We start from the raw sequence: 287708 nt of genomic DNA on the forward strand, positions 1-287708 counted from the left end.
TCTCCCTGCACTTGGGTTGACCAACGAAATCACTTCGAGGAGTTGACCTGGAAACAGGCCATGTTGTGGACTCAGCCGCATGTGAGACTTGCTCCCTGAGGCCTTAAATCCGGGCAGGGACTCCCATCATCTGAGCTGACTCACAGCGAGCACTGCAGACCCGCCATGCCAAACCCTGGGTCTGCCACAGCTGTCAGCATCACACTGGTCCTTTGGGTCCCAGAGGCTGATTCTGTAGCAGCTTCCTAAACTCTCGGAGGCCCACATGCATTGACCCTGGGCCTGATCCCCCTCACTTGTTCTTCCATAGGCCTGTCCTTGGGGGTCAGGGGCAGCGCTCCCAGCCCCTGCCCTCCCACAGGGAACCTTCTCTTTCTGCCTTCCAGGTGCTTGGGTGAGGTGGCCCATCTGACTGACAGGCACCTGTACTGAAGGCTGGTTCTTTGAAGCCTCAGTGCATGAAGTGCAGGAGGGGAGAGGGGGAGAGGAGGGTTCATGGTCTGAACAAATGGATGAGTGTCTGTATCTTATCTTTCCATAGAAATATCGAGAGTCCATGGTAAATATATACAATAATTACTTGCATCTCAAGTCAGAAGCAGGCTGTGCAAATGGAGAAGTGCTGGAAGGGCTGAGTCAAGAGCAGGCAGGGACCTTCAGCCCCCGTCTGTGCGAGGCACGACCCTGGCAGGTGGAGGGGGCAGAGTTGAGACAGGACAGTGATGTCGTCCACCTCGGGTTCCAAGAGAGTTTCCTTTAAAAATCATAAAGCGAATTTGGTAATGTAACTGGATACACAACTGATACACAAAATCAGTAGTCTTTCTATATAAGAAAATAGTAATGGAAGAAAAGATCCATGAGGAATCGCCCAGGAATAAACATATGAAGAAATGTGTGTAATATTTACATGTAGCCTGCTAGGCTCCTCTGTCCATGGGATTTCCTAGGCAAGAATACTGGAGTGGGTTGCCATTCCAGGGGATCTTCCTGACCCAGGGATCAAACCTACATCTCCCACATTGGAGAAAGCATAACCAAAGTCCAAAGACAAAGGACAAACTGGAAGTTTCTTGTTGACGGACATGTTAGCCATTGCGGTCTTTTCCTACTACACCTGTGTAGCTGTTATGTTGGGTGGAGTGTGGCAGCGCGGTCAATGGGACAGCAGGGCAGTCAGTGTGACCTGGTGGACGTTCCCAACTGCTGTCCTGCCAGACTTCTGTGAACAGTGCCTGTTTCTTTACATTTTTGCCAAAACAATATCTGCACACACTTTTCCCACTGCACTAGGTGGGTCTGACAGGTACACTGGCTCTGACTCAGGGAGCAGAGCACACCCAGGCAAGCACATCCTGGAGACACTCCTTCCCCTCCCTGCTTCCTCCAGGTGCCTCCAGTGAGGAGGATGGACCTGCCTCAGGCGCTTTCTACCTGGGCCACCTGTGAGGCCCCTTCTCTCCTTACGACCCTGTCCTGATGTGCGGAGGGGGAGCTGCCTTTCATGGGACTGTCTGAACTTTCTACCATGTTCAACTATTAAGTATTTTTGTAATAAAAAAATGTTTTGAAGAGGTTAACATAACTCCCCTGGTAGTCTAGGGGTTGAGAATCTGCCTGCTAGTGCAGGTGACATGGGATCGATCCTTGGTCAGGGAGGATCCCACATGCTGTGGGAGCAATTAAGCCCGTGTGCCACATCCACTGAGCCCCCTCATCTAGAGCCTGTGCTCTGCAACAGAAGTCACCACAAAGAGAGGTCCATGCCTACTGCAACTGGAGAAAGCCCACTCGAGTGCAGCAACAAAGACCCAGCACAGCCAAAGATAAGTAAATAAAATTTAAAAAACAAGAAATTGTTTTAATAAGATATTTAGATTAGAGATCTAAACATCACTTTTTCTGCCAATGCTAGTTAACCTAAGGGAATGTATCACGTATTAATGTAGGTATTTGGTAGCCAAATGCTGCCTGTTGACCGTCTTTCTCAGAAGGTTCTGAAATATCTCAGTAAAGTTCTAGATGGACTTCCCTTCTGGAGGAGCTCGTGGGTGGGAGTGCTTGAGGTCCTCCCAGCAGATGCTCCTCGACTTTGCTGTGAGGTGTGTTATAGTCTGGTGTCAGGAGAAGAAAGCAGGGCAGCCCCTGGAGAGTCTTTTTGGGGAGGATTCCTTGTGGGTGGGATCCCAGAGGGGCTAAGGTTAGAAGGTTTCCTGTCAGCCTTGCCTGTAGGGCTCTGTCACACCTGCCTGCCTTGCAGAAGGGTCAGTGAGCCCACTGCCTTCTGGGCAGTCGGTCACTTGTTTCCACTATGAGTTTGCTTTCCCCTTTGTTATTTAATGTTGATGTTAAAGCCACTAAAAAGATTGCCTGTTTCTACACTGAAGTCTGTGGACATGAAGACAGCCTATGTTTATATTTTACACAAAATATAGAACAAATGTATGTTTCTATATTGCATAGGTTTATTAAATATAATTTGAAATTTTTATATATACACATAGGTATCAGAATAAAGCAAATAGATTGAGGCTGTTAGCAACCAAGGGTTTTAGTAGAAAACAGAAGTGATGGTATCATTCAAAGATAAGATATTAACATCTACAGCAGTTGATATTTCTAGCAGCCAAAATGCTGAAAATCCTACAAATTGGAAGGGAAAGATAATCCAATAGGAATGTGGATAAGAGAACATAAACTTCAACATTTCGCAGAATGATAATTTTAGATGGCTACTAGACAAGCAAAACGGCTGTTTGAGGGGGCTGTAAAATAGCAGAGAAAAGAGATGCAAAAGGTGAAGGAGGAAAGGAAAGATACCTGTTGAATGCAGAGTTCCAAAAAATAGCAAGGAGAAATAAGAAACCTTCCTAAGTGAACAATGCAAAGAAATAGAGGAAAACAATAAAATGGGAAAGACTAGAGATTTCTTAAAGAAAATTAGAGATACGAAGGGATTATTTCATGCAAAGATGGGCACAATAAAGGACAGAAACAGTATGGACTTAACAGAAGCAGAAGATATTAAAAAAAGGTGGCAAGAATACAAAGAAGAAATATACAAAAAAGATCTTCATGACCCAGATAACCACAATGATGTGATCACTCACCTAGAGCCAGACATCCTGGAGTCCAAGTCAAGTGGGCCTTAGGAAGCATCACTACGAACAAAGTTAGTGGAGGTGATGGAATTCCAGGTGAGCTATTTCATATCCTAAAAGATACTGTGAAAGTGTTGCACTCAATATGCCAGCAAATATGGGAAACTCAGCAGTGGCCACAGGACAGGAAAAGGTCAGTTTTCATTCCAATCCCAAAGATGGGCAATGCCAAAGAGTGTTCAAACTACCGCACAATTGCATTCATTTCACACGCTAGCAAAGTAATGCTCAAAATTCTCCAAGCTAGTCTTCAATAGTACATGAACTGAGAACTTCCAGATGTTCAAGCTGGATTTAGAAAAGGTAGAGGAACCAGAGATCAAATTCCTAACATCTGTTGGATCATAGAAAAGGCAAGAGAATTCCAGAAAGACATCTACTTCTGTTTCATTGACTATGCTAAAGCCTTTGACTGTGTGGATCATGACAAACTGTGGAAAATTCTTAAAGAGACAAAAATACCCTACCACCTTACCTGCCTCCTCAGAAACCTGTGCGCAGGCCAAGAAGCAACAGTTGGAACTAGACATGGAACAATGGACTGGTTCTAAATTGGGAAAGGAGTACATTGCCACTCTGCTTATTTAACTTATTTGCAGTGCATCATGTAAAATGCTGGGCTGGATGACTCACAAACGAATTAAGGTTGCTAGGAGAATTATCAATAACCTCAGATACGGAGATAATACCAACTTTATCGCAGAAAGCGAAGAGGAACTAAAGAGCCTCTTGATGAAGGTTAAAGAGGAGAGTGAAAAAGCTGGCTTAAAACTCAACATTCAAAAAACAGAGATCATAGCATCTGGTCCCATCACTTCATGGCAATTAAGTGAGGAAACAATGGAAACAGTGACAGACTTTATTTTCTTAGGCTCCAGAATCACTGCAGATGATGACTGCAGCCATGAAATTAAAAGACACTTGCTCCTTGGAAGAAAAGCTATGACAAACTTAGCATATTAAAAGAAAGAGACATTACTTTGCTGACAAAGGTCTGTCTAGTCAAAGCTATGGTTTTTCCAGTAGTCATGTACAGATGTGAGAGTTGGACCATAAAGATGGCTGAATGCTGAAGAATTCATGCTTTTGACCTGTGGTGTTGGAGAAGACTTTTGAGAGTCACTGGGGCTGCAAGATCAAGGCAGTCAATCCTAAACGAAATCAATCCTGAATATTCATTGGAAGGACTGATGCTGAAGCTGAAGCTCCAATATTATGGCCACCTGATGAGAAGAGCCGACTCATTGGAAAAGATTCTGGAAAAGATTGAAGGCAGGAAGAGAAGGCGATGACAGAACTAGATGGTTGGATCCCATCACTGACTCAATGGACATGAGTTTGAGCAAGCTCCTGGAGATGGTGAAGGACAGGGAAGCTTGATGTGCTGTAGTCCATGGGGTTGCAAAGAGCTGGACACAACTGAGTGACTGAACAACAACAAAGTAGACATCTGAAAATTGGTTGAGAAAATGCAAATGAAAGCAAAAATGAAATTCTGTTTTTTTAACCCATGAGATTGAAAATTAAAATGCATCCCTACATCACTGGTGAGTGTGAATTGCTGGAAATTGGTGTGAGAAATGCAAAGTGTAGCAATAGAAAGACACTTTTTTAAAATTAAAAGTCCTCGAATTGACAAAAAGGAAATGAGGAACGTCCTTACTTTGCTGGTAGGAGTGCAACTGCTTAAATGTTGTGGGGATGTAAAATAATGGCTAAAAATTAAAGTCCTTTAACCCAGAAATCAACCTTTTAGTCTTATTTGGGAGTCTAAAAAAGAAAACACCATTTTGTATAGCTATATGTATGTATACATATACATGTATGTATGTATGTTAATACCATGTAAGAGATGTAAATACAGTATCCTGAAAACATCATACTGTGAGATGCTCTGGAGGTTAAGAGCTGTGTTAGAGAGGCTTCTCATGTATGGATGTGAGAGTTGTACTGTGAAGAAAGCTGAGCACCGAAGAATTGATGCTTTTGAACTGTGGTGTTGAAGAAGACTCTTGAGAGTCCCTTGGACTGCAAGGAGATCCAACCAGTCCATTCTGAAGGAGATCAGCCCTGGGATTTCTTTGGAAGGAATGATGCTAAAGCTGAAACTCCAGTACTTTGGCCACCTCATGCGAAGAGTTGACTCATTGGAAAAGACTCTGATGCTGGGAGGGATTGGGGGCAGGAGGAGAAGGGGATGACAGAGGATGAGATGGCTGGATGGCATCACTGACTCGATGGACGTGAGTCTGAGTGAACTCTGGGGGTTGGTGATGGACAGGGAGGCCTGGCAGGCTGCAATTCATGGGGTTGCAAAGAGTCGGACACCGCTGAGTGACTGAACTGAACTGAACTGGGAGAGGCTGCAGAGCGTGTGGTGCCAGCCGGCTAGCAGGAAACCTCCATACAACTGTGTCATCCTGGCTGAGCGCTCCCTAGAGTCCTGGCCCATGCTAATGCACACAAAACAGTGTTTTAGGTCCTTTGTTATATAATAATGTTGGTTTCTATAGGGAAAAAAGCTTCATTCCACTATTCCATCACATCATTGAGTTCCTTTTTATAGAACACATTAAGGTACTTTTAGGGTGTTTTTAACCAAAAGTCTATCTACTAATGGAGTCAAAGAAACAATTTATATTTGGATACAAAGGGAAAAGTTATTACTTTTTATGTAAAAAGTATTATAGTATTGATATTTGTTTGGGGGAAAAACTCATAACCAGAAGCAACAATCTTCTTTTTACAAAATAAGCTACATTGTGTAGAATTTGGTAGGCAGTGCATTGTAATTGCTTGGTTTTTATTATCCTTTTACATGTTTTAAAACTTTGACAGCAAAGCTTTACTAATAATGCTGAAGGGACATTTTTCCTGCTTACCTGGGAACGTTTGTCTCTGAATAAAAAAAATGGCAAAAGTTGCAGTTGCATTTGTTCTCCTCTCTCCTCTGATCCTTACTCTGTTTCCTATTTCTTCCTTCCCTCTCTTCATGCCCAAGAACGAGGGTGTCTCGGGCGCCCTTGTCACCCTGCGGGTGTTCGAGTATTGCGCATCTTCAAGTTCTCCAGGCACTCACAAGGCTTGTGGATTCTGGACTACACACTCAAGAACTGTGCCTCTGAGTTGGGCTTTCTCCTCTGTTCCCTTACCATGGCCATCATCATCTTTGCCACTGTTAGGTTTTATGCCAAGAAGGGCACAAACAAGACCAACTTTACTAGCGTCCCTGCAGCCTTCTGGTATACCATTGTCACCATGACCACACTTGAGTGAGTGCAGACCCTGTGTGGGGAGCTGCCCAGTCAGTCAGTTACACTCATCTTTTCTATAAAATTTAAAAACGTTAGATCAATGATCTTTCTCTGTTTGAGCTCCAGTCTGTCATCTGTGGGCTTCTCTGGTGGCTCAGATGGTAAAGAATTTGCCTGCAATGCAGCAGACCTGGGTTTAATCCCTGGGTCAGGAAGATTCCCTCAAGAAGGGAATGGCAACCCACTTCAGTATTCTTGCCTAGAGAATCCCATGAACAGAGGAGCCTGGTGGACTACAGTCTATGGGGTCGCAAAGAGTTGTACACAGCTGATTAACAGTTTCACACTTTCTCTGTCATCTGTAAAAAGTGAGGGAGGTGGATTAATCTCCAAGTCCCTTCCACCTCTGACAATGCCTTGATTTTCCCTGTCAGGATACTTGGGTTCCAGGACAGTCTTAGCTGCACTGTTTCTGTTGAAATTTTTTCCTTCTGGGCCAGCTTTTCCCTTCGCAAAATGAGAAATGATGACCCCTTCAGCATGCAGATGGGATTCCATGGTGGCTCAGTTGGTAAAGCATCTGCCTGCAACACGGGAGACCTGGGTTCAATCCCTGGGTCAGGAAGATCCCCTGGAGAAGGGAATGGAAACCCATTCCAGTATTCTTGCCTGGAAAATCCCATGGACAGAGAGGAGCTTAGTGGGCTACAGCCCATGGGGTCGCAAAGAGTAAGACATGACTGAGTGACTTCACTTACTTTCTTTCTTTTCTTCGCTTCCCTACAATCCATCAACCAGCATTCTCATCTGCCAGCAGCAGGACTTGAAGCCCCATGCTCAGCATGAGGGGATTTTGCCACATGTTCTCAGTGGCAGAGAAAGAAATAGGCTTGGACACAGATCGGGGGCCTGGGCACAGGAACACAGTTGGGGCCCAGCACACATGCCCCTTCTGTGCACTGGACGTCCAGTTGTGTCCACATCCTTCAACTCACACGTAAGCCCTGTGGGAGTGTCACCCCTTTGGTGAATGGGGTGGGAGGGGAAGGTCTCCAGCAAGTAGGCATGATGAAAGATTGTCTAAAGAGCAGGTGAGGTTGCCAGTAGCAGGGCACACAGCCAGCCAATAAAAATCCAATTCCATCAAGTTTCTGCTTAGAAAAGAAGCAACCCAAAATTGAAGATGAACAAACCTTAAGATCCAGCAGTCCAATTCTAAGTGTGTGTACTGAGCATCTAAACACTGAGAAAAAGTCTTACACCTCTGTACAGAGACGTAACAAGGATGGTCATGTTGCGATGGAGTAAGAGTGGGGAAGATGGGAACTCGAAATGTCCTCAAGAAGAGAAGGAGATCTAGTCACATAGTGCAACACTATTACCAGTTACATGAACTAAAACTACGTGTCAACTTGAATAAATTTTGCCTGTGTAATGAGTGAAAAGGTCAAATGTACCATATAATAGCATTTATATAAATTTTAGAAGCACAAAGTGATATAAGTATGCATACGGTCTCAGAATATGTTTATATGCAGCATAGATATAAAAACCTGGATGGAGAGGAATGTTCTCATGTGCGGAGACAATTCTCTGTTTACACATCAGTCGTCTTGCAGGAGAGGCCCTGCCTGCCTTATGCTCTGCTCTGTCTTTAGAAGAATGCTCCTGCGGGCCAGGCTTGGGAGATGACCAAGACTAAAGTGTACATAGGTGGTTTCAGCAGCAATTCAGTTATTTTATTGGTTTTAACTGCTTTTTCATCTAGTAACACGATGCTACGTGTGTGTGTGAGGAGAAAGTGATGCCCCTGCGTTAGAGAAGCCAGCATGGGCGGCCACCGTGAGCAGCTGACTTTTAGCCATGGCATGGCAGGAGGACCTGCTTTGGGCCCCCAAACATGGTGGTTGTGTGGTTTGACACACTACATATATGTGAGACCGAGGTTTGCTTTTAAGGATGAAATTAGTATTACCATGTAACTTCTGGTAGGGTTGTCTCTGTGCTCAGTAGCTGGCAGCCCACACAGAATTATTTTAACATAATTGACCTATTCCTCTTGTACATCAGAGACTTTCACCAGAATTCCCAACTTCTACTTTGGTTTCCCACTGATAACTTGGATATCCTATAAATAATATGCCATCAGCCACTGAAATGTCAGCCTCAGCCTACCAGTTACTCTGTCCTGGGTGCTCATAGGACTGAGGCCTCATAAGGACAGCTGCTCAGTGATGACCAGAACATGGGGAAGTTAGCTCAAGAATCTTTCCAAGCAGTTTACTGATGCCTGAGAGGTCAGAACGAGGGTTTAGCTTAGTTAACCTTGTTTCCCATTAATTTCTCTCCTTGGATTAAACTTTGCAGTCATTTAAAACCTTTCATTATGGCTTTAATATACATTTCCCTAAGGAGCAGAGACATCACTTTGCCACCAAAGTTCTGTATGGTCAAAGCTATGGTTTTTCCAGTAGTCATGTACAGATGTGAGAGTTGGACCATAAAGTAGGCTGAGCACCAAATAATTGATGCTTTTGATTTGTGGTGCTGGAGAAGATGCTTGAGAGTCCCTTGGACAGCAAGGAGATCAAACCAGTCAAACCTAAAGGAAATCAATCGTGAATATTCATTGGAAGGACTGATGCTAAAGCTGAAGCTCCAATACTTTGGCCACCTGATAAGGAAGAGCTGACTCATTAGAAAAGACCCTGATACTGGGAAAGATTGAAGGCAGGAGAAGGTGGTGACAGAGGATGAGATGGTTGGATGGCATCACTGACTCAATGGACATGAATCTGAGCAAACTCTGGAAGATAGTGAAGAACGGGGAATCCTGGTGTGCTATAGTCCATGGAGTCACAGAGTCGACACTACTGAGCAACTGAACAACAATAAGGAGTGAGTACCTTTTCATGCGTTTGCTGGCTATTTCGTATCTTCTTTTGTAACGGACTTTTCAAGCAGTTTGATTGTTTTGGGGGAACACCTTTTCTAAAGAAGCTAGATTGGGAGGGTATTATTCTCCACAAACAGTTGATCTCTGGCTGGGGGGGCAGAGATACCTGGCCCATGGTTCTGCATCATCAGGGTTGGATCACAAAAGCAGAACCTTAGAAAGGGATATGGAGTTGAGATTTACTACAGGCAGTAGTGAGCAGCGTACTGAATGGCATTGATTTGGGTCCAGGCAATATGACTGGATGTGAAGGGGTGGGTGGGAGGCAGACTGGTACTCACAGGCCCCCTGGGCCCACAGAGCAAACAAACCCTGTCTATCTTTTGTCCCTTCAACCTAAACGACCCAGGTGACTGGCAGAAGATGCTGGCATCCTTCTCCATGGGGCTGTGCATGCACCCCCGACCCAAGACAAGGGGACAGGATGAGGGGAGAGCAGGTCAGGGGTATGAAGCTGCTCTGTACCTGGACCCCACATCCTCGGGAGGTCCCGCCACTTAAGCAGAGGCGTTAAGCACGCCTCCTTCCACGTCACCCACAACTCTCTCTGGCATTTCTAACATGCGTCTGAGAAAGACTAAAGAAAACAACTCAAGTGATAAATATGTAACGTCTCATGAAGCGGACCTTTCAAACTGCAAAGTGGGGTAGAAGGCAAGAAGCTTTCTCGGGATAAAGAGTAGAGAACGAAGATGAGACAGAGATGAAAATGAGACAGAGAGGAAGCATATGAGGGCCTGGGCCCATGCAGCCTGCTTGTAGGGTGAGAAGGCCCAGAGCTGGATGTGGTCTGAAGACTGCTGGCTGGATGCCCTGCTGCTCCTGCTGCTGCTAAGTCACTTCAGTTGTGTCCGACTCTGTGCAACCCCATAGACAGCAGCCCACCAGGCTCCCCCGTCCCTGGGATTCTCCAGGCAAGAACACTGGAATGGGTTGCCATTTCCTCCTCCAATGCATGAAAGTGAAAAGTGAAAGTGAAGTTGCTCAGTCATGTCTGACTCTTAGTGACCCCATGGACTGCAGCCTACCAGGCTCCTCCGTCCATGGGATTTCCCAGGCAAGAGTACTGGAGTGGGGTGCCATTGCATTTCTGGTCAAACGAGCGCTGACAGGACATGAAAGTCAGTGTGCTTTCATAGACTGAAAGTCTATGTTTCAGTGTGCTGATGGGAACCCCACGAGCAGCTCTATCTTGGGGTCAGAAAGTTATTTCAACACCTGGAACCCGAGGAAGGGAATTCTAGGGAGCACAGACCCCACCCCCTCTGGCTAAGCTGACCCAGTACAAAGTCACCAGAGAGCCTGTCCCTCCTGGCAAGGATGAGAAAGGGTGAAGGAAGTTGATATTTACTGAGGATATTTTGGGCCAGGTTCTGTTTTGAACGCAACTTACTAACCATTTGTACACAGCTGATTGACCATGTGTTGGAAAGCAGTGGGCGAGGGTGGGGCTGCAGTGGCCACTTTTAACCCAGCTGCTGGTCACTGCAGCAGAGAGCAGGCCCCAAACCAGGGGGAGTCAGCCTGTCCTGAGCGGCTCTGCAGGGTGTGGGGAAGTGGGTGGGGGCCACTTGGGTACCAAAGGAGGCAGAGATGTGAAGAGCTGTGGTCTCAACAGACAGATGAGACTGAACTTTACCACTGGCAGAAGTTGCGTCCTTTTAATAACTGATGTACAGAAACCATACACCCAAGTGTGTCTGGATGGACAGTCTTTGAGGTGACCATTTACATCTTTTTCTTGCCATATTTTCCCTTTTCTTCTCCCCGCTTCCCTTCAAGGAGAGAGAGCAGATGTTTTTCATTTGGCCCAAGGAAAGTATTGCACAAGGCTAGAAGCAGAGGTTGCCTGCAGAATATTTTCCTTCCTGTCTTTGGTGATTTTGAATCTGTACCCCTAGAGCAAGGAGTGAAGTTTGCAGGTCCTGGAACAGTGAGGGGCAGCCAGATCCCAGAGGAGGTGTTTGTGTGGAGGTGGTGTGTGGCCAACCCACCACAAATCACATGAGGTGGGAATTGTCTCCATTTTACAGACCAGACACTTGAGATGGTTTGATGGTGCAGATGGCATGATGAAGCGTGCCTATGACACTGCCAAGACACATGGGGCAGAGGCCTCCCTCCTGGCACTGAGTTCATCCTTGTCCTGTCCCTGTAACCTGTCCGAATGGGGGTGCTTACTTCCCAGCAGAGCTGCCCTCCAGCACGCTTCTCTTGCTCCTTTTCCATTTGAGGTAAATCTTTTTGGATGGCTTAAGTTTCATTCAAATGTTATACAAGACAGCTAAATAACTGAATTGTTTCACATTCATCTTGTGGTTGGTTAGGGCCCTCAGAATCTTTTTTTTTTTTTTAAATCATTTGTTCATGTTTACGCTTCTGTCTTTGTCTTCTCAGATGACTGACCTTCTGTGGACTAAGTATGGTTGAGATTTAATGGACACCAGGTAAACTGCAGTGGATTTATACTGAGAAAGATTGTTTCCTACATCCAATTCCTCGAAATCATTTTCAGTTGATTTCCACCCAGTTTAGTGATGTTTTACCTCTGTATTATTTACTCGTCCATCATAATATGAGACTTCATTCTTTCTTCGATCTCTCCAGAGCCCTTTGTGAGTGTCAGGTAGACTTACATGCTCTGCTGTTTGGAACAGAATGAAGTCCTCTCTTGGCCTCTGCCTGGGCCCTCAAAGTGAAGGTGAGAGGTCACTGACCACCAGGTGAGCTGATGGATGGTCCGGTCATGCTAGATTTACAGAAAACAAACATATGTCTAATGCCTCTGGTTCTGCCCTTGCTGTGATGAGTGTGTGTGTACAGGGCTGTGGGAGGAAGCAACTAAAATGCAGAACAGGTACAAAGACAGAACTCCTCCCCTAGCTACTCTTTAGAAATAGAAATAGAGATCTGCAGTTTCTAGTGATAACTGAGGGAAGACAGCAAGAAAAGGGAAAGCAAGATGAACTAAGAGTCTCATAAAAGGTAAAGCTGAGGGTGAGATTTAAAATTCAGGTCTCAAGAGGGTGAAATCATATACATGGAAATGATCCACAAGTGAAATATTGCACAATAGGAGAACAAACTGTTTCCTGTTCTTGGAAAAAACATTTTCCTCACTGCCCATGGGCTGTGTCAGGTTTAGAAGGAAGATGCCATTCCTCTGTTGACCTCAGAAGGGCAAGACCAGTTTCTCCAACCCCACAGCTGTTGTTAACATGGAACATTAAATAACAAGCTAGCAAGTAGATGCTTGTCAGATTCAGATTACCTCTATTAAGCACTTCGCAGCTCAATGGCATTTAAAGAGGTTTCCCCTGGCAACCAGAGTCTAAACTGTCCCACAGGTGTAGAGGTCCTCCATCCGGACTCGCTGGGAGCTGGGCTGAGCTGAGCCGAGGGATGTCAGCCCGCCAGCAGGTGGCAGTGTGGTTCAGCTCCTGAACTGTGCCTACCAGGATTTTCACTCACCTTTTTGCAGTCTCATCCTCTGCTGGCAGAGGATGTAATGGTTGGATGGCATCACTGATTCAATGGACATGAACCTGGGCGAACTCCACAGGATGGTGAGGGACAGGGAGGCTGGTATGCTGCAGTCCATGGGGTCGCAAAGTGTTGGACACGACTTAGTAACAACTTTGAACAACAACTTTGTGGTCTGGAGACAAGTTAATCATTTATAGCCTCAACTTTCTTATCTGTAAAATGGGGATGTTCTAGCTGCCACAGTTACCCTGAAGATTAAATTAGATAATCTATGTGAAGTTCCTAGTACAGGGCTTGGCACATGGCTTCCAATAACTGACAGTTAATATTAAATGGTATCACCTATGAGCACTGATCAGCTTCTACCCGGAAGTTACCATCTTGGTTGAGGACAACTGAGGACTTTTTAAAGCAAGTTGAATTAAGCTAACATTTCACTAACTATAAAGTTACTGATCAATTATTGTAGATTTCAAGATTCCTTTCTCTGATATTATGGAAGTATGAGCTGGTCAACTTTTGGCAAGGGGTGGAGACATTGAAAATAAGCTGTTCTAATTAGCTACTCCTCTGTTAGACCCTGCCTGAAATACCAGGTTGGTATATTTTGATATGTCCACAGGGGGTTAACTTTGGCAGTTGTTGTTCAGTCACTAAGTCATGTCTAACTCTGTGTGACACCATGGACTGCACCATGCCAGGATTCTTTATCCTTCACTGTCTTCACTTCACGGAGTTTGCTCAGACTCACGTCCCTTGAGTCAGTGATGCCATCCAACCATCTCATCCTCTGTTGGTCCCCTTCTCCTTCTTTCCTCAGTCTTTCCCAGCATCAGGTCTTTTCCAGTGAGTCAGTTCTTTGTATCAGGTGGCCAAAGGACTGGAGCTTCAGCTTCAGCATCAGTCCTTCCAATGAATATTCAGGGTTGATTTCTTTAAGGAACGACTAGTTTGATCTCCTTGCTGTCCAAGGGATTCTCAAGCGTTTTCTGTAGCACTACAGTTCGAAAGCCTCAGTTCTTCAGGGCTCAGCCTTCTTTATAGTCCAACGCTCACATCTGTACATAACTACCAGAAAAACCATAGCTTTGACTACATGGACCTTTGTTGGTAAAGTGATGTCTCTGCTTTTTAATATGCTGTCTAGGTTTGTCATAGCTTTTCTTCCAAGGAGCAAGCATCTTTAAATTTTATGGTTGCAGTCACCATACACAGTGATTTTGGAACCCAAGAAAATAAATTCTGCCATAGTTTCCATTGTTTTCCCATCTATTTGCCATAAAGTGATGGAACCAGATGCCATGATCTTAGTTTTCTGAATGTTGAGTTTTAAGCCAGCTTTTTCACTCTCCTCTTTAACCTTCATCAAGAGGCTCTTTAGTTCCTCTTCGCTTTCTGCCATAAGGGTGATATCATCTGCACATCTGAGGCTTTTGGTAATTCTCTTGGCAATCTTGATTCCAGCTTGGGCTTCATCTAGCCCGGCATTTCACATGATGTACTCTGCATAGAAGCTAAATAAGTAGAGTGACAATCTACAGCCTTGACGTACTCCTTTCCCAATTTGGAACCAGTCTGTTGTTCCATGTCCAGTTCTAACTGTTGCTTCTTGACCTGCACACAGGTTTCTGAGGAGGCAGGTAAGGTGGTCTGGTATTCCTATCTCTTTAAGAATTCTCCAGTTTGTTGTGATCCACACAGTCAAAGGCTTTTGTGTAGGTCAATGAAGCAGAAGTAGATGTTTTTCTGGAATTCCCTTGCTTTTTCTATGATCCAGTGGATGCTGGCAATTTGATCTCTGGTTCCTCTGCCTTTTCTAAATCCAGCCTGAACATCTGGAAGTTCTCAGTTCATGTACTGTTGAAGCCTAGCTTGGAGAATTTTGAGCATTACTTTGCTAGCGTGTGAAATGGATGCAATTGTGCAGTAGTTTGTACATTCTTTGGCATTACCCATCTTTGGGACTGGAATGAAAACTGACCTTTTCCAGTCCTGTGGCCACTTCTAAGTTTTCTAAATTTGCCAGCATATTGATTGCAGCTCTTTCACAGCATCATCTTCTAGGATCTGAAACAGCTCAGCTGGAATTCCATCACCTCCACTAGCTTAGTTCCTAATAATGTTTCCTAAGGTCCACTTGACTTTGCAGTCCAGAATGTCTGACTCTAGGTGAGTGGCTCATTTTCGTGGCTGTAATAAAGCTGGGTTAAAATGCCCGGGTGCTGTGGCAATAACCAAATCTCGATCAAACACGGGTCAGGTTAGTGGGTGTGAAAGCTCGTACTTCTGAAAGACAACTGTGCTGTCCACACTCAGGTGGAGTTCAAGTCCCAAAGGCCTTCAGAGGAGGAGAAATGTAGGCCCTCCAAGGAGAAAGGGATGCCGTGGGAAGACCTTCATGTCTGCGAAGCGGTTGAACGGGCGAACAGGAGGATTTATCAGCCCTACTAAGGGTCCTGCAGCCCTACTGTGCGTCTGGGCCTGTGTGGGAAGACAGGTTACCAGGGGCGTGCGCGGCTCCCGCTGCGGTCTCCGGCTCCGGGATGGAGTTCCCCGTCCGGCCGGCGGTGGGCGCGCGCCCCGCCAGGCCGAGCCGAGCCTCGTGCGCAGCCGGGGGTCCCGCGGCCTGGCCGCCCGCTCTCCCTGCTCTGTGGCCGCAGTCCGCGGAGGTCGGCGCTGCCCGCTCGGGGTCCGGACGGCCCACCCCGCCCCCGCCCCGCCCGGCCGCCGCCGGTCCCGCTAGGAGGGGGATGGGGAGGGTGGAGAGGTCGGCGGACCGCGAGGCAGACGCGGCCGCGGCGAGCGGGCCGGCAGGAGACAGACGGCGCGGAGGCGGAGACGGTACTGTCTCCCGCTTCCCCGCCCGGCGCTGCGGACCCGCCAGCGAGGCCGGGGATCCCCTGCGGGCTGGGGAGGAGCCGCCGCCGCCAGGCCGACTGCGCGTCCCGGGAGCGTGGAAGGGGGCGGGGAGCGCGGGGAGTCCGGGCCGATCCGGGCCCTTAAAGCATCTCGCCCTCCCCCGCCGACCCCGGGCGCCTGCCGCCTCACTCCAGAGCCGCGGCCGCAGGTAAAGGCTGACCCGGTGCTGCGGCGTCCGGCGAAGTTCGGGGCGGAGGCGCGGGCGGGAGGACGGGACGCTGGAACGGCATGTCCTCGATCCCCGCCGTCGGCGCCCTCTCCAGGGTCGCGCTGGGCACGGCGGCGTCCGGCGCTGCCGGGGGCGGGCGCGGGACGGCGGCCCCCGCCGAGCCGTCGGCTTCCTGGTGCCCCGCGCGGTTGTGCGCCGCTGCGGCGGGGTTGGGGAGGCGGGGTCCGCGGGCAGGTTGTCTGGGACCTGCCCGAGTTTGCGGGGCGGGAGGACCCTGGACCCCGCGCTTCCGGGTGTTGAGCGCGCTGTGCCGGGCGCCGGCTGCAGGGGCTCCCGCTGGTCCGGGCGCCACTGGCCCCTAGGCTGCGCCCGGAGCCCGCAAGAAGCGGGCGTGGGCAGGATTTCTGTGACCCTCGCGGCGGAATAAACAGGAAGCGACGAGCACCCAGCCCGGCCGCCCCGCTTTGTCGTGCGGTCTGCGGGGCGCCGCGCGCGGGACGCCTCCCGGGACCTCGCCCGCTGCCCGGGGGCTGGGCGCGCCGGGTAAGCTGGGTGCTGGGCCGCTCGCCGTGCTGGCCCCCAGAGCATCAGCTTGGTTTTAAACTTTTTTCCTAATTGGAAAAGGAAGAGGCTTCCGATGAGGCGGGGGGCAAGGGGGTTTAGGAAGACAACGAGGACCGCGACAGGTGGGGGGCACCTGGAGAAGGTAGGGGTTCGGCCGCTTGCCGAGTGAACCCGGGAGGGTTTTTGCACAGCCGGAAACTCACCAGGCGCAGGAGTGTCCGTGAATGCGGTGGATTCAGTAGCTTAAGTTTTGTTTTCCCCGTAGACTCTTTTAATTAGCTGAAATTGGATATTTTTGATTTGCTTATTTCTCTTCCTCTGTGTCGCATCTATTTTCTTCTCTTTCTCTTATTACTTTGGTAGCTTCACATCTCTGGACCCCTGGCTTGTAGTTCGGTGCTGCGTTCTAAATGTGGGTTATGACTGTGATGAGTATTTTTGGGTGCCCTACTGTGTGTGGGCATTGTGGGATGAGGGAAGTGAGCGGCACAGAGTTGGTCCTGGAGCTGGTGTTAGTAGGCTTCTTGCAGTGGAGGTGGCTGGCTTGAAGACTGGTGCATCTCTTCCTTTAAAAGGAAGATTCCTTTGAAAATGGCCCTTCTGCCTGTTGGGCTGACCCTAAGGGTGATCTCCAGTGCGGGTCCCCTGGAGTGGCACAATGGTCCTGGTGACCCTGCACGGAGAAACTGCCAGGGTGTCCAGTCAGGTCTGCGTTTTCATAGGAGGGTTTAGTCTTTCCAGGGCTTATGCTGTGTGTGCTGTCTCCTCTGCACAGCTGCCCCTGGACTCTGCACAGTAATCTTGGAACATGTTCTTTATGTTCAGTGAAGGGTCGTAATGTCAAATTTGAGTCATTCCATGGACTAAGGAGTGGATCTTATCCATGTACATGTATTGAATTATAATATTTGGTTTCCTGTCAACCCTTGGATGGGTGCCCTTTAATGGTCCTTGCAAAGAAGTGCTTTTTGAAACACAGGGTATATTCCTCATGATCTCTTAGAGCTTAATTCTTTTAAGAGCTTCCCTTTGCTATTGACACTGAACACATTGTTAGGAAATAGGCCTGAGATTGTAAATGCCAGTGAGGGATTTGCTGCTGCAGACTTAGTGCTGCCTTCTTATCTTGTTTTAAAAGCTGCCCCCGCCCCCCGCCCCCAATTTCTTCATATTTTGCTGTTACCCTGGAAGTCTTGGCTGTTGGTGGAGTCTTCTAGTTGGTGAAGGCTTGTATTTACGATGGAGAAACCTGTCCCTAGCAGGCTTTTAGGGCTGTCTCTCGAATCCTCTCTGGGGCTGTTTGCATGACCACAGTCTTGCAGAGGAACCTGGCCTGTGGCACCTGCTTACTAAAGGATTTTGTGCCAATTTGGTGGCCTATTGTTTGAAAGTCAGAGTCTCCCACCCCCACTTGCCAGAGTATATACATATACAGACAAATTTCAATCCCCCCCCCTCCCCCCAGACTGCTGACAGTGCTCTAAGAATAGTTTTCTTGCCTGGCACTGAGAGCAGTATCCACCCGCCTGCAGAGGTGTTTACAGTCCTGGGCTGCAGTCCTGGTTGACTTAGTGGCCTAGCAGAGCAACCGGTGGCTCGTGGGATGCGATGGGCTGTTCCTTGGGGCTGCTGGAAGGGCACCTCCCAACTGGACAGGGGAGCCTAGGGAAGTGACAGTGAGTTAGCATCTTGGGCGCTGTGGTTCCCGGCCTGTGGCCCAGCAGAGACCCCTGAGCTTGTCTGGATCCCTGTGCAGTCACCCTCATGGTCTGGGCAGGAGGTACTCAGGGTGTGGGGCATGGTCAGTGGCACCCATGACTGGTTGGGTCTTCCTGGTGGCCCTTGCAAGTTTTTTTTCCATCTTTCTTCTGCGTCTGGGCTTATGATGTTTCTGTGAGGTGTCTGTTCTTTGAGGTGAGAGTTAGTACAGAAAAAAGAAATGAAATGATCTTTCCATGTTAACCTGCAAAATTTTTAGAAACATTTAATTAATGTACTTCATATGGATTATGGTGAGCAGTACAGAATGGTGTGAAGTGCCCCCCAGTGGCCCTCTCTCCCTGCTTCCACCCCCTACTTTCAGGGGTCTCAGGACATTCTCCGGAAAGCCAGTCTTCTGATGTCAGAGTGACTTTCTGCCTTCGTGGTATGTGGTAGTCTGGAATTATACCGTGACCTTGTACCCTGGATGTGAAGGAAGGTGAAGCTTCAGTTTTTAATAGCAATGTATAGCTTCTGCCTCCGTCTGAAACTTTAGGCCACAAGACTTGCCACATCTTAGGGAAATTTTGGTGACATTATTAGTTTTTAGGCAAGTAGGGGACACAAGTGAGCACCTGTATTAAATGCTGTAGAAATAATTGGGTTTGTAATTCAAAGTGATAGTGTTTTTCTCGCTACCATAGGAGGATGTGAAAATAATGCTTGTGTTGTGTCCTATCTGTGTGATTTGAGTATGGATTGCTTTTCTTTGAATTTCCACTAAAAATGGTACTTTGGCCTTTTAAGCTGTTTTTGTAAGGACTTTTCTTTCCCTCAAGCTTGTTTTCCAGATAAGTCTTGGAAATTACGAAGAACATAGCTATAATTTCTCCCTTGATTGGCAGCAGAGAGCTTTCCCGGACAAAAATAAGGCTGTTCTGTGCCAAATGGTTGACTTTTCTAGAATAAAAACTCTAAAGGGTTTGCAAAGAGTCCTCTGGTTAATATATTGGCATTCCCAGAACCCACTAAAACCCGGCAGCCTGCCAGACACCACTTAATGAGGACGCGGAGTGTCTGGCTCAAATCCCCAAGAGCAGAAGCGGGTGGGGGCTGCTGTCCACACCCTTTATTCATTTTTAATGACCGTACTTTTGTTTTGCAGATTTTGTTCTGCACCCCTCAAGACCCACAGCCGGGGTGCCCCTCCCCTATTCATTTATCTGCTCATTCACTTGGCACTGGAGAAGTGTGGAGACTTTCAAGGTTAAGGATCCTGGTGAGGGATCCTTTCTGTTTGCGGGAGTTCTTTTGTGGTTGGCTTTCTGTTTTCTTATTCTTCCTCCCACCCTCAAAACCCGGCCTTTATTTTGGAAGAGGAAGAGAGAAAAGGAACAGAAAAGGAAATGACAACTTTTTTTTAAATGATGCTTTATTGTCTCCTGGAAAAGCGAAGCATTTATGAAACTTTAAGTTTGTCAGACAGTTTATATGACAGTGCAAGTTGGTGCTTGCCAAGCTCCAGACAGATTGCTAACGTTACATGACAGGGAAAAAGAAATTACCGCTGTCTGCGAGCGGTGGGCGGGGCCGGGCACCCGGCAGCCTGCAGGCTGTGCAGTGCGTGGGGTGCGTGGGGGTGCGTGAACAGCCTCCGCCCGCTGCCTGGAATTCTTCAACTAGCTTTGGAAGCAAGAAGGGTGTGTCTCTTGCTTTTATTTTCGGCAGGGCTGCAGGGTGACAGGATCCAGGGAGCAGCTCTGTATTTTTTCTGACCCGGTGACGCTTTGCCTCGCGGGCGCCTCTGGCCCGCACGACTCTCCTCCAGCCCGCACGACTCTCCTTCGCATCAGGGGGCATGGTTCCTCATCTTCCTCCCGGGGTCCAGCTTCCCATGACACTGAACTGCGTTCTTAGCCGCTCGGGTCCTCAGGTGTCTCGAAGCCAAGTTTGCGGCTGCGTTGTTTCTGCAGCTGCAGACGTTAAGAATCGGTTGCCTGAGATAAGGGTGCCATCTGCCCCGGGGAGGGGGCTGGTGGCACTCCTTGGGCACAGTGTACTTTCATCCCTGGCATGTGGAGAGTCAGCTGGCAGCGTGACAGGTGTAATGAACTTAATGGACTTGCTCTAGTTGTTGGTGGGGACACTGCTCGTATTACAAAGCTAGCTCCTAAGTGGGGGCTCTGCCAAAGGACTTGCAGGACCTTCTCTGTGCAGACAGGATCCAAGGCCTGGTCTGGCTGAGAACTAGGTGCGTGTAAGCCACATGATCCCTAAGTGGACCCAGACTTTCTCTTCAAAGGAAGGCTGCTCTGTCTAATCTCCCCACCTTATCCTTCCATCCATATGGTGGGGTGCGGCCCTGCCCCTGGGATTGCAGAGTGCAGGTTCCCAGTGCTGCCTCCTTGGTTCCCTAGGAGTGGCTGGACCCCTGGTGGCCAGTCAGTGGCCCTGGGGCCAGCAGCCTCTGCACAGAGTTGAGAGGGAATTTTTCCAGAGTGAAATCCCCTGTTCTGAAGGTGGGAGACCAGGCTGTGCTTGGAAGGGCTCCCGTGGCCAGGGGTCAAAGTTGTGGGGGAGGTAGCAGCGCCTCGGTGCCAGGCCGTCCTTAGTGTCCTGAGAGCTCCTGTTAGCTGATTTCATCCCCTATCAGCCCTAGGATGTGGGCACTGCCACCCCTCAACCCCCGCACAAGCACACAGGCAGTAAGAAGCCTGAGATGCTGGCGTGAAGAAACGCTGTGCCTTCTTTGGGGACCACTCTCGGCAGTCAGAGTGGAGCAGGACCAAGTCTCTCTGTGACCTGAGCAGGGCCCAGCGCTCCTCCTTCCTGCCTGCCTTCCTCCATGGATCTGACTCACGCCTCTCCTCCCGGCCTCATTCTTCTTTTTTTTCTTCTTCTTTCTTTTTTTTTTTTTTTTCAATATTTCTTATTTATTTATTTGGCTGCACCAGGTCTTAGTTGCGGCAGGTGGGATCTGGTTCCCTGATCAATTGCATTGGAGTGTGGAGTCCTAGCTACTGGACCAACAAGGAAGTCCCTCCCCACCCCTCATTTGTAACCCCAGCTCCTGAGCCTGTCCTGCCTGTGGTTACAGCCTCAGCTTTGAGAGTTGGGGTTGGGCGGGGCTCCACGGGACTGCCTCGCTGATGTTCTCTGGCTGGGTTTGTTGGGGGCCAGTCCTATTTTCCTGGCCCCCAAAGCCTTTGGGGTGGGCTGAGGTGGTCGAGGCCCTCCCTGTGCAGCAGAACTCAGCTAGTCCCCAAATGTGGGGTGAAGCGAAAAGATAACCACAGCTCTCAAATTCTCTGTCGTGCCTTGTGCGGGGTTGAGTTAATCAACCACACGTGTCTGCATGCAGTTCTTGTGTGCATCCTGGATAGACCCAAGTGTTTGAGCTTATGGGGCCTGAAGTGAGGCCCCTGGAGGTGCAGGTGTCTGAAGCCTGCAGGATGGCCCCCAGCCCTTGGTAGACTTTTCCAAGGCTGCAGGCGGGACTAGACATTTCTAGACCTTTCATACCCTCTAGTGGCTGGGTGGTACTGTTCCCCACGAAGGTACTGTGGTGCCCACAAGATGTGGGCACTGTTGGGCCTCAGTCTAGTAAGGTCCCTGGGATGGGGGTGGATGGGCATCCATTTGTGGTGGAGGCCACACCTATCTGGAGGAGTTCCTGTCTGTTCCTCCTGTCAGGTGGTGGGGGCCCAAGGGCCCTAGACCAGACTCCACACTCTGTTTGAACCTGACTTTTTATTCCAGAGATTCAGGCCTGACTGAAATCAGCGTCACAGACCTAGTCTCTGAAATCCTTTTTCTTCCTGATTAAAAAAAACAAGAAGAAAATAAAAATGACTAAAATTACCTATAATTCCACTACCTTTAGATATGACCTCTATTAACAGTTTGGTAGATTCTTTCCAGGCTTATTTATTGATTATAAAATCATGCTTCGAACTTACATACTTTTTATAAACTTTAACATTCATCTTGAATAAATTTTCATGTAATTTAAATATTCTCCAAAAATACCACTGCTGATGAGTATTAAATTCCACCCTGTGGTTATATTATTATTTTCTTAAGCCTGTTTTGGGACACTGAGTCTGCTGGCAGTTTTCCCTATTATAAATAATTCTGCAGCAGACATTCCGGTTACATTCCAGTTACATCCTCTGGACAGATTCCTCAAGGAGGAGCCGGTGGGTGTGAGAACTTTCAGAGGGGCCCCCAGAAAGGATGGGGCACTGCACACGGACATGGGGGTGACTGCAGCCTTGCCAGTGCTGAATATTGTTATAAAAAAATAATCTTTGCAAGTTTGGCAATGAAATGGTATGCTTAAATTCTCTATCCCATCCCTCTGTTGTGAAAATCAGTGTAGCATCCGGTGACCCACAGGTGAAGAGAGTTTGCTGTGGGCAGATGCAGTGATGTTAGTGGATGCTCCCCACGGGGGGTATAAGACCTTTGTACTATTTTAAATTTGAATTAAACTTAGGCAGACAGGTTAAGGGTAGTAAACAGTCTAATAATACATTTTAAAGAGAAAATTAGGGATTTTATGGCTAAAGACTGTGTCTGATCTTTCCCTGCCCCCCTCACCCTAACCGGGGACGGGGGTGGGGGGCAGTGTGGACTCAGCGGTGGAGCAAGGAGGCCAGGGTGGCTCCGTTAGCAGGTCCCTGAGGACCTGAGTGACGTCCTCCTCAGTCATCCTATTCGCTTTTAGCCCTCGCTTTCTGAGATCAGACTCTTCCTTGGCCTTTCCCCCAAGGATGCCAACATGAAACTCATCTTCTTACTGTTTCACTTGATGGCTGATGCTAGATCTCTGGCCTGGGTGTCCTCTGTGGGGTTGGGGGCCTTGCTATGGCCCCTTTCGCTACACTTCTGCAGATTTCTGCTTCCAGCCAAGGCTGGAGCCCGTCCTGAGTGCAGACTCCAGAGGGTGTCAGTGCCGACTGCTCTGGAAACCCCAGACAAGGGAAACTATCTCAGTACATCGCAGTTAACTGAAGTCTGTTTTGTTTTCCTCAAAAGGCAGCCTGATTGGTTGAAAGGTAGGGACCAGCTGGAGGGAACAAGACATGACACCTGTGTCTTGGGGTAATTGGGCCCCAATGAGCTTGTTTTGGTCACAGGCACCTTCGTGCAGTGGTGTGGGGCAGGTGTGGGTGCTTGGGAGCTCTGGCACGTGAGCCCAGTGAGCAGAGAGCAAAGGCCACGGGCCCACTGGGCGCTGATGCTTGAGTGGATGACCGCGGCACTCTGGGCGCAGCCTGTGGGAGCCCCCTTGGCTGCTGTCTTGCCTGCTTGGCACCCCCCACCCCACCCTGCTGGCCACGCAGGCAGCCACACTCCACTTTCCAGGTGCAAACACACCCTGGACAAGGCCTGGGGAGGGGGGCAGACAAGGCCTTGGAGATGTAGCGAGCCAGAGGACCCCAGGAAGTGAGAGGGCTAGCTGGTGGCCACCCAGCTCTCTGACCGTGGGGGGCGGGGTGGCTGGGGAAGCAGCTGTGTGGGGTGTTGAGGAGCTAGTATCAGTGGTTCGTGGACCAGGCTGCTGGTCCCTGTGTGCGGGGCTGGCTGCTCCTCAGTTGGAAAGGAGGGCCTTCTGGATAGAATTCAGCGTGAATTTCAAGGGTGGCTAAGGTTACAGTTGGGTGGCTTGGCTGGACGATTGTATTTCTGTGACTTGGGCTCTTAAGATATAACACTGAAGCCTTTGGAACTTAGCTTCCATCCTACCGGTATTTATTTATTTATTTATTTATTATTTTTTATTTTTTTAATTTTAAAATCTTTAATTCTTACATGTGTTCCCAAACATGAACCCCCCTCCCACCTCCCTCCCCATAACATCTCTGTGGGTCATCCCCATGCACCAGCCCCAAGCATGCTGTATCCTGCATCAGACATAGACTAGCGATTCAATTCTTACATGATAGTATACATGATAGAATGCCATTCTCCCATATCATCCCACCCTCTCCCTCTCCCTCTGAGTCCAAAAGTCCGTTATACACAGCTGCATCTTTTTTCCTGTCTTGCATACAGGGTCGTCATTGCCATCTTTCTAAATTCCATATATATGTGTTAGTATACTGTATTGGTGTTTTTCTTTCTGGCTTACTTCACTCTGTATAATCGGCTCCAGTTTCATCCATCTCATCAGAACTGATTCAAATGAATTCTTTTTAACGGCTGAGTAATACTCCATTGTGTATATGTACCACACCTTTCTTATCCATTCATCTGCTGATGGACATCTAGGTTGTTTCCATGTCCTGGCTATTATAAACAGTGCTGCGATGAACATTGGGGTACATGTGTCTCTTTCAATTCTGGTTTCCTCGGTGTGTATGCCCAGCAGTGGGATTGCTGGGTCATAAGGGAGTTCTATTTGCAATTTTTTAAGGAATCTCCACACTGTTCTCCATAGTGGCTGTACTAGTTTGCATTCCCACCAACAGTGTAGGAGGGTTCCCTTTTCTCCACACCCTCTCCAGCATTTATTGCTTGCAGATTTTTGGATCGCAGCCATTCTGACTGGTGTGAAGTGGTACCTCATTGTGGTTTTGATTTGCATTTCTCTGATAATGAGTGATGTTGAGCATCTTTTCATGTGTTTGTTAGCCATCCGTATGTCTTCTTTGGAGAAATGTCTATTTAGTTCTTTGGCCCATTTTTTGATTGGGTCATTTATTTTTCTGGAATTGAGCTCGTACTGGTATTTAAATGAGCGCCAGTCTTTTACTTCCAAACCAGAGGTCCTGGAATTTATTTATTTTCATCTGAAGAGTAATGTAAAAATAGTATATACACACAGTCTTCACTGTGTAAGTTAGGTAGTAAATTTAGTCCAGAGAAATGATAGCCTTTGTTTCCGATAAGTGAAGCTGGCCCCTCTGTGGCTTGGAGCATTTATTTGATGGACTCCCTTGTGCTGAGCGCGGAGCGTGAACTTTCACCGTTTTCCTGTTCTGACGTGGCTCACTTTCTGGAGTTTAGGAATCGGGACTCACTTATGTGCCTGAGGAAGTGGCTTCCGCGGAGGCCCCAGGGCTCCAGTGTGGGCCGGAGCCGCTTGGGTGGATGCATCCCCGCATAGTATGGAGGGAAGTTTTGCGGGGAGGAGGTTGCTTTTCTTTGCTGCCGGCCGCGCCCTTCCCTAAAACAGCTTCTGTCTGCTTCTTAGGTTCGGAGGGGATCAGACGAGGTATAAAGCTCACGCAGACCAGCTGGGAGAGTCCAGCCTCGGTAAGCCTCGATGAAGCGCGGCTGCTTCCAGTGAACCGAATATTTTGGGCGCGCGCGCAGCCTGTGCGGTGGGGACACCGCTCCTGCCCCAGGACTGGAGACCCTGGAGTCTGAGTCTGGGCACCGGAAGTGGCCGCTGTGACCACGCTCCAGGTCTGAGCCGTTAGTCTGGGAGGAGCGTGTACCGGGGGTGGAGGCGAGGCTGCTGGCTTGCAGCTCTGACCGCTGGCCACCGCACGCGCCCTCCCTCTCCTCCTCTTCTCAGTGGGGCCCCGCGACGTCCGAGCACTTGGTCTGCTCCGGACAACCGGGGGGAGACTTCAGGGAGAGGCTGGCTTTGGGCTGAGACGTGGCCGTACAGTGGTTTGCAGGGCGAATGGCGGGGAGAGGGGTCTCTGTCCCGGGCCCCTGGAACCCTGGGCGCTGAGTCTGGATGGCGCAGACCTGAGCGTGACCTTCGTGCACTGTGAGCACGGGCTCCGCTCTCACGGTCATGTGTGTGGGTTATAGGTCAGTTCGCTTGTGCAGTGTGTGTGCTGCCCACTCTTGATCACAGCGGGATGTGTGTGAACAGTCGTTGGCCCTGGGACCACGTGTCCAGGCATCTGTGGCAGGAGGGCGGGTCCACAGTGACTGTGTGGCTCCTGCGTTTCCGGCTCTACCGTGCCTGGGGGGGGAAGGGCACAGGGAAACACTAGCAGAGCAAGCCTGGGTTGGGTCCTGCCAGCGCAGAATGTGCCTGGTGGTTGAGTTTCAAGGGTCAGATCCCATCAGTGCCCATGGCTGGTGGTGGACAGCGTTGCTGGGGAGGGGACACAGGTGCTGGGAGGAAGTGGCAGTTGATCCGTGACCGTGACCTGCATGGTAGAGGGAGGAGGGGGGCTCAGGGGATGAATGTGAGTGGAGGTGGGACTCGGAGGTGGGAGGCACGGTCCTTGTTGGAGGTGGAGAGTTCAGTGGTTCTAACTTCCTGGCTCTGGGTGGAGGTCTGCAGACTGAGCCTCTTGCGGAGCTCTGCCCATCTTTGCTGAAAACCGAATCAGCCAGCAGGTAAAATGGGGCTGTGGGGACACCTGCCTTCCACCTGTTTTCACACCTGGTTGTTTGCCCTGGAGGCTCTGTCCCCAGCTCAGAGCTGTAAGACTTGGAACTTGTTCACATTTCACAAAATGCTTAAACGTTCGTACTCCAAACAGCTCATACCAGGGAGTTAGGCTTGTCACTTTCACATGGTGACAATAGTGGCTTCTGTTTGCAAAACACTTGAACTTTTTCAAGCTCTTCAAAGACAGTGTTTAATCTCATGATCCTTGGCTTTAAGAAACAAATAATGAGATGTACATGGAAATGTAATTAATTTCTAATGCGGCTGTTAGCTGAATATGGGATTCAGATCACAGTTTATTTTAATGTACAAAACCTGATGGGAAGAGGTGCCCTGCAGTCAGTCATCCAGGCCTCACGGTGGGTGGTTTTCTGAAGGAACCCAGGGTTTGCAGCTTGCTGGCTGGACAGGCATAATTTTGGGAGGTTAGGGCAAATGCTAGTCAAATTCAGACGTACAAGGCTACTTTAGGGCTGATCTGAACAGTCATTTCCCTGTGGTTGTCAGAAAGAGACATGGGGTGCAGCAGGGTATGTGGGACAGTGCCCTCACCTCCCTTGTTAGAGGACGCTGTGCCGGTGGCCCTTTGTGGCACTTAAATCACAGCAGGTCCTGGCACACCTGGAGTGTCACCTGGTGGTCACGATGGAGCCAACGTCCCCCCGTTTGTCCTGTGTCCTTCAGACCAGCTGGTTTTCCCCTTGTGGCTTAGATGCTGTCTTGGTGTCTGTCTGTTCAGCTGTGGGTGAGGGTTACTGCCAGTCTGCCTCCCCTTTTAACAGAGGAGTGTTTGAGCCGTGACATCAGGCTGCTCCAGCCCTTGCGGTGCCTGGCCACCCCTGCGCCTCAACCTTGGCAACTCCTCCTCGGGTTCTTCTCTTCTGTGGCCACCATGTGTCCCTTCGCCTTCTTGGACCGCAAGCAGAGTCAGGCTTGCTCTGTAGCTTCCTGCTCTCTCCTTTGCAGGCCCCAGAGGTGCTGTTTCTCCCCAAGTCCAGGTGCATCCTGAGCTGGTGATGGAGGCAAAGGCCAAAGGGTCCCCTGCGTTCCCTGCTTGGACATCCACTAAACTGCCAGTGTGGGCCAGGTGTCCCTTGGAGGTTTTGGTGCAAAGGAAGTGCTTTTTGCCCTGTTGGCCTATGGATCAGTGCCTATCTTGGAGGGTCAGTGGCATTTGGGGGTGGCCTGACCCTGAAGGACAGTGTGTGGAAATGGCCCCTCCTTGCTGAGCAGAGTGCTTGTCTTCTGTGTTGCTGGGATGTTCTCTGCTGTTGGTGGAGTGGGGACTGTGGTGAGGAGGGGCAGGTGGTCAGTGAGCAGAGCCTGGCGAGCTGGTGGGGGGACTGAGCGCCCCTTATCTGAGCTTCCTTCCTGTGGTTCTTTGTCACTGATTCTGGTGAGGTTTTATTGACAGCCTCCTTATGATGAGACGTGGTTGGGTGCTTGGTGACATGGCCTGGGGGTCTGGCCACGTCTGAGGGGTCTGACCTTCAGTCAGTGGGGAGGGTTTCTGACTACTGAACCACCCACCCATGCCTGGAAAGCATAGAATTCCGTCACGTGGATTGAAATGGGCTCTGTATTTACGTGGAGACCTTTGCCCCTGATTCCACACTCAGGCCTGACTGGCCAGTGGTCCTCGCCAAGCCTGTGACTAGGGCCGTGTCCTGATCCCCTCTCTCCACCCAGTGATTCAGACACACAACCAGGAGCCCTCCTGGACTCCCCCGGCCCACTCAGGGGCTTGTTCTGCCTTCAGAATCTGCCCTAAATCTGGTCACTTGTCTCCGTCACCAGTAGCTCAGTGTATGTCCCTCCCCTGGGCTCATGCAGGGGTCTCTGACCAGCCACTCACCTCCCTTCCCCATAGTCTGGTTTCAGCCCAGTGGCTGAGTGAACCGGGCCTGGTGATTGGGCTGCTGTGCCCAGCCTGGGGGCATGACTGCTGTCTCCTGGGGCTCCCCACTGTCCAGCTCCACCCCCAGGGCTTTGTGGTTGCTACCGAGACCCGTCTCCCCAGGGCTGTGTGTCCATCACTCACTTCACTCAGGCCTCGGTTGGGTGTCCTGCCCAGACTCTGTCCAGATTTCCTTTGCTGCCCAGGACAGGAAGCATAGGACCCAGGGAACACAGGCTGGAGCCAGGACACGGCAGGACAGTCACTCCTGGGGTGGGGGAGGGGTGGGGCACTGGGGGTCCACCACAGTCACCAGGGGTCAGGCCAGGCCTCTACTACCTATCAGAAAGGCTTAAGCACAGCCCAGGCTGGGGGCCGAGGGGGCGCTGGCACAGCTCAACTCTACACCACCCTCCCCTCACCCCCAGGTGTTTTCTCATCTACATTAACTTTCATTTGACTGTTTTCCCCAAAATGACCTGCTCTTGCCCTCCCTCCTCCTCTCCCAGTTTAATCCACTTGCCAAATAAACCGCTTGTGAATGAAAAATTACCTGTTTCAAGCAAATGAATGAAACTGTGGAAGATCATCAGATTTGTTAGTGTTCTTGAAATCATCATAGGCAGAGATTTCTCCCTTTAGACCCAGTGTCTGTTATAACCTCGGTTCTCCTCAGCTGCTTTCTTCTGTTCTTGGGATCAGGAAGAGTTCAAAGTAGACAAAGTTACAATCTGTGAGTCATTTTCCCATCTTGTCAAAGAAGGCTAAGCCCTGAACAGGTCCCTGGGAGCTTGACTCATCTCCAGACACCTGACTCTGCTTTTATTCTGGTGTTAGATTCATCTTCTTGGGTTGTGTGGCCTCCCAGGTTGGCACTAGCAGTAAAGAACCCACCTGTCAATGCAGACACGAGAGACCCCGGTTTGATCCCTGAGTTGGGACGATCCCCTGGAGGAGGGCGTGGCAACCCACTCCAGTATACTTGCCTGGAGAATCCCATGGACAGAGGAGTGTGGTGGGTTATAGTCCATGGGGTCACAAAGAGACACAGCTGAAGTGACTTAGCACACACAGCACACCTTAGATTTCATATTCACGAGGATATGAAAATTATTTAGGTGGAACAAGGAAAAAACCTGAATAAGACAAATTTCAGTTAGTGGCAAGTAACACAGCGACTCATTTCCAGTGATGGATTTCAGCCCATGTGATGTGTCACAGACACTAGGGATGCTTGCAGGTGAGGTGGGAGTCACCCCACATCTGTGGTCCTGCCCCCTCCAGCGGTGGCGGGCTGTCTCAGGGCCAAGTTCCACTCTGCCTCCATCAGGAGTCTGTTGGAACGAGGCAGGCACTGTGCTTCCCTGGAGAACACCTTCAGGGGATGGGCCAGGACCTTAAGAATGGATGTATCCAGCGTTGCCCAAGGATGATTTTGAAATCCTGTCTTTTTACCCTTTCCTTGTGTGCTACAGTGATCACTTTTATAACAAGGAAACCACCAGTGAACTTGATTTCTTCAGACCATGGAACAAAAAGTCAGTTTCTGAAAAACTGTGGAAAACAATGTGATGTGTGTCTTTTTTAAGCATCGTGGAAGCAGGAACGAGTTGCTATGGTGAGGTTCACTCTGCATGGAGAGCGGTGCCCCGAGCGTCCATGTACACAGACTTTCTCCTCAGATGTGAAAACAGTCACACGCAGGATCACGGTTCCGTCTTCTCCCCTCAAATCGCCATTTGGCTTTGATCTAAAAGCATGAACAATCCTGCATTCTCTCTGCAGCCTCTCAGCCTGAGGTCACCTGAGGTCATCTGGGGTTGCCTGTCAGTCCACCTTGCATGTCATCTGAGGCTCCATCCTTGCCCACTGAGAGCAGACTGTTCAGAAAGCTGGCCCAGGGACCTTCAATTTCCACATCCATTTGTTTCTGCAGCCTTGTGTTGGAACGCATGTGGGTTCTCCGACGCCCTCCTCTGAACCACTTGCAGAAATCCACGGTCACATGTCTGTAAGGTTTTCCCTTCAGTCTGTCCATGGTGCAGAACACATTTGCTGCAGCCCCTCTGTGTGACTGGCTGCTGTTGACCCGCTGGCGTAGATACAGGAGTGAGCGCGGTTCTGTGAAGAAATGTGGCCCATGGAGATGGAATCCCCATTTCTGTTGGCGTCTCTGGAGCTGGGCTGGAGGGCCACTGTGCTGGGGGCCGTCCTCTCCCAGTGTGGCGTTAGGCCAGCTTGTTCGCAGGCGCTGGTACTCTGCACCTCTGACATCCTGTTAGTCACACTTGGAAATGAGAACATTTCCACTTAACCTTGGGGCTTCCCAGGTGGCGCTAGTAGTAAAGAACCTGCCTGCCGATGCAGGAGATATGAGAGATGTGGATTCAGTCCCTGGGTCGGGAAGATCCCCTGGAGGAGAAAGTGGCAACCCACTCCCATATTCTTGCCTGGAGAATCCTATGGACAGAGGAACCTGGCGGGCTACCATCCATGGGGTTGAAAAGAGTCGGATGTAACTGAAGCGACTTAGAACACACACACTTAGCCTTAGGGTTGAACATTCCTGCAGGTAGGTCACAAATGATGTCAAGATTTTAAAAGTTAGGTTGCCTTTGTTCCTGAAAGTCTATAATGTCTTTTTATCTACAGGCTGTTAATGATTTTTCCTAACAGCAACTGCTTATTCATTGACGGTAAACCAAGGAGGAGGCAGACCCAGGCAAACCTCAGGTCTCCAAACATCATAACTAGGAACACATCCATTCTCACCACACAGACTTTCAGGTTCCAATCTGGGCAGCTTTTTAGTAGCCAGGAGGTAGTGAGAATTATGGGTTGTGTTATCAGGGTGTCTGCAGGGTTTTAAAATCCACATCCCCGCTCCTTTCTACCATTACGCCTCGGCCTTTTTAAACAAACTTTCTATTAGTGACATTGCAGTGAGTGTGTTTACACAGAGTCCTCCTGCCCTTCACCCAGCTTCCCTGACTTTGGTGCCTGACGCCGCATCAGCTCACGGTGACTTGCATCACAGGCGCAATGCACACAGACTTGCTGGGTCTCATCATTGCTCCTACTAAACCCTCTGTGTTACCAGTGCTTAGTCATTCAGTCGTGTCCCACTCTTTGTGACGCCATGGACTGTAGCCCACCAGGGTCCTCTGTCCATGGGATTTCTCTAGGCAAGAATACTGGAGTGGGTTGCGATTTCCTCCTCCAGAGGATCTTCCCAACCCAGGGGTCTAACCACGGTCTCCTGCATTGCAGGCAGATTCTTTACCATCTGAGTCACCAGGGAAGCCTAGACTGAATCCCATATTTGTGTTGTGTTCAGCCACTGCTATGTTTATTCCTCCAGCTTATCTTCGTCCTCTTATTACGGTAAAATTTCAAATGATGAATGTAGAGAAGAGCAGAGCATCTGAACTGGTTCCCCCTCTCGACTGTGACCAGCCTGTGGCTCGTTCACTTTTGTCCCCTGCAGAACTCACGTCCTGCTCGATGAACTGACCTTGAGCAGTGCCTGCAGCCTCAGCAGTGCCCTTCCCACATGTGCCTGGGGGCCCTGTGAGGTCGCTAAAGACCTGATGCTCTGCAGTCGCTCCTGTAACACCCTGAAGTGAGAACCGGGTTGGGTCCTTTCCTGCCTTCTTCCAGTTTCCAGGAAAAGTGCCCCGAGTGGGAAGTCAAGCAGAAGGGTTTACAGGCAGGTGCCCCACTCCAGAGCCCTTGCCACACTCGGCGAAATGCCAGTTCATGTTTCTTATTCAGCCTGAGCCCCTCTAGCTCCATCTGACCTTTGCACAGAGCCTGACTTCTGTGCCCGCCTTCTCCAGGTGCTCAGATGCCCCTGATATGACCTGCTCCTCTCCCCGCAAGAGCTGTCTGTGGGTGCTTTTCCCCGGTTATGTCTGATACCTAATACAGACATCCTCCCAGGGCGTTATCTGGTACTTGTTAGTTGAGTGAATGAATGAACCACCAGCCTGTGCTAGTAAGCTGCTTCACCCCAAGGTGGGGATAGCTAGAGAGGTCTCAGTGTTGGTCCCTTGGGGTTATTACATTTTAAGATGTTACAATTGCTTCACTGAGTTGTGGCGTTTCAGGCTGTGGAGGAGGTGGGGTGCTTTTCTTACTGGTCTTCAAGTTAAGTTAGTGTTTGTATGAAAACTTAACCTTGGTGACCAAAGAAGGGAAATCGAAAAGAATGGTTCCTTTGGGCTTCCCTGGAAGTGGGACCATCTGAGGGGACATGGGTCTTCCAGCGGGAACCATGCGTGTGGATGGAGTAAGTCTGCTCCCCGTGAATAAAGCTTGACGAAGCCTGATGGGATTGCTGAAGCTCAGCTGCAGATGTGCGTTCGTCCCCCTGTGGATGTTTACTGTGCTGGGGACCCCGGCAGCACCCCAGCCCTGTCCCGGCCGGAGGACTGGCCTCAGGAGGCCTTTGGCCCCCACCTTGCACTTATGCAGACCCTGGCGGTGTTGCAGCCGTGGGTGGAAACCCGGCCTGGTGGGTCCCAGTGACGAGGCCTGGCCTTTTCCCTCAGTCATCTGAAGCATCAGGAGTTCCTCATGGTGGATGCAGACACGTGTGTGCGCTTCTGTCACACTGTCCTCAGGGCACTCAGTCCACACCCCACAGGGCAGAGCCTGGGGTGATGGTGAGGCGTGTGGCAACCACTGAGTCATATGGAAACAGAAGCTGCGATGTGGGGGCTGGTGTGTGAGTCAGCCTGGGGGCGCTCTGGAGGGAAGGGTCTGCGGGGGGCCGTCCTTGCTCCTGGCACCCTCTCCGTGTGGTTGCATCAGGCTCTTCTGTTGATTTTGTGTCTTGGCATTTTGCTCACTTTCTAAACTGCTGCCTGGGCTGTCAGAACTTGCCTATTAATGGGGTCCTGGGGATGGAGGGACCAGCCAGCATCTCCTCGGCAGCCCTGAGCTTGAACCCTTGGACAGCAAGTCTGTGGGGCTGCTGTGAGCAAGGTCCCACCTGCCTCAAGCACCTCTGGTGGCTTGGCACCTGCAGGTACTTCTCTAGGGAGCTGGGTGAGCTGGGGTGTGCCCTGGCACACAGCAGGGAGCCTCTCTTCTCTATGGAAAGGGTCAAGAGAGGGGCTGCCTGGTTAGGGAGCCCGGGTGTCACGCCTGTGCCGCAGTGCGCCTCCCAGGGTGAGGAAGTCGCTGAGACACACAGCTGTTTGCCATGTGCACTTACTTGGAAACATCGCCCATAGATCTCAGAGCTGTTTGTTGTGTTTTCCTTAAACATTTCTCTTGTCAGAATGATGAGAAAATTGCCTGTGTGGGAACTCAGAAGTGCAAGTTTGTTAATACCTCCTTTGACAACGGAGGTCAAACTGCTGCTTTGTGTTCAGAGCAGTTTATGAGCTGTCACAAGTCACTTCCCGTTAAAAGTGCTGCCGCCAAGTGGAGTGGGTGGGGGTGGTGGGGGGACCTGAGCAGGCCCGGAGGCCCAGTGGGCACACGCCGCTAAGGGTCTTCAGCCGGTGAATTAAATGGTAAAGGGTGAGGTGGCCGGGTTCCTGTGGAAAAGCTGTTTCGAAAGTCTTTTCCCTTTTAGCAATCCCCAGAGGCCTGGTGTGAAGGTGCTAGCTGACGTAGCCCTTCTTTTGATGGCCACAGAGGGTCCCTCGCCGGCCTTTGCTCCTTTATGGCCCTCTTCGTCAGCCTGGCCTCCTGGTGGTGGACTTGCCCTGACCCACCCACCCAGCTGTTCATGGCAGGCAACTGCAGGATGGTGTTCTAGGGTCCAGAGTGTAGCCTGGGCCCTCGATCTGAGAAACCAGCCACTGCGTGGGGTGTTTTCCAGCACGGGTTCTCCATGGAGGCACTCTTCCCCGCAGGGCACACCTGACGGTGTGGGGAAGACATCTTTGGTTGTCATAACTGGGAGGCAGGGGTGGGGCTGGCGTTGGGTAGGTAGAGACCAGGGAGCCTGCAGCTGTCCTCCTGGGCAGGGATGGTCACCTAGCCCCAGGTGTCAGCACTGCTGAGGCCAGGAGCCCTGCCGCAGATGACAGGTGACAACAGTGGGTCACGGTTAGCGCACACGTGCTGGCCGGGCAGCAGCTGGCAAGACTGAAAGCTTGCTGGCAAGAGGGAAAGCTCCGGTGTCTGCCGTTACTCCTTGTTGTTCACTTAATATCCAGAAAAGAAACTCCATCATCCCAAACCATCTTTTGTTTTTATTTTAAAATTTCTTATGTAATTTTTAAAGGGTACGCTCCATTTTTAGTTATTATAAAATACTGGCTATGCTCCTTGTGCTATAAATACATCCTTGTAGCCAGTAGTTTTTACGTCCCCCTCACCCCCACCCCTATGTTGCCCCAGATAACAAACCACTAGTTTGTTTTCTGTATTGGTGATCCTGCTTTTTTTTCTGTTATATTCACTCATTTGTTGTATTTTTTAGATTTCACATGTAAGTGAGGTCATACAGTGTTTGTCTTCCTCTGTCTGACTTCAAACGGATGTTTAAACATGAAGAGGGACGTTCAGGATATGGACTGGACCGTTTTGCCCTGAAGGTTAAATACTTTCTCACAGTTGCCTTTGCTTTCTTTTACTAGGTCTCTAAAAGCATTTGTGATCTAATTACACCTTGTGGAACCCTGAAGTTGATACATTTGTTTTTCATTAATTCAGTGTTTAGGCCAATCATCTTTCCTTCTGGACTTTTTCTGAGGCCCAGGTTTGGTCTCTCAAGAGAAGTATTCCTCTTTCCTTAGCTGGCTGGGCGCAATGGTGTTCCAAGGCAGGCAGAGAAAGGATTGGGCCAGAACAGTGGCCTTTTGACCTCTGTAACACAAGGTCCCAGAAAATGCCCTCTGAAGGAGACTCATAATTTGTGCAGAAAGGGCAGGTCTGTGGTGTTCACCCCCAGACAGACCCACGACCCCAAAGGGGTAGCAGTTCCTCATTTTATCCTCAGATCAGGATGACCGCGTGTTCCTGAAACTCACTGTTGTTTTCCTGGAGCGCTTGTGTTACACAATCCCATAACATCTTCTTCAACAAAAGAGTATGCATAGTCTATGGCAACTTCCTAATTTCTGACTGTTGGGTAAAATGAAGTTTAGTTGTGAATGTCCCATGGATGTAGCTCTGAGTAAGGGCCTTGGTAAAAGGAGCTGCAAGCCTTAGTATGTTCTGTGTGTCCTACGTTGTTACATGCTTTTCATTCATTTTTTTCCCAGTGTTTCTTTATTGTTTTCTGACTTTATATCCACATCATCATTATTATCTATTTATATCAACCTTCTGTCTATCTATCAATCATCTCTGTCATCTTTACCTGTCATTTATTTCTGTCCACGTATCCTGTCTGTGTGCCGCTCACACAACTCAAGGGGTATTCATTCTGTCCTCCCCTCTAGGAGAAAAGGCTATATTTTATCTTCAGATACCTTCCAAGAGCGCATGCTGATTTTGATCAAAGGTCACTGGTTGGCTGTTGAGTGGCCCCTGTGCCACAGCTAGTAAATGTGCCCTCTGCTGCCTCAGCTTCTTTCAAGCCCAACAGCAGATAGGTCCTCCTAGCTGGCAGCCCTTGACACCTGTGGACAGGCATGTTCTCAGCTCTTCTTTGCCCAGGACTCTGGCTGGGTCATAAAGTTTTACAGCAATTTGACCACATTTGTTCACAGCTGGGGTGTAGGGGTGCATGACAGTAGTGGCAGATGCGAGGTTCTCCGTGTAGCATCTTGGACTCAGCTGAGTATTTGCTGCTGCTGTTCTTTCTCCCACGATTTCCTTCCCTCTGCAAAGATATCTTTCTCTCCAGGACTTGCTCTGTTTTTTTTGACCTTCTTTCTCAGTGGACAGGAGTGGTTACCTGCCCATTGGCGTGAAGTCCCTCTGTCTTGACACTTGACTGAGGAGAGCCCTTCATCCATGGATGGAATCTCCCTGGGGACCAGGAGCTCATCACCTTGATAGCAGCCCCTTCGAGGCCCATGCAGATGGGGTGAAACATGCCTGTGATTCCGAGCAGGCTGGCCTTCCTTCCACGTGGGCCATTTGCAGGCACCACTGAGGCCACAATGGGCCTCCTCTTCCAGGCCAGACAGCTGGTCCTCCCCTGAGCTGTGAGGAAAGGACCCAAGCTGAAGACTGGACAGTTTCCTTACTCCGTGGAGCCACATCCTCAGAGTGGGCCTTGCTGCTCTTTAAAGAGAGAATATTCAGAACATGAGACACACCTGAATTTAATGATGAGGATAAAAACATTCTGTAAAGACAGAAATGAATATATATTTGTCATTGTTCAATTATACAGTGTCCTTCATGAGCGTAGCTAATTAAGAATGGACCTTTCCATACATATCCTGAGTTCAATAACTTGGGAAAATGACATTCTTAGGCAGAGAAGCATTTAACATGTATTAGACCCTGTGCTGTTTCCTTTCTGTTCAAAATTGGGGTGAGCATTAAGCATTGTTTCATACTTTTTTCTGCAGATGGCTACATTTGGATTGTGTCAAGTAAATTTCTTTCTAGCCTTTCTCTTCTTCCAAGACTGAATCTGGATTGATTCCTGTTTATAAAGCTTCCCAAGATCCTTGCTGGAGACGGTAGCTGGAGAAGGCACCGGAGCACCTTTCACACCTGTGCTGTTGTAGAAAAGCATTTAAAGTAAAATCTTTCCGAATCAGGAGCATCTCAAGGTAGCTTGTAACAGAATTTGAGGCAGACGTTGGCAGAATTGTCTGTACAGTGACGTAGAAGCTCTCTTTTCCTGACCTAAAGCTGGGTCCCGAAGCCAGAAATCCAGACTTCTTCTGGCTCTGCCTTTTCCTCCCTGCTCATCTGATCCATCTTGGAGCCATTGAGTCCTGTGGTCGTAGTTCAGAGTATTCTCTCACTGGCCATTTCCATTCTTACTTGTAGGTAATACTTTGGCCACCTAATGTGAAGAGCTGACTCATTTGAAAAGACCCCAATGCTGGGAAAGATTGAGGGCAGGAGGAGAAGGCGACGACAGAGGATGAGATGGTTGGATGGCATCACCAACTCAATGGACATGGGTTTGGGTTGACTGCAGCAGTTGGTGGTGGACAGGGAGGCCTGGCATGCTGCGGTTCATGGGGTCACAAAGAGTCTAACATGACTGAGCGACTGAACTGAACTGCGTTTGATTCCCAGTGTTTCTTGCTTGGATTCTGCAGTGATATGGGGACAGACTGCTGTGCCTTTGACCTTTGGTTTTTCCTCCCCTCCCCGTGTGTCTTTTATGTACTTTAGAGAGAGGATCTCAGACTTCAGTGTGTGTAAGAGTCACTGGGAGGGCTCCTTAAAATGCAGTTTATGAACTGTTGGGTGTTCTCATATGTTCCCTGGTCTGGGATCCCAGAACAACTCGCAGCTGGCCATGCGGCCGCAGTGACCTGGCCTGAGACTCTGTCTCCTGGCCCCCTCCCACTGCTCCCCGTGGTACCCTGTTTCTCTGGCACCATCCAACAGACCTCGCTCTTCCTGGCCCCTCTGCCTGGAGGCTGCCCTCATCGTCTGCTACACGGCTGGGTATCTCCTGGAGAGGAGAGTGCTCCTCTGGGCACATCTTCAGCTGCTGGAAGGTGTAGCAGGAATGAGCTTCCTGGGAAATGACACACTTGGGGCAGGGCAGGCCTCTGCTCTGCTACTCCAGAGCAGTTGCATCATTGGGAAAGGTAAGAGGGCAACTGTCAGTCTTTTGGGGGACGGCGTGTGTCCCTGCTCAGTTGTGGGTTCTGTGGCAGCCCCCTGGGAAGGGTGGCCTGGTGTCAGCCTCGCTCAGCTGCCCCAGGGCCCCCATCTCCTCCAGCTTCTGACCTCCAAGCTGCCTGCCTCCCTCCCTCACATAGGTCAGTTTCATTTGGGTTTAAATTTTGGTTTCCAAATGTCGGTAATGTTTAAGAATTACTTAGGGGGCTTGTTGAAATGCAGATTTCTAGATCCCACCCCCAGATGGTCTGACCTGGGGAGCTGAGACCTGACCAGTGCCGAGGAGGCCAGATCTAGGCCCCAGCGAGTGGCCCTTGCACAGACCTGCTGCTTTCTCCCTTAGGATCCAGAAGCACAAAAGGCTGCTTTACTACAGAGAGACTGGAGAGGCTCTCTGAGGGCAGGACGTTTGTTCCATTCTTCTGCTCAGATAGTCTTGGGGACAAGTGCTTGCCGCAAACTGAGAAGGGAATCTGGTTTTCGCCTTTGTTGTGTCCAGAGGCCGAGAGAGGTGAGGTGGAGTCACCTCATCTTCCATGTCCCTGCCAAGGTCTTGGTGAGAATCTGCATGGTGTCCATGGCAGTTCAGTTCAGTTCAGTCAGTCGTGTCACACTCTTTACAACCCCATGAATCGCAGCACGCCAGGCCTCCCTGTCCATCACCAACTCCCGGAGTTCACTCAGACTCACTTCCATCGAGTCCGTGATGCCATCCAGCCATCTCATCCTCTGTCGTCCCCTTCTCCTCCTGCCCCCAATCCCTCCCGGCATCAGAGTCTTTTCCAGTGCGTCAACTCTTCGCATGAGGTGGCCAAATTACTGGAGTTTCAGCTTTAGCATCATTCCTTCCAAAGAAATCCCAGGGCTGATCTCCTTCAGAATGGACTGGTTGGATCTCCTTGCAGTCCAAGGGACTCTCAAGAGTCTTCTCCAACACTACAGTTCAAAAGCATCAATTCTTCGGCGCTCAGCCTTCTTCACAGTCCAACTCTCACATCCATACATGACCACAGGAAAAACCATTGCCTTGACTAGATGGATCTTAGTCGGCAAAGTAATGTCTCTGTTTTTCAATATGCTAACTAGGTTGGTCATAACTTTTCTTCCAAGGAGTAAGCGTCTTAATTTCATGGCTGCAGTAACCATCAGCAGTGATTTTGGAGCCCTCCAAAATAAAGTCTGACACTGTTTCCACTGTTTCCCCATCTATTTCCCATGAAGTGATGGGACCTAATGCCATGATCCTCGTTTTCTGAATGTAAGGGGGAGGCAAATAGCAGCTCCTCAGGCTGCAGTTCTCAGTCATGGAAGTGGCTTCTGGAGTAGCAGTCTTCAGTTATACCTGTACTTGCAGAAAGCGCCAACAATTAAATGTATTTGAAACATTTTCTGCATGTGATTATGTAGAGTCATACACTTTCATTTATTTGAATTAAAAAAAATTTTTTTTTGCTGTGGTGTGTCTTTGTTGCTGCTCATTGGCTTTTTCTAGCGAGTGGAGGCTACTCTCTAGTTGCTGTGGGTGGGCTTCTCATCCCAGTGCTTCTCTTGTTGCAGAGCACAAGCTCTAGGTACATGAGCTTCAGTAGTTGTAGTACACGGGCTTAGTTGTCCCATGGCATGTGGGATCTTCCCAAACCAAGGATCAAACCTGTGTCCCCTGTATTGCCAGGTGGATTCTTATACAATCAGCTACCAGGGAAGTCCATGCACTTTTAAATTATCAAGGAATGCGTGTTACTTTTGAAAACTGTACTTGCAGCCCCTGGAAGCATATATGTGTGTGTGTGTGCGCGTGCACATGTGGCCTTGTTGCATGGCTATCACCAAAAGGTGCTCTGTCTCGTTTGCAGGCAGCAGCACTGGGTCTCCCCCATCACACAGGATGGGATTTGAGAGGAACAAGGACAGTTTTCTCAGCATCGTAAGAGTTTCCAAGGGCGGCCTACGCATGATAATTCACTTTCTAAAAACAACCTGTGCAGCTCGCGTGCCTCTGACGCTGCCTCTGTGCTCAGACCTGGCTCCTGCTGTCTGCAGCTCGAGAAGAGCACCCTCCCTTCATACTCGGTGTCCCTCAGCCTCAGCCCCTTCTTCCTTGGGGTCGGCTCTGGGGAGGTTGGGGTCAGGTCCCCCCAGCCCCTTGCGAGAGGCAGTGTCCTGCAGCTGTGCTGGGGCCCTGGGAACGGCTTGCCTTGGACTGTGAGTCACTCTCCCTTTTTAAGTGTTAAAGTATAGTCGATTTACAATATTGTGTTAGTTTCAGATGTACAGCATAGTCTTTTGGGTTTTTTTTTGTTTGTTTGTTTTTGCAGATTATATTCCATTATAGGTTCTTACAAGACTGTGGATTTAATTCCCCTTGCTATACAGTGAATCCTTGTTGCCTACCTATTTTTTGTATAGTATGTAACAAATTTACGGTTATCAAAGGGAAAGGGGAAGTGCGGAAGGAACAGATTAGGAGTATGGGATACAAACTAACTGTCCTTTCTGAGCTTGGGTTTAGGTCACAGGCAGATCAGGGCATTCTTTCCTCAGGCTTTGTATTCTTGTACTTTTCAAGCTGAGCCCACTGCCACAGTGATCTCTGTCATTTTCTTTGTCAGTGGCAGGGTGTTCTGTGGCTCTGTAAATGGACTGCAGACCAGGATGACTCCTCACCCTTCCGCTCAGTCTGTTCCTCTCCCTGGGCCCCAATCTCCTCCAGGTGGGGGCATCTGGTCCCTTCCTCTGGCTTTCAGCTCTTGGGTCGACTCTTTTCCCTTCCTCTCCCCTCTCCCTTCTGGTCCTGGCAGCCACTGGAACCGGGAAGGTGGCTGATTGTTTTTTGTATTATGTCTTTTGGTTGTAATAATTTACCTTCTCACAAAAATTCCAGTTATTTGAATTTCCCAACTGTTCGGGCTCTGGCTAAGTGGGACTTAATTTCACCTGACGATCTGAAAACTTGGTGCTTATTGACTATACTGTTGAAGATGCTGAGGAAGAGGTTGAGGAAGGGAGATATTTTGATAAGTCAGTAGATACAAAATGTTATGCTTTCAAAACAACTCTTCCTTCTGGTCCTTCGGGGCTGAAGCATCCCGCCCACATTGCATTCTGCCCTGTGCTTCATTGTCTGTGACTAGCCTTGTGGGTTGAAGTCACTTCCTGATCTGTCTCCCCTCCCCTTATCTGTATCATTCATCTTAGCTTTTACTGGTTTGTTAGAGGCAAAAGTAATGCACAGAGTGTAACTCTAAAATGTTTAGGAGCTATGCAGTATTATATTGTAAACCTGTATAAATTCTTAACAAAGTTAGTGGTTTGGAAGGATTTTCAGGAGAACTCTGTCTAAAAGGTAGTAAATTCCTTAAAATAACTGAACTTTGGCTTATAACAAGGTCATTGTTTGGCAGCATTCATGTTTTTAAAGCTTTCCAGAACTCAGAGAAGGAAATGATTCTGAGACAATGTAGTGATTAAAAAATAAAACTAATAAATTAACATTTTCATTGTTTGCCAATGATCGATTTTCTTTCTTCCAAAGTTTTACCCCACATTCTGAATAAATTAAACCATGTGAAGAACTAGAAGATTAGCTTTACTTTTTTTTCTGGTTGAAATTGGTTTTGCAGAAGTGGAAATTTGGCAGCAAGTATGGAAACTAGCAAATCAGTTTACAGTGTTCTTTGCTTTCTTTAATGAAACCTGAAAGAATGAGGAAAGACTCCATGGCATCAAACAAGAGAAGACTAAATTGTGTATGTTTCCTGAAATTTTATTTTTACCCTTAATTATTCAGTAGCATGTAGAACAATATGTCCAGACTCTAGTTGGCTAGTAGTTGCCTCCAAGTGGGTAGAATTTCAACTTCAGTAGTTATTTTTTGCTGATTTCATGGAGATGTTGGGAAATATTTTCTAAGAATAGTCTAAAATGAAGAGGAATGTGGTAATTTAAGAAAAAACTGTAACCAAATGGAATATAAGCAGTTGGCTGATGACCAACCAGACATTGACCTCTAATGAACTTGACCTCTAATGAGGTGGTGAAACCATGGATGTATTTTCAGTTAAAATGATTAATTAACATGGGATTGTTGAGAGCATCTGTATTTCTTTCACATGAAATGGGGTAGATGGATGTTTCTTTGAACACTGGTTGCCTCATCAATATACGTTTTCCAGCCTGCTGCAGCTCTCGTAAGCGCGTCTGATGGAACGTGGCTTGCGTATAGTGTATCTGAGTTGCAGTGTCAGATAAACATGTTTTATTGACTTCTAAATAAAATGTCTCTCTTCATCCTTGGGCAGTTTATAGGTTTCTACACTGGGCCTGGCCCTGCCTTCGAGTTGAGCTCCTGTGTTCTTTCACTCTCTCGCTTGGGTGCTGACCTTCACTTTGCCCAGGTGGCCCTTCCCTTACCCCAATGGTGGCTCCTGTCAGCTGAAGCCAGCGTGAACATGCTGCAGTGTCACCTGAATACCTGCTGTCAAGCAGGTGCTCTCTGCTGAGGAGTCTGCTGATAGACTTAAATGTTGAGAATTACATGAGGCACTGTCACGACTAAAATGATCTTGAATTTAATTTGCTTCTTCATGCTGGTTTGGACACCGTTAGGACTTCCTGTTGGAGAAGGAAATGGCAACCAACTCCAGTATTCTTGCCTGGAGAATCCCATGGATGGAGGAGCCTGGTGGGCTACAGTCCATGGGGTCACAAAGAGTTGGACACAACTGAGCGACTTCACTTTTCAGGACTTCTGTATCTCTGGTTGCTATGGCAGAGGCTAAGCATCTGTATGAATAAAGGTGGAGAGAAGCCCACAAGATGATGGCTCCCAGGCCCCCACTACTTAGTCTATTGATGGAGACTGTGGCCACCACTGAGGGTGGAAGAGTCTGGTTTTGCCTCTTCCCATGGCTTCAGCATCTGGCACAGGGCCTGGGTGTTGGAGTCTGGAAGCCCATGTGGAATGAAGGCTCCTCCTTCCGCTTGAGTCAAAGCCAGTCGCTACAAATGTGCAGGAGCCCTGGGCCCACCACCCCTCTGACCTTGTCTCTGGGACCCTTGTCCATGTTCACTGTCCAGCACCTGTCCTTGTTCTGGAACCTACCCCCAAGAAACTCCTGTCAAATCCTGGCCTCCTTCCAGCCTCAGGGGGATGCGCTGGCTCTCCCTGTCTGCTGGCACACGTGCCTCCATGGCACCTGCAGGCTGGATGCTGGTCCAAGGGTTAGGGGTTTGGGTGGGTTTGGCTGCTCTTGGGTTGCTGCCTCCTGCCTCCAGTCTCTTCCCAGTGTTGAGTGTTCACTTCCTCCCAGGACCAGGCACTTGGCTAGTAGGAACAGCTCTCTACCAAGAACTGGGTCTCTATTGGATGTTAACTATTAATATAGGTTGTTAAAAACTGAGGACAATTTTCATCTTTGGCTTCTGAAAACTGGTCTTGACATTGATGGGGCTTGCTCGTGTCTGTCCTGTTTCCCCTGTCATATTTTGGGTTTTCAAGGAACTAACAATCTAGGTCCTCCTTATTTTCTGAGAGTACATGGCAGGAAGTTTGGGATGTTATAACGGGTCTTCTAAATGCCACTGCTTCTCCAGCCTGCGTTGAACTTGCTGTGCGCTTGCCCACCCTCCCCCAGCCTTTGAGGGTCCGGACTTTGGCGCCTACACAGTCCATAGCATCTGCATTTGGATGTGAGTGAGGCTGCTGTACGGAGGACACTGGATGAGAGGCCCTTCCAGGAGGCGCCGCAGGCCTACAGGGAGGCTCCCAAGGCAGAGAAGGGCCTTGATGTCCTGCAGTCCTCATTAGGCTTGGTGAGCTTTGCTGTAGGCATTGGGCTTTGCCTTTTTTTCTTCCCTTGAGTTTGGAAATCAAGCTGCTGGGGCTGGGATGCCAACTGCCCCCAGAACAAGGGGACTGATGGATCAAGGGCCAAAGGCAGGAAGATGAACAGTTTGGGTGGAAACAGGACTCAGACCCATCTCTTTTCAATTTCTTATGCTGTGACCTCTACTCCAGCACACTTTGTGATCTTAAAGATATGTAAAGTGAAAGTTGGAAAAAGTGCATTTTGAGGGGGTCTGCTGCTCAAAGTCATGTTCAAGGGTCAGGTCAGTTGTAGCAGTAAACGCACCATCTTGGACCAGAACATCACTTAAAGGAAGCCAGTGTCTTTTCTGACATTTCCTTAAGGTGCTTTTACTAGGTTTGCCGAAAACTCGTGTTCTCCTCAGTTCAGTCGCTCAGTTGTGTCCGACTCTATGTGACCCAATGAACTTTAGTGTGCCAGGCTTCCCTGTCCATCACCAATTCCTGGAGCTTGCTCAAACTCAAGTCCATTGAGTCGGTGATGCAATCCAACTATCTCATCCTCTGTCCCCCTCTCCTCCTGCCTTCAATTTTTCCCAGCATCAGGGTCTTTTCTAATGAGTCGGCTCTTTGCATCAGGAGGCCAAGTATTGGAGTTTCAGCTTCAGCATTAGTCCTTCCAATGAATATTCGGGACTGATTTCCTTTAGAATTGACTGGTTTGATCTTGCAGTCCAAGGGACTCTAAGAGTCTTCTCCAGCACTATGGTTCAAAAGTATCCATTTTTCTGCGCTTAGCTTTCTTTATAGTCCAACTCTCACATCCATACGTGGCTACTGGAAAAACCATAGCTTTCACTATACGGACCTTGTTGGTAATGTCTCTGTATTTTAATAGACTGTCTAGGTTTCTGTTCTCCTACTGCCAAAGGCTTTGACTGTGTGGATCACAATAAACTGTGGAAAATTCTGAAAGAGATGGGAACACCAGACCACCTGACCTGCCTCTTGAGAAATCTGTATGCAGGTCAGCAAGCAGCAGTTAGAACTGGCCATGGAACAACAGACTGGTTCCAAATAGGAAAAGGAGTACATCAAGGCTGTATATTGTCACCCTGCTTATTTAACTTCTATGCAGAGTACATCATGAAAAATGCTGGGCTGGAAGAAGCACAAGCTGGAATCAAGATTGCCGGGAGAAATATCAATCACCTCAGATATGCAGATGACACCACCCTTATGGCAGAAAGTGAAGAGGAGCTAAAAAGCCTCTTGATGAAAGTGAAAGAGGAGAGTGAAAAAGTTGGCTTAAAGCTCAACATTCAGAAAACGAAGATCATGGCATCTGGTCCCATCACTTTATGGGAAATAGATGGGGAAACAGTGTCAGACTTTATTTTGGGGGGCTCCAAAATCACTGCAGATGGTGATTGCAGCCATGAAATTAAAAGATGCTTACTCCTTGGAAGAAAAGTTATGACCAACCTAGATAGTATATTCAAAAGCACAGACATTACTTTGCCGACTAAGGTCCGTCTAGTCAAGGCTATGGTTTTTTCCTGTGGTCATGTATGGATGTGAGAGTTGGACTATGAAGAAGGCTGAGCGCCCAAGAATTGATGCTTTTGAACTGTAGTGTTGGAGAAGACTCTTGAGAGTCCCTTGGACTGCAAGGAGATCCAACCAGTCCATTCTGAAGGAGATCAACCCTGGGATTTCTTTGGAAGGAATGAGGCTAAAGCTGAAGCTCCAGTACTTAGGCCACCTCATGAGAAGAGTTGACTCATTGGAAAAGACTCTGATGCTGGGAGGGATTGTGGGCAGGAGGGGAAGGGGACGACAGAGGATGAGATGGCTGGATGGCATCATGGACTCGATGGACGTGAGTCTGAGTGAACTCCGGGAGTTGGTGATGGACAGGGAGGCCTGGCGTGCTGCGATTCATGGGGTCGCAAAGAGTCAGACACGACTGAGCGACTGAACTGAACTGGCTTTGAAACATTACATCTCTGTCTAGGCCCCGCAAGCTTCCATCTTAATGGCCTTTAAGCCTTGGCTGCACGTAAGCAAATAAGTGCGCACCTACGTGTGCGTCATATGCGTGTGTGCGCCCTTGTGTGCGTGCGTGCTTCCCTGAGTCCCTGCGTACTGTGTGCATGCTTGTGTGCGCATCTCAGAAGCTCAGCCCGGCCGCCACGTGGGCTGTTGCGTGACTTTGCCGTACAGCATTGCCCTGGCGGCTCTTTGGCCTGGTTCCCTCAGAGGTGGTTCTGGCCTGTGTAAAGTTGAACGATGGAGCTTCTGAATGTTTCGGCCCGAGGCAGTCGGGCCAGAGCGAGAGCGGAAAACCGTCTGGTTTCCTGTCAGGCCGTAGGCCGTTCACTCGGAGAGGCCCGACCTTCCTCAGGAGTTGGCGTTGGCCGAGAGCCCGGCCTGTGCAAGGGCCACCTTGGCTGGACTTGTAGGTGGTGGCGGTGGGCAGTGAGTGGCACCACCCCGGGCCCGTTTGCACTGGAACAGCTCAGCCCCGGGGAGAAGGCGACCATCGCGGGGTCCGGGGACCAGAAACCTGGTCCTGCGTCCGTTAGTCCAGCTGCCCATGGGGGTCCTCCAGGGCCCGAGCAGTTGGGAAAGGAGTGGTCTTCTGCTTCCCTAGTCCCTCAGTAACTGGAGCCTGCAGCTACTGCTGATGGCTGAGACCCTGCCCCCGCACGGGGGTCTTCCTGTTCTCAGGGGCCCCTATTCCAGAGGAGCCACTGCCAGGCCTCATACCAGCCTCAGCCTTCCATTACGTTAAAGAGAATTCACCGAGGTTGTGCAAGTTAAGAATGGCTGTGGCTCTGCATTCGCCGGTGGCCCAGTGGTTAAACATCCACCTTCAACGCAGAGAATGCCTGTTCAATCCCTGATGGGGGGTTGGTGCGAAGATCCCATATGCGGGAGAGCAGCTAATTCCGTGTGCCGCAATGAATGGTAGCCGCCACACAGCAGTGAAGATCCCACGTGCTGCAACTAATGCCTGACCCAGCCAAACAGATGTTAAAAAGGACATGGCCCGTTCCTCGGTTTCTCCCATGACTTGAACCTTGTGCCCTTCTGTGCCCCCTTCATGTACGAGGGGCCATGGCGGCCTGCTCCTCTGCAAGGGTACCTAAGCCCTGCTTTGCACCGGCTCCTCGGCAGCCCCCAGCCGCAGCCTCTGCTTGCTAGAAATCAGAGGTCAGGAGGTGGATCCATCCTCAGGTGCTCAGCATCGGGGGTGGTTCAGGAGGACCGCTGCCAGACTTTGTGTGAGCACATGTGCTTATTAATTCTCTTAAGTGAACCGCCCCTCGCGAGGCTTAGTTTCCTGGGTGGGGGCATGTTATTCATGTTCAGCCTTCTTTCTCCGAAGCATTGAGCTTTGTGTGGAGCTGTGCTTTGTGGGAAGAAGGAAAAGACCTGCACTTACTAGAGTTCAGGGTGCAGGGAGCTGGGTGTGTTCTGTCCTCTGGGCCTGGTACTTACTCTGCCTGAGGTGGGAGGATGGCTCGGTAACCAGGGGTTCCCTGCTGTGGGTCACTGGCTATTTTTACATGTAGAGATAGGCCCAAGAGAGTTAGTTTTGCTGAGATGTAATGAGTTTATTGAAATTCTCTGCCTTGTTTGTCATGGAATTGGTGTTTTGAGTTTTTCTTGGCTTTAGTGTGCACATTCTGCTGCCTAAGAGGTTGAGCACCAGGGATAAATCTTGGAAATAATGTTCAGATTTATTGAGTAGTTTATGAGGGAGTAAGAATATATAATAAGATCCTGAATATAGATTTCGAAAGAGTATGGTGTGTTTCGGTGATGAAAGAAGTTTTAATTTTGTACTTTATTTAGTAATTTAACTGACTTGAATGTTTTAAAATCTCCCGTTTTTATACTAGTTCTTTCGAAATTTAAAATAGATTCAACTTGAGTAACAATATTCTTTGTAATAAAAAACTAATTTTAATCTCAAGGATAGCAGAAACTGGATGATTTATGCATTCAACTTTTAAACAGTCTTGCTTTAAAAAATTACAGATTATCAGTTAAAAAACGATCTTAAAGAACCTTTGAAATAGGTTGCCATGAAGTTGACAGTAGTGTTTTGTTTCAGATTTAGAGTCATGGCATTGAAGCTACTCAGGTTTTTCCATTTTGGTTGGGGATGAATATGTATACAAATGGAAAATTAAGAATGATTCTGACTTTGGAAATTTTCTTAGCGATTTTTTTTGTTTGTTTGTTTAACGTTCAGCTAATAGCTACATGCCCAAGAACTGGCAAGGATATTTGGCAAAAGTGGTAACTATGGAGCAGAACTACTAAGTAGTGAGTCAGGTTCACAGGTAGAATGACATAACCAGTCCCAAAGAAATTGTCCATTCATCGTTTGGAGATAAGACATTATGCTCAGTGTCTTCCACCTATTTTGAAGTTAATTTTGAGGCTCTGAGTTCTGCTCTGAAGGATTGCACAAATTCTATTGCTTTGGCCTTATTGTAGTAACAGGAGATTGACAAATCATAATCCTTTTAATTTGGCTTTCAGTTCAGTTCAGTCGCTCAGTTGTGTCCGACTCTTTGCGACCCCATGAATTGCAGCACCCCAGGCCTCCCTGTCCATCACCAACTCCCGGAGTTCACTCAGACTCACATGCATCGAGTCTGTGATGCCATCCAGCCATCTCATCCTGTCGTCCCCTTCTCCTCCTGCCTCCAATCCCTCCCAGCATCAGAGTCTTTTCCAATGAGTCAACTCCTCGCATGAGGTGTCCAAAATATTGGACTTTCAGCTTTAGCATCATTCCTTCCAAAGAACACCCAGGACTGATCTCCTTTAGAATGGACTGGTTGGATCTCCTTGCAGTCCAAGGGACTCTCAAGAGTCTTCTCCAACACTACAGTTCAAAAGCATCAATTCTTCGGCGCTCGGCTTTCTTCACAGTCCAACTCTCACATCCGTACATGACCACTGGAAAAGCCATTGCCTTGACTAGATGGACCTTTGTTGGCAAAGTAATGTCTCTGCTTTTCAGTATGCTATCTAGGTTGGTCATAACTTTTCTTCCAAGGAGTAAGCGTCTTTTAATTTCATGGCTGCAGTCACCATCTGCAGTGATTTTGTAGCCCCCAAAATAAAGTCTGACATTGTTTCCACTGTTTCCGCATCTATTTCCCATGAAGTGATGGGACCAGATGCCATGATCTTTGTTTTCTGAACGTTGAGCTTTAAGCCAACCTTTTCACTCTCCTCTCTCACTTTCATCAAGAGGCTTCTTAGTTCCTCTTCACTTTCTGCCATAAGGGTGGTGTCATCTGCATATCTGAGGTGATCGATATTTCTCCCGGCAATCTTGATTCCAGCTTGTGCTTCTTCCAGCCCAGCATTTCTCATAATGTACTCTGCATAGAAGTTAAATAAGCAGGGTGACAATATACAGCCTTGACGTACTCCTTTTCCTATTTGGAACCAGTCTGTTGTTCCATGTCCAGTTCTAACTGTTGCTTCCTGACCTGCATATAGGTTTCTCAAGAGGCAGGTCAGGTGGTCTGGTATTCCCATCTCTTTCAGAACTTTTCACAGTTTATTGTGATCCACACAGTCAAAGGCTTTGGCATAGTCAATAAAGCAGAAATACATGTTTTTCTGAAACTCTCTTGCTTTTTCGATGATCCAGAGGATGTTGGCAATTTGATCTCTGGTTCCTCTGCCTTTTCTAAAACCAACTTGAACATCTGGAAGTTCACGGTTCATGTATTGCTGAAGCCTGGCTTGGAGAATTTTGAGCATTCCTTTACTAGCGTGTGAGATGAGTGCAATTGTGCAGTAGTTTGAGCATTCTTTGGCATTGCCTTTCTTTGGGATTGGAATGAAAACTGACCTTTTCCAGTCTTGTGGCCACTGCTGAGTTTTCCAAATTTTCCGGCATATTGAGTGCAGCACTTTCACAGCATCATCTTCCCTTATATAAAAATGAGTTTCATTCTGAGAACATACTTGTAAGTCCTATTTGTTTGTAAGTCCAATGAAGTTAGCTTAGGTACCCACCAATTAGCTATATAGAACTGTACTGTAATAGGTTTACAATACTTTTCACACAAGTAATATACAAAAAACATACAAAAAACAAGCACAAAAAAGTAAAACATTTTAAATCTTACAGTACAATACCTTGAGTACAGTAGTACAATACAACAGCTAGCACACAGAGGCTGGTGTCAAGTGAAAGGGCAACAGGAGGTACTGGTTGGAGGAGGGGTAGGAGGTGGGAGATGGTACAGCTGAAGGATCATTGGCAATGGGAGATGGAGGGCAACCTGCAGTTTCACACCTGATGTTGCTGGAACGCGTGTTTGTGTCTTTGAAAGTTCACAACTTGAAGGTTTTTATGTAGGAGACTTAACTGTATTTTTAAAAAATGTTAAAGGCCTCCCATGTGCCATATATTCTTCACAAGCATGATGATACCAGGGTGGTTGTGATTTGCATTCTTGCCTGCAAAAAGCTCATACTCAAATAGGAGAAATGAGTTTTTGCTTATGGATGGATGAGGCAGGTATGGAGAGCTGTTTTGATTTGGTAGTTGTATATGCGTTTAACATATGCATATATTATAGACTCCTATGTTTAATTAGTAAGTTAAATATATTTACTGTTGCTACAAAGCAAATGACTGTAAACTTAATAACTTAAAGTGACACCCACATGTTATTTCATGATTTCCATGGGTTGGGAGTCTGGGAATGGCTTAGCTGGTTTTCTACTCAGGATCTCAGAGATTGCCAACAAGCTTCAGCCTAGCTGTGTTCTCTTCTGGAGACGTGAGTGGGGCAAGAATCCACTTCTAAGCTCATTTAAGTGAACAGGTTAAATTGTAGCTGTGGATCCTTGTAGCTGTAGGTCTGATGTTCCTGTTTCTTTGCTGGTTGTCAGCTGGTGACCGTCCTTAGTGCCTAGAGGCCCCTGTGGTTCCTTGCTGTGTGGCCCCTCAGAGGCCCTTCAGAGATGATCGCGCATTTCTTGAGAGCTGCAAAGGGAGTCCCTCAGTTTCTATTAATAGTAGGCTGACATGGAGTCTTAAGTGAAACCAGATCAAGGGAATGACATCTGTTTGCTTTTGTCATGTTCTGTTGGTTAGAAGCAAGTCACGGATTCTGCCAACATTTATGAGGAGGGAGTTATACAAAGGTGTGACCCCACTGCAGTCACCTTAGAATTCTATCCACCACATGCATTTCTGGTTATTCCACTGACTTGTGTTCCCAGGAAATCAGCATTTGAATCCCAGGAAGACTGACAGGAGCAGTCTCAGTTGAGGAACAAAACCATCATCAGAAAAGTCAGAAGTGGGTTGTTTTCTTCTCTCAGTGAGTAGAAGGAAGGAGAGAGTGTTTGTAGGTTCACAGTATTGGTAGGAAGGAGTTACATAAAAATAAAGGGGTGTTTGGCTTGTGTGTTCAGGGTGAATGTCCACAGGAATCTCACAGGGTCCTTTGGCTGGATACAGTCATTTTTTATTTGAATGTCTTAGTCTTGACTGATCACTCAGGAGTGACATATGGCAGGAACATGCTTTAGGGGGCAGGTCTCCTGCTGTGGCACACAAGCTAGACAGATGGTGGCTTATTCACCCTTGGATAAGGAATGTAATCCCACACGTTGGCAGGCTGGGTGCTGAGAGGTGCCTGTGCCCTTTGAGACAGAGCTGACTGAGTTGACCTGGAACTACTTTGTCAGGCATTAGGTGGTCACCTGATGTGACCTGGAGTGATGTGAAGGACAGTGTGCTCATCAAACTGGGAGGAGGATGCTGGTGACAGATTGTGTGAACTGGAACTAGACAGTCGGGAGTCTGTCGTGCCAGCAGGGTGGAGGGCAGAGGTGAAGACAGCCTTGAAGACGCGAATTTTGGAAGTTAGCACATTAGCGAGGTCTCTGATGCTGGGAGGGATTGGGGGTAGGAGGAGAAGGGGACGACCGAGGATGAGATGGCTGGATGGCATCACTGACTCGATGGACGTGAGTCTGAGTGAACTCCGGGAGTTGGTGATGGACAGGGAGGCCTGGTGTGCTGCAATTCATGGGGTCGCAAAGAGTCGGACACGACTGAGCGACTGAACTGAACTGAACTGAAGCATGGGTCATTGTTGCTTCCACAAAATTAGACCTGTTTCAGTGGAGGAAAAAGGTGCAGTCTGTTTCCTTTACAATTAAGGATCATTGATCCATGTAGTTGACAGATACTTTGGGTTCATAAGCTACAGCCATATTTAGGATCTCTGTAGTTAAAACCTAGTCCAATAAAGACATTGTCCATTATATATGTTTGCGACCTGTCATTGAAGAAAAGGCCTGTGACTTTGAAGAAACAAGTCTGTGTCCTTTGATTGGAGGCTGAGAACTTGATGGCCCTGTGGCTGCTGAAGAGCTGTTTGGGGGAGTTTATCCCCAGTTCATGCCATGTATCCCAGATTGTGTGCTGGGGGGGTTCTCTCTTCCTTCTCTATTATTTGATGCTTGTTTTATTCATTTTGGTGTTTGTGCCTTTTGTTGTGACAGTCCTCTAGTATTTTGTTAAATTATTATTATTTTTTAAATTTTATTTACTTCTGGCTGTGCTGGGTCTTTGTTGCTATGCAGGCTTTTCTCTAGTTTCAGTGAGCAGGGGCTGTTCTCTAGTTGCATTGCGTGGGTTTCTCATTGAGGGGGGTTTCTCTTGTTGTGGGGTGCACAGGCTTCAGTAGTTGTGGCATTGGGCCAGTAGTTGTGGCTCCCGGGCTTTAGAGCACAGGCTCAATAGTTGTGGCGGGTGCATGGCCTTAGTTGGTCTGTGGTATGTGGGATCTTCCTGGGTCAGGGATTGAACCCATGTCTCCTGCATTGGCAGGTGGTCTCTTTACCAGTTAGTCACCAGGGAAGCCCCTAAATGGGCATCTTTTAAAAAAAATTTATTTGACTGCCTTGAGTCTCAGTTGTGGCACGTGAGATCTTGGTTGCAGTGCATAGACTCTAGTTGTGGCAGGCAGGCTCCAGAGTATGGGAGCTCAGTAGTTGCATTGTGCAGGCTTAGTTGCTCTGCAGCATATGGGATCTTAGTTCCCTGACCAGAGATTGAGCCCACTTCCTCTGCATTGAACGGTGGCTTCTTAACCACTGGACCATCAGGGAAGTCCTCTCTAGTATTTTTTGGAATTTGGGGAAGGGGATGGTTCACTAAGGGAAGCCAAGAAATGATTCACTGAAATTCTTTATTTTTCCTTTCAGCAGTTCATGCTCCACGTTGGTTACATCAAAGTGCTCTCTCCTCTTTGGACCGTTTTCAGGAACTGACATCAGTTTTCATATAGCTTAAGCTTAAAAAGGTGAGTAAAGCTTGAGACTCTTCTCTTTGATAATGTTTGTGAGGCAGAGCTTGTCACACCACTGACTGTTATGAGATGGTGTCCCTCTTAACAATGTGGTCCCAACTCTGAGGTGCAAAAACTATTAATATCTTCCCAGTGTAACTGGGATTAAAGGAAAGTTGCATGGTATCAGAGTAAATGGGACTTTTTCTTTTTTGTTTAATACCCAAGTATTACCAAGTATTATTCACAGTGGGCTGTGAATGTATATAAAATATTTCTAGATTTACTAGAATATCTGAAGAAAAATAATAATCTTGCTATTCAATTTGTCTTTATTGCTCCACCTGAGCATTTAATACTGAGATGTTTAAACACATTTAAGATTGATGAGAAGTGGGATTCTTTCTTTCTCATTCTAAATTCTTTGTTTTGCTTGGTTTCCAACTTTGTTAAATGGAAATAATACTGAGATTGCCGTGGGATGTGAGGAGCCACCGTGCTTCCTATGGCACCTGGCGGGTGGTATACTCAAAATGGCTACTGTAGCAGCCATTGGGCAGGTTTTCCTTTCTCTGTGTTGGCGTGATCTGTACCGTAAGGGGATGTTGACCCCCTAATCTGCTGTGTTTGTTCCTGTGTTACTTCTTAAAGGTGGGGTATGAGTGGCCTGACCTTGGTGTATCTGGAAGTAGGAGCTTAGATGACACATGTGTTTTAATCACCTCTGGACCTCCTCAGACCCAAAGCTCAATTCAGAGCCAAGCCCCGTGGGGGACAGTCAGTGAAAGTGCCCGGGAGAGGGGACTGTGGTGCCAGGAGCAGCCTACCTGCCTCAGTCTGCCTCTTCACCTTTGTGTGCTTCTGTTTCATCAGCTCCTAAGTATTTTAATGATTCATCTTCTCCCTAGTTCCCAAGCTGTGGAGAACTTCAAATGAAGATATGAGACTCTTTAGGAAAATAAAAAAATTCTATAAAACATAAGATTCTTTTCCCCCTGAATTTTTATGTGCTTGGCATGACTCATTGTTTATGCCATATTCCTTACTAGAATGTAAGTTTTATAAGGGCAAGAATCTCCCTCCCTTCCACTTGTTTTTTTCCTCTAGGACTGGAAGTGGTGCCTGCTAGCTCGGAGTAGTTCAGTGAGCCTTTTGTTAAGTGGAATGACTGATGGAGAGTCTCTCAGAGCTTATGCAAGCCTTCTTATTCATGGTGGTTGTTGGAAATAGATGAGGCAGTTGGAGAATCAGGAAGGATTTAATGTGCTTCCTTACTGAGGCACACAGACCCTTGGATTTACATGGACTTTTCACAAGTTGGAAGCCTCCTGAAATCGAAGGTGCCCAGAAGCATGCTGTACTTAACAGACACTCTGAGTCAGTGTGGCTTGCAGTTCCGATGTAGTTCTTTGCTGAGTGGATTTCACCATCAGGGATCTGCAAACATGGAGCCCATTTGGTAGTCTCCCAGGGCGGGCTACGCTTCCATAGGGGCACTCAGGCCGAGGGCCTTGTGGATGGTCAGTGACTGATGGAGTACTTCTTGTTCTTGAAGTTCTCATTACCTGCCAGGCAGTGTGATGTTGGCAAATCCCTTACCTTCCCTGACATGGGGAGTGTTGCGGAGGTGTGCTGTTTTTCTTCTACAATTTGACACACTGACCACCGGCTTGAGGTGGAATGTCGTAGCTCATTTCCAGCAGAGCCGTAGAGAGTGTGGGCACAGTGTGGTTTCTCATTGTCATCTCAGATGTAGACCTCTTTGACTTCACCCACCAAAACCTGGAACAGTTTTTAAGTAGAATTTTGCTGGGTAACTGAACACACCACTGGACTAATTCCCTATGGAGTGTGATTCTGTGATTGATTTACAGAATTTTGACAGAAGTAGAAATACTTCTTGCAAACTACAGAAGTACCCAGTTCTCTCCCATATATGGAGTTACCTCATTCTGTCAGCTATTTTAAGCAACTTTCAGAATTGGTAATGGAAAACTTTTTCTTGACTACATTACTGTATATGGATTTTAATTAAAAGTAAAGCTGTATTGCTCCTTCTGACTACGACAGGAGTTAAGAGCAAATTCCCATCTGCAGAACTGCATGTTGCCTGGTGCAGTGTGGCAGCAGGTTGGTGCAGTGCAGGTCATTTCTAGGCACATACTTGGATTCTGAGGTGTTGTAAGAACTTTTATCCCTAAGATAGGTTCTCACAGCTGACTGTCCTGGAGTTTATTCTTGCTCTGTCACTTGTAAAATTCTGTCCCTTGAAGCTCACAGCTGGACTGGGACACATTCCTGCATGCTGATGGAATGGACTGGTGGCATTCCCACAGTGCTCTATCTGCTGGACTGGGACAGCCCAGGGAGGTCTGGGCTTTTCATTAACTACAAAATGTGCTTGTTTTACTGTACAGAGCAATTTTTTAGACTTGGTTTTAAAATCAGGTCGCTTCCCCATGTCTGGGTTATTATTAAACATGTTTTAAAATTTAGACCTCCTTGATAAATCTGAACACAGGTGCCTCTTTGCCATATCACGTCTATAAGGTATAGTTGGAAACACTACCTTTGGCCCAAATTCTGTGGCTTGCTGCTTTCACTCACTTTGTTACTCTGGGAAACCCTAACCTCCTCTGGGTCTAAGGTCTTCTCATCTTTATGTAGGATAATAATTGTTTTGTGGAATTACTGTGAAGATTCTTAATTCAGCATTCAGTGCATAGTCAGAGCTCGGTGAAATGTCAGCTATTGTTTTTCATCCAAATGCTGGCTTTTACCCAAGGACCGTGGCTGTCTGGGTCAGAGAAAGAGAACGGAGGTGGATCTTCTCATCTGATTTCAGGAGTAAGAGGTGTGCTGAAGAGTTCCATGAGGTGTCTTTCTGGAGCCAGGAGGGTGAAGTGCTGGAGCCCTGGCTGAGCACAGAGCCACTGGGATGGGGGTGAAGAGGTCATGAATTACAGTTTCTTGTACCTTCTCCTGTCCTCTTCATGAGACATAGACATGGTCAGCTTTCAGCACTGAGAAGAAAGATTCAGACGGGGACATCCCACTTCTTTTTTGGTTTCTTTCAAGGTCCCTAAGGAATGTGAAGTGGATGATGAGGACCAGGGAGCCAAGTGGAAGTTCCAGTGTGAGACGTGTGGTCCCAGTGCGGAACTGCTCTAGCAGTCAGAACATGACTGTAGGTACAGGTGATGAAGCCTGACCTGAGCTTCTGTCTTTGTGTTACATTTAAACTTTCAGGCTACATCAGAGAAGATGAGTAGTGTTGGGAGAATCATCACTTCTGAGTACAGGTCTCTGCTCTTCATACTGTCTGAAGGAATGCTTACTTTCTCCAGGTGTGTTTTTGCCAGTGTCCAGTAAAACACATTAAACTGTGGAAGGTTTATGCTGGGAGTTCCGTAACTTGAAGAAGGATTTAAACTCTGCCTCACAGTTAGGTTGGGGTCATTCAGAAACTACACCAAGACATCCTGGCTCTATGAGAAGCCAGGCAGTGTTGGCCGTTAGGTTGGGGTCATTTGGTGCCTCTCTGGCCTTCAAGGCTGTCATCAGGGGAGGTGACACCAAGATTCCCTGTCGGGGGCTGGTGTCCTAGGACAGATCCTAGGTAGACTAGGTCTAGGGTCCCTCTTGGCTTGTGAGAGCTTCTGGGTTCTCCAGGTCTCATTCAGGCTCTCCCACCTTCCATGTTATTCCTTCCTCCCTCCCTGCCTTCCCCCTGCCGAGCCATGTGTGCAGCATCAGGGGACTCAGATTTGAGTCCCATCTCACTGCTTTCCCCTCATTCTTCCACTTTAAGGTGAAGAGTGGCATGGAGAAAAACTACTAGAGTTCAGCAAGGGCATCAGGGATGCTTTATGGTAAAGAGGAAGACCCAGCAAGGCAAAGGGGAAGGCCAGCAGGCAGATACCATTTCTAGAAACTGGGAGGAGAATCCTGTTGCCTTGGCCATCTCTGCCTGTGGCCTGGGAAATTGAGCATTTGCTCTGCCTGGGCATTGGGTGCTGTCCTTGTGTTGTTAGACTAGACTATTTTCTCATCAAGTAGACATTCAGAAAAACACCTTTATGTTTCGTGTTAAACCAAAACACACAACAACTTTGTCAGTTGATGCCTAGCACAGTGTCAAACTGCTAAAAAGCTAGCAAATGTTACACCTAAAATTTTTCTGGGGGAGGTAAAGGTGGGGGGTGTGGAGGAGAGTATAAAAATAAATCTTTTAGAGAATCTGGGTTGCTTGGTGGCGTGTGTATTTTTCCATGGGTGGAGGAGGTTAGAAATAGCATTACTTTTTATGGGTTTCTCAGCAGCAGCTCAGAGATTTGGCTTTGTGGGCTTGGTCTGTGTGTGTGGGTGAGGCGGCTCCGGCAGCCTGCGGGGTAGAGGCAGTGCCAGTCTGTCTGCACCCCTCTGCCTGCCTGCCCGCCCCCCACCCCCACCCCCGCAGCTATCACCCGGATGAACAGTGCTCATATGCGAATGTGATCTCCAAGGTTAGGCTATTGTGGGGACCTGCCTGTGGCAGCAGATGCCTCTGGAGCAGATGGAGCCTCAGCGGTCCCACAGAGTCACATGGATGTGTGTGCGAGGGCAGGTGCCAGGCGTGGGTGCTGTGATCTGGGAGACATCCTCTGGGGGTGCTACGTGTCTGCTGGCTGGACCTCCTAGTCCCTGTGAGCTGGCCTCTCCTTTGAGCCTTAATCTCAGCATGGTGGGCAGGCCACTCCTTTAGAAGGGGCCCTCAGGGGCCCCTTGAAATTTGTTAGAGTTACGTAATTCTTACAGATGGAGAAGATTCCAGTGTTTCTCAGATTCAACGCAGGAAGGAAATGGAAGGAGGTAGCCACTGGGACCGAGATTTTTAACCCCCAGGGGACCCAGAAATATGTGAATTCTTTGAAATTGTGCCTGTTATTGTAGAGAAGGCCAGGGCTTTGATGGGATTCTCAGTAAGATTTTGATCTCTGTAAAGGTGAGGTAAAGTTCGTTAACTTGGAGAAGTCATTTTGGAAACGTAGTGAGTGTGGGGAGAGGAGGTGTTGGCAGGATGTCCGCTTATAAGCTATGTGGCAACACAAGAGGGGACCCCCATCTGCTGGGGTTTTTCTTTGTGGGCTTTTTCTCTTGAATTTCCCATAACATTGTACTGGGAGTGGTTCCTGCCAGAGTCCAGTTGCCAGTGCTTGGTTACCTTTGCAAGCTTGGCGCTTGGGAGGGGGCCTGGGTACTTGCTCATCATTTGGGCTCTCTGTGGATTCATCCTGACATTTAAAAAAAAGCAAAAAACGTACTGATATATATATATTTTTTCCTTTCTTGGCTGTGCTGGGTCTTTGTTGCTTCACGTGGGCTTTCTCTAGTTGCAGTGAGCAGGGACTATTCTCTAGTTGCAGTGTGTGGGCTTTTCATTGTGCTGGCTTCTCTTGTTGTGGAGCACATGCAGGCTTCATTGTGCACTGCTAGTGGGTGTGCCTCCCTGGCTCTGGAGCATGGGCTCAGTAGTTGTGGCACACAGGCTTAGTTGCCCCTTGGTATCTGGGAATCTTCCCAGACCAGGGATCGAACCTGTGTTCCCTGCATTGTAAGGTGGATTCTTAAGCACCGGACCACCAGGGAAGCCCCTCAGTCCGATGTTTAATCAGCAGTTTTCCCCTCTTTTGCTGGGTCTGTTGTTCCACGTTCTCTACTGTTTTTCTGGAGGCTCTCGGGGGTGATTATGATAGGCCAGCAGCTGTCAGCGGACATGGAGGAAACCTTAGGTGACAAGTACTTCACCTGCACTTCCATAGGTCGCCGTGGCTTTGACACTGCTCAGTGGTGCCCGCTTCTGCACGTTCTGTCTGAGTGGCCAGTCACCTTGAGGGGACAGGATCAGTGGGGAAGCATGCTGATGACTTGCAAACACTAAGTGTTATAGCTGCCCCAGGACTATGTGGGCAGGAGAGCCTCAGCCAGGATGGGAGTGGTACCCATGCTGACTGGGCCGCACGGTCCACTGGGAGCAGAAGTGTTTGTGTGGAGTCTGTGAGTGGAGCTGGAGGAGCCAGGAACATTACTCGGGCACCTCTCTTCCGGAGCAGAATGTCGGGGTGCCCTGGAGCCAGGGCAAATTAGAGCAGGCAGGACTTGTCCCAGACATGACCTGGGTCTGTGTTCGCTTTTTAAAAGTTCCACAGCTGCTACCTGAGATGGAAGTTCTGTTCTGTTGTAATATTTCACCTGAGCGGTTACATTCTGAGAATAATAATGCTGTGGGCTCTCTTGAGTTCTCTGCTTGAGTCGATTCCCGATTGCCCAGGGCAGTGACTGGGCGAGCAGTTCTGCTTCCCGGGTGCCAGTCGGGCAGCTGCCATGTCCTGTCACCTCATTCTTCATCTCTGTGTACCCCTGTGGACTTTGTAAAGATAAGAGAATCTGCTCAGCTTCTTAAGTCATTTGAGAAAAGTTTTATGGGTCCAGGTGGGTCTGGGAAGTATTTTTTAGTGCTTTGCAAGATATGAGCGTGCTTTCCAGTTGTCATTAAGAACTTGTTGCCATTTAGTATTGTGGTATTTAAGTCAGTTACCTAATTTTTAATCTTTAACTGGTGCTCAAACATCTGCTGTTCCCTTTTTTCAAAAAATGTGGTAGAAAATATGTAACAATTTGAAACACTGTGCACTGCTAGTGGTAATAAAAAATGGTCATGCTGCTGGGAAAACGGTAGGTTTTAACCATTTTAAACTGTACTGTTGAGTGGTATTAACATATTCACATTGTTGTGCAGTTCCATCCCCAGAATTGGCTTCGTCTTGAAGGCCTCGAGCTCTGTTTCCATCAACCACTGACTGGGATCCCCACGCCAGCCCCTAGCATCCAGTGTTCTGCCCTTTGGCTCTCGGAACTTGACTGCTGTAGACCTGGCACTGGTGGGATCGTGGAATATTTGTCATTTTGTGACTGGCTCACTTCACTTAGCATAGTGTTCTCAAGGCTCATGTTCCTGCAAGTGTCAGAATTTCATTCCTTTTTAAGACTGAATAATATTCCATGGTCTGTATAGAGCACATTTTATTTATCTATTTGTTAGTCGATGGACCCTTGGGTAGCTTCCATCTTTTGGCTGTTGGAAATAGTGCTTCTGTGAATATAAACACCTCTTCAAGTCCTTGCTTTCAGTTCTTTGGATATCCTCATTTAAAAATTAAGTCCCAAAATTTATTTATTTATTTTTTCCAAAATTTGGTTTTAAAAGCACACTCTCAATTAGACGCTATTGTTATGGAGTTGCTAAGTTGTGTCCAACTTTGCGATCCCATGGACTGCAGCACTCCAGGGTTCCCTGTCCTTCACTGTCTCCTGGAGTTTGCTCAAACTCATGTCCTTTGAGTCAGTGAATCCATCCAGCCATCTCATCCTCTGTCACCTCCTTCTCTTCCTGCCCTGAATCTTTCCCAGCATCAGGGTCTTTTCCGAAGAATCAGCTCTTTGCATCACGTGGCCAAAGTATTAGAGCTTTGGCTTCAGCATCAGTCCTTCCATTGAATATTCGGGGTTGATTTCCTTTAGGATTGACTGGTTTGATCTCCTTGCAGTCCAAGGGTCTCTCAGGTGTCTTCTCCAGCACATAGTTTGAAGGGAATGGCAAACCACTCCAGTATTCTTGCCTCAAGAACTCCATGAACAGTATGAAAAGGCAAAAAAGACACCATTTGGAATCCGAAAGAAAGATATACTTAAGTGTGGAGGTGATCTGCTTACAATCAGCTTCCCAGGTGGCACTAGTGGTAAAGAACTCATCTGCTGGTGCAGGAGACATAATAGACTCAGGTTTGACCCCTGGGTTGGAAAGATCCCTTAGAGGAGGGCACAGCAACCCACTCCAGTATTCTTGCCTGGAGAATCCCATGGCTAGAGAAGCCTGGCACGCTGCAGTCCATAGGTTGCACAGAGTTGGACGTGACTGAAGTGACTTAACACCCACAAACAAACAGAGCTGGGAGCTGTCCTTTATTATCTTATAATATTTTAGAGGTAATATCATTTAATAATGATAATAATACCAACAGGTCTCTCGTACATGTTCTGAGTGAAGCATTATTCTTTAGACAAAACTCCAGGTAGAGCCATCTTCCAGGAAAAACCCACCTGGCCTACAAGTTGTTCTTGTGTTGTCAGGGCTGCTGCAAAGGGAGACTGACAAAAAATGTGAAAAAAAAAAAAAAAAAAAGGAAAAATTGCAGAATTTCTGGTCCGACTCTTTGTTTTTCCTGAAGATTGGAAACGTAAAATTGTGACCTTTTATAATAGTGTATTAAGAATTCCATGAGCTCTTCACCATAATGGTTTTCAGCAATCTTGTGCAGTAGGAAGGCTTTCATGTGGCATTAGCAGCACCCGCCCTCAGGAGCCTGTCTTCAGGGCAGGGGACACCCGGGCAGATTAAGAGTGATGCTCATGGTGAAGTACAGGAAGTTGTCTCAGTCTCAGCAGACCTGGGCTTCACAAGGGTGTGAAGATGCTCTGTCACCAAGACGGAAAGCTGCTGTTGGAAGAGGAGCAGGGGGACGTGAGCAGGGTCATGACCAGCTGTTGGTGATAAAGTTCATCTTGAGCCCACCTCAGAGCTCCAGCTGTGTGTTGGGCCCTCCAGGAGGCTTGGGCTCAGAGATGGCTGGGAAACAGGCCCTGCAGCACAGGGGGTCTGATGGAAGAGACCTGCAGTCGTGTCCCTGGTTGCAGTCCACGTTGCTGTGTGCTCAGCACGTGCTGCCGAGGGGGCCCAGACACAGAAGCCTGTGCACACCCCTCACGGAGATGGTGACACGTAAAGTGGGGCCTACAGCACGCTGTGTGTCTGCAGGTGGACACATGCAAGGAGAAAGCGTTCTGGGCAATGGCGGAGGCTCAGCGAGAGGCACAGCCATGAGAAGGTGAATATGGCTGGGGCTGAGGTGGCTTGGGAAGGAAGGTGAGAATCAGAAGGCTGGACAAGGAAGTGGGGGCCAGACCCCAAGTATCTAAATATTGTGTGTAGGTTGTTATGTGGTAGGGCAGACCTTTTGTGGAAGAAGGTGTCATTAGTTAAGAAAGTTGGGTCTGGGAGCCGTGGGAGGGGGTGAGTGGAGGGAGAGGCAGAGGCTGAGAAGAGCAGCCTGGAGGAGAGCGAGGAGGCTTCTCAAGGCAGAGGTGAGACAGCCTGAGCAGGCTTTGGTGACAGGAGAGGGCCTTGTGGCAAGAGGCCATGAGTGTCCACTGAGAGACACAGAATGACTTCGAGGCTTGGGTCAGTGGGAGACAAGTGAGCAGAGACAGGTGGGCTAGGAGGTGGGGATGGCTCAGCATGAGACTCCTCACTGACAGGCCTGGAGGGCCTGGTGCGAGAGGCTGGAGGTCAGTCAGGCCACAGGCTGAGGCTGGGTTGGAAGAGGGATTTGGGGTTGTCAGCATGAGGCACAGTCACCCCAGAGACACCGGACAAATCCAAGGATAGGCCTCCTGGAACGGGTGTAAAGACAACAGATATGTAACTTGCTTTGTATTGTTACAGTGATGAAGGTCGATTCTGTTGTCAGGTTTTTGTCTGTTTCTCATGAACTGTCAGAGAACAGACGTCAAGCTTTAACAGTGCTGTGTATCATTTTAACTAGTCATAGTCAGCACAGCCTTAGAGACTGTCCCCTTGGCATTCCCATTATTCCTAGTATTTCCTGTCTATACCTGGATGCCTTAGGCCTGTTCCAACTCACAGTTACTCTTGTATAGATCATCTCAGAAATCACCCGAGACGGTGCACAGTATCATCAGCCTTCGATTTGGATGATTTTGGCCAGTGAACTCCTAGTTTCAGAATCCCCTTAGTATCTTGCTTTCTCTCTAAAACTACTCAGAAGTACTTTTAAGAATTTTACCCCATTTGTCAATGAGAGCTCAGTAAAGCTGGAAGAAAAAGAAACTCACCTCATCTCTAAATGTAATTGGAAAGACTTCACTGTTGATGTTCTAACATTAGAAATTGAGAATACTCAGAAGCTTTGCAGTAACTCTTCTTTCACAAATGCGTTTTAATGAACATGCTTTATTAACGTGCTACCAAAGGTAAGGATAAAATGGGGCTTGTGTTTTGTATCTCCTGGGTTGGGTCTGATAAACAAAGATGTGAGAAAGGAGCCCTTGCTTATCTTTGGAAGGTGGGTGAGGGAGTGGGGACATCTTTTGGATAAAGAAGCATGCCTGTTACTTTCTTGTCTCATGTCCTGGCTATGAAGACTTGACTTTATTGAGTGAGCTCTTACATTTTCTGCACCATCTGCCCTCACACTGTGGAATGGGCACCCAAATTCTTATTACTGTTTTCATTTTGATCTCATATGAAACTGAGAAATGTGTATTATGAGGAGTAGACTTAACTCCAGGTTAAAATCAGATGATTGAATATTTATTTCAGAGAAAATGCTAGTAATTAATATAAACCTCTTGCAAATAAGAAAAATTCAAAGAAGATCAATTAAGTAATACTGATGTCATTGATTCAATGCAGAGAAAATGGTAAAAACCTCTATCAAAGGAGGCAGAGAGATTAAGAAAAAATGTACCTGTATAGCTAATATCAGTTTAATCAGTTGAGTTTTTAGAAAATCTAATACAGACAAGAAACCATCAGATAAATGACTAGTTACTATCACTGTGATCTCCAAAATGTTTACTCTGTTCCATGAAGGGAGTGGAAAGGGAATAATAATCAGTTTATATTTCTTTCACATTTTGAAGTGAAGATTTACTTTTGTAGCAATTCGAATTTTTTATAGATGAAACATACTGAGTTTTACAATTCCTCAATTGTATGTAAGTAGAATATAGCACAGAATAAAATGGGCAAGTGCCCTGACCTCAATTTCTGATGACTAAAAAGATTTTTTTAAACCATCTTCTGTCATTAGCCGAAATCACGTCAATAAAGGTCTACTTCATATCTGTTTAAAGGACAAGGGTTTGTTGAAATGGAAAGATTTATGTGGCCATCCATATTAGTGTTGTTTACACTAAAACTGTCTTGAGTTTATAGCAGAGGAAAGTTTAATTGATTGTAGTAGGATCAGTTATACAACTCTGTCTATTTCACACTAAAATATTGCAGAAATAGTTTTAATAATCTGAAAAAAGGAACCATAAAGGAATCAGTCAGTACTGTAACTGCACATGAAAAATGCTTTAGAAACCACTGCTACAAGGTGAATTGAAGGTCATAGTAACACTTCTGCAACCATGGTGACAGTAACAAAGCACTAAGACTCACTGACATAACTGTCCTGCTTAGAAGCAGTTGAGATGCCAGCTAGGAAAAAGTGAACAAGCACGCAGCTTTGGCAGAAGAACTGAAACGCTGGAAAACAGCAGCCACCACTTTGGCATTTGGCAGGTGGGGGCTTCTAGAAACACAATCAGCCCTCATGAGGAACTTAGGCTCTGTTCTTCTTTGCGACACCTCAGCATGCTGTGCTGCCTGGTGTTTTCCACATTATGGTGAGGGCCCCATCACCTGAACTGTTTAGTGGTTGCTTTAAATATACTCTGAGCTTGCACTATAATATATATTGTGTATATAAAGGAAGTCCATTCCAGAGTGCATATTGATAACTTCTCACAGGGACTTAAATTATATCCTGTTGGGACTTCCCTGGTGGTCCAGTGGTTGAGAATCCACCTTCCAAAGCAGGGGATACAGTTGGATCCCTGGTTGGGGAACTAAGATCCCCATACTGAGAGGCAATTGGAGAGCCCACTCACCACAATGAAGACACAGCACAGCCACAAAAATCACATTCTGTTCACTTTCTCCTTTGTCCCTGTCATATGATGGGTAAACTGAGGATGGAAGAAGACATGAGGCGTGCTCTGGGGTCTGTGAGGACTCTTACAGTGTTAGAGGGATCATAGGTTGTAGCACGTCAGACTGTTCAAGGATTCATAAATATATGTAAATATATTAGTAAGACTTAGTTCTGTTATTTGTCTAGTTCTCTAATCACTTACTTCAGACCCTCTTCAAGAATGTTATCTTTGATTTACAGTTGAATGAGAAACATTGACTCCATCTTTTTGGAACTTGAGTTGTCAGTGGAGAAAGCATAAATAAGACCAGGATTGAGAGTTCTTAGTCGGCCACTGTAACACTTTGCAAAGGGAAAGACAGATGAGGTGAAACCATCTGGGCTTCATCTGTCTCTGTCCCGGAGAGTGCTGCTCACCTGCAGACCTACCCAGTCCTGAGCCGTAGGAATAGCTGCAGAGATAGTTACAGAAAGAACGGATGGCTTTCAACCACAAGATGAAAACTCTTCCTTACGAAGTTGGATGCTTGAGCTTCTCAGGGTGAAGAATCGTGCTCAAAAACAGGCTTCCTGTCACCTCAGGAAGAAACACGCTCTGTCTAACCTTTTATGAGAGTGTTGGGGTCATGGTGGAGGTGCAGCCTCCTCTGGGGAACCACTGCGACATTCTGTGTGTTCAGTTTAGGACCACAAGATTGGCTCTTGGCCATGTGTGTGTCCAGTCGTATGGTTCTTATGCACTGGTGGATGTGATGGGCTCATGAACTGGGTGGGACCATGCCCCAGGGGAGTCCTCGTCACTGTGTGTGGCTGTAGGAGTGAGTGAGGTCCTGACAGTTATGATGGAGGCGTCCATTTCTTCCACCGATCATCAAACTGCATGAGTTTGTTTTCCTCATGATTCTCAGCAGACTTAGTCCCATGATCCTCACAGAGTTAGAGGAGCTGGGGTTCCTTCCTGTCCATGGTTCTCCATAGAAAGTGTTAATACTTGAAGTGCTTAACGTGTTTAGCTTGTAGTCAGTGTGACTGGGCCAAGGGGTGCCCACATTAAATATTTCTGGATGTGTCTGCGAGAGTGTTTCCAGATGAGTCAGACTCAGTAGATGGCCTCCCTGCTGTGGGTGGACGTCATCCAGTCCATTGAAGGCCTGCAGAGAGCAGAAGGGAGAGGAAGGGGGAATCTCACTCCTCTGCTTCCTGCCTGCCTGCTTCAGGTGTGATATCCTGCTCTGGGCTGGCGTTGACATTAATGGTTCTCAGGTCTTCGACTCTGCCTCTTCTCAAGCCTTTGACAATCCTAGCTTCCCTGGGTCTGCTGCTTGCAGACGGCAAATCGAGGGACTTCTTCATAATTGTGGAACCAGTTCCTCATAATAAATCTTTCTCCTTTCTCTGTGTGTGTCCTATTGGTCCCATTTCCCTGGAGAGTTTATAGCAGCAACCTCTTCATTAACCTGACTGTTTATAGTCTGTGTTCTCCTATCTCAGCATCTGCTTATTCGTGGGCAGCAGCAAAACTCTTAGTGAGATAGAAAACTAAGTTGAAGTCAAATGCTGTATATATTTTAAGAAGTTACAGTAGACCACAAAAATGAAACGGCCTCCGTAAGGACTGTCACTGCCAGCACCAGTGGGCATGTCAGAGGCCTTGCTCTGCACCTCAGCCCCTGAGAGTCCACCCACACAGGGATTTTAGCTTCCTGAGGCTGACTAAACTCTGAGGTATTTTCTCAGTTTCTAGGCAGTGGACTGCGTATCAAGCCTGGATGGACTTCGGATCCCTCCAGAGAGTGCGTGTGAGCAGTGGCGTGAACACTGATGCTCCTCCACCTCCCCCGGCCAGTTTGTATTCACAGGTGTCCTCACACCTCTCGACTTAGGCTCAGTCTCATATGCTCCAGGAAACAGAACGATGAACAGTACTGTCAGCAGCAACGCACCTCTGCTACCAGGAGGGGCCTTCAAAAGCAAAATTAGTTGTTGGTTTTTTCATTTTTTTAATTTGTTCACTCATTCATTCACTCAACAAATATTCCTGAGAACTTGATTAGTCATGGCAAAGGCCTTCACAGATGGAGCAAAGTGGTTGGATAGGCTGTGACTTGGGCAGGTGCAGGCTTGCTTGGGCACGCGAGTGGAGGGAGCTGTAGGGACCCGGCTCATATCTGTGGGGCCTCGGCACCTGTCGCCTCACCGTAGGTCCAGCCCTACTTTCTCCCAGGGCAGACCCGGCAGACTGGCCTAGTCTCAGTCACAGCTGCTCTGTTCCAGACCTCGGTACCTCATATCTCAGGATTCCTGGGAGCAGTGAGCATCACGTTCAGTGTAAATGTGGTTGAAGAATCCTGAATTTTAACAAAGCAGTGTTTCTGAGGAATAAAAATGTGTCATCTCATGACCAATGTAATTTTCTCTTCCATTCTTTTAAAAAAATGTTTATTTTGATTATTTATCTGGCCATGCCAGGTTTTAATGGTGGCATGTGGGATCTTTGATCTTCACGACAGTACACAGTATCTTCAGTTGTGGCGTGTGGGATCTAGTTCTCTGGCCCAGTGCATTGGGAGGACAGACTCTTAGCCCTTGTACCACCAGGGAAGTCCCTCTCTTGCATCCTTAAGCTTACAGTTTTATTTTTGAACACTGTGTTTGTTAGGCTTGAGGTGGATGCAGTGTCCCAAGGAGAGGCTACATCATAGGGTGTTTCCTGTTTACTAGGGAAATATTGCCCCGAAGTCTGTTGGCCTAACTGATTAGGGTACTTTTTAGCCAGTGAGATAAAATTTTGGAAAATGTTCAGTAAAACAAAATTTTCCCTGCTATGCTACCAAAAAAGAAGTGCTTGACGTTGGGTATTTTAGTTCCGACAGTCCTCATGTATTTGTTGTGTGCTGTTACGGGCTCAACTAGAGACACGGATGTGCGGTGAAGTTCAGAAGTTTCCTGGCCTCAGGGTGCTGGATGGTGGAGTGGATGGAGAGAATAATAAGGCATTTCTGAAGCCTGATGTTTTGCTTGGCTTGTGTCTTAGGAGTTCACAAGATATGGCAAACGGTAACAGCAATGTTGTGTGTGAATAAAGTGACCTGGGGGTTGACTGCTGACATTATCCCTGGATGTGTTCTCTGTGTGTTTGAGTTTCTGTGACCCATACTCTTTTCCTGTTGCTTTTGCCAACCCCCTCGGGGGATCATATGGCTTGAGATGACTATAGATGATGGAAACTTGACTTATAAAACATTTTTAGCATCTAGAAATGTCTAGGTTGCTGCTGGGAGGCTCTTGCATGTGGACAAACTGTAGCTGATCCTGTGTGTTGGTGTGTGTGGGTATTGCGTCTCAGTCAGCAGTAGTTTGAACGTGGTGTTCTATGGCTTGCGTTTCCTCTCTTCTATCTCCAAAGATATATAGAAATTAAATACATTTAGATGTGAGAAGAGAACTACTCATGTAGAAGTTGTGCAAATGCTCAGCATGATTGGAATACTGTTTCACACCAGACCTCATTGTGTTACAGGAGAAGAAATAGTACGATTATCTTACGGTTCACTTTCAGATTAAATCATAACTTTAGGATATTTTTTTCTTTTAAAAAGTGACTGCTTCACTATGAAGTTTTAGATGAATGTCACCTTCCTTCTTCATTCTTTTCACATTGCAAGTGAATCTTCAGGTGTCAGTATTACCTCATTCAGTTCAGTTCAGTCGCTCAGTTGTGTCCGACTTTTTTCGACCCCATGAACTGCAGCACACCAGGCCTCCCTGTCCATCATTGGGGTTTACTCAAACTCATGTCCATTGAGTCAGTGATGCCATCCAACCATCTCATCCTCTGTTGTCCCCTTCTCCTTCTGCCTTCATTCTTTCCCAGCATCAGGGTCTTTTCAAATGAGTCAGCACTTCGCATCAGGTGGCCAAAGAATTGGAGTTTCAGCTTCAACATCAGTCCTTCCAGTGAATATTCAGGACTGATTTCCTTTAGGATGGATTGGTTGGATCTCCTTGCAGTCCAAGGGACTCTCAAGAGTCTTCTCCAACACCACAGTTCAAAAACATCGATTCTTCGGCACTCAGCTTTCTTTATGGTCCAACTCGCACATCCATATATGACCACTGGAAAAACCATAGTCTTGACTAGCAGACCTTTATTTTGTCAGCAAAGTAATGTCTTTGCTTTTTAATATGCTGTCTAGATTGGTCATAGCTTTTCTTCCAAGGAGCAAGTGTCTTTTAATTTCATGGCTGCAGTCACCATTTGCAGAGATTTTGGAGCCCAAGAAAATCAAGTCTGTCACCGTTTCCATTGTTTCCCCATCTGTTTGCCATGAAGTAATGGGATTGAATGCCATGATCTCAGTTTTTTGAATGTTGAGTTTTAAGCCAGCTTTTTCACTCTCCTCTTTTACCTTCATCAAGAGGCTCTTTAGTTCTTCTTCACTTTCTTCCATAAGGGTGGTGTCATCTGCTTATCTGAGGTTATTGATATTTCTCTCGGCAATCGATTCCAGCTTGTGCTTAATCCCCCCCCCCCCCCCCCCCGGCCTCAGTGTTTCTCATGATGTACTCTGCATATAAGTAATACTCTGCATAATAAGCAAGATGACAATGTACAGCCTTGACGTACTCCTTTTCCTATTTGGAACCAGTCTGTTGTTCCATGTCCAGTTCTAACTGTTGCTTCCTGACCTGCATACAGATTTCTCAAGAGGCAGGTCAGGTGGTCTGGCATTCCATCTCTTTCAGAATTTTCCACAGTTTATTGTGATCCACACAGTCAAAGGCTTTGGCATAGTCAATAAAGCAGAAGTAGATATTTTATTAGTCATTGTCATTTATCCTGATCACCCTTTGAAGCCATTTTTAAAATTTACTCTTAAACTTTTTTAAAGTACTGCATTTTACCTTGCTTTCAGTCCTGGAAAATCATATGTAAATGGCACTGTTTGAAGCTTGTCCCATCCTTCTTAGTGATCTTGGAGGAGTCAGGCCCACAGGCTGGGGGCTGGCAGAGTCCTTTAGTACAAGTTCAGTGCTAGCTCTTTCTCAGTTCATGCTGAATTATTTCTGAGGTTTCAATGACAGATTTGTCCTAGTGGCTCTTCTTTTAACGAACTCTGGCTATTTCATTCTGTATAGTAAGCTGAGGAATATACATGTTAAATGTATAGGGCTAGTTTTGGCTCATCCTGAAAGGGTGAAATGTTGGTCAAGGTGGCTGTCAATTTGAGGCTGTCAGCTGGGAGCACATCAGGACTGGACCAGAAATGGCTTAAATAGGAAATAATTGTGACAAATGGTCTCCTCTTAAAAAAATAATCACTCAATCTGAATACTTAGCAAGAGATTTTTGTCATCAGAAGGATATCTGTGGTAGTGTTATTAACTCGAGAGGAAGTTAAGTCTTTTTCGTTAGAACTGAGCAACCACAGCAATTGGATATATTCAAAAACTTCCATTACAAGTAAGGAAATGGAAGTCAGAGACCTTAGTGACTTGCTAAGGTCAGAACCTTATGAATCAGTGGAGTGAACCTGGAAGCGAGAGCCTTCACTGTGGCCTGTGCCCTTGCAGACCTTGTCCTGGAAGATGTGGATGAAGGGTGTTACCGGGCCAGGTGAAAATGATATTTTTAATGATTGCTAGGAAAATTCTGGTTGCACACTTTTTATACCATAATTGATGTAAGAAAAGCCTGCTTTCTTATTTGCCTGCCAGCCCGTTGTTCAGTTAAAAAAGAGTGTATCTTTTTAGTTTGGTCTTATGGAATAGCCGTGAGATTGTCAGTACTCTCAGTAGGGTATAGAAGTGAATTCTGGGCCTTTCCTGGTGACTCAGTGGTAAAGAATCTGCCTTCCAATGCAGGAGACATGGGTTTGATCCCTGATCTGGGTAGATCCTACATGCCTCGGAGCAGCTAAGCTTGTGTGCCACAACTGTTGAGCCTGCTCTAGAGCCTGGGAGCTGCAACTACTGTAGCCCGGGCACCCTAGAGCCCACGCTCAGAAACAGGAGAAGCCACCACGGTGAGAAGCCCATGTAGCACAACTGGAGAGTAGCCCCCACTCACCACAACTAGAGGAAAGCCTATGGAGCAATGAAGACCCAGCACAGCCAAATAAATTAATTTTTTTAAAAAAGTGAATTCTGTCAGATTTGTTGATTAGTTAGTAGAAAATGCTTAAGAACAAAGAGCATTTTGGTAACTAGAGGGTCAGATTTTAGGGACATGCATAAAAACACTATGTATTATAGTAATCAAGCACAGTAAAAATCAAGCATTTGACTTGTAGGTGAACCCTTCTTCCCTTAAATGAGCTGTGCCATCTTGGTCTGCAGCTGAGGAGTCCAACACCAGCACTTTCTAAGGGAAGTGGCTCCAGTAGACACATCAGGAGTAGTGAAGCCCCCTGGCATCTGGACTCTGTAGAAGCTCAACATGTTTACTCTCCTGCCCTCAGCACACATGACCATGCGTGGTATGCCCAACATCCTGGAAAGCTGTGGTGGACCTGGTGGCTGGGAAAACCTGGAGTTTGACCCTTCTGTAGACTCATCCCCACCAAAGTGCCCAAGCCCGACCGAGGAAAAACCAGCCCCTCCTGTGAATCCCGAGTGTGGGTATGGGGCCGCCTGTAACTGGATTTTACTCAACCTGAAGCACAGCTTCCCCTGTTCAGATGGCCTGTGTGTGAGCTTATACCGGTAGATGTAGAATGAATTTAAAGGATCAGCTGGCACCTGGAGGGGGTTGGCCCTGTCTGCTTAGTGCGTTGGGAGCAGGGTGTGCTGACTTCCAGGCGTGTTAATACAATCTTTGTATTGTGTTTCAGGTGATACCTCTTCTTGAATATCTGAAACAAAGGGTATAGCCACTGTTGTTTTTTGTTTTTGTTTTCTACTATGTGATTTCTATGAGGCTGAAAGACTTCCCCAGTAGGAGTGAAGTCTAATATATACTTTGGTATGTGTGCTTCTCATGTCTGTACAGAAAGAGTTCAATTTATGTTTGTGTGAAAGACTGAGCACTACCCACGCTGACAAAGGCAGAAATAATAAAGTCAGTTTTAGAACTTCAAGTAACTGTGAAGGCCACTGATTTTACTTTTTACATGGTATAAAGAAGAAAACCTGAAGCCTAGAGAGGCTGAGTGGCTGCAGGGTCTTGTAGCTGCCAGTCTTGAGGGAGGAGCAGACGCAGCTCTCCTCCCAGTCCAGGGCTGCTGGTGTCTCTGAGAGGCTGTCCCCTGCCACCGGCACCTTGCCATCCCTGCGATTCAGCTCATAGTGGGAAGAGCGGGAGGAGGGGCGTTGTGCTGTGGTGAAGGTGGCCTGCTCCAGTTCATTATGGCAGGAATAGGGCGCAGTCAGTTACTTTCACTTAGCAGGGTGGTCTCAAAATGAAACTTTGGAATTCTTAAAGATCAGTTTGCATGAAACAGGGAGCGGGAGCTTTGGAAAGTCTTGTCCCAGCAAGTCCAGGCTCTGGTCCAGAAGTGACCTGTAAGCATAGAAGCTAGAGTTTTTGCTTCCATGTGCCTGTCTGGGAGTGGCGCTGACTAGTGACAGGTCCTGCTTTGTTTTCTTAGGAAATCATAATATAACTAATGGAAAATACCCTTTCACTCGTAAACACATAGTTTTTATTTGTAAACAGTATTTTATCTTTGTAACATTTGAAATAATAAAAGCAAAAAAATTTAGATACAAAGGAAAGGGCAGATTTCATTATGGGGCCATTATTCATATAAGGGCCGTTATTTCATTATTGTAGCATAACCACTATTTTCATTTTGGTGCATTTCAGTTTTTTAATATTTCAGAGTCTATAATACATGCTTTCTACAAGGTCATAATCATGGCCTTGAGAAGAGTTCATGGTCTTTGGAGGCAGAAATGCCTGGGTTGGATTATGTGGCCTGTCAGTTCCTAGTTCTGCATTGTTGGGCGGGTCCCTTCATTTTGCATTTCAGTTTCTCCATCTGCAGAGTGAGGCAAACCTTGAACTCACAGACGATTCTTGTAAAGTGGAAAAGGGTTGTACAGGAAGTGCCTGGCCTTTGTGGCCTGTCAGGACGTGCCTTTCCCTGCTTTATGTCCTCCCTTTGCATGTGTTTTTTGCTGCCTGGTCTGAAAGGAAATGACCACCTTCTTTATAAGATGAGTCCCTACTTCCTATGGCTGGCCATAGAGAATGTTCACACAGGGAGTTGAGACTGAGTGACTTGGGGCCCTGAGGGTCTCTGCATTTTGGAGGGGCCTTTGCTTTGCTGACCTGTATTGAGGTCAGAGGAGCAGAGGGTGCTATGTCCTTTGGTGTTTTCTAGCCTGTGGAAGTCATCCAGCCTCTTCTCTAGCATCCTGTGGAGGACTGAGATGAGTCAGCCCCGGTAAACACAGGGGCCAGATTGAAAGGAAGTACGTGTTCTAGTTACTGATACGTAGTTTCCTGAGCTGCCAAGCCACATGTTGGTGCCTGAACTTCAAGTCTGGTGTCAGGTGTTTACCAGGCCTGTCTGATGTGTCCAAAGTGATGGACAAGCCTTTCCTTGATTGCTCAGATAAGAAGATGTATGGTATGGGGTCAGGATTTGGAACCTGGAGGTATAGTGGGACCTATCCTATTTATAGGTGCTGACCAGGAGGGCTCCCTGGAGCAGGCATGCAATGGGCTGCACAGGGCACTGTGGTGCCAGAGACCTGGCATAGACATGGGGAGCCTGGTCACTGTGGAGGGGCACCTCCTGCTCCTGTTTGGGCGGGGGGCTCTGGTCCCTGGGTGAGGTAGTGCAGGAGTGGCTTAGCTTTTACAGACAAGACTTGCAGTATTTGTTAACAGGAAGCTGGCATCATGTAAACTCTGGGAGAAGTTCTGGGGAGCTTAGACAAAACCGTGCTATGTTCAGAGCAGTGCCAGTCCCCTTCCGGGGACTCGCTGCTGAGCGGTGGGTCCCTCTTGCTGTTGCCAAACACTGTGTTGAGGCCTGGCTGGGCACAGCTGGGGCACACGCTGGCCAGTCACATGTGATGTGAACATGTGTTGTCCCAAATTACACTGTTCTTGAAATTCTGGGGGGGATTTCCTTCTCAAATTCTAGGATGGAATGCTTAGAGTGATGATTTTATATAGCATGTTGGCATTTTAAGTGGTTTGTAGCTTAAAAAAAGGTGGAGCTTGATTTCCTTAGAAAAGTGAAATTAGTTTTCCAAACCCACTCCAGTGAGTGTGAGAACATCCGAGTCACCCTCATCACCCACTGTACTCCTGCCATGGGTGTGGAAGGGTGTGTGTGTGGCTGTGGGAGAGGAATGTTGGGCCAGATTCTCTTGCTGGAAGTTAAACACATTTCACTAGAAGTTGTGGAGCTTTCGTGTTTAGGGTGTGCCTGTTTGATATCTTAAGGCAAAAACATTAAAATTTTTTTCTTCAGAATTTTGGTTTTAGAACACCTGTTTCTTTCATCATCAAGTTAAGTGGCAGCTGCCCCTGAAAACCTCCATGCTTCAGAGGAAGAGAAAGGCCCCGTAACTGACTTCATGGGCTGAGGTGTGTAAGACAGGGACTGGAGCAGTCTTGTATCAGACCTGGATTTGAGACTAAAGTCCTCTGTGGTACCACTTTCAGTTTTTACTTGGGAGGCCAGGCTGATGTGATCATTACAAGTGAATTCCAATGAGACATAACAACTTACGGATTCCAGTGGATGCTGTCGGTGATGTCTGTATGTTTTAGGGTCCCAGTGAATGGTGTAGAAACAAAGGAAAGTCCAGTGCCTCTGGGTCCTAGGGGGTGGTGTTCCCCTGGGAGGGGTGGGTTGAAAGACTGCCTGCCTGTGTTCACCTGGTGCCTCCATGCTCAAGTAGCTGGCTATGACTGGAGAGAGGCGCCTGCCTTGCCGGAGTGCATGGAAACAGGAACAGCTGGTGGCAGCCTGTCTGGCTGCTCTGGAGGAATTCTGCCCTCCCAAGGCCTGGCTTCAGGCCCTGGCTTGTCTCAGGAGAGCCAGCAGGTGCCTTCTTCCGGGTGAGGCTTTTTGGGGTCTAGAAGGTGAACTGGTGCTTCTCTTGCCATGCTGGCACCCTTTCTTGCCTGCCCGGCTTCTCGAGGTGGGGCTTGTGGTTTTGGTGGGGACCTGGGAGCCAGAGGGGCAGCTCTGCTCCAGTGGCTTTTTGTCCTGAGGACGTGTCTCTGGAGTCAGCCACTAGCACCATCTAGAGATAGAGCCGTGATGCGGGGCCAGGCCCTGTCCTGGGTGGCTGTTGCCTGCTGTGGTCAGCTCCCTCCAGATCTGCCCCAGTGAAGGTGCCTACGACCATCTCTGCTTATTTTTGGTGCACGTATTTGAGAACTGGCCATGAGGTGAAAGCTCAAGCGATAGCAGGTTTGAATTTGGTATTATGATTTAATCTTTATGTTATCGACCACTGTACCCTAGGATTCTCTTGTTGTGGTAACGCTAAGCAGGATTGTTCAAATAAGTGAAGCAGATGCCATGTGTCCTGTTTTAACGGGGGATCTTGGCTGCTGCTGAGTCTCTCTGGAGAGCTCCATCTGATCACACCATAGCTGAACACCTCTTCCAGTCAGAGCTGGGTGTGCACGGGTGTGGTGAACTGGGAGCTGGCCGCTAGTTGGAGCTCAGAGACCATCCAGTAATTAGCTGCATGGCTTTGAGCAGCTCACTCCCCAGAGCCACGCAGCGAGCACCTGGAGGCCTCTGTATCTTCTCCATTTTTGCGTCCTCAGCAGCCAGTGTGTGCCTGACTGGAGTAGGTACTCAGCCAGACAGTAGAGAAGGTGGCAGAGCCTAGAGTGTGGTGCTTAGAGGAGTCTGGTCTCAGGAGGGGGCAGGAGAAAAGATTTCTCGTCCATCAGATTTTTAAGTGTTGCCTGTCAAACCCCCTTCTTGGAGATTCTTAATGTACCTTTAGCATACTAGAGGCTCTGAGAAGTTTGGCAGCAGAGAAAACAGTAGTGCTGTTTAACCCAGAATCTCCTTAAACGTGTTTGACCCAAGAACCGTCTCCATTTGACTCCGCTAAGCCTGGGGGAGCTTTTGCTAGACCAGGTGATCTTGAAGGAGACTTCCTTCTGGAACATTCTGGAATTTGAGAGCAGGGGTGGGAGGATGGGACGTATTTAGAGGGGTAATGAGGTGGCAGAAGGTTTGGGGCATGGGTAGGGGTTGGTGGGTTAATCTCTACACAGGGCTCAGACCCCAAATTCCGCAGTTAAACCTGGTAGGCTCTGCATCCACAGCACAAACGGGGGTCTGGGGTGAGGTGTGTATCCCTGGAGCTGAACTCGTGTTGAGGAGGTGTGTGTTTTGTCCTTAGTGAACCAAAGGGTGGTGGATAGAATGACCACGTTTCTGTTGTACTCGTGCTCTTTCTCCTGTTTTCAACAGATTGTAAGTTTCTTGAAGGGAAGAGTCGAAACTCTAAAACTTGCCAGGCACAGTTGCTGCTTATCCACCTGCCGTGGAGTAAATGGTGAAGGTGCTGAGATGCTGTGTGGAGACTTGGCCTCCCTGGCCCCTCCTTTATCCACTAGAGGGCAAGTGGGAGGGTCCTCCTCCGACAGCCACACTGGCAGTGGGCTTGGTGATCCCTCACCGCTGTCTCTGGGGATCCATGCCCCCAGATCCCAAGGTTTGTCTCCACCCCTTTCAGATAAGAACATATAAATGTGATTATGTTGAGAAGCTGAAGCATTTGAATAAATCAGATGCTTTTGCCCAGCCCTAGAATAAAGGCTGTAGTTATTTTAACAACAACAGCAAAAATCCTGCAGTCTTCAGCTATTTCTGGAAGTAACTGGTAATTAGCATGCCATTTGTAATTCATTGCCGTCTCCGGCTGTTTGTTTCCTTGTTCCAAAGCAGCCCAGTTTGGGAGACTGGGTTTATTTTGTTTGGAAATATGATTTTGTGGCGATCTCCAGAATGGCATCGCGAGATTAATGGTTTTCTGGAGCTGTAGTTTGCCAAACCTGGGGACTCATTTCCAGCAGCCCTGTGGAGGGAAGTGACGGCTTGCTGGGGTGGTGTTGACTTTCCAAGAAAAGCGCTAGAAGCAACTGCTTCAGGATGGTTTGATGCTACCTGATTTTCCAGGAGGAGAACAGGTAATTGGGGGCAGATTTAAGAGGCTTCATCATTGAACTTGTTGTAGATTATTCTCTGCATATACAATGCACATGTATTGTTCTGTGCATCTCTTGATAAAAGGGTTTAGTTATATGGGCTCTAGACTCTAATAGTAAAAGAATTAAAATGGTCCTAGTTCTGTAAGATACGGTGGTAAGAAGAGCTAACTTAGATTGTACAGAGGCCAGAAACTATGGCCTGGACATGTTGTCAGCAGTGAGAGTTGTTTCTGGGTTTTTAGGTGAAGGTGAACACTTGAAAGGGTTTGGGTGCAGTTCTGTACTATGGGAGTGGAAATGTAGGCACCTGTATCAAGATGGTCATTGTGGATCCCAATGCAGAGGTTCTCCCACCAGGGCTGTGGGCAGCTTCCAGGTTTCCGTGCACAGCCCCAGTCTTGGTTATTGGTTATTGGTCTGAGATGTTCCAGAAGTCTGGCACAGTGCAGGCTGTGGGCTGGAGCGCTGGAGAGAGTGATGGGGAGGGGTTGGGAAGTGGGTGTCTCCCAGAGTCCCTTGGTATAAGGAGGTCAGCCAGCTTCTCTGTTAACCCAAGAGGGTTCAGCCCTTTCAGGTTTGCCTGGTGCACACTTAGGAAAAAGTATTCCTTCTTAGTTTCAAAGTATGATATTCAAGAATAATTTATGTTTTCTGAAACTACTTGTCATGGAAACAGACTTGAGGGTCGAGGACTGGCAAACCAAGTAAGGGTCCCCTGAAGATGAGGGGTGTATACGATGTGGGAGACAGGGTCGTCTAAGCTGCAGCTGATACAGAGTTTAAAAACAATTATTAAGACAGTATCATCACATGGTTCAAAAATAAAATGAGGTGTCAAAAAGTATTGACTCAGAAGCCTACCCTATCCACTCTGTGCCTGTCCTGTCTTAAAATCACGGTCATTAGTTTCTTATGTGTCTTTCTAGAATCATTTCATTCACTCATGAAGGACTTGAAAATGTGTTAACCACCACCACCTCTGTGTATCTAGAAGGCGTCAACCCCATTTTCCTGAACCGCTTTTTATATTTGACGTGGTTTGGAGATCCTTCACACGAGCACACAAAAAACTTCCTTCTCTCCTCTCCTTTCCTCTTTACAGCTGTCTCATGTCCCATTTAATAGATGCTCTGTCATTTATTGAATCATTTCTCTATTGATGAACATGTGTCTTAATTTCATTGTATTGAATTGCGTGCAAAGTGTGCCTTCAGGATAAGTTCCCAGAACTGGAGTTGTCAAGTCAAAGAGCACGTGCATTTGTGGTTTTGGCTGACACTGCCTATCGCCCTCCGTGGGGGTGGCACCAGCCATAGGTGAGGGGCCCTGTTTGCCACATCTTCAGGAATAGACTGTGTCACCACGCGGTTTCGGAGCTTACCAACCTGGTAGGTGGAAAATGGTATCTAAATGTAGTTTTAATTTATATTTCTATTGTTATGATATTGTGTATCTTTCATATGAGTTTTAGTGCCCTCTGTGTATGTAGACTGTTGCACTTTTTTTTCCTCTCTTGAATTTCTAGGAGCATTTTATATGTTTGAGAAGTAGATTTTGTGATAAAGCTTACACCTATTGTTTCCAAATTTTTGTCATTTGTCTTTAAACTTTGATTTTTACCAGGCTGAAGTTTTTGATGTCTATATGGTTATATTATCAGTCTTTTCTTTTGTGGCTTCTGGATTTTGTGTTCTTGTTTGGAAGGAATTGACACCACGGCTGTAGAACCACTCTGTTGTTTAGAATTAACTGGTTTTAGAGATTCTATTAGTTTCCCCCAAATAACACAGGTTATTCGAGTTGTATTTGCCTTTTGTTTCCTGTATACTTTGCTTTTGTCCTCTCTGCTTCACTTTATTTAATGTAATAAAGAGATCCTTACTGCATTTTTCCAGCTCCCATAATTGGAAAGATACTATAGTTGCCACCTAGAGCAGATATGCTCTCAGTCTGGTGGGTTAAGCTTGTTGGTGTACTGACCTGGAGGCCTCCAAGCGACTGGCCTTGCTCTGCCATGCGCCCTGGTGTGCATGGGCCGTATCAATGGGCAGACACTGAGCTCTGCTGGGAAGCGGGCTCTGAATGTGGCTCCAGGGCCTCAGAATGCTGGGAGAGGCTGCCTTGTCCATGATAATCCAATTCCTAGTAGATTATCATCTGTGCATTCTGGTTTCAATTTTCTTGCCCTTTTTAGATGTGCCAAGTCTTTTGTATTTATTACTTATGTTATTTTTCTCTATGTGAGTTTACTGAGGACTTGGAAGCTGGTTTGTGGGGATGAGGCCCATAGGACATAGCACCCCATCTCCAGCAGGCTCTCAGCGCTCTTACTTTGATGATGATGTTGTTATTGTTCAGTTGCTAAGTTGTGTCTGACTCTTTGTGACCCCATGGACTGTAGCATGCCAGGCTCCTATGTCCTCCACTATCTCTTGGAGTTTGCTCAAACTCATGTCCATTGAGTGGGTGATGCTGTCTAACCATCTCATCCTCTGTCATCCCCTTCTCCTTTTGCCGTCAGTCTTTCCTAGCATCAGGGTCTTTTCCAGTGAGTCAGCTCTTCTCATCAGGTGGCCAAAGTATTGCAGCTTCAGCTTTAGCAACAGTCCTTCCAATGAATATTCAGGACTGATTTCCTTTAGGATTGACTGGTTGGATCTCTTTGTAGTCCAAGGGACTCTCAAGAGTCTTCTTTAGCAGCACAATTCAAAAGCATCAGTTCTTCCACACTCAGACTTATTTATGGTCCAACTCTCACATCCATACATGAGTGCTGCAAAAACTATGACTTTGACTATATGGACCTTTGTTGGCAAAGTGATGTCTCTGCTTTTTAATACATTGTCTAGGTTTGTCACAGCTTTTCTTTCGAGGAGCAAGCGTCTTTTAATTTCCTGTCTGCCATCATCGTTCTCAGTGATTTTGGAGCCCGAGGAAATAAAGTCTGTCTCTGTTTCCATTTTTTCCCCATCTGTTTGCCCTGAAGTGGTGGGACCGGATGCTTAGTTTTTGAATGTTGAATTTTAAGGGAGCTTTTTCACTCTGCTGTTTCACCTTCATCAAGAGGCTCTTTAGTTCCTCTTTACTTTCTGTCATTAGTGGTCTCATCTGCATATTTGAGGTATTTGGTGTTTCTCCCTGCAATCTTGATTCCAGCCTGTGAGTAATTCAGCCTGGCATTTCACATGATGTACTCTGCATAGAAGTTAAACAAGCAGGGTGAGAGTATATAGCCTTGACATACTCCTTTCCTAATTTTGAACCAGTCCGTTGTTTAGGGTCCAATTCTAACTGTTGCTTCTGCACCCATGTACAGGTTTCTCAGAAGACAAGTAAGCTGGTCTGGTACTCCCATCTCTTTAAGAATTTCCCACAATTTGTTGTGATCCAAGGGCTTCCTTGGTGGCTCAGATGGTAAAGAATCTGCCTGCAGTGCATGATACTGGGTTTGATCCCTGGGTTGGGAAGATCACCTGGAGAAGGAAATGGCAACCCACTCCAGTATTCTTGCCTGAAGAATCCTTGGCGGGATACAGTCCATGGGATTGCGAAGAGTCGGACATGACTGAGTGACCAACACACAGTTGAAAGCTTTAGCTTAGGCAATGAATCAGAAGTAGATATTTTTCTGGAATTCCCTTGCTTTCTCCATGATTCAACAAATATTGGCAGTTTTGATCTCTAGTTCCTCTGCCTTTTCTAAACCCAACTTGTACATCTAGAAGTTCTCAGTTGACATACTACTGAAGCCTAGCTTAAAGGATTTTGAGCATAACCTTGCAAGCATGTGAAATGAGGCCAATTGTACTGTAGTCTGAACATTTTTTGACACTGCTCTTCTTGGGGATTGGAATGAAAACTGACCTTTTCCAGTCCTGTGGCCACTGCTGAGTTTTCCAAATTTGCTGACATATTGAGTGCAGCACTTTAACAGCATCATCTTTTAGGATTTGAAATAGCTCAGCTGGAATTCTGTCACCTCTGCTAACTTTGTTTGTAGTAATGCCTCACAAGGCCCACTTGACTTCATACTCTGGGATGTCTGGCTCTCGTTGAGTGACTACACTATGGTTGTTATCTGGGTCATTAAGACCTTTTTTTATTTAGTTGTGTGTATTCTTGACATGTTTTCTTAATCTCTTCTGCTTCTGTTAGGTCCTTACCACTTCTGTTCTTTATTGTGGCCATCCTTGCATGAAATGTTCCCTCTATATCTTCAATTTTCTTGAAGAGATCTCTAGTCTTTCCCACTCTATTGTTTTTCTCTGTTTCTTTGCACTGTTCTTTTTGGGAAGGCCTTCTTATCTCTCCTTGCGATTCCCTGGAACCCTGCATTCATTTGGGTATATCTTTTCCTATCTTCCTCGTCTTTCGCTTCTCTTCTTTCCTTAGCTATAGGGTCAGTCAGAAAACTGTTCAGACCTTGACCAGTTATACGGTCTTATGTGGGATCCGTCTTTGTGGAGTAAGGATTTTCTGGGACTTGGAAGATGGGATGAGAGTAGGTCTGAGGGACTCAGGGAGTCATGTAGGAGAGGTGGACTTTGAGATGATTATATTTTAAGACTGATAAACACTGGTTGGTCTGGTGCCTGCCTTTCTGAAGAATGATCTGTTGAGGACTCAGCCTATTCTCCTGGCTTCCTGCCGACCTGTCCTGGGTGCTGTCGCGTCAGTTGTAGTGAGGCTCTTGTAGTTGTCTGTTAGCCTGCGGCTGTTTTAACCGGGTATCATTTAAGCGGATACAGTGATAAAGCAACTGAAGGTTGTTTCTCAGTGTTGGGCCCTGAATTCTACCATAGGACAGTCAGAAGGAAATCTGTACATGGTGGAATGTGTGGTGCAGTTATCGGGGTGTAGCGAGAGAACCCACGGTCTGTCTTCTCCTGCTTCCTCCTCCTCACACTCCCTTCTTCCCGCTCTCCAGGTAGCATTTCTCCAGTGGAAGAAGAGGTGCTGGTGAGGGTGTCAGAGCCGTAGATGGTCAGAGGGAGACGGGACATGGAGGGCCGGGCAGTGGTGTTAGCGCATGACATACTTCCTGAGAGGGCACACGGTGGGGACCTGATGAGTCTTGTCGGGTTTGGAACTTAGGAGGGTGCTGAGAGCTTTGCCAGAGCACTTCCAGAAGCCTGGCTGTGGATTGCAGGCAGAGTTCCTGCCTCACAGACACTGTTGGAAGGAAAGGCTGACCTGTGGAGGCTGCTCTTGGATGAGTGCCCATGCTTTGAACTACTCTATAAATGCTCACAGAGCTGTCCTTGGACCTTCTGGTGAGATGTACAATTCCCACCTTCAACCGACTGCCAAACATCGAATTAAAAAAAAGTAGTTTCTACTTGAGATTTATGAGGACGACCAGGAGTGAATTTGGGGGGATCGCTGCCCTTTGTTGTGGCCTTCACTCCAAGGGTACACCTACTTCAAAGCATCCCATCACCAAACTTCAGACAATCATTGGAGGGACGACAGGATCACCAAATGATACATCAGCACTCGTCACTGGATGAATGGGCAAGATGCCTGGCCTTGTGGTTTGCATTGCTGGCCTTACCTATTTCTTTCCTGTCAGAACCAAGAGGAGTTGCTGGCCTGTCTGCTTGGGCTTGCAGGTAGGGCAGAGGGAGGCACAGGACTGTGTTTGCTCCCAATAACCCCAGGAGCATAACGCTTTCTGTTACCAGGGAGCACCTCAGTTCTTTCTTGTTTTTACTTTATTCAGTTTGCTTACAGAGTTCACTGTTTGTTTATTTACTTGCTAATTCTAATTCAGCTGTTTTTGAACCTTTATGGTATGTATAGTGCAGTGATAGATCTGGTCAGAAAAAATATATAAGTAGAAGACACAGTTCCTTCAGAGAGGCCCTGGCATGGCATGGGTAAACCCTTCCCTGGGGGGAGGGCTGTGTGCTTTTCCTCCTCACCTGCTGGATTCCTCCTCTTCATTCACCTGGACCTGAGCTCTTCCTCATGGGGGCAGAGTTTTGGGGCTTCAGTCACTGTTTGAATCCATTTAGTTTTGTGTTTTGACGTTTTTTGGTTTGTATTATTTATAGTGGACAGTATGAGAAATATTTTTTAATTCTGAAATTAGCATATTTACTTTTGCTTATTCTGTCGATTTACTTGGGAAGCTTTAGATAGGCAAACTTTTATTAAGAAGATGATTTGGTATGTTGGAAAGGTTTTGGAACTAGAGATACATAAATTCACATTTGTGCTCTACCGGTAGCATTATTGAGGCCTTAGATAATTTATTTAACTCACTAAACCTGGGTCCCTGCTCCACAAAATGTGGAGAGCACTGCCTACTGGAGGGCTGTTGTAAAGATGAGAACAGATGAAAAGCTACGACTATATTATTGGGGTAAGCCAGGGGTCCACATGACCTTTTCTATTTACATTTCAGAGTCTTTCATTCATCTGCTCAGTTTACTGTTGAGTCAGTTTATGAGGTGCCTCCTTTATGCCAGGACCTGTGACGGGTGGGATTCAGACACAGATAAGATTCTGTCCCCCTGACAAGGGGCTGCCCAGGGGCCCACTCCAGTCTTGTCAGCGTGGGGCAGTGGGTGATAACTTGGTCTGCAGAGGCATCCTTCGTGGGAGAGGTGCCTGTGTGTCCTGGTGGCAGCTCTGGGCAGAGTGGTGGTGGTGGCAGGGCCATCTGATGTCCATCAGGTCTTGTTGCTCTTCCTGGTTATAGGGGCACCCCTTGCTCTGGCCAGTAGAGGCAACTTTGATTCCAGTGTCATCCTCAAAAATGCAAACCATACTGAATGGAATGCTGTTTTCAGTTGGTAATTACAGTTTTCTCAGGGAGGATTTCAAAATCACCTTTCTGGAGGTCAAAAGCTGACCGTGTTGGCACAGTGACAACTTGGCAGTGCCTCTGGTTTCCTTATCACCCTCTTACGGAAGGTGGTGGGTTAACCTGGTGGTGAAGGAAGTGCTCCAGTCCTGCCCAGAGGGAGTCATTCAGGCTGCCCTGGCTGACCTGAAGATAAAAGTCCATAGGAATAGCTATGTACCTAGAGGAACTGTTGGACAGTATCGTTAAGAAAGCGATTTCAAGGTTAAAATAACACTGGATAATTTTCCTCTTATGTTTATACGAATGACAAATCTCAAATAATCATAATCATAAAACCACCGGCGAAACTCTTAAGCCTCCTTTGCATTGTGTGTGTCTTAAAGGACATGTTTTGGACTATTTAAGCCTGGAGCTTGAAAAACATGGTAATAATATAACACAAAGTTCTGTTTGTGTGTTTTTAGTTCTTTGTGATCTTTTTACTAACTTGGTCAAGAATAGGAGGGAGGTGGTCTGCTTTGCATTCAGCTGTGGGACTTGATCTACATATGGAAGGAGTTTTGAGGACCAAGGGCTAAAGAGGGCCACGTGCTTCATAGAATTTTGGGGCTACTGGAAGGGATCTGTTATTTGGTTCATTTCACACTACCTCTGGTCTTTGGAAGGACAAGCTTGCAAAACTTTTTGTGTCCTTATTTGCACAGAGGCCCATGTGAGTCAGTGAGTGAGGTCTGGCCAGCCTGTTGGGGTTAGGATGCTCTGCTAGCCTGGCAGCAGATGCTGGAGTCAGTTATTCCTGATTCTGACTTTGCCACAAAGAGCCAGCTAGCAGACAGCATGCTGATTTCCCCTGGCCTCAGCTAAGCAGTGAAAAGGAGATGGACGTGGGCTGCCAGGACCACTCATACTTGACCTTGAGCTGTTTTTTTCCTGTGTCAAGAGTGCAAGTTTGGGGTGTTTGCATAGCTGAGTGACACTGATTTCCCTGAGGTAAATAGCTGTTTAAAGGACTGCCTTCCTCCCCATTGGGGAGCATGAAGTTAGTCTCCTTGGCACTCCTGTGTACATTTCATTTGAACAGGAACATTTTGCACCTGTTGATGTGCTGCTTTTTAATTGTTCACAGTTGTTTTCTTTGAAATGTTTCCTCTTGTAAACCACAAGGATGTTGAGGACAGTGACAGTTTGTGACAGTTTCATGCCAGTCTGCATGGCCATGTTCTCAACGCAGCTGCATGCTGGGGTGGCCTGCTCTTCTCCTTCCTCCATATTTCAGTGTGTTGGTTCAGGAGAGTTTTTTTCCCCCCAGTTTTCATATCGTAGAAATCAGAAAGCAGGAGAAATCATTGTTTTATTATGAACTAAATGCAACAAAAAGTGTCTTTCCATTGATCTCCACCTATCCCTTAGTAATGTGGCCAGAAGAGATTCAGCCCAAAGTCAGTGTTTAGACGTCTGTTTTCAGGTGAAGAAGCAATTCCTTCTCGTCTTCTTGGTGATGAGTTTGAGAGGTGGGGCTGGAGGGAAAAAGGCTTGGTATGATTTATGGTGGTTTTGTTGCATTTTCCAGTGGCTTGGGATTTCCCCATTGCCAAGTGATTTGTCTAAAGGGACATTTTAAAGGAGACTGTTTTGACCCGAGTCAGTGAAATGTTCTGTGTATTAGACGTAGTAAGGGGCTGTGAGTTGTGTTTTTGCAAGAGTTTTAAGTAGTTTTTATAGTTATACCATGCCAAATTATTTATTTTAAAAGTTTAACAGTTTGGTGATATGGCTGTTAACCTTAGAATAATATGCATGTGTGTATGAGAAATAAAAATGACTTACCTGCTTTTTAAAAATTAACATGAAAAGTCACACATTTGTTGGGAAGGTGTCATCAGCTAGAGTTCTCTAGTAGTCCCGTAGGCTCAGCGCGCCTCAGAAGTGCTTGGGCTGTAGCTCAGGCATGTTGGCTGCATGTTACGGGGATGACCGTGAAACCAGCTATTTGACTTCCCGTCAGAAGCCTGTGACTGTGCATCTAGTCAGCAGACCTCTGCCAGGTCGGGCACAGATTGGCTCTGTGTGACCCGCAGAGCTGATCCCTTTCTTAGGTGTGCTTCATGGTGTCTTGGGTCACTGGCTTGAGAAAGCACGCTCCACTGACTTTTCCTTGTGTATTTCCATCAGGCCATAAGAGATAATAATGAGTCAACAAGCCTTCAGAACACCAGATTGCTGACTCCCCAGGTCCCTCAGAACTCCCCCTTTTTTTATGTGTAAGGCAGGCTTTGCAGCCAGCGGTGTGTGCTAGCACATGTAGTACATGGGTTCACTAGCAGAAGACATGGTGATTGGAGCAGTGGACCATGGGCATGTGTGCCATGGAGTCTGTGGGGAAGAAGAGACCTGCTTAAGGGATGTAAGTAGGTAGCTGCCACCCCCTGCCCCCAAGAATAAATTCACCGAACCCATTTCTGAGGCTTCAGAGGTGGGTAGCCAGAATCTGGAGTGGCGAGGAGGCTCTTGGGGGCGGCTGTGGACCCTGGAGCCCCCATGCTCTGAGATATTTCTCTTGCTGGAAGCTTTCCTAGACAGAATGGACTTGGATTCGTATTCAGTTTTCGCTCATCCCCATCTTGTTCCACCTGTGAGTGTGGACCAGGAAATGCATTAAATAATTCTCACCATTGTCTTGTGTCTCACCACTCCCCCACATCTTTCCTTGGAATTCCGTCTCTTTCACTTTTTGAGCAACTTCAGAACTAGGCATATCTGGAGCTGGTGGTTAAACTTGATTTGGGATTGATGTAGCTTTAATGATACGGCTGTCAGGAGGTTCTGAATAATGTTCAATTGGTGTTTTGCTGTTTGTCCAGCCAGCTTGGCCTTCAGCCATCTGGACCTTCAAATAATCCAGTGGCTTTCATCTTCCAGACCCCCTGCATTTTGACCCTCTCAATGGATAATGTTCATTTTCCTATGGAATTATCCTGGTACATACATCTTTTAAGTGGGGGGTATTGATTCACCTACCACATAAATGGTGACTTGGGTACCGTAAGTGTCAGGGCAGCAGTTGTGTGTACTGACTTATAGAAAGTAAACACTGTCAAAGCCTTAAGGAGAGTGTCCTCAGGAACAGTTCATAGATGAATAGACAGTGATGTTCTCAAAGTGATAAGAACAGTGATAACTGCTGAGCACACTTTGGTGATCAGAAAGACCTCTACTGGAGTCAGAATTCAGAGGAGGTTCTTAGCTCTGACTGAATCTTTTCAGCCTGCAGCTGACCAACCAGTGCCATTGTGTTGGCAGGTGAAGTAGGACATGGCTTAGTGCATTGTCTGTCATGAGCCTTTTTTGTTAAATTTGAATTATGGTCTTTGGAGAAATAGGAAAGTGTTTTATTTTACCCAGACCTCAATTCACAGGGCCTGGTAAAATAATGATATACTGTGATTCCATTTTTAAAGGTGTTTACACTGATTGCAGATGTAAGTGAAAGTGGAGTCGCTCAGTCGTGTCTGACTCTTTGTGACCCCATGGACTGTAGCCCACCATGCTCCTCTGTCTATGGGATTTTCCAGGCAAGAGTACTGGAGTGGGGTGCCATTTCCTTCTCCAGAGAATCTTCCTGACCCAGGGATCGAACCCAGGTCTCCCGCATTGTAAGCAAGATGCTTTACTGTCTGAGCCACCAGGGAAGTCAATACAAACAAATCGCTCATCTTATAATAGGGTCGCCTTGTTCATGTTATACAATGAGTACCTTTGAGTATATGCACCTTACTGCAAGGGATTTCTGTGCACCCAGAGGGAACCTTTGTGTGTCAGACTAAGATGCAGATTGTGAGTGAGGGGTACACTCTCTTCTGCTTGTGGCCATCTGCATTTTCAGGCATGGAGCTTTGATTCATGGTGGATCTTAAGTGTGTCCTCAAAAATGAGAATAAGTGCCCATCAATAAGACTAAAAGTTCTTATTTTTCCTTCATCTGTCTGTTAAATAGGCCTGGATGACAATGGGAAGCTTCATGCAACTTTTAATGTGGTATTAGGTGTTGCAACAGTTACAAACCAGTGTGTTGGTGTGGTGCCACAAAGGCCACAGACCCACGGAGGATGCTGGAGCTGTTGATCGAGTTGTGTTCCTTGGGCTTGTGGGTGAATGTGTGCAGTGCATATGCACCGGGTTAGAAAAGCCCTCTTGCTTTAGACTAAATCATATTTCCTTCCCATCAAGGATAGTGGTCCCCTCTTTTCTCTTGACTCAGTGTCCCCTTTTTTTTCTGAGGGACCTTGGAATCTTGTTTTTCCTGGTTCTGGTTACTGGCTGTGGGCACAGCTCTCCTGCAGTCACATCTCCTGGGGCAGTTCCTACTGTCTTCTGTGAAGCTCACTTTGCATGGAGATAGGATGGCTGCAGGCACATCAATTCATTTGCAAATTGACGACTTCATTGATTCCCTAGCTTGGCCCTGCTCTGGCCCTAATATTTACTCATCTTGGCTTGGAAGTGGAGGAGGACTTGACTATTGCAGAAATGACTCAGGGTTTAAATGAGGAAAGCCCAGAGCTAAAAGGGAGAAATCAGTGCTAGCAGGAATTGTTGGTGAACTCAGGTTCCATTGCATCTGTAACGCATCCAGCTGGTTAGTATGTGAGGTCATTCACTGAATTTTTAGAAATGCTCTTATTCTTCATAAAGTCCTTTGTATTGGTTTAATACTTTACATGTATTGATTAATTTACTACTGTTTCTCTTGGGCTTCTGTGGTGGCTCAGCTGGTAAAGAATCCGCCTGCAATGCAGGAGACCAGGGTTCGATCCCTGGGTTGGGAAGGCCACCTGGAGAAGGAAACAGCTACCTACTCCAGTATTCTGACCTGGAGAATTCCATGGACTGTATAGTCCATGGGGTTGCAAAGAGTCGGACATGACTGAGTGACTTTCACTTCACTTCCTCTCTGTAGTACCACTATTTTTGGTGTGGGCTTAACAGTTTATAAAAGCATGAATTGATCCTCATAGTGAACAACAGTCCTGTGAAGTAGCCACAGGAGGTGGTGTTAGTCCCAGTTCACTGGCAAGAATCAGGTGTGTGGAGGTAGAATGGCCTGCCAAGGGCCCTGCAGCTTCTGAGAGTAGGGGGAGTGCTGAGTTTTCTTGCTTTGATCTGGTGGTACTTTGTGGCTACGCCTCTGGATGTCTGGTGGATTGAGGGAGCTGGAGTTTTAGAGGCTGATGGCAGCAAGAATTGAATGCTCTCCTTGCAGAGAAGCCAAGTGCATTATTCATTTGAGACACTTGTTAATAGTTTCAATGTTTCTTCCTAAAAGTTACTACTAGATTATTTTGTTTCATTGTTATCTCTTTTTAGGTTTGCTTTTAATTTGATTGGTATACTAGAGTTCTGTTTATGTACAAATAAACATCTCCCTTTTTTTTTTTTTTGGTACTGCAGTCAAGATCTTTAACAGAAACTAAATGAGGGAAATGTCTCCCAATTCGTGCCCTGCCCTCCCTGGGTTTAGTGGTTGGTGAGGCTTGTTCTGAGCAATCATCACTTCACGCGCAAACCCAGAGGTAACTGCTTCTCTGCTTCTGGCACAGGAAGCTCTTGGGGTTTGGCTGGAAGAGCTTTCCTTCCTGTGTGGGCTCAAAGCTGTACTTCTTCAGGAGCTCAGCATCAGAAGTCCTCTGCTTGATGTCCTTCTCAGAGCAGATGCAGTTGCTTTTGAAAGAGTAATTCACACAGGGTTTAATTCTGAAACCAAACAGTTAGGGCACCTCTGGCTCTGGGACCAAGAACTCTCCTTTTACATAATATTATTTTCAGCCCCAAAGCAATCAGATTGATAGTAACTAGTACAGTTGGTCTGTAACTATTGTTAGAAACAGAAAAAAAGGGCACCCAAGTGATTGAAATATTTGAAACTCTGAATGAAATGATCTCTAAATATGTGTATTTCAAGACATGGTTGGCTTCTGTACTAAAACTGATTGGTTTGATGCTCAGATCAGGAGACATTAGGATCACTATGTTGAATTGTTGAATTGTTTTTAATGATGCTTTTACAAATAAAAGAATTCTTGACGTATATTCCCAAATGAAAGAAGGGATGAAGAAGAAAATAAGACCAAAACAACCTGTTTATGGCTAGTTCACAGGCCATAATTAGGCTGTGCTGTTGTTTGCAGGATCTTAGTTCCCTGACCAAGGATTGAACTCACGCCCTCAGCAGTAAAAGTGCAGAGTCCTAGCTATTGGACCACTAGCTAAGTCTTGAAATATTTTTGTTTTGACTCAGAACAGTGTTGTCCACATTGTTCAGAATCAGAGTTACTTCTTATGCTGTTCGGGGATTTCCTGTCAGTGACCCGTAATTCTTAACTAAAGTCCTTAGTTTACATTGTGGTCCAGTCTTGTTTTGTTTGTTTTTTTTTTTTTTTTGCATTTATGGGTTTTGATAAATATATCCACCATTATAGTACCTCACAGAATAATTTTTCTTCCCTAAAAATGCTCTGTGCTCTGCCTGTTCATTCATTCCTCCCCTAACCCTTGGTAACTACTCTCTTTCATTGTTGCCATAGTTTTGTCTTTTCCAGAAAGTCATAAAATTAGAATCATACAGTATTGATGTTTAGTTGTCCCAGCACCATTTGTTGAAAAGAGTATTTTTTCCCCCTGTATTACATTGCATTTGCTCCATTGTCAAAGATAAGTTAACTGTATTTTTGTGGGTCTGTCTGGGCTCTTTATTCTGTCCTGTTTATCTGTCTGTTCTTCCATCAGTATCATACTGTCTTGAATACTATGGCTTTATAATAAATCTTGAAGTCAGGTAATGTCTAATTCTCTTTGTTGTTCTCCTTTAGTATTGTGTTGGTTAGGAACTTTTTCTGCACTTTGGGTTTTTAAAAACATTTTATTTATTTTTTAATTGAAGGATAATTGCTTTGCAGAATTTTGTTGTTTTCGGTCAAACATCAACCTGAATCATCCATAGGTGTCCATATGTCCCCTCCCTCTTGAACCTCCCTTCCATCTCCTTCCCCATCCCACCCCTCCAGGTTTGATACAGAGCCCTATTTGAGTTCCCTGAGACATTAAGATTTAATTGAATCCATAAATTGAGTTGGAAAGAACTGTCATCTTGACAATATTGAGTCTTTCTTTCCAGGAAAATGAACTTCTCTCCTGCCTTCAGTCTTTCCCAGCATCAGGGTGTTTTCCAGTGAATCAGTTCTTCCCATCAGGTGGCTAATGCGTTGGAACTTAAGCTTCAGCATTAGTCCTTCCAGTGAATGTTCAGAATTGATTTCCCTTTGGATGGATTTGTTGGATCTCCTTGCAGTCCAGGGGACTCTCAAGAGTCTTCTCCAACACCACAGTTCAAAAGCATCAATTCTTCGGTGCTCAGCTTTCTTTATGGTCCAACTCTCACATCCATACATGACTTCTGGAAAAACCATAGCTTTGACTAGATGGACCATTACTTTGTCAGCAAAGTAATGTCTCTGGTTTTTAATATGCTGTCTAGGTTGGTCATAGCTTTTCTTCCAAGGAGCAAGCGTCTTTTAATTTCATGGCTGCAGTCACCATTTGCAGAGATTTTGGAGCCCAAGAAAATCAAGTCTGTCACTGTTTCCATTGTTTCCCCATCTGTTTGCCATGAAGTGATGGGATTGAATGCCATGATCTCAGTTTTCTGAATGTTGAGTTTTAAGCCAGCTTTTTCACTCTTCTCTTTTACTTTCATCAAGAGGCTCTTTAGTTCCTGTTTGTTTTCTTCCATAAGGGTGGTGTCATCTGCTTATCTGAGGTTATTGATATTTCTCTCAACAATCTTGATTCCAGCTTGTGCTTCATCCAGCCCAGCTTTTCTTAAGATATACTCTGATATAAGTTAAATAAGCAAGGTGACAATATACAGCCTTGATGTACTCAAAGATATTGATAATGATATTGCTAATCTAAATAATATTGTTTTTAATTTCAAATTGTACTTGCTTATTGCTGGTACTGGGAAAATGACTGACTATTTTATATTAACCTTATTCCTGCCACCTTGCTATAATTGCTGTTTCAAGAGTTTTTCATCTTTCTTAAAATTTTCTACATAGACAATGTCCTCTGCAAAGACAATTTTATTTTTTCTGTCCCAGTCTGTTTACCTTCCCCCGCCCCCTCTTTTTGGGTCTTGCTAAATTAGCTAGAACTTCCAGTACAGTTTTGGAAGGGAGCGTTGAGAGAAGACATCCTTGCCTTGTTCCTGATGTTAGCAGGAAAGGCAGTTTATCACCATTAAGTATGATGTTAGCTGCAGATTTCCTGTAGATGTTCTGTATTAAATTGAGGAAGTTCCTCTCTATTCCTAGTGTGGTGAGAATGAGTTGAATTTTGCTTCATGGCCTCATCTGAAAATATTTTAAACTGGTGAATTAAGTTTACTTAACTTTGTATTTAAGTTCATTATTGATTTGATAGATATATTTTGTCTAAATCTGTTCCGTTATATGTTTTTATGTTTTCTTTAAGTCTTTTTCATTATGTGACATGTTTATTTATGCTCATATGTTTGGCCTAAATTCTGTCATGCTGTTTTATGTTTTCTGTTAGAAAATTGTAAGTCTCTTATTATGGGGTCTTTTAAGAAATTTGATTTTTTTTTTTTTGGTACTCTAAATTGTACCTTTTTTGGTACAATTGATATCTTTTGATTCTCAGCCACTAGGCAGTGGCATTACCCTTTCCCCTGCCATCTTTTTCTGCTTTCCTGCATAGTCATTTTTGTCAATTGTATCATTTTTACATTATCACACGATAAAATTTACGTTTGGCTTATCACTTTGATCTTTATATTTGTTGTAATCTTAGTTCTACAGTGAAATGAATTCAGTTGCCAGTTCTGGCTTTGATTCTCCAGTTGTCTTTTGGATTCAAGGGAACCATAGTTTCTGAGTTCCAGTGTGTTCAGAACTATTAGTCTGTGGTCATTATACTTGAAGGAATGCCAGACTGGATATGAAATCCTTTACTCACACTTTGCTTCAATATTGTAAGAATTTTGAAGTTTTATTCCACTGATATATGGCATTGCATATTACTGTGAAGAAATACGAGGCCAGATTAATGCTTTTACCTCTGAAATGTGACTTGATTTCTTTCTTTTTGCCTAGCGCAAGGAGTTGTTTATTATTTTGAAAGTCCAAACTTAGTAAGTCCAATTTTACTAGATTTTACTGCATGCTGACCATTCTGGATCAGTTTCCTTGTCACATGGGGTGCCCTGTGTAGCCTTTCATTACATAGATTTAAGTCTCCTAGTTCCATTGAAAACGGAGTTTGAAATTCCATACAAGTTGTTTTCATTGTCTTTTTGATATCCAGATGAGATAGGAAGTCATTCTGTTGTTTATTTGATTCTGGGTAAGGAAAGTAGTTTCCCAGAGGTTAAGTAACTTGATCCTTGTCAGCCAGCAAAATGCAGAGTGAAGATTCAAAACCGAGTTTAAAAGCTTATGTTCTGTTACTTATACATACCATGGTGTTTCTTCAGGGCTGGGAATACAGTCACAGGAGAGCATAGTTGTATGATCAAAGGAACCTTGGTCTCCCTGGATATTTGTCATAGAGGTGGGTACATCTTAAGCAGCAAGTGATGTCCTGAAACATTGATGGACCACTAGGAACTTCATGATCTTTTACAGCCTCCAAGTTTCCTCGTTTCTTACTGCCCTCTACCCTCTTCTTTCATTTTTTCCTTTCTTCTGTGTGACCCAAAAAGGAGACGATAGGTAGATAAAGTTTCTATTCTCATTTTTTATTTTCGTTTGATTTTTTCCTTTCTAGAACTGGACTCATTAATGTAATATGTGTTCTCCTATTGTTTTGTTAAAGGGGACCTCTAGTCAGATTTTCTGTGAAGCTGAGGGATAAGTGGGTAAAATCAAGTTTCTTTTCTTATCTGTTTTCACAGTTTAGAGTGGTTGAGTTTCCTGAAACAGATCTAAAACCAGTAACTGCTGTTGTTGACTCTGACAGTCTCCTCAGCCCTGAACATTGCTGTGCCCTTCTTGAATACAGTGTTGGTGGATTTGTTTGTGAATGTTTCTGAGAGTATAAAGGTTACTCTCACACATATGTTTACTCTGTGAAGATAAGATTCTGGTGAAAATAGAATTGAACTGAACTGTGCCATGTTCTCCATCTTAGTATTTCTGTGAAGAACAGTCTAGTTTTCGGAGATTATTGGTAGTTATTACTCTAGGAAAAAAGAAAAAAAAAAGGCTTGATTGCTAACAGTTAAGGTCATTGTGGGTCAGATTTAGTTGCTTATACATACAGGTCTTGTATATAAATTCTGACTTGTGTGTTTTTCTGGTTTTACCTGGGAAGATTTGTGAGAGACCCAGGGTGGAGAGTAGACAGGGAAAAAGATGGTGCTTCAAAATGATGTATCCCATTGACTATTTCCTCTGAAGAGGACAACGGTGAGTCTAAGGGATTATTATTAATATTATTTTTGTGAATATGTGTTTGGGATTGGACGAGGGAGAAGACACATTTTTTTAAAGAATTCATAACATAATTTAAATTTTTGTTTGTGCCTAATTTATAATACCTGTGGCATAGCTGTGACATAGCTCTGTATATCCGTAGGCAAGAGGGAGGCATTTGAAATTTTATTTCCCATGTTTCAGGGACTATTTTCTATTGCAACTGAGAATAATATTCACTGATCAAAATGATGGCTTTTAAAAAATTAATGGCATTATATAGTGAACATTCCATCTCTTTGAATCTGTTTTCCTTTTATATATCTATTTCTTAAGTTTTGTGTCCTTTTCATATGTAAAGGTAAAAAGTTAGCATTAAAAACACAAATAAAACTATATATGGCTAGAATAGAGTGCCAAAGTGTAACGCTGATACTCTTTTTTGAAAAGTAATGAAACAAGAAGGTTTTTTCTAAGGTGATCATAAAAGTTTATGAAAACACTTTAAAAATAAACTTTTAAAAATGAAATAAAGATCACTCAATCTTAACATGTTTTAAATTGTTAATTTTTAACATTGTGATTACATATACATAACAGAATTTACCATTTTAACTAATTTTGATTGTATAACTTCATTACATTATGTACATCCACAGAGTTGTGCAACTGTCCCTCTGCAGAACTTTTCTTCTTCCCATGAGACACAGTTTCCATTCAACATTAAGTCCTCCTTCCTTCCTCCACTAACCTCTTGGCAACCACCATTCTGCTTTTGTTTTTTGAATTTGACTACTCATCTGAGTGGAATCATGGTATTTGTCGTGTGTTTGGTTTGTTTTACTTAGTGTAATGTCTTCAAGGTTTATCCGTGTTGTACCAAATGTTAGAATTTCCTTCTTTTTTAAGGCTGAATAATACTCTGTGGTGTGTATATCCGGTTTTGTTTATCCCTTCATCCTTTGAGGGGCACTTGAGTTGTTTCTACCTTTTGGTTACTGTGAATAATGCTGCTGTGAACATTGCTGTAAATATACTTGTTCAAGTTACTGCTTATACCCCGAAGTCAAATTGCTGGAGGATATGATAATTCTGTTTAATTTTTTGAAGGAAAAAAATCTGTTTTCCAAGGCAGCTATACCATTATTTATTCCTACCTGCCTATTTCTACATGTCCTTGCTAACACTTGTTACTTTCTATTTCATTGTTTTCTTTTTGATGATAACCAGTCCATGGATGGTGCATTAGTGTCTCCTCATGGTTTTGATTTGCATTTTCTGAATGATTTGTGACATTGAACATCTTTTTATGTGCTTATTTGCTCTCTCCTTTGAAGAAATGTCTCTTCAAGTGCTTTGTTCATATTTTAATCAGGTTGTTTGCTTTTTAAATTTTTAAGTTGTAGGTGTTCTTTTTAAATATATATTTTGAATATTGTTAAAAAAGAAACAACAGGGCTAAAGTGGAGGAACTGAAAGTGGAGCCACTTGTGCTAAGTTCACATCACCAAACCAAGACCTAATACCTATCTTTATTACAGTTTCAGCCTCTCCCACCTGTGGAGTCTAGTCAGTTTGGAATTACTTGAGGTAATCTGACCAATAGACCCCTGCACCCCTAAAGGAAGGTGACCGTGTCACAGACAATCCACTCTGCTGTAGCTTCCTTGCTCCATCCCATTCTGCATGTAAATGTCTTTCATGCTGTGTAGCTTGTCTGAGCTCCTTTCTGTCTTGTTAGATGGGGTGTTTCCCAATTCATGAGTTCTTGAATAGAGCCCATAAGACATTTTAAAATTTACTGTGTTAAATTTTGTTCTTAGTATAAATCTCTTATCAGATACATTATTTGCAGTGTTTTTGCAAGTTCTGTAGGTTGCCTTTTCATTTGTTTGGTAGTGTATTTTGATGCACTCTTTCATCATTGAATGTGATAGTATCTGTTTTTCATAAATGGCCTTTATAATGTGATATTTTCCTTCTATTCCTAGGTTTGTTGATTGTTTTTTTTTTTTTAATCATAGATGAGTGTTGGATTTTGTTAAATTCTTTTTCCTGCATTTAGTTTAAATGATCATATTTTTTTTCCCCTTCATTTCAATAATCTGTTGTATCACATTGATTTTTTAAATCAATTATGTGAATAATCGTTACATTCAGGGAATAATCCTACTTTGTCATGTTGTACAGTTTTTTAAATATGCTGTTGAATTTGTGTTTGCTAGTATTTTGTTGAGTATTTTTACGTCAGTGTTCATAATGGATATTCGTCTGTAGTTTCCTCCCCCCCCCCCCCCCACCTTTATAGTCTCTTTATCTGGTTTTGGTATCAGTAATTCTGGTATTGCAGAATGAGTTAAGAAAGTATTCTCTCATCTTCAATATTTTAGAAGGATTTGGAGAGGCTGGTATTAATTCTTTAAGTGTTTGGTAGAACTCACCAGTGTAGCCATCTAATTTGGGGCTTTTATTAGTGGAAGTTTTTTTGGATTGCTGATTCAGTTGCATTACTGGTTAAATGTCTATTTAGAGTCTTCATTTCTTCCATGATTCAGTCTTGGTAGGTTATGTGTTTCTAGAAGTTTGTGCATTTCTTCTTTGTATCTAATATGTGGCATTTAATTGTTCGTAGGTGGTGCTAGTGGTAAAAAACCCGCCTGCCAATGCAGGAGACATAGGAGACACTGGTTCAATCCTGGGTTGGGAAGATCCCCTGGAGGAGGGCATGGCAACCCACTCCAGTATTCTTGCCTGAAGAATCTCATGGACAGAGGAGCCTGGAGGGCTATAGTCCATAGGGTCGCAAAGAGTTGAACATACTGAAGGGACTTAGCACGCACACACACACTCTCTTATGATCCTTATTTCTACTTTACTTATCCTTTATTTATCCTTTATCCTACTTATCTTTACTTATCCTTTATTTTACTAAAATTGGTAGTAATGTCTCCACTTTCATTTTTTCGTTTATTATTTTGAATCTTTTTTTTCTTGAGTAGTCTAGCTAAAGGTTCGACAATCTTCTTGATCTTTTTAAAGAACCCAATTTCATTGACTTTTTCCCCCTGTTTTTCTATTCTCTATTTCATTTATCTCTACTTTAATGTTTGTTTGTAGATTTCTCTTTTAGCACTGCTTTGCTGCATTTCACAAGTTTTGATATATTGCTTTTTTATTGTCATTTGTCTCAAGTTGTTTTCTAATTCCCCTATGATTTCTTCTTTGACCCATTGGTTGTCTAATAGCATGCTATTTAGATTCCTTAGGTTTGTGAATTTTCCACTTATGCTATTGATTTCTAGTGTTTTCCCATTGTGATCAGAAAAATAACTTGCATGATTTCAATCTTTTAAAATTCATTGCCTTGTTTTGTGGCCCAACAAATATTCTGTCCTGAAGAATATTCCACGTGCATTTGGAAAGATGTGTATTTTGCTGTTATTGGGTGGCGTGTTTGTTCTGAATGTGTTTGCTAGGGTACAGTTGGTATGTAGGGTTGTTTAAATCCTCTATTTCCTTATTGACTTCCTTGTAGCCATTATTGAAAGTAGGGTATTGAAGTCTTCTATTATTGATAGAGCTAATACTTTAATTCTGTCACTATAGATACATATTTTTAACCTTTGACTGGTCCATATATGTTTATAATTGTTTTATCTTCTTAGCGTATCAACCCTTTTATCATATGTAATGTTCTTTGTCCCTTGTAATTGTTTTTGACTTAATGTCTATTTTGTCTGATACAGCCACTTCTGTTCTCTTTTCATTTGTGTTTGTGTGGAATATCTTTTTCTGTAGTTTCATTTGCAACCTGTGTGTGTCCTTATATTTGAAGTAAGTCTCCTTTAGAAAGAATATAGTTGGATTTTATTATTATTATTTTTTTTACATTCCGAACTCTGCTAATCTGTGTCTTTTTACTGGGGATTTTAATCCATTTGCAGTAAGGAAGGACTATTTTTGTTTTTTAAATTTGTTTTCTGTATGTCTTATAGCATTTTTGTCCATTATTTCCCTTTGTATAAATATTCTATGAATTTTTTTGTCAGTGTGGAGATTATAGAAGATACCTTGCAGTTATAGTGATTCATTTTAAATTGATACTAATTTAACATCAATTTCATATAAATACTTTTGTTCCGCACTTAGTTGTGTTTATTTTTTTATATTTATTTATTTAGTTAACTAGTTGGCTGCACTGGGTCTTAGTTGTGGCATGTGGAATCGAGTTCCCCCACCAGAGATTGAACCTGGGCCCCCTGCATTAAGAGCATGGAGTCTTAGCTCCTGGACCACACCTTTTATGTTGTATCCATTCACATAGAATTAGAAGTATTTTTTATATATTTATTTTTTAAGAACCTGGGTCTCCTGTGTTGCAGACAGATTCTTTACTGTCTGAGCCACCAGGGGCCCTTTTAAATCCTGTAGAAATATTAAAAGTGGAATAAAAACCAAAATTAAGGTGTTACTGATTTTTATATTTGTTCATGTATTTGCCTATTTGCCTTTCCTGGAAGACTTCCTGTTTTTCAGCAGCTTTTTGTTGTCTAGTGTCCTTTCTTTCATTTCTACTTGAAGTATTCCCTTTAGCATTTCTTGTATGGTGGGTCTAGTGATAATAAACTCCCTTAGCTCTGTTTATCAAGGAATGTCTTAATTTTCCCTCCCTTAAAAACAAGGCTGTTTTGCCTGATACAGTTTCTTAGTTCACACGTTTTCTCCCCTTTCAGCATTTTCAATTTATCTTTGTACTCTTTTGGCCTTCTAGGTTTCTGTTGACAGATTCACTGACACACTGATTGAGTATCTTGCATGTGATAGGATGCTTTTCCCCTGCTACTTTCACAGTTCTCTTTGTCTTTCAGCAGTTTGATCATAGTGTGTCTTAGTGTGGGTCTCTGTGTTTATCCTGCGTGTAATTTGTTGAACTACTTGGAGTTGTAGATCTATGTCTTTCCTCAGATTTGGGGATTTTTTGGCTTTTATTTCTTCAAGTAGTATCTGTCCTTTATCTCTTCATCTTCTGGGACTCCTATGTGTATACATTGGTCCATTTGATGGTACACCATAAGTTCTTCTCAGATTCCATAATTTCAGATAACCTATCATCAGGTTCTCTGATTTATTTGTCTACGTGTTAGAGTCTACTGTTAAGCCACTCTAGTGAGCTTTTCATTTCAGTTAATGTGTTTTTCTGCTCTAGAATTTATTTTTAAGATGTCTTCTTATAGTTGCCATTTTACAGTATCTATCTCTCTGTTTGATATTCTCATTTTGTTGTTGTATAATTTTTCTGACTACCTTTGTGAGTGAAAGTTGCTCAGTCCTGTCCGACTCTTTGCAGCCTCAAGCACTGTATAGTACCTGGAATTCTCCAGGCCAGAATACTGGAGTGGGTAGCCTTTCCCTTCTCCAGGGGATCTTCCCAACTCAGGGATTAAACCCAGGTCTCCCGTATTGCAGGCAAATTCTTTACCAGCTGAGCCACAAGGGAAGCCCAAGAATATTGGAGTGGGTAGCCTATCCCTTCTCCAGCTGATCTTCCCGACCCAGGAATTGAACTGGGGTCTCCTGCATCGCAGGCAGATTCTTTACCAACTGAGCTATGAGGATTACCTTTAGGTCTTTTTTAGTGTTTTTCTTTAGCTGTTTGAGCATATTTAAGACAATTTATGTTAAATTCTTTGTATAGTATGTCTTACACCTTTCTTTCTTTGGCAAGTCTGCCATTTTTTTTTCTTTCCTTGAATGAGCCATGTTTTCCTGTTTGCTTGTAGTTTTATTATGTTATTATTGACATACATCACTATAGGCCCTGTTTTTCTGTATGCCTTATTTTTTTTGTTGTTGAAAACGATGCATTTGGAAAAAACATAGTCAATCTCCCTTTCTTTTCAGAGTTGCTGCTTCCTGGGGAAGACCCTCATGTGTTGTGGGATCAACCATTAGTGAGGGCTTAACGAAATGGCAACCCATTCCAGTATTCTTGCCTGGAGAATTCCACGGACAAAGGAGCCTGGTGGGCTACAGTCCATGGGGTCGCAAGGAGTCGAACACGACTGGGCGACTAACACACAGTGTCTTCTTAGGCCTTTTCTGGATGTGTGTCTTGCTGGCCGTGTGTATGTGCTCTTTTGATGTCCCTTATACATGGCTGCTTCTCCGTGTCTTAATCCCCTACGAGTCTCGCATTGATTCTTTCTCTGGGCCTCACACAGTCTGTTGTATTCCTCTCTTTTCTAATCTCTTGCCACAGGCATCTGGGTCTCGTAGTTTCCCTGCAGCTTTTACTGTTCTTCCTGTTTCCTTGGGCTTGTGCTCATGTTCGCGTTGAGCTGTGTTGCCCTTTTGCTGTGTGAGCGCTCAGTTAGGTGACACTGAGACCAGTTCCTCAGGCAGCCCTGCAGGTTGCTCTACTCCCTCTGGTTCAAGGGAAGGAACTGGGAATTGGGCTCCCATTTCTTCCAGGTCAGGGCTGGGAATGGCTTGGCAAGGGAGAATTTAAAAAACCAGGAAATTCCTGCTGTTCTGAATGTGGTTTCTTGATTGGATATTTGCTTGGTTTTTGTAGACCCTTGTTTCCATAGTGCCTGTGAAGTTCATGTAGCCAGGATGAACTTGCTTTTTAAATGTTTCTGTGGCCAAACGAGGGCCTGGAGCCTCTTGGTCTGCTGTACTGCTCACACTGCTTCTCCAGATAATATTCGTTTTTGCTCAGTTAATATATCAGTGATTTAACTCAAAGGACTAAAAGCATTTAAAGTTAGATTTACTCAACTATCAATACTTTGGGAAATGCAGTATGAAGTTGTCAGTTTTTTACACTGAAATTTCTCATACTGAAATCTTCATTCTGTTGATTTAGCTGCAACATTTCTTTTTATTCAAGAAAAGGGAATTGTTCTTAGAAGTGGTATGAATTTCTGTCTGATTTGGGGGACAAACATCATGGAATGGACATAAGTCAGGTCTATTCTTTCACTGCTGTTGGATGCTATGATTTAGGACTTACATTTTTGTGTGTGATGGAAGATGAAGAGAATTTAGGGCAGTCCAAACTAATTTGTGGCTCCAGTAAATCAAGGTGCAGGCAGAACTGGGTGCTGACTTCATACTGTCTTGGAGGAAGGGGAATGTGGAAATAACCATAGAAGTCTCTGGTTGTGTGATTCAGATTCAGCTGGTGTTCTGAACTCAGAATCTGTTAATGGATTTAATGGATCTAAAGCAGACTTTCTTGTAAAATAGATTCCGTAGTTCTTTTGTGGAGGGTTTGCTAAAGTCTTCCTCAGTATGCATCTTGTCAGTGTTGAGAGATAGGGAAACATCATGTGGTTAGAGAATGATCATTTAAAATTAAAAATAAGTTCTCTTCTAATGAGAACTGTTTATTTATTGTAAAATAAACAGGTAGACATGTAAAACAAGCAAATAATTAAGTAAAATGTTGTCCGGTGAATATGCCTGTGACCATCTCTGAAGTCAGTTGTAGAGCTTCGCCCTCTCCGAGCTTCGCCCTCTCCCCAAGAGTTCCCATCACATCCCATTCCTCCCTTTTTCCTTCAAAAAGCAGCCGCTAGTGACTTTAGTAAGTTTAATCTTTCCTGATTAAAAAAAGCATCCGATGTCTTTTAAATTTCATTTAGTATATAGGTCCTCTATCCTTTTGTTTTCCTTCAAGATTATTTGTTAAAACTCTGGGGCTTGTTCACCCACAGTCTCCTTCACTCAGAGCTGTGCCCTGCACATGTTTGTCCTTCCTGTAATTCCTGTAAGTTGTAGCTGTGTCCAGAAGTTTGATCAGAATTTGCTGTCTTTGGCAAGGTTAGAAGCTATGCTGTGATAGGATCTCATTGCAGCCATGTTGAATGAAGCATATATTTTTATTTATGAGGGAAGATTTGTTATAGGATTCCTTAAGACAGCAGGAATTTCTATACAGGCATACCTTGGAGATATTGCAAGTTTGGTTCTAGGCCACCACAATAAAGCAAATATCATAATAAAGCAAGTTGCATGAATATTTTGGTTTCACATATAAAAGTTATATTTATACTAGACTGTAGTCTATTAATTAGTATGCAATAGCATTATGGCTAAAGGAAAAAGTTATATAACTTAATTTAAAAACACTTTATTCCTAAAAAGTGCTAACCATTATCTGAGCCTTCAAGTGAGTCCCAATTTTTTTGCTGGTGGAGGGTCTTATCTCAGTGTTGCTGGATGCCGACTGATCAGGGCAGTGGTGGTTGGAGAGTTGGGTGACTCTGGTAGATTCTTAAAACAAGACAGTGAGGTTTGTTGCATTGATTGACTCTTCTTTCAGGAATTACTTTTCTGTAGCATGCAATGCTGTTTGACAGTATTTTCAGTTCAGTTCAGTTCAGTCGCTCAGCCGTGTCCGACTCTTTGTGACCGCGTGCAGAGGAACCAGAGATCAAATTGCCGACATCCGCTGGATCATCGAAAAAGCAGGAGAGTTCCAGAAAAACATCTATTTCTGCTTTATTGACTATGCCAAAGCCTTTGACTGTGTGGATCACAATAAACTGTGGAAATTTCTGAAAGAGATGGGAATACCAGGTCACCTGACCTGCCTCTTGAGAAATCTGTATGCAGGTCAGGAAGCAACAGTTAGAACTGGACATGGAATAACAGACAGGTTCCAAATAGGAAGAGGAGTACGTCAAGGCTATATATTGTCACCCTGCTTATTTAACTTATATGCAGAGTACATCATGGGAAACATTGGGCTGGAGGAAGCAGAAGCTGGAATCAAGATTGCCAGGAGAAATATCAATAACCTCAGATATGCAGATGACAGTGTTTTACCCACAGTCAAATTTCTTTCAAAATTAGAGTCAGTTTTCTCAAACCCTGCTGCTCCTGTATCAACTGAGCTTATGGAATATTCTAAATGCTTTGTTGTCATGTCAACAGTCTTCACAGCATCTTCACCAGGAGTAGAGTCTATTTTAAGAAACCACTTTCTTTGCTTATCCATAAGAAGAAACTCTTCATCTGTTCAAGTTTCATCATGAGATTGAAGCAATTCAGTCACATTTGTCAGGCTACCCTTCTACTATTTTGCTCCTTCTACCACATCTGTAGTTCCTTCCTCCACCAAAGTTTTGAACCCCTCAAAGTAGTCTGCCAGGGCTGGAATCCACTTCTTCAAAACTCCTGTTACTGTTGGTATTTGGACCTCTTCCCATGAGTAATGTGTGTTCTTAATGGCTTCTAGAAGGATGGATCCTTTCCAGAAGACTTTCAGTTGACTGTGATCAGATCCATCAGAGGAGTTACTGTCAATGGCAGTATTGGCTTATGAAATGTGTTTCTTAAATAATGAGACTTGAAAGTGGATATGATTGCTTGACGCATAGGCTGCAGAGTGCATGTTGTGTGCAGGCTTGGAGACATGAATCCCATTGTCCATCACCCCCAGAGCTCTCAGGTGACCAGGTTCATTTTTGATGAGCAGTCGTATTTTGAAAGGAACCTTTTTTTCAACAGAGGGCTTAAAACATTAGGTAAATCATGTTGTAAACAGATTGGCTGTCATCCTGGCTGGCAGATTTAGCATCCTTCTTAGGGCCTAGGATTTTCAGATGGCGTATAAATACTAGCTTCACCTTAGTCACCAGCTGCATTGCCTGCTAATGAGAGAGTCAACCTGCCATTTGAAGCTAGTGACTTTTCCTCTCTGTAGCTGTGAAAGACCTATCTTCTTCCAGTAGAGGCCTGATTCATCTGCACTGAAAATCTATTGTTTAATGTAGCATCTTCATTAATGATCTGAGCTGGATCTTCTGAATAACCTATGATGGCTTCTCCAACAGCACTTACTGCTTCTCCTTGCACTTGTATGTCATGGAGACAGTTTCTTTCCTTCCACCTCATGGAGCAGCCTCCACTAACTTCACATTTATCTTCTGCAGCGTGCTCACCTATCAGCCTTCACAGAATTGAAGCGAGTGAGGATCTTACTCTGGATTATGTTTGGCTGAAGGATTTGGTTTGGTCTTTTATCCAGACCTCTAACACTTGCTCTGTATCAGCAGTAAGGCTGTTTTGCTTCCTTATCATTCCTGTGTTCTCTGGAGCAGCACTTTCAATTTCCTTCAAGAGCTTTACTTCCGCATTCACAACATGGCTGGCTGTTTGGTGCAGGAGGCCAGCTTTTGGGCTGTCTTGGCTTTCTCACTGAGCTTAATCATGTCGAGCTTTTGATTTAAAGTGAGAGAAGTGTGACTCTTCCTTTTACTTGAATGTTTCATGGCCATTGCAGGCTTTCTCATCAACCTAATTCTAATCCTGTTGTGTCTCAGGAATTAGACCGGACTGAGGAGGGGGATGGGGAAGCAGTCAGAACACATCCAGCATTTACCAGTTAAACTTGGCGTCTTACATGGCTATGGTTCATGGCACCCCAAAATAATTGTAATAATAATATCAAAGGTCACAGAAACAAACATAATAGCAATGAGAAAATTGAAATGTTTCAAGAATTATCAAAATGTAGCACAGAGACATGAAGTAAGCAGATGCTGTTGGAAAAATGGTGCTGATAGACTTACCTGCCACAAACCTTCGATTTATTTAAAAAATAAATATAGTATCTGCAAAAGCTCAGTACAGCATCATACCATAAAATGAGATATGCCTGTGTTATGCCTAAAAGGGTGTTGGATTTAGCCCATTTTATACTCCGTTCTTTGTCCAGCTCGGTATGACTTGTGATAACTGAGCCGTAATTTCTACTTACTGGGGAGGATGAGTTGAAATGGATGATAGCTTGGAACATTTCCTGTTCCCAAACCCCATATTAGTTCATCAGGCAGTTCTCATCCATGGGCGTATTGTTGAGCTCAAGGTGTTTCCATGAGCAGGAGCCTTGCCATTGTCCTCTCTGCTGCAGATGTGTGGGGTCACTGTCAAAGGCGGTGGTTTTTCTGTTTAGCCACATTTTTACCTGCCTTTTGAGAAGCATGGAGAATTTTGCTTTTGCTGTGTCTTGCTGAACACTATTAAATTCAGAGGGAAAAGGCAAATAAAATGGTATTGTCCTTGGAACCGTTAGAATTTGTAAAGGAGACGTGATGAATGATGGAGCACGGGACACAGCAGACCGTCGAAAGGTTGTCAGTAGTGCCGCTCAGGGCTGGGGTCCGGGTGCCGGGAAGCAGTAGGTCACTGGGTTCCTGAGGCTGTGGAACCAGATCTGGATAGATCCAGCAGCCTGCCCACCCTCCCCATCCCTGAAGCTGTGGGAAGAGGCTGAGTGAGACACTCTTCTAGGCCTGTGGTGCTAAGTCAGGGCTCAGAGGCCGCTGTCATCTGTGTGAAGTGAAGTCCTTGTGACATGTCATGCTTGGCCCTGTGGTTTGTACTGTGAGGACAGCGTGGGGCGTGGGGACAGAAATTCAGGCCCCGCGGAGCCACCTGCCATCCAGCCTTTCACAGGAAGAATTGCTTCTTCATGTCGACCCGGAGTGGACTCCCGGACACAGTGGACAACCCCCTGTGGACTCTCTAGCCACGACTGCAGACTCTGGGCTCTTGTTGCTACTTGTGTGCTGACTAATCACAGAGCGAGTTTCTTTCCCTTTTTTGTGTTTAGAATTAGAAGATTATCTTTCAAATAAGCTACAGCATAATTCAGTGATTTATAGTTGGATTCTTTGTTCATATTTTAATTTTCAAAGATTGATATATGTTAGGCTTTTTGAAGAGAGATGTAAAGTATATATAATGAAAGACTGAAATAGCTCCGTTTTTATACATAAGCAAAATGGAGGTTTCTTAAAATAGAAAATCAGTAACTTGCTTTTGAGTAACACACTGGCATTTTACGTGTTTTAAACTATTTTGTGGGTTCAGTAATGAAATAAATAGCTTTTAGCTGAAATGTGAAGGCTGTCTTATTTACTCCGTGAGTTTTTTTAAATTTTTTAATTTTTAAGAACAGGGATTTTAAGGCTAGCTGAGCTACTTCCATATAATAATTATAGAGTTTTTCAAAATTTTTACATCTTTTACAATGATACATGAACAGTTCCATTCTTCTTTGCTAATACATCTGTATTAATAAATATTCTAACTTTTTAAACATTTCCACCACTAGATCAATGCTCAACTGTGCAGAATTTACTTTTATTTTTCTTAGAGTAATCAGAATTGGAAGAGTCTGTCACGTTTTCCCTGATGATTATATGTAGAATCTGATTATCCGTTAACCGTATCCAGACAGGATTGTCTCCACAGGCTGAGAAAACAGGCCGAGGGAGGGTACTGTGAACCATGAGCCCACCCTCTGCAGGCGTGGCCCTGGAGCCTCTGTGACCCAACCTGCAGTGGACTGCTGGCTAAAGACCGAGCAGGCTGCCCCGCGGGAATGGTTAGAGTGTCTGGGTCTCTGGGAAGGTTCTAGGGCCAAACTCATTGGAGTCTAGATCTTACTATTCATATGTGGTCCAGGGACCATCAGCAACAGTACCGTCTGGGAGCTGGTTAGAAATGCAGGGTCTCAGGCCTCCCAGACCTGCTGGTCTAAAACCTGTGTCCCACTAGGCTCCTCAGGGTGCACAAGCACCTTCAGCTTCAGGGAGCTCAGGTCCAGGTCATTGGTTTCCCAGATGGCTGAGCATCACAGTCATCTGTGGAGCTCGTTAAAACTGTAGGATCCTGACCCAGTTTCCTGACAGACTGACGACTAGATTTGGGGTTACCTGGCCAGATGTGTAACTGCTGGTCTGAAGTGGGTCACCCCTGGCTTGTGGGGGCCTTTTAGAGAGAGGGGATGTCACCTGCCGAATATGTTGAGAGGGCCTATGTGTAGCCTTCTGTGAGTATCCTTGTCTCTGGGCCTCCATCCCTTAGTGGACGTGGCACTCCTGAAGAGGCCTGCAGACCACTGGCCCAGGGTGCCAGCCTGTCTGCGGCTCCAGCTGATGGAGACGCACGTCTCAGGCGGTCCCGCTGCCCAGCCTCCATCCCTTCTCTTCCAGTTCCCATGGAAACAGATTGCAGGGAAACTGGGCACGGTACTGTCTTTACTCTGTTCTGGGATCTGAGGTCTCTGTGTTACCATGGGAACCGGGAGGGAACCGGATGGTAGTGGAGCAGCTAGACTGCTTTCCAGTCTCAGTGGCACCCCCATCCTCACACCCAACCCTCTTCTGTCCAGTGTACCTCTGAGCTCAGGATGCAAGCTGCTGAGTGTGGCTGGGACTTGCCCTGGAGACAGTGTGTGTTGCAGGGAAAAAGTGGGGCTCCTAGAGCACCCTTGAAGGTACCAGTCACTGCCTTTTCCCCCAGGCTGCCATTTCTGGGTGTTGGTTTAAGTTATTGAGATGTCACCCTTTTTTATTGTTTCTTTTATGATTTTGTTGAATGTAATAACATTTTTATTCAAAGGAGGTGAAGATATGAATCATTTTAATAGGAGTGATTCTCTGATGTAGGGATTACCTACAGCTGGTGGGTGAGCCTGGCTCATGTGTTGGGAAGGACAAGGGCCTTGTGGGGTGAACAGCAGGGCCGGGGGTGGGGGGCGTGCCAAGTCAGGTGGACATTTGGCCTGTGGTAAGGAAAAAGAAGTGTACCTGATGGTGACCCATTTAAGTAATTGTTTGAAGATGAGAATATTAAATTCCAGTCTAGGAGGCCCTGGATTGGAACTGAGTGACGTTCAGTGAACCCCACCCACTCACAGCCCAATCGACTTAGCACACCACCCTCATTGCACCCAACCATCTAACAACCAGGCAGTGTTGTCTGTGCCCTTCTTCCCTACTCCCCATTCCTGCCTTGGCTGTGTTTTGAGGGCCTCCTGGGTGTTCTGAGGGTACGTGCATGCCATCATATATTTTCTCAGCATTGCTGCCTTATGGTTACATTAACGTCCCCCTTAATAGATGAGGAAACTGAGGCTCAGAGAGGTTGTGTGGCCTGTCCGGGTGGAGTGGTGGATGTTTAGCAGAATGCTTATTCTGAGCCCCGTCTGTTTGACCCCAGAGCCATGCTTGCTCCTCTGAACACAGCACCTCCATGCGTGAGTGGCTGTGTCAAAGCCAAAGCTGGGTTTGAGCCCCACCTTCATTCTCTGTCGTGGCCTCTGACCCCGACCCAAATGAATAGGCAGCTCCTTGCTCTTTGACATTAGTCTTGCATATTTACTTACAGTTATTTTTGTATTTCCAGTGTGTTTATCAGTATATTCAATTTTTCAGTCAAAACAGACAAAATTTAGTTTTAATGATTTCATGCTTCCTCTTGGGATATTTGGGGGAACACCAGCCTAGAAGCTGTTTGGGTAAAAAGCAGTAGAGTTGCCCTCCTGTGAGGAACGTGATCATGCCGCCTCCTTCTCGCTGCCAGAGCACGCGGAGTGGGTGGGGGGATGATGATGCTGCTGTGACCCTCCTGTCCCTTCAGGAGGGCTCCCATCTGGAGGAAGAGGCTCTGGAGAAGAAGGGAATAGAAAAGGGCTGGTTTTAGAGGGGAAGAAGACACTTTTCTCAGTGTGGAGAAGGTTGCCCGTCAGGCTGTTGGTGCAGGGGGAGGCCCTCAGTCCTGGGGCCGCCAGACCCTGGCCTGCTGTGGCGGGTGGTGGGAGCAGGGGCAGTGACACCAGGCTCCAGACTCGGTGCTTACAGTTTCCTCCTGCTGCCAGAGCCCTGTAATTTTCTTGGTTGGATTCCTAGAGTTCTCTCGTCCAGATCTGACTGTGGCCGCATAAGACAGGCAGCCTCACTCAGTGCCCTGAGCACCGAAGCGGGCTGAGTACACTGCTGAGGACGCAGTGGTTTCTGTAGTGTGGTGCGTGCTCTGAAGCCGTGGAAACTCAGCAACGGTAGGCACACTGGCCCAGCCGCTGCAGGGCAGCACCTCCCACCCCTGGGTGGTGGGAAGGTTGGTCCTGTGTTATAGGAGGTCTGTCTCCTTTGCTGGGGACGCTTGATGGGATTCACTGTACCTGCAGTGGTGCTTCCCTCATGGATAACACTCGTTTGCTTCTGGTGTGATGAGTACACACGCTGGCCTTTGTTACCAAGACAGGGGAAACTGGGTCTGATGAGCCCTGTTTGCTTGGCCAGAGGCCTCTAGGCGCACGGCAATGGGTTGTGTAGTCCCATTAGTCGACCACGCAGCCTTTCCCCTGAATTCTCTGCCCCTTCAGCAGCTGCTCTTCAGGACAGGTGCGCTGTTCCATCCAGCCTTCCAGGGAGCCAGGAAACTCTCTCACTGTTTCCATAATGGCTGACTCTGCCTTTTAAAGGCAAGTTTCCTCTTTGTCATTAAAAAAAAAATTTCTTTGGCTGTCCGGGTCTTAGTTGTGGCATGTGGGATCTTCGTTCTTTGTTGTGGCATGCGAGATCTTTTAGTTGTAGCCTGTGGGATCTGGTTCCATGACCAGGGATCGAACCTGGGCCCCCTGCGTTGGGAGCATGGAGTCTAAGGCACTGGGAAGTCCTGTACTGTTTCTTTAGCATTGACTGGTGGTGTGTTTTATACATGGCTTCTTATTAAATGAGCAGCATTTCTCTGAGGGTGGTGCCATCTACTTGACAGATGAGGAAGCTGAGGCTCAGGGTTAAGTAACGGCAGAGCTGCAGGAGCCCTAGACCGGGGTAAATCCCGGGCTGTCTGCCTCAGAGCCTGGCTTTTTGCCCTCTGGCCTGTCTGTATGGACAGTTCTCCTTCTAGTGTGTTTTGAGTGGAGGAGGGTTGGCCCTGCCTGTGCTCCAGATGTCCAGACTGACCCTCCACAGGGAGCACCCTCTTGGTGTGCATATCTCATGGCCAGAGCCTCCTTGGGTCCTAGGCTCTTGGCGCTTTGTGCAGCTGAGGCAAGGCAGAGGGATTAGAGTGACAAGTGGGTGACTGGCCGAAGCCCCAATGTGATCAGTGCAGTAGAACCAGCATTTATTGGGTACCTGCTGTATGCTAGTCCACATAGTCAGTGTTGTGACTGCAAAGATTAGCAAGAAAAGTTTCCATCAGAAACACCTCCACAGAGATAGGTGCAAGTGCCATGGGGACAGAAACTGGCTTTCTTTTGCTCACTGCTGTCTCCCCTGCACCTAAAACAGTGCTGTGCAAGTCAGGACCCTACAAGTTACTGAACGAGAAGATGCAGCCTGTGAGGTGTTCTGTAGGCCAGAGTGTGAGGAGGTCATGTGGGAGGCATGGGCGTGCAGGTGTTGGCCCAGTGGCTGTGACGGGTGACAGGGCTGTGGGAGTGCATGTGGGGAGTGGGCTCCGTGGCCCATTGTTCTCTTCTGCTCCCAGCCGCCTTCCCTTGCTTCTCATACTCGTTACTCCTGCGGGGCCCCCTTTTCATGGCCTACCATGCCCATTGTAAGCTGATTTTATCTGTGGAAAAGTGGGGTGAGGGAGAGTGCTAGCTGAGGAGCTGCCCCCTCACTCCAGGCTGGGAGAGGTGACTTTGGCTGGCATCTACTCTTGAGGTGACCTGACACACTCAGCCTAGATCAGGGGCCCTTCGGTCAGAGTATGTGCGCCCAAGAACTCTGGCTCTGCACCAAGGCCTTGGCCCTTCTGCACCTTCCCCTTTGGGCATGTTGGTGTCATGGGCATGACCTGAGCTGGGCCTGGGACAGTGGGGATTGTCTCAGGATCCCTTGAGCCCACAGGCGGGAAGTTCATGTGTGCACTGTGCCCCTCCTCAACCTCTTCCTTTGGCTGGTTTGCGTCTGTGGGAGAACCTGGAGCTCAAGTCGAGACTGACACCCAGTTCTGGTCTGGCTTTGTCCTCATCCCGCATCCCCTGAGTGTGTGCTCTCCTCCTGGGCTTCCTTGTCCTCCTCCCTGAAATGAAGGGAAGACGGAAACACTATGGGCACCTCCCCCATCCCCCCCACCCCTGCTCTAAGATGATATGAGCAGGTGGTGATATCTGTGCTGACTTATTAGGGACAGTTTTCCTGTTTAAGTATGTGGGAAGTGTTCTCCAGCTTGGTTTGTGTAGAGCTCAGATTGTAGGTCCTTTCAGTTCAGTCGCTCAGCCATGTCTGACTCTTTGTGACCTCATGAACTGCAGCACGCCAGGCCGCCCTGTCCATCACCAACTGCTGGAGTCTACCCAAACCCATGTCCATTGAGTCGGTGATGCCATCCAACCATCTCATCCTCTGTTGTCCCCTTCTCCTGCCCTCAATCTTTCCCACCATCAGGGTCTTTTCCAATGAGTCAGGTCTTCGCATCAGGTGACCAAAGTATCGGAGTTTCAGTTTCAACATCAGTCCTTCCAATGAACACCCACTGATCTCCTTTAGGATGGACTGGTTGGATCGCCATGCAGTCGAAGGGACTCTCAAGAGTCTTCTCCAACACCATAGTTCAAAAGCATCGATTCTTTGGTGCTCAGCTTTCCTTGTAGTCCAACTCTCACATCCATGCATGACCACTGGAAACACCATAGCCTTGACTACATGGACCTTTGTTGGCAAAGTAATATCTCTGGTTTTTAATATGCTGTCTAGGTTGGTCATAACTTTCCTTCCAAGGAGTAAGCCTCTTTTAATTTCATGGCTGCAGTCACCATCTGCAGTGATTTTGGAGTCCAAAAAAATAAAGTCAGCCACAGTTTCCACTGTTTCCCCATCTATTTGCCATGAAGTGATGGGACCAGATGCTATGATCATTTTCTGAATGTTGAGGTGTAAGCCAACTTTTTCACTCTCCTCTTTCACTTTCATCAAGAGGCTCTTTAGTTCTTCTTCACTTTCTGCCATAAGGGTAGTATCATCTGCATATCTAATGTTATTGACATTTCTCCCGGCAACCTTGATTTCAGCTTGTGCTTCCATCAGCGTTTCTGATGATGTACTCTGCATATAAGTTAATAAGCAAGGTAACAATATACAGCCTTGACATACTCCTTTTCCTATTTGGAACCAGTCTGTTGTTCCATGTCCAGTTCTAACTGTTGCTTCCTGACCTGCATACAGATTTCTCAAGAGGCAGGTCAGGTGATCTGGTATTCCCATCTCTTTCACAATTTTCCACAGTTTATTGTGATCCACACAGTCAAAGGCTTTGGCATAGTCAGTAAAGCAGAAATAGATGTTTTTCTGGAACTCTCTTGCTTTTTCGATGATCCAGCGGATGTTGGCAATTAGATCTCTGGTTCCTCTGCCTTTTCTAAAACCAGCTTGAACACCTGAAAGTTCATGGTTCACGTATTGCTGAAGCCTGGCTTGGAGAATTTTGAGCATTACTAGCGTATGAGATGAGTGCAGTTGTGCAGTAGTTTGAGCATTCTTTGGCATTGTCTTTCTATGGGATTGGAATGAAAACTGACCTTTTCCAGTCCTGTGGCCACTGCTGAGTTTTCCAAATTTGCTGACATATTGAGTGCAGCACTTTCACAGCATCATCTTTCAGGATTTGAAATAGCTCCACTGGAATTCCATCACCTCCACTAGCTTTGTTCATAGTGATGCTTCGTAAGGCCCACCTGACTTTACATTCCAGGATGTCTGGCTCTAGGTGAATGTGAGTGATCACACCGTCGTGATTATCTGGGTCGTGAAGATCTTTTTTGTACAGTTCTTCTGTGTGTTCTTGCCACCTCTTCTTAGTATCTTCTGCTTCTGTTAGGTCCATACCATTTCTGTCCTTTATCAAGCCCATCTTTGCATGAAATGTTCCCCTGGTATCTCTAATTTTCTTGAAGAGATCTTTAGTCTTTCCCATTCTATTGTTTTCCTCTATTTCTTTGCATTGCACTGAGGAAGGCTTTCTTATCTCTTCTTGCTATTCTTTGGAACTCTGCATTCAAATGGGTTTCTCTTTCCTTTTCTCCTTTGCTTTTCACTTCTCTTCTTTTCACAGCTATTTGTAAGACCTCCTCAGACAGCCATTTTGCTTTTTTGCATTTCTTTTTCTTGGGGATGGTCTTGATTCCTGTCTCCTATATAATATAACGAACCTCTGTCCATAGTTCAGCCGGCACTCTGTGTCTATCAGATCTAGTCCCTTTAATCTATTTCTCACTTACACTGTATAGTCATAAGGGATTTGATTGAGGTCATACCTGAATGGTCTAGTGGTTTTCCCCACTTTCTTCAATTTAAGTCTGAATTTGGCAATAAGGAGGTCCTTTAGGTTTTATCAAGTGTTTGGATTTGCTGAGGTAACATTTTAAAGGATGGTCTAATGGAATTGTCTCCTTCCCTGTTTGCATCTTGTGTGCATATTTGAAGCATATTTTACCTCTGACTACCTGGAGCCCATCGAGCTGTCCAGAGGTCGATGGCTTTGAGGTTGTATTATAACAGCTGCAGATTGTTGTACACTCAAATTCCAGAAATGAAGAACGGTGAGAAAGACCTGTGCTGTCATGCAGACAGCCCTTTGTCTCAGACTTGGTTTCTATGCAGATTTTCTGGGCCCATTTGCTGTGTCCTTTTTGTGCATGTCTGTCCTATCTCCCTTGACCAGAGACATGGCCGCAACTCTTTGCAACTGTACAGGCCATGGAATTCTCCAGGCCAGAATACTGGAGTGGGTAGCCTTTCACTTCTCCAGGGCATCTTCCCAACCCAGGGATCGAACCCAGGTCTCCCGCATTGCAGGCGGATTCTTTATCAGCCGAGCCATGAGGGAAGCCCAACCAGTTGGTAGTTGAGGTTTTTTCCCGCTGGTAAGCAGTGTGGCGCACTGCTACAGTGCTTTGATTTGTCAAGGGTGGGACCATCCCTTCACCCCTTGGTGCTCCTTACTCTGAGGGTCAAGCAGTGTGGGGCCTCAGGCTGGGCCTCTTCGACCCAGAGCCTGGGGCTGGTCTGTCTGGCCGTCACCAAGGTAACCGGCACGCCAAAGAGGCCAGCTGTCCATGGTGTGTGGAAAGCAGAAACGAAACTGAGGTGCTGATCCCTGATGCACTGCACTTGCACTCATGTTGCTAGGTTTTTAGAAAAGGAGGTTTGGCTTCTTTGTTGACTTTGGCCTCTGTGCCCAGTGTGTGACCTTGTGTTGCCTAAACCTTGTGTCTCTGCAATTGAGCTTTCATGGTAGGGTTTGTCTGTGGAATGCAGTTCTTTTCTCTCCCCAGTGATTCTAGGGACACTGTGTTTCGTATGAATTTTTGTAAACAAGTGGTAAACATATTCTGCAGCTTACTTAGTTAGGTTTTGTGGGTGTTCACGTTTTAAAAAATGTCTCTTCCTGTGGGAGTGTTTTTCCATCTCGCGTGCTCTATTTCCTTAGTAACTGTTGCTCTGTTATGGGAGCGACTTAACCATATATTTCAAGTGCAGTGTTGAATTGATTTATTTCCTGGTTAGTCCTGCCCATGTTCTTGGTATAAACAGCACATGTGTGTGTGAGTGTGTCTATGACAGGGTGATGGTAGTGTGCTTGTATAGAGGGGGCTCTTGAATGAGTCCATGTTACTCTGTGACCTTGCATCCTGGGTAAGTTGCCTCTTTCTCTCTTTATTCTTCCCTCCAGGTTTTCCTGATTTGAGTGTTACCAGGGTGTTGGAGATGACCTGAGACTCAGAAGTAGTGTGGGAAAAACAGTGGTTGGAAGGGTCAGAGACCAGGTGCTGATCCCAACTCCTGAGCACTCATTTCAGGGCAGAGTCTGTGACCTCTGTGGGCTTAGAGTCATCCCCGTGGTTTGAGTAGGTTCAGAGCAGTGAGCTCCATGGGCCTGTATGGGGGCTTTGCTGTGTGGTGACCGTGGGATGGTCACACAGGCCCTGCCCCTTCAGAGATCAGAGCCAGAGGAGAACAGCCTCTTAGCCCGGATGCCGTCTGTCAGCTCCGCTCAGGGCAGCAGGCTGGTTTGTAGGGTCAGCCGAGGCTCTCTACTCCTCCTCCGGGCACCAGGAGCCTTGATCCACTCACCCGTCCAGTAGACGAGCGGCCTCAGCCCACTCCTCCGTCGTCCAATAGGCTCATCCTACTGATGCCTGCCAGGCAGCACCTTAGGTGCCCAAGGGAAACATCCCTGTGGGGCTTGCTGCCCCAGGAGAGATGGCTGAGCTCTCAGCACCCTGCAGGCAGCCATAGCTCTTCTATGGCCCCAAGCCAGATCACCTGGCTCTGTCTGCTTTTAGCCCCAGGAGTGGGCGAAGGGCCACCTCTGAGACCAGAAGGTAAGTAGGGCTTGTAATGGTGGGAGGCAGGCAGGACTGAGATGTGTTCGGCTTCTGCAGCTTTTTCCTGATATTTGACTGGTTCCTGAATTGTGAAAATGGACATGTGGCGCCTCTGCTGACTCCGGGTCCCAGTCACCCCCACCTTGTTTGTCAGCCCAGTGGAGACCCACCCTTCTTTCTGTGTGTTTTTAGAGAGGGCATCTTTTCTGTGTTGTTAGTGGTTAGGAAGAAAACTGTTATGGCACTTAACAGTTTCATTTTCACTTGAAAATGCTTATAAGGAGACTTCAAATGTATGTAGAAATATGCTTGTCATCAGTCAGTCAAGATAGTCGAAATAAATGCTGTCCCTTCAGCCTGTGTTGGGAATCACACATGTCATTCCCTAAACATCCAGGCCAAGACCATCTAGGCCCAAGACCTCAGGGAGTTGTTACACACCTGTCTCTATCTCTCCTTTTTGAAGAAGCAAAGGAAGAGAACAGAAAGGAAGAGTGTGTTGTTTCTTCTGTTTCAGTCCACACCAGCCTCAGTCTTTGCCATAGCCAAAAAAACTTCGTTGTTTTTTTTTTTTTTTTAATTGAGGTAGCATGCCTTTTGCAACAAAACAAGATAATTAAACAAAACTCCTCAATAAAACAGCAAAAGCTTTACTGCACTTGTGTTTCTCTTTGAGATCAAGGAAAGAACAAATACAGTCTGGTATTCCTGTGTTTTGAAAGCATCCTAGACTGGAGTAAAGGTTATCAGGGTTGTGGGGCAGGTGGACTTTTCTGTTTATCTGGCAGTTCTGTTCCCTGAGGTGGATGGCTCCAGGGCACATGGCACTTTAGACGCTGGTGTTGGCCTGCGGGATGCTGATAACTGTGGGTATTGATCATTCGATATGGAATGTTTAAATTCAGAGAAAGAACATTTTCTTACATTTTTCAAGCACTTCAGACCCACCAATTACATAAATGATTTTGAATTAAATTTTTTACCTATTCATTAAATTTGAGGACTCCTACTGGGCTGCACTTCATTAACTGAGATTATTACTGCAAGTACATGAGGGCAATGCAGTTGAATTTCTTGTGTAATATAATTAAGGTGCTTCATTAATACATAAGGGCTTCCTTCCGGTCCGTCTGTATGAGTGATGTTTTACTTTGTTACCTTATGTTTGTAGCAGGAGGGTTTTAACAGAGGGCTTCTTTCTGTTATGTGCTGTTTTCTTAAATTTTTTTCTTTTCTCTAGTTTGAAAAAGAGGAATAAAGTGATATTTTCTAAAAATTGACTATAAATCGATTAGCATGAAGTGATAATAATGGAAAAAAAGGTTCGTTTTCTCCAATACCAGAGATTCATATTTGGGATTCTGTTTTAAAAGTCTGGTCCTTTGGGCTTCTTGTTGTTGATGTTGCTTCTTATATAGTTTAACAGCATTAAAATAGCTGATAAGTACTTATAAAGTACTTTTATTATCATGTTCTATGTAATATATATGAAACAGTTTATAGGTTAAATTTGCTTTTCCTTCATATTCTTGCAATAAATTTACCACTGGCCTTCAAGGGTCCCCCCCACTTCAAGGGTCACTTTTTGAAGCAGCTCGGCCCCCGTCCCTCCTGGTGTGCCGGCAGCAGTGGGTGTGGACCTCAGATCCTCCAAGACCTTGGGAACCTGCTGAGGAAATGGGTTTCTCCTCCAGGTGTCTGTGTTGGATGCATGTGACCTTTGTCACCATTCTTGGAGCTGCTCGGAGCCTCTGGCAGCGTCTTGTTCCGGGGACAGGACACCCTCATCCGGCCCCTCAGAGCAGCAGGAGAGGTTGCCCCACTGTCCCCGCAGTGTGGTTTTGGGCATGGCTCTGGGGGTGGCTTCGTTTTCTTTCTTGGCCTCTGTGGTCTTCTGAATTCAGGCTCTACAGATCATCAGGAAAGTGATCTCTTTCTTTTTAATTTCAGCAAGGGGAGAGGCAAAGCACAGAGAGCTGCAGATCAGACCTTCCTGAGCCTCCCTGCCTGGAGCAGCTGAGACCTCTGGAGAATGCTGGCTGCCAGGCCCTCCCTCTGAGGTGGGAAGGCTGGTGTCCATGGGACAGCTCCCTGGCTCCTGGGTCCACCATGGCCTCCATCCTTTGACTGGACAGCTGACGTGACCAGTGCCCCCAGCGTGTGTACTGCTGGACTGGGTGCCGTGTCAGGTACCACCTGCTCTCGGGCTGGGAGCCAGGCTGGTCAGCATCAGATGCTTCCAGAAGCCAGACAGCAGCAGATGGCCTCAAGCAAACTGAGATGGAGGTGACCTGAGGCCTCCTGGATGCTCCTGGGGACAGGACAGCTGAGGAGCTGGAGCCAGGCCTGCTGGGGAGCAGTATGCAGGAAGCTGGCTCTCAGGCCACGAATGCTTTCACAGGTGAGACTCCTCCATTCTGAACTGAGCATGTTATTTCACTCTTAGTAGGTAACGAGACACTGAGCAGTTCTAGGAGCTGAATGTGTGTCTGCATTTAGGAGCTGAAGCCCTACAGTGTCTGGGGGCTCAGGCTGCCACGGGGAATGATTTTGGCAAATCTATGGTGTTTTATCCTTTTCTGTATCGAGGAGTTTGAAACAGCATCAGACATTTTATGATTCTGCTTTGTTGAGTCGTAGGGCACACAGTGTCCCATGAGCCACTGCCCCTGAAAAAAATCCATCCCTTGCAGTGCATATGTCAGGGGGTCTGTCTGCCCAGAGCTGGGGGACTCGGAGGGAGCAGTCATAGCCAATGAGTACGTTCTCCCTCTGAGCCTCACCCGCATGCAGGCGGTGTGGGTGGCAACACTGAGCGCTGACCTGCTCCTGTAAGGATTTGTGGACATGCCCCTCTCTGCCTTGTCTGGTCTGCATCCCTTGAAGGGAACCGCTGTGTCTGGATGGTGCACAGAGCCAGGGCATGATCAGGGGCTTTTGAGTTGGGTCTTGGTTCTTTGTCTGAATCACTTAACATCCCAAGAAGCCACTAATTCTTATGGGCCTTTGACTCCTCGTTTATAAAATGGGGAACTTGAAGCTGAAGAACGTCATGGAATCCAGGGAAAACAGTTTTACGTAAAAGAGGTCTTTTTCCTATTAAGGGAGGGATGGTGGGAAAATTACAAGAAGTGACTGTGTTTCTCACTCTGAGAGCCCCACGAGTTTGTCAGTTTCCTGGTTGTGTATAGCAGGCAGGTTGGGGTGTCAGGTGCCTGGAGAGAGCTTGAGGCTCGGCCCCCGCTGCCCGCCCTGCTCACGGACACTCACCAGGGCCAGCCCTGCTCCCTTTGCTGGTTTGACAGCCACCAAGGCCATGTGCAGCTCTCACAGGAGAACCACGACTGGGGCAGCCAAGCATGTGAAACACAGGAGCCCCCTTCTGGGGGCCCAGCTTGGGGAGGGCCCCTGGATGATCAGGGCCCAGGAAGAGGAGTGTGGTGGCTGCTTCAGAGAAGCATGTGGAGCTCAACTCTCCAGAACCCTCCTCAGCCGCCAAGCCTGGCCCAGAAACCCATCCTCCAGTTGATCACTGGGTAGTCAGAAGCACAGGTGATCACCTGGACTTGGGACTTGTGTCTGAAGGGGCAGTGTTGCGGGTCCAGGCCACTCCAGGCAGACAGGGTCAGAACCAACAAGCTACTGCTCTGGTTCCAAGACTTGCTGCTCTAGCATGAATTCATGCTTTCATATGAACATCTGTTTCCAGAAGCTCATGGCTTGGCAGTGGAAGTTGCCCAGTAGCTAAATCCTAAATCTTGAATTAAAAGATTTTTATCTCTAGTGACTTACACAATTTTAACCGTCTCGATGTGTTTCCCAGTTTCTGGCATTGCAGGGATTTTTTTTTTCCTAATTAAAAAGAAATTTATGAAATATTTTAAAGTCTTTTTGATTTTAAGTGAAAAACACAATTTTTGGAATGCCAAATTTAGGTACTTTTTTGTGAACAGGAGTCCTAAAAGTTCTCATTTATGTAAGTATTCCTAACTCTTTGCAGACATTTTTATAGCTCCTTTGTCAGTGCTGCTTATAATACATTTAATATATATACTGAATGAAGGAAACACTGAATATTTGTCATGACTGGAAGACTCGTGAATAACTTGAGTTTCTATTTAGTGATCCCAAAGCATGTCAATGAATGAATAGTATCAGCCAGGTAGGGACTCTAATGGCTGTGTCTCCAGGCTTTCTTCTCAAGCACTTGGGGAAAAGTGATTAAAAAAACATGCTTCTCAAATTTGCGGATGACAGGAGACTAAAGGGAATTGCTGACCCTGGTGGCAGAATTGAAATTTAGAAATATAGCAATATTAAAATATGATGAGGAAGTCTCTGGTAGTTCCAGGGGTTAGGACTCCATGCTGTCACTGCCAAGTGCCTGGGTTCAATCACTGGTTGGAGAAATAATCTCTCACAAGCCTTGTGGCATGGCAAAAATAAATAAATAAATAAACAGAGTGAACCAGTCCCAGAATAACACATGGTTAAGTAACTATGATATATCATTGTGATGAAATTCCCTGTAGCTACTACAAAGGATGTTTTAGTGTTTCACATTCTGGAGAAATGCTTATATTTTTAAGTGAAAAAAGTAGGTCAGAAAGCAATAGGAAGAAGGCGATCCTTTTATTTTTATACTCAAAGAACAAAGACAGTATAGGTGGATGTGCACCAAAATGTTACTAGTGGCTACCTCCGAGTGATAGCAATACATAATGAGGTTTCCTTTCTTGGATTTACTTATCCATATCTTACAATTTTTCTTTTTTTAAGTAAAAACGAAAATATCAAGATAATGAACCCAAAATAACTGTTCCTTTGTGATAAAAAGGAATAATTATTTGTATGTGTCCAGTATAGTTTAATTTTACTGCTTTATAATATTAAAAGAGTGCATCTGAGAACATATACTAAACCCCTGGCCATTTGTTTTGATACCAGAGGTCGATGAGGGGGTATGTTACTATTTCTTTCCTTACTTAGTTGTGTGATCTTGGGTGAGTTACCTAACTTCTCTGGGCCTCAGTTTCTATGTGAAGTCAGGAATTAATATAATGGTCACCTGTGTGATTTGACAACTCTGTATCACTGGGTCCCAATGTTCTGTAGTTGTCTTTTGTTGGAGGGTGTCTTTGTAGAAACCTCATGGTTGTGTCTTTGTAGGACCTGGAGTGTAAACAACAGACTTCAGACTGGTCCTCATAGGTTTCATCTCTACAAGAAAGGCATGGGAAGTCTGTGGCCATAAGATGGGTTTTTCATGTTGCGTATAGGTCCCAGGATGAAGGGAGAGTGGCAGGGCCTGGGAGGAGGACAGGGACCATCTTAGTGAAAGAGACTGGCCAGCTTCAGAGCTATGTGCAGGCTATGTGCCAGGGTTTTTGTTGGTAAAGCAAAAAACTCTTCTGTTTTCTGTGTCTATACGCAGCACTCACAGTGCTGGCCACCAGCCATGTGGGTGTTTCCTGCACCAGGCAACTGCGACACAGCTTGATGTCCTGCAGCTTTGTCGGTTTTGACCCTTTCTGCCTGAAGTGGCCCAGACCCCGAGGCACTGCCCTCTTCAGACACAAGTCCCAAGTCCAGGTGGTCACCTGTGCTTCTGACCAACCGGCTGATCAATTGGAGGTTCTTGTGATCTCTCCTGAGATTTGGTAGACTTGCTGGAGCGGCTCACAGAACTCAGGAAAGCAGCTGAGTAATAATGTTACTGGTCAAGAAAAGCCAAGGCACAGTGGTGTAAGGAAAGGGTGTGGAGCCTGACATCCTCTCAGGCACCACCTTCCCCAGACCTCCCATGATCACCAGCCTGGAAGCCCTCTGACTCTGTACTCTGGGGCGTTATGGAGGTCTCATCATCCCAGCAGGAGTGGTGAGCTCACTGGCCATTTGGATGGGCTCAGTCTCCAGCCCTTCTCCTCCAACAAAGGCCTGAGGGTGGGGCTGAAAGTGCCAGCCTTCTGATCCTGTGGGCAGTTCCCCTGGCAACCAGTCCTATCCTTAGGGGCTTTCCAAAGTCACCTCATTAACCAGGGCCTTGGCATGAACAACAAAAGACACCCTCATGGCTCTTACTGTTTAGGAAATTCTGAAGGTTTTAGGAGCCCTGAGTTGGAAACTGTGACTGAGACCAAATATATATTTCTTATGATAAATCTCAATGTCATGGTCCCAGCCCCTACCCCCATGGTTAGTGTGGCCTGGGAAATGACTTTTACTTCCTCTTTTAAGTATATTTTACTAAAAAGCCAGAGATTTCAAATTTTGTTATTTCTTGATCAGTATGCTGTAGGGCCAAGACACGCTTTGGAAACTGGAATCCTTTCTTGAACATTTCAGTGTGATTTTGCACTGTGAACTTGACCCTTCTTGTCAGAGGTGCATGCTGTGTCTCAAGCAGCTTTGCTGTCACTTTACATCTGTGCCATTTGCTGTGCTCCTAATGCTATGTCTAGAGGTCTGAGGGCATGGGGTGCAGTGACCTGTAACCTCAGATCTGGGCTCAGCCTTGGAACCCTCTCTGGCCTGGACTGCTCACCTCAAGCGTCCACTGTGCCAGGTGTGGAGATGTTCACAGTGTGAGTCAGCTGTCAGAGCATGGTCCACAGGAACTATTGCTCTATAAAACTTTCTTCCCCCAAACTATGTTTTGTTATTTTAAATTTGCATTTAGATTTTTAAAAAGTAATTATACAAATTCAGGCCTGGAGAAGGGCATGACAACCCACTCTAGTATTCTTGCCTGGGAATCCCATGGACAGAGGAGCCTGGCGGGCTACAGTCCCTTGGGTTGCAAAGAGTTGAACTTGACTGTAGCGACTGAGCCTGCATGCGTACAAATTCAGGAACTATTTTAATGTGCATTTTAATTGTAATATTTTAGAAATGCATGCAAAGAATGGAAATCATTAATATGTGGGTTATAAAAGTAATGAAAGAAAAATATAGTTTTGAGAGAAGCCTGGTGAAGACATACTTTTGTTTGATATAAAAGTAGCTGTGACATGGCAGCCTCATCCATGAGGGACAGACGTGCCAACCCTGATGCAGAGGGGCCCCTGCGGAGATCATGTGCACATTATAACTGTGGCTCCCAGTCTGTTTGTTTTTTTGTGATTGTTATCTGTTACCTGTTTAGCTTTGGAAAAGTTTTAAAGTTCCCATCTGCTCTGGTCAAATCCAGAAGTTACTTCCATGATCCCCAGTCTGTTTTTTTGAGGTGCTGATAATGATTATAATATCAGATATGTTGTTAGCTTCCACTTGGTTGTACATGTGCCACGAGTCAGACACTGTATTGAGCACTGCATGTACGGCATCTGTTGAGTCTTCACAGCAGGTATTTTATATGTGAAAAAACTGAGCCTGAAGAAGACCGTGCAGCGCAGCTGGTTGATGGCAGAGCTGGAGTTTGTGACCAGACCGGTAGCCTTGGTGAGAATGTGCGATCTGAGAATGGAGGCCGTGAGCTCACAAGAGGGTATCACCACTTCTCTGAAGACAGTGCTGGCATGATAACTCAGTCTCAGCCACAAGTCTTGTTCTCCATCTCATACGTCAGTACCACAGGCATGGAGGTTATGTCGAGTGAGAGGGTGTCGGTATGCAGGTGTGTGGGTGTCTCACTGGGGACCTGTTGGCCTTGGCCCACCTGGTAGGGTGAGTGTGAGGACCCTGTGCTCCTGGACCCTGTCCCGCTGACACCTCTGTCCTCTGCAGTGGACGGTTCGCTTAGTGTGAGAGACAGCTCCTCCCTTATTAATCCTTTCCCCTGGACGGAGTGAAGTTTTGTGATGATCCTTATATAGCTTTCAAGACACCAATTTTCTATTTCTTTATGGCAGCTGGTAAAGTTGTGTCTGGTTGTGCAGCACGTTTCATCCTGTGGTGTGATTGGGACTCAGACCGCCCACCTGACTGCTGACACCTGTTGAGTCCCCAGCCCTCAGGTGACCTCGAGACCCCAGCTGATGAGGATCAGGTGTCTTGACTGGGAAGTGGTGCTGAGGTCTTATGGCTTTCTGAGATGGCCCGTAAACCATCTTGATTAAGTGGTGACATGAGTCATGTGACCAATGCCAGTGAGGCATTTTGTCTCAGAGACGACGGAGGCCCTGGCATCTGTAGGACCCAGACAGGACAGGATGTTGAGGGACTAGTCTGTGGCCCGTCCCAGCCATGCCAGGGAGCCTGCTCTTGGTAGTGCTGGACCCGCCCCCTCTGGAGTCCCAGTGTATTCGGCCTTCCTGCCTGCCCTTGACTGGGAGCCTGGAATGGGCCGGGGCAGAGCGTAACCCTAACTCTCCCCAGCGCTCAGACCCGCCCCTGCTCGCTGTGGGACCTCAGTGTGTGGTCCCCTGGTGCATTGGTAGGGGACATGCAGGGTGGCTCACAGAGTGAAGCACGTGTACTCCTGACGGACAGTCCATGATGTGAGTTATGATCATGACAGTGCTCAGATCAGTGCGTGATGATTGAAGGTGGATTTGAGTCCTTGACCTTTGGAGCCCAGACACTGATTCAGCAATAAAAGAAAATGACTGTTAATGGCAGTTTTAGGCCAGGACTGTTGGCCTCTTCTCTTTCTTGTGGCCCATAAATTTAATGTGGTCTGATGCACTACGAAGGATAATAAAGCACATGGTGCTGCGGATTTTAAGACTTTTCTCTGGGAGTTTTCCTTCAGTTTTTCCTCTGAAGAGTGTTTGGGAGAGAGCTCTGTGGACAGCACCCGGACCTGTTTCAGATGCACGTGCTACTGTGCATCACTGCTGGACAGCACCTGCTGACCATGGAGGCGACCTGAGCGTGCTTCTATGGCCGCTCCACTTCCACGTTTATCAGAAACATGCATGCAGTCTTGTTCAGTCACTGTGTCGCATCTGACTGTGACCCTGTGGACGAGACACGGCCTAGGTGCTGCCCTGGAGTTGACATGGAGGGCATCCATGGCCTGGAGTGCAGTGATGGGGCCAAAGCCTGACCAGATTTGCTGGGGAGAAACAGGCCTGAGCCCTGGGAGTGGAAACATGCGAGTGCGTCCCAGAGCATTGTATTTTAGATGCAGAGGTTACAGCATGTTTGTGATGCTGCTGCGAAGGATCCCTTGGAGGTGGTATTGATGATCAGTGTGTCCAGAATGATCACTGTGTCCAGTTCAGATCAGTGTGTCCAGTCAGTGTGTTGATCACTGTGTCCAGTACTGATCAGTGTGTCCAGTCAGTGTGTTGATCACTGTGTCCAGTACTGATCAGTGTGTCCAGTCAGTGTATTGATCACTGTGTCCACTGGTGATCAGTGTGATCCCTGTCCAGAGTTCAGCACCTGTCGTTAGGATAATCATTAGAATAATGAAGAGTGAGCACCGGAAGTACCAAAGGGCTCAAGTAGAGTGTCATTCTTCAACATTTCTTTTTTAAAACTCTGTTGAATTGTGGTTTCTAAGAACTTGAAGGATTTTTAGAATGTAAGGCAATAGGTAGCTTTCAGATTTTTCAGCCGGAGGATGCTGTCTTGCAGAGGAATCTTGAGGGAATCTACCTGCACACAGACTTAGCAATCCTGTGGGGACACTCACTGACCCCAAACCCCATATCCTCTGGGCCCTAGGCTATCAGAGGAGGATGCAGAGCCACTGCTTTAATCCCAATACCACGTTGACCAGGAAGCAGTTGAGAGGCTAAGAGTCTTGTTCTTGCCTGAGGAAAACACAGTGTTTAGTTTAAGAGCTGAAGGAGAAACTCATAGATGGACTGTCTGTTCCATCCTTGGCACCTGTGGCCATGCTCCTTGCCAGAGTAGTGAGGACTCTTGAATGAATGAATGAAAGAGTGGCTTGAGGGAAAGAGTCCTGAGGCTCAGTGGTCACAATACCTGAGGGTCACTGCTGCACTTTCACCCCTCTTTCCCCTGTTGGGGCCCAGGTTTGTGCCGTGAATGCCTGTGCAGCCATCTAGTGGGTCCTGCAGGTTGGGTGTGGTCCTCAGGGACGTGCGCACATGTCAGTGGGCAGTTCAGAACTCTTGTTGCTCCTCCGTGGAGCTGTTGTGAGTGGGGTGTGCAGGGTTAGTCTTGATGGATGTGTGTTAAATGCTCAGGGCTGTGCAGTTAGATCCTTTTTAGAGGCCCTAGATCCCTGGGTCAGGAAGATCCCCTGGAGAAGGAAAAGGCAACCCACTCCAGTATCCTTGCCTGGAAAATCTCATGGACAGAGGAGCCTGGTGGGCTGCAGTCCATGGGGTCACAAAGAGTTGGGCACAACTGAGTGACTAACACTTACTTATTAACACCTGTAGATACAGTACCAGCCTGGTCATCAGCACACTGTCCGGCTCTCAACATTACTCCCACACTGCGGGCCGTGGCTCTGCGGGATCTGCGCCCTCCTCTACCCCAGTGCTCTACAGCGGGTCCTCTGGCAGGAACTGCCAGCTGGTGTCTGTGCTTTTACTGCTGCTCTTCCTGGGAGTGCCCCCATGAGCTCCAAGCCACACAGTGTGACTGGGATGGTGAGGCTGGAACTGTGTCTGGACTTCTGTTTGTATGATGTTATAGGCACTTCATTATGGTGGGTTTAGAATTCTATGAACATTTGGTTTCAGAGATTTTTCTCACTTTAAAATAGGCTTTATATTTTCCTGATTATAAAATGGTACGTAAAAGTCAGAAGGAACTACAGATTACCAGTGATCCCAGCACCCAGAAGTGTCACTGTTTGTGTTTCGGCGAGCATCCTTTCAGACTGTTTCCCATGTATTTGATACCTTGCATGTACTGATGTGCTTTTTGTTTGCAGAGAATGTTAAGGCATTCTTACCTGCTTCCATGGGTGCTTCTATTATTGTTCTAAGAAGCTAATGAGAACACTTCTGCACATTCTGTACACAGGAAAACAAAGAAAAGCATTCATACATTCTTTCATTCAGTGCTTTTGAATGTAGAAGAGAAATAGTGCTATTTGCCAGTTCCAGTTCTGAAGGACTTTTAAAATACCTGATGGTGTTCTGATGACAGTTGGGTAATTTTTTCAGGCTGCGCTGAAGGGTACTTGGACTGGAAGTCTGAGGCAGAGTACCTTGGACTGTTCAGAACACATTTTTCACTGCTGCTACACTGACTCCTTCCTTGGTGGCAGTGAAGACTGATAAGGATTTTTTTCAAGCAAAGAGCTCCATAACTGTGACTCTTGCTGGGCATGTTGTGTAAAGAAAGCACCTGTGCTATTATTTTGTGGGTCAGAGGTAGGGGGTGAGTGAGGTCCGGCAGGCCTGAGTGCTCCTGGGCCCTGTCTGAGCTCAGTTCCCTGGGTTCTCTAGGTAGATGGGTTCCCAGACCATCACAGCATACAGACGGGGGAGGAGAAGTGGCAGCTGAGGAGGCTCAGGCTGGCATTGACAATTCCATGCTTTGTGTTGTGCTTTTTCAGAGTGCAAATTCACCTGCACCAGCGGGCAGTGCTTGTATCTGGGTTCCCTGGTCTGTAACCAGCAGAATGACTGTGGGGACAACAGTGACGAAGAAAACTGCCTCCTGGTGACGGAGCACCCGCCTCCGGGCATCTTCAGCTGTAAGTCCTTCCTGCCCACCTCGCGCCATTCAGCTGCGGTGTGTTTGCAAACGGTAGGCGGCCCTGACCCTGGGATGTGGGAAAGATGTTGTTTTCGGTTAAGAGAAGAGGTTTGTGTTGTCACAAAGGCAATGTTTTCTTTTAGGATAGAAAGAGGGTATGTCTGAGAGTCAGAAGTTCCTTCCACTTTAAGTGGCCTGTGTTTTGTTTGGGAGAGGCTTTCTGCTGCGTATCTGAGAAGCACTGACTGATCCCAAGAAATAATTATTGACTTAGTATTCTTCATACTGGTTTTAGAGAATTTTTGGAAGTAATTTTAAGCCACTATTTTAAAATAATTTTAAATAAAGAAGGATATGTAGAGTCTGTGTTCAAGCATGTAATTAAAACAAGAAAATAGAAAAAAAAAGTTTGTTGGGGATTTCAAAAGGTTGTAATTGTGTATTTTTTCTATTTGGTACTGGAGTGGGTTGTTTCTCTGGTAAAGCCCCAGGTTGAGGCTGTGAGCATTTCTTGAGCTGGAAGAAGGTGAAATCCAAGTACGAAGTTCATTGACTGATCTTGTGGCTTTTGTGAAGAGGAAGGAGAGAGAAGGTACCTGGAAGCATGGCTGGGCGGCTCTGAGAGTGGCTTGTTGCGTCCTATGTTTCATTGTGTCCTGTTTCTTGGGCCTAAGGAAGTGTGTCAAGGTCAAGGATGCTTCACAGCACCTACCCTCACCAGGGGTCTTTCTCCCTGCCTCAGGTCCCTTCCTCCCTGCCTCTCCCCCTTTCTCATCAGTATTTCCTGGTGCTTAAAGCCAATTTCCAAATATCTTTTCGTTTTAAAAATGTGAACTCTTTAGTTTTGTTTAGAAGCCAAGTGAAGCTTCTCCATTTGTAAATGGCTCAGCATTGCCCAAAGACATCCGAGAATCTGTCCTAAGAGAAGAATCTCTTTTTAAAATTGAAGTATAGTTGATTTACAATGTTGTCTTAATTTCTGCTGTACAATAGTGATTCAGTTATATATATATATATATATATATTTTTTTTTTTTTCCTCCTCTTCCCCATGTTGGTTTATCACAGGATATTGAATACAGATCTCTGTGCTCTACAGGAGGCCCTTGTTGTCTGTCTTACATATGCTATAGTAGTTTGTATCCTAACAGAGGAATCTTAAGATCCTGTTGGCAACCTGTTGGTCCCTACTGTTCAGGTGTAACTAGGCTTGTTCCCCTGTAGCCAGAATGGGAGGTTGTTGACAACATGCTGTCTTATAAGAAGATGGGAGAGTCTGGAGACAGAACAACAAAGGGCAGGATGAGGGCTCTGGCTTCACGTGAACCTGGGTTCAAGCTCTTTCTTGCTTAAGGAAGGCAGCCGAACTCCTTAAGGCTTAGTGTCTCCATGAAATGGGAATGATTCCTGCCGTGTACAGCTGCTCTGGGGGTTCACGTGAAGAGTGCGGTCTGCATCATCATCCTGCTGCTTGCTGTGTGCCTGCTGCCGTCTGTCTGCACAGCTGGGCCTCCTTCACATGAAGCATGGGCTCAGGTGTCCAAAGGCGAGTTCATCCTCAGAGGTGCTGGGTGTTTCCCGCCTCCTCTGTCCCCTGGGGAAAGCCTGCTGGGGGCTGCCCGCTGAAGGGGGCTCACTGGGCCTGGCCTCTCTGCCAGCTCACAGGCAGCTGGCCTGCTTGTCACATTTGGGTTTGCCATGGCTGGTCTGTTCTTTGTGGTACTGAGGGTGATCTGGTATCAGATCAGTGCACTTTCCTCCCCTTGGTCTGTAGCCAAGAGTAGAGAGTGTCTGCTTCCACCCTCAGCTGCACAGCGAGGCTTGAGGGAGTCTGCAGGCCCCACCAGCCTGCGTCTGCAGCAGGTCGGCAGTGTCACTAAGGGGATTGCTTGTGGGGCTGCCACTTCCTCTCCGCCTTCAGAACTTGGAATGTCACAGGACTTCTTGTCTCTAAGTCAGTTTAGTCCAGGAGAACAAACCATGCTTTCTCCTTACTCCTGCATAAGAGTCAACTTACTCAGTCTGCTCTGTGTCTGTATGGAGGAAACTCCCCGTGTTCTACCCTTTGATTGCACTTAGGGTCAAGCACAGTGGAATCAGTTTTTTGCCTGCGTTGTTGGCTGTGGGCATGCGCCCTGACTCAGGTGTCTTGATTATCTCTCTCATTTTGTATTTGCTAAAATTTAGCATGAATTAAGGTTAGAAAGAAAATGTCACTGTCATTTGTGAGGCAGCAGTGCTAATGATAGTAGAAGCCCTTACAATGACAGCTCTAAGAAACTTTTCCTTCTGAAAACAGTTTTGGAACCTAGACTCTGTGTCTCACCTGCTCCTCTGCCTCATTGACCAGTGGACTGAGGCACGTCCTTGGGTCTGAGCCCCATGCTCTGCACATGTGGGTGTGGGGCTGTTGTGAGTATCTTGCAGGGAGAGTGGTTGGTGTATCTTTTCAAGGAAGAGGGCTATACTGTGAGCCTCAGTGTCAGCTTTTCTATGTCTTCCTCTATCAAAACATTGTATTCCTGAGCACTGAAAATACAAATCAAACAAATAAAATTATTATTTATAAAAATAAAATTTTACAATACAAATTATTATATTTACAGGTATATGTATTAAGTGCCTTCTTTGGTCATTGTACCCAGCGTTCTAGGGAATGAAGGACAACAGATTTCATTATCAAGGTGCCGACAGGCAGATTGGGGAACTGAAACACACCCGTGCAAAGATGACCCAGCATGGACACAGGGTACTGAGCTGTCTCAGGGACTGTGGTCCCGGAGTCTACAGAGAACCATTTTGCCAGGACGTGGTCATGGTGGCTTCGCGGAGGAGGCGAGTGGGGTGTCAGGGTCAAGGATGGTGGGGTGACTGGAGGGGGAAGGCAAGCTGGTCATGCCACTCCTTTTGTCCTTGTTGCTGAAGAGATGGCCCGTGGGTCCCCAGCTGCGCGGCCTGTCTGTTGCCCTCGATGCTGGCCCTGTGCGCTGGGCTCTGGCTCCATGAACCTGCCCTTTGAAGCCCCTGTACTCCACAGCTTGTGGAGCTTGGTGCTCTACAGCTCTGGCTTCTGAGAAACAGGATTTGAGGAGTGTGGAAAGAGCTGTGTGCTTTGATGGTGTTGGCAAGGGCAGGACTTTCTCGGTCCCCCACAGACCTCAGAGTGGGGGACTGAAGGTCCCTGCAACAGCTTTGCCTCCAGTGAGTGATAGGGTCCAGATCAAGGGCGGTGGCACTTTTGCCCATACTGGGGTCTCGATTGGTGGCCTCGGAAATCTCAAAGTGAAATGAGCCAAAGTTGGTCAGGTTCCTGGATTCAGCCAGGAAGTTAATTTCGGACTTTTCAGAAGGAAACTGTCTTTTTTTTTTGCCTAGGGTCATTTAGGGTAATAACAAACAAATTAGATAAATTCAGCACAATAAATTCTGAGCTAGATGTCTTTCTTTCCACCTTTCTCAGTTTTTTTCCAAAGGGACTAGCTCCCTCCCTGTCACCAGGCTGTGCCCCCCTGTGCCCCTGTCTGGGAGACAAGTCCTGTGGGGCTCAGGAAGGGCTGACTCCTGCGGGCCCCAGAGGAAACATGACTAAATGAGGCAGCCACGCTGCCTGTCACATCAGTGACCAGGTCAGTCTCCCAGCACAGGTTCCACCTTCTACCAGAGTGTCCCTGGCACCGCCTTCATACTGTTGCTGGCTTCTGGGGACAACCCTGCAGTTTGTTCCAACTGTAGAGTCCAGGGTGAGGCCCTGAGTTGGCAGGCTTCAGTCTCCCCTCACTGGTTGTGGCTTTTGGCAAGTTGCTCACCCTCCTTATGCCTTGATTTTCTCCTTGTGAAATGAAGACAGTGCTAGTTTTGGCATCTCGCTCAGAGGATTGCTCTGAGGATTTACTAAAATAGTTCAGGTAAAGCAGTTAGAATAATGCCTGGCAGTTGCACCCACCACACATATTCTTTACCTGACAGTACTTCAGTGTGTATTTCCTAAGAAAAAGACATTCTGATCCATAACCATAGTATAGTTACAAGGGACCAGAAAACGTAATGTAGATATAGTCCTACTCTCTGACAGGTGGCCCCCTTAAACTCTCGCTGGTGGCCCGTCTTGTCTTTCCAAGTAGTTGTTCGTGTTTTCAGCAGAGGGCCTAGGATAAGTAGTGGAACAGGGCTGCGGAGGGCATGGTGCTGGGAGAGCCCTCCTTCCACTCTCTCCTTTTCTTAAATGCTGATGGCCAGGGGTGGAGCCTTCCCTCACTGCCCCTCACTTACCAGAGGGGACACAGCCCTGTTTCTCTGGCAATTAGTCTTGCGAGTTTATCTGAAGACCTGTATCCAGGCTTCCTTAGGCTGGGGATGAGGTGGGCAGAGAACTGCCATTTGCTGAGTGCTGGCTGTTTATATGCATCTTGTCATTTATCTCAAAACCTGCAAGTCTAGAAAGGTTGCCTAGGAAACATTTCTCAGATAGGTTAAATAATTTTTTCAGGATTGGATCAAGGAACTGAACTCAGGCTCTGGGTTTTTTGGTTTTAGCTTCTAGGTATTTGGTTTTTTCATGATTTTTTTTAAGAAGATAAGAATTTACACTTCAGTTTTTAAAGGTTTGTAGGGTGAAGATCAAACAATGCATTATTATGAAAGACCATATAAGTGAGTGCCCCACAATCAATTGTTAGTGTGTGTGTGTATGTGTGTGTGTTAGTTGCTCAATTGTGTCCGACTCTTTGCAAACCGATGGACAGTAAGGCAAGAATACTGGAGTGGATTGCCATTCCCTTCTCCAGGGGATCTTCTCCACCCACGGAATAAACCCTATCTCCCACACTGCAGGTGGATTCTTAACTGTCTGAGTCACCAGGGAAGACAGTTGTTTATATGGCAGTTTTTGATTGATACATAAACAGTGGTATTCTTGGATTCATCCTGGATTTTCAAATAGATTCTGAAACGTGAACCCAGGAGCCCTCAGATATCAAGGGTCATTGGTTTTGTTGAGAGGGAGTGCTGAATCTGTCCTTCAGTTCTGCCCGGCTGTGTCCTGTTTACGTGTCCTGCAGGAAGTCCATTCCCCTTTCCGCTCTCCTTTCCTGCCAGGAGGTGAGAATGTGAACACCCACCTGGTGGGATCCAGTGAGCAGAGCGTGTGCATTTCTGCCACTGTTCACCCCTCTTGGCTGTGTGCACAGGGCCCCTTAGTCGGACGTGGGCTGTTAGCTTTCGTCTGGATGCCCCTTCAGACGCCCTGTGGTCAGACTGGTGCGGCCTCCATAGGGAGGGTGGGAGGTCTCCCAGAGTGCTGTGTTGCCCCAGGCAGGGAGGCTGGGGTGGTCCTGCCTCAGTCAAGGCCAGTAGGAGAAGCCTCTGGCCTTGAGCCATGCTGTCCTCGCAGCACTGTGTGTTCTTTTCACAGGGCTGCCCACCCCAGTGTCAAGTTAAAAAAAGGAAAAAGAATCCATGGCAAAACCCTTACCTGGATTGTGTAAAATGACCCAAGATGGCATTTAAAGAAGATTGGGTCGGGAAGGGCAAGCTTACCCCCCTCCCCAGCCAAGAGGGCCCCTTCACCTGCCCCTTTGGTTTGTGCCTCTGTTTCTCCAGATGGATTTCTGATCAATTAAATTCTTGTAAAGTCTTGAAAGGCAACTCAGCGTTTACAAATAAACAAAGGCAGAGAGCAAAGGAAGGGGTTTCAGTAAACCCAGGCACCCTTTCTTCCTGCTGTGACACTAAATTTACTGCATGAAAACAACCTCTTAAGATTCACGTTTTGATTCTGTTACTGCTTTCCTGTGTGCGGGCTGTCCCACTTCAGATGAGATTTATCCACTTCTTTAAATATTTAGTAGTCTAGCGTGGATGTTAATGACAGTCTGGCAGTGCTATTTTGAGAACTGCAACAATGATAGTAATTTTCAGTGTCAGATTCCTGCTTTGCAAGGGGAGAGCGGGCGGGGGAGGGGCGGAGGCGGAGACGCGGCTGCAGTCCTAATGGAGTTGCCGGCCGTCCGCGGGCCTGCCAGACAGATGGGTCATGAATACTGTCTAGACGCCCTGCCTGCGGAGCCCGGTCTCTGAGGACACGCACCGAGACGCCGGCTCGAGTAACGAGTAACGGGAAAGTCAGGGCAGGCTCTGTGTAATCAGACAGAAATCAATGCGCGCCGGCTTCCTGCGGGAGGGGGATGCGGGCGTGCGGTGGGGGAGAAAAGATGCGCTCTTTTTCAGGTCAGTTTTGTGCAAACTCGGCTAGTATGGGTGTTACGGGTGCGAGCTGGGAGAGGTGCAGAGGATGGCGCTGTGGGCTTGGGCCGTCCTCCACCGCCGGATGCGGGCTGACCGCCCCAGACAGCCCGGGCCCTGGACAGCAGGCCTCAGGTGCGGGACCGGTGGGTCGTGTATTGCTGAGTCCCATGCTGCTCCGGTTGACACTGTCTGCCCTGACTGTTGGTTTCTAGAGTTTAGTCTCTTAATTATGGAAGGTTTTAGAGACTCACCTGGCTGGCTTTCTTTTCTGCTGAATCTCTGAGCACTTTGCAGAGCTAGATCTTGTCATGGCAGCGCTAGCTAGTGGTGCTAGAGGCAGGGGGGTTGAGCCCTCAGGAGCCCACTTGGCCTCGCAGGGACACGGGCACCTTCCGAGGGTCACTTCACTCAGGGCCATGTGTGGGGCTTACAGGATGGAAGTAGTGCCGTTTCTAGCCAGAAAACACGTGATCTGAGTGTGGTTGAATGGGGCAGGGCATCCACAGCAGGAGCCCACTTTGCTCCACTGGGAGAGAGAGGCCTGGGTGCTGGACTTTAAGTCTATAGCCATGCATCAATATTTGCCTCAAAAAAATTACCCAGAAGGGTCTGCCATAAACCTTGGAAGGGGCCCTCTTTGAGGAATTGCAGAAATAGAGGTGAAATTCAGTCATCACAGTATGTGTCCTGTCCTGCAGAGGTGCAGTGACCCCATGGGCCTGACCCTAGAGTCAGCCACTTGGACTCTTTCATTAAGTTACGTCTCAGTGCAGACACCCGGCAAGGCTTTTAATTTGGAAAAAATCTTCCAGCAACCTAAATTTAGCAATAATTGTTTTTTTGCTCCTTCATCCATTCTTCTTGTGTCCTGAGAATGAACAACAGAGGGGAAACTAGATGGTTTTTGCATCTTCCTGCCTGGAAAGGAAAAGATCAGAGATGAAAACATCTTGTAGCACAGGATCTCTGGAGAAGGAAGAATCAGAGCTCCAGGCAGTGAGCGGGCCGACCTCCCAGAGTTGCTCTCAGAAGATCTTCCCAGGCATCCTCAAGGCACTGCTGTCTTTCAGAAAGTCTTGTCTTTCCCTGAACTTCTTGCCTGCGTCCTGTCAGCTCCATGGAGAGTGTGAATCTCCCCACTTTGGGCAAGCTGAAGGGAGTGATGCCAGCTGACCACAGCCTGGGCGTCTGGAGGGTGAACCCCAACACACTGGTTCTGTCCACATCAGCAGATGTGGTGTACCTGAGTCAGCTCCCCTGGGCTTTCCTGGGGGAATGGGCTGGGACGGGGGTGTGGCCCCTTCCCTGGGGAGAAGCCCTGCCTCAGGTAGACAGCACCTGTCCTGAAGGGGTGCCAGGGCATGTTGCTTCCTTTCTTCACCTCTCCATTTTCACTGTAGTTTCTGTACTTCTTTACTCATGTATTCTAAAAATGGGAGAAAAAGGAACTTGACCTCAACCTCTGACCCTTTTCTCCTTAGATCCTGAAGAGGAGGGGAGGGCACACGTTGTGGGAAGGCGATGCCAGCCTGGGTGCTGGACTTTAAGGTACTGTTCCTGGGAAGGCGCCCACACTGGCAGGGTCTCCTACCGTCTGGGCTGGAAGCAAGCAGCTCTCCATGTGGCCGGGAGGTGGGTGTGGCTGAGCGAGGCAGAGACATTAATGTCCCTTCTTGAATTTGACATAGTTTCCACAGGACAACCAAGAAAATGCAGCCCCTTCCTGTTACATGTGCTTGGGAGATAGAAATGCCAAGTCTGCTCCTTGGGGAGGCGACTGGCCTGGATCTAAGTTCTTAAAAGCCAGTCTGACCTTAGAAGACGTCCTGGGGGACCTTCAACCCCATGAGGCTGCAGAAGCCATGGTGGCTGCCTCCTTAGGCCCTTGTGATTTGGTGTTTGCTCTCATGTCAGGACCTTTAAGCTGGAGTGACAGGGACAGTGGACAGTGCAGGTATCTCGCAGAAAAACCAGGTGCCAGAAATGATTCATGTTCAGACTGTTGAAAAGAACAGGACAGGGAGCTGGAGCGTGCTCTAGAGAAAATGTGTTTGGGTGGTTACCTGTAGGAAATGGTGTCCTGAGTAATAGCAGCACATCCTTTGGGGCTATCTTGTGGAGAGTGTTTCTGTGAGTGTTGGGTTTGTGAGGAGTATAGGGGGCAGCGTATACAGGGAAGGTGGTGTGGGTGCGGGGGTGCAGTATGGTCTCCATCTAATGCTAACCCACTGGCCTTGAGAAGATCCTCAAGGTTTTGGCAGTTTCTCCAGTGCTGGGTGTGGGACAGCACTGGTGGGTGGTGCCCGGGCAGACCCTGTTGTTGGGGTTGGAGTGTCTTGGAGAACTGTCTTTCCCAAGCAGCCTGACAGGTAGGGGAATTAGGAATTGGTCACGAAAAGCCAGCTTACCTGGAGATAAAGGCTGATTTTAAGGAGTAGTACTGGAGAGGTAAATTGGGGTCAGATTCTAGAAAATCAGGATATAAGGTGTTTTCAAACAGTTTTTATTCTCTTTTCTAAAGGAACTCATTGAAGATTTTTGAAAAAGATTTATTTATTAATTTGATTTTTGGCTGCACCAGGTCTTCTTTGCGGCAGGGTCTTTCTCTAGTTGTGATGCGCGGGCTTCTCACTGCAGTGGCTTCTCTTGTTATGGAGCACAGGCTCAGTAGCTGTGGCTCCCAGGCTCTTGAGTGCAGGTTCAGTAATTGAGGCACATGGTTTTAGTTGCCCAAAGACGTGTGGAATCTTCCCAGACCAGGGATCAAACTGGTGTCCCCTGCACTGGCAGGCAGACTCTTAACCACTGGACCACTAGGAAGCCCTATTGAAGATTTTTAAAGAGGCAAGTGAGGCTGTGAGACGAGGCAGTTAATGTGGGCAAGTGCTAAGGAGCACCAGCTCTGAGCCCATTTTACAGGCAGGGGAACATTATGGAGGGGGAGCCCCTGGAAGGACTAGCCTTGCCCATGGAGCAGGTGGGCTTTAGGTGAACTCGAGCTGCCTAAGGAGACATAGCAGTTGGGGGGAGGGATTGGCTTTTCAACAGATTTTGAAAAGAGTCTTATTGCTATGATGATTATCACAATAAAATTTTGAAAGGAGTGTGTGAAAGCACATCAGAAAATGGGTGGATGGATAGTGAGAGCTGCCCCAGCTCGGGGAGCCCCCTGCCTGCCTGCCCCTGGCAGTCTACGAGGCTTCCACATGCTGCAGCTACCAAGGCAGCTTGAAGTGGGCTTCACGGCCCCTTCCTGTTCTTGCTGAGAGGATGGCATGGAGGAAACCCCAGCAGTTTACAGATTTACAGACACCACGGCAGGCTGATGCGGGGGTCTGTGTGTGACCCGGGGTGTGTGAAGGGATGCAGGAGGCCAGTGCTGCTGCCCTCATGGTTCAGGGAGACTGGGGGGTGGGGAGCAGGATGAGAGACTCTTTTTCTCCCAAACCTGGTAACATGGTTTCAGTGAAACCCTGACTTTCCCATCTCCAGCCTTACCCAGGTATGATGGACTAAGTGTAAATATTAATGAGCACAACAACAATAAAACTGGCAGCAGCGCGAATGAATGTGGTCTCCTGCAGTAGAAATATTTACCCGATATGTCCTGCCAATGAGAGAGATTTTGGCATTAAACCTAGACATTACCTCACTCTCCTGGGCAGACAGCCGACTTCAGTGCTAAGCAAGTCTGCAGAGTGAAGAGCTGCGTGTACCTGCCTGATTGGCTGCACAGCCCAGACCCTGGTGGGAAGTGATTTCTTTGAGTGTATCTGTCTGTCTGTCTGTCTGGGTCTTGCCCTTAGTTCCTTTCTTTGTTTCTCTAGCCCTCCGTAGGCTTGTCATTGTCTATTTTCAAATTGCTGGGTTTTGTGTTTGTTTTTGTTAATCTTGAAGGGCACATTGTGAAAAGGTCTGCCAGCCAGGTGGGCAGGTATTAATACACACGGAAACCTGAAAGGTCAGAATTATCAGGAGGAAAAGTGAGGAACCTGTGTGTGTGTGTGTGCGTGTGTGTGTGCAAATGTCCCCACACACAGGCTCACATGCCCTTCTTACTTATTAAGAGCCAGGAACTGGTGAATGAAACAGGTTTCTTGTTTTGTTGTGGTTTGTTTTAATTCATGATTAGTACAAGGGGATGTTCCATAGTAAAGGATGTTTTAGTTCAAGATTAATGGCAACTAAAATAATATTTTGAAACATTTGAAATTATACTGAAAATGTGGTTTTTGACGCTTCTAACCTAAGAAAACATACTTGAAACCATCTATTCCACTGGCCTCAGATCTCTTTGAAATTAGTATTACATATAGTATAGAAGTTCTGGGTCAGCACAGGAGACAGATCTGGGCTGGAAAGTAAAGTCTTTGAGTTGAGAGTACTGGGAAGGCTTTGAGTTGTCACTAAAGTACCAAATATTCTTCCATAAGTTTCCATATAGGTTGTGGAGAACCACGCTGTCTGTCTACTGTTGAGACCAAGTCACCCTTTATTTTCCTTAGATCTTGACTCTCAGTTTCACGTCGTTTAGGTTTTGTGCTGTTACTACTGAGTGACTTTGTTTTATCAGTTGGTTTAAAGTAAGAAGTGCTTCCGTTTTCCTGTCTAATCTGTTCTTGAGCACTGGCTGTACCAGGCTAGTCTTTGCTCCCAGGATCAGCTTATTTGGTAGCCTTGTTGTGATGCAGAACAAATGGGCCTCTGGTGCCACCACCAGGCAGCCCCTCTCGGTGGAACATTATCCACAAAAGGTAGAAAGTCTCAACACCAGAGCAGTTTCATACTGTGTAGATGATACTGTGCTTAACAGCGTGTCTGCACTTGATGGCCCTGAGGACTGAATTCCACCTAAGAAATCACTATGGGTGTGTCCTGTGGTGCTGGGGGCCAGGCACCAGCTGGAAGTCCCTGCTGGTCCTTGTCTACATCATTCAGGGGAGGCTTACCCACAGTGGAAAGGGGTGGTGATGTGACGTTAGCCCAAAGCCATAGCCAGCTTCTTTATCGGGGGCAAAGATAGCTTTACTTCTTTGAATGAGCCCAAGTTAATAAAAACCCAGCATTGAATCCTAGGGTGCTTTTGGTTTTAGTTTTGGAGTTTCAGTAATTTCAGGGTCCCCAGGAAAACATATTCCCATAAACTTCACTGGTCATAGAGAAACATTACCAATGCCACTGAATGTTAACGTTCAGGGCTGAAGAAGTGTGACAGAGGCAGGTGGATGGGAGTGGAATAAGGACATTTGTTCAAGGAGTGCAGTGGTCAAGCAGCCAGATGACCTTGTTAAACTGGGCCTATCTCACCCCAGATTTTGATGCCTATCACTTGGAGAGTGGTTTTATGTTCATGGAGAAGACTTGGCTGCTGGCAGGCTTGGCAGAAGCAGGGCAGAGGCGTGTTCATTGGTGTAATAACTTTAATAGCAGTAGTGCTTGTGAACATCCTGGCTTCCTAGTCACTCAGCGAAGCCCTCTTTGCTCCTGAGTTCTTACCAGGTGGGGCATGCTTGGCCCCAGGCCAGGGCCAGTGGATCCCATCCAGTGTGGGGACACCAGAAGGAGCCCTTGATCAGGAGCTCTGAGACCCCCTCATCAAGTCTGCTGGCTGGAAAGCAAAACGAAACAGTGAAATAGAAGTGAGCTTCACTTTGCCAAATTAGTGTACGTCATGTTTTTCTTGGTTTTGTTTAATAACAGCTATTAATTCATCCATCATATTTTCTGAGCACCTGCTATGTGTTGGGGCTTCAGGGATAAGCTGGTGAACAGGTCCTCTCTGACACTCTGTGTTTTAGTTACGGGCTCAAGTTTGGTGTCGGCCTGAAGAGCCTCTGACTGAATTGTGTACATTAATCTGCAGAGAGGGATATTTTTCTTATCAGAGTTGATATTTCAGACTGATAATCCATCAGTCCACTTGGATATATTTTTGGTCTCCAACTATTGTCAAACATTTGATTGCTTAACTTTCCATGATTTCTTTGAAAGAGTAAGAAGGGAGGATAAAACGACATTGAAACTAGTAGATTTAGGGATTGTAGAACATCTCAAGGAGAAAGGCTTAATGGGAAAGAAAGTAGAAAGAATTAAGGATTTACATTTAGCTTATGATCTTAATTTTTCACGTTTTTTGGGGGGTGGGCGGCGCAGGGCACACACTGACTGAAACCGCCCACCCTGGCCAGGCACCATAGTAATTATTTGCATGAGTTACTTTCTGACAGGAGGTCCTGGTAAGGAATTTGGAACTAATAAGCCACCACCAACCAGAAGAGTTTGGAAAATGTCAAAAGGAGAGACCATGTGTCTGACCACCTCTCAGAATCCTTCTCGCGCATCCATCTTGGCTGAGCAGTGTGTGCGCCACCAGGAAGGACCCTGAGTCAGAACAATTGACCAAAGACAACCTGGAAACTAATCCCATCACCACAAAATCCAAGAGTGCAAGCCACGTGGCAGAGCAGTCCTCCTGGATTTCCTTACCCTACTGCTCTCCGCCTGGTTGCCCCTTCCCAATAAAATCTCTTGCTTTGTCAGCACATGTCTCCTTGGACAGTTCATTTCCAATGTTAGACAAGAGCCCACTTTCAGGCCCTGGAAGGGGTTCCCCTTCCTGCAACAAAACCAGAGCATTTCCCCTTTATGCCTAGCAAGGTTTTACGAATCTGGGTTTAGTTCGAATATTGATTTTATTTATGAGTGGTACCCCTGTTGCCCTGGACTGTTGATGATTTGTTATTGTGCTATAATCCTTACCATGGAGTAGCATTCAATATGTCTGAATTTATGTGATAAAGGCTTGAAGGTGTCTGTGTCTATAGCTGGAAGGAGGGAGAAAGAAGTGAGCTTTTTTTTGAATTGAGTTTAATGACTCACCTCAGTAGGTGAGTGATGTTCCACATTGGGAATTAAAAGGATTTCTCCATTTTTCTCTTTAACATCGTGTATCTTTCCCTGAACTGAGGGAGGCCCGAGGAAATGTGCTCATCTCTCTTGACTCTTAAGAGGCAAAGTACAATGATGCTGTGAAAACTATGAAACAGTTATTTAAAATGCAAGATTATTTAAAATTCATTTGATTTGAATGGTGCATGGGGTTGCTGCATTCTTGTTTGTGTTTAGTTCCTTGGAAGAGCTTCAGGTGCACCTCCTGACTCTCTGCCGGCCTTCCTTGCTTCCTGTGGGTTGTCAGAACTAGTCATTTCCTTCTGGTTTCTGCCACTGAAACGCTTTGTGGTTTTACACTTTGCTGCCTTCTTCACATTTTACGGATGTTTATTTCAAGGCAGTTCTTACCTGCACTTTTCTATAACTCTCTTTCTTCCTAATGTAGCGTCCGCATGAATATATCAGTGCTTTTTAAAATCAAAGGATGATTGCCTCACTGCAGGTCTGGGGATGTTTGGTAATTGGGCTTCTTGATGATGCTCCACATGTGTCAAACTTATTTTCAGAAAGTTGGTTAAATTTGTAATGCAGCCCATAGTTAAATCATGCTGTAAACAGAAATTTTATCTTTTTTTTATGAAGAAGAATGTTATTTACTTTTTTAATCTAAATAAATGAGAAGTTGGTTATTTCCCCTTGTAGTTTGGAGGAAGATACCTTGAAATAGGGAGGACTTGAAGAAAGAGGCCTAGAAGTTTTTATAATCTTTCTTGAAGAAGAACAGAAATGCTCTAGCTGCACCTCCAATGGTGGAGGCTGGAGTCAGATCCCTTCCCACAGGTCTGTCGAGCCACACTGCTTACACTTTCCATGGAGAGGTCGGGCATCTGGGTCCTCATCCTTTTTAGTTACATGTCAGTTGGCTCCTTTAAAGGGAGGAAAGGTAGGCAGAGAGACAAACATAGAAGTCTCTCTGATGAGGGTTGAGAAGCCACCCTGTCCACTGAACACTCTGGAGACTTCCCCAGAAGATTACTGCCTTTGCCCTTGACCACGGAGACTGTCACTGAGCAAATGAGTTTTAACCCTAACCCTGGCCCAGGAACAAGGAAATAAAATGAAATGACCAGCTGCCAGTGGAGGTTATGTTAAACAGGGTTAGTTTTTGGTTTGTTTAGATTTTTTTAGTTTTTGCACCAGGTCTTTTTGATTTATCTGTATTTACATTTTTTTTTTTGGTAAAAGATGTAAGTTCAAGAAAAACTGGTAAGAGACCTGGGCCAAGAAGCTGAGGATTCTGTAATTCTTTGTTTAGTTTGTGACCCCCCACAGACTGCCAGGCTCCTCTGTTCATGAAATTTTTCAGGCAAGAAATACTGGAGTGGGTTGCCATTTCCTTCTCCGGGGTTCGTCCCAATCTAGGGATCAAACCCTTGTCTCTTGTATCTCCTGCATTGGCAGGCGGATTCTTTGCCACTTGCAGCACCTAGGAAGCAAAGTGAATCCGTATATAAAATTGAGTCGATGTTAAGTAAACTCAGGCTTCCTTGGTAGCTCAGTTGGTAAAGATTCTGCCTACTAATGCAGGAGACATAGGTTCAGTCCTTGGGTTGGTAAAATCCCCTGTAAAATCCCCTGGAGAATGAAATGGCAGTCCACTCCACAATTCTTGCCTGGAGATTTCCATGGACAGAGGAGCCTGTCATGCTACAGACCAAGGAGTCCTCCAGGCCAGAATACTAGAGTGGGTAGTCTTTACCTTCTCGAGGGGATCTTCCCAACCCAGGGATCGAACCCAGGTCTCCCGCATTGCAGGCGGATTCCTTACCAGCTAATCTACACGGGAAGCCTGAAGCAACTAAACAACAAATTGGCATCTGGCCAACGCTCTATGCCACCGGTAGGGGGCGTGTGTGCGCTGTGGGTGCAGGACTGGCCCGGTCTGGTGCTGTCGAGGGCTGGCCCACCCCACTGCTCACCTGACCTGCAGAGGTGCAGAGGGGGTGCAGGGTTGCGTGCTGGTGGGTCCCAGGATTAGAAACCCCAGGAAAGGAGCACTGAAGGAGCTGGGACTCCATTTCTCTTGATGCGGGCATCCTCTTCTCTTGAATTTATGCCACTTCAAACGGTTTCATTTGAAATTCTGGTTGGTGAGTGTAGCTGTGCACTCTTGTGACTGTTTTTGTTATCTTGAAATGTGCTGGTGCTGGTAAGATTGCAAGATGATGACAGCACACACAGACGTCTCTCAGCTACTGTGTCTCCCTTGATTAATCTCCTTTCTGTACTGACTTAGCTTCAGTTAATCATCCTCTGAGGTAAAAAGGAAGGAAGCGTGTAGGATTTTGTTATTTACTTGACTGGCATCCATTTAAAACAGTGTGCTTTATATCTTAAAGTTGGAATTGCAGATTCTGGTCTTCTTTGAAAACTAGAACTATTTGAAAAATTAACTTCCTGCACAAGCTGCTTGAGTGCAAGAGCAGGGTCTTAGGCTTGTTGGAAAATCCATCACTGTCCAGCAGTGGGTCCGTGAGCGCCGCCTTTGCTGCAGCGAACCCCCGCGCGCCGGGCACCCCCCCCCCCCCCTACTGCCAACAAGCTAGAGCAACTTCCTGCGTTTCCCCAGAGCAGGCAGCCACCTAGTCAAATTTGACTGTCATTGTAATGGGCTCCTGAGGCCGTCACCTTTGGGAGATGCCTGGTTGGGACAGCACAGCGGTGCCTCAGAAAAGCTGAGTTGAGAGGGGAAACGTTTGCCTTGAGGTGTAGAGGGAGGCACCATGCATGCATTTAAAGACTAAATTCCCTGCTGGCAGTTTTTAATGATCTGCTCATTTTATTAAACATTTATAATAAGAAGTTGGAGTTTTGGGCACTGAAGGGCAAGAGGTTTTGTGAGTAAGATTCAGAAAGATCAATATTTCTGTTAAATTTATTTTACTCACAGAGGCATTTGGGTTGAATAGCAAATATTGATACCTAATTTTGTTTTTATGTGTCTGAGCAGAGGAAACTGAATCGTTGATGGGTCCATGGTGTGTGGGATCTTAGTTCCCCATCCAGGCATCGCACTAATGTCCCCTGCATTGCAAGGCAGATTCTTAATCAGTGGACCATCGTGAAAGTCTCTTTTTTGTTAACTTTATCATCAAGTTAGGACTTACCCCATTTTTAAAATATTCTTAGGAAAGGATTGAAAAATGATAAAAGGTTAGTATTTTGTTATTACGTATTTTTAGTAAATGTGCTGTTCTGCTGCTGCTAAGTCACTTCAGTCGTGTCCGACTCTGTGCGACCCCATAGACGGCAGCCCACCAGGCTCCGCCGTCCCTGGGATTCTCCAGGCAAGAACACTGGAGTGGGTTGCCATTTCCTTCTCCAATGCATGAAAGTGAAGTCGCTTAGTCGTGTCTGACTCTTGGTGACCCCATAGACTGCAGCCCACCAGGCTCCTCCATCCATGGGATTTTCCAGTTGAGTCTAAATATTTGTAGACCTGAAACAGTGGTAAAATTGTTAATGAATGGGAAATAGATGTAAAGATTCATAGTTGGTGATTTGTTCAGTATCACTTAGCAGCATCAGTATTTTTGTCCACAAATTAAGGTTTCCTGTGTTGTGCACATTGAAAATATTTGTCCACTGAAGTGTGTATGACCTTGTGTACTCGCAAAGGCACTAGGAAGTTTTGGTCGTTGCTGGGTTTGCAGTACCTAATTTGGGTGTCTAGTGACAGAAGTGTCTGAAGATGTGAGAAACAGTGAAGGTCCGCTCAGTTGCGTCCAGCTCTGCAACGCTATGGGCTACATCCAGGCCAGAATACTGGGGTGGGTAGCCTGTCCCTTCTCTAGGAGATCTTTCCGACCTAGGACTCAAACTGGGGTCTCCTGCATTGCAGGTGGCTTCTTCACCAACTGAGCTATCAGGGAAGCCTTGAAGATGTGAGACGAGAATCTAAAGTCCAAAACATGCAAATAATTACTTTCCAAGAAAGAACTCTTTTTAAGATCTAAATCAGTAGTTTATTTCTGTGTTGCAGACATACTTGAAGAGTATCATTCTTTAAAGTCTTTGAAGATGTGAGACAAGACATGCTTCTCTGGCAGCAGGGAGCCCTGCAGAGAGCACTCCTGATATGTGACAGACATGATGGTGGGCCTTTGTGGTCTTCCTCCCCCAGACCCAGACCTGCAGTCTCATCACATGGGGAAAAAATCAGACAAATCCCAGTAAAGGGGAATTCAACAAAATGCTTGAACATCCCTCCTCAAGACTGCCAAGGTCATGAAAAACAAGGAAGTCTGAGAAACTCTCACAGCAGGGAACCTAAGGAGATGCGTGACTGCATGTAATGTGGTGTCCTGGGTGGGGTACTAGAACAGAAAGAGGACATTATGTAAGAAAGCAAATACAAATACACTGTGGACTGCAGGGGATTTTTCTTTGAGTTACAGTCCATAAGAGGAAGGTTGACATCAGTCGAGTCTTGCTGCCTTTCTGAGCTCATCATAGCATCCAGAGCAGCTGTTATGGGATCCGCTGTGACCTGCCGCCGCCGCCTCATCTCCTCCTCCTCCTCACCTCCTCTTCTCCTTCTCCTCCATATCATCTTCATCTCCTCCTTATCATCCCCTCTTCCTCATCTCCTCTACTCCTCTTCTGTGTTTTTAAATTGTTCTGCTAGATTACTTGTGATGAAATGTCTTGGTCTTTTCTTACCTGTGAGATGAAATATTAGATAAATAGCTGATTTTGGGGTTGCTCTTTTCGTTTGAAGTGGGCTGGAAGATAGCAGTCTTTAAGTATCTAAATTTTATTGTATGTCTCAGGTGAACAGCAGTTGTTACCTTAGGACATAAAGAAATGTAAATAAGTCATATTTGAGTTGAAAAATTACTTGGTCTGTCCTAATAAGCAAGCCAGGCATGCCTCAGAGAAACTAACTGTATTCATACAAAGACACAGAATTACAAGTTGAGAGAGAAGCTTATAGGGTATATATATAGTTGAATTATCTTACTTTATAGATGGAGTGAATCAAGATTTAGATGATGACTTGGAGCTCGTTTGACAGTTGTGTTGTTTACTAAGAAGGTGGGTAAGTAGTTTTTTGTGTGTGGACTAGTCTCTTCCATTTTAGTAGCTTCAACAGTGTCTTCCTCGTGACTTCGTAATTTTAGAGAGAATGTAAGTCTGTGTTGAGCACTAGATTTATTACTCATCTGGCGTGAGGCTGATGATGGTCATTTTGGAAAGCATTCTGCCCTACCTGGCCAGTCGCTGAGAGTGACAACTTGCATAAATTACCACAAATTGGGTAAAAACACCTGTTTTCTTTAGCATTAATGGATGTTGTTTTTTATCATTCATCATGTCCAGAAGCTTGATTTAAGTATGAGTTATTTATTATCACTTTGAATTTCTGAGACTACTGGCTATCATTTCTGGGCAGTCAGGGAACATTTTTAGTGAGCAGCATTTTCCTTCTTATGGTGAGTCCTCATTCTTTTCACATGTTCCAAGAGGCCACAGGGCCTCGCTGGAGTGAGTGTGTCTGAACTGGCAGAAATGAAATAGGTATAAACTCTGCTTTCAAGAACTCTGCTGTCCAGATAAGCATGTGGTTACTTGTACTGTATATCTCTTGAATCGTGTGAAATACAGAGGACGGGGTAACGAGGATGCTCTGGGAGAGGTGGACATGGTGCTTGGCTTTGCCTGAACAGATGAGCTTTTCATAAGAGGAATTATAGGCCCAGATCAGATGGCCATGTAGGGATGTGTAGCTGAGAGCAAGGATAGCTCCATGGAGCCGGTGGCCTGGAGGCTGGGTCTTCAGTGTCAGGAGGTTTCCAGAGGTGTGAGATGCCTTTGGGGAGAAAGGAATTTCAGCTGTTAAAGACATGCCAGTGGGAAAAGTTGAAATATATTTGGAAAATTCCATGTTGGGGGATTGACTGTTGCTGAATCCTAGTCTTTGTAATAGATGAAGGGTGATACTGTTGATGTGATTTATGACTGTTTATGGGGCCCTCACCCTGGCTGAGGTCGTGTGTGTCAGTCAACTCTCTTCACTATAAAGTTATTCTCTTCCCATTATTCAGAGAGAGCCACCCTTTAAGGGGTGACTGATGCTGTATAAAATATAGGTATTATTAACATACTGTGATAAAAACCAATCCATGAAAATCATGGATATTCCAGACCAGTTATCAGGCCTAAGAAAATGGCAAACAAATGTTAGACTTTACCTGCGTTTTGAAAAAGATCGTCATCTAAAGTTGACCTTCTCCAAAACTGGTACCTAAAGGTGGTTTCTTTAGATGAGGTTTTAATAGGGAGACAAGAAGTAGTTAAGAAGTGAGTTAAGAGGTAACACTTGTCTGGTGTGAAGTCCTCACTCTGTAAATGTCAGGCAACACTTCCATCATCATCTTCCTTGTCCTTGAATCACTGAAGATCCTGCACACCAGACACCAGTGCATCCAGATTCTTAACAACCAGGCTCATTATTTCCACATTGAATTTGAATTTCTAAAAAAGTTTTAAGACAAAAAATTTAATCATTCTTCAAGGTATAACAAATTTCATTATTGAAATACAATGAATGGTTTTTGCAAACTTTGATTGTCTCTTTAAGAGGTGTTGGCGTGGGCTGCTCTGGGAGATCGCCTCTTGATTGCACTGTTGTCAGTTCCTAAGCAACCACTGCCAAATTTGTCTGCACGTCACACAACTTGTTTGTTATCCAAGCTGTTTGGAATTCTTACCCTTGTACCAAAATAGACCAGGGAGGATGGAGTAGGGCTGTACCATGGCAGTGGGCTACATTCAAGCATCCCTTCCAGAGGCGTCTCTCTGGCAGGAGAAAACAAGAAGCAGTGCGTCCTCACGAGGGGGAAGACTCCTGGAAGACCAGCCCAGGATGGGGCCTATCTGGCCCTGCTTCTCCGTCCTCCCTGGCTCCTCTGGCCAGCAGGGCAGGCTGCTGAAGCAGGTCAGAGGTGCTGCTGCTGGTGAATGTGATCGCCTCCATGGTCGCCAAGGCTACTGAGGGTTATTACTGTGGATGAAAGGAACACTTGAGTCTTGACGGTGATCCCTAGTCATTAGTGACTCTAAAGGTCTCTTGAAAGAAAGAGAATCCCTACTTTGATTTTTCCTCAATAGATAATTGTTGACTAGTAACAAACTGTTTCTCCAGCCCAATTAGAACAACATCTACTTCGTAACAGGACTCTGAAGCATTGCCACTTGCTTCTGGGACTCACCCCCTGACCTGTGAAGGAATGAAGGAACAGCAGGGACCTGGGAATGGCACTTGCCTTGAAACAGCATTCATGGAGAATGTCTGGATGCTCCAGCTGAGTAATTTTTATGAACTGTTAATTACATGTGCAGCCCAGTCCATTAAAACTGCAGCGAGCATGTTAGCCTGTTTAGAATTTCTAAATATACGTCTGTGCATATCATGTTTGTGTGTAAATATACACATATGTATAAACACATCTATGTATATATGTGCATACATGTATATATGTACAAAGTCTGGATTTCTTCAGAGTCTGGATTATTTCTTCAAAGTCTGGATACCAAGGTCACACTACTTGAGAGTGGGGAAACTTGAGTTCTCATAGAAGCTACACAAATCACTTCTTCAGTGACCCTGGCCAAATCATGCCTTTTCCTGGCTTCAAATTCCTTGTCTCAGGAGCTGGTTAGTTAGGCCTCTTTGAGCTCCAAGATACCACGTGGTTTTTGGGATTACTGCTGCATCTGGACAGAGCTCTAGGGCCCTCTAACCAGGGCAGGGCATCGGCTTCTGTCTATGAAACGCCCAGTCTGCCATTCAGAATAGACTGGGTTGGGTGTTAGAACCAAGGATCCCCTTGATTGATCTCTCCATCTGCTTGGCACTTTCTAGATTTTAGATTAAGTGTTAGCAGAAAGAGTGAAAGTGTTGTGTTAGTTGCTCAGTCATGTCCGACTCTTTGTGACCCCAGGGACTGTAGGCCTCCAGGCTCCTTCGTCCATGGGATTCTTCAGACAAGAGTACTGGAGTGGGTTGCCATTTCCTTTTCCAGGTGATCTTCCCGACCCAGGGGTTGAACCCTGGTCTCCCACATTGCAGACAGACCCTTCACCATCTGAGCTACCAGGGAAGCAGAAAGAGTAGAACTCAGTTCCTGCTTTGCTTTTATTTTTCTTTCCAAAATTATGTTGTTCAAATAGAGGAGTCAGGGAATGATTTTCAAGGATTTGAAGCCCTCAGTGGGTGAGGTGATGGCAAGAGTGCCCCTTTGCTTCGTAGGCAAGGCAACTGCAGGAAGAACTCAGATCACTGGCTTTCCCTCTGTGGCTTCTGCGCAGGTGTTTTGAGTGATAGGTAACTCGGCACCATCTCAGACCCAAAGGAACTGGGCTATTGCTTCCTGGGCCAGGACTCTGCTTCACTAGCCCCAACAGGCTGGCAGGAAGAAGTGGGGCTCACTCCTCTTCCAGGGACCCCTGAGAAGGCGCATTTCATATGACCCAGCAGTCTGAGTAGGTCACTGAAGTGACAGGATTTTCAAAACAGAAAAATTTTCTCCTCATCCATGAGTTTTGAATTTAATCTTTTTTCCACAAGACGAGAAATCAGACAGTTTATCTTAGTTTGTCTGAAAGGGTCTTCATGCGATCAAGCCTCCTTTTTATTCTTGACCTTTTATCTTGAGAATAATCTTTAAAGACTCCAATCTCAGCGTCAGCGTTCAGGGTGCAGCAGCTCCTGTTGATGTGGCTGATGAGACGCAGGACCTGGAATGCAGAGCTGGAGTCGAAATTACCAGCCAGAGTCCGCAGGTGAGCCGTGAACTGGCTCTTTTGTCAGATCCTTCAAGTATGCGTGGAATGAAGGAAAACCATGATTCTAGTCCTGTGTTTCCACATGACCACTATGACTTCAGGAGAGTGTCTGTGATTCTGTTTTTGCACTTGTAAACTGGCCTTGATTGTGTCCTGTGTCAGAGATGTGTAAAACCTCCCAGTTTGCAGATCTGACATCTCAGGGAACAACCCAAGTTGGTATGAGAGGCCCTATCCTGTAGCTGTTCTGTAGGTTCTGTGTTTGAAAGATTTGGGGGCTTTTAACTGGACATGAACTGGTACAGTCATTTGGGTGACAGCATGCAGATAAATGAGTCTTGTTGGTCCTTTTGAAATGGGCCTCACTTAGTGTAGCTGTTGCAGTTTATCCTTTCCTTCGGGCACCACCCACTTATGTTTCCTCAGGTCATAGAATTTGGAATTTTGAAAATTTCTCAGTGAGAAATAGATGCACACTTTACAGCTCCTCATGTTAGCAGGCATGGAAACCTTATTGCAGAGCTCAGTGGTCAGCTGTGGGTGAAGCCAGTGAGACTCAACAGCACTTGGTATTGTCTGCCACTTATTATGCATGCATGGCTTTGTTGGACCTTTGACACTCTTAGGGCATCAAGGGGTGATGAGGAAGAAGGTGGTGTGACTGATGCAAGTCAGACCTTCATCAGTGCGTTTCTATTATGTTCCTATGACGATGGAGCTTTGGGGGAAGAAGATGACTTATGTTGTTTAATTGGGAGAAATGAAATACTTGAATAGTCAGTTACTTTTTCAGTGGGTGTCTTTCTGACTTTTTAAACCCTGACCCTAGAGTGAGAAATAGATCTCTTATCCCAACCCAGTACAAACACAGACCCTTACGTGCAGAGCCCAAGCACACCTTCACTATTGCACTGACTACCTTGTGGATTGTGAGTCGGCTTAAAATCACTGTTTAGTTTCCTTTCTCTCTGAAGGCCAGAAGGGTAACCCCATGGTTAGGGAAGGGAATGAGCTGTCTTCCACAGCTACGTGGAGATGTGCCGTGGGCTGAAGCATGAGTAATGTTTGGTAGAGTGCATAAGACATATTGTCACTTGTATGTTTGATGGGCTTGGCACTGGGTAGTCAGCCTGGCTTTTAACCTTTTTAAGGAAAATTCTTACACAATAAAGAGTGTAGGTATGATTTTTCCATGGTGGGGTGATTAGTGGTGTGATCCCTTCAGTTTTTAATGTTGTATTTCACTCTTGAAATTCCGAGAGGAGAAACAACGCCATGAAAAAGAAAATTTGTCATCTACAAGTAGTTTAACAGGAAGTCATGGTTCCCAGTTGGAGTATAGAAGGAAACCAGAACTTGGTGAGGTGATCCAAGTTTGAGGTGTTTCTTAGGAGTTTATTATCTGAGTTGCACAGGTAGAACTTGGCTTTATGAATCAGCATTTACATGTAGAGGTGTTTTTAAACTTATGAAGTGCTGTTTGCAGAATGCTTTCATTTCATAGTTCTTTTTATTGTATCGCCATTATTGAGATATTTCACATATGCAATACAATTCCCCTATTTAAAGTATACAATTCAGTAGCTTTTAGTATATTCACAGAATTGCAAAACCATCAACATGATCTAAATTTAGAACATTCTGTCAGTTTGAACAGAAACTTGAAGCCCATTACTAGCCATCTACCTTTTCTCCGAAGCTCCCAGCTTTAGCCCACCACTTATCTCCTATTAGTCTCTGAATCTGCCTGCTTGGGATATTTCACATCACTGTCTTTTGTGACAGCCGTCTTTCACATAGCATGATATCTTCAAGGTTCTCTCATTTGGTAGCATGTATTAGTGCTTCATTTTGATCTAGTTTCAAAGCCAGCTGTTCACCACAAGTATGATAATTAGCTGTGAGCTTTGGTAGATGCCTTTCTGTTCCCGGTTTGTTGAGTGTTTTTATGATAAAAAGGTGTTGGGTTTTTGCCAAATACTTTCTCTGTTTTTTTCCCTAAGTTTTAAGGCAGCTTTTTTTCATTTGTTTACTTATAGTAGTATATCACTTTAAATGATTTTTGGATGTTAAGCCAACCTTGCAGTCCTGGAATAAATCCTAATTGGTCATGATACATTATTGTTGTTCAGTTGCTAAGTCATGTCTGACTCTTTGTGACCCCATGGACTGCAGCTTGCCAGTCTTTCCTGTCCTTCATCATCTCCTGGAGTTTGCTTGGACTCATGTCCATTGAGATATCAGTAGCCTCAGATATGCAGATGATACCACCCATCTGGCAGAAAGCAAAGAAGAACTAAAGAGCCTCTTGATGAAGGTAAAAGAGGAGAGTGAAATAGCTGGCTTAAAACTCAACATTCAAAAAACTGAAATCATGGCATCCGGTCCCATTCATGGCAAATAGATGGGGAAACAATGGGAACAGTGACAGACTTTATTTTCTTGGGCTCCAAAATCACTGCAGATGGTGACTGCAGCCATGAAATTAAAAGATGCTTGCTCCTTGGAAGAAAAGCTCTGACCAACTTAGACAGCATATTAAAAAGCAGAGACATTACTGACAAAGGTCCATCTAGTCAAAGCTATGGTTTTTCCAGTAGTCATGTATGGATGTGAGAGTTGGACTATAAAGAAAGCTGAGTGCTGAAGAATTGATGCTTTTGTGGTGTTGGAGAAGACTCTTGAGAGTCCCTGGGACAGCAAGGAGATCCAACCAGTCAGTCCTAAGGGAAATCAATCCTGAATATTCATTGGAAGGACTGATGCTGAAACGGAAGCTTCAGTACTTTGGCCACCTAATACAAAGAGCCAGTTCATTAGAAAAGACCTTAATGCTGGGAAAGATTGAAGTCAGGAGGAGAAGAGGATGACAGAGGATAAGATGGTTTGATGGTATCACCAACTCAATGGACATGAGTTTGAACAAGCTCTAGGAGATGGTGAAGGACAGGGAGGTCTGGTGTGCTGCAGTCCATGGGGTCTCAAAGAGTCAGACATGACTGAAGGACTGAAAAAACAACATGTCCATTGAGTTAGTGATGCCATCCAGCCATCTCATTCACTGTCTCCCCCTTCTCCTCCTGCCCCCAATCTTTCCCAGCCTCAGAGTCTTTTGTGATGAGTCAGCTGTTCGCATCAGTTGGCCAAAGTTATTGGAGCTTCAGCAACAGTCCTCCCAGTGAATATTCAGGGTTGATTTCCTTACAGTTGACTGGTTTGATTTCCGTGCTTTCTATGTGAATCTCAAGAGTCTTTCCCAGCACCACAATTTGTCCATGCTGTCCATGGGATTCTCAAGAGTCTTTTCCAGCACCACAATTTGAAAGCATCAGTTCTTTGGTGCTCAGCCTTCTTTATGGTCCAACTCTTAGTTCATACATGAGTACTGGAAAAACCATAGCTTTGACTATATGGGCCTTTGTCAGCAAAGTCATGTTTCTCCTTTTTAATATGCTGTCTAGGTTTGTCATAGCTTTTCTTCCAAGGAGTAAGTATATTTTAATTTCATGGCTGCAGTCACCATCTACAGTGATTTTGGAGCCCACGAAAATAAAATTTGTCACTGCTTCCACTTTCCCCCTTCTATTTGCCATGAAGTGATGGGACCAGCTGCCTTGATCTTAGTTTTTTAAATGCTGGGTTTTAGCCAGCTTTTTCATTCTCCTCTTTCACCCTCATCAAGAGACTCTTTAGTTCCTTGTCAGTTTCTGTCATTAGAGTGGTGTCATCCGCATACCTGAGGTTGTTGATTTTTCTCCCGACAGTCTTGATTCCAGCTTATGATTGATCTAACCTGGTATTTTGCATGATGTACTCTGCATATAAGTTAAATAAGGGTGACAATACACAGCTTTGATGTACTCCTTTCCCAATTTTGGGGCTTCCCTCGTAGCTCAGTTGGTAAAAAAATCCGCCTGTGATGCAGGAGATCCCAGTTCGATTCCTGGGTTGGGAAGATCTTCTGGAGAAGGGATAGGCTACCCACTCCAGTATCTTGGGCTTCCATGTGGCTCAGCTGATAAAGGATCCGCCTGCAGTGCGGAAGACCTGGGTTCAATCTCTGGGTTGGGAGGATCCCCTGGAGAAGGGAAAGTCTACTCACTCCAGTATTCTGGCCTGGAGAACTCCAGGCCATGGGATTACAGTCCATGGGGTCGCAAAGAGTTGGACATGACTGAGCGACTTTCAGTTTCCCAATTTCTAACCAGTCAGTGGTTCCATGTCCGACTCTAAATGCTGCTTCTTGACCCACATGCAGGTTTCTTAGGAGAAGGTAAGGTAGTCTGGTACTCTCATCTCTTTAAGAATTTTCCACAGTGTATTGTGATCCACACAGTCATAAGCTTTAGTGTAGTAAATGAAGGTGAAGTAGATATTTTTCTGGAATTCCCTTGCTTTCTCTGTGATCCAGTGGATGCTGGCAATTTGATCTCTGGTTCTTCTGCTTTTTCTAAATCCAGCTTGTACATTTGGAAATTCTTGGTTCACATACTGCCAAAGCCTACCTTGAAGGATTTTGAGCATAACTTGCTAGCAAGTGAGATGAGTACAGTTTTACGTAAGTTTGAACATTCTTTGGCATTGCTCTTCTTTGGGATTGAAAACTGACCTTTTCCAGTCCTGAACCCACTGCTGAGTTTTCCAAATTTGCTGATATATTGAGTGCAGCATCATGTTTTAGGATTTGAAATAGCTCAGCTGGAATTCCATCACTTCCACTAGCTTTGTTCATAGTAATGCTTCCTAAGGCCCACTTGATTTCATACTCCAGGATATCAAGCTCTAGGTACGTGGTCACACTATCATGGTTATCCAAGTCATTAAGACCTTTTTTTTGTATGGTTCTCCTGTGTATTCTTGTCACCTCTTTTTAATCTCTTATGCTTCTGTTAGGTCCTTATCGGTTCTGTCCTTTATTGTGCCCATTCTTTCATGAAATGTTCCCTTGATACTTCCAATTTTAAGAGAGCTCCACTCTTGAAAGTCGTGGTTCCACCTTGGAACCTTGGCCCTGGTTCCACCTTGTTTCTTCTGTATGGCGCGCAGGTCACAGGTTTTCTGAACTCCAGTTTGCTTGTTTAATCCAGATGAGGACTCTGGATTAGTCCAAAGTTTCAGAAGCCACCTAGGGGTTTTGTTAAAATGCAGGCTCTGGTTGAGCCAGTGTGGGATGGCACCCAATTTCCTGTGTTTCTAACCATCACTCTGGACCACACTTTGTAAGTTTCCAGGGGTTATTTTATTTCATGCTCCCACTGACTATACAGTGGAGGACTCAGCTTTATTTTACACATGAGAAAACAGCTTTTGCAGTTGATGAAGTCAGATGGCAGAACTAGAACCAGACTGGGGTCTAACTGGCCCTGAATTTATCCACGTGAAGTATAAACTTCATACTGCTTTCCATTTTCTCCTGGGTTTGCAAGAGTAATTGTGGTTCTCAAAGCTGTAAAAGCCACTTAGTAGGGAGAAGCTTAACTGTTGTGAAAATAAATATTGAGACAAACACAGAATAATAATAATTCTTTTTTTCAATAGAGGGAAAAAGTACTGTCTTGGTATCAATAGTGTGCAGGTAAACTCCATAGTGCATTAACACAGGACCTTCATTCCTGTTGTGCAGCTGTTTTAGGGTTTTTTAACTTAGACTGATTTATTTAAGAAATGTTTAATCTGCTGTCAGCTTGGTAGCTGAGTCAAACCATGTAACATTTTTACAAAATGATGGGGCATGAGGCACTGTGGTTGGAACACATGTAGGGCATTGAACATTTCTAGATAAATAGCTTTCTGTGTTAGAGTTTTTTAAACACTAAAAATACATTAGTGAATTATTCTTTGCTATAGGCTGATGTTTACAAATATCAAATAAACTACTACTATGTTTTGAGTCTGTGGGAATGTAAAGTTTGTGTTCTTTTAAAATCCTCATTCATGACTTTAAGTGTAGCAAACTTACTAAAATGTACTATTTTGTTTTTTAAAGGCCAAATTCCAGGGTGTAAGTTTTATGTGGAAAATTTCATCTCAGGGCAGAATTTTATAGCATAGTCATAAACCTCAAAGAATGGGAATCTGTAATGGACAGAGCCATCACCTCTGACCAGAGTCGCCCTAACAGGCACACAAGACACATAAATGTCTCCAAGGGCCTCTGGCTCATGTAGAGACACAGAGTCTTTACAGATTTTGAGAGTTAGTGCCTCAGTGAAATGCACATAGGTCCCCTGGGACTCACTGACCTGCTTTGATTAGTTTCAGGGCTGTTTGTCTGCAGACAGAACCCAGGACGAGTCCCACCCAACTGAGAATGCTTGTAGGTCAGTCATGCTCAAGGTCTGTGCATTTTCTCCAGGACTGTGTGTGTCACACAGGTCAGTGAACGGAGGGCCTTCACAGAGGGAACCTTGGGGCCGGAGGTGGGGGCTCAGCCCTGGTGGCTGCCACAGCCCCCGTGAAAGGACGAGCAGACAAGAACTACTCATCTGTCATGGTTAGCCACACATCCTGTGGGTGCAGGTGAAGCCGTTGGGGGGCATGTAGGGGGTGGGCACAGGGAGTAGAGATGCGCATGCTGTTAAGTGAGATGGCACTGGGAAGTTATTTTGTTACTTGTGTTAACATGTGGTGACTTTATTATTTTTTTTTCTTTTTTTTTTCTTTCATTTTTACTTTATTTTATTTTACAATACTGTATTGGTTTTGTCATACATTGACATGAATCCACCACGGGTGTACATGCATTCCCAAACATGAACCCCCCTCCCACCTCCCTCCCCATAACATCTCTCTGGGTCATCACCGTGCACCAGCCCCAAGCATGCTGTATCCTGCGTCGGACATAGACTGGCAATTCGATTCTTACATGATAGTATACATGTTACAATGCCATTCTCCCAAATCATCCCACCCTCTCCCTCTCCCTCTGAGTTCAAAAGTCCGTTATACACATCTGTGTCTTTTTTGCTGTCTTGCATACAGGGTCGTCATTGCCATCTTTCTAAATTCCATATATATGTGTTAGTATACTGTATTGGTGTTTTTCTTTCTGACATACTTCACTCTGTATAATCGGCTCTAGTTTCATCCATCTCATCAGAACTGATTCAAATGTATTCTTTTTAACGGCTGAGTAATACTCCATTGTGTGTATGTTCCACAGCTTTCTTATCCATTCATCTGCTGATGGACGTCTAGGTTGTTTCCATGTCCTGGCTATTATAAACAGTGCTGCGATGAACATTGGGGTACATGTGTCTCTTTCAATTCTGGTTTCCTCGGTGTGTATGCCCAGCAGTGGGATTGCTGGGTCATAAGGTAGTTCTATTTGCAATTTTTAAAGGAATCTCCACACTGCTCTCCTAAGTGGCTGTACTAGTTTGCATTCCCACCAACAGTGTAGGAGGGTTCCCTTTTCTCCACACCCTCTCCAGCATTTATTGCTTGCAGGTTTTTGGATCGCAGACATTCTGACTGGTGTGAAGTGGTACCTCATTGTGGTTTTGATTTGCATTTCTCTAATAATGAGTGATGTTGAGCATCTTCTCATGTGTTTGTTAGCCATCTGTATGTCTTCTTTGGAGAAATGTCTATTTAGTTCTTTGCCCCATTTTTTGATTGGGTCATTTATTTTTCTGGAATTGAGCTGCAGGAGTTGCTTGTATATTTTTGAGATTAGTTGTTTGTCAGTTGCTTCATTTGCTATTATTTTCTCCCATTCAGAAGGCTGTCTTTTCACCTTGCTTATAGTTTCCTTTGTTGTGCAGAAGCTTTTAATTTTAATTAGATCCCATTTGTTTATTTTTGCTTTTATTTCCAGTATTCTGGGAGGTGGATCATAGAGAATCCTGCTGTGATTTATGTCGGAGAGTGTTTTGCCTATATTCTCCTCTAGGAGTTTTATAGTTTCTGGTCTTACATTTAGATCTTTAATCCATTTTGAGTTTATTTTTGTGTATGGTGTTAGAAAGTGTTCTAGTTTCATTCTTTTACAAGTGGTTGACCAGTTTTCCCAGCACCACTTGTTAAAGAGATTGTCTTTACTCCATTGTATATTCTTGCCTCCTTTGTCAAAGATAAGGTGTCCATATGTGTGTGGATTTATCTCTGGGCTTTCTATTTTGTTCCATTGATCTATATTTCTGTCTTTGTGCCAGTACCATACAGTCTTGATGACTGTGGCTTTGTAGTAGAGCCTGAAGTCAGGCAAGTTGATTCCTCCAGTTCCATTCTTCTTTCTGAAGATTGCTTTGGCTATTCGAGGTTTTTTGTATTTCCATACAAATCTTGAAATGATTTGTTCTAGTTCTGTGAAAAATATGGCTGGTAGCTTGATAGTGATTGCGTTGAATTTGTAAATTGCTTTGGGTAGTATACTCATTTTCACTATATTGATTCTTCCGATCCGTGAACATGGTATATTTCTCCATCTATTAGTGTCTTCTTTGATTTCTTTCATCAGTGTTTTATAGTTTTCTATATATAGGTCTTTAGTTTCTTTAGGTAGATATATTTCTAAGTATTTTATTCTTTTTGTTGCAATGGTGAATGGAATTGTTTCCTTAATTTCTTTTTCTACTTCCTCATTATTAGTGTATAGGAATGCAAGGGATTTCTGCGTGTTGATTTTATATCCTGCAACTTTACTATATTCATTGATTAGCTCTAGTAATTTTCTGGTGGAGTCTTTAGGGTTTTCTTTGTAGAGGATCATGTCATCTGCAAACAGTGAAAGTTTTACTTCTTCTTTTCCAATTTGGATTCCTTTTATTTCTTTTTCTGCTCTGATTGCTGTGGCCAAAACTTCCAGAACTATGTTGAATAGTAGCGGTGAAAGTGGGCACCCTTGTCTTGTTCCTGACTTTAGGGGAAATGCTTTCAGTTTTTCACCATTGAGGATAATGTTTGCTGTGGGTTTGTCATATATAGCTTTTATTATGTTGAGGTATGTTCCTTCTATTCCTGCTTTCTGGAGAGTTTTTATCATAAATGGATGTTGAATTTTGTCAAAGGCCTTCTCTGCGTCTATTGAGATAATCACATGGTTTTTATTTTTCAATTTGTTAATGTGGTGAATTACATTGATTGATTTGCGGATATTGAAGAATCCTTGCATCCCTGGGATAAAGCCCACTTGGTCATGGTGTATGATCTTTTTAATGTGTTTTTGGATTCTGATTGCTAGAATTTTGTTGAGGATTTTTGCATCTATATTCATCAGTGATATTGGCCCGTAGTTTTCTTTTTTTGTAGTATCTTTGTCAGGTTTTGGTATTAGGGTGATGGTGGCCTCATAGAATGAGTTTGGAAGTTTACCTTCCTCTGCACTTTTCTGGAAGAGTTTGAGGAGGATAGGTGTTAGCTCTTCTCAAAATTTTTGGTAGAATTCAGCTGTGAAGCCGTCTGGACCTGGACTTTTGTTTGCTGGAAGATTTCTAATTACAGTTTCAATTTCTGTGCTTGTGATGGGTCTGTTAAGATTTTCTATTTCTTCCTGGTTCAGTTTTGGAAAGTTGTACTTTTCTAAGAATTTGTCCATTTCTTCCACGTTGTCCATTTTATTGGCATATAACTGCTGATAGTAGTCTCTTATGATCCTTTGTATTTCTGTGTTGTCTGTTGTGATCTCTCCATTTTCATTTCTAATTTTATTGATTTGATTTTTCTCTCTTTGCTTCTTGATGAGTCTGGCTAATGGTTTGTCAATTTTATTTATCCTTTCAAAGAACCAGCTTTTGGCTTTGTTGATTTTTGCTATGGTCTCTTTTGTTTCTTTTGCATTTATTTCTGCCCTAATTTTTAAGATTTCTTTCCTTCTACTAACTCTGGGGTTCTCCAATTCTTCCTTTTCTAGTTGCTTTAGGTGTAGAGTTAGGTTATTTATTTGACTTTTTTCTTGTTTCTTGAGGTATGCCTGTATTGCTATGAACTTTCCTCTTAGCACTGCTTTTATAGTGTCCCACAGGTTTTGGGTTGTTGTGTTTTCATTTTCATTAGTTTCTATGCATATTTTGATTTCTTTTTTGATTTCTTCTGTGATTTGTTGGTTATTCAGAAGTGTGTTGTTCAACCTCCATATGTTGGAATTTTTAATAGTTTTTCTCCTGTAATTGAGATCTAATCTTAATGCATTATGGTCAGAAAAGATGCTTGGAATGATTTCGATTTTTTTGAATTTATCAAGTTTAGATTTATGGCCCAGAATGTGATCTATCCTGGAGAATGTTCCATGAGCACTTGAAAAAAAGGTGAAACTCATTGTTTTGGGGTGAAATGTCCTATAGATATCAATTAGGTCTAACTGGTCTAATGTATCATTTAAAGTTTGTGTTTCTTTGTTGATTTTCTGTTTAGTTGATCTGTCCATAGGTGTGAGTGGGGTATTAAAGTCTCCCACTATTATTGTGTTATTGTTGATTTCCCCTTTCATACTTGTTAGCGTTTGTCTTACATATTGCGATGCTCCTATATTGGGTGCATATATATTTATAATTGTTATATCTTCTTCTTAGATTGATCCTTTGATCATTATGTAGTGGCCTTCTTTGTCTCTTTTCACAGCCTTTGTTTTAAAGTCTATTTTATCGGATATGAGTATTGCCACTCCTGCTTTCTTTTGGTCTCTATTTGCGTGGTATATCTTTTTCCAGCCCTTCACTTTCAGTCTGTATGTGTCCCTTGTTTTGAGGTGGGTCTCTTGTAAGCAGCATATAGAGGGGTCTTGTTTTTGTATCCATTCGGCCAGTCTTTGTCTTTTGGTTGGGGCATTCAACCCATTTACGTTTAAGGTAATTATTGATAAGTATGATCCTGTTACCATTTACTTTATTGTTTTGGGTTCGGGTTTATACACCCTTTTTGTGTTTCCTGTCTAGAGAATATCCTTTAGAATTTGTTGGAGAGCTGGTTTGGTGGTGCTGAATTCTCTCAGCTTTTGCTTGTCTGTAAAGCTTTTGATTTCACCTTCGTATTTGAATGAGATCCTTTCTGGGTACAGTAATCTGGGCTGTAGGTTATTTTCTTTCATCACTTTGAGTATGTCTTGCCATTCCCTCCTGGCCTGAAGAGTTTCTATTGAAAGATCAGCTGTTATCCTTATGGGAATCCCCTTGTGTGTTATTTGTTGTTTTTCCCTTGCTGCTTTTAATATTTGTTCTTTGTGTTTGATCTTTGTTAATTTGATTAATATGTGTCTTGGGGTGTTTCGCCTTGGGTTTATCCTATTTGGAACTCTCTGTGTTTCTTGGACTTGGGTGATTATTTCCTTCCCCATTTTAGGGAAGTTTTCAACTATTATCTCCTCAAGGATTTTCTCATGGTCTTTCTTTTTGTCTTCTTCTTCTGGCACTCCTATAATTCGAATGTTGGCATGTTTCATGTTGTCCTGGAGGTCTCTGAGATTGTCCTCATTTCTTTTAATTCGTTTTTCTTGTTTCCTCTCTGATTCACTTATTTCTACCATTCTATCTTCTATTTCACTAATCCTATCTTCTGCCTCCGTTATTCAGCTATTTGTTGCCTCCAGAGTGTTTCTGATCTCATTTATTGCGTTATTCATTATATATTGACTCTTTTTTATTTCTTCTAGGTCCTTGTTAAACCTTTCTTGCATCTTCTCAATCCTTGTCTCTAGGCTATTTATCTGTGATTCCATTTTGATTTCAAGATTTTGGATCATTTTCACTATCAATATTAGGAATTCCTTCTCAGGTAGATTCCCTACTTCTTCCTCTTTGGTTTGGTGGGCAACTCTCCTGTTCCTTTACCTGCTGGGTATTCCTCTGTCTCTTCATCTTGATTATATTGCTGCGTTTGGGGTGGCCTTTTTATATTCTGGTAATTTATGGAGTTCTCTTTATTATGGAGCTTCCTCACTGTGGGTGGGGTTGTATCAGTGGCTTGTCAAGGTTTCCTGGTTAGGGAGGCTTGTGTTGGAGTTCTGGTGGGTGGAGCTGGGTTTCTTCTCTCTGGAGTGCAGTGGAGTGACCAGTAATGGATTATGAGACATCAAAGGTTTTGGAGTAACTTTGAGCTGCCTGTATATTGAAGCTCAGGGGTGTGTTCCTGTGTTTCTGGAGAATTTGCATGGTATGTCTTGTTCTGGAACTTGTTTGTCCTTGGGTGGAGCTTGGTTTCAGTGTAGGTATGGAGGCATTTGATGAGCTCCTATTGCTTAATGTTCCCTGAATTCAGGAGTTCTCTGGTGTTTTCAGGCTTTGGACTTAAGCCTCCTGCTTCTGGTTTTCAGTTTTATTTTTACAGTAGTCTCTAGACTTCTCCATCTATACAGCACCGATGGTAAAACATCTAGGTTAAAGATGAGAAGTTTCTCCACATTGAGAGACACTCAGAGAGGTTCCCTGAGTTACAAGGAGAAGAGAAGAGGGAGGGGGTAGTTAGAGGTGACTGGAATGAGGTGCGGTGAGATCAAAAGAGGAGAGAGCAAGCTAGCCAGTAGTCACTTCCTTATGTGCACTCCATGGTCTGGACCGCTCAGAGGTATTTACGGAGTTATACAGGGAAGAGGAGAGGGAGGAAGTAGACAGAGGTGGCCAGGAGGATAAGAGAGAGGAATGAGAAGGAGAGAGACAAATCCTGCCAGTAACCAGTTCCTTAGGTGTTCTCCACTGTCTGAAACACACAGAGATTCACAGAGTTGGATAGAGAAGAGATGGGGGAGGAAAGAGACAGAGGCCACCTGGTGGAGAAAAAGGAGAGTCCAAAGGAGGAGAGAGTGGTCAAGCCAGTAATCTCGCTCTCAGGTAAAATTGGGTAGTGAAGTTTGGGTTTTTAAATGTACAAAATTGACAACAAATACCAAAGAGCAATGATTAAAAATCTAGAGTAGAGGTTGGATTTTCAAAAATACAATATTAAAGAAAAGAAGCAGAAGGAAAAAGGAAAAAAGAAAAAAAAAGCCACAAGAATTATTAAAAACAAAACAAAACAATAACCACCCAAAGACTATATATGGTGTTTGCCAAAAAAAAAAAAAAGTCTTTTTTCTTTGAATAGTAATAATAGGTTATAGAAATAAAAATTAGAGGAGAAATAGAAGACTTAACTATTAAAAAAAAGTTAGAAAAAAAAAAGGAATGATTTTAAAAATAGTAAAAATATATCTGGCCCTTCTCTGATGTTGTGGGCAGTGTGGGGTCACTTCCAAGGCGGTTCCCTCTGTTTAACTTCTTCTTTATGCTGGCTTTTTAGGTTCACTAGTTCAGTCATGCTGTGGGGAGGGGGGATGCTGAAAACAAATAGCGCTGTTGTGTGCACACAGTGTTTCAGCCCCTCTGGACCTGTCCCTTCTCGTGGCGTACAAACCGCTCAGGCTCTATGATGCTCAGCTGGGAACCGTCTGAGGCCGGCCCTAGGCTGTGTGCACTTCCCCGGTCTAAGCCGCTCAGGTTCGGCGCTCAGGTAGCCCTCAGAGGCACAGATTCGGTTGGGACTGCGTTTTGTGCCCTTCCCGGGTCCGAGTAGCTCAGGAGTTTGGCGAGCGCGATCGCTGCGACTTGTCGCCTTTTCTGCCTCTGCTGCTCAGTTTTCTGGGTGGACCGCTGGCGCCCCTTGTGAGGCAGATGGTGACTGTCCAGCACCCCCAGAAGTCTTAGCAAAGAAGCCTGCTTGAGTTTGGTAAATAAAGTCTCTCCGGGTCTGCAATTGCCCCTTTCCAGCCCTTACGGCTCTGGCTGCCTGTCCCCGGCGGGGGATGGTCTGCAGCCAGCTTTTTCCATTTCGTCCTTTGTTCTGTGCTCGGTCCTGGCGGTGTCTTATGTTCGAGCTTTTTGCGTGGTAGCTGTCCCACAGTCTGGTTTGCTAGCCCAAGTTAGATCGTTCTGGTTGCGCGTGGGGCGTTCCTGCCCGATTCTTACAAAGCACTGCAGCCCGCGCCTCCCGCGCGTCCCTGCCCTGCCCCCACTTCCCAGTGGCGGATGCAGGCGTCTGTGCTGCTTTTCCGCTGGGGGAGTTACTGTTGGGCTTGTAATCTCTTGGTTTTAATTATTTATTTATTTTTCCCTTCCTGTTATGTTGCCCTCTGTGTTTCCAAGGCTCGCCACAGACTCGGCAGGGAGAGTGTTTCCTGGTGTTTGGAAACCTCTCTTCTTAAAATTCCCTTCCCGGGACGGGCTTCCCTTCCCGGGACGGAGCTCCCTCCCCACCTCCTTTGTCTCCTTTTTTGTCTTTTATATTTTTTCCTACCTGTTTTTGAAGACAACGGTCTGCTTTTCTGGTTGCCTGATGTCCTCTGCCAGCCTACAGAAGTTGTTTTGTGGAGTTTGCTCAGCGTTGAAATGTTCTTTTGAGGAATTTGTGAGGGAGAAAGTGGTCTTCCCGTCCTATTCCTCCGCCATCTTAGGACCGCCCGCCCCTGACTTTATTTTTAATGAATAAATATTTAACATCTCTAGGCTTCTCTGGTGGCTCAGAGATTAAAGCGTCTGCCTCCAATGCGGGAGACCTGGGTTTGATCCCTGGGTCGGGAAGATCCCCTGGAGAAGGAAATGGTAACCCACTCCAGTATTCTTGCCTGGAGAATCCCATGGACGGAGAAGCCTGGTAGGCTACAGTCCACGGGGTCGCAAGAGTCAGACACGACTGAGCGACTACACCTTCACCTTAGTTTTAATTTCAAATATGGTAAATGCTGGTAGATGTCATCCACATAGAGCTCTTTGGGGGTAATGAGTCATGTTTAAGGGTACAGCAGGACCACGGCCCTGGAGGGCCACCGGCCTCAGCAGTGCAGGAGGGAGGGCCTGGGAAGGGTCTCAGAAGGATCCCGAGAGGGAGCACACTGACCAGAGAGCTGGCTCAGCACAGCCTGAGAGCAAATGTTTTTTAAAGATAGTTCTTTCCCTCTGAAAGAAAGGTGTGGGCTTCTGTGCAGTCCCCATAGCTGAAGACTATCTCCCCTTGCTTATACTGAACTTTTTAGTGTGATATTAGGTCAGAACAGTCATATTTGTCAGATAATACATAAGGTTCTAGGTGCTGTTGTCCTGTTCAGACCAAAAGAAATAAAGATGCAGAGTAAATAAAAAACAAGCTATAAAAATCTTAGAAGAAAAATATTTTTAAGAGTACTGGAGAGACCTTCCTAATCAATGAGAAGCTTTGAAGCTATAAAGGAAAAAGATTGTAGCAATGTTTGATGGCGTAAAAATTTATATTATCTATAAACCCAGGGAAAAGTTTCAAGAAGTGACAGACCAGGAGAAAATATTTGTAATACAGCCATAGTATGTAAAGACTGCTTACAAATGAGAAAGTTACAAATAAAGTGATATGAACTAGTGTGAAGAAAAATACAAATTACCACTAATCATAGGGAAAGATCATAATCACTAGTAACCAGGGAAATACAAATGACAACAAGATACATGTTTTTGCCCTCCCCCCCCACTCCCCCACCCCCCATCACAAATTAGTACAAATGGAAAGGACCCAGCATCTGGAGCCATGAGGCAGAAGATTCCCTTCCCTCTCCCTGACAAGAGCAAGTGTACAAGGTTGTGTAAGTGTGTGGAATCTCTGCTTAGGGGTGCTCACAAGTGTGGGTCACACACAATCTTTTTGATTATGGTAAAAAAAAGAAATCCAACCACATAAAGAGCAGTCGCTTAGAGAATGCAAGGTCCAGTGTTTCGTATTTAGGAACTGGGGAATGAGATCTTGTTTAAAGATGTTTGTGATGTATTGAGTGGAAAAAAAGAACAATATATTTGTACAGCAATTCCATTCATTGAAAAGGAGAAAGCCCTTATTCAAGAGGTGAAAGACAGATACACACAGTGGCTGAATTGTGCCCTGGATGACATGGGCATCATGGTGAGAGCTGCCGGCTTGTGCAGGGGAACTTGTATATTATACACTATATCCATATATGTTCTTTACACTTTAAAGGAGTCTTCATTATTTTTTTTATAATAAAAATACTTTTTAAGTGAAACAGATATATATCCGCAAATGTCCATAGAAGTATGACAATATAATTTGATTGAATTGCTGCAAATGGTCATCTGCATAGCCTTCCATATTCAGAACAAGATGACATGGGCTGACAGCTTCCAAGTGAAGCCTTAACACATGTAGAGGCATGTAAGGCCCCTCACTGAAGTCATCATCCAAAAAGCAGTACAGTTTTCTTGAGAAGAGAAAACATTTGTCAATTCCAGGGCACAAGGCAACCTGAAAGGCAAGTTTTGAATACTCTGCTGTTCATTCACAAAGTAGAAACAAAAGTCGGTAAAACAAGGCATTTTCTTAGGTTCAGTCTCGGTGCTGCATTGACTGCCCTTGATTCCGTGCTTCCTGTCTGCTTGTCCCCAGAACTGTGGTCCCCTCCTAAGATGCCCACCTTGTGCTTGGCGGCCAGGGTGGGCCTCAATCTGCCTGCAGGAGCGATCCTCCAGGTTTGCACCTATGCAGTGGGCACCCCAGAACCCAGCTGGGGCTCCAGAGTCTGTCCTCAGTCCACCACTTTGCCTGCCATCAGGAACACAAGATGATGGAGGTGGGCTCCTCATTGCTCACGCAGCCTCATCTGTGTCCTCGGGGATGGGGTTTGGGGTCCAGTCACATGGGTACCATGTCCCAGACACGGACAGTTGTGTGCAGGCAGAGCGTTGTGAAGAAGAGTTTCTGCCTCACAAGTGTGTCATGCCCACAGCGTGTGAGGATAGACGAGGTCATGCTGGTGTCTGCAGCCCAGCTGCAGAGTCCCAGCCCTGGCCCTCAGACAGGCAGTGATTTCAGTTTCCCGGAGGTGCTGCCATGACGATTCTGATAGAGCTTTGTAGCTTCTGGGGGCTTCCTCCCCGAGGACGTACAAGTGCAGACAAGCCCCTGCCCACCAGCCATGAGGCCTTGGGTGTCCAGAGCACAGCAGAACAGAGCGGACAGCTACCATAGGGAGCCCAGTCATGGGCCAGGGGTGCATCCAGCCCACCCGCCTGGGCCCTGCCACTGCCCCATGCCCTGCCTGGCCTGGCAGGCCCATTTGTCCGTCTCTGTCCCTCAGGTGTGAAGTGGGGGCCAAGGGTGGGGTGGAGGATGGTGCCACAGGATGGGACTTGTGGGTTCAGGAAGACCCTCCTTCTAAGCCCACAGGATGACGCAGGGCTGGCCCTGGGCTCCGCTTCCCACAAAAGCCCTGGCACCCACGCCCACACACACTGCCGGTGAATGCACGGGTGGGGAGTGTGTGGTTTAGACTTCTGTAACGGCGCAGTGGGAACCCAGTGGAGACATGTCCCGTCCTTTCTCTGGGTGGTGCCTCTTCCCTCCAGGATGCTGTGTGGCCATGGGGAGATGCTTTGGGAATCATAGTTTCAACCTCTAGGGGCAGGGGGTCTGGCAGGGACCGGGCCCTGAGCCTCTTGTGTCCTGGGAGATGGAACCCAGGAGTTGCCTGCCCTGGGGAAGGTCCCTGAGTGGTGGCTGTCTGTCCATGTGACATGGGTCCATCTCAGGACAGAACCTGTCTAAGCAGCTGGGGCCTTCCTCCCTCACCTGTCAGCCACACGGCGATACCCTCAGGCAGCAGGCCCGGGGAAGTTTCTGTCCTTTGAGGGTCTGGGAGGGGGTGGCCCCATGCCCAGCTGACGGCTCTCCTCTTCGTCGCAGCGGAACTGGAGTTCGCCCAGGTGGTGGTGGTGGTGGTGGTGGTCACAGTGATGGTCGTGGTCATCTTCTGCCTGCTGAACCACTACAGAGCATCCACCCGGTCCTTCATCCACCGCCCGGGGCAGGGCCAGAGGCAGGAGGACAGGCCGCAGCTGGTAAGTGTGGGCTGGGGCTGGGTCTCCCCGGGGCTGAGGCTGGGGCTGGGAGCACGGGCACAGGATGGCACTGGGCTCAGCTCATATATCCACCGCACAGAATGCCCAGTCAGGGTGCGATGGTCAGCGATGCATCCTGTGTCCCCGCCTGCACTGTGAGACGGCGGCTCAGCAGGGCAGGGCTGTGAGGGTGCCAGCCACCGGGGCATGAGGGCTGGCGGGTTGTGTGGGCTTCAGGTCTGTTGTCCCCGTGAGTGGAGCTGAGGTTTCTCCAGTGTCCTGTGTCCCTGGCAGCCAGAGTCTGGGAAAGAGTGGGACTGCTGCTTGCTGCCCCCAGACCGACAGGGACAGTGTAGGTGCCTCCAGACCCACAGGGACAGGGGCCTACAGGTCAGCCCTGAGGGAGGCCTCTCCCGGCCTTCCCTCACCCTCCACATCCCCTTCCTGCCGCGTTTCCTCCCCGTGTCCCCGTGCCGGGCAGGTGCGTCCCAGGGCTTGGATTTTTCTTCTGATAAAACCAGGGAGGTGTGAATACCGCTCCCAGAGGTTTCACAAACTCATGATGCACGTTTACACAGTGACCAGAAACTGTTCAGCCCAGGCCAGAGCTCTGTTTCATGTCTAGTCGGGACACGGACACAGATGGGATCCTGGAGTGCTCGGGGTCACTGCCCAGGAACTTGTCCCCCACCTGGCGGTACTTCTTCCCCCTAATTACCGCCTCTTCTGTTAGGGCTCCTGAGAGGTGCCGCCTCCCTTCACATGGCTCTAGGAGAACAGTGTGACCCGCTCACCGTCAGGGTCCCACCGAGGACCATCTGTGGCTGTCGCGGTGCAGGGATGCTGCTGTAGTGATGCTCTGAGCCTGAGCGCACCCCCTCCACCCCGCCCCGTCCTCCCTAGGGGCCCTTTGGTAGTCGCACTGATGCTGCTACACACGTGGGTCTTGTGGCTGCCTCGGGGACGACAGCAGTGATGAGAGCCTTTGCCTGCAGTTCCCCAAGCTAGGAGTGTCCACAGGCAACCTGCCTTATCAGAGGGTCTTGGTGTGGGCTCTGCCTGCCTTCGTTCCCTGGGTCATTGAGTGGACGTGGGCCTGGTACCCACCAGTCGAAGAGACGTTGCAACGAGCCCCAGCCTCCCCCCATCAGCAGTGCTGTGGCTATTTTTGGTGGTATTTTCTGTCTTGGGGGAGGCTGGGGGTCTCCAGAGGCCATTTGTGTGTGGGGAGGGGTGCACAGCAGGAGGCTGAAATCTGTAGGAGGGTGTGGGGTGAGGCAGCTTCAGGGTGCCCTTTTGGGTGCCCCAACATGCAGCCAGCCTTGTGGGGCCTAGAGGGGCCGGGCTGCCCATGGCCTCGTGGGGTTTGTGCTTCTTTGGAGGTGGCCAGGGTTTCGAGGCGCGGTGTCTGCTGTTTGCATCCCAGAAGCCACCGTGCTTGCTGTTGGCAGCTGGTAGGTGTGGTGCGCCCCCTGCCGGCCTTCCCGTACGTGAGCATCCAGGGCTCTGAGCCAGTGCGTTGCTGGGACTCTCGCACTTCTGTGGGCCTTTTGGCCTATTTGTTCTGGAACCGTGTGAGGTCTCCACAACCATGTTAGTAAAGAGCGTGTTTATTTTAAAGTGATGTGAGAAAGGCTGGGCATCTAATTTATCAGCTTCTGAAAAGTTTGGTTTAACACTATTGGTTAATGTTATTTTTATATATTTCTTGGGGGAAGAGTTGATAGTCAAGGTGGAACAATGAAGCCCAATAGTCGGCTTTTGTTTTTGAGGAGAGGCTGAAATTGTAGATGTTCTGATGTGGTTGAGGAGACGACTCCCTTTCTGCACTAATGGGCTTTCCCTTTATCTAGAAGGGAAAGGCAAGCTGGGGCCTCAGTAGCTGTGACAGCCCGGGTTCTCACAGAGAGCCCTCTGGGAAAAGGTGGGTTGGATCAGTGGCACCTTTGGGCCCAGCTTGCTCAGTTTTGGAGGGTTTGCTTTGTGCAGTCATAGCCCTTTCCTCATGTGGCCCCTTGCTGCCCCCAAGGCCTGTGGAATGACACACTTAGTTGCCAAGAGAAGGACAGATGGAGGCTGTTTTGGGAAGGCTAGTGAGCCTGCATGACCACAGTGTCCCTGAGATGCCGTTGCAGGGGGCCAGGGCAGTAGGAGGGACCAGTGCTAAATCTGGTGGAAGCAGCCATTTCTGGATGAAAATGAAAAAGAGCTATCAGTCAATTGGCTGCAGTTAAGTTACAAGAAAAGGAAATGCTTCAATAGTGGTAGCAGCAGTTAAGTGGGTTTGTGATAAAAAGCTATGTGTTCTTTCTGAGGGAGTCTGCTCTTAGTATTTAGAACCTTTTCTTTTTTTTTAAATTATTTTTGGCTGCGACACTGGATCTTCGTTGCCGTGCAGTGGGCTTTCTCTAGTTGTGGTGTGTGGGTTTCTCATTGCAGTGGCTTCTCCTGTTGTGAAGCACTGGCTTTAGTTGCTCCAGCTTCAGTAGTTGCAGCTTGTGGGCTCTAGAGGGGCTGAGTAGTTGTGGCACATGGGCTTAGTTGTTTCATGGCATGTGGAATTTTCCTGGACCGGGGATCGAACCCATGTACCCTGCTTTGGCAGGCAGATTATTATCCACTGCTCCATCAGGGAATCCCTATAGAGCCTGGTTTATGTGAGTTTGGAATTTTCTCATTTGTTCTCTGAGGATGGATTTGATTTTTGGTTTCAGCCAAAATCCATATAGAGTTAAATCTCAAGATGCAGTTGATCAAGTTACTGATACGATTTTGGTACAAAGTCAAGTGTGACCATTAGTAAGTCTGATGTTCAGGCTACAAGCTAATGCTGCAGAGAAAGGCCAGGAAGAACCCAGGAGGGGGTGGTGGACAGAAGCCTGATCCCTGTTGGTAAGGCTCTTGTGATAAGGCTATGTTCATGTGTTACTTCTGCTCATCTGCTGGTAAAGTGTGCTTTTACTTAGTCCTTAAAAATTGATGTGGTTTGTTCTGGGGAAGAAAAGTGTTCTCTGAATTATCTTGATTCTGAGTGGTCCCTGTTGGGGAGGCTGACCTGGGCATCTAAGGGAGGTGGCTAGGATAGCTCTGTTCCTCCCCTACCAGCTCTGCCGTGGGAAGGCATGTGGCCTGAAAGGAGGCTCACAGTGTTTGGCCCTGAGCTCTCTGGTTCCCAGGCTGCTTCCTCTGGAAGCCTGACTGCTCACTGGCCCTGCCTCCAGCCCAGGAGGCATCACAGTCCTCCTCTTGGGTTTGGTTCTGGGCCTGTAGGCTTTCTCTAGCTGTTGATTGTTCTGGACAATAAAGGAGTCCCTTTGTTTTCCTCCCAGGAGAACTTCCTTCATGGTTTATCTTTCCCTTAGGGGATCTGGTCTACATTGAATCAAGTTGGGAGGGAAGTAGTCTTGAGAAGTCTGATGATGGATGCCCAAGGTGGGTAAGGGGAAGTGCTGGAGAGGACAGTCACCAGCGCTTAAGTTGTTAGTGTCGCCTGGGTGGGAAAGTCAGTACGACTGAGGAATCTGTCTGGGAATAGGGAAGAAACAAGAGAAAATGGACTTTTGTTGTTGTTTGGTCACTAAGTTGTATCTGACTCTTTGAGACCCCATGAATGGCACACCATGCTTCTCTGTTCAACAATATCTCCCTGAGTTTGCTCAAACTCATGTCCATTGAGTCAGTGATGCCATCCAACCATCTCATCCTCTGTCATCCTTCTCCTGCCCTCAGTCTTTCCCAGCATCAGGGTCTTTTTCAGTGAGTCAGCCCTTTGCATCAGGTGGCCAAAGTATTGGAGCTTCAGCTTCAGCATCAGTCCTTCCAATATAATATTCAGGGTTGATTTCCTTTACATTTGACTGGTTTGATCTCCTTGCTGTCCAAGGGACTCTCAAGAGTCTTCTCCAGCACCACAGTTCAAAAGCATCAGTTCTTTGGCACTCAGCCTTCTTTATCAGATGGCAAAGGTGTTGCTAAATACCCAAACATCAGTTTTAGCTGTGCTTTTCATCCTGGAACAGGGAGTAAAATAAAATTTCAAATATTTGAGGCCATATGATAATATTCATTCACTGTGAGGAACGCTTGGGTAGAAACTGAAATATCCAGCAGTGATCTTGCTTTATACAGACTGGCTGTGTCACCTCCAGCGAGTCATGTGCCCTCCTCAAGCCTCAGTTTCCTCCCATCCAAAATGAATGAGAATTGGCTCAGATCAGAGACCTTCAGATTGTCTGACCACTTTAACCAAATGTGTAGGAAAGACATACCACTTAAATTGATACCACTTAAACATACCACTTAGCTCTTCAAGAGGTTGCAACTCACAGTATGGAAAACACTGTACTGGGTGTTTCCAGTGCCCAAATCTGATGATCCCTGTGGTCCTCTGTGTATTGAAAGGAGAGTTTAGCTGAGAGCTACACCAAGAACGTTGGGGGCATGGGGTGGTCTCATGTGGTCACAGTGCCCATGGCCCTATGGCAGCAAGTGGGCTTCAGCTGCAGCTCACAGCACCAGCCAGTGAGTCATGGTCACAGGTGACTCTCTTTCAGTGCTATAAGGATGGCATCCTTTGGGTGGGAAAAAATCTAAGAGATACAGACAAAAAAAAGAGTATTAGTACTCTGAGCACTTGTATATCAACATATTGAATAAAAATAATAACCCAGATGAAATGGACAGATTCCTAGAAACCCCCTCCTAAGACTGAGTCCTGAAGAAAGAGAAAATACGAATTGATCTATAACTAGTAAGGAGATTGAATCAATAATCAAAGACCTTCCAACAAAGAAATTTCCTAGGCTAAATGGCTTAACTGGTGAATTCTACAAAACATTCAAAGAACTGACACCAGTCCTCAGACTCCTCCCCCAAAATGGAAAAGGATGGAACCCTTTCGAACTCATTTTATAGGCTAGCATTGCCGCAGTACCAAAACCAGACAAAGACACAACAGGAAAAGAAGCCAGTGACCAACATCCCAAATAAACATTGATGTAAGAATCCTCAGCGGCACTAACAAATGAGAATTCAACATCATAATAAAAGGATTATATCACCATGACCAAGTGGGGTTTATTTCTGGAATGCATGGAGGGTTCCACATTATGAAATCAATCTATGTAATTCACCTCATTAACAGAGTGAAACGAAAAAAAAGGCATGATCGTCTCATTGATACAAAAAAAGTATCTAACATAATTCAGCACCCTTTCATAATAAAAACATTCAACAAACTAAGATACGAGGAAACTACCTCAGCATAATGAAGTAATCTATGAAAAGCCCGCAGTGAACATGATACACAACAGTGAGTGACTGGTGGCTCCCCTGTCAGATCTGGAACAGGGAAAGGACACATGTGTTCTTTCACCACTTCTATCCAACATAGTATTTAAGTTTTAGCTGGAGCAACAAGGCAAGAAAAGACATGTATCTCAGTAAGAAAGGAAAAAGTAAACTTACCTCTCTTTGTAGATGACATGATATGTAAGAAAACCCTAAGCATTCCAATTAACTAATAAACAAAAAATCCACTAGAACTAATAAGTTCAGCAAAGTTGCAGGACACAAAATCAGCCCCCCCCCCCCCAAATCAGTTGTGTTTGTTTATACTAACAACAAACAATCCAAAAAGAAATTAAGAAAACAGTTCAGTTTACGATAACATCAAACAGAATGAAATACTTAGGAATAAACTTGACCATGAATATGAAGGGTTTGTAGTGTTGGTGAAAGAAATTATTCTCAAGTAAATGGAAAGGTATCTTGGGTTCATGGACCGAAAGACTTGATACTGTTAAGATGTTGGAACTACCGAGAGCAATCCACAGAGCCAGTATGCTCCCTGATGTTTTTCTGCAGAAATAGAAAAGCCCATCCTGAAATTCATGGGACTCCAACCCGCCCATAGCCAAAATAATGTTGAAAAAGAATAACGAAGTTGGAAATTACATACTTCTTAATTTCAAAAATTACCAGAATGCAATAAAGACAAACATTTAGACCAACAGGATAGAATAGAGAGCCTGGAAATAAACTCCCCCATGTATGGTCAGAGGGACTTCCCTTGTAACTCAGTCAGTAAAAGAATCTGCCGGTAATGCAGGAATCCGCCTGCAATGCAGGAGACCTGGGTTTGATTCCTCGGTCCGGAAGATCCCCTGGAGAAGGAAATTGCAACCCACTCCAGTATTCTTGCCTGGAAAATTCCATGGACAGAGGATCCTGGTGGGGCTGCAGTCCGTGGGGTCGCAGATTTGTCATACATGACTTATCGAATCAACTACCATGTATGGTCAGGTGATTTCCAACAAGGGTTCCAAAGGCCATTCAAGGAGAAAGGAGACTCTTAAAAAAAATGGTGTTGGATAGACTGGGTGTTCATTGCAAAATAATGACATTGAACCCTTATCTGCTAGCATATACAAAAAGTTAATTCAAAATGTATCAAAACCTAAATGTACAAGTTAAAACTATTAAACTCTTAAAACAATAGGGAAAAAGCTTCGTGACATTGGATTTGGCAATGGTATCTTGACTCTGACACCAAAAGCACAGGCAACCAAAGAAAAAAAATTGGTAAATTGGAGTTCAAAAATTAAAATCTTAACCTTATCACAGGACACTATCGAGACTGAAAGGCAACTCACAGAATGGGAGAAAATATTTGCAAATCACATGTCGATATTCAAAAAGTATAAAGAACTTTTATAACAAACAACAAAGTAAGTCAATGTAATTTCAATTTAGGCAGATTTAAAATAGGCAAAGAACCTGAGTAGATACTTCTCCCAGGAAGATAATACAGATAGCCAACAAGCCCATGAGAAGAGCTCATGATCACTAATTGTGATGGTTAATTTTGTGTGTCAGCCTGACTGAGCTAAGCAATGCCTGGATAAAGCATTACTTTTGGGTGTGTCTGTCAGAGTTATTCCAGAAGAGATAACCATTCGACTCAGTGGACGGAGTGAAGAAAATCTGCCCTCACCAGTGTGGGTGAGCATCATCCAATCCCTGAGGGCCTGGGTAAAACAAGAAGGTGGAGGATGGGCAAGTTCTTTCTTCCTCTCTTTTCTTGAGCTGGGATGTTGATTTTCTCCTGCCCTTGGGCATCAGAGCTCCTGGTTTTGGGGCCTTGGAAATCCACAACATATACCAGCAGCCCCCCCAGTTCTCAGTTCTTCATTATTTGGACTGAATTATACCACTGGCTTTCCTGGTTGTCCATCTTACACATTGCAAATGTGGGACCTCTCTGCCTCCGTGAGCACGTGGTTGATGCCTATAATCAGTCTGTCTCCTGTTTCTCTGGAGAACCCCGACTTAACATACTAACCATACACAGACTAAAACCAGGGTGAGATGCCACATCACACCCACTTGGACTGATTATCAAGAAACTGGAAGATCAGGATTGGCAAGAAATTGGAACCCTGTGCTCGTTGGTGAGAATGTGAAATGGTACCACCACTCTGGGAAACAGTAGTGGTTCCCCCTGACCCTCCACATTAAACATGGAGTTACCACATGACCCAAAAGTTCTCCTCATGAAAAGCAGAGATTCAGAGAGAGATTTGTACACCCCCGTTTACAGTAGCATTATTCACGATGGCCAAAAGGTGGACACAACCCACCTATGAATAACAAAATACAGTATGTCCCTGCAATGGATTATTACTCATCCTTAAAAAGGAAGGAAATGCTGACACTGGCTGCACCATGGATAAGCCATAAAGTCATTATGCTCAGTGAAATAAGGACAGTATTGTATGATTCCGCTTGGATGAGGTCCTTAGAACAGTCAGATTCATAGAGACAGAGGGTAGAGTGCTGGTCACCCGGGCCTTGGGTGGAAGGAATACAGAGTTGGTGTTTAGTAGGTGTGGTGTCTCAGACAAATTCTGGAGATGGATGCAGCGATCAGTGCATGGCAAGTGGATGGACTTATTGCCACAGAACCGTATGCTTTCAAATGATTAAAATAGTAAATGTTACATATAACTTACCACAACTTTAAAAAAGACAATTTTGATTTTCTACTCACCATCCAGCCCCAAAAAAGTGCCAGATTTAAAAGGAAAAAACGCAGTCATTGTGTTCTAGGTCTGCAGCCGGCATATCTGGATCATTTGGATGGTAAAGACAATCACTTGGAAGAGCACGTGATTTTTTAATCTTTAATACAGATGTTTTAGTGTCAGGTTCAACTCAGGGGAAAGTTTCCTGCCGATGTGGCTGGAGGAGTAAAATACAAAGCAGATTCCTCGAGGGTAAAGGAATCTGAAAACACACATCTTCCCCCTGTGAGATCCAGAGCTGTCCTGTTCCTTCTCCACAGCATGCAGATTCCCTGGAGCCCCTCGTGGTGGCCCAAGGCCATTGTGGGCCTGGGTCCTGGTGGCCCTGCTCCCCGCGGCACCCATGGGGGCATCTTTAGGTCACCAAGAGGTGCTCTGTGGACAGAGCTTGAGTGAACAGTTCTCACAAGCACACAGCTAGGAGAGATGCAGTGCATATGGGCCTGGGTAGTGATGCTGGTTTGATTTCATTCCTGTTGCTATGAATTCTATAAACTGCTAACTTATTTCTCAGCTTACTCCGCCGTGGTCAGAGGACCTGGCTCCCCGGGGCATCTGCTGTGGTTGCTGTGGCGGTGGTGATGCAGATGTGTCCCAGGGGGAACAGGCTGAGCGGCCAGAGAGGCAGGGGGAGGGGAGGTCTGGAGGGGTGGGGTTGGCAGGAGGGACTGTGAAAAGCGGGGCCAGGAAGCACATGGATTTAGAAACAGAGAGGTTGATGCGGATTTGGTGAAATACAGGACTGAGTGTGTGCAGGGCTTGGTGTCAATCTTTTTCAGGGATTTTTTCAGTGTTGCTAATTTCTAGGGAAATAAAACCATTGAGAATGGTTACTGCCATTTTCAGAAAATGCGCCACCCTTCTCCTGGGTCCTTCCTCACCTGCTTCATCTGGCGCTGTGAGTTCTGGCCTCAGGCTGTTCCCTATGCTTTAATCTACAGCTGTTGTCACCAAGAGTAGAATTCTGAGTCCTGGAAACAGTGGAGGGTGTTCTGTGCTGTTCTCAACACCGGGGCTTGGACAACTGGTTAGTCACTCTGTGGCCTGTCGCCATTACATGGTTGTATAGTCAGACCTAAGGATGCCACCTGCTTGCAGTGAGGGGGGCTGTGCTGGACACTGGCCTGCAGGGAGCAGGGAAGGTCACCTTTGCCTCTGAAGGTCACGTTTACCTACTAGGTCTGTCTGTGGTCACTTTCAGGTCACAGGAGGCTATGATGGCAGATCATGTGTGCGTATTCTTTTGGAATCCAAAATGTGGGCACTGCCCTCGCTCTGATGCAGTTCTTACCAATCACAACAGCCCAGCAGACCCTGCTGTAGCCAACAATGAGTTCAGAAGGGATACCACATGGAAATACTCTGTTGATAGGTTCATGGTCTTACAAGTGATCCTTAGTCATGCCTATTGTTTGCTTGTCAGTCTGGCCAAACATTTGTGAAAAAAGACACTACAACTCAATCTCAGGTTCCATGTACCTCGTGAATGTTTGTACTGAAGAATCAGTTCATTGGAAGATGCCCAGGCGGCTCTTAGGTTTGGGAAACTCAGTTTTCAGTTTGAAAGCCCACTGCTGTGGACGGGCAGTGCTTTCCTTCTGCTGCTGTTAACGCAGGGCAGCCCCAGCTCGGAAGGCTTGATACCAGAGTTGCACACACACACGTGTAGATTGAGAGACTCCAGACCTTTCTCAATGCTACTGTGGGGAGATCTGTTGTACTTGTGGCCACAGCTTTCCTCGAGGTGCAGATTAAGGGCTGGGGCTTTGTGGTCCTGGGTGTTAAACAGCCTGTGTTCAGTGGAGTGTGTGTGATGCCTTGGCTTTGGGTGCTGCTGCATGAAACTAATTATCTTCCTGTGATGTCCACTCCCTGCTCCCCACTCAGGAAGGGTGCCTGTGGCCTTCAGACGGCTCTGAACCTCGGCCTACCTCAGAGGTAAGGGATTGAACACTGGTGAGATGTGGGTGGCAGGAGATGAACAAGATTGGTGGAAGGGTTGTGTCGGCACAAAGACTAAGATGTGTGCCAATAACCTGGTTTAGGAGGTTGGGGAGGAACTTCCCCGGTGGTCCAGTGGTATTAAGACTTCACCTTCCAATGCAAGGGGTTCAATCCCCGGCCAGGGAGCTAGGATCCCACATGCCTGAAGGCCAATATAACCAAAACATGAAAGTGTTGTAACAGATTCAATAAAGACTTAGTATGATAGGGAAGGGGCTTTCTAGGTGGTGCAGTGGTAAAGATCTGCCTGCCAATACAGGTTCGCACCCTGGGTGGGGGAGATCCCCTCGAGTAGGAAGTGCCAACCCACTCCAGTATTCCTCCCTGAAAAATTCCGTGGACAGAGGATCCTGGTGGACCACAGTCCATGGGGTTGCAAAGAGTTGGACACGACTGGGCATGCACACACATACAATTGGGAAAATAAGCTTTTTGCCTTTTAAGTTAAAAATATGGTATGAGAGAAGTTAATGAATATATATCTTTATATACATATGTCTTTCCTCTAGAAGAAAGTTGAATGGTGAATAAGTTATGTTAAATAAAATGTCTAGATTCTTCTGGGGGAAAAAAAATCTATAATCATCTTTGGAATATAAAACATTTTTCATGTTGGTTGCTAAAAATTACAGGAAATTTTATCCAAAATAACTGGATAAGTTTAGAAGCCAGAAAGAAAAAGTCACTTGTTTCATATTTTAAAGTAACTGATAGGGCAGCAGGTTCCTATAAATAAGTCATAAGTTTTCCCAGGCTTGTATCTGCTCCAAGTACAGGCCTGTGAATTTGCAACTTTCAATTACAAAGGAAATTCTATCTCCTTCCCCACTCCTCTGAATCACAGGTCTAGGAGCTGGAAGGGGCTTGAGAAAGCAGGGGGGCTGTCCTTACTTTCTATAAAAAAGAGTGGGACCTGGAGCAGGTCATGTTGGGGGGCTGGCCTGGGGGTGGGGGCTCCTGCATTCTTCTTAACCCAGTGGGAAATGTACACATAGCACATACAATAACTCCATTAAACCTACATTTTCAGGTAACTGCAATTATCCGTTGCTGAACCATCCTGGGTTTGGCAAGGTGAGTGATGTAAGTCATTAGGAATGAGAAAACCTTTTTTTCTGGAATAGTCTTTACTTGTTTTTTTGGTGGGGGAAGTTTTCAGACGGGTGAGAACAGACCAGGCGTTAATTTCCCTGCGGCCGTCACGTCCGTGGTCATCACTGTGCTGAGAACATCTCGCAGCCGTTCCTCTCTTCCCTGCAGACCATGTATGCCCCGCGGTCCAGGGATGGGGTGACTGCCCCACCTTTTCTCCAGAGGGATCGGTTCAGCCGCTTCCAGCCCACCTACCCCTACGTGCAGCACGAGATTGACCTTCCCCCCACCATCTCCCTGTCAGATGGGGAGGAGCCACCTCCTTACCAGGGGCCCTGCACCCTGCAGCTCCGGGACCCTGAACAGCAGATGGAACTCAACCGAGAGTCAGTGCGGCCACCGCCCAACCGAACTGTTTTTGACAGCGACTTGATAGGCGTATCCGTGTACAGTGGGGGCCCGTGCCCACCCAGCAGCAATTCAGGCATCAGTGCCAGCACCTGCAGTAGTACTGGGAGGATGGCGGGGCCGCCCCCGGCCTACAGTGAGGCGATGGGCCACTACCCAGGTGCCACTCCCTCTCACCCCCAGCACAGCGGCGCACACAGGGGGAGCAGACTGCTGCTCCAGCGGGAAGGCCCCGGAGCACGGAGCTGCCCGTCCAGGGCACGGACAGGAAGCCCAGGGAGTGCACCTGACCTGCGAGCACACCTGATGTGAGAAAAGAAATGGAGTCGCAGCACAGCAGAATTCAGTAAAACAGAACAATTCTTTTCAGGGGAGCCACACGCAGAAGGGAATAGTGTAAACCTCCAGTCTGGCCACAACAGTATTCATCTGCGGCAGAGACAGGACAGGGCTGGTTTTGGCGAAGTGTGGGCATGAGAACACAAAAGGGTGCTTTGAAGACACCATAAAATAAAACCCATGAGGCGTTTGACTTTAATGTGAAAGCAGAGGCCAGAATGCCTGTTTTACAATTAACCGAATACAGAGGAAAATGTTATACGTTATGGGGAAGACTCGCTAGTTTGCTTTCCCCCCGAACTGTGGAACTTTTGTTTTAAAAATATGATTTTAAGTTTCTGCTTTGTGTGCCAAGGTATAAAGTGAAGTCAGATGAATGCAAGGAGTTAAATCTGTGTTGTGATGCTGTGTTTTTAAAAATTGCACTATCTTCACTGTTTAACATGAGGAAGCTTTATGTGAAGTCCTGTATGTTGTTTTCTCACCTGTGCATCATTATTAGGCCCCATAATAATGTTCCCCCCATCATTGTGCAGGAAAGGGTGTTTGGGGAGGTAGCCTAACATACTGCTAACTTACACTGGTGAAGAGAGTCATCACAGGGCATGCATCACCAGGGCACCTGCAGACTGGATGGAGCAGAGGAAACGCCCGCATCCCTGGTGTGTCGAGTCCCTCCAGCCTCAGGCTGTGTGTTTCATGCCTGCATTCACACATCACACAGTGCTGCCCTAGTCCTCCAGCAGGGCAGTTTCTGCAGTAATTTTTTTTTTTTCACTGTAGCATGAAATATACTCAGATAATACACTATTTTATGCAATAAATTGTTTAAAATGCAAGGTGGTTATTTTTATACTGTTGAAACATGTGATTTCAGTGTTTCCTGTGGTCTGTCTTTCCATGGATAGTTGAGTTCAGGCCTGGATGGCTGATCATTGAGACTCGGCAGTGGCTCCGATGTGCTCGCTGCCCTGGTGTTGCCTGACGCTAGCTGCGGGTTCTGTGTGTGCAGAAACTCCTGAGTTGAGGAAGGGAACCAGCCCCATATGGGAACCAGTGCCTGGGAGAGATGCAGGGCTCAGAACCAGCCATGCTTCTGGGTCACTCAGGCTCTCCTGGAGACCAGAGCTGGGCGGGGAGTGACTCAGAGCCTTGGGTGAAAATGAAAAGCACAACCTGCAGCTAAACTCAGCCAGAAGACTTAAATCTTGTAACATTCATCCTCTAACACAGTAAGTTCCTTCTGCAGAGCATCTGCCTTTCCTGCACCCAGGTGGGGGCTTCTGTGCAGCCCCTACCTGGTCTCGCAGGGTATCTGACCTGCAGGTCCAAGTGTCCACTCAGTTCTGAGTGTTGTCGTCTTGGGTATGGTTGTCTGGCAAGGTGCCCTTGTGCCGCTGGCAGAGCACTGTCAACCTCAGGTCCTGTCTGCTGCCCTTTCTGAGGCCCTTCTTGGCCGGTAAGTCCCAGGTTTTGTCTGGAGGATTGGAATCCTCATCCACTTCACAGTGACATCCACACAAGTAGTTGGTCTATCTTAGGAGAAAATAGTCAGCGGTTGTCACTCATGCTTCAGATCCTGTTGGGCAGTGTGCCTGCTGAGGACCACAGTGGGAGCTCTAGGACAGGCAGAGCTCTGGGGGACCTGACCAGGGGACCCCTTCATCCCCCTACGAGGTCAGACAGCCTCGACCACGAGCCTATGCTTGCTTGATGGAGGCTTCACCTCGAGTTGGTGGTGACTATGGGGAAGTGCTTGTCCTCCTCATCTGCAGCAGTCAGGCATCCTCCCAGGTGCAGAACAAGGTTGGCTGATGATGTTGTCATTCCAAACTTTGCCAGCACTTTTGGGAGAGTGGGTGAGCCCATTCTATGGTTCTAGCTCAAAATGGTGATTTATGCGCAGAAATTGGTAAATTTCTGCAAGTACCTGAACATCTGGCATCTGTCCTTAGTACTGGCAAAACAATTATTCAAATAACTTTAATTGTCCTTTAAAACAGAGGTTGCTCCCTTTCGCCACCCTATTAGATAACTGCCTCTAATGTTAACAGTTAGAGATGTCCGCATCTGTAACTATACAAAGCATGACTTGGATGGTCTCTGAGGCTGGTCTCTTAAAAGCTGAGGTCCTAAATTGAATTAGGTCAGTCTCCTTTCCATACAGGGCTAAGGTGATTTAGGTCTATACTCTCGAAGGTTGTGTGGCCTGGGATGGAAAGGAGACATGGCTCTGAAGCTGCAGCCTGGTCAGTGGAGCCTGAGGGTCCAGCTTAGACGCCAGAGGGTCCAGCTTAGACGCCAGAGTCAGGTGACCAGGGAGCAGTGGGTGGAAGCTGGGCTCCACAGTCTCAGCAACACTCTGGGTGTGAGCCTTGAGCAGGCCCACCTACAGGAAGATTCACGCATCTGTTGACTTTTTCAGGAAGCCTGGTGTTCCTCAGACACTGAGGTTGTCCTTTCCTACAAAAGAGATTTTGCTAAACAAGCCACGCATTTACAGAGTTCTTCTGTGACCAAAATTCAGTGTTTAAAAAGCTTGACAGGCCTACTCTCTGTCCTCCACACCAAAAATGCAGTTGGATACACAGCCCAGTCAGCAGAGGAAAACATGCAAAACACAGGTAGGTTTGTCCTCAGAAGGACACTTAAATCTACTAACTGCAGCTGGGAGAGGACAGGGGCTAGTAGAAAGGGGCCAGCAGGAAACTGCAGGCCTTTCACCCCAGCACAGGGATCTATGCGCAGATAAGCACATCTCCAACTTCGAGTTACTGCTCCTTCTCTGTATTTTATTGTCTTAAGGAGGAGAAGGGCTCAAAGGCCAGCACTTTGCAGAAGCGCTCAGAACTGGCAGAATCCATTCCAGTCTCTGCCTTCCTCAGAGCAAGGAGCTGCATCCTGACAGGCAGGCCCGGGCCTTAACTCCGCCTGCTCTCTGGCGGGGGTGTCCCTGCAGACACTGGCTGGGGCCGTACATCCCTCCAAAGCAGCCTCCGTCCGCTGCTGGCCACATGGCTTATGTGTGGGTCAGCCTGGCTGAGGCGTGGCAGCTGGGGGCTGCTCCCCAAGCCTTGTTTGTGGTGCTGAGGCTGCTACTTGAGGTCTGCTGTTGCCAATGACATGTAGGTGTACCCTGCATTTTTCTTAAAATTTCCAAAGCTCAGCAGTGTCTATGAGGAAAAAACTGGGAAGGATACTGGTGCTGGGTGTGTGGCCCTGCAGTGACAGACACCTGCTCCCCACTTCCTGGTGGAAGAGCAGGGACCAGGCTCCCCTTCTGCATGGTCGCCTTGGTTACCATGGCTTTGGTGAAGTGGAGATGCATTGGCAAGTCCCCCCAGTGACAGGACACTGTGTCTAAAGGGGCCCAACAAAGGCAGATGAAACACCTACTCTCACCCCAACCACGAAAGGGTCCCAGCAGCTCACCTGCCTTGCATGGATTCCTTAGAAATCAGGATCTCAGCTTAGGTTATTTTACTCCCCAAGTGCTGCATTTTGGGTCTGTATTCACGGCCAGGGTTTGACAGTCATTTGCTGCTACTGCCTTCAGGGTGGCTCAGGGAGGGAGGCCTTGTGAGCAGTGCTGTCCTGTGTGCACGGTGCTGGGTGGGAACTGTCCAGAGATGCAGGTGATGAGGACTCACATCCTTCCACAGAGCTGAGTGCAGCAGTTTTACTGACTGAAGTGCCACATGTTCTAACTTCAGCTGATGCGTCATCATGCCTCACTCATAACGGTGCTTTCAGTGTCTGTCATGCGTTCATTTTGTTAGGTGCTGTATATATAACTTGACCAGATTATGCACATATCCTACCCAATGGGTGGAACAAAAACGGTACTGCAATATAATGTATAGGTACCAGATTTAACAGAAATGGCATAGAATTTGTGAATACCTATGTGCTTTGTCCTCTTTTTTAAGGTAATCTGCTAGTGGATGCATACAGATAAAGTCTATGTCATTTATTTTCTTATTAAATATCAATATTATAACACAAGGGAAGTAAGTGTGAACAAGCAAGCACAGCCTATGTACAGCAATCAGAGTTGCATCTTTGTTGTGAAAACACTTTTTAAGAAATAAGTTTTTAAAATTCTGTAGCCTTCTGGGGCCACCAGATGTTTCTTTTTAATCCCTTCAAGTTCAGTTGGACCAGTATTATAGTCAGAAAAAATGCTAATTTTTCAATTTGCTTTATGAAAACATATTCTATCTTACGTTGTAGAATGAAGAGGGCAGACCCAGTGAAGAACGCACTTCTCATTAAAATTGCAAAACTTTGCAAAACTTAAGTTAGAGTGAGCACAGTGGCCTGCAGCAAGGATTGTGCAGTCTAGATGCATTTGTGACCATCTGTCTCTCTGTGCCTTTTTGACAGATGGAAGCTGTGAACCATTGAATGAGCAGTAGTGTTTGCAGAAAAATAACTGAACAAACCAGTCCACTTGAGAAGACCCCATTCTCAGAAAAATGTCTGTTACGGGTTATAATGAGCAGACTGGCAGTCAGCCAGCTGAGTGAAGTCTTAAATCCCCTCCCTTTGATATCTCCTGGTTAATCCTACCAAACTAGGAACCAAACTAGGCTTTGCCATTGACCAGGGACCACGTCATTCCCCCTGACAAAGCATCTACTTCCAGCTCTCGTGATTCTGACAGTGACCATTCTGTTTATGTTCAAACATTCTAATAGTCAAAAAAGAAAGAAGTGACAACATTCACTAAAACCACTGATGAAACTCTGGGTGTGGGCCTCCTTCCAAGTTCTGTCCATGGAGGTCATTGGTGAAATACTGCCCATCTGATCCCTACTTCCAGTTTATTCTGTCATCAGAGGATGTTAATTCTAGTTAATCGTTTTTTGTTCTGCAGTATGTGTTCTGATTTGAAAATCACGACAGAATCATACTCTCATCCACAAAATAAGTACTGAAAGTGCCTCTGCAGCTCTTGATGCTAACAGACCAGAGGTCAGTCCTTCAGCTGTGATTTTCAGGGGCCACAAGATGATGAGGGTCTGTGTTTCTTGCACTCACAGCCCCTGCTGTCTGCTCACTGCTAGCAGCAGGGTCCTGGTGGCTCAAGTCAAGGGTGGAGGCTCCTCCCTGTCAGAACCTCTTCCCCCCACAGGATGCTGAGCAGGTTGTTGTCTGAAGCACTAAACCTGGTACACAGCATGGCTTCCTTTCTACAAGACTAATCGAGGCTTAAACTTTACTGTTAATGATGCTGGTTCATTTTAATGTGCTTGCCTCCTGTATTACTATTCTTCATTTCATGGTTTTCAAAAATCACACTTTCTGATATTAAAGCTATTTTTAAATATGTGTAATACTATTAATAGCATTTAGTTCACTTTCACTAGGCAGCTTTATAATGAGAAGTACAGTTGTAGCTGAACTTTTCAATAGTCATTAGGTTCAATATCATAGGTTCACATGACCTATGATAATCCAAAGTCATGGTCTTTTTTTTTAAACAGCCATTTGTGCTTACTGTTCAACAGAATTCCCAGTTATACAGAGAGAAAGATTTCCAGCTGTTTTGTACCTGCCTGTCTGAGTGATGATACAGTTCCTAGACCCAAGGTCTGTAATCGCAATCCCTAAAGGACAATGATGCTCTAGTGCTGTGTGTTATGAAATCAGCCCTTTCTGACTGTTTTTAATGCTGTGGTTGAACTGCAGCTTAAAATCATTAAAAATAATCAGTGATACATGTGTCTCCTGTTTTTTTTACACAAAAAATCTTTTCACAATATATATTGGCCAGGGGTGGTGGGCACTGTAAAGTACTTAAAAAATCGTCTCAGAAATGTTTCTGATGCTTATTTGGTTCTAATTCTGACTTTTCAGAAATTATATTCTGCTATAAACAACACTGGCAGATCACATTATACAGTTCTGGTTTCTACACAGGAAATTCAGGGATTGTCACCTGACAGGTGTCACTTCAGGCTTCTGGACGCTGGTACCAACTGGAGTCAGCTCAGCAGAAAATGTGAATGAAACTAGTAGGAACTGTTCAGCAGATGCCCTCAGAGGCTGAGGTCTTTTGTATCAGTTTTCAGTTCATGATGATGGAGCAAAAGGAATTCAAGATTCCTTCACTGAGAGATGAGAATGATAACTCTAAGCTCCAAATAAGTACATAGATTCACAGATCACATGATTGAGAATGTACAAAGCCTCATACAATCCACCAAAAGTGAAGTGTAAATGTTAGTTGTTCAGTCGTGTCCAACTTTTTGCGATACATGAACTGTGACCCACCAGACTCCTCTGTCCATAGACTTCTCCAAGCAAGAATATTGAAATGCATATAACTGAGTTTAGCTTCATTGCAGGAAAAAAATTTAATATAAAAAATTAATATATTTTTGCATTTCTATACATTAGTAAATGAACTTTGGAAACTGAAATCTTAAAGTACCATTTAAATAACTGCCTGGGCCCAAAACTCTAGTTATAAACCCATTTTTGTTTTGGTCACGCCATGTGGGTTGCAGGATCTTCGTTTCCTGAGCAGGGCTTAAAACTGGGCCACGGCAGTGAAAGCATGGAGTCTTAATCACTAGACTGCCAAGGAGCTCCTATAACACTCATTTCAGATTCTGAATTATTTTTTAGATTATTTTGGAAAGGGGATTAGAAAACTATGAGGAGGAAAATAGCTGTAAGAAAAGGATTTCTTTCTCTTAAAATAGCAGTCACTGACAAACCACATTATGCTATTGAATACATTTTATGATTTCTTACTTAGCAGTTATTTAAGAAAATTTAAAGACTTTTCCCCCAAACTTCTATCCCTCAGTGAAGTAAGACCAGTATATAAACTTTGCTCACAATTGGGCTTGACTCCTACTGGATTGGGTTCAGTAAACCCATTTCTATGTGTGGTTGCCTGGTTGGCTGGGTCTAAGGTCCGGGTGCAGGGAGGTTACCTCGAGCTGTTCCAGGGGTGGCAGCAGACAGTCAGAGTGGACCCACTGGTGTCCATCTAGGCAGCAGGGCTCTGCGTAGCCCTGAGGAACGAGAGGCTGTGCTGGAGGGCAGCAGGTGGGACGCTGAAATCTCCATCATCGGGGCCTGGGGGACCCTTCCTGCAGCCCTGGCTGGCTATACATTGGAAGACCCTGAAGATTACAGAAGCCCCAGGCCGAAAGCAGACAAGAGGCTGGGAAGCTGCTGGGGGTTCAGGAGCTGTCCATCAGGCTGGAGCTGAAACACGAGGCCAAGGAACCCCACATGGGTTCTCCAAAGCCCAGGTACTGCTTGCTGCCCGGGCAGGGACAGAAATGCCAAGGACTGGACCTGCCATTTTCCACTTAGGCTACACTCAGCACGAGATGTGACAGAGCCCAACACCTCCCTCCTTGGTGGGAAATGGGCTCCTTCCCCCCCATACATAGGGAGCTCCCACTGCACCTTGGGGGCTGCACTGGACCCCAGACCCACCCCCCAGTCTCCAGCTTTCTTGGACTGACTTCTGTTCATTGGATCGTTTGTGAAACAGCAGAGCTGCCAACTGCTAAGCAAATGGACTAGCAACTCAGTCAGCCCTCTCACTGAAACTTTGGGAGACATCTTTGAAAAAGAACCTTCAGCGATCCACTCACAGTGGCCTTGGAACAGACACTTTCTCTGACTTTCCATGATGATACTTGCACGTAACAGTTAATAACTAATCTGTTACTTAAAACATCATAAAGATCTTTCATTATAGTGTTTGACATTTTACTTTGAAAGAGCTAGATGTATCTAATATACGACTTGTCTGTTTTCTTTAAATACCTCTTCTACCCAAACTGTTAAGATCTTTGTAAAATTCCTGGAATTACCTCCTAATATCACTGAAATGAGACAGCCAGCTCCATATCTTACTGGAGCATAAAGGACTACAGTAACATCTTCCGTCTGTAAATAAATAGAAGGTAGATTCTAAAACAAACTAAAGACTGTATTTGAAGGCATAGTCTTATTATTTGCACTAGTGGCAGGAAGGTGACCTTAATACATGTACTCTTTTCCCTTTGTTGGGAGCTGCAAACAGCACTCTGCTACATGCAAAATGTTGAGTCAGTAAAAAAAAAAAAATTGTTTTGGTACTTTAAAAGGTTGGTTTCACTATTTTTCTTAAATGGTCTCTCTTTTTTTTAACCTAATCTGTTTTTCATTTCAATTGTTAATTTTTTGAGCACTTTTTTCCATTTTGTAGACATTAAGTCTCAGCTATGACTCCTTCTTTACCTTGTCAGTAATCCTATTTAAAAACAGATGCACACAGCAGACACAGCAAGTTTAAGGCTTACTGTAAATGAAATGGGTTGTGATACTTACCACACATACACACTCTGGATAATTTAACTCAGTGCCCACTAAGTGCTACTGGCCTGCTACAAACACTCCACGTAGACACTCCAGGGGTCCCCCTTTCAGCTCTCTGTAGCTTCCCTTAAGGACTAGGTTGGCAAGATGAGAGCAGCAGTGTTTGACAAGATCAAGTATTCCTGATACCAAATATGATACAAGAACTTCTTACACCTTCAGAGAACATTTTACTAGAGAATTTCAAAGCATTCCCCAGTGTCTCATGTTCTGTAATTGAACAAACACAACAGAGTTATGAAACTGGATGGCAGCAGATCTCCACTGGACTGAACCAAAGGTAGAAACGCAGCTTCTTAGACCCACGATTTATCCTCATTGGAAAACATGCCCTATGCAATGTGAAAAGTAAAAAGAAAGTTTCATTTAACACATGATTTTAAACCAGGCAGTCTTAGTGACTAAAAATAAACAAGAAATTTGTTAATATCTATCTCAGCATTTAACATTCAGAAGATGTGAATTATTTAATAAGTTAAAACAGGTTCACTGTTTCCGGATTTGAAAAAGGACTGTCAATTTGGAATCACACGTTTGATCTGCATTAGCAGATAAACCATCCTGCCTGATGAACCCTGCATATGGCAGAGTGAGTTCTGCCCCTTCATACTCTGCCCTCCCCCACCAAGAAGAGTCACCACAGCATATCCAACACAAGAGACATATCAAATGTAAACATTTTTTCCCTTCAAAATATTCTCTAAATTTGGCCACTTTGGCACACAAAGCAACAGTGACACCTGTGGGACTATTTCTGGCAATCCCTCTGGCATCCTCTTACCGAATCAGATCACTTAACAGACAAACTAGAAAGAGGCCGTTCCCACTTTCAATTTTAAGGTTAGAACTGGTGTAAAGGCAGTCAGAGCAAAAGGAATCACACTCACTCAGATGTGACAACTTTCACATCTGACCATGACTGAATTTCATTTCAAGCTGGTTTTAATGATAGCTTTGCTGTTTAAAAAAAGTAAAATATTCAAGTAAGAATGTTTCAATGCAAGGAGCAAACAGCGTTTACAATCTTAAATGGTACTCCATAATGGAATCAAGCCCGACACTGGCAGGTGGAGACCAGACGGCAGGGGCAAGAAGGTCCCACCCTCCCAGAACTGCACTGCTGAGAATACAAGCTCCAGGCACTGCTGTGGGCATTTGCTCCCCACTATAAACTCCAGGTATAATGATTTCTCTTTTCCTCTGAGAGATCAGCTGGAGAGGACATGATGTAGGAATAACAAGAGTTTTATGTGCTGGGTAACAAAGTGCTATGGCCACACAGATTTGCTTAAAAATTTGATTATGACAAGCTTCAGGTAAAAGTCGTTTTTAAAGGGTCAATTTTTCATTTACATGTAACCATACATCTTATTTACATATATATGACTCAACTTTCATTCAGCTTTCTTCATTTGAAGTCTACATTTTAACTGGTATGTAACCATTATATAGTTTTCACAGAAGGACTACATATCCTCTTATTCACAGCCAGTTCTGATGATAATCCTTTGTCTCCATATTGAGAACTGATCACAGTTAAAGCCTCAGTGAATAATGAAGATCCAGTGTTAAATCTGCTTACAGCCACACCAGCTATTCAAGGAGTCAGCAGCTGCAACTAAGTCCAAAGCAAGGATGACTGAAGACATGGACCACTGCTTAATGCTGCTACTGCCATGAAATTCTTATACTGGGTTCATTTTTTCTTTTTAAAAAACTGATTTTTCTAGTAATGTTTAAAGTTATCTCAGTTCTTTAACTCAAGAGAACTGCTATATTTAGGCTGCTAACAAAAAAAAAAATCAAGAGCATGTACCTTTGTCCATAGTCTCCAAAGGTTCAAGTGCAAGAACTGTCTAAAACCTGGTATATAAGGCACCCTATTCCACTTTTTTCTTAAGAGAAACCTTTCCTTTGGTTTCTTGCAGTTTTTCAGTAAGTCTGTCCTTTGTCTCTTCCATCTTCTCTGTGAGGAGCTCCTTTGTTTCCTCCATCTTGTCTTGCAGGTACTCCTTCACGGGGGGTGGTGTCGACATGTAGCCCCGGCTACGCAGATACTTCACAGTGAAGGAGGTCCCCCCGAGAGTTACAGTGTACCGCGCAGGCGTTGCAATCTGCAGAAAAATGAGACAGCTTAGTACTGATTATAACTACCATCTTAAGCAAAAACAGGCTGGCTCAGTGGTAAAGACTCCGCCTGCAATGCAGGTGACGCAGGTTCCACATCTCTGTGTCAGGAAGATCCCCTGGAGGAGGAAATGGCAACCCACTCCAGTATTCTTGCTGAGACAATCCCATGGACAGAGAGGTGCCTGGCGGGCCACACAGTCCATGGGGTCACAAAGAGTTGGACACTATTGAGCACACATGAGCAGAAACAGTGTAAAATTAAAACTCTTGGTAATAACTATCAATTACTTTATTGCTTCACAAGGCTAAAACAGTTACATGCTATATGGTTTTCCCTCCTAACATTCCGTAAGTATTTGTCACCTAGACACTGACCTAGGATCAGAGAACATACACAGTAGCAGCACCAAAGTTTGTACTCCACATGCTAATGAACCTGGGGGGCAGGAGCCCCGAAATCAGTGAGAGCTCAGGACCCTCCGACAACAAAGGCACATGCATTTCCATTCTCAGAAACCCTGTCAACCTGCACACACTATACCAAACTGAGGGGCAAACACAAGCCAAATGTTTGTTCTTCATGGAGTCTAGTTTCACTTGTAAATCTCTTTTCTTTAACTTCTCCAGGCTTTATGATACTTTATCATTAAAGTCCACACTGAGTCTGGAATCCCAACCAGGAACTTCGTGAGGTGAACGAATGGTAAAATGGCACACATGTAGGAGACAAGTACAGGTCAACTGACCAGAGGTTACTTAGTCCCGAACTAACTAGTAAACTAATTGGTTCAAAGGGAGAATTGTAACACCACAGGCTGCATCACATTCTGAGGCAAGGAACCTCCTATCTGCTGTTCTACCTGAGAAGTCAGGTTACAGGAAACACCCAAGTGGACAATTTACACCTCCCTCCTCCCAGAGGAACATGAGTAGAGCCACTGCTGACATCAGCCCACCTGCATGCCAGCCTCGTGTTTCAATTCTAAGCAGACCGGCAGGCACTGAGCACTGATGCTCCTTCAGCGCACAGCACCAGCACAGGAAACGCAGCGCAAGAAGACGGAACTCTGAACCCCTAGGCACTCATGAGCAAAGACAACAGACATTCAGAAAAGAAGAGACACACAGACTGTGATATGAGAGTATGGGATAAGAAACAGTTATAATTAGGGACATGGTTTAAACCATCAGGACAGCTGGATTTATTAAACTATACAAACTGCAAATTCATCAATTGATAATTTATGAATTTAGTAAGTTTTAATGTTGAAAAATTCAGCAATTAAGGTTTAGGCCTCTAGTCAAAATTATCATATAAGAAGAAATAAAGATTAAAGTACTACTATAAACCCATAATTCTAAGTATTTTTATAACAAAGATAAATTAACATCTAGTTTCCCAATATTTTCTACCTGGTTTCCTAGAATAAAGCTACGAAGAACCTCATAACTTTTGTCAATTGAGAAAAATTAGATTAATATAGCTAAACTCCACAATTTACAATGAGTCTTCCAAAACCACAAGTATAAAAACTATTAACAACAAAGATGTCATTGTCTGAATCTAGACAACAGTTGTAAAGACAATGAACAAGTGAAATATATGTAACATCAACAACTAAGTCTAAGGTTTATCACAGAAATCAATTTGATTTAAATTTACTATTTTACTTTTTAGGAAGATGAACTATTATAAACAGTAAAATAAATGCTAAATTTCACTAATATGTCAGGTGGCATATGGATCTCTGAATAAGGAAAATTAATGTACTGTCAATAGGAGAAATGTTAGAGATGACCTGCTTGCTAGAAACTCAGTCTCATATGTGTCTCAGCACAGCAGGCTGTGAACAACCTACCTATTCTTAGGGCACTTCTTCCTTAGCCATCATTTTATTTACCCATAAAAAATGTATACTTTTAGTCATTAGACATATAAGAGGTGAAATACACTAAGTTATAAAGGTAAGCCTGGGAACAGGCAGGGAGTGTTATGAAGGTTCAGTGTGAGGCGCCATCCACCCACAGCAGTACCTACCTTAAACAGGGCATATGCTGTTAGTGCATTTCCACTCTGGGAATTTTTCAGAATGTTCACTATACTGTCAGGTAACCCAATAAGTTCTAGAAAAGGAACGACATTCACTCCTCTAAGAAAGAAACAGAAAGTAATTCATATGTATATAAACTTTTGGGGTAATTATTTTCAAAAGATTACCTGAAAACATCAAAACCAAATTTTTGTTTAAAAGTCAATTCTGCATCACCAAGCACACTCTAACTTCACTCTAAAGGAACAACGTGCATGAACACCAGCATCCCACTTTTCACAGCTTCTGCTCATGGGCATTCCTCATTAGCACACTGAGAAAAACAGAATCATTTATCAGAGCAAAATTAATAGCACTAGGTAACCTGAGAAAAAAGGATCAGAATCATTCACCTGATCTTGGAATCTTTAGTTCCTTAGAATGATCCAACTCAAACTTTTAAGACCTAATTTTTGTCTCTAAAATTACATGTCAAACTATAGTATTACCATAAAAGCAAGGGATATTATAACATCACTGTGTTATTATGCAAAGAATAAATGACTCTATGGGTTTGATAAAACTTCAATGATTCTAAAAAGATGCTTCTACTATCAGGCTTAGAAGGTACCTGAAGAAGCAATTACCATAAACTGCAAGAAATTTTTGAAGGGAGGGAGAGAAGGCAGATATAGTCTCTAATCTAGCTGCTGCTGCTGCTAAGTCTCTTCAGTCGTGTCCGACTCTGTGCGACCCCATAGATGGCAGCCCACCAGGCTCCCCCGTCCCTGGGGATTCTCCAGGCAAGAACACTGGAGTGGGTTGCCATGTCCTTCTCCAGTGCATGAAAGTGAAAAGTGAAAGTGAAGTCGCTCAGTCGTGTCCGACTCTTAGTGACCCCATGGACTGCAGCCCACCAGGTTCCTCTGTCCATGGGACTTTCCAGGCAAGAGTCCTGGAGTGGGGTCCCACTGCCTTCTCCACTAATCTAGCTGGTAAACCCTAATTGCTTTTTAGTTTCCCTGAGTGTTGAGTTTGCCACATTGACATATTTGTGCTCTCCTGCTCTCTCCCTCACTATCCATACTGGGTTAGCCAAATGTTTCCAAAACATTGCAGAAAAACCCAAACTTTCTGGCCAACCCAGTAGTTGTTTTGCAGATGTTCGGCTTTCACCCTTAAATGACAAGGTTCTCATTCTGTGCTTCTCCTTCATAGGCACAATCATCACAGGAAACTTAACATATAGGATAGTATATAGTTAATACAACAGTAGATTATTTAATGTTAAAACTCCCTGTATTGTCCCATGTCGCTTGTCACTATCTTCTCCGTGTTTTCGTTTTTCTCCAGAAGTGTTATCCAGCATATTCTGTTGAGGAGGAAGGCAGGATGTCTTTTTTTTGATGCTGAGACTTTTGACGCTCCTGGGCTAGTCATGTGGTAGAACAGCCCCCCAACTTGAATCTGTCTGATTGTTCATGATTAGATTTGGGGTAAATGTTTCCTGACAAGAAAGCTACAGAGCTGATTCTGTGCCATCACAGCATCACAGCAGGAGCCCCAGGATCAGTCAGTCCCATCCCTGATGTGAGTCTGACTTGTGGTTAAGGTCTGGTCCACAGATTACTCCTCTGTACAAGTATTCTTGCTGTTTATAATAAAGAAAGGGAACAGCCTGGATTCATTATTATTATGGTGGTTGTTATCTCCTAGTTTATCTTTAACATTAAAAATTAATTTAACTGGGAAAAGTTGTCCCTCTCTGATCTCACAATATAATACTAGGAGAGCAGAGAACTTTTTCCAGCTAAAATTAAATCAGATAAACCCAGCATCTAGTTGGCTGAATTGAAAACCTGTATTTAACACAATTCCAACAATAAAATCATCTCAGTCAGAGATTACACAGTAAGATTTACTGCCATTCAAACATACACTACTATTTTCTAAGTATGACTTCCCTTAGAACAAACTGACTTAATTTCTCAAGTGTTAAGGGTCTAACAAAACATTAGGGGCTGTTCTGGAAAGCAACACATCCTACCTAATGTAACTGAGCTATGTGATGCTGTAACAGAACTGGACCAGCAGTCATGGCTGGGCAATAGAGCTGAGTCTGGCAAACAAATTTCCATGCTAACAGAAAGCCAAAGGTAGGTGGTGGTGGATGAGGGATAGGACTTTAAAGCCTAATTAATTAACATCACTAGATTATTTCAGGGTCTAATTTTTTGGTTACAGAACTTCTTTACTGAAGGCAAGGAAAAATAAATGGGAAAAAAGTACTCTTAATAGTCCAAATAAGAAGCTCATATTCAATGAATTAAATTTCTCCCCCTCAGGTCAGGAGGCTGAACGCTTATTAAAAGCAATGTAGGGAAGGCAAAAGAAACAAGGAAGAAGCTCATCATTAGTCACAAAACGAAATCAGAAAAATCCTCAATGGCTCCCAAAAGAAAATTTGATATGTAGAAAGCCATTCCATTAAATAGAAGAAATGAATGCCTATGAAATTTTTATGTAAAATGATACATAATTTTAGGCTCCATTAAAAAACTAAATGCAGTTCTGAAGATTTCTATATTACACATGTCCAGAAAATGTCAGTAATAAACAAAAAGGTAACTCCATAAAATGCACATACAAAATCTCTGCAAAGAAAGGAACTGTTAAAGAAAATGATACATAATGAAGAAGGAAGTAACTGAGTAACAAGAACAGAATGTAGACACAGATACGAAAAGAAACAAAATAGCATCAATCACACAGGTTAAAAATAATCTTTTTTAGAACACTGGCAAAGAAACATTTCTAGACCTGTGTTTTGTAAGAAGAGTCTCCATTCTATCATCTTTTAATTTAGTAAAGGATGAGCTCTTTTCAACAAGTGAGCTTTATATTATAATACTCAATACCTATCAAACATTAAATATAACCCCAAACTGAAAATCAGCAGTCTTTTGGAAAGTATAGACTAATTCTAAACCCACTAGGGGAGTTCCCGAAAACATCAAAATGGTCTTCACTGCATCTCGTCGCCTGCAGGATGAGCACGCTGCCCACTTGGTCACACCCAGGCCACAGCAAGAAAAGCCACACAGCACTCAGGGGACAGGCACACGCTGGCACACCCAGTTTGCTGGTGGCAGAAACAAACTGGAAATCATAGGGAATCTGGTTGTACGTGAAACTCCTGCTCCTAAAACAATGTGAATAACACAACTCACTTTAAAAGAAAGGAATGGTATTTATCAAGAAAGGTATATTTAGAAATTCTATGTTTTAAGTGCACAACAAATCAACTTCTGATTAGAACAAAGGCCCTTACTGACATTCATCAGATGTAACATTAAGGTATAAGTCTATAACTTGTTCATTTTTGTGTCTACAACAGATACAAGTCAGGCTTTGTAAAAATCTTACTAATTTCCAATCAAAATCATACATGTGGCAAAATAAGTTCTTTTCACAGTGATTAGCACTTTTAGCAATATCTTATTTAAATACAAAGCTAACTTATGGTGCTGTCAAATTTCTAGAATCGGTTATTTCTGTGCTATCCTAGATGCTGATGGGACACGAGCACAGTGATTAAGATTTGAAATCAGACTGAGTTATTCTGGGGAAAAACTAAGTTATTCTGACGTATTCTTGTTTAATCTGCTCTCTCTTTAATAAGATGGGAATAATTATTTCATATGGTTGCTCTGAAAATTAAATGATAGTTACAAAAATTTTAGTATAATATCTGCTGTACATAGTAAGAAATGTTAGCTATTGTTATTAAAATGTGGAAAACAGCTATGAAAAACAGTCATCCTCTATCAGTTGAAGACATTAAAGCGTTTCAAAAACTATTTAAAGGCTTTCATTAGTATAACTAACATTCTGATAAAAGGCTCAATCAAGCAAAAACTTACTTTATGGCTGCATAATAAAATGTTCCAAACCAAACAGCAGAAGTTATTAGATGCACTGGAATCAAAACTTTTCCATATTGTCTAAATGTTTTCTTAAATCGCTGATAAAGACTAATAGATCTGTCTTGTAACGGATCAGGTTCTTCCTTTTTTTCGGAGGGAGGTCCTGAGGATGTGGCACTGGATGACAGAACTCTCTTGGATAAGATATCCTGCTCCCACTGTTTATGGTGAAAGACCCATGGTTGGGATGGAACAGCAATGAATGGCTTCCTTTCCTTTGCAATACACTGGGCAGTGGGTAAGTGCAGCGACCGTTTCTGAGGGCCTTGTACCACAACCACTCTGGATTCCAAGGTATACAAAAGTAATGGTCCCTTTATGTTTTGACAGTGTCCCAAATGACCGGCTTTATGTGGTTCCATGCACGTCCTATGTGCCAGTCGGAATACAGTCTTTGGTACGTTCCATTGCATTTTGAAGAATGGAGATTGATGGACCTCAGCTTCTATAGACACTAGATTAAAAAAAAAAAATTAGGTTATACATAGATTTCCATTGTAAACCAATCAATTTAAACATAAATTGTTAACTATTAGGAAGTTAAAAGACACTGTTACCAAATCCATAGAAAGTAATGTTAAGGTATATAGTTCTAATACACCACAATTTTAAAATTTCATTAAAATACATCATTTAAATATGATACAGTAAACCACAGCAGCAGACATCATGAAGGGTAAGGTTTCGGGGCTGTTTTATTGCTACAAAAGGGATATCTGTAGGGCTTCTCTCATTCTACAAAGAAGTAGTGTAATACATTGGGAAAATCAGATCTGGAAGTAAAAGAGCTGGGCCATAATGTTTTGGGGTCATAATTCTGTGCAATTATCTCTTAGACTGGACTTGAGATGGGAATTTCAAGACCTGAATTCATCACTCTCCACATCCCCCTTCTCTGAAAACAGAACAACCAATCAGTCTCATTATACTTGTTTATTTGGGAAAAATGCTTTAAATCTTCAAATACATGGTCATCCAGAACCTGGTCTTTTGTTAAATATCTGAGTAGTGGTATCCAGTGGTGATATCTTGCATATTTCTATTGTCACATCACATCATGGGCTACAGTGCCTTCTTCACCACTGAAAATAGTGAAGAGTGCTTTTAAGTCTAATCAGATTAGAGCACCAATTCCAGGAACACCGTAACCAATTCAGAAAGTTCATCATTACAATTCTGTTCCTTTAGAACCACTCTTAGTACCAAAATATGAATCAGAAAGGATCTCCAGAGATATTGAAGCAACAAGGAAAAACACAGATGTTTATCTACCTATCTCTATAGGGCTTCCCAGGTGGCGCTAGTGGTAAAGAACCTGCCTGCCAATGCAGGAGACACAGAGATGCAGGTTCGATCCCTGGGTTGGGAAGGCCCCCTAAAGGAGGAAATGGCTACCCAGTCCAATATTCTTGCCTGGAGAATCCCATGGACAGAGAAACCTGGTAGGCTACAGTCCATAGGGTCACACAGAGTCGGACAAGACTGAAGCGACTTAACAGGCATACACCTATCTTTTGGCTTATCTCTATCTAGATAGATATTTCTATCTATTGGGTATCTATTATAAGGTTGTTTAAATAGATACATGTTTATGTTAAGGAACTAGCTCACACAATTGTGGGGGCTACACATTTGGTATGTGTAGGGTAGATGTGCAGGCTGGAAACTCAGACAAGAACTGATGCCACAGTCTTAAGATTTTTTTTTTCTTGAGATGCCTCAGTTTGAAATTTAGACTGAGTGAGGCCCACTCACATTATGGAGGGTAATCTCCTTTACTTAAAGACAGTTGATTACAGATGTTAACAGATTTTCAAAATACCATCAAAATAACACCTAGTGTTTGATTAAATAACTATGCTTTTGAACTGTGGTCTTGGAGAAGACTCTTAGAGTCCCTTGGACTGCAAGGAGATCCAACCAGTCCATCCTAAAGGAAATCAGTCCTGAATATTCATTGGAAGGCTGATGCTGAAGGCTGATGCTGATGCTGAAGCTGAAACTCCAATACTCTGGACACCTGATGCAAAGAACTGACTCATTGGAGAAGACCCTGATGCTGGGAAAGATTGAAGGCAGAAGGGGACGACAGAAGATGAGATGGTTGGATGGCATTACTGACTCTATGGACATGAGTTTGAGTAAGCTCCAGGAGTAGGTGATAGACAGGGAGGCCTGGTGTGCTGCAGCCCATGGGGTTCCAAAGAGTTGGACACGAATGAGTGAACTGAACTGATAGCCAGATCTCTTGTTGTTAAGTTGCTCAGTCTTGTCCAACTCTCTGCGATCCCATGGACTGCAGACCACCAGGCTTCTCTGTTCATGGGATTTTTCCAGGCAAGAATACTGGCTTGCCATTTTCTTCTCCAGGGGATCTTCTGAACCAGGGATCAAAGCCACGTCTACCTGCGGTGGCAGGCAGGTTCTTTACTAATGAACCACCAGGGAAGCCATCCATAGCCAGGTTTAGTTGACAAAGCTACTCATCACACATACAAGCTTATAGATTTCTCAACCAAATCTTTACTTTCTACTATAGTAAAAACCTTTTAAACAATGACATCTTATGTGCTCAAAAAAAGGCAATAAAATTTCAGTAGGAACACTTTGGTTGAGTGAACTGGAGGAATGAACAGTTCTTCCAAAACTGTTTAGAGGAACAGTTCTACAACCACCTCTTTTTCCTACCTCCAAGAATAGTATCATTCCTGGGAAACTGTAACATTGTATCTATACTTTAAAAACAAATTATATGTTTCAAAAAATGTGATATTCAACCCTACAATAGAAATGACAGCTTAAAATTACACATCTGAGTGACTCACTTTAAGGGATGGTATCTAGGGAATTTGTTGCTTGCCTTTGACCAGAAAACTTATAAGTTACCACTTCATTTTTCTCTCAACAGACAAAAGTCTAATACAAAACAGGAGAATTCCAAACCAGCCTGGGTGAATGGACCAAATAATCAAAACAGCACATAAAGAAATCTTATAAATGGGTTGAAATAAATAAATCCTGTATGTCCTTTCAAAAAAAAATGAGATTTTGAAAAATCATTCCAGGTGATTGATTCATCCATAACCATCCCACTATGTGCCAGGCACTGTTCAAGGCACCTGGGTTAAATCACTGAACAAAATGATGATCCCTGTCTTGCTAGAGTTCACATGCTAGCAAGACAACATCTATCCAGCTGTTTTCTCACTGAACATAATAACCCAAGCAGTAAGAAGTATCAAAACATTTTCTGAAAATCTACTATGTGCCAGGTAACTTCCAGTTCTCAGTCTGGCACTGTTTCATTATTAGCACAGTACAGTCTCTGGGCTTTCCACATGGCTCAGTGATAAAAGAATCTGCCTGCCAAGGCAGGAGTTGCAAGAGACCCTGGTTCCATCCCTGCATCTGGAAGATCCCCTGGAGAAGGAAAGGGCAATCCACTCCAGTATTCTTGCCTGGAAAATCCCACGAACAGAGAAACCTGGCGGGTTTCAGTCCATAGGGTCGCAAAGAGTGGAATATGACTGAGCATGCACAGACCATGGTCTTTGGAGTCAGGCTGCTTGGATCCAAAACCTAGCCCACTACTACTTCCCAGCTGCATGACCTTGGGCAAGTTACTTACCACTCATCTATGAAACGAATCATAACAACTATCCCACTGGATCACGTACAAGTTAAAAATGAATTCAAATATATAAAGGTACTACTAGACTATCAGCTATTACTCTTTTAACTCAATTTCCAGAAAAGCACTTATTACTCAGGTAACAGTGGGGAAAAATAATATCAATGGTAACTTTTAATTTTTATGTAGCTCATTTACTCCCTCCCTGGAGTAGGAAATGGCAGCCCATTCCAGTATTCTTGCCTGAGAAATCCCATGGATAGAGAAGCCTGGTGGGCTGCAATCCATGGGTTCACAGAGTCAGACATGACTTTGTGACTAAACAATAATTTACTCCCTCTACTATCCTCAAGAGTTCTTCCTGTTCTTGAAACCAATGGGTAATCATTAAATTCATTTCACCTATATCCTGCCTTACACCACTTTCCAGTCACCTTTCTCTACACTCCCCCTGCCATCTTAGAGTGCCCTACTTCTTTATTCTTTATCCCATAAACACCCAGAGCCCTTCACCTTAGGGTGAAAAGTGAAAGTCGCTCAGTTGTGTCCAACTTTGCAACCCCATGAACTGTACCCTGCCAGGCTCCTCTGTCCATGGAATTCTCCAGGCAGGAATACTGGAGTGGGTAGCCATTGCCTTCTCCACGGGGATCTTTCCAACCCAGGAATTGAACCCAGGTCTCCTGCATTGCAGGCAGATTCTTTATTGTCTGAGCCACCAGGTAGGCCCCTATATATCTTATGCACAACAATTCATGGTGGAGTCTGGATAATATAGTTAGGAGGCTTTTAATCTTATGAGAATATTTAAGTCAAAATTAGACTCATTTTCTGTAAAATTACAGTAGCAACTCTCTTAAGAAAATTCAGCATCACAACCAGCAAATATGGATTGGTAATTACCCAGTTCTAAATGCATGAATATGTAGATAGCACAATCTCCAGCACTATACCTTTGCTTAGGTGGAGAGCAAATGAACTTTAGGTGGAGAGCAAAAAATCTACTATAAAAAAAGGATCAAAATAAGAATATGCCATGTGGAAAAACCTATTTCCCCAATGTGCTGTGCAAAGTAACAAGTACTTTTAAATCACAGTTTAAATGAAAAAGTGAAAGTGTTAGTTGCTCAGTCATGTCAGATTCTTTTTGACTCCTTTGAGTGTAAGCCAGGCTCCTCTGTCATGGAGTTCTCCAGGCAAGAAAAGACACATTTTGTTTGTCATAGTGATTTTTCACAGATGTCAGCGGTGGCAGGCCACTAATTTATGTTTAGAAAAATAAACAAGATGTTTAGTTGAATTTTTAGGTTTGATGCTTAAACTTTCTTGGAAGGATCACTATTTTTTATGCATGGAGTATTTACAAAGATACTCAAAAGTAACCTTGTGATATGAAGATAGTAATGATCTAAAAGGTGCATGCATCAGTACAGTAATAAAAACAATCAACTTCGAAAAAAAAATGAACTGAAGTTAATTCTCAACTTAGCTCACCGCATATAATAAAAAAAAATACAGTCATCTGAAACTGATGGCTTATCCTCATTTGTTAAAAACAGGCTTCGTTCTTGGGCCAAAGTTTATAAAGAGCAAACAACCTCAGAAAGGTTAAAGCCCACAATTTGGAAGTGACTGGATTCTAAAGTACATGCTGCAGGCACTGCTTGCTTTCCCCCAAGCGAAGTCTACCGGCTGCTGCTTTAACTGCGCCTACTGACAGGTATGCAAGCCAGCACACCTATTTCCACAGCTGCTTTTAAGGGGTTCAAGTTTGGTAACGAAGAACAGAAGACATATTTCTGATCACGTCTTTACACCATCTCGGTGGGAGGTGCTGAGGCGCAACGCGTCAACCATCTTAGTCCACAGGCAGTTTTGACCCTAGCGTAGGGGGTGGAAAGCAGGAACGAGCGACACTCCGGTGGAAATCTGGGAGGGAAGGATGAACCAAACGAGTTGACTCCCCAGCCACCCCATATCAAAGTCCAGCCAACAGATACTATCAGTGAAGCGTTTCTGAAAAACATGTATGGCCTGTCGCGCTCCTCCAGAGGCTGACCGAGCACGGCCCTCTCGAGGGAGGTCTGGCCGGAACTTCCAAGTGCGGCGGCATGGAGCGACCCGCGATGCAGCGAGAAGCAGGACGCCGCGCGCTTCCGAGGCAAGTCCGAGCTCGGGGGCTTCCGGCCCCTCCCGACCGGCGTCTGAGGAAGGGCAAACCAAAGGCTGGAAATCCGCCCCACGGACAGGGTTAGCAAGACACCGGCCCACTGCGAAGGGCGGGGTGACCTCTGTCCGCCCAGGGGCGCTCGCGCCGCGCACCACGCTGAGGAGGCCCCGCCGACCGCCCCTCCCCCAGAGGCCTCGACCCCCGTTACCTCAGGACCTCAGCCCGGAGGAGCCGCTAGGAGACCCCTCCGCGTCACTCCTCAGAGCGACCAGCAGAACGTGAGTCTGGCCGCCGGAAGCCGTGGGCTCAGGCGACCAGCCTCCCACCCGCCCGCCACGCCGTCCCTCCAACCAGGTTCTTGCGTCCCTTCGAGCTGTCGCTCTCCGCACGCCGCGCGCGGCACGCCGGGACTCGGGATTCCGGGCCAAGCGACCCGCGATCTCCGGAAGTGGCGTCATAGCGCGCGCGTGGCGTGGCGCCGCTTCCGCAAACAGAGTCGCGGATGGCTGGAAGGTAAGTGTGGGGTCGCAGGGCTGGGCTGCGTCTTCTTTGTGTGTAGCGGTGGCCGCCGAGGTGGAAGGGGCATTCCAACCACTGGCTATGCCACTTCAGCGGCTGCTGACGCCCCTCTGCTTGGAGCCATCCCGGGTTCGAGAGGTCCGAGAGCCGCTTCAGGTCCGGTCGTCTGCCGGAGCGGCCGGCCGCCTGCCCTGCGTGGTGGGCCGGAACCTGAGCCGGGCCGTGCCGGGACTTCTCGGTGCGTCCTCGAGTCCGGGGACACCACCGGTGGGTCCGGCGTGGAGCTCACCTGCTTGAGCTCCAGCCCTCGGCCCGGTGAGTTCTGAAAAACCTCGGGTGTGACTGCTGCGCAGATCACCGAGACGCACGTTTGGTCGTTTATGCGCCTTCTTGTACCTGTCGACTCAGTCCTTCTCTGAGGGTTCCCGAGAGCCAACCCTCTTGTGTCGGGACCTAACTCATTACTCAGCTTGGACTCTCAGTCTTATCCATCTGTTGGGTCGTTTGGAAATCTGTGTCGCTTATTCTGACCGAATTGTCTATGGAACGTTTCATTGGTGGAAATGTCACAGATAAATATAAATTAACTTTTATTCTCAATAGTTTAGATATTGCATTTCCAGAAAGAATTAATTATAGCTAGGGAAAAGTTAAATCGTTTTATGTGAAATTAAAGCCAGTTTTATTTCCTTTTTAGGAAAATGATTACTAGGTTATCATTTTAAACAGCTACTTAGAAAATTACGTTTCTGGGTAATTTTTTTCCTCTTTGATTCAACTCTTGTTTTGTCACTTATTGATATCTTGTTACCTCAAACCTTGGATAGTGAAAGTTAATAGCCCTTGAAACCTTCCTGATTTAGAGTGTCTTGTTTTTACCCATTCCATTAAACAAATTTATTTCTTATTCTGTTTCTTTATATGGAACAGTTAATAATTTTCAGGTTCTGAATTTGCGGAATCTCACTAATTTTCCGACTTTCGCTTTTTTTTCTCTGGTTTGGATAATACAGCCCAACATTTTAAGTCGTGTATCAGTTGTAAACTTCTTGAAGACTGACCTTCCCTGGTGGCTCAGGGGTAAAGAATTCGCTTGCCAACGCAGGAGACATGAGTTCCATCCCTGATCTGGGAATACCCATCATGCCATGAAGTGGCTAAGCCCCTGTGCCACAACTATTGAGCCTGTACTCTGGAGCCAGGGAACCAAAACTACTGAGCCCATGTGCCTCAACTACTGAAGCCTGGGCACCCTGAAGCCTATGCTCCACAACAAGAGAAGCCACTGCAATGAGAAGTGGGTACACTGCAACTAGAGAGTAGCCCCCACTCTTTCACTTTTTTTTGTGAAAAAAAAAAAAAGCCTGGGGTTGGGGAGGGGGAAGCAACTTCTTGAGGACTAATTACACAGTCCCTTATTGAGCTTCTCTGTAGTACTTCACTGAACTTGTTGAGTGGCTTGTCCAGTTAATAGCTCATTTATTTTTTACCCTCCCATTTCATCTGCAAGCCTGAGAACATTTGAAAGAGGCTAAACAGAGGCCTTACAAATAGCTGAAAAAAGAAGAGAAGCGAAAAGCAAAAGGAGAAAGGGAAAGATGTACCTAACTGAATACAGTGTTCCAAACAGTAGTAAGGAGAGATAAGAAAACCTTCGTAAGTGAACAGAGAAATAGAGGAAGACAATAGAATAGGAAAGACTAGAGATCTCTTCAAGGAAATTAGAGATTCCAAGAGAACACTTCATGGGAAGATGGGCACAATAAAGGACAGAGCAGTAAGGACCTAGGAGAGGCACCTAATTAAAAAGAAGTGGCAAGAGTACACAGAACTGTACAAAAAAGATGTTAATGACTCAGATAACCACAATGATGTGGTTACTGACCCAGAGCCAGACATCTTGGAGCGTGAAGTCAAGTGGGCCTTAGGGAAGCATTATTGGGGGCAAAACTAGTGGAGGTGATGGAGTTCCAGCTGAGCTCTTTAAAATCCTAAAAGCTGATGTTGTTAAAGTGTTCCACTCAATATGCCAGCAAATTTGGAACACTTAGCAGTGGCCACAGGACTGAAAAAGGTCAGTTTTCATTCCAGTCCCAAAGAATGGCAGTGTGAAAGAATATTCAAAGTACTGCTCAGTTGCTACTCACATGCTAGCAAAGTAATACTCAAAATCCTTCAAGCTAGGCTTCAACAGTATGTGAACTGAGAACTTCTAGATGTAAAAGCTGAATTGAGAAGGCAAAGGACCCAGAGATCAAATTGCCAACATCCATTGGATCATAGAAAAAAGCAAGAGAATTTTGGAAAAATACCTACTTCTGCTTTATTGAGTAGGCTAAAGCCTTTGACTGTGTGGATCAAAACAAACTGTGGAAAATTCTTAAAGAGATGGGAATACCAGGCCACCTTACCTGGCTTCCGAGAAACCTGTATGCAGGTCAAGAAGCAACAATTAGAACCAGACATGAACAACGGACTGGTTCAAAATTGGAAAATTAGTATGTCAAGGCTGTATATTGTCACCCTAATTTAACTTCTATGTAGTGTACATCAGGCAAAATGCCAGACTATATGACTCACAAGCTGGAATCAAGATTGCCAGGAGAAATAGCAACAACCTCAGATATGCAGATGATACCCTGCTAATGGCAGAAAGCAAAGAGGAGCTAAAGAGCCTCTTGATGAAGGTGAAAGAGGAGAATGAAAAGCTGGCTTAAAACACAACATTAAGAAAACCAAGATCCTGGCATCTGGTCCCATCACTTCATGGCAAATGAGGAAAAAATGGAAACAGTGACAGACTTTATATTCTTGGGCTCCAAAATCATTGCAGACGGTGGCTGCAGCTATGAAATTATAAGACACTTGCTCCTTGGAAGAAAAGCTATAACAAACCTAGACAGCATATTAAAAAGCAGAGACATCACTCTGCTGACAAAGGTCTGTCTAGTCAAAGCTGTGGTTTTTCCAGTAGTCGTGTATAGATGTGAGAGTTGGACCATAAAGAAGGCTGAGTGGCAAAGAATTGATGCTTTCGAACTGTGGTGCTGCAGAAGACCCTGGAGAATTCCTTGGACAGCAAGGAGATCAAACCAGTCAATCCTAAAGAAAATCAACCCTGAATATTCATTAAAAGGACTGATGCTGAAGCTCTGATACTTTGACCACCTAATATGAAGAGCCCACTCACTGGAAAGACCCTGATGCTGGGAAAGATGCAGGAGAAGGGGATGACAGAGAATGAGATGGTTGGATGGCATCATCTACTCAATGAACATGAGTTTGAACTCTGGAAGATGGTGAAGGACAGGGAAGCCTGTCCATGGGGTCGCATAGTTGGACACGTCTTAGTGACTGAACAACAATGGTCATGGGTCTTGAAACTTCTGTCTACTCTCTTCACTCTCTACCTGATTCTGACATCCATTGCAAACTAAGGATTTTACTAGTCCCAGGCTTTTCCTGCTCTTGGTTTTCAGTGTCGCTAAGCCAAAAGAAATACCTAACAGTTTCCCTAAGTGGTTTAGTTCAAACAATTTGTGTGTCCTAACAACTTTATTTTAAAAAATAATACACAGATCGAAAGGAATACTGTTTATTTCTTCAGTTCAGTTTAGTTGTTCAGTCATGTCCGACTCTTTGCGACCCCATGAATAGCAGCACACCAGGCCTCCCTGTCCATCACCAACTCCCGGAGGTTACTCAAACTCATGTCCATCGAGTCGGTGATGCCATCCAGCCATCTCATCCTCTGTCGTCCCCTTCTCCTCCTGCCCCTAATCCCTCGTAGCATCAGTCTTTTCCAATGAGTCAACTCTTCGTGTGAGGTAGCCAAAGTACTGAAGTTTCAGCTTTAGCATCAGTCCTTCCAGAGAACACCCAGGGCTAATCTCCTGTAGAATGGACTGGTTGGATCTCCTTACAGTCCAAGGGACTCTCAAGAGTCTTCAACACCACAGTTCAAAAGCATCACTTCCTCGGCGCTCAGCTTTCTTTATAGTCCAACTCTCACATCCGTACATGACCACTGGAGAAACCATAGCCTTGACTAGACGGACCTCTGTTGGCAAAGTAATGTCTCTACTTTTGAATATGCTATCTAGGTTGGTCATAACTTTTCTTCCAAGGAGCAAGCATCTTTTAATTTCATGGCTGCAGTCACCATCAGCAGTGATCTTGGAGCCCCCCAAAATAAAGTTTGCCACTGTTTCCCCATCTATTTCCCATGAAGTGATGGGACCAGATGCCATGATCTTCGTTTTCTGAATGTTGAGCTTTAAGCCACCTTTTCCACTCTCCTCTTTCACTTTCATCAAGAGGCTTTTTAGTTCCTCTTCACTTTCTGCCATAAGGGTGGTGTCATCTGCATATCTGAGGTGATTGATATTTCTCCCGGCAATCTTGATTCCAGCCTGTGCTGCTTCCAGCTCCGCGTTTCTCATGATGTACTCTGCATAGAAGTTAAATAAGCAGGGTGACAATATACAGCCTTGACGTACTCCTTTTCCTATTTGGAACCAGTCTGGTGTTCCATGTCCAGTTGTAACTGTTGCTTCCTGACCTGCATATAGGTTTCTCAAGAGGCAGGTCAGGTGGTCTGGTATTCCCATCTCTTTCAGAATTTTCCACAGTTTATTGTGATCCACACAGTCAAAGGCTTTGGCATAGTCAGTAAAGCAAAAGTAGATGTTTTTCTGGAACTTTTGTTTTTTCCATGATCCGGCGGATGTTGGCAATTTGATCTCAGGTTCCTCTGCCTTTTAGTTCTTAGTTACCACTGCGTAGTAATGGAATGTGTACATCTGTTGAGTACTGGACTTCTCAAGCCTTGAGATTAGATTTGACCCCAACTGCACTTCTTGTTTTACATTGATTTTCTGTGGTACCACCAAAGTCTTAGCTTCACAAGGTTCTGTTGTCATTTAAAGAAAAATATAGTTCAAGCTACTCAGTTAAAACTGTGCTCTACTTGATGGTGTGTCTGATACCTTCCAGGTGTCAGATATCACTAAGCTTTCATTAAACTTTAAAATACCTTGCTGTGCACATATGAATTTGTTGTAGTGTCCAGCACACATTTTGGGAGCCAAGGCTGTAGAGTAAGGGTCAGGATAGAAATGGAACTGACTTCATTTACTGTGATGACTTTTGTCAGTTTTAATGTCAGTGGTGACTTTTATGGATTAGATTGTGGAAGTATTTGGGGATTATAATTAGTACTTCATTAGCATTTTTAGAAATTCATGTGCAATATGTATCAGTATTGTTTTCAGTATTCTGTAATGAGTTTTTAAAAATTCTTACTTGATCACTGAAATTAAATGGCCAACTTCTGATTTAAATTGCTTTTAAAGTCTCAGCATTATGTTTACAAGTAATATCAAATTTTTACCATTGTAGTGTCAGTTCATGAAGTTTGACCATCATTTAAGTAATCAAAAATGGAAAATTCTGCAAAAGCAGAAGAACATGAAAAAATCTTTCATAAAGAAGCAAAAATATCATTAGATTCAGAAGCAGAGTCATCATTCATTATTAATGAAAATACAGCCTCTCCTGAGACTGGTCTTTCTGCAGAGGCTCCTACTTGTGGGCAAGTAAACACACCAAAAAAGAGAAAAATGGAGTTTGAGGATGATCTTGTAAAGGAAAGTTCTAGTTGTGGGGAAAACACTCCATCCAAGAAAAGAAAACTTGATGCTGAAATTGCCCCAGAGGAAAAAGGTTCTGGTGATGATGAAGGCATTTCAAGGAGAAGAAGAATAGAAACTGATGGTTTTCCAAAAGATGAACCTACTGGAGATGGCACTCAGAAAAGGAGAAAAATAGAACTTGAAGATGTTCCTGAAAAGCAAAAGGTATTTTGAATGCATTTTTAAAAATTCATAATAGAATATGTCAGATTGAAATGTGGAGCAGTTATGAAATACCTTTTTTAAAAAACATAATTTTAATAACTTAAGGGTTCTGTGTTTTTAAAAATTTTATTTATTTTTTACTTTACAAAATTGTATTGCTTTTGCCATACATCAACATAAATCCGCCATGGATGTACACATGTTCCCAATCCTGAACCCCCCTCCCACCTCCCTCCCCATACCATCCTTCTGGGTCATCCCAGCGCACCAGCCCCAAGCATCCTGTATCCTGCATCGAACCTAGACTGGCGTTTCGTTTCTTATATGATATTATACATGTTTCAATGCCATTCTCCCAAGTCATCCCACCCTCTCCCTCTCCCACAGAGTCCAAAAGACTGTTCTATACATCTGTGTCTCTTTTGCTGTCTCGTATACAGGGTTATCGTTACCATCTTTCTAAATTCCATATATATGTGTTAGTATACTGTATTGGTGTTTTTCTTTCTGGCTTACTTCACTCTGTATGAATCAGCTCCAGTTTCATCCACCTCATTAGAACTGATTCAGATGTATTCTTTTTAATGGCTAAGTAATACTCCATTGTGTGTATATACCTCAGCTTTCTTATCCATTCATCTGCTGATGGACATCTAGGTTGCTTCCATGTCCTGGCTATTATAAACAGTGCTGTGATGAACATTGGTGTTCACATGTCTCTTTCAATTCTGGTTTCCTCGGTGTGTATGCCCAGCAGTGGGATTGCTGGGTCATAAGGCAGTTCTATTTGCAGTTTTTTAAGGAATCTCCACACTGTTCTCCATAGTGGCTGTACTAGTTTGCATTCCCACCAACAGTTTATGAGGGTTTCCTTTTCTCCACACCTTCTCCAGCATTTATTGCTTGTAGACTTTTGGATAGCAGCCATTCTGACTGGCGTGAAATGGTACCTCATTGTGGTTTTGATTTGCATTTCTCTGATGAGTGATGTTGAGCATCTTTTGTTTGTTAGCCATCTGTATGTCTTCTTTGGAGAAATGTCTATTTAGTTCTTTGCCCCATTTTTTGATTGGGTCATTTATTTTTCTGGAATTGAGCTGCAGGAGTTGCTTGTATATTTTTGAGATTAGTTGTTTGTCAGTTGCTTCATTTGCTATTATTTTCTCCCATTCTGAAGGCTGTCTTTTCACCTTGCTTATAGTTTCCTTTGTTGTGCAGAAGCTTTTCATTTTAATTAGGTCCTATTTGTTTATTTTTGCTTTTATTTCCAGTATTCTGGGAGGTGGGTCATAGAGGATCCTGCTATGATTTATGTCAGAGAGTGTTTTGCCTGTGTTCTCCTCTAGGAGTTTTATAGTTTCTGGTCTTACATTTAGATCTGTAATCCATTTTGAGTTTATTTTTGTGTGTGGTGTTAGAAAGTGTTCTAGTTTCATTCTTTTACAAGTGGTTGACCAGTTTTCCCAGCACCACTTATTAAAGAGATTGTCTTTAATCCATTGTATATTCTTGCTTCCTTTGTCAAAGATAAGGTGTTCATAGGTGCGTGGGCTTTCTATTGTGTTCCAGTGATCTATATTTCTGTCTTTGAGCCAGTACCATACTGTCTTGATGACTGTGACTTTGTAGTAGAGCCTGAAGTCAGGCAGGTTGATTCCTCCAGTTCCATTCTTCTTTCTCAAGATTGCTTTGGCTATTTTATTTATTTATTTATTGTTTTTTTTATTTCCATACAAATTGTGAAATTATTTGTTCTAGCTCTGTGAAAAATACCGCTGGTAGCTTGATAGGGATTGCATTGAATCTATAGATTGCTTTGGATGTGGATGAACATGGTATATTTCTCCATCTATTAGTGTCCTCTTTGATTTCTTTCATCAGTGTTTTATAGTTTTCTATATATAGGTCTTCAGTTTCTTTAGGTAGATATATTCCTAAGTATTTTATTCTTTTCATTGCAATGGTGAATGGAATTGTTTCCTTAATTTCTTTTTCTATTTTCTCATTAGTGTATGGGAATGCAAGGGATTTCTGTGTGTTGATTTTATATCCTTCAACTTTACTATATTCATTGATTAGCTCTAGTAATTTTCTGGTGGAGTCTTTAGGGTTTTCTATATAGAGGATCATGTCATCTGCAAACAGAGTTTTACTTCTTCTTTTCCTATTTGGATTGCTTTTATTTCTTTTTCTGCTCTGATTGCTGTGGCCAAAACTTCCAGAACTATGTTGAATAGTAGTGGTGAAAGTGGGCACCCTTGTGTTGTTCCTGACTTTAGGGGAAATGCTTTCATATCCACCATTGAGGATAATGTTTGCTGTGGGTTTGTCATATATAGCTTTTATTATGTTGAGGTATGTTCCTTCTATTCCTGCTTTCTGGAGAGTTTTTATCATAAATGGATGTTGAATTTTGTCAAAGGCTTTAGCTGCATCTATTGAGATAATCACATGGCTTTTATTTTTCAATTTGTTAATGTGGTGTATTACATTGATTGATTTGCGGATATTGAAGAATCCTTGCATCCCTGGGATAAAGCCCACTTGGTCATGGTGTATGATCTTTTTAATGTGTTTTTGGATTCTGATTGCTAGAATTTTGTTAAGGATTTTTGCATCTATGTTCATCAGTGATATTGGCCTGTAGTTTTCTTTTTGGTTCTGTTTTTTTTAACTTAATTTTTATTTTATAGTGAAGAATTGTTGATTTGCAATATTGTGTTAGTTTCAGGTATACAACAGCGTGATTCAGTTATACATATATCCATTTTTTTGCAGATTCTTTTCCCATATAGGTTATTGCAGAATATTGAGTAGAGTTCGCTGTATAGCAGGGAACTTGCAAGGTCCTTGTTGATTGACTATTTTATATATAGTAGTGTGTATATGTTAATCCCGAAGTCCTAATTTATCACTTTCCCCTTTGGTAACCATGTTTGTTTTCAAAATCTATGAGTTTGTGTCTGTGTTGTAAATGAGTTCAGTTGTATCATTTTTTTTAGATTCCACCTTTAAGTGATGTTGTATTTGTCTTTCTCTGGCTGATTTCCCTTAGTCTCTAGCTCCATCCACATTACTGCAGATGGCATTATTTCAGTCTTTTTTGTGGCTGCATAATATTCCATTGTGTACATCTTCTTTATCCATTCTTTTGTCAGTAGATGTTTAGGTTGCTTTCCCATCTTTACTATTATAAAGAGTGCTGCAGTGAACAATGGAGATCATATATCTTTCAAATTCTGTTTTTCTTCTGATACATGCCCAGGAGTGGGATTGCTGGATCATATAGGAGTTCTATTTTTATATTTTTAAGGAACCTCCATACTGTTCTCCATAGTGGTTGTGCCAGTTTACATTCCCACCAGCAGTGTACAGGGTTCCCTTTTCTCCACACCCTCTCAGGCATTTATATTTGTAGACTTTTTGATAATGGCCATTTTGACCTGTGTGAGGTGATACCTCATTGTAGTTTTGATTTTCATTTCTCTTTTATGTAGATAAAACTTCTGCTAATGAGATAATTTTAATCTTATTTGGAAATCTTGACTAAACACTTGAAAGGGAGTTTTTATAGTTTGCTTTTTTCTTAGTGTTTTAAAAAAGACACCAGTGTAAGTTTCAAATGATTTATCTTTTTTCCTTTTTAATTAGGTGTTTATCTCTTTTTTGTGTTTGAAGTATTTGAGATTATCACTTAAAATGATTTCTACATGATACCCACTTTTACATTTCTTTCTTAATGTAATTCCTTAAACTATGTAATTTCTGCTTCTTATTAGGGTAGTTACTTGAAGCCTGGTATTTAACGAGAGTATTGTAAAGCAAGGGATAGCAAATCATTTTCATCTGGGAATACTGTTTTGTGATGGGACCTGAAGTGGAGTCTGCATTGTGCAATGAATGAGTAAAATTCTGTTATCACTCCTCAGGAAGAAAGTGGCAGATAAGCCAGGCATTTGTCATTGGTGAATCGCAAACCTTTTTAATAGAGAGAAGCTTGTATTGTAAACATAGTTTTCAAAGTTTTACTAGCAGTGGAACCCTTTATTCACAGGAAAATCTTCAACCTTTTACCTATTTTACATACCAGGTGAAACAGTTTGGTTGAGCAGAAAGTGGGGGGAATCTGAGGCCCTTATCTGGCATTTTTGCAGAATGCTTAAGGTTTTAGAGAGTACCAATTGAAATTTGAGTTAGGTTAATAGCAAATAATAGAAATCACTGACAGCAAACATAGACTGTTGTGTTCCCATCTCTTTGTGAATATTAGCTCATGTAATGCCCACAATAATTTTATAATTTTATTTGTTTCATGTTTAGCTTCTTAATTTTGTGCCATTCTTCTATTTTCAGAACTTGGAAGAAGGACACAGCTCAGCAGTGGCTGCTCACTACAATGAACTCCAGGAAGTTGGTTTGGAGAAGCGTAGCCAAAGTAGAATTTTTTACCTAAGAAATTTTAATAATTGGATGAAAAGTGTCCTCATTGGTATGTTTCCAGTTTTGAATTTTTAATTTCAGCTTATGTTTCCTTTTTTTCTCCCTAAGTGGTTAATCATATACAAAGTGAGTAGGTTTTTAGTTAGTGTTCATTTAATCATCAAACCTTGGCTTTATAAAACTGGAGCCAAAACTGAAATTAGGCCTTTGAGATAAATTCTTTTCATATTTACTAATAGCTGACTACATAAGATATTAATATTGAGTTATTTAGGTTTTCAGAAGGCAGTTTGCTTTTATATTTAGAATTAAGGTTACCTAGTGCTATTAAATAATCTGTTTTACTCTAATAGTTTTGGAGCAATCCTATATTATTGAATGAAACATTTGGGTTCCATTAAGTTAAGATGGGCAGTGGCATGATTTTTTTATCTCTGGGCCTTTAATGAGTTGGTAAAGGTCATCATTTGTATTGATTGTCCATTGAACTTGTTCTTTTCTTCTGGGGAGAAATAAAGTTTACTTTGAGGATTGATGGAGAAATTCAGCTTTTTGGACATCATTTTTGTCTATGAAAACTCATTTTTGAATTTAAAATGGAAGTCAGTGGAGGAAATTTAATTCTGAAAATATTTATTGCTTTCTGTATCAAATATATTAGTCAGCCACTTACCTGAGATTAGAGAATTTATAAAAGCCAGTAAATGTTGAAGTTTTTCACAAAAAGTTTTTTTAGTTTTGGTTTCTGTTGTTTTTTCAAAAGCCAGCCTCAGAAAAAGTGAGAATGCTTTCATAGTTAAACTAAAAAGAGTAATGTGCCATTTATGACTACTTTCTATCGTTTTGAGAATATTTTAGTAATTAAAAAAAAAAATTATCCATCCTGAAAAGTGTTAGGAAGGGGAACAAGACTCATTTCAGATGCATTTTAATATTTTTCTTTCTCACTTTTGTTTTTAATATTTATGTTTTATTACAAAAATAAGGCTTATTTGACTCTGCTACTTGTCATCTAGGATAAATGAATAAACTCTTTAAAAAAAGCTTTTTTTTAGGGTTACTATACGGCGTTTTAAAATCTATACTCATAAAGTAATCTTTGGACCCTATTGCTAATTTCTCAATTTTTTTTCTTCCTTTGTTCATCATCCTTAGTAATGTAGATGACTTATCATTGAGTATTTTTCCTTAGTCACTTATTCATGTATTTATTCATTGAATAAATATTTTTAAGTTCAGTTGTATTTTTCACATTGTTAGTTGTATTATTTTTATAAACAGGGAAATAGGTAGCTTTTATTATAAAAACACTATGTCAGGCAAAAATGTATCTCTCAGCATATTCCTGATGGTGGTTTCTCCTTCAGCTGTTCCAGCAGCTCTCTTTAACGGGTGCTTTGCTGTCTGCACCTGTCTTTCTGGTCTTGCTGTAATTGATGTGCTCTGTGCCAGATCTTTGCAGTCTTTTTTTTTGTCTTCTCAACACCCATTCTTTGCCATTCATTTTCTCTTCCTTGCTGTTTATAGCTAGTGATAGTTGAGTGTGATGCTTGAATGTGATAAAGGTAACTTGAATAATGTTTCATGAAGATTTCCCCTCTCATTAATCTTATTTTGTGGAAATAAAGAGGTTTTATCGTTCTTGCTGGTTTTTACTCTTGACATATTGCATATTATGCTGTTTTTTTTAAGATTCATAGCAGAAAGTTAAATATTGAACACTTGTACATCTGTTGAAATCAGTTAAAAATCCTATGGACGGTGAAAGCAGAAGTATTTATACAGAATATTCTAGCAGTCAAAATATTACATAGGAAATAAAAAGCATTAAGCTCAGAATGATAAAGATAGAATAGATCTAGGATTCAGTATTTTATCCAGTGTTAGAATTGCTGAATAGTTCATTGTCTAAGAATATTCATATGCCTTTAACTGATATTTGAACCATTTGGCTATTGATATGGGGACCTACTAATATCATCCATTGATTATTAATGTGATTTGGTAGATTGAGATAAAAGATTCCATTTTTACTTCAGAGTTTTAAGATTTCTGATGACAGTAAAGAGGTTTATGTAGTTTTTTGACTAGTTCTTGTGTTTCTTTTAGAGGTAAGCCTGGCTCTTTTATCAAAGTCAAGCTGTTATGATCCCATAGTTATTTTCATCTTATTAAGTGTATAAGAAGCCAAACACTTATCTTTGGAAAGAGAACTACAGCAATTTATGAATTAATTTTTCTCTTATCAAGAATAAGTGTTGGATATTCTTGTATTAATTAGAATTTAAAATGTTTGCTCTTGACCTGCCAAGATCATGCAGCTTTTCTATACTGTTTAACTTCTGTTTAATCAAATGAGAGAGACAAATGTTTGCTATATAATGTTGAATCAAATTCTGAAAATAACCTTCAAAAACCTGTCTTAGTTTCTAAAATACCAGAGATATATTCTTTCTTCTTTAATGCTGAAGAAGAGTCAAGTTAATTAACTTAGTCAAATTTGAAATATTTCCCAAAAGTTATGAATTAATTACATAAATGAATGTGTTTATATTACACGTCATGTAGAAGTTAGAAGATTATTAAGGGTAACAGTTTATACTTTAGTAAAAATGGAGAAGAACATTTATTATAACTTATTTCTCTCTTTTAGGGGAATTTTTAGAAAAAGTGAGACAGAAAAAGAAACGTAATATCACTGTTTTGGACCTAGGATGTGGTAAAGGTGGAGATTTGCTCAAGTGGAAAAAAGGAAGAATTGACAAGCTAGTTTGTACTGGTAAGAGAGATAATGACATGGGAAGGAATGCATTGTGGTCAGCCAGGTAAATGGAAATAAGAAAGATATTTTATGGGCATAACACTGAAATACCATACCACAAGATGTGGTATGCTTATGTGGAGCTGCTCATGAGAGGTATTTTTTAAATGAGGAATGAGAATTCACTCATGGTGTTAAGACCACAGATGATTGAAGTCATGGTGGACTCCATGTTTGAAGCACAAACTTGGAAAGTCTTTTGCTGGTCACAGATAGGACAGTTTCATAAATTAAAAAAAAAACAGTAATTATAGTGGATTGAAACACATGGAATAAGGGGAAAATCTCATTGTTCAGACTTGGAGGGAGCAAGGAAACTTATTCATTATTCTGAAATGTATAAACAAAGGTAGAGGGTATTTATCTTTTCTAACCCTATATGAACCATATTTCAGCATAAACAAATGGTTTAAAAGACAAATTCCTGTTTATTGAAAAATGATGAATAAATTTTTCCACCCTTGATGAAATAATGGCTCTAGCTGCAGTCATTAAAAGATGCTGAAGCTATTAGAAGAAAAGTTGAAAGGAACTTAACTGGATTAATCAAGCACCTGAACCTTCCAGTCAGTCTTAACCCAGAAGAGGTGCAGGCAGACAACATGTTCCTTCCTGTCTGAGAAGTCATGGAAGCGCACAGCACTGCCTGTGGAGTCATGTTGCCTAACTCTGCACTTCTCGCAGTTTCTGGTTTATGACCTCAGTTCAGTTCAGTTCAGTTCAGTCGCTCAGTCGTGTCCGACTCTATGCAGATGACAGCATCCTTATGGCAGAAAGTGAAGAGGAATTAAAAAGCCTCTTGATGAAAGTGAAAGAGGAGAGTGAAAAAGTTGGCTTAAAGCTCAACATTCAGAAAACGAAGATCATGGCACCTGGTCCCATCACTTCATGGCAAATAGATGGGGAAACAGTGGAAACAGTGGCAAACTTTATTTTTGGGGGCTGCAAAATCACTGAAGATGGTGATTGCAGCCATGAAATTAAAAGACACTTACTCCTTGGAAGAAAAGTTATGACCAACCTAGATAGCATGCTGAAAAGCAGAGACATTTCTTTGCCAACAAAGGTCCATCTAGTCAAGGCTATGGTTTTTCCAGTGGTCATGTATGGATGTGAGAGTTGGACTGTGAAGAAAGCTGAGTGCCGAAGAATTGATGCTTTTGAACTGTGGTGTTGGAGAAGACTCTTGAGACTCCCTTGGACTGCAAGGAGATCCACCCAGTCCATTCTAAAGGAGATCAGTCCTGGTGTTCTTTGGAAGGAATGATGCTAAAGCTGAAACTCCAATACTTTGGCCACCTGATGTGAAGAGTTGACTCATTGGAAAATACTCTGATGCTGGGAGGGATTGGGGGCAGGAGAAGGGGACGACAGAGGATGAGATGGCTGGATGGCATCACCGACTTGATGGACATGAGTCTGTGTGAACTCCGGGAGTTGGTGATGGACAGGGAGGCCTGGCGTGCTGCAATTCATGGGCTCAGTACACTCTTAAAAATGATTAAGGACCCCGGAAAGCTTTTGTGTATGTAGTTATATCTATTGATTGTGGAAATTAAAACCAACAATTTAAAAAATAGCTTTAATTTCTTACAAGTAAAATTTAGTGAGAAGACTAGTATTTTTAAAGTATTTTTGCAAATTATTTTAAAGTCTGTAATAATAAAAGACAGCTGAGTTTGCACCTCTGTGTCTGCATCAGTATGTTGTGATGTGTTACTTGATGAGCAGTGAAATGGAATTATTTGATGTGAAACTCCATTAAATCTGCCTTGCACTTTGCCCTGTAAGATTTTATTCACTAAAATTATGCAAATCTTCTAAACGTGGGCATCAAGAAATCACATTGGTTTAATATCACCATAATCAGAAAACTCTTTAGTATTAGGACAATGCCCAGCCCATCATGATAGAAACAGTTTTTTCAGAGTTGTAGTTTTCACTTGAAAGCTCAGGTTTATCATTGGTAACAAATAGCATCTGTAGTTTTCACTTTTTTCATTTTGAAGAAAAGGTCTGCCAGATTACCAGGTCTGAATAACCAGTTTGTCTGTCTGTTGTTCTTCAAGTGAAAACAATTTCCCTATTAAAAAATTGGCCAGTACAGCTCACAAACAGTCACACCAGTCCTGTTCAGATAGACTTTGTTATGTAGCAGAAATGTTTTAAAGATTTTATAAAATTAATGTTTACTGCTTTATCAAGGACATTCCTAAATGAAATTGGCTTCCCCCCTTCCCCTTTTCTTCTTTCTGAGCTGGTTTATAGCAGTGAAAAATAGATCAAGAATTACCAGTATCACTGGTGCTCCTACCTGATATTCATGACACAGTATCAACTGTTATTTCTTTGTGTTAGTCATTCAGTCATGTCTGACTCTGCAACTCCATGGATTGTAGCCCATCAGGCCCCTCTGTTCATGGAATTCTCCAGACAAGAATATGGGAGTGAGTAGCTATTCTCTTCTCCAGGGGATCTTCCTGACCCAGGGGTTGAACCTGGGTCTCCTGCATTGCCGCCAGATTCTTTACCACTGAGCCACCAGGCAAGTCCTTAGACGGCAAGTAGATCAAACTAGTGAATCCTAAAGAAATCAACCCTGAATATTCATTGGAAGGACTGATGCTGAAGCTGAAGCTCCAACACTTTGGCCACCTGATGCAAAGAGCTGACTCATTGGAAAAGACCCTGATGCTGGGAAAGATTGAGGGCAAGAGGAGAAGGGGGCAACAGAGGATGAGATGGTTGGGTGGCATCATCGACTTGATGGACATGAGTTTGAGTAAACTCCGGGAGTTGGTGATGGACAGGGAAGCCTGGTGTGCTGCAGTCCATGGGGTTGCAAAAAGTCAGACACGACTGAGCGACTGAACAACAACATCCACTGCTGCTTCTGTACCTGTAGTGCAAGTCTCAACACTGGGAAAAAACAAATAACATTTTAAGAAAATATAAAGAGCTGAGTGTACAGAGTTAGGTTTTATAATTCAGATTGGAATCTAAACTTTCTGCTTTAAACTTTGAATAAGCATTTAAAAATCATGATAGAACTTCTCTGTTGTCAGCACTTATTGAGAAAGTGTTTAATTCATTCCGAAAAATATTGGTCATTTGCATTGGTACAGAAGACTTTATTCTCCCTTGTTTTGAAGGAAATAGAACCTTTTTGCTTTTCTAAGGCTAGATTCCTTGCCAGAGTTCAACAGTTGAGATGAAATCTAGATTGTGCCATTTTTGTGTTTCTGATGTAACTCTGTGGGCCTCTGCTGACATCACTGATGCCTCTTCCCCTTCCAGATATCGCTGATGTTTCTGTCAGACAGTGTCAGCAGCGGTATGAGGACATGAAAAACCGTTGTCGTGATAATGAGTATATTTTCAGTGCAGAATTTATAACTGCTGATTGTTCAAAGGTATGTGGTGTTTTTGGAAGTATGTCTTTATATTTTTAGTTTGAATAAGTGATTTGTTTTAAAAATCAGCTCATTTTTTAAAAATGTGCTTTGAAACATTAAAAATCTTAGGACATGGCATTTTTAATTTCAGCTAGAAATTCCATTAATGATACATTTCCTTAAATGACCTGCCGAATACTAGTGGGTTTTAGCTTTTAATACTTTTACTTTGGAAATAGTTTGTTGCTTTTCTGTTTGGACACTTTTTTCTAGTATTTTGAAATAGATCTGCACTTAGGTTTTGTTTACCTTGTAATTTGTTTGACCGGCTTCCCAACATGTCACAGTCTGCTGACACCTGTTTCCAAATCTCTTTGACAGCTGAAGTTCAAGACTACAGAGGCACTTGAAATGCTGAAAATCTCCCCCTGGAACTTTACCTCTCTTTTCTGACTTGTTAGCTCGTTAAATTATTGTAGATACCTTGAACTACACATTTTGTTGGCAGTTGTGAAGGTGGAAAGAAGTGGTAGTATACTGCTAGAAAGTTAGAAACCTTTAAAAAACATTTTGCATTTTTCAAAATTTCCCAGGGAGTTCTCTGGCAGTCTGGTGATTAGAATTTGGCACTTTCACCGCTGTACCCCAGGTTCAATCTCTGATTGGGGAATTAAGAGCCTATTAGCTGCATAGCACAGCCTAAAAAATAAAAAAAAGTCTCAAAGGCCGGTTTTGTGTTTTTCATAAACCCAAGTATATAGGTCAACATCATTTTACTTTAATTTTCCAGTAAAGCCAATTAAAGAATCAATTCCTTTAAATGTCATATGTTTGATGTATTTTTAATATGATTCCAGAATCTCTAGTTTTAAAAATTACTATGAAAGTGGGAATGAAATTATATTGAACCAGAAAAGAGAGAACATTTTTATTATGATCCTTAAGATACAAAATGATAGAGGATAGGTTGGTTGGAGGGCATGTCAACTTTTATTTTAAGGATCCTAATATTAGAAATTCACTAATTATGTTGCAGCCAATTTCAAAATCTTGACCCATTATAATTTGTTTCAGGAACTCCTAACTGATAAGTTTCGTGACCGAGAAATGTGCTTTGACATCTGCAGTTGTCAGTTTGTCTGCCATTACTCATTCGAGTCCTATGAGCAAGCTGACGTCATGCTCAGAAATGCGTGTGAGAGACTGAGCCCTGGAGGCTATTTTATTGGTACCACTCCCAACAGCTTTGAATTGATGTAAGTACTTTCATATATTGTGGTGTATAAAATATTCAAAATTAAGCTTATTTTAGAACAGCAGATATTTATCAGAAATAGAGTTTATAGAAGGGTTGAGCGCTTTGATAACGTATTTGTGTAGATAATCTAGTTTTAAGTTAAAAAGTCAGACTTACAGATGAACCTTTAAAACATCTTTGTGTTTTAGTTGGGGACTGATGTTGCATTCAGCCAAAAAGCCAGAGGTGGTATTGCTAGATAAACTCCAGATCAGATGAGACTTAACCAGCTGTCATGATAATGAAGCCTATTTCTAGCATAATTTTGTTAGTGAGATTGTTAATGATATTTTAGCATATTGCTTCTTAAAAGTAGCTCAGACCCACTTCACAGCTGTCAGTTGCATCATGTGTGTTCCCCCCCATATTTAATCTGATCAAAATAAATTAGACTTAATAATAGATTTGGTTTTGGGGGGGGTGTATAACCTACAGAAGACGCCTTGAAGCTTCAGAAACAGAATCATTTGGAAATGAAATCTATACTGTGAAATTTCAGAAGAAAGGAGATTATCCTTTATTTGGCTGCAAATATGACTTCAACTTGGAAGGTGTTGTGGATGTCCCTGAATTCTTGGTCTACTTTCCATTATTAAATGAGTAAGAATGTCATTAATCTGTTACTGTACTCTTTTGGGGGCTTCCCAGGTGGGTCTAGTGGTAAAGAACTCACCTGCCAGTGCAGGAGACATTAAAGATGAGGGTTTGATTGCTGGGTCAGGAAGATCCCCTGGAGGAGGGCATGGTAACCCACTCCAGTGTTCTTGCTTAGAGAATCCCATGGACAGAGGACCCTGGCAGACTACGGTCCATAGGGTCACAAAGAGTCAGACAGGACTGAAGAGACTTAGCACATAGCACATTCTCTTTTTGCATAAGAATGAAGGTAAAGGGGGGAAAATCAGTATTTCTATTTGTCTCTTATTTTAAGTGGGATCTTAAGAAGTATAGCCTGAATAATGACAAAACTAAGACTCAACGGTTGGTGCCATAGGTCACTTACAGCCTTACTCATTTAGTTTCTTTTATCCCTGAAATTATTTTATCCTGTAAGCAAGAAAAGGGAGCCTGTTGCCTACAACTTGTGGCATGAAATAACTGACACCTAGAAATAGCAAAGATTTGTTTTTAAGTAACTACTGGTACTTGGGTAACTAAAATTAGTTCTCCCAAAGTAGGGATCCTCCTTTTGACTGGAATAGGTATGTTAAAAGTTTTATATTTCACTATAGCTTATGAAATTGTGACTCATGACAGTGGTGATAGTAAAATCCTGATTCAGGAATGTATTCATGAACCTGAATTATTAGGAGTCCTGGCAAACCATAACCCCAGGGAAAGCTGAGGTTTCAGGCTTTATCAGGTAGGGCTCCAAGGCCTAATGAGACACGTTGGTCTTCGGGGTTTCCCTGAAAGAAGTGTGGAAGAGTCAAGTTAAATGTGGGTCATGTCACAGCTGACCAAAGTGTATTTCCTTCTTTTTATTTTTTATTCTTTTTAAAACAAAGCCTTCATTAACTGAGGAAAAGGTCGAACTTTATATTTTTACTTATTTTTCGATGGTGGGTGATTATTTATTTGAATTGTGTCTCAGCCAGCTTGTAAATTTATGGATGTAGGATTTTCAGGAGTTCTACAGTGTATAAAACTTTTCTAGAAAATAAAAATGAAGAAAATGAAAGAAAAGAAAATGAAGTAGCATGTGATTAAACATGGAAAATACTATGCAAAATTTATAAATCTGAAAGTTAAAAAAATATATATCACATTTTCCTTATAATTAGCAAACTTTGGGGAAATGTTATGCTTGAAGAAGTTTAAACGTTTTTAGTATGTTATTTTATATGTTTGTTATGTTAGCTTGGTGCTTTTGGTTGACGGTGATTTGAGTATACCCCAAGAGATAAAGAATGAAACGAAAGTTTGTTTGTTTTTTTTAAGGGCTAAGCAAACATTAGCAGTCTTTTCTGCTTGTATTGCTAATGATGATAAACATATCAAGTAATAAATTGTCACTTTAATTTTCAACTTTTTATAAATTATTTATCAAGAGAAGTATTCATTCAGAGAGACAATCTGAAAATGCATAGGGATCCAAGCCGCCTTTGCCGTCTTGTTAATTAGCTTTCATCTGCAGACCTATTCAAATCGGTCAGATTGAGTCTCTGTTCTTTGTAATTATGATATTTGTAGATGTAAAGCTTGGTTTCCCTCGTAAAGGCTTATTTTGGATATTTTTTGATTGAAAATGAACTGCCTGGAATAGAAGAGGCTTTATATTGACCTGTGTTGTCTTTCCAAGGGGCCTGATGCAAGTGGCAGGGACTCTTGCTGTCCACACAGCTCTTACCTGCTAAGCTTAGTGGCCCTCCGATGTTCCCATTCGCTCTGTCCCCTCTTCTGTCACATCAAGGGTCCCTTTTCAGGGTTTTTCCTGTTCCTTCTCTCATCTTTTATCTGTTGCCTGAAATCATCCTCAGGTTCCCTTTTGTTATCTACAGATGTGCAGTGATCTGCTTCGGCAATTGTACTGGGAGAGATACATACACAGAGCAAAGGGAGACCTAATGTAATTAGGGCTTGAGGAAGCCACCTGGGAGAAAGTGACATCTAAGTCAATATCTAAAGGGTGTCTAGGTGGCCAGTTTTGCCCTAAGTGTGCTGGGGAGCCAACAAATGTTTTAAAAGGCCATAACCTGTGCACTTTTGAAACTTCATTGACTGCAGTTGGCAAATTGGTTGAGGGAGGGTAAGAATAAAAGCAGGGAAACAAACAAACGAAGTGGTACCACATTGAATGGTGATGGTGATAGAGAAGGCTGGTGGCCAGTGTCGGGATTGGGAATGGGCCTGTCCAAGTACGTTTTGAGGTTAATGGAGAGGATGCAGTGGCCTGCTGAGCACTGGGCACAGGGAGGGGTGGCAGGAGCATGAGATGGTTTACTGAAATAGCAAAGGCTGGCAGGAGAACAGGCCGGTGGGATTCAGCCCTGCAGGCCTGGGATCGTCCTGGTGGAGATTTCTAGGGAACATGGAGTGAATGTGACAAAAGCCAGGACTGAGCTGCCACTGCTGCTGGCAAGCTGTGTACATCGAGCAAGGATCTGGGCCGCTTTCTTCAGAACCATGACATCTGGAAGTTGAGAAAAGAGACCTGTAAAAACCTGTGAAGAAGCAGTTCAAGATGTAGGATAAAAATTAATAGTTTGTCTTGCCAGGGAATCCAGTAGATGAAAGGGAATATTTTCGTTTCACTTCCTGGCCTATTTGTTAGGTTACTGGAGTTCCCTGTGACCCAGGGAGATCTAGCTGCATGGTTTTTTCAGGTCACTAGCGTGTTGCCCTTCACTTATTTCGCATGGTTCTCTTGTGAATTCGTAAGGTTTTTAGTTAAGCCCAGAAGATGTTACTGTTGCGTAAAGAATTACAAATATTTTGGAAGCCTTTTCATGAAAGAATCTTTTTTGGACAGAATGGCGAAGAAGTACAATATGAAATTAGTCTACAAAAAAACATTTCTGGAATTCTATGAGGAAAAGATTAAGAACAATGAAAATAAAATGCTGTTAAAACGAATGCAGGCTCTGGAGGTGAGTATTTAGAAATTGTGTAAAAATCCCAGGTTATTGCAGACTTGTTTGGTTGTTTCTGAGATTCCTTTCAAGGCCATGGACACACTCAGTATTTATATAAATTGCACAGATAACCGGTGCCAATAGTAGACTGTTCAGCACCTAGGACAGAGCTTTAACACAGGCTGTCAGGACTGTCGTCAGCATGTGGGGCTGCTCTGTATCTGAAGCATGAATTTTTACACTACAGGAATAAGCAAATTTATTTCTCATTGGCAAAAATGTGTTGATTGTAATGGTTCCAAAATGGTTTTTTGATTAATAAAGATGTGTTTCAGCGTAGTTATAATGATTTAAAATTCATGGTCTGAAACTGCAATTACGTTTGCACCAACCTAATACTTAAAATGGATTAAAAATAATGCTTGAAGTAATTTGAATATCAGACATTTGGTCACCATATCTTTAAAAACACAGCATTTTTTTGAGGCCCTTCTTCATATTCTGTGTAATTGTGGAGACGATCTGTATTGGAGGCTGGATGTTTTCCTTCTCTTCCGAAACTCCTGAGGTTCTTTTGACTGAACATTTTATTTGTGTTATTTCCAGTTGCTGTTCGTACTTCCATGGCGGTTAAGTCACTGTAACATTCAGATGAATGTTTAACTCTTGTGTCGATAACTTCCTTCAGGTTTGAGTTGTGGCAGAAAAAACCTTTGCCCAGGACTCACAGAGATACAGGTGTTTGCTGCCAAGTGGTCTTGGTGGCGATTCAGGACACTGTTCAGTCCCTCTGTGACACTCTGTAATTGTAGATACTCCAGCCATGCTCATTGTTAACCACAGCAGCTTCTTTGTACAGAGAAGATTCCCTTAACTCCTTTTTTAAAAAATATTTCAAAAGTATGTGTAGTTTTTATTTCTGAAGTAATACTTAAAGATTATTGTCTCATTTCAGTGATTTAGGGTGTTTCATTCTGAATTGTAAATTTCAGCGTAATGACTCAACTAGGAATTTCCCTTGATTCCTTAGCCATATCCTGCAAACGAGAATTCCAGACTTGCCTCTGACAAGGTGGGTGACTATGAACATGCAGCAAAGTACATGAAGAACGGTCAAGTGAAGCTACCTTTGGTAAGGTTTCATTCTTTAACAAGTCTTACAGGAGAATGGAAACTTAAATTATTTCATTGGTTTACAATACTTGGGTTCACTGACTTATAAATCAGATACACTTTAGCCTATTTCTCCTAAGTTATTACTTTTTATAATTGTAGAATACAGAATAAAATGCACTTTAATGCTGAGAAATGTAGTGCTGTATTTGAGAAAGTAGGATGGGAGGAATGTTCTTGGCTTGGCTTGAGAGTTTTCTTGCTGTATCATTGTATCTTAGCCTGGACACTACTGACTAGCAGTGTTCCATAGATATAATTCAGGGGCTTATGAACTTAGATGGGGAAAAATTATATCTTCGCAGACTTCTATGTGGAAGTTCACATTTTCCTTAATTATGAATGCTCCACAACCATAGTGGTATTACTAGTTGTAGCTGTGACTTTGTTATCAATAGAAATTATAGATATTTGTGTAACACATTTTTGCCAACATCTTATAGTATTGATATTTATTTATCACTTCAACATTTATCACTTCTTTATTTCCTTAGTTATTAGGCTTGTTACTGTATCTTATTACTCAGTGTCTTTGCAAAACAGCAAGTATGTTACTAAATGCAGTTTAGTTCCTTTGTATGATAGATATTTTGTGATTTCCTTTGTTAAAAAAAAAAGTCTTATTCCCTCCTGCAGTATTATTTGATGTTTCAAGATAGGCCTTTTTTCTCCCAGGTTAAAAATGCAAGCTCAGTACTTTTTCCAGTTACAAATGATACCCTGTTTATGCAGATTCACCCTTTGATTGAGAATCAGTGGTTTAGAGAATTGGCAGGAGCACAAAAGTGATGAGAAGATGGCATTAAAAGTTAATCTCATTGATTTATTTTATATTCAGATCGCAGTAATATTAATGGTGAATTGTATGTATATTTATAGTGAAGTTAGGGTTTTGGAGCACCTCTGTTATTGAAAAATAAGTATATGTGTGCTTCTATATTCAATCTGAAATTTTCTTCCTTATTTTTTTAATTTTAGGGGACCTTAAGTAAATCAGAATGGGAAGCTACAAGTGAGTATATATATCATCAGTGTAGATTTACTGACATTTGCAAAGATTGCTTCAAAGTGATTGTTAAAATTGGAAGACTTTAGAAATTTTTCTGACACAGATTGTGAGGGGATGATTGTGTTCACACAAAATTCCTATAAATGTCTAGTTCCCCTTGTCTTGCAAGGCTGTTCAGTGCCAAAAGAAAGCATATGCAGGGTGTTCCTTAACGTAAACTTTGAGCGTTCTTAAATATTTCCATTGTCTGCTCGTTACTGCAAAGCCATCTGTATTTTACATCTTTACCTCACATTTCTGTTGGGAATTTTGGCTTATGGACCACTTCCTTGTGTTTCACTTGGTTGTGGCCTCTGATGTTAACAGTGAAGGCTTAGTAAATGCTAAAACGTTCAGTTAAGCACCACTGAGCAGGATGTCTTGGAGGATGTGTGGTTGGGAACGGCCATGATGTGGAGGCATTCTGAAGTGAAGCGTGCGTGTCTGGCTGAGCAGTCAGAGGCCTGGCCAGTTCTCAAGGTCCCAGAGCCTCCCTGCCAGGGTGATGGTGGTGCCCCATATGGTCACCCTGAGGACTTACAAGGTAGTTCCCATTCTTCGCTTAAATATTTGTTGATTATATTGAAGAGAAAATCAGAGGTAATCAAAGATGAACACTCTGAATATTGAGTTACATAAAGATCTATGAAAGGGCTTTGGGGGATACAAAAAATAAATACTACCTCTCTGCCTCGCAGTGGAAGAAACATAAATAAGTGACTTCTAGGCAAATTGTTCTACATGCTGAAGTTCTTGTAATGGGGAAAACAGATGAAGGAGCACTCAGTGAAAACTAGAGAAATTGGAAAATAATAACAGATGGTGTTATGGAATGTTTAGCCTGGGCCTGGTTGCTGTTGGAAGCTTTCATGTGTTATGCTTCATTCTGTCCTCACAGCTTCATGAGTAGACTACTGTTAATCATGTCTCCTTTTCACAGATAAGAAATCAGGCATATAGCTGGGCTAAGGTCAGAGAGCTAACCCAGGTGCTTCACACTCACAGCCTTCGCCTCACAGAAGCCCACGTGAAAGGAGGAGTCTTAGGACTTTCTGAATGGAAAGATAGGAAAAGGGAAGACAAGGGCTAACACTTTGAGCTTGTCTCAGAATATTGTTTCCTTTAGTAGAAATGGGATTGGAAGATATTAGAGACATCATCTGTGATGAATGTGGGAATGTGTGCAGAAACCGACAGATTTCTTTGGCTTCCCTGGAATGCAGATAGGCAGCTGCCTTAGCTGTCCTGTCAGTGCCAAGGGGCGGTACAGCAGGATAACCTTGGGCAGAGGTCGTGGTGGTGGTGCTGGCTGCAGATCAGGACTGTATTTTGATACTAAATGTGGACTTTAGTGATACTATGCAGGTGAATTAGATGCTTCCAGACAGTTGAAGAAGAGGGGCGTTAGAGATGAGAAGAGCAATAGGAAAGGATCAGTGGGCACAGGGCAGCCAGGATCATTGTGTCAGGGCCGTCTGCTCTGTGATGAGTTATACTCCTACAATCTAGAGGGCTTTGTGGGTTGTGCCACAGTCTGAGAAGCTGTATTTTAAACTCCTACTGGTCTAATCATGAGCTCATATTTCCAGAGCTTGCTGCTTGTCTAGATGCTTTAAATGTGTTGCTGACAAATCAGAAGTGGTTCAAGTTTTGTTTGTTTAAATCCTAATTGAAATGCTGGCACAGAAAGCATTTTTTATATAATTAGTGAGACTTCTAGAATTTTTGAATTAGAAAAGAAGGAAAGTTAGTCATTGCTGATCTCAAATCGAGCATTAGTTTTCAGTGACCCTACATCAGAGCAGCTCAGGACAGCCAGGTTACCTGCAGTAGGTGCAGAAGTATTTGGGGTGGGTTTGGCAGGGTTGGTTGTAGACAGAGTACTTGGAATGCAGGGCAAGCTCTGGTGCCGAACTGTCCTGAGCCTCAGGACTTGCTCATGAGAGCTTTAGGTTGCTCCGCTATCTAACCCTCAAAAGGAATTTATAGTGTTGATGATCACTCTGCCTGTTTTCTGCCCGTCTGTCTGCTCTGCTGCCAGCCATCTTTCATTACTCCTGAAAGACTCAGGAGGTAGTAGATGAGGAGTAAAGAACAGCATGATCAGAGAGGTGTTAGGGGAGACTGCCTTGGTGCTTCTGTGCAGTCTGGATTGAGGGGCAGAGAGCTCAAGGATTGGGAGGCCCTTACATGGTCTACCATCCTTCATCCGTCCCCTGTTCCACAGTTGACCCAGGGGGCAAGGCTTCCTTGTCACATGGCTTCTTGTCTTGACTTGCTGCTTGAATGTCCTAGTGAACATCCTGAACATGCTTGTGATATCAAGACTTTGTCATCTCTGTCGTTTTTATAACTAAAACATCTGTCAGTATCTTAGAAGAAGATACGTTTGAACCTCAGTGATTCGGGATGAGGAGCTGCAGGTGCAGTTGGATGTCTGAGTGAACACACATGGAGCAGGAGGCCTGGTTTCAGGGAGCATGCTCTTGAGGCTGGGTGTGTCTCTGCTGGGGTTGTGAGTCCTCAGGTAGCCTTGGCCCACTTCTCTTATTATGCCCTTAGCACTACAGCTGGATGATTGGATGAACTTCAACATGCACATTATATTCCTTTACAGTTTTTTTTAGGGTTCACCCACCCCCAAGTAGCAAACTAAAGTACCCTGCACTCACAGTAGTGTAGTTATTCCAGGTAAAAATAATTAAATCATAAAGTTTTCCAGTTTTCATTTTCCTTGCCTGTATACTTTTTTTCCCTCAACCTGTCGGTAGAGTTTTTAGAGCTGTTGAGTTGGATTGCTCCATGGCTGTGATGTCAGAGTATTACAGTAGGTGGATATTTGTTTTCAAGTAAATAGATACGATCCCATATCTACCTAAGTATGACTCACAATTATGGAAGAACTCTTAGAAATAAATAATGGAACTTTTCTTTCAAAAGCTGCTTGAGAATTTTCACCAAATTATGAATAAGACCAAGACTGTTGCCCTGAGGATATGAGAAACCAACCTCTAATTTTATTTGTTTCTTTTTAGGTATTTACTTGGTTTTTGCATTTGAGAAGCAGCAGTGAGCACGTCACATGTGCAGTGGCACCAGAGCAACTGTGTTCTGTCTTATATGGATTTGAACGGTCCACCTTCCATAGATCTGACGCCCTTGTTAAATGTAACTATTCTCAGTGGGCAGGATGCTGCTGGAAACGTCAGTGTATAAATGGAACTTTTGCTGTCTGTGACAGATGAACTTTGTGTGTGTATATAAGAATGAGATGGGACCTTTGTCTTTGAAAATCTATTTTTAAGTAATGTTCTAAGAATTCCATTTGCCCCCACTCTCGTAGCTCATAAAAATTATAAAATGATGTGTTAAAGCCTGAGTTCTTTCACCAGTGCTCTGCTTCGTCCAGTGTTTATTTACAGTATTAAACGTATAGCAGTTGTAGAATTGGTGGGATTGTACTAATTCACAGGGATGTGTGCTCATTTCCGAAGTTTTGTTAGTGTTTTTCAGGGTTAAAATAATTGCTGTCTATACAACTGAATGTCAGTGTTCAATATAAGTTTAAAACTAAGATTTTCATGGTGGTAAAAGTTAATTAACTTAGGATTCTAACCAGTTATTAAGTTTCATTTTAAATAGCAACTAGTTCATTTGCTGACATGATTGAGTTCTAGAACTGGACAGAACATTTCAGATTCCAGCATAAAATTGTTTTGCATTTGGGGGCCTTTCTCATAGGAGTTCCCGATGATAGCAGTTAATGTTTCTAGTTATCAAGGATGTAATTCATTTCTTTACTGAACCAAAATGCTGTGGGTATTTTTCTCAAGATTTAGTGGACATCTCCCACGTGAACCTGTTTGCACATTTTCCTCAGATTTACGTAAGGAACTCAGGTACGGGGGATGGGGGCCCAGGGGCAAGGTTCCACAGGGATGGAGGTGTGGGGGTAGGCCAGTGAGCAGTGTGTGGCTGTGAAGGGAGCTGACAGAGAGGCTTGAGGGATCCTCCTGATGGAGGTCTGGGCCACGGCGCTGTGTGCTGTTGATCCATTCCCCTCTTTGGCCCAGAAAGAACCAGTATGTGTTCCTCCATCATAGCATTATGCTTGGCGCAATAGGATCTGGTGTCTCATCCTCACTTGGAGTTTGCATTTGCCATTTCAGAACCCTTAAGAGTTGTCAGCCCTGGCTTCTTGCATGACTCTTGCGAAACTGACACCAAAGTGAACTGTTGTCCTTGATTTATCACCACTTAGAAAACTTACCAGTTTTGATATATAGCAAAAAATTTAAAGAGCAAAGCAGAGAATTGATACATACTCTCTTAAAAATCATTTCTTTCATGCATGGTTTTAAAAGACATTTCTTTCTGTGATTATCCAGAGTACTTGTTAAAAAACTGTTGTCTCTTAGTTTGTTTACATGTGTTGATTGTTCATCGTGTTAGAATAGCAGACATTTCAGCTATTAGGTAATACAGGTTACCTAATTTCTGTTCTTTCCACAGTCTGTCCATCTCCACCTGTTAACCAGTTTACAAAAATGTGGTGGTCCACCCTAAGTTGTTGGAGGAAATAAATAATAGCAGTTCTGACTGGTGGCTGCCATTGGCCAGCTGAGGTTTGGTGATGGTGCTGGGAGGTGGGCTTGTGAGCTCTTTAGTATTACATCAGTTCTGGAGGAAAGTGCCAGAAAGTACTGTGATAGTTTGGTATAGAATGAAAAGCTTCTCTGTTATCACTGTCTTCATGTAGTGATCTTAGTGTATTCCAAGCAAGTAATAAGACATATTTTTAGCCTCCTCCTGCTCTCTCCATTCCATGGAAAATTTGGGTGGAATAATTTGTGGTGGCAAAGCCAAGTGGAAAAGAAGGATAAAAAGGAGCAGAGAGAGCTGGGTGGGCTCTGGAGTCTGAGCGAGCTGGTGTGTGCTTGGAGGTGCTTGGAGCCTCCCCGGAAGGTGTGGTGTCCTGGCCATTGCACTTTGCGCGTTTATGATGTTGTTGCCTTCCCTGCTCTTCCTCCCTGACATCTCCTGCTGCAGCTAGCGGTGGGCAGTGACTCAAGAAGAACTCCCATCACCAGGGTAAAAGCTGGTGGAACTTCCCACACACATCTGCAGTCTAAATATTTGGTGATTTTCCATCCAAGACATGGGAAAACTGTTAGGAGAGGGGGCTTTTGATTATCAGGCCAGTGATGTCAGGCGCTCATGGGAGTGACTGAAGGGCACTTTCAAACCTGCCATTAGGTTTATCCTCTGAGAATGGAAGTAGAAATGAGGCTCAGATACAGCCTCTGTGGAAAGAAGTAGAAATTAGGATCCGATACAGCCTCTGTGGAAAGGAGTTAGGAGGAATGGGCTGGGAACCTGGCTTGTTGGGTGTAACTAAGAGCAATCAAATGGAATTCTCTGGGCCTGGAATCTAGTAAAGCAAGGGCACCACATGGCCGGTGTTCAGGGGGAGAAACTGGCCATTTCCCACTGCACCAAAAGGAGAGTGTCCTGCAGCTGCAGCAGCCTACCAGGTGGCAACTGTGCCCTGAGGCCACCAGGCCTCCACTGCAGTGTGACTCCCCAGAGAAATCTGCATCCAGGGAGAGAAGAATTGGTTAAAGGCTGTGATGACTCTTGAAAGGTAGATTATCAGTGCAGGGTTTCCTACTCACTCCTCCCCAAACTTGGAATTCTGAGAAATACGATTGCTGTCTACATTCATGTTAATGGTGTTTCTAGAGCGTCAGAGCAAAGAGGTACAAATGAGACGGGCTTGGAGGCAGGGTGTGATACGGGTCAGCACAGGAGAGTCCGCAGGAGCGTTGTTGGCTGTCCAGTTCTGCAGTCCCTTTAGCTCTTCTGGGAACTGATTTCAGCCTGTCTTAGCTCATTGTCATTGTGTTGTTTGGTAAGTCTTCAAGTATCCTTCTAATGAGAATTTGGCTTCCTGTGCAAATCTTTGTACAGGGAAGAACTGCCAGTGTAAATATTCAAGCTACTGAGCATGACTTTTATGGACTGACTTTCCGTTGTCTACCTCTGCCTGAGACCAGACCCGGGGAACGTGGCCCTATAATCACAGTTATACCATAATGCCTGTGACACCTGCTGTCACTTTTGTCAAACAGGAAGCATGGGTGTATAATACCACTACCTCCCTGGTCGACATCAAATGCTGCACATCTGATAGGAAGCTTCTTTGTTTGCCACCCTCTGACAACATTATTCCTGATTCTTTGAAGGTAGTTGATACAGTGGCTGCTACACTCATTTATTTAGTGACAGACTTATTTCAGCAGATATACACGGGACTGGAGTTGGGTAACAGCCAGCTCTTCACCTCACATCCTTCTCTGTTCCCGTTTCAGTTTAGTTCAGTCGCTCAGTCGTGTCCGACTCTTTGTGACTCCATGAACCGTAGCACCCCAGGCCTCCCTGTCCATCACCAACTCCCGGAGTTCACTCAGACTCACGTCCATTGAGTCAGTGATGCCATCCAGCCATCTCATCCTCTGTTGTCCCCTTTTCCTCCTGACCCCAAGCGCTCCCAGCATCAGAGTCGTTTTCAATGAGTCAACTCTTCGCATGAGGTGGCCAAAGTACCGGAGTTTCAGCTTTAGCATCATTCCTTCCAAAGTAATCCCAGGGCTGATCTTCAGAATGGACTGGTTGGATCTCCTTGCTGTCCAAGGGACTCTCAAGAGTATTCTCCAACACCACAGTTCAAAAGCATCAATTCTTCAGCGCTCAGCTTTCTTCACAGTCCAACTCTCACATCCATACATGACCACTGGAAAAACCTTGACTAGACGGACCTTTGTTGGCAAAGTAATGTCTCTGCTTTTCAACATGCAGAGGTTGGTCATAACTTTTCTTCCAAGGAGTAAGCGTCTTTAAATTTCATGGCTACAATCACCATCTGCAGTGATTTTGGAGCCCCCCAAAATAAAGTCTGACACTGTTTCCCCATCTATTTGCCATGAAGTGATGGGACCAGATGCCATGATCTTCGTTTTCTGAATGTTGAGTTTTAAGTCACCTTTTCCACTCTCCTTTCACTTTCATCAAGAGGCTTCTTAGTTCCTCTTCACTTTCTGCCGTAAGGGTGGTGTCTTCTGCATATCTGAGGTGATTGATATTTCTCCCGGCAATCTTGATTCCGGCCTGTGCTGCTTCCAGCCCAGTGTTTCTCATGATGTACTCTGCATATAAGTTAAATAAGCAGGATGACAATATACAGCCTTGACGTACTCCTTTTCCTATTTGGAACCAGTCTGTTGTTACATGTCCAGTTCTAACTGTTGCCTCCTGACTTGCATACAGGTTTCTCAAGAGGCAGGTCAGGTGGTCTGGTATTCCCATCTCTTTCAGAATTTTCCACAGTTTATTGTGATCCACACAGTCAAAGGTTTGACATAGTCAATAAAGCAGAAATAGATGTTTTTCTGGGACTCTCTTGCTTTTTCCATGATCCAGTGGATGTTGGCAATTTGACCTCTGGTTCCTCTGCCTTTTCTAAAACCAGCTTGAACATCTGGAAGTTCACGGTTCACGTATTGCTGAAGCCTGGCTTGGAGAATTTTGAGCATTACTTTACTAGCGTGTGTTCCTGTTTAGCCTGAGGCATGTGTGCCTGCTTCTCACTGCACTACTAAACAGGTTTGGGGCACCCAGCAATACTCTCCCAGGCTGGCCTGGCAAGCCACAGATGGAAAACGTGCATACAGTCAGCACCCATATCAAACAATGTTCCCAGCACCCCAGAAGTCCCTCTTTCTCCCTTTTAGTTGCTGCCTCCCATGGGTAACCACTGTCTGGACTTCCAAGAGCATGGGATAGTTTTGTCTGTTTGGGGACATTTTATGAATAGAATCAAACTATGTTTTCCTTTGTATTGGCTTATTTGCTCAGCAGTATGTAGATTTCTGTTGCATATATTTGTACATGGTTGATTTTCATGACTGCATAAACCACATGTTATTTATCTAATGGATATTTGGTTCATTCTCAGTTTGGAAATACTGTTAACTCATTATTGACTGGGGAATGTTTGCAGAAACTAATGCCTGTGGCTGCCCCCAAATTAATTCTGTTATTTGACTAACACTTTATGGGTTATTGCATTCAATAGCCTGATATACCTGTAAAGCCTTCTCCAGTATGGTTTGTGGTTTTTTTTCCCCCATTTTGCTTATCAGAGTCAATCACTAAGGTTTTTTTGTCTTTTTGTTGGTATAATAATCACATCATGTAAGTCAGAACTATATTCTGAAGAACTGTTATATTCTGAGACAACAGTATATATGTCTCTTGAATAATCAAGCAAAGTATCTGCATAAAATTCACCAAGAAATTCTTCACTGAAAATTTAACCACATGTCATTTTTGAAAATTTTCCTGGTAATAAACTTGCATTTTTAGTACAAGGTTGAAACAAAAAACTGATGGAGCAAAATGTGAATGATAATGACAATCATAAGTTGTATGATGAACCCCTGATCAATTTTGAGCCCTGAAACTTTGCATGGTGATGTTAATTGTATCACTGTCTTAAAAACTTACTGATAAGTTCTGGGTCAATAACGTTTGGGTAACAGAAGACATACTAATAAGTCTCTGGTCATTAATGTGTTAATAGTATTGCTTCAGGTATTCTAGTCTGTGAACTTTGGTGCATGGGTACTGTTCTTTGCCTCGGAGTGGAATTGCGGGGTCACTGTGCAGACGTTGTGCTCAGCTTTATTGGACTTGCCCCAGCGGGTTTTCTAAGTTCCAGTTGTCCCACTTTTTCACCAACACTCAGTAGTGTCAGTCTTTTTCATTTTATTCTGGCAGGCACATAGTGGTATGTCACTGGCTTTAGGTTTCATTTGAATGCTTCTTAATGAGATTGTGTATGGATTCATTACATATTCTAATGTATTGTCTATAGATCATAAGATAAAGTCAAGCATGTATCTGCTGATACTTTCTTAAGTTGACCTGTCTTTATACTTAAAAATGTCTGTTTTGATAAGCTTCCCTGGTGGCTCAGATGGTAAAGAATCTGCCTGCAATACAGGAGACCCATGTTTGATTCCTGGGTCGGGAAGATCCTCTGGTGAAGGAAATGGCAACCCACTTCAATATTCTTGCCTGGAAAACTTCATGGACACAGGAGCTTGGCAAGCTACAGTCCATGGAGTCACAAAGAGTTGGACACGACTGAGCGATTGTCACTCACACCACACACTCAATGAGACTGAGCACTTTTCATATGCTTATTGACCTTTGTCCTCTTGTGAAATGTCTGTTCAAGTTTTGCCCATTTTTCTATTGGGTGGACTGTCTTTTTTGTATATTCTGGATACAAGTCATTTGTTGAATGCATTGTAAGAATATACTTGGCAAAAAGCTCTTCTTTTCTGTTTTTGAATTGTGATATATGCCTTTATATTGAACACCAGTTTCAGAGCTCATGTATTATTTCATTTTATTCATCCATTTCATAATTGTTCATTTGTCTGTTTGATGTATATTCTTTCACTCTCCAGGTTACAGGCAAGGGGCTGGAGATGCAGCACAGATTAAGGTAGACCATCACTGCTTGCATGGAGTGGACACTCAGGCCAGCTTCACAGTCCCCATGACATTCCTTGATCTCACCCGTGGATGCTGCTTATACTTCTGCTGGTGCCTCCCCCTGACCAAACTAACCAGCAGTCCAAGTGCATGAGAGCCCATCAGTGTGATTCGCACGCATCCACCTCCTGATAGAGCAGCTGGAGCAGGAGCTGAGTGGATCTGCTCGTGTTGGAGGGTCTCATTGTAGGGGTGTGGATCGGCAATGGCTCAACACAGGGACAGTGCCATTGGCAGAAGCAATCCTGGGAGACACCCCTTGGCAAGTGAGCCCTGGAGGTCGCCACTAACCCCACCACAGAGCCTGTATGTTCCAAGTGAAAAGCTCTGAGTTTTAATTTACTGATTACAATTTACTGATGTTCTTTACAGTTGGCATTTTTTGTTTAAGAAATCTTTGTCTACTCCAAGATCATGAAGGTGTTCTGTGTTTTCACCTAGTCTTTTTTGTTTTACCTTTCACTTTTAAATCAGAAATCTTCCTGAGTTGATTTTTGCTAATAGTGTGAATTAGGATTTAGGGTATAAATTTTCTCTCAGGTTTCTGGCTGACCTAGCATCATTGATTGAGAAAAATCATCCTTATGACAGCAGTTTTCCACCTTTGTTATGTAATAGGTGATCATATATGTGTGTGTTTTTGGACTCTCTTCTGTTTCACTGATCAGTTTATATCTTTTTAATGGTCTTAATAACAGGATAGGAGTTTCCTGGTGGCACTGTGGATAAGAATCTGCCTGCCGATGCAGGGGACACAGGCCAGGAAGATTCCACATGTCACGGAGCAACTTAGCCCATGAGCCGCAGCTTCTGAGCTCATGAGCTGCAACTAAGCATGGGTGCCACATTTCCAGGAGGCTGACCCTGGTGCTCAGAGGAGTTGGCTAGCCTCTGAGTTGCCTCAAGGGCACCTTCCCTAGCATGCTTGTACTAAGTCACTTTAGTTGTAACCAACTCTTTGTGACCCCATGAACTGTACCCAACCCGCTCCTCTGTCCATGGGATTCTCCAGGGATGAATACTGGAGTGGGTTGCCATTTTCTTCTCCAGGGAATCTTCCTGACCCAGGGACCAAACCCAGATCTGCATTGTAGGCAGATTCTTTACTATCTGAGCTACCAGGAAAGCCCTAACCCTAACCCCTAGTCTCCTCAGCCTCCAGCCCAGACTCCAGCAGCGTCCACCATGCAATGGTGCCTCCTGTGGGGCCCGGGGTTTGCAGTGTGCAACACAGAAGAATCCCACTGGGCCTGACTCACACTCCTGGGGGACGTGGTGGGGCTTCCTCAGCCCTGTGCCCCTCCTACAACCCAGCACCAGGCTGTGGGCAGGACTCCCATTTGCTGAGAAAGGGCAGATCTTGAAATAGAGATCACCCATGAGGTGGATACTCTACTCCGGGGATGCAGAGGTTTTAACGTGAGGGAACGTTTGCTACATATTACGCTTTTCTTTTCTTCCACTTCATCTCTATTTTCTGAAAATAGAAATTCATGTCAAGATGCTTCCTTGTTAATTGTTTCTCTCAAGGTCATTTTACTCCACTAAAGGCTCAGTCACTTCATTTCAGTGGAAAAGGGCTGTCATTTAAAAGTCCATTCACATGAATTAGAAGCTATTTATACACAGAGGTCGCTGGTGCTGTTTCTTAGAAACACAGAATTCCATTGAAAACAAATTGTTAAGAATAGCATAAACAAAACATTTGAAGGAGAAAAGGAAGATCTCAATTCATCCCATTTACCTTTTCTTTATTAGAACCGAGTTTCTTCCATAAGCAATTTTGGAGTTAGACTTCGAGAATTCTAGTGCCACCACTTCCTAGTTGTGTGACCTTGGCCTATGAGTGGATAATACTGAACCTCAGCTTCCTCACCTGTAAAATGGGGTAACAGCCGTCTTACAGATATTACACATAAGGACACACACATTATGTGCCTGACAGATAACATGCATTCAATGCAGTTATCCCCAAATTTGACTGAGCCTAAGGAGGTGATGGAATTCCAGTTGAGCTATTTCAAATCCTGAAAGATGATGCTGTGAAAGTGCTGCACTCAATATGTCAGCAAATGTGGAAAACTCAGCAGTGGCCACAGGACTGGAAAAGATCCGTTTTCATTCCGATCCCAAAGAAAGACAATGCCAAAGAATGCTCAAACTACTGCACAATTGCACTCATCTCACATGCTAGTAAAGTAATGCTCAAAATTCTCTAAGCCAGGCTTCAGCAATATGTGAACTGTGAACTTCCAGATGTTCAAGCTGGTTTTAGAAAAGGCAGAGGAACCAGAGATCAAATTGCCAACATCTGCTGGATCATGGGAAAAAGCAAGAGAGTTCCAGAAAAACATCTATTTCTGCTTTATTGACTATGCCAAAGCCTTTGACTGGATCACAATAAACTGTGGAAAATTCTGAAAGAGATGGAAATACCAGACCACCTGACCTGCCTCTTGAGAAACCTGTATGCAAGTCAGGAGGCAACAGTTAGAACTGGACATGGAACACCAGACTGGTTCCAAACAGGCAAAGGAGTACATCAAGCTGATATTGTCATCCTGCTTATTTAACTTATATGCAGAGTACATCATGAGAAACACTGGGCTGGAAGCAGCACAGGCCGGAATCAAGATTGCCGGGAGAAATATCAATCACCTCAGATATGCAGATGACACCACCCTTATGGCAGAAAGTGAAGAGGAACTAAAAAGCCTCTTGATGAAAGTGAAAGGAGAGTGGAAAAGTTGGCTTAAAACTCAACATTCAGAAAATGAAGATCATGGCATCTGGTCCCATCACTTCATGGGAAATAGATGGGGAAACAGTGGAAACAGTGTCAGACTTTATTTTGGGGGGCTCCAAAATCACTGAAGATGGTGATTGCAGCCATGAAATTTAAAGACGCTTACTCCTTGGAAGAAAAGTTATGACCAACCTAGATAGCATATTCAAAAGTAGAGACATTACTTTGCCATCAAAGGTCCATCTCGTCAAGGCTATGGTTTTTCCAGTGGTCATGTATGGATGTGAGAGTTGGACTGTGAAGAAAGCTGAGCGCCGAAGAACTGATGCTTTTGAACTGTGGTGTTGGAGAAGACTCTTGAGACTCCCTTGGACTGCAAGGAGATCCAACCAGTCCATTCTAAAGGAGATCAACCCTGGGTGTTCTTTGGAAGGAATGATGCTAAAGCTGAAACTCTGGTACTTTGGCCACCTCATGTGAAGAGTTGACTCACTGGAAAAGACTCTGATGTTGGGAGCGCTTGGGGTCAGGAGGAAAAGGGGACGACAGAGGATGAGATGGCTGGATGGCATCACCGACTTGATGGATGTGAGTTTGAGTGAACTCTGGGAGTTGGTGATGGACAGGGAGGCCTGGCGTGCTGCGATTCATGAGGTCGCAAAGAGTCGGCCACAACCCAATGACTGAACTGAAGGCTACTGCTGCTGCTGCTGCTGCTAAGTTGCTTTAGTCGTGTCCAACTGTGACCCCATAGATGGCAGCCCACCAGGCTCCCCCGTCCCTGGGATTCTCCAGGCAAGAACACTGAAGTGGGTTGCCATTTCCTTCAATGCTTGTAAGTGAAAAGTGAAAGTGAAGTCGCTCAGTGGTGTCCGCTCTTCGCGACCGCATGGACTGCAGCCCACCAGGTTCCTCTGTCCATGGGATTTTCCAGGCAAGAGCACTGGAATGGGGTGCCATTGCCTTCTCCTGAGCCTAAGGCTAGAAGCTAATTAAAACCACAAAATCCTCCCAGAAGTTCCGATTCAGGTGCCTGCAACCTGTCCATAAGAAGCTCCACGGTAAATCTGATGCTGATGGTTTGTAGATTGCTCTTTAGAAATGCTGTCGTAGATCCCAAGTTCCTTGAATAATAAGTCTTCAGTTCCTCTTCTCCACCTGACTAGACTCCCTACCTTGTGACCTCATCATACCCTATTTCTAAGGACTGTTTCTTTATATATAAAATTTTTTCATTTCCCTCCCTACATCCTAAACGAAATTTCTTTGGGTTTAGAAAGGGGATAAGGAAGAAATGTCAGCATTTTGTCTTCAGCATCCAGATTATAAACAGGAGGATTTTACTTCTGTTATTTGGCAGCTGATGTCAGACCTCATTTTCTGAAATGACTTTTCTGAGAAGGAACTTACATAATGCCAGAGATTACTATGAAACATTTAAAGAATTCATTTCTTATTAGTGGTTGAGCAGGATTCTGAAGTACTCACGACCTAGAGGGGAGACCTGTGCCAGGCAGTTCACAGTGAACCAGGAAGGTGTCAGACAGATGTCACACAGGTCAGAGGGCACAGCACCTGGTCCCAAAGGTTCCCAGTAAGAGGTGCTGGCCTGGATCTGAAAGGGTGGATAGGAGTTCAGTGGCTACAGGAGGAGATAAGGGAGGAGTTTGGGGTAGAGGGAACCCCAAATTTCATGCTATGAAACAGCAGTCCTATTGTGAAGCCTGAAGTAGCAGGCAGTGAAGAAGCCCTTCCTGAACAAAGCTGGTGAGGCAATTACATGAACAGGAAGGCAAGATTTAAAACCTGCTGAAACGCCCTCCTAGAGCTTGTGGCTAATGTCCCAACAATCATCCAAGTGCCAGGCCGAGAATCTCGGAGAGATGTAACTAATGCCCTCTGACAGGAACACAGTGAGTTCAACCTGCTTATTAGGCTTTATACACTTCTAGAAGGAAAGGACTGTCTAATTCAGATTTCTGCCAAGATTCTTAGCTTTATACTGAATCAAAGGATGATTACTGAGTCCTTTTCAAAGGAAAAGTGCACAGGATTTGAAAAATAAGCTTCCCAAGAACTAATAGAACCTTGACTCACACACTGAATGTGAAAACCCACAGACCCTGTCCTGGCAGCCCAGACAAACCTGACATGACAAATAAAATCCCACCCCCTCCCACCCAGCCCCACGTTGAACCCGTGAACCCCAAGCTGTCCCTTTCTTGCCTGTGGACACATGGGTGGGTGTGGCATTTTAAGTGTCCGTGCTCTGTAAGCTGCTGGCTCAGGGCTGCCTTAGTTTTCAGGTTAGATATTCAGGGGAGTGTGGTCTGAGCATGAATCAACCAGATCGCAGGATCCTGGGTGATAAATTCCGCCCAGGGATCTAAACGTCTCACCATGAGGCGCTGCTGTCGACTCACAGCTCTCTCCCCTCCTGATCCTGTTTCTCTCTTCACTGCGGCTGCTTGAAACCCTGCAGACCTTCCCTCTGCTCTTAGAATGAGGCCCAAACCTTCCAGCCAACCACAGGGCATGTTGTGACCGGCCCTCCCTCCCGTATGCTGGCCCTGGGGCTGCAGATCACCCCTCAAGTAGCAGCTCGCCCCGCCCCCTCCCTCAGTGCCCTACTCCACCCCTTGGCTTCGCGTTCTCCCTGCTCCTCTCCCATGGCCTCTGCAGTCCTGTTGCACCCGAGTTTCTGCCTATGGCATGTGACTGAGTCAGAAGAAGACACCAGACTCTGTATGATGCATAGATGTGGTGAAAAGCCTGGATTTGGGTCCTGCTTTCATCAATAGCTATGTCACAGTCTCCTTTGAGCCTAGGTTTTCTTGTATGGAAGGCAGTGCTAAAGATTTTGATTTCATATGTTGCTGGAGGATTTGCTGAGATTCTAGACCTGTGAACCAGTCACAGGCATTGTAGGCTCTCAACAAATGTTCACAGGTGATTTGGTGCTTGCTTCCTTAGGAGAAGGAAATGGCAACCCACTCCAGTATCCTTGCTTGGAGAATCCCATGGACGGAGGAGCCTGGTAGGCTACAGTCCACGGGGTTGCAAAGAGTCGGACATGACTGAGTGACTTTTTACTTTACTTTTTCACTTACTTTACTAGGACTCCACTGTCTAGTGCTCATACCTAGTGTAGAGGGCTTTGTGTGTATTTATAAACCTGGACTTTGGAGCAAGAAGATCTGGGCTCAACAGCTGGTGGCATCACTTCTCAGCCCAGCAGTCCCAGAAAATCCACTCAGCTTCTCAGAGCCTCTGAGTCCACATCTGCAGAGAGGGTGACACAGAGACTGTTTCCCAGGGCTTCTGGGAGAATCAGGTGAGTTGATATATGAAAATGTTTTACACACCTTGGACTTAAAAAGAAATCTGTAACCCAGCTTCTGTGAATACATGATGCTCTCTCCTGTGTCTCACCCAGGTAAGCTTTGCCTCTGTGGTTGGACCCACAATGGTGTCTAGGGAGCCTCAGCACAGAGATGGCATGTAGAAGAGTTTGCTGAAAATCAAACCCACAATGAGCTATCCCTTCACACCTGTTAGGATGACTGTCATCAAAAAGACAGGAGATAAATGCTGGCAAGAGTGTGGAGTTAAGGAACCCTTTGTTCACGCTTGGTGGGAATATAAATTGATGTAGCCACTGGGGAAAACAATGGAGATTCCTCAAAATATTGAAAAATAGAACTACCATATGATCCAGCTTTCGAACTATGGTGCTGGAGAAGCCTCCTGAGAGTCCCTTGGACTGCAAGGATATCAAATCAGTCAATCCTAAAGGAAATCAACCCTGAATATTCACTGGAAGGACTGTTGCTGAAGCTGAAGCTCCAATACTTTGGCCACCTGATGCCAAGAGCCAATTCATTGGAAAAGACCGTCATGCTGGGAAAGATTGAAGGCATGAGGAGAAGGGGGAAACAGAGGATGAGATGGTTGGATGGCATCATGGATGGATGGACAGGAATCTGAGCAAACTCTGGGAGACAGTGAAGAACAGGAAGCCTGACATGCTGCAGTCCATGCAATCATAAAGAATCAGACACGACTTAGCAATTGAACAACAGCTCCTGGATATTTATCCAAAAGAGATGAAATCAGTGTCACGTAGAGACATCTGCACCCCCATGTTCAGTGCAGCATCACCCACAATAGCAAAAACATGGAAACAACCTGTGTTCATCGACAGATAAATGGAGAAAGAAAAATATTCCTCACACAGTGGAATAATATTCAGCCTTAATAATGAGATTTTGCCTTTTGTGACAACATGGATGGACTTGGAGGGTATTATACTAAGTAAAATAAGTCAGAGAAAGAAAAACGCTATATGATCTCACTGATAAGGGGAAGCTAACAAAGCCAAAGTCATAGTAGCATCAGTTGGTGGGTTCCAGGGGAAGGGGGTGGGGGAAACAGGAATGCTGGTCAGAGTACAAACCTCTAGATGTAAGAAGAATAAATTCTGGTGACTGTCGTTAACAACACTGTACTGTATACTTGAAAGTTGTCAAGAGAGTAAGATCTTCAGTGTTATCAAAAGGTAATTAAATGACTTGCTGCTAAGTCACTTCAGTCATGTCCCACTCTGTGCGACCCCATAGACGGCAGCCCACCAGGCTCCCCCGTCCCTAAGATTCTCCAGGCAAGAACACTAGAGTGGGTTGCCATTACCTTCTCCAGTGAAAAATGAAAGTGAAGTTGCTCAGTCCGACTTAGCAACCCCATGGACTGCAGCCCACCAGGCTGCTCCGTCCATGGGATTTTCCAGGCAAGAGTACTGGAGAGGGGTGCCATTGAAATGACTTGATAGATGTGTTAATACTTTACTATGGTCATCATTTTGCAATATCTACATGTATCAAATCATTACCTTGTATGTTTTAAGTTTACATAAGTCATGTGACAGTAATAGTTCAGTAAAGCTGGGGAAGCAAAGACTGATGCTGTGAGCCATGAACATGGACGCGTGCTGCCCAGATTCCTTCAAGGGAGGCCGTGCTGCCCAGCTGCAGGGGTGGTCAACAGCCTGTGCTGTGTCATTCCCTCCATTGTGCCTGCCAGACCTCACACCTCCCCAGGGCGGGGGAAGGCTTCTGGTGACCCCTCCAGGCAGAGCAGAGAGGCTGTCTCACTCACGTCTCAGAGCTCTGAGTAGGGTTGACTGAGCTGTGGGCCTGCTCTATTGCCCAGCTGCCCTACCGCTCCCCTCCCATTCCCCCAGGTTCTGAGCGCAGGTGCTTCCTGATGGACCCTGTGGAGTAAACCCCCTGAGTCGGCATCTGGGAACCAGCTGTGCTGCAGGGCATCCAGCAGGTCCCACCCTTGGGACTCATGGACCACTGAAGCGTCTCCCCTGTGCCTTTGTATTGACAGTTGTTGCATCGTCCCTGCTTGGGCAACAAAACAGAAGAACACAGGATCCTTCACAGAGGAGGGGCCCCCCAGGTGTAGTTGGTGCTCTCGGGGTGCCCTGTGTGTGGTGTATATGCTGTTATGAGGGAGGAGCCAGGAGGCAGGAGCTTAGTCTACATTCTCTCAGCCCTGTTGGCATTGATGGGATCTCTCTCCTGCAATAAAATGATAAATCCCACCTCATTCAAACTGGCTCAGATAGGAAATAATTGAAATCTGTCCCCAGTTTACTTAACCAAGCCAGGGTAACCTGAATACTGAAACCTGATAAAGACAGAACAAAACAAGAGCACTGCACACCAAATTTAGCAGCACTAAAACAGTAGGAAACCAGTGACCACCGGGGCTGGTGCAGAGTGAGCCCCCATGACTACAAGGGCCCCTCTGGTGGCATTTTCATGCCCAGTCAATCTGAGCCCAACTGTGCTCCTTTCCAGTGCTGGGACCTTGGGTTTGCTGCTTTGTGAAATGGGGTGATGGGCGGACCCACTTTCTAAGGCTCCTGTTATGATGAAGGTAATTCATGTATATGTATTATTTGCTCAGTCGTGTCTGACCCATTGTCACCCATGGACAGAGGAGCCTGGCAGGCTACAGTCCATGGGATTTTCCAGGCAAGAATACTGAAGTGGTTGCCATTTCCTTCTCCAGGGCATCTTCCCATCCCAGGGATCAAACCCACATCTCCTGTGTCTCTGGCATTGCAGGCAGATTCTTTACCCACTGAGACATGGGGGAAGCCAATTCATGTACAGCACACACAAAGTCACCAGCATGCAAGCTGGGAGGGCTGCACCTATGGCAGCTGTGCTGTGTCATCTGGATGGTTAATGATCTTTAACAGAAGTCTCCACTTTTACCACTTTACTGGGAAGCCAGAATCTTCTGTAGAGCCCAAGCTGATGGAACATGAGAAAAAAGTAAGGGAGGCTTGAATCATCCATTTTCTGTTAACTGTCCCTTTGTGTGTACACAGCACCATTCTTACCATTCCATCCTGCAACCCTTGGCACAGCCCCAGGACACCAGTGTGTTGGCTCCAACGACTCGGTTGGAAAGGCCATCTGGTCACATCTTTGACAGCAAAGCAGCCCTGGGTATTTCTACCAGGCCTGGTCCAGCAGGACTGCAGGTCAGCGTTCTAAGTCCCAGAGAAACAGGAGATCCAGAAGTTCTTGCCCAAGTCCAGGATGTTTGGCCAAAGGAAAGTCTCTTTTCCCTTTTTACTTGAGTAACAAAGAGGATGAGATGGTTGGATGGTGTCACCAATGCAACGGACATGAACTTGGGCAAACTTCAGGATATGGTGAGGAACAGGGAAGCCTGGTGTGCTGCAGTCCATGGGGTCGTGAAGAGTCAGACACAACTTGGTGACTGAACAACAACAAAATTACATTTGTTGTCTTGGACCTGACCTGGCAGAGTCCTTGCAGAAGGGCTAATCTTGGTCCCACAAGGGGTGGATCAGGCTCACAGCTGAGGGTCACCATGGTCAGTTCCAGAGAACAGCCATCAGGGGACCAGTGACTGGTGTCCTGGGCTGTCACAGGATCCCATAGTATTTCCATAGTTCAAAGAGGAAGAAACAAGAAGCAGAGTCAAAAAGAACAACCTGCTGGAGAACACATTTGAACACACTTTGGGGGAAGGATTTTCCACAAACAGAAGGTGCAGGTGTTGGCCAGGAGAGGACGGGCCCTGCTCTGACCACTAGGTGGTACCTCAGGCCGTGACTGGAGAGCAGGGACAGAAGGGGCGGCGGCGGGCAGGAGGCGGTCCTGCGAAGCTGCATAAAGGATGAGCCGCAGGGAGGCTGCAGCGCCTCTGCCACCCAGTCCTCATCCTGCGGGGATGGCACTTCCCCTCGGTGCCCAGGCTGAGCCCCGGTCCCGGTCCCGAGCGCAGCCTCACGGCTGCTGTGCAAGAGGAGCCGCGCCAAGGAGACAGGGGAGACGGGTAAATAGCCACGCTTTCTATTTGCTTCAAGTTGGCTTGAATGGATGCAAACCATGCCTGACCTGCATGTGAAGAGCTGGCTGGGGACTCAAATGTCAATGTGGTGGCCGTTATTCCTGAAACCGAACTAGGCAAATAATACACAGTGACTCTTGACGATGGAGGTGATGACAGAAATTGTGACTCTCTCCTAGATATGCTCTGAGTTTGAGGGCAAAGAGAGTTTTGAATATAAATTGCAGGAGAGGAATCGGGCAACAGAGGAGGAAAGTATCTTGCTCTGCTGCTGCTGCTGCTGCATTGCTTCAGTGGTGTCCGACTCTGTGCGACCCCATAGACAGCAGCCCACCAGGCTCCTCCGTCCCTGGGATTCTCCAGGCAAGAACACTGGAGTGGGTTGCCATTTCCTTCTCCAATGCATGAAAGTGAAAAGTGATGGTGAAGTCACTCAGGTGTTCGACTCTTAGTGACCCCAGGGACTGCAGCCTATCAGGCTCCTCCACCCATGGGATTTTCCAGGCAAGAATACTGGAGTAGGTCGCCATTGCCTTCTCCAATCTTGCTCTAGTTCTTGGTAAATCTAAATGCCTCATTTCTCTGTACTTCGTTTCTGCAGAACTTATACAACTGTCTGTTAATCTGACTCCATGGAATTTCAAACACAGAAATTAGGGAAATTTTAATTCGGGGCTTCAGTTTTAGTGTGTATATGAAACCTAAACTTATGAATTGAAGACAGTAACTTCTATTTGTGATTATGCTCAAGTTAGTTGATCACCTTGGTTACGATCTTAGTGACAACTGTAGGGATGAATCCTTGGGGCTTCAGGATGAACAGGAGGTACCTGTCTGCCTCTCTTGAGACCTGCAGGTCCTTCTGGATTCAGAGGCCACTCAGGAAACGTGGGGCAGTCACCATGTGTGTGGCACCAGGAGACTGGAGAGGTTCTGCAGGTTGTGAGCTGTGGCACTTCTGAGAGTAAGCACGGGCACCAAGATGACAAGAACAAGACTGAAAGTGTCTTGTGCATGCTGAGGTGTTTGATGACTCTGCTAGGAGGTCTGTGGAAGGAGGGGAGAAGGGCAGAGGGGGCTTCACATTAGAGGGACTCTATTCCAGGATCCAGGATCAAGGACCCAGGCACACAGGGCACGTTGCTTATGGTGTGGTTGCTCTCCACATGCATGTACTTCTGTAGACTGTTAAGCCCTCTGGATCACGAATTAAAACCTGTTTTACAGTGATCTGCTGCTCAGAAGAGGAGCGATGAACTCCTCATTCCACCTGCACTTCTTGGATCTTGGGCTGAACGCCACAGAAGGCAACCTCTCAGGACTGAGTGTGAGGAACGCGTCCTCACCATGTGAGGACATGGGCATCGCGGTGGAGGTGTTCCTGGCCCTGGGCCTCATCAGCCTGCTGGAGAACATCCTGGTCATCGGGGCCATTGTGAGGAATCGGAACCTGCACATCCCCATGTACTTCTTTGTGGGCAGTTTGGCGGTGGCCGACATGTTGGTGAGCTTGTCCAACTTCTGGGAGACCATCACCATCTACCTGCTCACCAACAAGCACCTGGTGATGGCCGATGCCTCCGTGCGGCACCTGGACAACGTGTTCGACTCCATGATCTGCATCTCCGTGGTGGCCTCCATGTGCAGCCTGCTGGCCATCGCTGTGGACCGCTATGTCACCATCTTCTGCGCCCTGCGCTACCAGCGTATCATGACGGGGCGGCGCTCGGGGGCCATCATCGCCGGCATCTGGGCCTTCTGCACCAGCTCTGGCACGGTCTTCATCGTGTACTACGAGTCCACATACGTGGTCGTCTGCCTCATCGCCATGTTCCTCACCATGCTGCTCCTCATGGCGTCTCTGTACACCCACATGTTCCTTCTGGCTCGAACCCATGTCCGGCGCATTGCCGCCCTGCCTGGGCACAGCTCTGTGCGGCAGAGGACTGGCATGAAGGGCGCCATCACCCTGGCCATGCTGCTGGGCGTCTTCATCATCTGCTGGGCCCCCTTCTTCCTCCACCTCATCCTGATGATTTCGTGTCCTCAGAACCTCTACTGCTCTTGCTTCATGTCTCACTTCAACATGTACCTCATCCTCATCATGTGTAACTCTGTGATTGACCCTCTGATATACGCCTTCCGCAGCCAAGAGATGCGGAAGACCTTTAAGGAGATTATTTGTTTTCAGGGCTTCAGAACACCCTGTAGGTTCCCGAGCAGGTACTAAACTAAAAGTCCTTCTCTCTGCAGCTCTTCTCTCTTTCATCGCCCTTATGCCAAGGTGGGTTAGGAGGAGTCAGAACTGGAAATTACACCATACATTCCCTTCATCTTTTCTCCACCTTGAATCTGTGTCTAAGAGGCAGCTTTTCCCTGATCGGCAGTCATTGGGTCAAAGGTGCACGTGCCACTTCTCTGCCTTGAGAACGCCCGTGACAGTTTCTTACAGCCTGCTTTCCTCCTGCACTTTCTGCTGTTCCCACCCACTTCTGGGGTCCCCGGCACCCTGCATCTTCTGAGTGTGTGCTCAGGGGAGGTGACACTCCATGAGCAAGTCTAAGCATGATGAGCGTGGCTGGACCTGGGAGAAAAGCTGTGAACACACTACAGTGCATGATCACTTTCTGTCCCAGAAGCAGTTCCCTAACTTTCTGTGTTGCCCCTGGGAGTTCGGCGTGCTTTTCGGGGCAGAGTAGAGCAATTAGATTGTTTCCATTTGAAAATTTCTGTCTATTTACTGTGGGAATTTTCCACAGCTCTCCTTTCCTGAACTCCTGGTTTCATGGCTTGTGTCCATGATTGTACAGGGATGACATTTCTTTAATTATATTTCTGTCAGTCATGTTTTTGCACTAATCTAGACAGAAAACCTCTTGCCACAAACTTTCCCTTACATGGCATGAACATCTTTGTGACTCTTTCTTACTGTCTTATTCTGTCTCGGTCCGGAATTTCCAAGTGAGTGTTTTGGGGGCATGGGAGGCCCCGAGGTACCTGCCATGAACACACCCCGCAGGCAAGCTCTTTGATCTTCTCTGACGGGATCTGTCTTGGAGTCTGAAGCCCCGTCCCTGTACCATCTGCAGTTTGCAGTCTGACTCCAGAAGTCCAGGTGCCCAGCGCTAGCCCCGCTAAGTCAAATCTTTTCCAGTGCAGAATGGACTAGGAAAGTGGAGTTCAGTCCTAACTCTGCCCCTAATCATATCAATTCAGGTTGCATCTGTGCTGACCCCACAGGGCAAGCATGAGAAAGCGTGAGAACACTTGAAACTTGGAAAGCACCCTAGAGATTGTCTGTTTATTTTAAAGGAAGGTTGCAGATGGGTGGTGCAAGGAGAGGATGCAGAGGGCTGTCAAAGCAGTGGTCTGGAAGCCAGGAGGCCTGCCTGGCCACAGAGCAGGTGTGGGCCTTGGGCATGGCTCCAACCTCTGTGTCCCAGGGCTCTCATCTGAAGGGCTTGGTTCTTATGGCTCTGAATTCCATTCTCTTGTCTTTGATGTTAATAGCTTCTCTTTTGTTGTGGATATTCATGTCTAGACTGTCCCCAGCGAAGGAATATATGTAAACAAGCAGTGGCCCACTAGGGTCACAGAGTGGTGAGCGTGAGGGTCTATTGACCAGAAGACCTCCCTGGGCGCCATGCACAAGCACAACCTATAGACACGACCCCCACTCAGCAGCTCAGAGTCCTGAGAAAAATGGTGCCAGCTCAAGTAGGAAAGTGCATAAAACATATGAATCTTCTAGAAAGGGCAAATTAGCAGGTTGTTGACAGTTGAGGTTTAAGGAGGCAACTAACCCTTCAAATGCATCCTGTCCTTTTAGCTGACATTCCCATGTATACCCACGGGCATGAGTGAGCTCCATATGACTGTTCTGGGAACCACCAGTGCAAGTTATGTGGGTCGTGTCAGGATCCCCGGCTCCAGGAACACGGGCTTCTCGCTGCCCGACTCGCCTCGGGGGCCCTGTTGCCACAGCAGTTTCTGGTGCTCGGCTGTTGTTTGTCGTTTTTGCTAACCACGTGTGTACTTAGTCTGCTGCCCGCCAGCACTCTCAGAGTGCTAACTGAGGTCACCAGGGCCACGATCCTATAGGCAGATCACACTTCAGCCCTCGTGGTTTGCCCTGTGGCTCTGCTGGGGACTCACTCTCATCAGGCTGACTCACTGTTCTAGGTGGATACTGGCTGCAGACAAGGTCTGACCTTCTCTACAAACATCCTTGAGGAAATGCTCAAAGGTCTTGTAATCTCTGTATAAGTAGTGCAGAAATAGCCAAGTGTTCTGACGAATCTTCACTTGGAAGAAGTAACCGGAATGCAGAGACTCAGTAAATATCTGTAAATGAGCCTGGAATCCCAGCCCACAGCCCCCAGACCAGAAAATATCCACAGAACTGTTGTACGCTATTGTATATTAACTATTTCTGCTTTTGTAGCAACTTTATTTGACGTAAAAACATGTGTTCAAAAAAAGGTTAATAAAACGGAAGGACCAGACCACCTGTTTTAACTGGCCATTCTGACCTCTGATAATCAGAGGGTCTTGGGTCATCTATCTGTCAGCAGCTGCTGCAAAATGAGGAGGGATGTTCACTGGTGAGGTGTGATGGTGTTTTCCTGATGGTATTTATCGCCTATAGGATGGTCATTTATCAGTTCAAAATGATTTAACTCCTGGTAATAAAATTGTACACGTGACATTATATCCTGTCCAGAATTCTGTCTTTCAGGAAGTATTTTGGTGTTATTATCTGTTCTCAGTAGGAGGGTAGAGAAAGTGCCATCCAGGGATCTCTGCCATTACAGTTTGGGGGGCATGAATTATCTCAAGACTTGTAGAAGCAGTGTCCAAAGCCCAAGGTGCTGCCTACAACTGAATGTGAATTCGGGAGGCACGGATTGTGTGTGCTGTGGAACGAGGGCTGTGGCTGAGTTCTCATAGGTGGGTGGCTGGTGTGTGTTGAGATTTCCAGGGAGGGAATAACTCTAAAACGCTAGGTAGTCTCTACATCGGGCCCAGATGTCGCTCCTCTTGATCTGGAGACCAATAAACTGAAAGGCCACCTTATCCGATATTTTTCCCAGTGTAATGATGGTGGAAGAGGGGCTACACAGACATGAGCCCCTCCCAGGTGCAGTGAGTGGGAGACTCGGCCTCACCTGCCCAGGGCTCAGTGGTAGCCTGTGGCCAGTGCAGCCCCTCTGTTCAGGACCCACCTTGGCTTGTTTATTTCCCAGGCTTGCTGTACATCTCTCCTTTTTGCCCCCAAGACTTGTTCTTGCTCTCATTTTAAATATGTATGCTTGAGTCTATCCAACTCAGAGGGAGTCATGCCTTTAGTTTCTTTCTCCTGAGCCATTTTGCCCTGCTGAAAGACTTGCTGGATCTTTCTGATAAACTCTGAGGACTTTACACTGACAGCTTCCTTGGAACCACTCAGAGGATTTGTGATGGTGGTGAAAGCCACCCCCTTGATTTAATCCTGTGCCACATCTGAGATTTAACTGATTTACTTATTCAACTTGCTTACTTTTACTTATTGAGTCTAAAAAGCTGTATCTCCCCACTCTCAAGCCCTGACTTCGGATTCTCCTGAAAAAAATTTTTTTAAAGATGGTTTTAGATGCATCATTGATGAATCATATTTGTTTATTTATACACGTGTGGTAAAATACACATGAGATAAAACCTATCATCCTAACTATTTTCAGGCCGGCAGTTATAGGGTGTTAGGTGCATTTTCATTGCTGTGCTCTCATCTGGAGTCCCTTTCACTCCTGCTGGTATTCAGGTCACTGTCTCTGTAGCTCATCTCCTTGGAGGATCTCATCAAATACAGCCAGCTGTAGCCAGTGCACATGACCCCTATTCCCAGCTGTCCTTGTCTGACTGTGTAGATCATCCATCAGCCAAGTTCTCTGCCCCCACATAATAGGCCCTGTCCTCCATGCTCTCTGAGCACCCTTTTTGGTTTTGATACAGCCACTTTGAAGTAACAATTTCCATACTTATCTGGTGGGCCTGGAGCAGGAACTGAGATTTCACCTTTTGAATAACCTCTTAGATGCTGTTGGTCAAAGACTCACACTTAGAGAACCAAGGTTATTCTGCAGAGGAAACAACTCCCAAGTCTCAGCATCTTAACAAAGGTTTAGTGTTCATCATGTTACGTATTGAGCACAAATTAGCAAGGAGTCTCCTAGTTACTTGGGACACAGGACGATAGAAGCCCCATCCTGACACACAGATGTGAGTTCCTATTTCTGCTCACACGTTCACCATCTGTGACCCAACATCAAAGTGAGCTGGAGAAATCAACCCTACTATGGCCCTGGAAGCGGTGAGCTGAATGGGGGTAAGCAGTACCTCTCACAAAGCCAGGAGTGTGGCTGGTCAGTGCCTTGTCCTCGAGAAGCTGACAGGCCAAGAACCACTCTAACAGGCACTTGCAAGGGCAAGTGCACTCTGTGTAACTACAAATGAACTTGTGTAGCACAAAGTTACTGTGATGTATAACAGGAAATATGTATCTGTTTCTTTGTCACCATTCGTGGCACAGGGCTCTCGGAACTCTGGGAATTTACTAAGCCTTGAGATCAATTAATGTGTCTTTTGTTATGTTGATGAGGGGTGTGCTGCAATTCATGGGGTCGCAAAGAGTGGGAAACGACTGAGCGACTGAACTGAACTGAACTAAAGGAGCTGGAATCATCTAAGAGGAATCAGTCACAGGTTAGAGGTTAGGACTTTCAGTCTCATCCCTATCCCCTCTCCCACCACCAGGGAGGGGAAGGCAGATGGAGATGGAGTTCAGCTGCCGAGGGCCACGGTTTAAATCAATCACTCCTGTGTCGAGAAGCCTCCATAACCCCCTATTGGACAGGGTTCTGAGAGCTTCTGGGATGCAGAACACCTGGAGACCTGGAGGCACCTGGAGGGCATGGGAGCTCCAGCCCCCTCCCACACACCTTGCCCTCCTAGTCTCTTTCAGCTGCTGCCTCTGAGTCATAAGCGCACACTCTAGTAAGTAAAATGTGTCCGAGTTCTGTGTGACTTTCTAGAAGGGACAGCTGGAGTTCCGGCGGGTGTGTGACATGGGAGGGGCGCTGTCTCGGCTCAGAGGCTGCCCCCAGGCCTGTTGTGTCAGAATTGGGCTGGTGCTGGGGACCTGCAAGGTGCTATGTGGAAACACATCGGTCTGTGGGGCCGGGCTGTGTGCCCCCCTCGGCAGGACTGACTCCCAGAGGTGGGTGTGGGGCTCTCGGGCGCGCGAGGGCCAAGGCTGGAAGAGCCCCCGAGGGTTAGCCTCCTTCCACCTTCTGTTGTGTAAGAATTGAGGGAGGGAACACGAGAGCTAGTAAAGTCAGGGGAGGTGATCTGTGCGCAGGCATGTTCCGTAAGGCCTTGCAGGATGCGGCAGGTCTGCACCGCTGTGGAGAAAAGGGGGCAAGGGATGGGGAGCTACTTGGGTTTGTGGTGAAACAGCATGACTAGATCTAGCCGAAGAGCTTCCCTGGTGGCCCAGGTGGTAAAGAGTCTGCCTGCAGTGAGGGAGACCTGGGTTTGATCCCTGGGTTGGGAAGATGCCATGGAGAAGGAAATGCCAACCCATTCCAGTATTCTTGCCTGGAAAATCCCATGGGCAGAGGAGCCTGGTGGCTTACAATCCATGGGGTCGAAAAGAGTCGGACACGACTGAGCAACTAAGATGAAGAAAAAAGAGCTGAGGGAATAAGGTAGAAGATGAAAGCCACTCAAGTGTGCTGGAAATTATAGAGGGGGGGATTATGTGGGCCTTGAGGGCCGAGAAGTATCTATTTTACACTGTTTTAGTCTCCCTAGGGAGACACTGAAAGTTTTTCTTTCTCGTCTCTAGACACTGAAAGTTTTTCTTTCTCGTCTCTCTTTAAAAATACATGGCTTGTCAATGAGTTTGAGGGCAAATTCAAGTGACTGCCAGGGGCAGTGGGGTGGAGGGGAGGAGTCACAGTTAGGTGGGTGTGGCCCGAGGGCCTAGACTAGGTGTGAGCAGGAAGTCAGGCTGAAGGAGGGGTCTCTCTGTCTGATACCCAACTAACTACCAAAATTTATATTAATTCAGTTCAGTTCAGTTGCTCAGTCGTGTCCAACTCTTTGCGACCCCATGAATCGCAGCACGCCAGGCCTCCCTGTCCATCACCAACTCCCGGAGTTCACTCAGACTCACATCCATCGAGTCGGTGATGCCATCCAGCCATCTCATCCTCTGTTGTCCCCTTCTCCTCCTGCCCCCAAGCGGTCCCAGCATCAGAGTCTTTTCCGATGAGTCAACTCTTCGCATGAGGTGGCCAAAGTACTGGAGTTTCAGCTTTAGCATCATTCCTTCCAAAGAAATCCCAGGACTGATCTCCTTTAGGATGGACTGGTTGGATCTCCTTGCAGTCCAAGGGAGTCTCAAGAGTCTTCTCCAACACCGCAGTTCAAAAACGGCGCTCAGCCTTCTTCACAGTCCAACTCTCACATCCATACATGACCATTGGAAAAACCATAGTTTTGTCTAGACAGACCTTTGTTGGCAAAGTAATGTCTCTGCTTTTAAATATGCTGTCTAGGTTGGTCATAACTTTTCTTCCAAGGAGTAAGCCTCTTTTAATTTCATGGCTGCAGTCACCATCAGCAGTGATCTTGGAGCCCCCCAAAATAAAGTCTGACAGTGTTTCCACTGTTTCCCCATCTATTTGCCATGAAGTGATGGGACCAGATGCCATGATCTTCATTTTCTGAATGTTGAGCTTTAAGCCAACTTTTCCACTCTCCTCTTTTGCTTTCATCAAGAGGCTTTTTAGTTCCTCTTCACTTTCTGCCATAAGGGTGGTGTCATCTGCATATCTGAGGTGACTGATATTTCTCCAGGCTATCTTGATTCCAGCCTGTGCTTCTTCCAGCCCAGCGTTTCTCATGATGTACTGTGCATGTAAGTTAAATAAGCAGGGTGACAATATACAGCCTTGACATACTCCTTTTCCTGTTTGGAACCAGTCTGGTGTTTCATGTCCAGTTCTAACTGGTGCTTCCTGACCTGCATACAGGTTTCTCAAGAGGCAGGTCAGGTGGTCTGGTATTCCCAACTCTTTCAGAATTTTCCACAGTTTATTGTGATCCACACAGTCAAAGGCTTTGGCATAGTCAATAAAGCAGAAATAGATGTTTTTCTGGAACTCTCTTGCTTTTTCGATGATCCAGCAGATGTTGGCAATTTGATCTCTGGTTCCTCTGCCTTTTCTAAATCCAGCTTGAACATCTGGAAGTTCATGGTTCATGTATTGCTGAAGCCTGGCTTGGAGAATTTTGAGCATTACTAGCGTGAGATGAGGGACTCGAATTCCAGTTTGCCATTATTGCTCCTATTGCCTACCATAGGTTCCTTGAGATTTTGGCAAGGTTTATGGCCTCTGGGCTTCCCTGGTGGCTCAGACAGTAAAGAATCTGTGTGCAGTGCAGGAGACCTGGGTTTGATCCCTAGGTTGGGAAGATCCCCTGGAGAAGGGAACGGCTACCCACTCCAGTGTTCTGGCCTGGAGAATTCCATGGACTGTATAGCCCATGGAGTTACAAAGAGTTGGAGATGACTGACTGACTTTCACTTTCTGGCCTCTGATTGAGAGCGACTCTTAACTGTCCTTTTCCAGAGACCTTTTAGATCCCAACATCCTGCATCTGTCCCTTCCCTTCTTACTTACCCTCCCTTCCTTTTTTCCTTGCATCACTGGGCTCACTGGGAGAACAAATGAACTTTCTAGTTCTAAGGAAAAGACAACTGTGTTTCCCACATGTGGGCTTTGTTCTTGGTGGTCATGTGTGCATTGGAGTGGAGGGTGTGAGTCATGGAGGGAGCCTCATCCACAAGGGGCTTCTTTGCTTCACTTTACAGCAGCCCTGACCACGTGGGCCGAGCTGGACACAATCACTGGGAATGACAGGGTAGAAAGCAGGCCTTACAGAAACATCCTCTCCCAACCTGTTTTCAGTACCTTTGTGAATTCCTTCCCCTTTATACTTTTTGTCGGTCATTTCCATGGATTTTCAGGAAGAAATGGAGATAGATACTTGAATGAGAAATCGATTTGAGCTGCATTTGGGGCCAGCAGGACTAGCTTCCTGTGCAAAGCAGAAAGGCAGGACACCGCCTAACCGTGGTTCTAGCACAAGCGCATGGCTATTCCCTGGATGAGAGTTTTGCCACGATGAAGTGGGGGCAGGAAACTTGCCTCACCCTGGCCCCTTGATCATGCTTCTGTTGGCCTTTTTCTTGTCCTGACTCCTGACTAGAGAAAAGCCATGGTCAGTTCAAAGACCATAACCCAGGGCAGAGGAGAGCGCAGGGTCCCTGAAGTGTCCCCTCCCCCAATGGTTCAGAGGTGGGTGGCCCTTCTAATTTCAGACATTTCTTTCTGCCCGCAGTTGGCAGTGAACATGTCTCAGAATTGAAAGAAAGTGAAAAGAAGTCGTTCAGTTGCGTTCAATTTTTTGCGACCCTTGTTCTGTAGCCTACCAGGCTCCTCCGTGCATGGGATTCTCCAGGCAAGAATACTGGAGTGGGTTGCCATTTCCTTCTCCAGGGGATCTTCCCGATCCAGGGATTGAACCCAGGTTTCCCGCTTTCATTGCAGGCAGACGCTTTAACCTCTGAGCCACCAGGGAAGCCCACAGTTCCACTTTTCATCCCACCCTCTGACCAGCCGGTCAAGGAGCTAAAGTAAACCCCAGGGGAGTTCTTCGGAAGCCTCAGTGCTCCAAAGTTGCTCAATAATACTTTGAGTGCAAATGGCAGTGCTCTTTGTCTTTTAAAGAGTTGTCTTTTTTTTTTTTTTTAATCCCCAGTCTCCTTAAATAAGAGTTAAACATTACCATTCTTACCCAAGAGGAGGCAGAAGCCCAGAGAGATATATAAAAGCTGAAGCAGGAGTGGGATGGGTGGCGGCCAAGGGCAAAGCCAGGCGGTAGGTATGCTGGGAAGAGGGAATGCGGCCCTGGTACCCTGGGTTTGAAGCTGATGAAGGAGCTCCTGGTCTCCTCTGACAAACATTTGCCCTGTTCTCTTGTACTTCTGTCTCTTCTCTTTCTTGCTTAGTGCTTGAGGCTGTCGGTGGTGAGGGTGCTGGTGGCTCCCTTGGGGAAATTTGGGGTAAGGGGTGCTTCAGAAGATTTGCAGCCACCCACCAACTGGACCCAGGGGACTGGCTGGCTGCAGCGGGGAATCAGGCTGCAGCCTCGTGTCTGCAGAGATAGTGGTCCAGGGTATGCTTCCACTCCTTGTTCACACCCACTGGTAACAAACTGGCTCTGGCATTTCTCTCTTTCCCACCTACAAAGGGCTCACCCCACAGCAGCACACCAGCAGGTCCCAGAAACCTCCCTACACATCTCAGAAATCCTCACCGGATTCCGTGACAGGTCATGGTGCCGCCTCTCCACCCTTGGTCGTGTCCTTCTGTCCCTGAACTTTGGGCTCTTGCTCCTGGGCTAGAATTGTGTTTTCTGTCCCTGGCCTCCAGGCTTTTGCTTCCTTGGGACATCCACGTTCCACCCTCCCCACCTGGTGGAGACCTGTACATCCTCAGTGTGTCTCATAGGATTATTTTCTGTTAAAGTAATCTTGTGCTTGAATGCTCAGTTGTGTCCGACTCTTCACGACCCCATGGGCTGTAGCCCATGGGATTTTCCAGGCAAAAATCCTGGAGTGATTTGCCATTTCCTTCTCCAGGGGATTTTCCAGACCCAGGGATCGAACTCACCTCTCCAGCATCTCCTGCATTGGCAGGCAGATTCTTTACCACTGAAGATTGGGAAGGCCCAATCTTCTTGCTGACCTCATAAATTCTGAGTCAGGTCGATTAAGTCTGTGACCCAGGAGGACCTCACCAACATTAGTGCCACCATCGTGATACCTGGGTTGGGCAGGCCAGGTAGGAGGAAGCTTAGGCCTTAAACAAGTAGGGTCTTCTCCCGTTTCCTGGTGGTTCAAGCAGTAAAGAATCTGCCTGCAATGCTGGAGACCCAGGTTCCATCGCTGGGTTGGGAAGATCCCCTGAAGAAGGGAATAGCTACCCATTCCACTTGCCTGGAGAATCCCATGGACAGAGAGCCTGGGTGGGCTATAGTCCATGGGGTCGCAAAGAGCCACAGGGGACTAACAGACTAATATTTTCACTTTCCTATTTAAGAGAGAGACTCTGTACATGTTTTCACTACATGTTATTACAGTATTTGCTTTCTGAAGCATTTAATGACTTAGAAAAACACTCAAGATATTTTAGATTAAAAGGAATGAAGGCTATGAATCATTTTTTATGGAAAGAATCTACCTTATGCACCCCCAAAAGCATATTCATGCCTGCACTTACATTGCTCCCACACTACACAGGCAGGTCCCAGCCATCTGGCCTGTGCCACACCCACATCCACATCCCTTCCTGCACCCCCATCTACACTCACATCAGCACCCACACTGATGTCCATTTCTCTTTGTAGAACTCGTAGATGCTGCCCAAGCTGCCCCCATTCCCTGCTGGATACACTTTTCTAGCTTCCTCTGCAGTGGAAGCAGCCCAGTGTCCTGGATAGCCAGTGACATGAGGGCAGGTTACCTACAAGCTTACTTCTCAGAATCTCTTTCTTCGCTCCTCAGATGCCAAACTCTGGGGAACCAGGGAAGGACTCCAAGTCCCAGGGTGTGATGGAGCCACTGGATAGGAAGGCTGGGTTCTAGAATGACCTGCCTGGGTGCCGCAGGTGAGTTGAGGGGGTTGTGCACGTGTCTGCTGCCCACGTGGCTCTGACGTGAAGTTCTGAGGCTCCTCTGTGTAGAAAACCGCCTCCAAGTTGCTCCACAGATGTCAAGGTATCGAGGGCCAGAGATGCTGCTAATGCAGCTGGTGTCTCTTTCCGCGGCCTCCCACTCCACCTCCCTCGCTGGTGCCGGTGCCACAGGGGAAGGAGGCAGCAGAGCGGCCCACCAAAGCCACGCGCCCTGTTCCTGGTACCTGGGCCCAGCGCAGATGCCCTGATTGGGGCGGCGGACCGGCGCGCCTGGACCGCGCGAAGCACACAGGTGAGCGGGCGCCAGCGCCTGGCCTGGCCCCCCCACCTCGAGGCGCCTCCCGCTCGTGGGACAAGCAGCCGGTTGTTCCGGGCAGAGCCCGTAGATACTCAGAGAACTACTATTTTCTGTTCTTTTTTTTTTATGTTGACTTAAAGACTTCTGGGTTGGTTTCATCTGGAAACATGCTTGATATGTTTGGACACCTGAAGGTAAGATGAGGCGGCTGGGAACTTTCTACCAGTTCTGATGAACTAAGTTGTTTTCACTGCTGTGACTCAAGCTATGTACTGAGCGCTTGCTTACTCTGCTCCCCTTCTTTCTTGCTTTCTGTGTTCTCTGCTAGGGCTGAGAATGGAGAACGAGAGAGGGGTGCCAAAGCACTGATTTTTAGGCAACTCTTTGTTGTTATTACTGGTTCACTCTCAGACTTTTAGCTTATAGTGGGTAAAGAATCTGCCTGCAACGCAGGAGAACCCGGTTCGATTCCGGGGTCGGGAAGATGCCCTGGAGGAGGAAATGACAAGCCACTCCCTTATTCTTGCCTGGAGAATCCCATGGACAGAGGAGCCTGGCGGGCTACAGCCTGTGGGGTCGCAAGAGTCGGAAACGGCTTAGACTAAACTACTTCTCCTCCTCCTCCTCAGACTTTGAAGTTAGAGATGTAGGAAACATTGATTAAGAAGATCCTGAATCACCCGTTTTCTTTCATGCCTACTATCCCTGCCTTTCCCCGCCCCCCCTTAAAGTGGTAGAAACCTTTCTTTCTCAGGAAATAGGTGCGAAGTCAGCACACCAGACAGAACAGTAGTATTCCTGCCTGTCCCCCTCCCCCATGCCAAGTTCCTGGGTGAGGAGAACACAGTTTTTTAAAATGTGACAAAGAAGGTCAAAGATTGAATATACTCCCTTGAGTTTGTAGGAAAAAAAGACAACAATAGCAAAAAAGCAATCCAGAGAAAGCTGGTCTCCCTGGGGTCCGAATGCCGCTGAGAGGAGACCCAGGCTGGACGACTGGACTCCACACCTTTTGCCCACCAATCCGAAGCCCTCCTGTGCTCAGCAAAGGTTCCCTGAGCTTCCGTATTCTCATCTGTAAGGTAAATGCAGTTTCTTACGCTGTGAAATAGTTCCCCTCTGTCAGAGTAGGTGTGTAAATACAGTAAAACCTGAAAGAATTTGATACATAGAAAACTGTGAAGTGATGGATATTATAGCAAGGATTCCAGACAGAGCTGTTCATCAGCAAATGATCTAGTGAGGTCCAGTTAGCCCAGGTTTGGCCTTCAGGGAGGAGGAAGGCAGGGACAGACAGACAATGTGTGTCCCAGGGAAAGCCAGTGGTTTTCTTCCCAGTTCCGAGCAGTCCACTGGTTTTACGCGGACGTTTCTCCTCGTGGGTCCGGTGTAGCGAGTGGGTGGGATGAACTGGTGATTGTGATGGGCTGCTTTCCCTGCAGAGAGCAGAGCAAGCAGCCTGGGGAGGGAAGAGTGACTGCAGTGGGCCTCACACAGGGGCCAAGGATAAGGGATAATTGCAGCTGGTGTTTAGGTGAGTCATCCAAGGGGCAAAGCTGAGGAGACGAGGTACGGAAGACAGCCTGCTCACTGGATGACCTTTGCTGTAAATGTCAGCTGGAAAATTCTGTCAGATCAATAGTGGTGGTAATAATGGCTTTTGAAAGGAATGCGAAGGGATTTCATTGCCAGAAGTGGCTTGCCTGTCTTGTTTGAATGGGAGGCCTTGAGACCCAGAGGCTGACGAAGGGGTGTTGTAGCTTCGATGTGGGCCTGGGGGCCTGTCCTCTGGCCTCGCAGATGGCGAGGGAGGGGGGCACCATCACAGCTTCCCTGCAGAGGCAGGATCCCAAGCCACTTTGGGTCACTCTGCTGGGGCTTCTGGGAAATGATGACTGATTCTCAGTGAGAGTGAAGCGGGCTGCCAGGGGCTGAGCAGGGGACTGACAACTGAAGTAGTGGGCAAGCCACAGGGACACAGACCAGAGGGCCCAGGATGTCAGTCGGCTCTAGCTAAGTGCGGTGGGCAGACGCCCTCCTCCAGGATTCCCTGAAACCTACTGGTTGGAGGCAGGGCCCAGGCGTGAACCCAGAGAGTCTGATGGTGCAATGATGGATAAAGCAGTGAATTGAAATAAATCTGTCTGCAAAGAACCAGATTAAATGGTTACACTGGGTATATTAGACAGTAAGCACGGTAATCATGCAATTAGAAATTAAAGTTAGTTAAAAAGAAATAAAATTATAATTTCAACATCAGAGTATTGTGAAATATAACTGAAATACTGGATCCATGAGGCAGAAAACTCTAGAGGAGAAGGAAAATCTATTGTATATACCCCTATTTTTACTCCTTCCATTTTTCTTACTTCTAGTTTTCCACGATGCCCTGTTTTATCATTTCCTTCTGTTTAGAGAACTTCAGCCATTATTCCAGATTTACTGGTGACAAATTATCTTAGTGTTCCTTAAATGGAGACTGTGTTGATTTTGCCTTCATTCCTAAAGGATATTTTTGCTGGATGTAGGATTCTGGGCTGAGAGTTTCTCCCTGCCTGCCCACCAAAAGTTAAAAAATATTGTGCTGTTCCTTTTGACGTCTAACTTTTTCTGATTAGTAATTCTTATCACTCAAATAGTTTTTTTTCCTAATAGGTGAAATATTTCTCCCTTGCTGCTTTCAAGACCTTCCTCCTTTTCTTTTCTTCTTCCTTCCTTCCATCTTCTTCCCTCCTCCATCCCTCCCTCCCTTCCTTCCGCCTTTAGTTTTATAGAAGATTGACTGTGATTTGTCTTGGTGTGGGTTTCTTTAGGTTTATCTTGTTTGGGATTTGCTCTTCTTCTTGAATCTGTTGGCTTATGTGTTTTGTTACATAGGGAGTTTTCATCCATTATTTTTCAAGCACTTCTCAGCCCCCTTTTTTTCTCCTTTTCCAGTTCTTTGACATGAATTTTAGATCTTTAACTATGGCCCCACAAATCTCTGAGGCTCTGTTCACTTATTTTCAGTCTATTTTTCTCTCTTGTTCAGATTGGGTAGTTTCTATTTTTCTATATTAAAGTTATCAGGTTGTTTCTCCTATCTCTTACAGTCTACTGTTGGGTTCATCGTGTTGAGCTTTTAAAAAATTTGGTTATTTTACTTTTCAGTTCTAAAAATTTCATATGGTTCTTTACATCTTTTTTTGTGGAATTTTTTTTCATTCATTTCAAATGTATTTGCAATTCATTATTGAAGTATTTTTATGATGACTGCTTTAATATATTTTAAAAATAATTCTAACATCTCTTAACATCTGTTGATTATCTTTTTTTTTCACTCAAATTGAGGTTTCATGGTTCTTGGGATGATGAATGATTGGAATTGAAACCTGGATATTTTGGGTATTATTTTATGTGATTTTTAAAATTTTATGTAAACCTTCTGGCATAAATAAGTATTGAGCTTGACTACTGGTTTTTTCTAATGCTGCCAGCAAGGAAAGAAGGGAGGCCCTGCCTCCAGGTGATGGTAGAATTACAGGTTCTTCACTTAGCTTCCCCTGACCTAGGGAGAGCCTTCTATTTATTCTGGCTGTGGGTAAGAGTTTTGATTCTGAAGATGCCACCCTGGCATGTATGCGTAGAGTGTCTCATTAGTGCCTCTGACGTGGTATCTGTGAATACCAGGTTATGGGGGAGGTTGCTTCATTACAGATGGGCAGTGGTGAATGTCTACAGTAGGCCTACTCTGATGCCACTTTCTTGATGCTTGGTGAAGAGTAGTCCAGGATGCCTGTGTGATCTCCACAGGGGAGAGGATGGAGGCTCTTTATTGCCTGATAGGGATAAAGTCTCTGGCTCATAAGTTTTTTTTCTGTTTTTTTGCTTGAGTAGACCAGATATTACCTAAACTTTTCCTTCTTGCTAGCCTGTCCTCTTCCTTATCCTTTGACTAGAGAGATCAGGCCTTTGTGGATGTGTATGTGTGTGTTGGTCCTATGAACACGGGAACTTTCAAGCTGCTAGCTTCAGCTCACATCTGGGAATTTCAGGGCAGAGAGAAATATAAATAACAACAACAACCATCATTGTTTACAACAACCATCATTGTTCATTGGGTCCCAACAATATCTAGCTGATTTCTTTTCTCACCATCTTTCAGAACTGTATGTTTGTCTTATGCCTCACTTCTAGTGGTTATAGTGGTAGTTAGCAGAAGGAACGAGGAAAGTACGTCTACTCTATCTTCCCAGAATGAGAACTCTACAGCATGCTCCTTTCTATGGCATCTCACTTTTTATCTTGTAATATTTTTTCTTATGGTTTGTTCTTCTAGTTTGATTGTTCCTTTCTATGCTTATTCTTTACATGGTATGTTTCTATCCATCTTCTTTTAACATACATGTATTTGTAAATTAAAGAGATTCTCTTCTTATTAGACTATAATTGTGTTTTACTTTTTTATATGTTCTGATCACCTCTGCCTTTTAATTGATATGGCTAGTTCATTAATATTTAATATAATTACTGATATGTTTTTAATCAGTATTACCATTTAAAGATTTTATGTTCATTCTTTTTGTTTTCTTCCACTGCTCTTCCTTTTACATCTTCTTTTGGACTATTGAGTACTTTTAAATGAATTTTGTTTTAATTTCTTTATTCACTTCTTAGCTCTCTTTGGATTATTTTTTCAGTAGTTGACTTAGGGATTAAATAGACATCTTTAGCTTCTAATAATATATTTAGAGCCAATGTAGTATCATTTTAGAGAAATGTAGCAGCCTTGCAACTGTAGAAGTCCATCTTACCAACCCAATCCTTTATGTCATAGCTAAACTATGTATTCTATTCATATATAAGTCTGGCAAGAAAATGTTATATAAGTTTTCCTCTAAACAGTCATGTATATATTAAGTAAACTAAGAGAAAGTTGTTATTTATATTTATTCACACATTTATGGAGAAGGCGATGGCACCCCACTCCAGTACTCATGCCTGGAAAATCCCATGGACGGAGGAGCCTAGTAGGCTGCAGTCCATGGGGTCCCGAAGAGTCAGACACGACTGAGTGACTTCACTTTCTCTTTTCACCTTCATGCACTGGAGAAGGAAATGGCGACCCACTCCAGTGTTCTTGCCTGGAGAATCCGAGGGACAGGGGAGCCTGGTGGGCTGCCGTCTATGGGGTCACACAGAGTCGGACACGACTGAAGTGACTTAGCAGCAGCAGCAGCAGCACACATTTACAATTGCAAACGTTCTTTGTTCCTTCTTGAAGCAATGCACTCCCTCTGATATAATTTCCCTGTACTCTGAAGAATTTCTTTTGGCAATTCTTATAGTGCATTTCTGTTGAAAAATTCTCTAAAGTTTGCTTTACTTGAAAATGTCTGTGTATTTCCTTCATTTTTAAAAGAAATTATTTATTTTTGTTTTATTTTTGGCTGTGCTGGATCTTCGGTGCTGCGTGCAGAATTTCTCTGGTTGCGGTGATGGGGAGCCACTCTTGGATGTGGTGCGCGGGCTTCTCATTGCGGTGGCTTCTCTTGTTGTGAAGCGTGGGTTTAGTTACTCCTTAGCATCTTCCTGGACCAATCCCTGGACCCATGTCCCCTGCATTGACAGATAGATTCTTTTTTTTTAATTTTTGAGCTTTAATTGGAGGATAATTGCTTTACAATGTTGTGTTGGTTTCTGCCATTCATCAGCACAAATCCGCCATAGGTATATATATGCTCCCTTCCTCTTGAACCTCCCTCCCATCTCCCATCCCAGCTCTAGGTTGTCACAGGACACTGGGTTGAGCTCCCCGCATCACACAGTAAATTTCTGCTGGCCATCTAACTTTGCATATGGTGATGTATATGTCTCTACGCTGCTCCCTCAATTGGTCCCACCCTCTCCTTCCCCCACTGTGTGCACAAGTCTGGCAGGCCAATTCTTATCCGCTGTACCACGAGGGAAGTCCGCTTCATTCTTAAAGAATGGTTTTACTGGATGTGCACTTCTGCACTGGCAGGTTTTTCTTTCGGCACTTATAGGACGTTGTGCAGCTGTCTTCCTGCTTTCATTGTTTCTGATGGTGAGTGTGTTGTTATTTGACTCATTGCTCCTGTCTGTGTAATGTGTTCTTTACTCTGTCTCCTTTGAAGAGTTGTCTCTTCATCTTTACTTTTCAACATTGTGACTAGCATGCAGCTCGATATGGTTTTCTTAATATTTCTTGTTTGGGTGTGCTGAGCCTCTTGGACATTTGAATTGATGCCTTTCTCCAACTTTGAAAAGTTTTTGGTTGTTATTCAATTTTTGTTTTTGTTTTTTTTGGTCTGCCCAGTTCTCTTTCCTCTTCTTGTGATATTTGAATTACCTATTCTAGACCTTTGGATGTTGTATAACAGGTTCCTAAAGCATTATTCATGGTTTTACAAACATATTTTTTTTCTTTCCCTTTCTAAATTGGATGGTTTCTACTGACACAGTTGTTTTTTCCTGAAGTAATTTATTTATGACTGTGCTGGGTCTTTGTTGCTGTGCATGTGCTTTCACTATTTGCTGTACGAGCTGGGGTATGTGATCATACTTGTGGTGCGTGGGCTGCTTACTGTGGTGGCTTCTCTTGTTTCGGAGCAAGGCTCTAGAGTGAGCATGCGGGCTTCAGCAGTTGCAGCGTGTGGACTCAGAGGTTGTGACTCACGGACTCTAGAACGTAGGCTCAGTAGTTGCGGCACATGGGTTTAGTTGCCCCAAGGCATGTGGAATCTTCCCGGATCAGGGATCAAACCCATGTCACCCGCAAGTGGATTCTTAACTGCTGGACCACCAGGGGAGTCCTGACATAGTTTCACGTTTATAAACTCTTCTGCTGTCATCTCCACTCTACTACTGAGCCCATCCAGTGAATATTTCATTTTAGATTTTGTATGTTTAATTTCTGAAACTTCATTTTTATTTTTAAAATTGCTATTTCTCTAATGATATTTTCTACCTTTTCGTTCATTCATTGTGCATGTATTTTCCCTTACCCCATTGAACATTGTTTCAGTAGCAGTTATGTTTTTGTTGATATTGACAACATCTGAGTCATCAGGGTTTGCTTCTGTTGGTTGAATTTTTCCTTGAGTGAGGATAAACTTTCCTAGTTTATATATTGATTAATTTTCAATTCGATTCTAGAAATTGTAAGTATGATGTTGTAGAAACTCTGATTTTTTCATGTGCCTCTAGGAATTTTGATGGTTTTATGTAGTATGCAATTGACTTGCAAACCCTTTATCACCTATAATGCTGAGAGTTCAAATGCCAATTTAGTTCTTTAAACCTTAATGCAAGCTGTGTTGAGTCTGCCGTCTACATGCTTGGTTCAGGAGTCAGCCAGAAACTTGGGCAATGTTTGTCCACAAGATTATGACCTCCTTTTTTCTGGCTTATCCTCTCCAAGACACCTCCTTCATTTTCTGGCAGCTTTGGTGGCCTTGTACCTCAGGCAAGAAAGATGGTGGACTTTATAAGAGAATTTTAATCACCTTGCACTGCACCGAGGCTGTCACCTTTCAGCTCAAAACTAAACAAATAGAAACTCACCTATGTCTGTCCCTTCCTTCAAGATGTAACTCTTCTCTAAAACTTCCCTGCTTTTGTTCACTTTTTAGAGCCCTGAGTATTTAAAATTGTGTCCAGAATTTGTACTGCTAAAGGGTTGGTTTCTAGGAGCCTGCTCCAGCATACCTGTGGAAGTCAAGGCTTTATTTTAAATATGTCTTAGGATGTTTGAAATATTTTTTATTTTTATAAATAAATAAACTTAATAAAAATAACAATAAATATTTTAAATTTATTTATTGCAGAGATAGAAATATTTATCTCTGCAATAAATTTGGTCATGACCTAAGATTAAAAATTGGTAGCTTAAACTCTCAGATTCCTGTTTAATTATCTGAATGTTAGAAATAATAACAAAAAATAGCATGCTGTCATTTAACTGTCTACTCATCAACTAATGTGTTATCGTGTATGGTAAGTGCTTTAAATGCATTATCTCATCAAGTCCTCACTAGATCACTCTATAGGCTTGGTGTACCCTTACAGAGGTGGAGTCATAGCCCAGTTTATAGATGAGAGAAAGGGCTTCGAAGACCTTCAGTATTTTCCCTAGGCATGAATCCAACTCTTTCTGACTCCAGAAACTGAACTTTTAAGCACTAATCAATGTTCCTGCTAGGACAATTTTTAGGAGTAGCAGCTAGTGAAAGCTGTACAAAGTAATCTGTAAATATAGAGCTGTAGTGACAATGTGTCATGGAAATACTTAGAAGGATGCAAATAGTTATCAGGAAAGCACTCAGGATTCCTAGAACTAGACATTTTCCTTTGCCATGGTTATGTGGATGCTGAAAGCATGATTTTTAGACCTAAATTCTTGCTAATTGTTATGAGTTTAGAGATGGTCTTCTTGATTAAGAGTATATTTAAGTATTTGGAATTAGAGATTAAGAGAACAGGGGATGTGGGCAGGCCCTTTATAGTGAGAGAATCAGAAGAGGAAGCATTAAGTTGCGCTGTGCTTACTCACTCAGTTGTGTCTGGCTCTTTGTGACCCGATGGACTGTAGCCCACCAGGCTCCTCTGTCCATGGGATTTTCCGGGAAAGAATACTGGAGTGGGTTGCCATGTCCTCCTCCAGGGGATCTTCCCAACCTAGGGATCGAGCCCAGGTCTCTGCATTGTGGGTGGATGCTTTACCGTCTGAGCCACCAGGGAAGCCCAAGAATACTGGAGTGGGTAGCCTATCCCTTTGCCAGGAGAACTTCCCAACCCAGGAATCGAACCAGGATCTTCATCGCAGGTGGATTCTTTACCAGCTGAGCTACCTGGGAAGCCCAAGCACTAAGTTAAGCAGCAGCATATCTACACTGTGGTCAGAAGGCTCTGCCCATTTGTCTGACACTGGAGTAATAACAACTATGTGTGTATGTTCAGTCACTTAGTCGTGTCTGACTCTTCAGGTTCCTCTGTCCATGGGGTTTTCCATGGCAAGAATACTGGAGTGGATTGCCATTTCCTCCTCCAGGGGATCTCTCTGACCCAGGGATCAAATTTGTGTCTCTTGCATTTCAGGCAGATTCTTTACCAAGGCCCATGATAATAATAATAATAGCAATGACAATGACAGTAGACACTAACTTTTATCAAGCATTTAGCATGCTCCAAGCATAGTACTAAACTTGTATTTTTTATTTCTCACAGAATTCTCTGTGACAGGTAGTACTGTGGTCCCTATATAACTGGTGGAATGATGAAACCTTACTGAATTTAAGTATCTTGTTCAAGGTTATATAAATAGTACATATGGAGCTGGGATTAGGACTCAGTGATGTGGATTTTCAATCACTCTCACCTCTCCTAACAGTGGTTTTCTATCTGTAAAAGGAAATTCTTGCCACTTCTAGGCATATTCTATGAATTTATTTGATCAGTGTTTTAGCTTTGTTAGTATTGGGACAATTTTCAGTGATCCCAGCACTCCTGTGTTGGATATCATCAAAAAGGCAGGAGGAAGGGAGCCCAAGAGGAGTTTTAGCACTCTTCAGCAAGTGCTGCAGGACATCCTGCCTAAAGTCTATAAGACATCATAGTCTTATCCAACGAACTCCAGACTGCTAAAACCTGCAGCAAACAGTAAAGGATTAAATAGGGACAGATAAAATGAAGACTTTTAACAGATTTAAAGCTCATGGGATTTGTTACCTCAGATATCATATAGCTTCTACTAACATAAAACTTTCTTAAGGAATTAAATTAGGTACATTTATTAATATCCCAATGGAAGCAAGAGACACTGTTCTGGAGTCTACTTAATTTCTGTAGGTCCTCCTGCTCTCTGCCCTCCTTATTTTCAGAGTTCTGGGGAACTTGGTCAAAGTCTGACCTGAGACATTAGGGGATGTGAAGAAAGATGTACTTTTAGTGCATGACAAGAAAGATATACTTTTTTTTTTTTAAGATGTACTTTTACTGAACGAGAATATACATGTATTTAGAGTCTCTTAACATACTATCAGAACTTTTAATTATAGTACAAACTGTACTTATGTGGATAAAGAAGCATACATGTAGATTTGCAAAGAGGAATAACTGGATTAGTTTCTCAGCAATACTTTGCAAATAATAGATCTTAAATATACATGTCAGTAAAATAAATAACAGTTGTTTGCTGTTTCTTTAATGATCATGTTGTAATGTCAGTGGGATATTGTCACCCTGATTGTGAGAATTGCTAGCTACAAACTGTTGCATGTAGCAATATGGATCTGCACAAAATAGGTTTTAAAAATCGCTAAATATACATAGAGGAGTAGCCAACTAAATAGCCCATGTAGAATTTCTTTTCCTTTATTTTAAAAAGAATATTTACGGGATGCACATACCTGTTGTTGTTGTTGCACCATGCAGCTTGCATGATCTTAATTCCCAGACCAGGGGTTGAACCTGGGCCCCAGCAGTAAGAGCACCCAGTCCTAACCCCTGGACTGACAGGGAATTCCCTGGAAAGCATGTGCCTTGAGTTTTTATTTTTTGGTACTGTTCTCATTTCTCATAAAATTCACTAAAGGTCATTCACGAAGTATAAATTAAATTATACCTTTAAGGTAATTTCATATAAAAATATAAATCAAAATAAATCTTTTCTAAAACAACATATTTTAGCTTTGTAAATATGTCCATGGTTGCTATAATACAAAGATAGCCCAATTATTAAAAATTTATTAATCTGATGTACCACATTAATAAAGGAGGAAAAAATGATCATCTGAAAAAGCAGTAAATAAAATTCAACATTGATTAACAATAAAAATACTGTTAGGAAAGTAGGCAGGAAAAGAACATTTTTAATTTGATAAAAGTTAATTTTCAAAAAGTAAGCATATTGGTGAAATTTTTAAAGCTTATCTGGTAAAGTGAAGAAAAGTATAAGGAATTCCTCAGTCTTTGCTTCTTTTGTCCTGGATGTTCTCTCAAGAGAAATAAGAGGAGAAAGGGGTATTGTCGTTTATTTGGTGAGGGGGAAGGACCAAAGAAGCATTTCTGGAGGATGGAGGTGCGGAAGACACTGGGTTTCACCTTCAAGTGAATTATTGACCTTTTGGATACCTACCCCAGCAGCCTCCCCTTTAACTCTGTTTCCCTTCTGCTTCTTAAGCATCTGCCCTCCCCACACCAAATACTCTACCCATCACCCGACCAGCAGTCCTGTTTGTGGCTGACTTCTCCTCTCAGCAGCTCGGGGAAACTCTGGGGGCCAAGAAGTGCCTCTTCCCAAGACACTGTCCCTCTTGCTGGCTCCTGAGCCGCTCAGCTCTGTGTACCTGCAGATCTGGCCTCTTTGTCTCTTCCATTGCTCATCCCTGGAAATTAATCTGTGACTCAGCAAAGACTTAGGGTCAGAATTTGCTTCTTCTTTAAGCTTTGTCTTTAAAAACAGACGAACCTACAATTTGTGTTTCTTTTATCCTGCTGGGGATGCCATTTGTCAGTATCTGGCATCTTTCCTGTAGGCTCTAGTAGGAGGAAATTCTTCAGTGATGCTGAAGAATTCATTTGGGGAATTGTCTGCCTCAGATTCATCTTGGGAATGAGGTTAAATGTTTTTCACCAGTCTCTGGCTTGAGTCTCAGTAACAGCTCTGTCTTGAAATGTTGTTTTGGTCTTGGTTTCCCTCATAGTCCAAAAACCTGGTGAACACACACATTCTCTACTTAAAATGCATTTTGGGACATGTCGACTTTTTTCGTTTACTTCTATGTTTGGACAGGTATGGCTTCCTATGTGGTGCAGTGCTAAAGAATCTGCCTGCCAATACAGGAGACACAAGAAATGCAGGTTCTATCCCTGGGTTGGGAAGATCCCCTGGAGGAGGAAATGGCAACCCCCTCCAGTATTCTTGCCTGGGAAATCCCACAGACAGAGGAGCCTGGAGGGCTGCAGTCCATGGGGTCTCAAAAAGTTGGAAACAACTGAGTGACTGAGCACACACACGCTGGACAGATTCACAAGGGTTGGGTATACCTTCTTCATTTTCCCACAGTTTTCCTCTGGCCTTTATTTATTCCTACATAGGGACCAAATGGGTTAAATATTTATTTTCTCCTTTGAAATGTATGCTTCTAAAGCATAAGGAGTTTTAACCAGGGAAATACTTTAAGGCCACTGGGATGCTGAGTTAGCCAAGAAGACTAATGGAGAAGCTTCCTTTATTATTGGAAACTCAAAGCTGGTTATTTGACTAGAAGATGCATCCTGCCTGCTTGTAGAAAGACTGGAGATGGTGCACAGCAAAGCAGGTGGGCAGAAAGGAGAGCAGGTGGCAAGCAGGGGCTCTGTGTGGCAGTGCAGCCGCAGGAACTTATTGGCACCTTTGGCTTACAAAAACCCTGTAGTCCATACCCTGAGTGCTTGTCCTAGCACTTAGGAGAGGCCACCCCCGTGATAGGCTAGCTAGTTATCTATGGAAGAACAAACTTTTCCTTAGCTCAGAGTTCTCACATGTGTGTTGCTGTATGTGCTTTGTACTCTGGCCTTTTCGGTAATTATTTTGCCTCTCTAAGCTATAGAAGTTGTACCCTATAGCAAGGCTGTTCACGTGGAACTGAGCCATTACAACAAGAGTTAGTGGAATTATCCTCATGTGCTCTAGGGAAGGGGAGGACAGTTGGAGTCCTAGTGTTGTTGGTCTGTCACGCTACTCTGTCCCCAACAGTATATCCCTGTAGCTCCTAAAATCAGGGACCAATCATTCTACTGGTACCAGTTGCAGATAACCATCTTTTTGAATGCGACCCTGAGCTCTGGGCTCCGAAAGGCATATATGAAGGGGTCGATGACGGCATTACACATGATCAACACACCATTCACCTGGAAGAGGGACATGTAGCAGGCACAGTAGGGGTCAGCCGGGCAGAATGTCATCAAGAGGACATGAAGGACAAAGGGTGCCCAGCAGAAAATGAAGACCCCGAGCAGGACAGTCAGTGTGATGGCCCCTCTCATGTTGGCTTTGGGAAGGGAGGAGGTCCTCCTGGCGTGGGAGCGGGCAAGTAGGAACATGTGCACGTAGAGGCACAGGATGAAGGCCAGCATCAGGGGGAACAGCGCTGTGAAGGCAATCACCGTGGGGACGTGATGGGAGAAGGTCACAATGGTGATGCCACTGCCTGTGCAGCCTGCCCAGAGGACCGTCAGGACGATGAGGGCGCGGTGTGGGGTCACAATGCGGTGGTACTGCAGAGTGTGGAAGATTGTGATGTAGCGGTCAGCGGCGATCACAGACAGGCTGCAGATGGAGCCAAGGAGGGAGAGGATGAACAGGGAGTCCACCACGTCATCTGCTGTGCTTTCAAAACTGCCTCGAGGCTCGAGGTAACCCATGTTTCTGAATATGATCAGAACGTTTTCCAAAATCTTGTACAGGCTGCCCAGCATATCGGAAATAGCCAAGCTGCAGATGAAAAAGTACATGGGCGACTGAAGACTCTTATTCTTGGCCACAGCCAGAAGGACCATCAGGTTCTCCAAAACTCCAACAATGGATACTGTGAAAAATATCTCTTCTGGCAAAATCACAGCAGGACAGTCCGAGTTATTTCTTGCTGTACTGTTGATGTTTTCATACAGATTGAGAATGTGTTTCATCTTTCCTGTGTGCAGTTAAGACAGAAATGTTACTGGAACTTGACAGGAAACTTGATTAATTCTCCAGAATCTTTTCTTCTTTGTAGTTCTTGCTGAAGATCTGAGGTAAAAAAAGTATATGTAGGAATATTAGTTACAAAATAGATCACAAAATAAAAACAAGCCATGATACCTTTGAGGAAGCTCTGTGGCCTCTGCAAAATACAATGGTGGAATATTTAAATAAAATAATTTACCGTACCCTCATCTTTTAAAAAATCCTTCCTAAATATATATTTTTAAAATTGAAGTATAGTCGATTTAAAATGTTGTGCCAGTTTCAGATGTACAGCAAAATGATTCAGTTATGCATATGTGTGTATACATGTATTTTTTTTCAGATTCTTGAATATGGTTCCCTGTGCTATACAGTAGATCTTTATTGTTTATTTTATGCATAGTAACATCTAGCTGTTAATCCCAAACTCCTTTTATCCTTTCCTTTCTTTCCTCTTTGGTCACCATAAGTTTGTTTTCTATGTCTCTGAGCCTGTTTCCATTTTGTAAATAAGTTCACTTGTTTCATTTTTTTTTTTTAGATTCCACATAGAAGTGATATATTTCTTTCTCTTTCTAAGTTAGTTCACTTAGTATGACAGTCTCTATGTCCATCCATGTTGCTGCAAATGACATTATTTCATTCTTTTTAATGGCTGCATAATATTCTTTCTGTGTGTGTGTGTGTGTGTGTGTGTGTGTGTGTAACACATCTTTTGTACCCATTCATCTGTCGATGGACACTTAGGTTGCTTCCATGTCTTAGCTGTTGTAAATAGTTCTGCTATGAGGATTAGGGTGCATATTTCTTTTTAAATGAGAGTTTTCATCTTTTCCAGATATATGCCCAGGAGTGGGACTGCTGGATCATATAGGAACTCTATTTTTAGTTTTTTAAGGAACCCCCAATTCCCACCAACAGTGTAGCAAACGATTGTGGCTGTAACAATAGTTACATGGGGTAACTGGCAGATGCTCTTTGCAAAAGAAAAGGGAACATGGGCAACTGTAAAATGAGGTTTTTTAATACTGATTATTGTCTTTGGCCAGAAAACGTAAAGGTCTAATTTTCATATTTTTGCAGTTCTCTGAGAGAAAGGAGAAGGCTTTTTCATTTGTGAAATTCCTGTTACGTGCCAACCAGTACTATGCCATGTGCAATGCGTGGCATCTCATTTTAATCCTCTTGTCAACAATACAAGGTAGTCCTGTTGCCCCTAATTTGCATCTAAGGAATTGGGGTGGAAAGGCCAAGATACTGAGAGTTAGGATTTAAATCAAGGTCTCTTTGGCTCCAAAGATGAATATCTGCTAAATTCAATCACTTATCTTAGTGCTTCTGTAAGTATTCATCTGATAAAGAAATTTTATCAGCTTTAGTAGAAATGAAAATAAAATAAGTTAAAAACCTGTGTATCTGACCAAGTCAGATATAACTGACCAAGTTGTTTTCCCAACTCTCTCTAGAAGACTATATTAAAAAAGTTCAGAGGAGAGTGTGGCCCCACAATCCCCTCCTTTAGTTGAAGAGGGAGGCAGATGGCACGAGGCCTTGAGTAAAAGGGCTGCAGGCGTCCTGGAGAGTCTGCAGCCCGCATCGTACTCTCTGTGCTTTGGGGTTGTTGTATGGCTTCTGGGGAGAACGGCTAGGGAGGAGGGTAAAGGCTTATTTTTCTGTTGAGTGAATGAACAGTTTGTACCATATGGCTTTTCCAGTTGATGGAGTTTTAGAATCTAGGCTTCAGAAAGAACCAGTGAGGAACTGAGGTCTGGGTTCCCAAATGGCCCCCTCCTCTTGAGATTTTAGCAGTGGCTTTCCAAATGTTACCTCATTAACATAACAAGAGACAACTTGGTTGTTCTCCCCACTTAGAGAGTTCCAGTGATCTTGTGAACTCTGTGCCAGACAAGAGGAGGCAGACCGCATATGTGTCTTCTTATAAATCACAGTGCCACAGTGCCACAGGGCTCCTGCCTGCATCCCAGCTCAGTGAAGCCCTCTCTCCCTGTTTTCGCTAGATGCATGTAACATTTTGATTTCATTTTTGAATAGGTATTACTGTCATATATTTTTATATATGTGTGTTTGTGTGTATGTGTAGATACATGGAAATAGTAGAGAGTCTCCCTCCCATCCCTTCATCTTGTGTGCCCCATTACTACTCCTCAAAGAAGTGGCCAGTCTTCTGGAGTTTCTTTATGCCCATAAAACACTAGGAGTGTGTATGTCCTCTCCCAGTTGTTAGAGTGAAAGGGAGAGGCAGCAAGAGCAGCAAGGGAGTCTTCAGGCTGTGAGGCAGGTCCGACTCCTGGGGCAAAGAAGAGGAAGCAAGGGGCACTGGGTAGGCAAAGTCTCTCACCACAGCACAGCTCTGGAAAGTTTTGAGCTGGTCAGTGGAGAGTCCTTGAGTCAGCGGCCAATTAGAGGGGTCCTAGCTCCTGCAGAAGTAGACTGAGCCCAGTCGTGGACTGGGGGCAGCTGGGAGGAAAGATGCTGGGGACCCAGACTCGGAGCACTGGGTTGCAGGGAGAAAGCCAATTCTAGCTCCATGTTGGAAACTCTTTCTTTGACTTGCTTTTCATTGCTTTTATTATAATCATACTCAATGGCTTGCCTGGAGGACCCTCTGCTGGACTGTAAACTAAAGTGCCTTTGTTCAGTTTGTGGAGAGATAGTTTGTCCCTGCCCATCTGTGAAAAGAAGAGATTAACACATCCCTTCCAAAGACTGGCTATTCCCTTGGAGATGTTTTGCCAAACTGAAGACCCTTTCACTTTACTTCCCCATTGCATCTCCTTCTGTATTCTGCCTTTTGACTTTAGTTCCTCACTGCTGCTGATGTATAAAAGAACCTGACATCCAGACCCCAGTAAGATGCTTATTTTGAGGTACTAGCCTGCCACCTTCTCAGTCTGCCAGCTCCCCGATTAAATCTCTCTCTTGCCTCAACCCCTCGTCTCTCAAATGCATTGGTCTATGGTGTGGCAAGCAGAGTGAGCTTGATCTCAGTAACACTGGGCACCAGTCAGCCCATTTCTGGCTGGTAGGATACCCCCTGCCCTGTGTTCAGTGGTCGGTGTATTATACCTAGTGTTTTGTACCTTATTTCATCTTGGACACTTTGCGCAAAGTAGATGGATCACTTTCTCATTCTTTCTGCTCCTCATTTTTCCATTTTTAAAAAAGCTACCACAAGGTATTCCATTGGGTGGATATGTCCTGAGTTATTTCATCTGTGTATTGATAGTCATGTGGGTTGTTTCAAACATTTTGCTGTATAAAGAATGCTGTAATGAATAATCATGTAAGATTTCATGTGCCTAGTGAGGTGGATAAGTTCACAGAAAAGAAAATGTTGAGTGAAAGTGTATATGCATGTGAAAGTGTATATGCATCAGTATATGCAAAGATAATGTCAAACTGCCTTCCTGGAGGGTTGTACCAATTTACATCCTCACCAGCAGTGCGCTGCCCCATGTAGCCTCCTTAATGAAGGAGGCTTATCGCCAATGGAACAGCTGGTAGGTTTTGGCCTACATATTTACACATGTGCTGTTCCTCCCTCTGTGTGACTCTGGTCCCAGCTTGGCCAGGCTCCCTACCATTCCTGTGCTGTCAGGATGCTTGGGCCTTCTGGTTTTAGCTTTCTACTTCTGTCCTGGTGCCCACAAACACACCAGACCTCCCTTCCCCTGATAATGTGGCTGAGAGAGACACCCACCATTTCCTCCTTGGGTACAGTTCAGTTCAGTCGCTCAGTCCTGTATGACTCATTGTGACCCTATGGACTGCAACACGCCAGGCCTCCCTGTCCATCACCAGCTCCCAGAGCTTGCTCAAACCCATGTCCATTGAGTCGGTGATGCCACCCAACCATCCCATCCTCTGTCATCCCCTTCGCCTCCTGCCTTTGATCTTTCCCAGCATCAGGGTCTTTTCCAGTGAGTCAGTTCTTTGCATCAGGTGGCCAAAGTATTGGAGTTTCAGCTTCAACATCAGTCCTTCTAATGAACACCCAGGACTGATCTCTTTTAGGATGGACTGGTTGGATCTCCTTGCAGTCCAAGGGACTCTCAAGAGTCTTCTCCAACACCACAGTTCAAAACAGTCAGTTCTTCTTGGGTACAAACTGTCCTTATTTGTATTTCTATTTCTTGGTCTTAAATTCAATAAGAAGAAAAAGAGTAGAAAAACTGAGTAGTAAGACAAGCTAAAGATGACCCAGTAAAAAAAGAAGAGATGAAAAATTGGAAACAACAGTCAAATCTTAAAAACCAACATGTGAGCTAGGATTTACAAAAGTTACAAGTAGCCAAAATGAGGGTGTGGTGTGGGAATAGGGCAGGGTGGAGGATGCGGGTTGGTCTGGGAGCTTCTGTCTCCCCAGGGGAAGGCTTAGCAACCTTCCCTTTGGCCTGCACCCAGCTCCGCTGAGCACTGGCAGCTCCTGGCAGAAGTCTGTGTGGCAGTCAGGAGGAGTATGTGTAACCAATCAGCTATCTTGCCATGGCAGTTTCCCAGTCCCCTTGAGGAGCTGAATGCCTGCCAGTTCATACCTTCAGTCCCAGAAGTTTGACTTGAATAGGGCAGAGAACTTTGAAGGACTTCTTATAAAATTGAACAAGTGAACAAATTGAAAAGATCTGCTTGTTGTGAGGGACTTTGTAAGTGATGGAACTGTGCAGTCTGTGTGGCTGGGATTCCTCTCCCCAGTGTCTCCCTCTGTATACCCATGTCTACCACAGGCCCTGAGCTGGTGCTTTTAAGACACAAGGACTGTTAATTGCTGTGGACTGGTTTGTGAAGGCTTTGCCTGCTTTCTTATTTGCAACCTTCTGGAATTAATGTATTTGTATGATTGACAGATGGCTTGAAGGATGCATGTTGGGCTGTGGTGTGTGGGGTGGTGAGGAATCTGAAGAGTGCTGAGATTGATACTAAAATCAGAGAAGGTTTCTCTCCCACTGTGCCATTGCTTCTTGTAGAATCACCTGAAGCACAGAGAACTTTCGATTTGAAATTGCTAGCTCTAGAGCAACAGACTGGTTCCACATTGGGAAAGGAGTACATCAAGGCTGTATAGTGTCACCTTGCTTATTTAACTTATATGCAGAGTACATCATGCGAAATGCTGGGCTGGATGTAGCACAAGCTGGGATCAAGATTGCAGGGAGATATATCAATAGCCTGAGATAAGCAGATGACACTACTCTTATGGCAGAAAGCGGAGATTAACCAAAGACCCTGTTGATGAAAGTGAAAGAGGAGAGTGAAAAAGCTGGCTTAAAATTCAACACTCAAAAAATGAAGATCATGGCATCTGGTCTCACCACTTCATGGCAAATATATGAGGAAACAATGGAAACTGTGAGACTTTATTTGCTTGGCTCAAGAATCACTGCAGATGGTGACTGCAGCTATGAAATTAAAAGACAAGTGGCCTGCTCCTTGGAAGAAAAGCTATGACCAACCTAGTGAAGTGAAAGTGAAGTCGCTCAGTCGTGCCCGACTCTTTGCAACCCCATGGATAGTAGCCTGCACCAAGCTCTTCCATCCATGGGATTTTCAAGGCAAGAAGTACTGGAGTGGGTTGCCATTTCCTTCTCCAGGGAATCTTCCCAACCAAGGGATCGAATCCAGGTCTCTCACATTGTAGACAGACGCTTTACCATCTGAGCGACATTATTTTGCCAACAAATGTCTGTCTAGTCAAAGCTATGGTTTTTCCAGTAGTCATGTATGGATGTGAGAATTGGACCATAAAGAAAGCTGAGTGCCAAAGAATTGATACTTTTGAACTGTGGTGTTGAAGAAGACTCTTGAGAATCGCTTGGACTGCAAGGAGATCCAACCAGTCAATCCTAAAAGGAAATCAGTCCTGAATAATCAATGGAAGGACTGATGCTGAAGCTGAAGCTCTAATACTTTGGCCACCTGTTGTGAAGAGCTGACTCATTAGAAAAGACCCTGATGCTGGGAAAGATGGAAGGCAGGAGGAAAAGTGGATGACAGAGGATGAGATGGTTGGATGGCATCACTGACACAATGGACATGAGATTGAGCAAGCTCTGGGAGTTGATGATGGAAAGGGAAGCCTGGTGTGCTGCAGTCCATGGGGTTGTAAAGAGTCGGACATGAACTGAACTGAACTGAACTCTGGAGCCTGATCAATATTTACAGGGAGCAGCAGAACTGAGTTGCTGAGGCAGAAGGGCCTTGGAGACACCTAAGCTTGTTAGGTGTGCTGCCGAGAATGTTTTCACTGAGGTTTTTTTTTGTTTTGTTTTCCCCATCAATTGGTAAAAAAGGTCTTTGTATTATTTATCATAGCTTTTGCTTCCTCTTTCCCCTTTGAGGTAGCAATAATATCACCTAGTCTCAACTGTCAGTTGGCTGTCCTTACCATTTTTATTTACTTTGGAGTTTGATATAAACATGCTGTCTCACTGGCCAGGGAAAACTCAATTAAATTACTAACAAAATAGGAGATTTTGAGTTTTATATGCACAACTAAATGAGTATTGATTTTTTTCTCAAATTATATAATACAATGCAAATAAAGATTAAAAGACACAGTCACTGAAGTGGAAAGGCTGAGCCTGTAGGATATTTAAGTCTGCTGCCTTGTTTAACTATATACCACAGAAGTGGTACACTTTTCTGGTGAGAGAGCTGGATGTGTTCGTAAGAGTACAGTTGAGGATGCTCACTTAGAGGGATTGCCTAGAAAGTGTTAAATCTGATTGTGACCAGGTGCTTGACCTCTGGAGGAGTTCAGGGTTTCAGTGATGATATATCTTTGTGTTTTTGCTCATCTATCTTTCTTTTTAAAACAATTTCTAATGTTCTTTGAAAATTTCTAATATTCTTGGAAGGGAAATCTGAGAAATAGTGGTGTGTGTGTGTGGGTGGGTGGCAGGGGGGAGAAATGACATCTTAAGATCAGACTAAGGATTGATTTTAATTAGAGACAAGTGACCTCCTTGGTTCTACTATAGAGTCCTATATCTGGTTTATCCTAAAAATATAAACATTTTGTGAAAGTTAATTTTGTTTTAGTCTAAGAGAAATAATCATCAAAGTCAAGAAAAAGCATCAAAGATATAGATGTCCTTAAACCTTATCCTGTTCAGTTCCTACACATGCACAGGGGAACAAGACGACTTAGTTCAGAGTTCTTGCATTAGGTTTGGGTCATACATGACATTATGTGCAAATAATCCAACCCAGAGCCATCACGCAGTGTGGGCTCCATCAAGGAGTTCTCATTGTCTATAGGATAAAATCCCATTATTAAGTCACTTGACATTTCAGGCTATCTATACTCTGTTCCAGGCTAATGTTTTCTTGCCATATTCCCCAGTGTTCTATGTAGAGTCTGCATTCCAGCCAGCCCAGGTTTCTTATTGTCTCCAGGAAGTTTAGCACATTTTGCCTTCTACATTTTTACTACTGTTTTCCTGCTGGAATTCCCCAATCTCTACTCTGTCTAAATCCTGCTTTTGTTTTAGTCCCAAGTCAAGACCAAACGTCTTGAGTGTCTCCATGCCCTTGACCCATATGACCGCTGTGCTTTCATGTCCTGAAGCGTGTTTTGTTCATGCATTTGGCGTGTGGTACCCTCTGCCCGGGTGAAAGGTCCGCTTCCGGTGTTTGTGTTATGTCTCTTGAGCAGCAGGTAACCCCTTGGGGGGCTGGCAGATTCTCCCTCCTCCTCTCTGATCCGCTCTAGTGACTCACTGAGATGTCCAGGAACTATTTTTGATGTGTTAGAATGTGAATGTCATCAATCGAATAATAAATAGTTTTTATTTCTAGAAAGATATGTTTGGGAGCGATATATAAAATGTGCAAGGAACAAGAGTTAGTGGTTTTATTTTTTCATTGGCAGATAAAATTTCAGTTAGAATTTGTGGGAAAATGAGCACTTCTGCTAAAGATTAATTTCTTGGTGTCTTTTTATTTGAAGTAGTGCCTGTAAAATGAGCAGCCTTGCTCTCCCCTTAGAAAGGGGAAGGGATCCGCTTCCCTGGAGTCCAGGAACATGACTTTATCTGCAGGAGCATGTGAAGGGCCAGAGTTCTCCTGGGCAGTAAAAGCAGGGAATAATGAGACCTTTAGTGCAGGACAGAAAGGAAGAGGCTTTTTCTTAGAAGGGGAAAGTGAGTAGCCTTTGTCAGTAGAAAGGAGTTGAAATCAGACCTCTTATTTGAATGTCGGGAAGGAAGAATTGCCTAACCTTTGAGAATGTCTGCCCTCGGTAAGGGAAAGAGACTGTGGACAGTCCTCTTGGAAGAGAGAAGTGAACATCAAATCCAGTTTTGTCCCAGAACTCCAAGGTGGCTAGTACCCTGGGGTGGCTGTGATGGGGTTAAAAGTGCTGAGGACCACAGGTCATGGTCTGGCAGTCCCTTGAGGCAGACTCTGCCCTGGTTGTGTCAGGAGCTATGCCCATCTGGGCCAGCTTCCCTGTGAACAGTGGAGCAGTTCCCAATGTCGGCACCAGGTGGCAGTGAGGAGTCCAGACAGCACTAGATGGATGTATGCCAGACTCCTGGCTCAGTTCTGGAGTCCGTAAGCCCTGGGATTACAGAACATCCAGGGTAGGAGACAGCCCAGAGGAAGACACTGGCCTTTTCCCCCTACATAGCAGGTTTATGCTTGAACATATAATTCGAATACTGAGACATGTGACTGTTTCTACCATTACTTGTTGCGCAACCCATACTGGTTATATGAAGTTCATTTTAAGACATGACTTCTATGAGATATTCAGGATAAAAAGCATTGATCATTCTCATAAGTAAAACTTAGGAAATACACCCTGATCAAAAAGTGTAAGCCCCTCCCCCCAAAACAAACACACAAAAATAGAAAGAAAAAGACAAAAAAAAGTGTAAGCCCATTGTTATCATTGTAATTTCAGATCCTGTCGTTTCCATTTGGTGCAAATCAAAAGCTGAGTTGAGAAAGGCTTTTCCTGGAAGCAGGTCAGTCCGTTTTCACTTGAGTACTTGGTACTCCTTTTCATACAGTAGAAGATACTGATATTGGGTTGGGGTGAAAGTTGGAGGGGGAAAAGAAATACATGGTTAAAGCAAACAGTTTTCTATTAACATTGGAGCCTAACTGACTAATGACACTTGAGACAACTGAAAAGATAAAAAATTAGTTAGAAATGAAGGTGTTTGGGGAGGGAGGTGGGAGGGGGCTTCAGGATGGGGGACATATGTAAACCCATGGCTGATTCATGTCAATGTATGGCAAAAACCACTACAGTATTTTAAAGTAATTAGCCTCCAATTAAAATAAATAAATTAATAAAAAAAAGAAATGAAGGTGTTGTGAAAGATCATAATCACAGCTGATTTATTTGTTTCAATAAATATAAATTGTTCAAAATCTAGGTACTGACCCTTAATTAGAAAGTGTGTTATCACTAAAAAAATCTAAGGATCCTAGTCACACACCCTAACCCAATAGAAGGTGACTGATAGAGTTCCACTATGCTACTCTGCCTTTAGGATCTGCCAACCTGACCAATCTGACTCAGTGGCTCTGAACATATTGTCAATGATAGGAACAAAGATGTACATATAATGATGCTCACAGTATATACAAATTTTTCAGTGGAAAACTGAAAAACCATGTAAATACCTGGTGACCTTAGAAGTAATTATAAACCAATTATAACCATATAAATAATGGGTTAAATAAATTCTGCAGGCCCATGAGGTAGACCCCTCTTCTATGGTTAAAATCATGGTTCAGTGGTGCAGAGTATATATACATATACACACACACACACACACACACACACACACACACACACAGATGCAAAAGCATCGAAAAATCCCTGGAAAACATTTCAGATTTTATTTGGGTGATGGAGCTTGGACATTCTTAAAAAAAATAAGCCTTTTATTTTAGAACAATTTTATATTCATGGAAAAGTTACAAAGATAGTATAGAGAGTTCCCATACACAGCACACTTATTTTCCCATGTGAGGCCCCACATCAGACTTCCCAACCTGGGGATCCAGCAAAGGGACTGGGAATCCCCAGGGAATCTGACTCTGAAGGCCAGTGGGATTTGATTATGGAATGTCCACAGGATTGGGGGAAACAGAGACTCTTGGAGGACAGACACAAAACTTTGTGTGCACCACCACCCAGGGGAAGGAGCTGTGAGCTCAGCGGACCCTGAGCCAGGCTGCCTGTGAGTGTATGAGGATCTTCTGTGGAATGTGTACCCACGGTGGCCTGCTGTGAGGACAGGGGCACTGGCAACAGCAGTCCTGGGAGGCGTGTGTTGGCAGAAGTCCTCCTGGAGGTCACCAGTAGCCCTACGGTAGAGCTCTTAGACTCCAGGACTGGGTTGCCACAGGCCAAACAACTAACAGGGCAGCAGCCCAGCCCCACCCATCAGCAGACAATTGGATTAAAAATTTACCCACCAGAGCAAGACCCAGTTTTCTCCACAGCCAGTCCCTCCCATTAGGGAGCTTGCACAAGTCTCTTATCCTCATCCTTCAGAGGGCAGACCGAAGAAGCAAGAACTACCATCCTACAGCCTCCAGAGCGAAAAATCACAATCACAGAAAAACTAACCAAAATGATCACTTGGATCACAGCCTTGTATAACTCAGTGAAGCTATGAGCCATGCCACGCAGGGCCACCCAAGATGGGCTGGTCATCCATGGATACATGGATATTTATTTTATATTTTAGGTTATAATCTAGTATTATTTTACTTATATTGTTGCTTCTATCATCCCAATTTCTTGCAGTTGGCACATGTCCTTTGAACATGCCCTCACCACTGTGATCTTTTGAACAATTATTTATCTTTTGCACTGCACAGTGTTCCTAGCTCACTTTTGTTATTTTGTGCCATCGTCATGAAATCAGCCATCGTTCTGAGAGGATCACTGACTCCTTTTATTGGAGAATGGTGTTAAAAACCAAGATCTGAGGGGTAAAGTGTGTGTTGTTTCTTGCATGCTGCTGCTCCTAAGACCTTTGCACTAACAGAGCAAGGAGACATGTGTGTGTACACTACCTATATGTGCACACAGCTCTGCAAATACCTCTCTCTCCATCCATATCTATATGAAGATAAGCATGAGCTCACCCTGAAGTTTCCAGCTCCAGTCTGTGGTCATGTGGCTCCTTCTGGCCTCCTCTCCTTACTTATATGTAACCTCCTGTTCCAACAGGGAAGAACCAGCTCCTGCCATGTGCAGGGCATCTTTTAATTGTTGGGTCCAGGTACACACTTGCAGGCGCACCGCAGAAACCCTTGCAGTGGTTTTCAGGATCAATAGCCCACATCCCTGTGGTGAACTGTGTCGTCTAGAGAGCAGATAGTCTGTATCTTACCATTTTCGCTCATTTTCCAGGTCACTTACATCAGCACCTTCCCCCCACCCCATGCATTGAGATTTTTTCATGTATTTATGATGGTACAATCAGATTCTTTGCTTACACTGCATCCTGAGATGGTCTAACCTCCAAAATGATTTAAAATTTTTTTTGAAAACATAAGATTCACAATTTATGCCATAAATTTCTATAGGTTTTGACAAATGCATGGTGTCATATATTCAGTATCATAGTATCTTACAGAATAGTTTCACTATTCTGTGGTGCAAAAATCCTCTTGTACTACATCTATTCACAGCCCTCAGTCCCTCTCTAAACTACTGGTAACATCTTATCTATTTCCTGTCTTGTTTTCCTTTTCCTAGAACATCATATAATCAGAATCATACAGCAGCTGGCCTTTTCAGACTGGCTATGTCACTTAGTAATGTGCATTTAAGTTTCACCCCTTTCTTTTTTAGGCTTGATAGCTGAAAGATAGTTCAAGGACTTCTTGGTTGTTTCCAGATTTTGGCAATTATAAATGAAGCTGCTATAAATATCCATGTGCAGGTATTTGGGATGAACGTGAGTTTTCAACTCATTTGGGTAAATACCAAGGAGCCCAATCGTTGGATCATATGGAAAGAGTCTGTTTAGTTTTGTATCAAACCACCACAGTGTCTTCCAAAGTGGTTGTACCATTTTGCATTCCCACCAGTGAGGAATGAGATGCTCCACAGCTTCACCACCTTTGGTGGTGTCAGCATTTTGGATTTCAGCCATTTTAATAATAAGTGTGTGACCTCATTGTCATTTTAGTTTTCATTTCTCTAATGATAAATGGTGATGAGTATTCTTTTCTATGTTTATTTACCATATGTAGATCTCCTTTGGTGAGACATCTGTTCTTACCTTTTGTTCATTTTAAAATTCTTTGATTTCTCACTGCTGAGATTACTATTTCTTTGAAGATTTTGGGAAAAATAGTCATTTCCAATATGTATTTTGCAAGTATTTCTCCCAGCACCGCCTGTTGAAAGATCTATCCTTTTCCCTTGAATTGCCCCAACACTTTTGTTGGAATCAGTTGGTTACATTTGTGTGGGTCTGTTTATGGGGTCTCTATTTGCTTCAACTGATCTTTGTCTGTTCTTTTGCCTTGATTTCTGTCACCTTACAGCTTTACCTAAAGCTGCAAGGGATTTGTTATCTATTGTGTGGAGCTCAAAACATGTGATTAGCATTTTGAATTAATATTCTAACATATAAAAGAGCAAACTCCCCAGTACATCAGCACTTCCTTAAAATTTGTACTTTAAAAGCAGTTTGATTTTGCCCAACTTCTCTTACAATTGTCTCTATGGTAAAGGTCAGAGAGAATGCAGGGTGAGAGAGGTTCTCCTTCAGTGCTTCAGTTAAGTATGAGGGCAAGTTCTACTCCTGTTCCCTGCTCCAGGACCTGTTTCATAGATAGGAAAACTGAAGTTCAGAGACGACCTTGCTCAAGGTCTTCGAGCCACTAGATCTTGCTCCAAGGCTCCAGCATTGCTGGCACATTGGCAAGTGCATGTGGAGTGTAAACTGTCTTCTGAATTTTAGTATCATTTTAACATCAGCCACACTTCTTGAGGTGACACTCACGCCCTTTACACACCTTATCTCTCAGCTCCCAGGGCCCCAGGGCCACCTGGCTCCACCCGCCAGAGCCTCCTGGAAACCCTGTTCCTGAGCTGCCTTACCTGTGCTCCCACCACCTGTCCTCACTTCCTGGCCTCAGACGCCACCCCCAGCACAGACCTGCCCATGTTTGTACAATGTCGCCTTTAAGTGTTTAGGTGGGAAACATGCCTGGAAAACTAGCAAGATGAAGGTAGATTGGCCTTTTTCTTTACACTGAGCTGCCTGGGGTTGCCCAGAGTGGTGAGAGGGCGATGGTGCTGAAAGGGGACACCCCTCACCCTCACACCAATCCCCAAAACCCAGGACACTGAAAAAATCAGGGTGCTCCAAGAGTATCCTGCCCCCTCTGCTGGGGCCCCCTTCTCTATGTTCCCACAGAGAACAGCCCCAAGGGGGCTCTTCTTGAGGACCAAGTGTGACCTGCTGTCCCAGCCACAGTGGGCTAGTGGCCGCAGGCTGGCTCCTCGGTGTGAGCGGCCCTTTCCGGTCAGTGCATGAACTGGTGAGGCTCCTGACCAGCCCTCTGCCCGTCCTGATCCTGCTCACGGCCCAGCTCTCAGCGTTACCTCACATCACTCTTTCGGTTTCCCCCCCCTTGGCTTTGCATGTGTGCGTATGTGTGTACAGGAATATGCGTGTGTATACGTGTGTGTGTGCATGTACATGTGTGCATAAGTGTGTGTGTTTAGGAGGAGGATGAATAGTGGATTATCTCAAGGCAGTTTATGGAAATAAAAATAGGGCAACTCGCTGTTTTTATAAAAGGACTGGGCCGCCCTTTCAGGAGAATGCTTTTCCCCCGTGACAGAACCAGCTGTGCAAAGAGTCTCAAGTCTGCAGTGGAGGCATGGCTCTCCAAGTGATTAGGGCTTTGGAGGAGAATGGGATCAGGAATGTGCTTTTAACTCTCGTTTATCCTGCTGCTGCTGCTGCTGAGTCGGTTCAGTCGTGTCCGACTCTGTGCTACCCCACAGACAGCAGCCCACTAGGCTCCCCCATCTCTGGGATTCTCCAGGCAAGAATACCGGAGTGGGTTGCCATTTCCTTCTCCAATGCATGAAAGTGAAAAGGGAAAGTGAAGTCACTCAGTCGTGCCCGACTCTTAGCGACACCATGGACTGCAGCCTACCAGGCTCCTCCGTCCATGGGATTTTCCAGGCAAGAGAACTGGGTGGGGAGCCATTGCCTTCTCCCTCGTTTCTCCTACACCCTATATTTTTGCCAAGGAAGGCAGAGGACCATTGAACTAACAGATAAGAAAGTCAGAGTGTTAATTGCCCCAGATCACAAAAATTCCACATGTGAATGTGGATGGCAGAGATGCTTAGGCACTAGTGCCAGAGTGAAAACAGAAAGTTAATCAGGTAAAAGGGTGACTCTCCAGGGGTAAAAGAAGCATGACTTTTCCCACTCATAACCCCATTAGGAAAACCTGCCTATTGTCCTTGACCAGAGCTAGATGATGATTTAAAACTATGACTTTAGAATAAATTCATCAGGAGGGAAATTGGGTTTAGTTTGATACACACATAGAAGATTTTGTTGTTACAGTTTAATTAGAAAATAATGTACTCCACGTGAGGATGAAAGACCATAATTTGAAAGATGAGCTGCTAGGAATTCTGAATATAATCTTTTCTCAAGGTTTTTCCCTAACTGCTCTATTTATGAGTCCAAAGCACTCAAAAACCTGAGAAATTAGTAAAAAATGTACTTACCTTCTGCTCTGAAGCAGGAACTTTCTGGCCGAGATGACTGAGACTAAATGAGATTTGAAAGAAAAGCAAGAGCAGGGCCTTGGGCTGGGAGGTGCGGAACAAATCTATCACTGGAGGGACAGTTGTTTGTTATCATAACCTTGGATAAATGTCATTCGAAAGGCACTGCATACTTCTGGTAATGTGAAGTTGGGAGAAATGGAAAGAAACGATTAGATTAAGACACAATTTCCATGGGCTCAGCTGGATAAGGGTGCTTCCAATGTTCACGACAAGGTTTATGGCAGATGGCAGAACTGTGACCTTGCTCATTTTTAACATCGTTTGGGGTTAGTTTTCTACCAAGGAATTCAGTAAAGTTGGATTTTGTGGAAATGGTTTTGGAAGAATTTGTTTTAAAATTTTCGTTGAACTACTCAAGACGTCTTGCACTTACCTCGTTAATCTCATTAAGAAGAGGGGAAGTAACCCATCATCCGAGTTTCACAAGATCGAACAGTGAGCCGGGCTGTGTGCCCAAGGCCCGCGGAGCATGGGCCGCCACAAGAAGAAAACCTCATGTGCTGCCAATTCTGTCATTAAGCTTCACAGAAGCCACAGTCCGGAGCCCCATTATTCTCAGCAAAACTGTTTAGTTTTAGATACAATGCTGTTGGCTTTCTGTTTGCCAGTGCCTCCAAGGGAGGACTACCGTTGCTCCCAGGCGCTGTGGACCTGAGTGTTTAAAGGCAGTGTGGGTGGGGCCAAGTCGGGGTGGACCTGGGGCTTTGGGGCTGAGTCCAAATTAGTGGCCGTTTCTGAAGATATCAGCTCTGGCTTCGAGCTGAACAGTGTT

The 287708-nt window shown here is 44.8% G+C and overlaps 5 protein-coding genes across 7 annotated transcripts; 3 read left to right on the forward strand and 2 right to left on the reverse strand.

Annotated features, from left to right (window-relative positions):
• The first annotated feature begins 15818 nt into the window (after window positions 1-15818).
• Window positions 15819-180731, forward strand: LDLRAD4 (low density lipoprotein receptor class A domain containing 4). Its single transcript, XM_052660260.1, is given in 8 exon segments — window positions 15819-15924; window positions 53290-53387; window positions 117739-118189; window positions 127220-127360; window positions 166974-167128; window positions 177100-177150; window positions 178477-178945; window positions 178948-180731. Coding segments are annotated over 6 exon segments (915 nt in total). The 5' UTR covers window positions 15819-15924; window positions 53290-53387; window positions 117739-118149; the 3' UTR covers window positions 179007-180731.
• Window positions 180732-187345: 6614 nt separating this feature from the next.
• On the reverse strand, window positions 187346-201715 carry FAM210A (family with sequence similarity 210 member A). 2 transcript variants are annotated; one of them, XR_008201398.1, is made up of 5 exons: window positions 201605-201715; window positions 195533-196049; window positions 191618-191729; window positions 189266-189563; window positions 187346-187781 (listed from the first exon to the last, which is right to left on the reverse strand). XR_008201398.1 is itself a non-coding variant. In XM_052660444.1 (4 exons), exons 2-4 carry the CDS (start codon window positions 196006-196008, stop codon window positions 189330-189332), a joined length of 822 nt encoding a protein of 273 aa, XP_052516404.1. In that variant the 5' UTR covers window positions 196009-196049; window positions 201605-201715; the 3' UTR covers window positions 187843-189329. The 2 variants fall into 2 exon arrangements, 1 of the variants encoding a protein (XP_052516404.1); XM_052660444.1 differs by lacking the exon at window positions 187346-187781 and having other exon boundaries at window positions 187843-189563.
• Window positions 201716-207319: 5604 nt separating this feature from the next.
• On the forward strand, window positions 207320-228895 carry RNMT (RNA guanine-7 methyltransferase). 2 transcript variants are annotated; one of them, XM_052660485.1, is made up of 10 exons: window positions 207320-207773; window positions 212127-212262; window positions 214867-214992; window positions 218332-218447; window positions 219504-219685; window positions 220162-220326; window positions 223199-223316; window positions 224332-224433; window positions 225453-225486; window positions 228558-228895. In XM_052660485.1, the coding sequence occupies exons 1-10, from the start codon at window positions 207357-207359 to the stop codon at window positions 228593-228595; spliced, it is 1434 nt and encodes a 477-aa protein (XP_052516445.1). In that variant the 5' UTR covers window positions 207320-207356; the 3' UTR covers window positions 228596-228895. The 2 variants fall into 2 exon arrangements, with proteins under 2 accessions (XP_052516445.1, XP_052516446.1); XM_052660486.1 differs by lacking the exon at window positions 220162-220326.
• A 6137-nt stretch (window positions 228896-235032) lies between these two features.
• On the forward strand, window positions 235033-247523 carry MC5R (melanocortin 5 receptor). The gene is made up of 2 exons (XM_052660549.1): window positions 235033-235096; window positions 246521-247523. Exons 1-2 carry the CDS (start codon window positions 235080-235082, stop codon window positions 247521-247523), a joined length of 1020 nt encoding a protein of 339 aa, XP_052516509.1. The 5' UTR covers window positions 235033-235079.
• Window positions 247524-271175: 23652 nt separating this feature from the next.
• Window positions 271176-272069, reverse strand: MC2R (melanocortin 2 receptor). The gene has a single exon (XM_052660604.1). It carries the CDS (start codon window positions 272067-272069, stop codon window positions 271176-271178), a length of 894 nt encoding a protein of 297 aa, XP_052516564.1.
• Window positions 272070-287708: the final 15639 nt, after the last annotated feature.

Source organism: Budorcas taxicolor, chromosome 22, assembly GCF_023091745.1.
Source record: "Budorcas taxicolor isolate Tak-1 chromosome 22, Takin1.1, whole genome shotgun sequence".
NCBI lineage: Eukaryota > Metazoa > Chordata > Mammalia > Artiodactyla > Bovidae > Budorcas > Budorcas taxicolor.

Coding starts and splice junctions, on each gene's coding strand:
- MC2R (XM_052660604.1), bottom strand. CDS start 272,069: ATGAAACACATTCTCAATCTGTATGAAAACATCAACAGTACAGCAAGA.
- FAM210A (XM_052660444.1), bottom strand. CDS start 196,008: ATGCAATGGAACGTACCAAAGACTGTATTCCGACTGGCACATAGGACG. Junction 191,730..195,532: donor TTTTATTATGCAGCCATAAA/GTAAGTTTTTGC, acceptor TTTCTTTCTTAG/AGGAGTGAATGTCGTTCCTT. Junction 189,564..191,617: donor CAGCATATGCCCTGTTTAAG/GTAGGTACTGCT, acceptor ATTTTTCTGCAG/ATTGCAACGCCTGCGCGGTA.
- RNMT (XM_052660485.1), top strand. CDS start 207,357: ATGGAAAATTCTGCAAAAGCAGAAGAACATGAAAAAATCTTTCATAAA. Junction 218,448..219,503: donor TAACTGCTGATTGTTCAAAG/GTATGTGGTGTT, acceptor AATTTGTTTCAG/GAACTCCTAACTGATAAGTT. Junction 225,487..228,557: donor ATCAGAATGGGAAGCTACAA/GTGAGTATATAT, acceptor GTTTCTTTTTAG/GTATTTACTTGGTTTTTGCA.